General features: G+C 37.7%; 5 protein-coding genes and 2 long non-coding RNA genes across 7 annotated transcripts; 5 read left to right on the top strand and 2 right to left on the bottom strand.

Annotated features, from left to right (window-relative positions):
* The first annotated feature begins 10,835 nt into the window (after positions 1-10,835).
* On the top strand, positions 10,836-15,857 carry LOC125236102. Its single transcript, XM_048142798.1, has 7 exons — positions 10,836-10,863; positions 10,909-10,935; positions 11,171-11,224; positions 11,560-11,628; positions 12,012-12,146; positions 14,795-14,955; positions 15,375-15,857. The coding sequence occupies exons 1-6, from the start codon at positions 10,836-10,838 to the stop codon at positions 14,848-14,850; spliced, it is 369 nt and encodes a 122-aa protein (XP_047998755.1). The 3' UTR covers positions 14,851-14,955; positions 15,375-15,857.
* Positions 15,858-22,917: 7,060 nt separating this feature from the next.
* LOC125235937 (probable protein phosphatase 2C T23F11.1) lies at positions 22,918-45,298 on the top strand. The gene is made up of 10 exons (XM_048142581.1): positions 22,918-23,018; positions 24,661-24,754; positions 26,207-26,303; positions 26,718-26,815; positions 29,055-29,207; positions 31,316-31,496; positions 33,626-33,717; positions 34,201-34,392; positions 38,440-38,449; positions 44,614-45,298. The coding sequence occupies exons 1-10, from the start codon at positions 22,984-22,986 to the stop codon at positions 44,694-44,696; spliced, it is 1,035 nt and encodes a 344-aa protein (XP_047998538.1). The 5' UTR covers positions 22,918-22,983; the 3' UTR covers positions 44,697-45,298.
* A 22,439-nt stretch (positions 45,299-67,737) lies between these two features.
* On the top strand, positions 67,738-68,556 carry LOC125236084. Its single transcript, XR_007178166.1, has 3 exons — positions 67,738-68,301; positions 68,387-68,454; positions 68,538-68,556. It is a non-coding gene; the product is annotated as an uncharacterized LOC125236084 (long non-coding RNA).
* A 9,463-nt stretch (positions 68,557-78,019) lies between these two features.
* Positions 78,020-78,387, bottom strand: LOC125236085. The gene is made up of 2 exons (XR_007178167.1): positions 78,271-78,387; positions 78,020-78,184 (listed from the first exon to the last, which is right to left on the bottom strand). It is a non-coding gene; the product is annotated as an uncharacterized LOC125236085 (long non-coding RNA).
* A 3,591-nt stretch (positions 78,388-81,978) lies between these two features.
* Positions 81,979-146,718, top strand: LOC125236083 (transient-receptor-potential-like protein). Its single transcript, XM_048142778.1, is given in 25 exon segments — positions 81,979-82,032; positions 83,642-83,772; positions 84,223-84,460; positions 84,800-84,942; positions 85,289-85,469; positions 85,649-85,840; positions 86,461-86,695; positions 87,342-87,494; positions 87,972-88,114; positions 88,441-88,553; positions 88,852-88,985; positions 89,624-89,747; positions 99,620-99,815; positions 110,634-110,730; positions 110,733-110,800; positions 125,260-125,391; positions 125,784-125,871; positions 126,111-126,306; positions 127,291-127,397; positions 136,563-136,709; positions 137,421-137,512; positions 138,265-138,384; positions 141,581-141,697; positions 142,332-142,508; positions 145,394-146,718. Coding segments are annotated over 25 exon segments (3,507 nt in total). The 5' UTR covers positions 81,979-82,005; the 3' UTR covers positions 145,550-146,718.
* On the top strand, positions 97,511-99,280 carry LOC125235868 (tektin-1). The gene has a single exon (XM_048142485.1). It carries the CDS (start codon positions 97,511-97,513, stop codon positions 98,795-98,797), a length of 1,287 nt encoding a protein of 428 aa, XP_047998442.1. The 3' UTR covers positions 98,798-99,280.
* A 6,364-nt stretch (positions 146,719-153,082) lies between the features above and the next one.
* On the bottom strand, positions 153,083-254,721 carry LOC125236082 (transient receptor potential protein-like). Its single transcript, XM_048142777.1, is given in 22 exon segments — positions 153,083-154,899; positions 155,287-155,388; positions 155,835-156,014; positions 156,406-156,566; positions 157,145-157,310; positions 159,292-159,514; positions 160,333-160,497; positions 161,177-161,372; positions 161,971-162,094; positions 162,719-162,959; positions 163,220-163,365; positions 164,350-164,502; positions 167,787-167,922; positions 172,474-172,572; positions 177,738-177,911; positions 178,269-178,470; positions 179,069-179,211; positions 199,234-199,280; positions 199,283-199,328; positions 208,589-208,733; positions 227,870-228,033; positions 254,665-254,721. Coding segments are annotated over 22 exon segments (3,558 nt in total). The 3' UTR covers positions 153,083-154,411.
* Between the last annotated feature and the right edge of the window lie 10,462 nt (positions 254,722-265,183).

The following is a 265,183-nucleotide window of genomic DNA, read 5'->3' as shown; positions in this document are numbered from 1 at the left end:
GGGAACCTTAATAGCGCAAATTGATAGCATAACCGTGATTCCTAACACTACCCAGGTAGCAAACTGACGTCAGCGACGCACAGGCGACGTCACTTATAGGTCATAATAAGGTCGGTCATTTATTCGTCGAGAGAGGACGTTTTAATGACGTCTATTTGGGGTCAATATCAGGACGTACCTTTTAGTCACAAAATTGACGTTTCAATGACGTCTATTTACGGTCACTATTAGGACGTACCTTTTTGGTCACAAATACGACGTTTTACTGACGTCTGTTTGGGGTCATTATCAGGACGTACCTTTTTGGTCACAAAAACGACGTTCTACTGACGTCTTATTAAGGTCACTATTAGGACGTTCCATTTTAGTCACAAAGTTGACGTTCTACTGACGTCTAATTGGGGTCACTATCAGTACGTACCTTTTTGGTCACAAATACGACGTTTTACTGACGTCTCATTGGGGTCACTATCAGGACGTACCTTTTTGGTCACTAATACGACGTTCTACTGACGTCTAATTGGGGTCACTATCAGGACGTACCTTTTTGGTCACAAATATGACGTTTTACTGACGTCTCTTTGGGGTCACTATCAGGACGTGCCTTTTTGGTCACAAATACGACGTTTTACTGACGTCTCATTGGGGTCACTATCAGGACGTACCTTTTTGGTCACAAATACGACGTTTTACTGACGTCTTATTGGGGTCACTATCAGGACGTACCTTTTTGGTCACAAATACGACGTTCTACTGACGTGTAATTGGGGTCACTATCAGGACGTACCTTTTTGGTCACAAATACAACGTTCTACTGACGTCTAATTGGGGTCACTATCAGGACGTACCTTTTTGGTCACAAATATGACGTTTTACTGACGTCTCATTAGGGTCACTATCAGGACGTACCTTTTTGGTCACTAATACGACGTTCTACTGACGTCTATTTGGGGTAACTATCAGGACGTACCTTTTTGGTCACAAATACGACGTTCTACTGACGTCTAATTGGGGTCACTATCAGGACGTACCTTTTTGGTCACAAATACGCCGTTTTACTGACGTCTCATTGGGGTCACTATCAGGATGTACCTTTTTGGTCACTAATACGACGTTCTACTGACGTCTAATTGGGGTCACTATCAGGACGTACCTTTTTGGTCACAAATATGACGTTTTACTGACGTCTCTTTGGGGTCACTATCAGGACGTGCCTTTTTGGTCACAAATACGACGTTCTACTGACGTGTGATTGGGGTCACTATCAGGACGTACCTTTTTGGTCACAAATACGCCGTTTTACTGACGTCTCATTGGGGTCACTATCAGGATGTACCTTTTTGGTCACTAATACGACGTTCTACTGACGTCTAATTGGGGTCACTATCAGGACGTACCTTTTTGGTCACAAATATGACGTTTTACTGACGTCTCTTTGGGGTCACTATCAGGACGTGACTTTTTGGTCACAAATACGACGTTCTACTGACGTGTAATTGGGGTCACTATCAGGACGTACCTTTTTGGTCACAAATACGACGTTTCACTGACGTATCTTTGGGATCACTCTCAGGACGTACCTTTTTGGTCACAAATACGCCGTTTTACTGACGTCTCTTTGGGTCACTATCAGGACGTACCTTTTTGGTCATAAATACGACGTTTTACTGACGTCTATTTGCGGTCACTATCAGGACGTACCATTTTAGTCACAAAGTTGACGTTTCACTAACGTCTAATTGGGGTCACTATCAGGACGTACCTGTTTGGTTAGAAACATGGCGTTTCGCTAACGTCTATTTTGGGTCACTACCAGGACGTACCTTTTTGGTCACAAATACGACGTTTTACTGTCGTCTTTTTGGGGTCACTATCAGGATGTACCGTTTTAGTCACAGAACCGAGAGAAAAGAGAAGAGAGATTTGGGCGGCGGTTAAAAATGGACGTTTCACTGACGTCTATTTGGGGTTGCAAATCGACACTATTAACGGTTGCAAACCAGCAATTGAGTGGATAGGCATCCTTTATTTTAGGGTGCTAGTACTAGTGTAAGTCAAACATAGTATTATTAGTCCAAGGATATAAAAATTTCATCCCTTAGAAAGCCGAGCGTAGCGAGGTCTGTTACAAAAAACAAAATATTTTTTTTTAATTGGATCATCTGATTTTGACAAAAAGTATGTCAGTTGAAAGAGATTTATTGATGTAACGCATCGATCTAAACTACCGGAAGTTTAAATCGATGATGTAACTTAAAAAAAATAGAAGAAAAAATCTCACAAAAAAAAGAAAAAAATTAAAAAATGTATATAAACAAAATAAGCCAAATTTGGCAACTTGTATCTTAAAAACTACTGATCCGATTTCGATTCGGTTTTTAGTTTATAATCATGAATTTATTTGTCTTTAATATTAAAAACTTACTTCTCGACATTATTGTACATTATTTCTACCGTTATTTGCAGTTATTCAGTGTGATACGAAAATATAAAATAAAACTATGGAAACGTATTAAATCGCGTATAATGAATTTAGAATACATCCCGACGTTTCGAACTCTTTACAGCGTTCGTGGTCAACGGGTGACTGAAGAAAAATTACAATGTGCAAAAGCTACCCACATACAAGAAATATTAACGAACCATGACCATAAATAATATAGATTTCTAAGGCAGGTTCAAAGACTATTAATAAAGCTAGTTATACAATATTCAGAAAATTACCATTACTATGTTAAAAAATAATTAACCAATTAATCTACACAAAATTGACAAAGAACAAACTGCAAATGTCCAACACCATACAACACAAATGCCTCACAGCCTTCGTCATGCTAGTTCCATTATCAGATGTACTACTGGATCCCAAGCCGGTGGTAAAGTAAAGCCATCTTCTCTATTAAAGTTAGGATATTTCTGGGTATATATCGCTTCTCCTTAGCAAGAACCAGAGGCTTGTCAAACTTTATAGCATGATTGACTTTATCCATGACATGTTCAGAGACTGCAGACCTTTGTCGATGGTGCTTGACATCCGCTATGTATTCCTTCACCCGTGTGGAAATACTTCATTTCGTCTGTCCCACATATGACAGGCCGCACTCACAGTCTAGTCTTTACACTCCCGCATTTTATAGAGGAGTTTGACATTTCACAGGCCTCAGGAATTGGGACATCTTCTTCATAGGCTTGAAATAAGTTTTAATAGAAGCCCGTTTCAAGATGTGGCTGATCCTATCCATGACCCCTCTAACAAAAGGCAGAATAGGCCGGCGCTTGACTGTAGGGATCTTCAAGCGGGCCTTCTGCTTGACACGCGGTATCTTGAGCTCGTTCGCCAACAGCGCCTGCCTGGCATGTCGAAGCTCCGCTGCCAAATGCTGGTCGTCACATATCCTTTGGGCTCTCTGAAACAAAGATTTGCCTACAGTAGCTAGTTGACTGGGATGGTGGTGGGATTTGCCATTTAAGTACCTATCAGTATGAGTAGGTTTTCTATACACAGTGCGACCTAAGCTATTATCAGGATTCCTCAAAATGAGAACATCCAAGAAGGGAAGAGAACACTCTTTTTCCAACTCCATAGTAAATTGTATTTTACTATGGATAGAATTTAAATGGTCTAAGAAAGTTGAAACATTACTTTTAGGAAGTATAGTAAAAGTGTCATCTACGTATCTTTTATATATCTTCAGCTGGACGGCAGCCAATGAGAGCGCTCTCTCCTTGAAATCCTCCATGAAGATGTCGGCGACGAGAATTCACCGTTCCATAGCAAGTAGCCCGATGTGAGGCAATGTTCCACCAACTTGGCGTAGTTCTCAGACATGTTCTGCTCTCTCAACCTCTTTTTGACAATTTCAATGCAGTCTTTGTCGTGTCGTGTCGTGGTTTTCAGGATCTTCGTAGTTGGGTCCCTCTTTAGATGTTTGTATGTTGATGTATCCGCCAAAAGATTCCTTATCTTCTCGTTGTAATCTGAAATATTAAGTACAACGGCCGCATTACCCTTGTCAGCTCGAAGAACAGTTATGTCCGGATCCTCATCCAATTTTTTTAAAGCGACAAATTCATCCCTAGGTAAATTTGTTCTTGGGGAATTCGCTCTCCGTAACAAAGACGAGACATCCTGGCGTATAGCCTCTAACTCTTCCTTGCCTACATTGTTCTTCACCAGACAATCTTCCACACTGACGATAATGTCCTCATAAGAGACCTTTTTCCAGAACCGAAAACTCACACGCAGTGAGTTGTTTATCTCACGGAAGTAAGTTTATCTGATAAATTGACAACTGATCGATTTGACACTGACAGCGACATTCCGTTTACGCTCTGAGACAATCCGTCATCGCTGCGTTTCGTTCTCGATTTTAACTTGTCAAACTTGGTAACTTGTCTCTGCTTGCATTGTTCGAATTTGAGATACGTTTTGTCAAAATCGGACGATACAATAAAAAAATATATTTTTTTCATTTTCATAAAACACCTCGCTACGCTCGGCTTCCTAAAGGATGAAATTTCGATATCCTCGGAAAAAATCGTTTACTTTGATGTCTACTATCACCATGCAAAGCGGCTTGCTTCCATTTCAAAGTGCAGCTTTTTTTCATAACTAGTATGACTATATTCTCTCTGTCTAAATTTGAAATGAGACAGACCTTTCACAAAACTATAGTTAGTTATCTTATACTTTTCCTTTACTCAGACTAATTCATATCATAGTGAATAGCGATTGCAAATCCGCTTATATGTTGGGAAATCCGGATTTTCGGATTATTTGTAGGAAAAATCCGGATTCCGGATTAAATCCGGATTTTTAGGGTTTTTTAGTTACCACCGTAAATAAAGCAAAATTCAAGAGTTTAAGAAGTAAACAGTAAATAAAAAATGAAAAAAATGTTTTATTAGGGAACCTACATGTAAAGTGGGGCTGATATTTTTTTTCATTCCAACCCCAACATGTGATATATTGTTGGATAGGTATTTAAAAATGAATAACGGTTTACTTAGATCGTTTTTTGATAATATTAATATTTTCGGAAATAATCGCTCTTAAATGAAAAAAAAGTGCGTCCCCCCCCTCTAACTTTTGAACCATATGTTTAAAAAATATGACAAAAATCACAAAAGTAGAACTTTATAAAGACTTTCTAGGAAAATTATTTTGAACTTGATAGGTTCAGTAGTTTTTGAGAAAAATACGGAAAACTACGAAACCCTACACTGAGCGTGGCCCGACACGCTCTTGGCCGGTTTTTACTGATTATATAAGCTACGTACGTGGGCAGTTAATCATTCTATTAACGAGGTAAAGTTTTTTTTTACATTCAGGATTATATACATCCAGTAAACAACGAAATCATAAAAATATTAGCGCGTCAAGTGTAGAGTCAATTCTACGTTCTTAGGCACAGCATTACAACAGAACCAGGAAAATATTGATTTAAGTGGTTAAGAGCGCGGAATTGAATTACGACTTTCACTCAGTTTTAAACTAAATCAGGACTTAAACGAGTAACACTAACACATCGTGTATATTTAGCCTGTCGTTTCCAACGTGAGGAATTGAATTACGACTTTCACTCAGTTTTAAACTAAATCAGGACTTAAACGAGTAACACTAACACATCGTGTATATTTAGCCTGTCGTTTCCAACGTGACAATTTCTCGTATTTTGCCGTTATTTTACTATTGAGACGTCATTTTTGCACAATCTATCTATATTGCCGTAATTAACAATACGCATTGAATAATCGTACATTGTGTATTAAGATTGAGGGCGGAAAGTGAAGCCTTCAGCCGCCCGTGATATACACAACGTTTTTCATCACACTCGCGAAGTAATAACCAAATTTTAAACTATTGTATTGAAATATCTACGCTGACATTTTGAACATTCGTCCGCCATCTTGTAATTTTTGACAGGTCGTGGAAGGTCCCACCCTGGTATTCACTTTACCGCCCCAGGGCGGTAAAATAGTTCATAAGTATCATAATGTAATAACACCGTTTTCGAGAGAGTGTGATGAAAAGCATATTATAAAATATGTTTTACGACAGTAATAGTGTTTCCGAATATGAAGGCAGCAAGCCATTTAGTATTATTCATTTATCTTATAAACATGCCAATTTAGTCAAATTTCTACATTAACATTGAACAAGTTTTGTTGAGGTCGCAGTTCAAACTTAGCCTAATCGACTTTGACAGCATAATTATAGTATGTATTGAAGTGCATCAGTTCTAACATATAACCAACTTTGATGACAGTGTTGTTATGTGGTTATGATTGTAATTCTACTTAATATAATTCATTAACAATAGGATGTTTGGTTCGTCTACTAATAATATAAGCATTTATTGCAAACCATGGTATACAAAGTGGTTTACATAAGTATTATAGATACCAGGAATCACATTACACCCTGTATTTATGGACATTTTTCGTATACTATTTAAACTTAAATTTGCCTGCATTCTCAAGACATCTGATGACGTGTAAACGGATGTTTTTTTTTATTTACAGTTGCTTATACATTGGATTCCACGTACATAAACACTTGTCTTAGAATAAATTTAAAAGTGGAAAATGTCTGCCTTGGGTGAGACTTGAACTCACATTTTCCACTTTTAAATTTATTCTAAGCTTAGTGGCATCGATTGCAGACGTTTCTGCTAGTAAACATAACTTGTGTCCTTTATTTCGGTTGAAATTGCGACGTAAAAGTAAAAATTCGAAAATCCGGATTTCGGTTTTAAAATCCGGATTTAGAAACGGATCGCAAAATCAGCGAATTATCCGGATTTTCGGACTCCGGATAAATAGATGGTCAAGCAAATCTTGTCGCGAAGGGATAATTATTATCCCTTTGCGCCTACATTTTTCAATTTTTTTGCCTTTTTCTACTGATGCGACCTTATTCTATCAATGGATGCGACATGATGCGACTTAAAAAAAATAACGCGTTTCGTTTCTTGATATCAATTTGTCAATCATTTGTTGTAAATCATTAATAAAGTAAAAAAAAAATTTTAGTCTTTTTAGGTAACTTTGAAGTAATAAGAGTTTTGAATGATTCACGGTTATTTTCATTAGACTTATATTGACCGGGATATAGACCGTGATTACCTTTTTGATTTTTGTCGAGCTCCCGATATTTCGACGCAGTTGCATGCATCATGATCACGGAAAACCCCCGATCATGATGCATGCAATGTTTTCCGTGATCATGATGCATGCAACTGCGTCGAAATATCGGGAGCTCGACAAAAATCAAAAAGGTAATCACGGTCTATATCCCGGTCAATATAAGTCTTTGAAGTAATATCTATAAGGTAAATTATTAAAGGTTTTTTAATCAATAACATCAAAATAAACTTAAAAACGCCATTTTTTAAAAAGAAGCTTAGAAAATATATTGGAACGAAACGCATTTTGTCAGTTTGATTTGATTGAAGTAACTATGGAGATTAGAAATATAAGGAGCGAAAGCTTTAGGCTGGGCGCACACGGAGGCGACAGTTGCACGGCGACATTTTTTGTCTCTGTCTTGGACGCAAGTAGTAACGACAGAGACAAAAAATGTCGCCGTGCAACTGTCGCCTCCGTGTGCGCCCAGCCTTAAGTATCAGAAGTGCACATATAAAAGAAAAGATAGTTTGACAATCTCTTTGCCTTCTCGGTAGTGACCCCGCCTACAGAACAAGAGGTCCCGGGTTCAAATCCTGATGAGACCTTTTTAGGGTTCCGTAGGCAACTAGGAACCCTTATAGTTTCGCCATGTCTGTCTGTCTGTCCGTCCGTCCGTCCGTCCGTCCGCGGATAATCTCAGTAACCGTTAGTACTAGAAATCTGAAATTTGGTACCAATATGTATATCAATCACGCCAACAAAGTGCAAAAATAAAAAATGGAAAAAAATGTTTTCTTAGGGTACCCCCCCCTACATGTAAAGTGGGGGCTGATATTTTTTTCATGCCAACCCCAACGTGTGATATATTGTTGGATAGGTATTTAAAAATGAATAAGGGTTTACTACGATCGTTTTTTGATAATATTAATATTTTCAGAAATAATCGCTCTTAAAGGAAAAAAAGTGCGTCCCCCCCCTCTAACTTTTGAACCATATGTTTAAAAAATATGAAAAAAATCACAAAAGTAGAACTTTATAAAGACTTTCTAGGAAAATAGTTTTGCACTTGATCGGTTTAGTAGTTTTTGAGAAAAATACGGAAAACTACGGAACCCTACACTGAGCGTGGCCCGACACGCTCTTGGCCGGTTTTTTATTTTTTTCTACTATTTTTTTTCTTGAATTATTTTATTTTTTTAATGTCCAAAAATATTTTGTTTTGTTATAACTTTTCGAAATTTCATTCGCAAGGCTTACAACATTACCGAAGAATCTTAAAGGGCTTAACATTTCTATGAATAAAACAATAAATAAACACAAATAAAATACAAAAAAGAAAATTAATGCATAAAAAAAAACAAAAAGTAAAAACCGGCCGAGGCCGTGTCGGGCCACGCTCAGTGTAGGGTTCCGTAGTTTTCCGTATTTTTCTCAAAAACTACTGAACCTATCAAGTTCAAAACAATTTTCCTAGAAAGTCTTTATAAAGTTCTATTTTTGTGATTTTTTTCATATTTTTTAAACATATGGTTCAAAAGTTAGAGGGGGGGGGACGCCACTTTTTTTCCTTTAAGAGCGATTATTTCCGAAAATATTAATATTATTTAAAAACGATCGTAGTAAACCCTTATTCATTTTTAAATACCTATCCAACAATATATCACACGTTGGGGTTGGAATGAAAAAAATATCAGCCCCCTCTTTACATGTAGGGGGGTTACCCTAATAAAACATTTTTTTTTCCATTTTTTTATTTTTGCACTTTGTTGGCGTGATTGATATACATATTGGTACCAAATTTCAGCTTTCTAGTGCTAACGGTTACTGAGATTATACGCGGACGGACGGACGGACGGACGGACGGACGGACGGGTATATAAGGGTTCCTAGTTAACTATAAGGGTTCCTAGTTGACTACGGAACCCTAAAAAGATCGCTGTCAGAATCGAACCCGAGAACATCTGCGTACGAAGCCAGCGCACTATTACCTTGACTTGCTCAGTCTGACGAAATCAGCCTATAGAAAAGAACGTCTAATGTCATCTCACATCGCTGATCATTGAGCGAGACATGCGCTCCAAGCGGAGAGATTTATAACTGCAATTACAATGCCTCAGCCGGTCATTTTTGCGACTGTTCTACTTCGACAGACTTTCCTCCTTATCTCTACTCTCCCTGGAAGTAACGAAATGTCACTTCAAGTGACACTGTTTTTCCCTCCTTTTTCGTTTGGCGCCTGTTGTGTCGTACGCGTCCTCCGTGATTGTGCTCTATGTGATTAATAATAACACCTATTCGTTTCATGGAAAAGCGAAAACATGTACTCGGTGATAAAATTTACTGAAAAAGACGGCGGAACCGTATCATTAGTGAACAACCAGTGGTTTACGCCAAGGAGATGCGAATATCAAATTCTACGGACATCACTCGGCAGTTCGTGGTCCCGGCCGCCATCATGCTTTGTACTGCTGCTCCAGCTATCCTCCAGTGCAACTTGAAGGCCTAATCCATGCACACATCGGTGTTTTTTTATATCTATGTAATACACTTGTCATTGGCGAAGGTCCACGAGGCTGCCATATTGAATAGAGAGAAATTCTTTAAGGGCCAGTGATCGAGCCATGCTAATTTGAAATCGCGAGTACCTATTTCGTATAATCGTAAGTATTTTCTCCCATCTTCGAATAAAATTTGTTGTAATACGTTCAGTGCTAATTCTTGTGTCCATTATTTTCAGACATTATTTTCATAAAATGACTTGAGGACCCCTTCCATTGACATGAATGCACGGAACTACAAGCCGGCTTCTTTTCTGCGTTGGGTATGTTTCACATTTGTACGCCCATGATTTTAACCCTCGCCAAGGGTTGGTAAAAGCCTCAGGGTCATTGTTTCTTTTAAAACCTATTTCAGGGTTCTTCGATTTGGAGGTTACGTTCAAAGGTAGCGCGGAGCTGATGCTTCCCGAGCCTGAACCGGTGGACAGGAGGCTGTGGCGACTGGGATGGAAGAGCTTCCATTCCTGTAGCTGCAGCTTCCACCTCCCCTAAATTCTGTTACATGTCACCAAGGTCAAGGTCTGCCTCGGCCAAGGCGTGCCTCGTTTTAGTATTTTTAAAAGGAGCCCAACATAAATTATCATTTTTTAATTAATAAATTTACCCTTTACCCGGTCTTCTAGTACCAGAATCACTGACTCACCCATATGCTCTAAAGTTAGGTATTTGTGTTTGTTTTTAGTAATAGACTGAGCTAGCTATTCTAACGTATAATATTTATTTATTTAAGTTTTATTATTCTACATAAAAGATTTTCCTTTTCGATTATTTGTTTTTTAATCATTATTGATTTTCTTCTGTAGACCCCTTCTGTGTAAAAGCTTCTTCCATAAAAGTTGTAAAAGCTGTTTCCATTTTAAAGAATCCTGCAAAGATTCAAAGTGACCTACTAATTAAATTGGTTGACCGTACAATTTCAGATTATTCCTACTAATGCAAGTCCATCCTATATGTTTACTTAATAACCTTGTTTACTAGGGGATGCATTATTTTGTGTTAATTTATTATTTTTGCATATTGTGTGTATTTTTTTATTTGCATGTACCTAAAGATGACCTAGAGAAAGCAAAAAAAATACTGAAACTGGTTGAGGATACATCAGACTTACAGACTGAAGCCGAAACAGAACCAAGTCTTAAACGTAAAATGCAAAAAAGATATGTTTCTAGCAGCAGTGACGAAGATGAACAGTGAAAAAGAAATAAACAACCACTTCAAGCTGCTGACAATGAAGGAGATTATGGAGGTGGGTTTTATATTCAAAACACCTGCACGGGAAGCATGGTCGCGCGATAGACGATAAAATATCAGGCCGTCCCTATCGCACTTACAAATAGTGTGATAGGGACGGCCTGCTATTTTATCGTCTATCGCGCGACCATGCTTCCCGTGCTGTTATGAATATGTAGTAATTTAGTTGATATTAATGATGTAATTCCGAAGTACCTAATTTCAAAAATTATATGTTATGTTTTGTGCAGATAGTCGTCAAGCTCAGCCAAACATTGCCCAAGAAACCGCTTCAATAGCAGAAAGTAAGTAAATTATAATTAATAAATAATAGATAAACACATATTATACTCTTACCTGGTAAAGTTTAGATTTGGGTAGGGCTTCATAAAAATGCATAACATTTAAAAAGGTAATTGGGCAAGGTAACCTTTGACCTATAATAAAATAGATTCTTCAGGCACGCAAAATACCTGATTAACGGCTTACAAGTGAATAGTCATTTTTGTCAAACCCTGTAATTATACTAATTATAAATTATAATGTATTACATACTAAGGCCAACTTTAGAGTTTAAATAAATTGCTAACCTGGGGGTGTAAATATAATTCATATTAAATTAAATGTTTTTTGCCAACAGGAACCCTCTCATTACTGACTGTAGCAGATGAGCTTCCCATCTTGACAAACAGTGACAACAGACTGCAAGGTAAGATATCCATGTTTATATATTTTAACCCATGCGGCGCTTTAACTTTCATCATCATGTATGTGTGTGTGTGGTGTTCATTACTGTGTTCCCTGCTAGGCTGCTGTAAACAGCAAGGATGACTTTTTGTTGGATTCATCTTTATTTATTAATAGGTAGGTACTAAAAAATTTCCGCTTTTATTTTTATAGTAACAAGCTTTTATATTAGGTCGACCTGTATGTAAATTCCAAGGATCATAGCGTCATAAAATGGTTTTTCTTAGAATTGTCTCGATGAGTATTAGTTGTCTGTCGTAAGAAAAGTGCAGTCATGCAGCGATAAGAGCTTGTACCAAAAATATATTTTTTTGCCAAAAACTTATTATATTTGTATGTTGTCAGATTTGGCAGAAGACGGCGACGGACGGTTAACTCCCTTTGCACGCCAAGTTAGTCCCCGGTGCCGATATGAACAACCGTCGAATATCGGCAGCGACGAGCCAGCAGCAACGCCATCGAGAGTTCAGGGATTAACAGGTAGGTAATATACTATATATGACTATGATACATACATACATACATACATACAATCACGCCTGTATCCCATAAAGGGGTAGGCAGAACACATGAAACTACTAAAGCTGCAGTGCCACTCTTGGCAAATAAGGGGTTGAAAGAAAACGAAACTGTGACATTGCAGTGACAGGATGACTATGATGTAGTACTTTTTAGGGTTCCGTAGTCAACTAGGAACCTTTATAGGTTGACTCGTGTTTTAAAAACTCGCAAGTTCAATTCTCGAACCACTCGCTTCGCTCGTGGTTCAACTATAGAATCCTTTCACTTGCTCGTTTTCCAATTCCACACTCGGCATTAAAATACAACTTTGCCCCCTTGTATAACAAATAACTACTAATACAGTATGATTATTGTTGTTGTGTCAGTTATTGGAAAAATCTTTTTATGAATTAAAAAATAATGGCGTTAGAGCACTTCTGAGAAATAACCCTATGTGGATTTAAGGCTTTGTCCAATGGTATACTGTATACATAGAAACATCTATTACTCAAGAACAAATATCTGTGATAAACGCACAAATATATGCCCTTACCGGGGTTCGACCCCAGAATCTCCTGCTATGTAAGCAGTTGCACTACCAACTAGGCGTAGGCTAGGAGGCCGTCAAATGCTAACAGATAGACTGAGTTCCTTTCGCATTTATAATATAAGAATTGATGACTGAAATGGCGTGCCCATCTCGCGTTGTAGTCCGTTGCTTCTGGAAAGTTATGTATGAAAATGTTGGCATAATTAATGGAAGATTTTTTTTTGATTGGGATATGTACATTACAGGCCGAAGTTATTTTTCATCAACCCTCCCCATCCGCGTCACCCCTCTTCACCCCCTTAAATAGCCGAAAATGCGGTTTTTCACGATTTCTGACAAAACCGTTGTAGATACAGAAAAAGCGTGTAGGAAGAAAGTAATCCTTGATAAATTTACTACAAATCGTTTATTGACACTTTGGTTCTAGCACTTATAGGTTTCGCGTGATCCATCACGAAAGTTGGTCCTTTGCTGCAATTTTCTTCAGTGAATGTTAAGTTTTCTTCCAAATTGCTTACGAAATCTGTTTAATATTACTAAAATATTATAAACTGAAAATGAATTTCAGGGGGAAAAATCACTACCATGGGTGGGACTTGAACTCACGGCTACTGGATTGATACTCCAGGGCTCTACCAACAGCTACCAAAAGCTCATCCCCAGTCATAGATATACTATATAGATCAATGGTACTCCTAGCGACTACTACCGTGAAAATATTACGTCTTAAATAGTTACTGGAATTCCAAGAAATATTGGAAATTCCACCCATGGTAGTGATTTTTTCCCCTTAATTTTATTTTAGTCATGAGTTACAATATTTTAGTTATATCAAACAAATTTCGACGATTTCGTATGCATTTTGGGCGAAAACTTAACATTTACTAAAGAAAATTGCAGCAAAGGACCAACTTTCGTGACGGATCACGCGTAAACTATAAATGCTAGAACCAAAGTGTTAATGAATGATTTGTAGTAAATTTATTAAGGATTACTTCGTTCCTACGCGCTTTTTCTGTATCTTCAACAGTTTTGTCAGAAATCGAGAAAAACCGCATTTTCGGCACTTTAAGGAAGGGTAGAGGGGTGACGCAGAGGAGGGAGGAGTGGGGAGGGTTGATGAAAAATAATTTCTGTCTATAAAGTACATATTTCAATTAAAAAAAAACCTTCCATTAATTATGCCGTAATTTTAGCTAATTTCCCCCTACTATTGTCTCGGCGAGTGTGTACAGTCGGCATACTTAACATGTATCTATATCGCAGCGGCCAATGTACACGCTCTCAAGTCTTGTTCCGATATATTTGACCACTTTGCACTTACACTGTTTTTATTTTATATTTATTTTTTAGGATACCAAACAAAAGTGCTGTAATGTTGACATGTATCAAAACTCAAAATGATCAAATAATAAGTCTGTTAAAACATGCAGGCACATCGAAAGGTAGCCTAAAACCGGAATTCAAATTCCCAATTCAAAATGCCGATGAATTAACTACAACTGAATTATTAATAGAGAAAAAAGAAAATTATGACAATTTGGTAAGTTACAATACCTACAATAACTCTTTATTGAACACCATATAATAAGATTTACAGAAAAAAGATAAATGGAGAATATTTGCACCAATAGGCGGCCTTGTAGCTTCAAAGCTATCTCATTCAGACAGCTTATTACATTCATAGGAAGAAGGAAGGAACATCTTGAAAAAGAGGGTGCAATTTATTTATTTATTTAGTAGTAATACAACATTTGTAAAGCTGAGTTTAGACCAGCAAGTTATTGCTGCAAGTTTTGAGATGCAACTATAGGTAAGAGTGGGTGGCAAAACTGGCAAATATCTGCATCTCTTATAACTTGCACGTCTAAACTCGGCTAAAAAATGTATTTCACATATTGCTATAATCTTCACTCAATTAGTGGTTTGTCAGGATCGTAGTAAATGGAAATCCGTGATATCTGCCTACCCCTCTGGGAAACAGGCGTGATTATATGTATGTATGTACTAAATTAGTCTGACCAACAATAATTTTTATTTGCTATTTTTCAATTATACATTATTTTGTTTGTTACAGGATTCATACATGAGAACTATTGGAGGCAGGGATATTGCGAGCAGTGTCTCGGCTAATGAAATTTTGTTTCACTGACCAGCTGGCTCAACAGTACAACTTTTATGGAAAGAGATCGAACAAAAAGCCTTTCTGCCAACTGCGCCTGCGAGATTGTATCGTGGGTAAGTTGGCTGTTTCATAACTTGTGGTAAATTTTTTAGGATTTTGGGGTTGGTCCACGTCCCATAGAAAAAGTTGTTCAATATGACCTACCTAATTACCTCGTACAATATGGTTAGTTGTAAAAAAAGCAATCTGTATGCTGGAGAATCTGGAGATGAAGTAAAAACTTATTAGTTTGCATAAATAGTTATATTTTTTTATTGCGAGCCTATAGTGTCCCACTGCTGGGCAAAGGACCCGTCCCACTTTTTCCATTGTTCCCTATCTTGAGCAGTCTCTGGCCGTACTTTTAGAAAGGAGTCAAACTCGCCTCGCCACTGTCGGCGGGGTCTGCCGGATCCTTTATTTGAATTATTAGGTTGCCATTCAGTAGTAATGTTATAACATTAACAAATGTATTATATCTTTATCTTTATAGAAGGAGTTGTCACCACTACATCTGGGTCTACAGCTAAAGACGTAGAAGATTCCATTAAAATTTGGCTAAAACATGCCCCCGAAAGATTGAAGAAGATTAATAAACAACAATAAACATGGCAGAGAAAATAAAATATTCGAGAAAAGCCATAGTTGGCCAACGTCAATTATTGAGAAGAGCCAAAGAAGCACAGTTAAATGTAATTTCAAATTTAAAAAAGAGTACTACAACTGTAAGTGCATCCTCTTCCTTAGTTAATTTGCCATGTACTTCATATAATAATTCTCAATCTGAAATTGTATTCCAAGGTTCTTAGTCCGAGTTCTTAACGGCTAATAAGTATGAGAGTACAGTCCCTGCTGGCAGAAAGCATGAAACTTGGCATGTATATAGCTTATAGGTTTATAAGAAAATATGGAAGTAGAAACACGCCGAGGTGTCAATGTTTCCCCTCTTTCCCCCAACTTTTGTATCCCTGATTTCAGTTTTTTAATATTTCCATGAAAACCGTGAAAGCTATCATCACGATGTCTAGGAGAAGTATATTCTTCATAAAATTCTCCACAATATTGTCTTTGGAAGTATAAAGCTAGAACTTATAATTTTCAAACTATGCTCATTTTCCCTAACGATATTTCTCTTTGGTGCCCTGAACGATAAGCAAGACTAGCGACTTTGCTCTTTTACCTGTGGCGATGTTGCTTCACAAAATTGTTCCTTGGGTCAAACTGATCCGAATTTGCTCAATAGTCATGAAATCGCACGTCACTACCCCCCACAAAGACAGGGGAAAGGGCCGTAATCCTCGGTGAAAACTATGCATTACATCTTTTTGCTCTTAGTGACTAGGGCAAATCGTATATCATTTTCGTGTAATATAAGGACGAGTTAATCATTTCTGAAAAAAATCGTTGCACCTTATCATACAAAAATAACGATTTGTCAATGTTCTCAACGTAAATGCATGCTGTTCTTATAGAAACACAAAAATCACTATATCTTATGCCTTTAATATTTGAGGAGTTCCCTCGACCTCTCCACGATTCCATCATCAGAACTGGGTTATTGGCTAATCTGTCCTATGTTTTATTTGTTGATAATTACCGCATTGTAACTGTAAATGCCATAACTTCCATACTTATTGAAATACATCGAAATTCATTATTTTGCTATAAAATCGTTATTTTTGTATGAAAAGGTGCAACGATTTTTTCAGAAATGATTAACTCGTCCCTATATTACACGAAAATGATATACGATTTGCCCTAGTCGCTAAGAGCAAAAAGATGTAATGCATAGTTTTCACCGAGGAAACCGGCCCTTTCCCCTTGTCTTTGTGGGGGTAGTGACGTGCGATTTCTTAACTATTGAGCAAAACCGGATCAGTTTGACCCAAAGAACAATTTTGTGAAGCAACATCGCCACAGGTAAAAGAGCAAAGTCGCTAGTCTTACTTATCGTTCAGGTCACCAAAGAGAAATATCGTTAGGGAAAATGAGCATAGTTTGAAAATTATAAGTTCTAGCTTTATACTTCCATAGACAATATTGTAGAGAATTTTATGAAGAATATACTTCTCCTAGACATCGTGATGATAGCTTTCACGGTTTTCATGGAAATATTAAAAAACTGAAATCAGGGATACAAAAGTTGGGGGAAAGAGGGGAAACATTGACACCTCAGCGTGTTTCTACTTCCATATTTTCTTATAAACCTATAAGCTATATACATGCCAAGTTTCATGCTTTCTGCCAGACCGGACTGTACATCTGGTTAAGAACTCGGACTATCTAGAAATAATTCCGGTTTATTGATAGAACATGACATTTCTCACGATAATCATATCATTACTAGTGATAATGAGCATTTACTATCTGATTCAGATTCTGTTAAGTCTATAAAAGAAGATGATTTCAAAACAGAGTTAAAACATTGGGCCACTCAATATCAAATACCACATAATGTACATGATGTGAGTACATGTTTTCGATGAAACGAATAGGTGTTATTATTAATCACATAGAGCACAATCACGGAGGACGCGTACGACACAACAGGCGCCAAACGAAAAAGGAGGGTAAACAGCGTCACTTGAATGACTTGACTTCGTTACTTCAATCAAATCAAACTGACAAAATGCGTTCCGTTCCAATATATTTCCTAAGCTTCTTTTTAAATTAGATGATGTCTATTAATTATATTTGTCCTCTTAGGAGAACATTTAAGTACTTACTCGTAATCATATTTTTATCTTTATTCAGTTTTAACAGACATGTATTAACCTCGAAAGTCCTGTGCTTTTGCAACACCTGTACTGAAGTCATATCTGCCGGTTGTACTATACCAAGTACGAACCACGAATAGTGCATCAGACCGAGACAAATAGATGTCGTTATTACAGATTTTTTGATGTGAAGTCTTGTTGTCTTTATATTTTTAGGAGACCAGTCAGCGAAAGAAAAGTCTTCTAAAAATCGTGAGCGTTAGGACCCCTGGACCACTACAGATATTTGATGTTTAGTACATACTAAAATTTAGTACCTATTTGATACTATTTGGTACCTTGGACCTATTTGATACTATTTAGACATTCTGACGTCAGGATGTCTGGACCATTTTTGGTTTACATAGTTCTAGACAACACTACTAATTGATATCTTAGTCAATATTTACTACCTATTTGGTACCTGTCAATATATTTTTTTCAAATTTTTTTGGCGTATCAGAAAAAAGTTATGACGGAATTTAAAGTTGTGAGCCCGGCCGTGCCGTTGAAGTATGTAGCGCCAGTCAAAAGAATAGAGGCAAATCCGCCTGCCCTCCTGCGCGTCAACTTAAATAGGAATTTATTTTTAGGCACTCGCACATCATCTCTACTGACTAGTGGCATTAATATAGTCGAACGAAATATAAAAGTAATTAGTGTAATTACACTAGTTTTCAACTTTAAATTCCATCATAACTTTTTTCTGGTACGCCAAAAAAATTTGAAAAAAATATATTGACAGGTACCAAATAGGTAGTAAATATTGACTAAGATATCAATTAGTAGTGTTGTCTAGAACTATGTAAAACCAAAAATGGTCCAGACATCCTGACGTCAGAATGTCTGGCCACTTTATTCGCTCGATTTTTCGATATCACTGGAGGTACCAAATATATGTACTCAGGTACCAAATAGTATCAAATAGGTACTAAATTTTAGTATGTACTAAACATCAAATATCTGTAGTGGTCCAGGGGTCCTGACGCTCACTAAAAATTGATTTTCGCTCATGTCGTCTCGGATATGGATGAATATAGTATCGAGGTATTCAGTATAATGCCCTGAACACAAATATATGAGATGACAAGCGCGAAAGTGGTTGGGGTAGTTGCTGTGACTAAAGTCGACAGTACAAACTTTTTTCTTTTAAACATAACATGTGGGGCCCCCAATGAAAGGTCTTTGAGTAGATCACAAATATATGACATACTGTAACATTTTCAATACTTGGTCTAACAAATTATTAGAATACGTTTAAAAATTGTACAATCCACAGTTACTGCCGAATTTATGACGTCACAGCAACTACTCCCACCACTTTCGCGCTTGTCATCTTATATATTTGTGTTCAGGGCATTACACTGAATACATCGATATCATATTCACCATATCCGAAACAACATGAGCGAAAATCGATTCTTAGAAGATTTCTTTCGCTGGCCGGTCTACTAAAAATATAAAGGGGTGAATCAACTTTTCTTTGCCAGCAAAATTACGCATACTTCGACTACATGTGGTCAGAAAATTTAATTTGTATTTAGTGTAATTAGTTTATACTGCTATATATTATATAGCAGTGACCCAGTGGACATTGTTGTCCCTCACTTTTGTATGAAAAAAGTGTCTCTTCCACTGAGTCACATATAGATTTAATTGTAAATGTTTTTTTTTTATTATTCCCTTAATGTAAAATAAAAATAAGGATCTTTATTCACGATGGCCAGGTTAAAACTCACAAAAGTAGAGCTAATAATAAGTATGGGCAATTCTTGCAAAAAGCAAGAAAAAGTTGATTCACCCAAAGACAACAAGACTTCACATTAAATAAATCTGTAATAACGACATCTATTTGTCTCGGTCTGATGCACTATTCGTGGTTCGTACTTGGTATAGTACAACCGGTAAATATGACTACAGTACAGGTGTTACAAAAGCGCAGGACTTTCGAGGTTAATACATGTCTGTTAACACTGAATAAAAATTAAAAATATGATTACGAGTAAGTACTTAAATGTTCTCTTAAGAGGACAAATATAATTAATAGACATCCTACAGACATCCAGGCCCAATGTACTTTTAAAAGCTACCGACAAGAGCTAGGTTCTTAATACACACAAAAGTCAGTAATTTAGGCAGATTTTTTCGTAGTTAGTAATTAGTTTATGTTTAAACATATGTTGTGTACTTTGTATGAGTAAATTCGGTTTTTACAGTGTAATAAAAACAAATTTAAAAAGTCATTGGTTTTATTTAGTATCCAAAACAAATCACATTTTTGCTCTTAACATAACTTACTTAACCTTTTGACCGCCAAAGACGGTTATGACTTACGTCGGAAAATCGTGCTGTGGACGCCAACGACGGCTAAGGACGTCAGCTTTGTTAATGTAATAGACACCTACGGGGATTCCGCAAAGTTCAATTGCGCTCAACAAAAAATGCGATAGCGTGACATCAGGGCAACGGCATATTTCTTCGTCGTCTGGTGTTCAAAAGGTTAAAAAGCGGCCGCCCTAATATTTTCGGCCCAGTAACGTCCCTATGAATTCAGTATATGACGTCACTCCGACGTCAGTGGCTGCCCTAATATGTACGTCCGTGTAACGTCCTCATGAACTTAGTATATGACGTCTCTCCAACGTCAGTGGCTGCCCTAATATGTACGGCCTAGTAACGTCCCTATGAAGTCAGTATATGACGTCACTCCAACGTCTTGGCTGCCTTAATATGTACGTCCGTGTAACGTCCTCATGAACTTAGTATATGACGTCTCTCCAACGTCAGTGGCTGCCCTAATATGTACGGCCTAGTAACGTCCCTATGAAGTCAGTATATGACGTCACTCCAACGTCTTGGCTGCCTTAATATGTACGTCCGTGTAACGTCCTCATGAACTTAGTATATGACGTCTCTCCAACGTCAGTGGCTGCCCTAATATGTACGGCCTAGTAACGTCCCTATGAAGTCAGTATATGACGTCACTCCAACGTCTTGGCTGCCTTAATATGTACGTCCGTGTAACGTCCTCATGAACTTAGTATATGACGTCTCTCCAACGTCAGTAACGTCCCTATGAAGTCAGTATATGACGTCACTCCAACGTCATGGCTGCCTTAATATGTACGTCCGTGTAACGTCCTCATGAACTTAGTATATGACGTCACTCCAACGTCAGTGGCTGCCCTAATGTACGTCCCAGTGACGTCCCCATGAAGTCGGTATATGACGTCTCTCTTAGGTCTGTAAACTGACGTCTTGAGGCTGTGACAAATTGACGTCATCTGCTGGGACCCCCCGACGTCAAGAAATGACGTCTCTTACGTCGAGCAGTACCGTAAACGGACGTCATAAAGACGTATAAATGCTACCTGGGTATTATACAATAATATTGTTCTTTAGTAGGTTATTTGATCCTGCTATAGACCAGGCCTATAGGGGCTCTATAAAATGGTGATATAAACGTTTACATCACTTCCTAATAACACCTTTTAGCTGTATAACACAACAACTATAGCGGCTTGTCGGGAACCTTAATAGCGTAAATTGATTGCATAACAGTGATTTCTAACACCATTATATAATAATATTGTTCTATAGTAGTCATATTTGATCATGTTATAGACCAGGCCTATAGCGGCTCTATAAAATGGTGATATAAACGTTTACATCACTTCCTAATAACACCTTTTAGCTGTATAACGCAACAACTATAGCGGCTTGTCGGGAACCTTAATAGCGCAAATTGATTGCATAACAGTGATTTCTAACACCATTATATAATAATATTGTTATATAGTAGTCATATTTGATCCTGTTATAGACCAGGCCTATAGCGGCTCTATAAAATGGTGATATAAACGTTTACATCACTTCCTAATAACACCTTTTAGCTGTATAACGCAACAACTATAGCGGCTTGTCGGGAACCTTAATAGCGCAAATTGATTGCATAACAGTGATTTCTAACACCATTATATAATAATATTGTTCTATAGTAGTCATATTTGATCCTGTTATAGACCAGGCCTATAGCGGCTCTATAAAATGGTGATATAAACGTTTACATCACTTCCTAATAACACCTTTTAGCTGTATAACGCAACAACTATAGCGGCTTGTCGGGAACCTTAATAGCGCAAATTGATTGCATAGCAGTGATTCCTAACACTATTATACAATAATATAGATCTATAGTAGTCATATTTGATCCTGTTATAGACCAGGCCTATAGCGGCTCTATAAAATGGTGATATAAACGTTTACATCACTTCCTAATAACACCTTTTAGCGGTATAAGCTTATAGAGCTAAAAGGTGTTACTGGAGGCTTTTATACGACAAGCGGTCACGCCGAAAACCTTTATACGACATCTATAGTAGCTTTTGGCGTCGAAAACCAAAATTATAGCACTAAAATGTTACTTGGGAAGGTAGGTTTCTTTTTGCTCAATGTTGCCTAACAGAATTATAGGTTTTAGGTACTTTACTATAATATTTAATTATGCCGGGGTACCTACCGTCGATGATATATTCAACCGAAATAAATCTCAATAAATTATTGCTGTCATCGCCTACTTGTAATAATTTAATATCATAACCTAATTAATGTAATTAATTACGGAAATCACTAAGAAAAAAATCCGTGCCCGTGGTACACTGGTACTGGGCGGGCTCTTATCTTTAGACTTATTGGGGTAACCAGTATCAATAACGTCCGCATCAAGTCTTAAAATGAATCGAAATATACATAAAATGTACCATTTACAGCATGACGTAGCCTTCTAAACGCCGTAAATTATAGGTTACAAATAAAAACAACAAACATTAAATTTTGAAGCATAAGTAGTTCGACGTAAATGTAGATAGACGGACAGAGTTGCAAGTGTCGCAACATAAGGGTTCCTTTTGTACCTTTATGGTGCGCAACCCTAAAAATGGCGTTAATACTTAATATATTACTTAGGTCACAATTTGTCACTAAAAATAGACAGCATAATATGGCTCGGTACCGCTTTGTGATTTCATTGATTATAGACTTATAGTCGACGAATACTGAACTTAATTACACTATAAATAACCAACCTTAATGTTAAACGTAAATTTCTCTCAACAGTAGAAAAAACTTTTTGCTTAACATTGCGTAATAAAGACATTACATACTGGCCAGTAATTAAATTTCAATACTTCAAATTACACGTCAGTCAAAATTCTGTGTAAGTTTCAAAGCTTATTTTATTTATTTTTCTGTGTATTTTGTAGTTTTTTTTATTAATATTCCCGGGAATTGTAGTAAGCTGTGATAAAAAATAATAAATCACGTTGTAAAATACTATTGTATTAACTGATGATGGCCCTTTCTGCTGCATCTAGAATTATCAGGTTAGTTAAAGCTTCTCACCATCATTTCTCTTATATTTATATAAATCCAGTGCTGAAGAAACACCTTATGATTTGAAATAATGCTCACCTTGTTTAAATCTGGCGGGGTTTGCCTAGTTTATGTAGTAAAGTGTTCAGTGGCGGAAAAACTTAGAAAATGTTACACGGTCTGCGAATTTTTTGTTGTCTATGGTTGCTGTCAATTTGACGTTTCGTATATTTACGCATTTCGATCTCATAAGAGCTCCTCGTATAAATAAAGCATTTATTTTGCAAATAAACATTAAGATATTTTATAGTTCATCAGTCGTTTTAGTGTTTTCGTAACTGTAAGTAAAATTTTCCATATCACAGATGTGTAATTGAAATCATAGGCGTTAGATAAGTTAGACACTGTAGTTGTTATCATGTTTTTTGTTTTAATTTCGATAATACGGCTAATCTCAGTTTAAAGACACTAATTGTAGATCGCTAAACAAATAGTCTATCTTGCAGTTGTGAGGGTAAGTTTCTACATAAGATACGTATAAATGTGCGAATGACATAGTCATAGTGTCAAGTACTAGAGTTTGGTTGGTATTAAATTTCACTGAAAGTAAGGACTAGTTACCAACCGAAACGTGCATAGAAAAGGAACCAAAAGTTTATTCTAACGTTTTATTTAATGCTTTTTGTTTAAGTTCTTTAAGTTGGTGTAATTATTTAGTGTATATAATATGTTATTTGATGCTGTATTGTGTTCTACCTATAGTAAACAAACTGAGGATGTTTTCATTTGATAACCTCTGTGATATAATTGTTTTGTTTTTGTGCAAGAGATTAGTTTCAGTACTATCAGTGACTGCAGTGGCCCTAGAACTGCTTTGTTTTGTGTGTACACCTTACTTTATTGGGTTAAGCCTCTATAAACAAAAATAAATAGTTACATCGAATTTTTTTCTTATAGGTAATGTCAAGTTCTCTAAAGTTGTGTATTTGTGTTATAGTTCATTACTAGTACTTTATTGGATTATTCATTTATGTTATAAGAAAGAGACAGTGTGTCCAGAAACCGTGAAAAAAACAAGTGTAAAAAAATAAAGTTATAACCATTCTATGTACCGTAAACGAGCATAATACATTATTATATTATACTTACAATAAATAATGTATTATAAATTATTCAATAACATTTTGTAAATATTAACCAGTTGTTAATATGCATATACAAAATGTTTCAATGGCAGCGAATGTCGTTTAGGATAATCAGAGTAAAAAAACTTAATTACTACAGATTTAACCCTTTATAGGGCAACGGTCTCAAAAAAGACCACCCTGTATGACTATCTTTTTGTATTTTTTTCTTGTACAGAATTTTTAGTACTACAGGATGGCGATGAGGTTTGAACTCACGATTTTTTTGAATCTTGCCCGTTAAAGGGTTAAACTATTTTAAGAATACTTTTTTATATATTTTATATGTAAAATAAATAAATTTAATTTTAAACTAATTAATATGATTTACTCATGTTTCTTTAAAATTTGCTTTTGCTTGATAAAAAGAAGGCAGAATATATTTGATGTGTATTATTAATATTTACTATATAATTATATCAATGATCAAAGAGAAGTGAAAGGTGACAATAAAATTCTTGCATTGTAGAGTTATGGGTCAGACCCTCTCGGAGCCGGTGACAGAGAAGCAGTCCACAACATGCCAGGATTCCCGCTTCCTCATTGGCTCGTCATGCATGCAGGTGAGTGACACCGAAACTAGGTGATTCGAGAATTAATATAGCAACATTTTAATAATGCCAAAGAGGATCGAGTATTATAGAGAGTTACTGTCGAAGTAAAATGTGTAATCACAGTGTGTAGACTGCCATCTCTTGACACAGGCTTAAAACTTTTGAACCTCAGTTTTGACAATTTGGCCCATATTCTTAGCTTGATATGTGTTTAAAATGTCAAATATTAATATTAGCGCCATCTAGCTGAGCATACCCCAAAGGTGTAATGCCATCTAGGCCACTGAACCTTTTTCTGTATGGTACTGAGGTACGTTTTTTTTAGACTATCTGTCTATACGGAGTTATATATGTCTTTGATAATGCTATACAGTCAACAACATAGCTGGGAATATAGACAAAGTGCCAAAAATATGTATACACACCGTAATGTACGGGCAATAAAGTTCTGTATACATAGTTTTAGCATTTTGTCTGTATTCACAGCTGTGTTCCTGATTAAACTCAACCGAGTAGCGTAATCCTTGGTATTTCCAAAAATATGATAGAGCCAAGCGTCTAAACTTAAGCTGAGTTTAGACGTGCAAGTTATTGCAAGTTCTGAGACAGAGGTATATGCAAGAGAGAGATGCAGATATTTGCCACTCACTCTTACCTACAGTAGCGTCTCAAAACTTCAGCAGTAAGCGTCTTACTTACGGTATCTTTATTAGATTACTAGCTTTTGCCCGCGGCTTCGCAAATTGCGGAATGATCCATACAAACTGTCACCCCCCATTTTAGGGAAGTGGGGGTTAGGAAGAGATAAAAGTAGCCTATGTCACTCTCCATCCCTTCAAAGATCTCCAATTAAAAAATCACGTCAATTCGTCGCTCCGTTTTGTCGTGAAGGACAAACAAACAGACACACACATTTTCCCATTTATAATATTAGTGTGGATAGTATTGATAATGGGTGGTGCAATATTGTCTTTGGCAAAACGTAGTCAAGATTAGTTAGGAAGACAGTGCGTTTTCACATTATCCGATCCGATATTGGTTGTAGGACCGATACCCCGTATATTTAAGCCGCCATCTCTGATTTTTTTCTTTGAAATCTTTCCGATATCGGATCGGATAATGTGGAAACGCACTTAGGTGGGTGACAAGTTTAGGATGGAATTCATGATGATAACATGGCATTTTGGATAAAACAAGAAGGAAGAAGGTGATGAAATAGGATTGCAGATGAATTTAGGACTTTGAGATGTGACATATCGTCACTACTTTGAAAAAATCTCGTATCTCACGCTGCTCCTCAAAGTTAAAACGCAGTAAGTATATATGCATTCCATACATACTTACTACAATTTTCTTTTCATTGACGGACGAAGATAAAAGTTTTTTTTAAAAGTAGTTACGATATGTGCATCTTTTTCATATTATTGGTATTTATCTGTAATCTGTTATGTTATTGTATAGGGCTGGCGCGTGTCTATGGATGATTCGCATACGCACATACTATCTCTGCCCGACGACCCTGGGGCGGCGTTTTTCGCTGTCTATGATGGACATGGAGGTTAGTATTGGGAGTAATTCATTAAACCCAGGTTCTAAGGGCTCTTGTCAGCATAGCACAGATAGCAGCTTTATGTAGAAGTTATTGGTATAATCATATTTTTTAGGACATAACCTAACCACAAAATCAGAATTTTGAAAACACCTGACCACGACATAATGGACCGATTTTCATGGAACATGGCTAAGAACACTCCCGACTAATTCAGCTTTCAAACAAAAAAACTAAATCTAAATCGGTTCATCCGTTCGGGAGCTACGATGCCACAGACAGACACACAGTACCTAGTCTGTTAATATAGGCTCTTTTAGACGGCACCTGAACTCTCATGGAAGTTCTTGAATCGTGTAAATGGACTTGTAGGAGCGAATGTCCTACCTAAGCCCTGGCTTACACCAACTCGTCTATTTTCAGGTGCGAACATAGCAGAGTATGCTGGTAAACATCTTCACAAGTTCATCATAGCGCGTCCGGAATACCACTTGGGGAACATCGAAGAGGCGATGAAACAGGTACTTTTATTGCCTTCTACCACAGATTATTAATAAGTTAATAACGTTGCCCGCAAAACGAGAAATGCCTACGGTGTATTTAACTAATACTAATAAGTTACTTCGTAAAACTCAGAAGAAAAGTAGGTACGTACCACGCGACTACACAGGCGGGCGCGTGGCGCCTCTCGGCCACTTGTTACCTCGAGGCAACTGCTAGCGGGTAGGTACTTAACGCGCGACCGTGAGCGAGTGACATAGGCCTGCTTCTACACTTGATGATTTTGTGTCTATGAATCATTGCTTTCTTGGTTTTTACCAAGTTTCGATGTAAACACAATAGATATTGTTAGAATTCTCATCCCTGCTGCTGCGTCCATACATGCTTATAAGGATTCGGGAATCGGTGATGGCTTCTCGTTCGCCGAAACCCTATGTGTGGACGCACCCTAAGACGAAAAATTCAGCGAATAAGTATATTTTATTAAGATTTAATTTTTAAATTGAACCAAATATGAAGTGTCATTACAATCATAATCTTCTTTCAGAGACATAAGGTCAGTATACGCTAGTTTTTTACACATTTCATCTTCGATTACAAACATATATGTAACACATATGTGTGTACATGTGTGTATGTAAATATATTTTGTACTTCTGAGCTCTATAACGTTATTTTCGTTAATGACGTGAACAATTACGAGGTCTCGTTCTTTTCATAACGAACCTTATGTCCTTCCAATTAAATCCACGTATGGTAAATTATTGTTTTATTATTAGTACAAACGTTTGCGTGTGAAGTCGACCTCGCAACGTTTAGCGTTGCATGTGATAATATCCTTGCTTCAATGTAAGGGTTAGGGTCACTGGAAAGTAAATGTCAAGCGAAGGAAGTCCTGTAAGATTACATTCATGAAATCACATAAAAGTGTGCTGATAAACACATTTTTAATTTGTCAAAAGATAAACATAAATCATCATCATCCTCCTTGCGTTATCCTGGCATTTGCCACGGCTCATGGGAGGCTGGGGTCCGCTTTGACGACTAATCCCAAGATTTGGCGTAAGCACTAGTTTTACGAAAGCGACTGCCATCTGACCGTCCAACTAGGCCTTATTGGAATTAGTCCGGTTTCCTCACGATGTTTTTCTTTACCGAAAAGCGACTAGCAAATATCAAATGACATTTCGCACATAAGTTCCGAAATCCTCATTGGTACGAGCCGGGATTCGAACCCGCGACCTCCGGATCGAAACGAAAGTCGCTCTTACCGCTAGGCCACCAGCGCTTCCTTAAATAAATAAACCTAAATCATCCCATCAATAAAATGTCAATGTCATATTCATATCAGAAAGTCGAATACCATTGTTCAAAAGTAGAATCTACGTACTTCGTACAGTATGATATGACTTATATTGACCGGGATATAGACCGTGATTACCTTTTTCATTTTTGCCGAGCTCCCGATATTCCGACGCAGTTGCATGCATCATGATCACGGAAAAGATCACGGAAAATCGTTTTCCGTAATCGCGGTCTATATCCCGGTCAATATAAGTCTAATGAAAATAACCGTGAATCATTCGAAACTCTTCGTAGAGTTATTAGACTTTTTTTGTTTTTATATCTCATTTCTTAAATATCATGCAAAGTGGTAACAGTCTGATATGAGTAGAGGATTACGCGCAAATACGTGATAGTATTTGATATCTAAGTACAGTCGACTACAAAGAGATGTATCCATTTTTTCACCTTATTACAGTGCAATAAGGTGAAAAAGTGTCTCATCTCTTTGTAGTCGACTGTACATAAATCATCTGACATAAACGGGGCTCGTGAGCATTGCGACAGATTTTTCTGATCCTATTTTAAGACTAAAATGTCGTATATACCTATTTTTCTGGATTTCTCCTAAGTATAGTTTCAGAGTTATTACTCAATATAAAGTGCTTTTTTTACGGCGTTGCCTCATTGATAGAGGTAAAAAGTGAGAAATAAACCTTTTAAAAATGAGTTTTTTTTAAAGTTAAAACTCATTTTGAGTGCCACATGACATTAACTTTTTATGTGAAAATTTACATTCAAAAATAGTAAAAAAAAAAAAATTTTTTTTTTGGCAAAATTTCGTCAGCTGCATTTAAAAAAAAATTATTTCGGTCTCATAAATGCGTGGTTTTCTCTTGCAAAGCTCACGAGCACTGTGTATATGAAGAGGCCTATTATTATTCCCTAATCCCTATTTAATACGTGTTTTTTCAGGGATTCCTTGATATGGACCAGGCTATGTTGGAAGAGGATATGCTTCAAGAAAAAGTGGCTGGCAGCACTGCTGTGGTGGTACTTATAAAAGACAACACTCTGTACTGTGCGAATGTGGGAGACTCCAGGGCTATAGCGAGTGTCGGTGGTGCGGTGAGTAGTTGATTATCTGTTATCATTTCATATATATAATATATATTTTTATTATTATAAATGGGATTACTCTTGGCCACAGACTAGCCAAAGGCAAAGACGTGGCCTACGATGGAGTGAGCTCGCCCAGAAGATGCCTGTTCACTCTTGATTTGAAGGTTGCCGACGTCTTTTTAACCCCCGACACAAAAACGAAGGGGTGTTATATGTTTGACGTATCTGTCTGTGTGTTTGTCTGTCTGTCTGTCTGTGTGTGTGTCTGTCTGTGGCATCGTAGCTCCCGAACGGATGAACCGATTTAGATTTACATGAAAATCGGTCTACTATGTCGCGGTCGGGGTTTTTTTAAAATTTTAATTTTTACGTTAAACTTTTGACATTTATTTAACTAATCTTGCCAGTGGCTTGTAACTTCGGTATCAATTGCAAGTTAATGAGACGCATGCAGTTCGTCAATCATTGTGTAGAGTGGATTACCAGGCTAGCCAGTGATCCTGTTATCCATACTAATATTATAAATGGGAAAGTGTGTGTGTCTGTTTGTTTGTCCGTTTTCACGGCAAAAGGGAGCGACGAATTGACGTGATTTTTTAGGTAGAGACAGTTGAAGGAATGGATAGTGATATAGGCTATTTTTTGTCTCTTTCTAACGCGAGCGAAGCCGCGTGCAAAAGCTAGTAGATACATAAACTTGCCACCTGAGTGTTGACTTTTACCAAATATAATAAAAGGCTGGAACTAGATAAAATCATCTTTGTAAGTTTGTACAGGGTGGCCCAAAAATACGTTGACAAACGTTTGTATAATTACTTTTCTGTCCTTACACGAATGATTGTCTTACAAATTAAAATGTGAACCCTTAATAATTTTTGACCGAATAAATCGAATCGTCTTCAAAATATCCTCCTTTGGCTTTGAAGTACAAACGCAAATATTGGAACAAAAAATTATCGATATGCCGCTGCACTATGCTGCTATGCTGCTAGTGTGACTTTCGTCTGACTTATTGCACTTATAACTTGTAAAATACCCTAATTTTTGTAATCAATAAACGGTCTAGGGTTTTAAGATTGATTACAAACTATAATTTATAGTTTTAAGTAAGGTGCATTTACGTAAGTAGGCTGAAACGTATCGAGCTTATGAATCTGGAAAAAATGTCTTTACACGATTGGTCTACATTACAAACCTTGCGAAATATCCATGCTAATGCTGTTGAAATATCCACGGTGGATGTAGAAATATGCAGAAATATAGGCCCAAAAAATATTTTCGGTAACTTCGATATTTTGGTTTATTACAACATTATTTCCCCATTATTTGTCAACGTAATTTTGGGCCACCCTGTAATTACAATACAGTACAATACTCTTTATTGCACACCTTGATAAAATACAACAATACAAAACAAGGAAGCAACACGAACAAAGGTAAACAACAGGCGGTCTTATCGCTAAAGAGCGATTTCTTCCAGACAACCTTAAGGTAGCGGAAATTCATAAATTTACATAATGTCAGTAGGTGTTAGCAAATTCGAAGAAATAAACTTATCGCACAATATAAACAAAAAAATTAACATACATAAACATACATATACATATAAAGATAAATAACTAAATGTATAAATATATAAATAAAATATATATAAATAAATACACATATATAATTCTCATAAAAAAAAGATTGAGCAGGGGCCGATTTTTGAGTCTCACTGTCACTAAAATACCGGTTGAAAACGGTGAATTGCCTGTTATTTTCAGTGACAATTTTCTGTATTCGAACGCGTGAGACTCAAAAATCGGCTCCCAGGACTAAATTGGAGGCCCTTAAGACTCATCATTTCATCGCTTAAACATTGTTGATTAATTTGCCCGGTTGTTTGTTGTTTATTTTCCGAGTTATGTTGTAAATGGTTTATGAAAGGTAGCTTAGATATATCTAAACGTTTGATTTGGAATCCAGCGGGCGCAGCACACCAGTTGGATAAACTTTATCGCATCAGTGCGTCTCTATCGCACTTACAAACAGTGCGAAAAGGACGGCCTGACGTTAAATCGTTTATCACGCGATTGTGTTTACCTGCCTGATAATATGATCAACATTTTCAGGTGGAAATGCTCTCATACGACCACAAACCCAACAACGAGGAGGAGCTCCGCCGCATAACCGCCGGCGGCGGCTGGGTGCAGCTGAACCGAGTGAACGGCAACCTGGCGCTGTCACGCGCGCTCGGCGACTACGTGTTCAAGCGCAACTACAGGCTCTCCCCGCGGGACCAGATCGTCACCGGTGAGCCACACTAGCTCCATACAGTGAGGGCTACAGCTGGAGCAGCTGGAGTGACAACCTGCTCGGCGACTACGTGTTCAAACGCAACTACAGGCTCTCCCCGCGGGACCAGATCGTCACCGGTGAGCCACACTAGCTCCATACAGTGAGGTGTACAGCTGGAGCAGCTGGAGTGACCACCTGCTCGGTGACTACGTGTTCAAACGCAACTACAGGGTCTCCCCGCGGGACCAGATCGTCACCGGTGAGCCACACTAGCTCCATACAGTGAGGTGTACAGCTGGAGCAGCTGGAGTGACCACCTGCTCGGCGACTACGTGTTCAAACGCAACTACAGGCTCTCCCCGCGGGACCAGATCGTCACCGGTGAGCCACACTAGCTCCATACAGTGAGGTGTACAGCTGGAGCAGCTGGAGTGGCAACCTGCTCGGCGACTACGTGTTTCAGCGCAACTACAGGCTCTCCCCGCGGGACCAGATCGTCACCGGTGAGCCACACTAGCTCCATACAGTGAGGTGTACACCTGGAGCAGCTGGAGTGACAACCTGCTCGGCGACTACGTGTTCAAACGCAACTACAGGCTCTTCCCTCGGGACCAGATCGTCACCGGTGAGCCACACTAGCTCCATACAGTGAGGTGTACAGCTGGAGCAGCTGGAGTGACAACCTGCTCGGCGACTACGTGTTCAAACGCAACTACAGGCTCTCCCCGCGGGACCAGATCATCACTGGTAGCGCGTTGGCATTGGTTACTTTCTAATATTCTTCAAACTTTGGTGTCACTGTCTAATATGACAAGTTGAAAAGAGACTTCCGCTTGTAAATAGTAATTTTTAGTTTTGAGAAATGGGCCCCAGATCACTCCTTTTTGCTGTGTTAAGTACACAGCAAATAAGAGTGTACATGTTCTAAGGAGGGTTTGGGTTGCCGACGACTCAAAGGACAATAGACGGAACAAATTAGTTCCGTAGGTCCTTCCGTCACCAGCGTTCCGTTTAAACACATGGTAATACGAACTAAAGCTCGCAACTTTGTAAATGACCCGATCTACGAGTATATCTTAATCCACAGAACTTAATTTAGATAGAAGAAACAAATTCATATATTTGTATAGGGGCCGAGCGTGTCAAATTTTGTACTGAAGTTGATTCTTGCCTGTAATTTTAAATATGTCTCAGGCTCTTGATAGTTCATAATTTTTGTGTTGTTGCAATTGAATATCACGTAACGAGGCATTTTTTATGTTTTGGTTGACTTCAACTTACAAAAATTGACGCCCGAAAGCTGCAAGCTGCGAGTAAAGACGGACAACTCAGTGGAGTTCACTGAGTTCATTTGACACGCTAAGTAGATACGTTTGCTTGATCTATGGTATATATGACATCTGTGTCTTAATCTCTCCGTATTGGAGTAGGTTTTTAGTATGGAACGTGGATTCACGTTCGTAGGTACTGAGGTCTAATCCAAAATTAGAATTCAATACTTGCTGCACGGATCTGCTGCGACGTCGCGGCATAGGAGAGATTAAACATCTTAGGCCCACTTGCACCGACCACTTAACTCAGGGTTAGTGGGCTGTCAACTGTCAAATTCCATATATAGACCGTCAACCAAATCTTGTCACTAGAAAAAGGCGGCAAATTTGAAAAATCGCGGGCTAGCAACACTATTAGTTTTGAAAATCGGTGGAAATTCGCGTGTCATTTATATCTTATCTGTGGAAATCTCCACCCTACCAAAAAGAGAAATAACTAGCACATATCCGTCCCTTTTAATACATTATCTAATTCGTAAGGAAGGAGCGAGCCCCTTGAAAAAAAAATATCTGTGGCTGTTCGACGTACATTGCTGGTTTTTGTTCGGTTCATAGGGATACCATACTTTAGTTTGATATACATTGCTACTGCCAAAATTTGGTTGACAGGCTATAACATGGTGTTTTTGTTGGTGCAAGTGCCCCTTAGAGTCAAATGTTGAACTAGCGCGTATATCACAATGGGGTTGGCATTTCTCTATGTATTGCATAATTGGCGCCATCCATGATTTTGATTTATGAATTATGGGCTGCGAAAATGACAGATTTCTTTTATGATTACAGATCAATATTAATTGTATTATATTTTTGCAGCGTATCCGGATGTTCAAGTGAGGCAGCTGAACGATGACTGGGAGTTCATCGTGATCGCCTGCGACGGTATCTGGGAGGTGTTGTCCAATGAGGTAAGACTTCGTACTCGTCATCACATCCACCAGAGTAAACTTTAAAATGAAGAGTTTCACACACTGTTATCTATAGGTATCCTTTTCTCTAGCACCCCAAAAAAAGGATGCATATTATAGTTTTCTTTGTTCTTATTTACTGACAGACTTGTTTGACAGAGATTAGGTAATTTATTTTGCATAAAATCGTGTAAAGTAGGATGGTTAAAAGGTACAATTTCGTTCAACTATTTTGCCTATAAAAGTCGTGCAAATATTATTTAAGTAATCTAACATACATATGGTATGAAGTAATCTATTAGCTTTACAATTAACATGCTTATCTTAAATTTAATTACGTTACTAATTATAATATTTAAATTGGAATAGTAATAAAATACAAATATTCTCGAATTTAATAATTTACCCATACTAGTCAAGATGAGAAGGTACAGTTTTGGCTGCAAAAGTTTGATTTTTAATGGTTTTTTCACAAATTGAAAGGATATTGGAAATACCGGCGCGTTCGCTGTGCTGCATTTGTGTGAATTCGGCATGTGTTCGATATTTGCTGTTGTTTGCCAAACGTGTACGTGCCTCGCGCCCAACTGCGCCACCGGCGGCCTCGGCTGCGACAACATGACCGTGCTGCTCGTCTGCCTCAAGCCCTTCCCCACCACCCACCCCCACATACCGGTCAGTGTACAATAACAAACAGATGGTCTCCTGTAGCGTGTGTTGCCGAGTGACCGACTGCGCCACCGGCGGCCTCGGCTGCGACAACATGACCGTGCTGCTCGTCTGCCTCAAGCCCTTCCCCACCACCCACCCCCACATACCGGTCAGTGTACAATAACAAACAGATGGTCTCCTGTAGCGTGTGTTGCCGAGTGACCGACTGCGCCACCGGCGGCCTCGGCTGCGACAACATGACCGTGCTGCTCGTCTGCCTCAAGCCCTTCCCCACCACCCACCCCCACATACCGGTCAGTGTACAATAACAAACAGATGGTCTCCTGTAGCGTGTGTTGCCGAGTGACCGACTGCGCCACCGGCGGCCTCGGCTGCGACAACATGACCGTGCTGCTCGTCTGCCTCAAGCCCTTCCCCACCACCCACCCCCACATACCGGTCAGTGTACAATAACAAACAGATGGTCTCCTGTAGCGTGTGTTGCCGAGTGACCGACTGCGCCACCGGCGGCCTCGGCTGCGACAACATGACCGTGCTGCTCGTCTGCCTCAAGCCCTTCCCCACCACCCACCCCCACATACCGGTCAGTGTACAATAACAAACAGATGGTCTCCTGTAGCGTGTGTTGCCGAGTGACCGACTGCGCCACCGGCGGCCTCGGCTGCGACAACATGACCGTGCTGCTCGTCTGCCTCAAGCCCTTCCCCACCACCCACCCCCACATACCGGTCAGTGTACAATAACAAACAGATGGTCTCCTGTAGCGTGTGTTGCCGAGTGACCGACTGCGCCACCGGCGGCCTCGGCTGCGACAACATGACCGTGCTGCTCGTCTGCCTCAAGCCCTTCCCCACCACCCACCCCCACATACCGGTCAGTGTACAATAACAAACAGATGGTCTCCTGTAGCGTGTGTTGCCGAGTGACCGACTGCGCCACCGGCGGCCTCGGCTGCGACAACATGACCGTGCTGCTCGTCTGCCTCAAGCCCTTCCCCACCACCCACCCCCACATACCGGTCAGTGTACAATAACAAACAGATGGTCTTCTGTAGCGCGTGCGGAGTTGCTGATTGACCAACTGCGCGATCGAAAGGTTAGGCTGTGAGCTGTGATAATATGTATAAGGCACGGATCCCACCGCGAGCTAGTAAGCTATGATCTATCGGCTATAAAAACGAACAAAAGATAAATACTCCCGTGGAAATAAAAGAGACACGGCGACATTGATAGCTCACCGCTGGGCGAGTAACTATAAACATCGCCGTGTCTCTTTTATTTACGCGGGAGTGATTATCTTTTGTTCGTTTTTATATCTGAATGCTCATAGTTTTCTAGCTCGCGACCAGTGCCTAACTATTTCCCGTAAAGTCAGTCCTGAACGCGCATCCACAAATACCGGTCAGTATGAACTAAACCCTATTGTAGAGGTATATAGATAAAGTCCACTATGGCGTTGATTTGTGCCCAAATGTGCCACGAGAAACCATAAAAAGATTCCTCTCACACCGGTCAGTATAAACTTTGTTACATAGAAATTATATTGAGCGAAAGATTGTTTTATTTAAAGCTGTGGTTTCACTTAGTGTTCTGAATAGTTTTGAGCGAGCATGCGTTCGTTCGTGCGCAGTTAAAACACTCTACTTCCATACCTTTATCAGTGCACGGACGAACGAAGAACTGTTCGGAACACTAAGTGCAGCTTAAGGCACTGGACGAATCGGAAAAACGAAATGCACTCCCGTGTAAATAAAAAGACACGGCGATGTTTATGGTTACTCGCCCAGCGGTGAGCTATCAAAATCGCCGTGTCTCTTTTATTTACACGGGAGTGATTATCTTTTGTTCGTTTTTATAGCCGATAGCTCATAGCTTACTAGCTCGCGATGGGACCAGTGCCTAAGGTTGCGAAACTTTTGAAAGTTGCAATGCGAGAGTGAGCCATTGTAAAAAGAAGAAAAAAGGTTATCGTTCTTTAATTTGAATATTTTTATGTAAAAGTCTGCCTTGCTGTGTTGCATGTTGTATGTGTGTGTGTGCATGTTATTTGCCTGTTTATATTATGCATGTTACTGTGAATTTACAAATTAATATTTTTTTATAATAATGTAAGGAAAGTGCTAATCGACTTTTTGACCGACAGTTTTGAGTGTCATTCGCGTTATTCAAAATGTCTCTGGAGTTACCTAAAATCAAATTTCTAATGAACAAAGTTTCAGTTTATTGAACAGTTAGGGTCGAGTTTTAACATCCATACTAATATTATAAATGGGAAAGTATGTACTGTGTGTGTAAACAAACAGACACGTTTGTTTATCCGTCTTTCACGGCAAAACGGAGCGACGAATTGATGTGTTTTTTTAAGTGGATATAGTTAAAGGGATGGAGAGTGACATAGGCTACTTTTGGTCTCTTTCTATCTCCCTCCCCCCCCCACTTCCCTCAAAAGGGGAAGGAAGTTGGTGTGGAACTTTCCGCAATTTTCGAATGTAACGCGAGCGAAGCCGCGGGCAAAAGCTAATTAAAGGATGATTTTATAACGATCTTTAAAATCTGCAGACAGATTTGAACCGGTCAAAAGGTTGATTCCTCATTGCATAACCCTTTTTTAACCCCCGACGGAAAAACGACGGGGTGTTATAAGTTTGACGTGTCTGTCTGTCTGTCTGTCTGTCTGTCTGTCTGTCTGTCTGTTTGTCTGTGTGTGTGTCTGTCTGTGGCATCGTAGCTCCCGAACGGATGAACCGATTTCGATTTAGTTTTTTTTATTTTTAAAGCTGTGTTAGTCGGGAGTGTTCTTAGCCATGTTTCATGAAAATCGGTCCACTAGGTCGCGGTCGGGGGTTTTTCAAAATTTTAATTTTGTGGTTAGGTTATTTGAATAACACAAAGTTTTGACCGCACGCATGCATGTTTCAGTCGTTCAAGCGGCTGGATGCGTCTCGCGCGAGCAAGCAGTGGCTGCTGCCCTCGAGGCGATTCTCTTAACTCCCAACATGTAGACCGGTCAAACTTATGCGAATTGCACTCCGATAAAATTTGGGAAAGTTTATTTTTATATTCTTCTGTGCAAAAACTAGAAGTAAAAACAAATTGTCGTTGAGAATGCCAAATCCCTCATGTGCGCGATTTTGAGTAAAGTAAATAACACTTCATGTATTTTATTGCTAGGTAATTACTTGTCAATCAAAAATCGAGCACATAACGGATTTGGCATTCTCACCGACGAAATATGCATAGAAAAAGTGCCCAAAGTATGTATACACGATCTTATTCCCACACATTAAGTGCCTACATATTTTGGCACTTTGTCAGTATCCATATTACCATAATTGTATTTGATTGTCCCAAAAATCGATGGCTGGATTAAGTTTCGTGAAATTTTTCTTGGAATGTCACACTTTAAAGTTAAAGGCGCTGAATATTTTGTCTAAGTTTGACCGGTCTGTTATTAATCGCCGTGGCACCGGAAAGGTTGACAGCTTATAAAAACAGTAAAATGGTTTTCAAAAATAAATACAAAAAGGTACAGAGTAACATAAAATAACGAAAAAAAGCTTGAGAGTACAATAATACTTAATATTCGCTTCTAATAGGTTTTTTTTTAAACTAATTTTAACCAAAATTTAAAGCTCAAAAACCTTTTCGGTTCAAAATGGTTCAAATCTTCCAGTGTGTTACGGACTGTGATTGCATATTAAGTGCAAAGTTTATATAATGGCATTAAACTACATGTTATTTTGTTCTGCTTTCTAAAATTTATGACGAAAAATGGAAATAATTGTTTTCTTTTCTAAATTTAGAAATATTGAGAACATGAAATTGTCATAGATTTTCCATAGCACGTCTATATTTTTTTTCTGTTGTTTGTTCAGTTCTGTCCGCTAACAAATTAGGGCCCATTGAAACGCCGCGTGAAATTGTAAATGTAAACGATGTAACAATACGAAGCGGTTACCCAAGTACATGATTTAGTACACAAGTACATGATTTAGTACACAAGTACATGATTTAATCCTGCGTAAATAGCATAAAAATACCGGTTCCGAAGCCTGTTCCCAGTCAATAAATTTACGTCAAGGTATTACTAGTCTGTTCCGAAAGAGAATAGTGGAATGTAGGTATTGGACAGCATATATTTCACGACCTTTATTTCCGAACATACTAAAGGCCGGTTGCATCGAACCGTCTGTCACCGTTAAAACTCGATAATTTTATTGTATGAGAAGTTCCATGGACATCTGCTGCGTGACGATGATGTGTCTGTCTAATGTGGTTGATGCAACTGGCCCTAAGTGCGTTAGTGCTTATAAACATTTGTTATTTGAAATTGATGCTGTGTTAGTATCCTACTTAAAATATTCAGTAACGTAAAAGCCATAATATATTATAGAATATATAAGTGAGAGTATATAAGACAGAGTTTCTTATCGCCAAAGTTATTATAGTCGTAAGGCACTGGTCCCACCGAAAGCGCGTAAAGATGAGCTATCAGCAATAGAAACGACCAATAGATAATCGCTCTCGTGTAAGTAAAAGAGACGCGATAATAGCCTTTACCTTATAAAGGGTTCTGATGTGACATCATTTATAAATAAATAAATAAAAATAAAATAAAACAAAACTCATTTATTTCAGATAAAAAAATCCATATTATCATTATTATCACACATTTTACATATAAACAAACATTTAAACATAAAAAAAACATTAAAAAAAACAAAAAAAAAATATATATAATATACTCTGTCAAACAAGTCTGTCAGTAAATAAGAATAAATGTATAGAAGACTATAAAAACTTAGTTTTAATTGTAGGTTATATACATCCTATTTATAATATTTTGAACAACTTTTTTATGGTGCTATGGTGCTAGAGAAAAGGATACCTATAGTTAGTTCTTTGTTCTTATTTACTGACAGACTTGTTTGACAGAGTTAAGTTTATATTTTTTCCCGATATCTGTAATTACTGTCTAACTAGAAATAAAAGGCTTTTATATTTCTTTTTCTACTCGTCGACTTTAATCTGTCAATTAAGACACCACAGACTAAACTATACGTGCTGACTTTTCAGTGTTGGATACTCTATGGCAGTTCCGACTCAACTATAATATCTCATTATAGTTGACTTTACTTCATTATAGTTAACTGTAATAATTTCAAAAATAGAACTTCATATAAGTTCTATACTAATTTGCGATACCTGGCAAAATTTTCTGCATCTGAAACACATTTTTTTTATCTATCGCGTATCGACCAATCAGAGACGGTTATTACAAACAATTGGTTGCCAGGTTATTCGATGTTGATACAACGGTGAACGACGCTATTAACATTAATTTTAACTTGAATGATGATATTTTTCGTCCATTGATGATGAAGATGATGACTCGTAGAAAACGTATTGTATACAATAGTGATATAATTAAGCCTTTCAATCTCGTACCGTACTATTAGGCCACTCAGCAAGCTTCGTGGCCTAAACATGGTTCTCGACTGAAAAGCTTTGTATTATATCACGATTGTATAAAATACTATTTTTATCGAGTTATAGTTTGTCGCCGAGCGCTCTCTTTTACTCGGGAGTGACTATCTTATTTTCTTTCCTATTACCGATAACTCTTCGCTTACTCGTTTTGTGGGACCAGTAGGCCTAGCACATGATTGCCGCGAGAGTATGTCGTGATAGATCACACGTCTTCTAACTGTATTAATGACAAAACGGGGTTCTATCTCGCGACAACATACTCACGCGGCATGTGCTAACCCTGCAGTGCCTAATAGTCGTAATTGCTCAATGATATTATTCTTATTTTTAAACGGTTTATGATGTCCACTATCTGTTTAGTATATGGTAGCTGCTTAAGTACCTGACTGAGTGACTAATAGTTTTCACTGGGTTCCATTTCGGCAGAAAACGTTAATCCCTCGTATGCTTAGGGTCGGTTGCACCAAACCGTCTGTCACCGTTAAAGCGTTCGTTAAATTTTATTGTATGGGAAGTTCCATAGACGTCTTCTGCGTGACGATGATGTGTCTGTCAAATGTGGTTGATGCAACTAGCCCTTAGACTCGGATCCGTGCGTGGGAATTTTAATCTATTGTTTTAGATGGCAAGGCCATTTTTTCTATGATCAAAATAGACTGACCGCATACGAGGGGTTTAGCCTCGTAAAGCCCAATGTGCATTAAAATGTACACTCCATTTGTGAAGCGAATATATTTTTTGTTTTTAGTTGATTTCCCAAAGGAACGAAATTCATACTAATTTATTTACTGTACAAGATTAAAATATGGTGGGTCTCACGAGGTTATAAAATTAAGACTTATGTGTGCCATGGTTTCATTTGAGAACGTTTTGTACATCAGTTATTGAAAAATGTTCCTACATTTTTTATTTGAAAAATCATGCAATAACATTTTTCTATTTCGTTTTAGCGTTGTAGTATTTAAAATATCAATTTATATTTGTTGGAGATATGTAATAATAATGGAAAGAGGTTAATTTGTCAAATATAATAGTCTTGTTAAAAGTGCTATTGCAATCGAGGTACTGGTTCCAATGCTATTAACTATGTCAATATCTTTAATCATTTGGTGTTGTGACAGTAATCAATTTACCTATCTAAAAATATAAGATGCGACTATGTGTAAAGAAAGAACTATTAACACACAAACACTGTGCAGTTAGACCAAAAAATAATATAAATTAAAAAGTGGCAACATTGTACTGCCATCCCTTTCAAATCAACATGTGTGAGAAAACGGGACGCCACTACGATGTTGCCACTTTTTGATTTCTACTCTTTTTGGCCAGATTGTAAGTTAATAAACTGAAATAGTTACTAATATATTTTTCACTAAAGAAAAGTGAGTGAATCGACCGTTTGAATTTAAATAGATGCTTTGTTTTTTTTTATTATACATACTAAGAATCTTTACATAAGTTTTGAAAAAAAAAACCTACAAAATTACCTGAATAACAGGTCGGTGGTATGTTTACTGTCACAAACTCATGTATTGTCTTTCGTGATATTACTTTTTGATAAACGCTTGTTTTGAATTAATCGTGAGCTGTTTTTGTTAAATACTAACCAATATTTAAGTGTATTTATAACATTAATTGTGGCGCCTACGTTCGAATATATCGAGCATTGATACGTGATATTGCCTACGCTTTTATCATGATGACTATTTTTTTATGTAGTACTCAGCGCCACAAAGGATTCCAGATTTAAGCTGCGTTTTAACAGAGATGTGCCAGAAAGTTGAGCGTTTCGACAAGATGCGGAACACATTTCTCGCACTCATTCTTCCGTTTTGTATGTACAAATAATCTGGCTCCGAGCTGTTTTCGCTAAATCTCTAAGCGCAGATACCTAAATGAAGTGTTTTATTGGTACATAATAGATATATCTCTCGATACGCTTTCTCAAAAAACTCTGATGGAAGCGCAGCCTTAGTCACTGGTCCCATTAAAGAGTATGCGATACATAAAAGAGACGCGATGAGAGCGCGAGCGAGTTATACATAGTTCGTCGCCGAGCGATGGACTATAATCGCTCGCTCTCTCTTTTATTTACACGGGAGTGTCTATCTTTTGTTCGATTTTATCGCTGATAGCCAGAGATCGGACGGATTTGCGACATTCTTAGTGACTTACGTCATTTTAATGACTTTTAGTATGAGATGACGCACAAAAATCCGATCTCTGCTGATAGCTCATCGCTTACTTTGTGGGACCAGTGCCTAATGGTCTACCCTAACTGTTTAAGCTTAGAAACTATCGCTAAGCGTACTTTGAAAAAAACTTGTATCTTCTTCTGCTAATGAAAAGAAAATTGTAGTAAATATGTATGAAATTCATACAGACTTACTGCGTTTTAACTTTGAGGAGCAGTGTGAGATATACGAGATTTTTTCAAAGTAGTGACGATATATAATAGTCAGTCCAATCAATATTTATGCCGCCAAGTCAGGAAACTATTGTCATATTTTAATATCAGTGTCGCTTTTTTACTGCATGTGTATGTTAATAAAATATAAGTGGCATGTCAAACTGCATGGATTTGTCTATGAACGCTTTTGTGAATGAAATGTTTGAATTTACTTTTATGATAACATTACGATTTGTCGATGTCGCACTAAACACTTTGCTTTGGTTTTGTACTCACTTTGTTTTCTCAATAAAAAATATAAAATGTTTTTATTATGTTATTTATTCGTCCTGAACGGTAGTTTAACCTTATTTTGTTGTGATTCACTGTGGAACTACTTTGGATATTTCTTGGAAACTTTTTTCTTGATAACTATTTATGGCGTTGGCAAATAACCGTAAAATTTCGTAAAATACAAATTCCAATATTAGTTAATGATTTGATTTAATTTATGATTTGATTAGGTTAGGACAGCAAAAATTTATCAACTGTAATAATAAAAATCTATTAAAATTGGGTACCTATAACAATAGATATAGTGCCATTCCATTTCCATATTTTATAGAAACCAGAACTTACCTATATGACAATATTTTTAGGTTCCGTACCAACAAGGTACAAAAAGAATCCTTATTGTGCGACTCTGTCCGTCTGTCGGTCTGTTTGTTTTTTTTTAATTTGTTCCAACCTTTCAAGGCCTTATTACTAAAACTTATTCGCTAAAAAATTAAACAAAGGAATCGTTATATGTTTTGCATCGTACTTGTATGTGTTATGTGGTTTTAATGTTTGTTCTTATTTATGTCGCTGTTTGTCTCAACTGTGCATGCTTTACGGGTGAGTAGATGTTAACCTATTATTTAAGTGAAATTTTATTTATTGTTTCATATCTATATAATTTTTAAGAAAAAAAAACCGCCTTCCTTTGGGGTTCTGGTGATAAATACTTTCAAATGTTGGATTATGTTATCAATTCGTCTGTATATTTTTTAATGTTTGTTATTCGATATCTCCGTCATTTCTGAACCAATTTTGAAATCTGGATGATTCTGAAGTACTTACAGATGAGAATGATTATCAGAACGGAACTCTAACCAGGGGCGGCTCACTCTTCATCAGCAGTTCCACTGCACCAAATGTCACTGTTCTGGACGTAAGTGCATGCTGTTCTTATAAAAATACCAAAGTCACTATAAGTGTGCCGTTCAGATTTGAGGAGTTCCGTTCTGACCATCATCAGCAATTCCACTGCACCAAATATCACTGTTCTGGACGTAAGTGCATGCTGTTCTTATAAAAATACCAAAGTCACTATAAGTGTGCCGTTCAGATTTGAGGAGTTCCATTCTGACCATCATCAGGAGTTCCACTGCACCAAATGTCACTGTTCCGTACGTAAATGCATGCTGTTCCTTTAAAAACACAAAAATCACCATATGTATGCCTTTCAGATTTGAGGAGTTCCCTCGATTTCTCCAGGATCCCATCATCAGAACTGGGTTCTGAGAAAAATGGGACCAATCTGTATGCATATACATTCAATCAAAAAAAAATTTTTCAAAATCGGTCTAGTAACGACGGAGATATCGAGGAATAAACATTAAAAAAAAATAAAAAATAAAAAAACATACAGACGACTTGATAACCCCTTCCTTTGAGATTTGGAAGGCGGTTAAAAATCGGTTGTAAGTATCAACTAATATACGCTTATTTTTTCATTGTGAGATACTCCAAATTATCTTGTTTGATAGGTATGATTAATAACATTTTTTGTGGGTTTTCAATTGCTTTGAAATAATGGTTATCTTAGCACATCATCATTATCCTCCTTGCGTTATCCCGGCATTCACCGCGGCTCACAGGAGCCAGCCGCAGTCCGCATTGACAACTGATCCCAAGATTTGTTTAATATAGCACATATAAATTATCATCACCTTTAAGGGGGAAAAACAAATTATTTAATCTAATATCTCTAATAAAATTGGTAATGTTTTAAGTAGTCACACTACTAGTAGTTACTATAAAAAGTGACCAAACCTGCAGACCACTTTAGTAGGTATATGATACCTATTTCAGGCCCCGTAGCCGAATGGCATTTCTCCGACGCCAAACGAAAGCGATACGCCGCTGGCTCTGTCGCGTCAATACGCAAGCGCGATAGAGATAGATATCTACTAGCGCTTCGTTTCGTGAGCGTTTCGTGAGCGATTGTGCCATTCGGCTAGCCACCCAGTTATAGTTCTCTCAAAGTTAAACCCCATTTCTCTTTATAAGAAACCCTACCAGCACCGGAGCAGCTAAGTAGTAAGTTCATGACTAAAATGGAAGACCTACTCTACGTGGAGGACGACGAAGAGGATTTAAAGTGAAATCAACAGTCATAGTGTAAATGTGTATATAAATAGAGTATAGAGCTTTAGGCACTGGTCCCACCAAAAGCGAGTAAACGAATGAAATGAAATGAAATGAAATGAAATATTTTTTATTTTGCTTGAAATATGGTACAAAAGTTGTTCAGACAATATTATAAATAGGTAACACATATTTCATCATCATCAGGCATGCAAAAATATCTTAACCTACAATTAAAACTAAGTCTATACAATTATACAAAAATGAGTTGAGCATTTCTTTTTTTTTTGCCAATAAAAAAAATTTTGATTGTTTTAGGAAATTTTAGGTCAATTGTACTCAGAATCACGAGTACTTTCAATCTCACTGGGAGAAAAAAAGTGTCCCAGAATTTCCATACATTTTTGTTACTTTCCTCTTTTGTTACGCCATACAAACTATATATAGTTCTATCTATATCTATATATAGAAAATGGTAACACAATAAGAAAAATCGTATAGGATACTTGTTTTACATGTTATGGTTGAAAAAACTTTTTTTTTAACTAAGTACCGACAATTTTTGAAAATTTTTATAACTACTAGGATTGAAAAAAGCTAGTAATTCTGAGTAGAAATAGCATTTTTTTTTCAAAAATATCATACTTCATAAAAGTGGCAAAAAAAAAAGAAATGATCAGATATCGGCGGTAGAAACGAACAAAAGATAAACGCTCCCGCGTAACATCCCGGCCACGACATTGGTCTAAGCGCGACAGCGGTGAGCGGCGGCCATACATTGAAGCGAGACACAGCGATGGGACTTTTCATTCGCACGTATGGCTGCCGCTCACCGCTGTCGCGCTTAGACCAATGTCGTGGCCGGGCCGTAAGAGTCGTTAGCTCGTCGCCGAGCGATGCTCTTTTATTTACAACCGAGCGACTATATTTTGTTCGCTTTAGCTCATCGCTTGCTCGCGTTTGGTAAGACCAGTGCTTTACATACGTTTTGTAGGTTCAAAAACACAAAGTTTAGGTACTTATTTATTTAAATTAAACCGTAATTGTAGTAAATCGATTTGAAACAAAACTTGCAATTCTACAATGATTTGTCTATGTTAGAAAACATTTGTGGAACTTATGTAGACTGAATGTGTTCGATCGTACAAAAGTTAAAAATAAAGTTTATAAACTTATAAAGCAGAGCTGTTGCATTTAGAATAACGTCTGGATAAAAAAGTTGACGGTTTGTATACAGCACAAGAAAATAAATTATTTTACAAGCAATTCCCGTTAAGTTTGTACATTTGGATCACGTCTCCGATTTGGATAAAAATTGGTAATGCTGAGCAAGATCCACTAGGTTTCCCAAAATGTCCTATGTAGTTTGTATGAAATCTTCCTTTTTTGTTACCAGATTTCTATACATTTTCGGTAACAAAAAAGGAAAGTTTCATACAATCAACCTAGGCAATTTTGCGAAACCCAGTGGATCTTGCTCAACATCATGGACTCTATCAGCCTACCAATTTTTATCTAAATCGGAGACGTGATCCAAATGTACAAACTAAACGGGAATTGCTGAGGTATGATGGGCTATCAGGTCTATAGACAAATCTAAAAAAACATGGCTACTTTTAGAATGGAACATGAAGCGATTCTACAATTCACGTTTGAACACTTTCGCTAGTGTTACTTTATCAACTTCGAATGAGTGCATATTAAAAAAAAAAAAACTTCTAATGTCTGCTTCAAAGGAAAGGTAACCTTATTGAGTCAAAATCGTAAAAATCTTCCAACGACACAAATATGTTGCACTCGCCTTTAGCTCGCGTGAGAGTATATTCTATAATCAAACAATTTGCAAAAATATTATAGACAGACGCATGTAGTTATGTAGATAGGTACTAGCTTTTGCCAGCAGCATCGCTTGCGTTAGAAAGAGACAAAAATTAGCCTGTGTCACTCTCCATCCCTTTAACTATCTCCACTTAAAAAATCACGTCAATTCGGCGCTCCGTTTTGCCGTGAAAGACGGACAAACAAACAGACACACACACTTTCCCATTCATAATATTAATATGGATATAACATGTGTTTTGTATGTTGTTACACGATTATATTAAAGAGAATTGAAATCCATAATAATATTATAAATGAGAAAGTGTGTGTGTCTGTTTGTCCGTCTTTCCCAGCAAAACGGAGCCACGAATTGTCGTGATTTTTTAAGTGGAGATAGTTGAAGGGATAGAGAGTCACATACGTTTTGTCTCTTTCTAACGTGAGCGAAGCCGCGAGCAAAAGCTAGTGCATAATAAATATGGAAGTGTAGAAGATGTCAATTAATCTATTAAGTATAGTTAGTGATGGTATCTACGATTAAAAAAAAGCATTTGTATATGATATGACCAGTGGGTGGTCTGGATTGCACACACTTGTAATACTGTACCTATAATTAATTGAAATACGGTTGTACTCACGTTATTATATCGCTATTGCTGCGACATGTTTCGGGCCAATTCGGAGGCCCCTCTTCAGGCGTATGGGAGTTCACGCGACGGCTAGACTCCGCAAAGCTAGAAGCTAGAAGCTAGTATGCTGGTAGAAGTGGTAGTTTGCGGAGTTCGCGAACTCCCATACGGCTAAGGGCCTCCGTGGAAACTGAAAGTATTTCAATTAATTTGAATATGTCTCACGGAAGTTTAACGTGTATAACTGTACCTATATTGCAAGCTAAAACACTTTGTTTTGTTAATATGGGGAAATTACTATACATTCAATTTTCATAATTAATGAATCTACGGTAGCACTCACGTCATTATATCGCTATTGCTGTGACATGTTTCGGGCCAATTTGGAGGCCCCTCTTCAGGCATATAGGAGTTCACGCGGCGACTAAACTCCGTGGACTGAAAGATTAACGTGCATTCAATTCTCGAAAGTTTGTGTTACATTTGGATCACGTCTTCGATATTGATAAAAAATGGTATGCTGGTAGAAGTGGTAGAGTATTGTGCTGAGCAAGATCTATCATTTCCCAAAATGTCGCTGAAAGTTTGTATGAAACTTTTCTTTTTTGTTACCAGATTTCTTACAAATATACGAGTAGGTACATTATCGGTAACAGAAAAGGAAAGTTTCACACATACTTCCTGGGACATTTTAGGAAATCTGATAGATCTTGCTCAGCATCATCTACTTACCAAATTTTATCAATACCGAAAACTTGAGAGAAGCTTACCTTCTTTTCCTAATTATGTTCGTTTATTTCATAAAGAAGTATATCGTCACTACTTTAAAAAAACTTGTATCTTCGTCTGTCAATGAAAAGAAAATTGTAGTAAGTATGTATGGAATGCATATAGACTTACTGCGTTTTAACTTTGAGGAGCAGCGTGAGATACGAGATTTTTTAAAAGTAGTGACGATATATCGGGTCACATTTCTAGTGAGAATTATGATAATGATCAAATATTAACATTTTTGTATTTAAAATGTTTTAAAATAAGTTGTTGCTGTTAGTTTTGTTGCTTTTATACAGTTACTTATTAATAATCTATAAAGTAGGTTTTTAGGGCTACAAGCTTCTGTTTCTGACTTCTGACCACAGATCAATACAACAAGATGGCCCTTACAGGGCGACTCGCGGTCACCAAGCATACGACAAATCAGGTTTATAAAAGTTTGAACGCGTGCGACACCGATCAGTAGCGCCCAAGTATACGACCCGCTAACAGTGTCCGTGTCCGCTCGGGAAAAAATCTTAAATAATCAATTTTGGTTGCAAACAATGGTCTCTTACAGCATAAAGTGGTGTGGCAAGTCTTCTAACACTTCTACATGTAAAAAAGATGGAACAACATTCCACAGTTAAGTCAAATTAATTATTTTGTTGAATATTGTTTATTGTCCGCGGAGTTCATTTATACTGGTCAATATGGTTGTGCTGAGCGGCGCCGAGGCGCGTCCATCCCTCTTTACCGAGTTAACAATGTGATATGCTATCTCTTTCACGTAAACGACTAGGCATGGGGCCATGTTAGTTTATGTCTGTTGCGATTGGTGATTTGCGTCTCGAACAATATCGCTTGCATTTGGCTTCTAGTGGGGTGTTCTGTGCTTCTGACCAATAAACTAGCTGACAAACTGTTCGGTCCAAAATATTTGCCAAACTATACCAAATGTTAAAGTCACTAACAAAAAGGAATTGATTGACTAATAATAATAAAATAAAATAGTTAAAAAATGCCCTGCTAAGTACTGGGGTCATCATTGCATTTAATAAAAATGCTATCGATATTTCTTTAGCCAAAGTTATTAAAAAAATACACTGATTAAAATAATGTAAATCATATGATATAACATAACTCAATAACATGGAACCAAGAACAAAAAAAAACATCGATGATATGAATTTCAGCTTGTTACAGTAACGTTTTAATTGCAAAAGTAACGGAATTGAACATATACAATTTTAAGCAAAGAAATTAAGTAGCATTTAAATATTCATAATTTAGCATTTTTTTAAATCCACGTGGTGAAGAAAAAACATCGACTTCATTTGCACATGACTGAATTGTTCCATATAAATTTAGGTAGGTATGTCAAGTTAGTCCATCAGAGATTCAAGGATATACTGTCGTATGATACACTATAGTCCCAATGTATCGAAATATTGAAATATGGATCACGTTATACAAATATTAGTACCTAATATAATACCTGGCCTTTTTTTTTTCAAAGTTGTCCACCCCACTTTTTTGTAATATGGGTATTTTTTACGCGATTCATACTCAGAATTGCGAGGTCTTTCAATACTCAATACTCAATACTTTCGATCCTGTTAGGGGTAGAAAATGTCCCAAGATTTCCATACATTTTTCAAACCTTCCATTCCGTTACCGTTATACAAAATGTATGAAAAATGGTAACGGAATGGAAAAAAACCTTGGGAGACTTTTTTCTCCTATTAGGATTGAAAGAGCTCGCGATTCTGTGTGGAAACCACATAAAAAAATCCAAATCCAAAAAAAGTGGGGTGGGCAACTTTGAAAAAAATGGCCCACACCTAGGCATATAAGTCTTGATTTTTACTCAGTCGCAAGTTTTTGTAAGTAAGGTACACCGGGACAAATTCAACTAATTGTTTTTTCCATATTTTACACTATTAACTAGTCCTTGATGTGTCCACTGAACATGCGAGTCATATGTGACCAGTGGACAAATATGGCACTCTAGTTAATAGTTATAAACGTGGAAAATATTTAGATTAGTTAGAAATGCCTCCCAGTCGAAATTATCCTGGTGTACCTTAGTGCGTTTTCACATTATCCGATCCGATATCGGATGTCGGAAGGATTTCAATGGAAAACAATCCAAGATGGCGCCTGTAATATATGGGATATCGGTACTACATCCGATATCGGATCGGATAATGTAAAAACGCACTTATATTGTTGGTTGCAAAGTTTAGTCATAAATGCACTAGTCATTTAAGTACCTATGTAAAGAGTAGCCTGGTGTGTACAGTACTTTACATTAAGATATAAATAGTCTGTCTAAGCTAACTCTGCAGCGCAGAACATTTTCAATGATAATACAATGTCTTCATTAATGTAAAATGTCTATGAAAATAAAACGAAATGGCAAATTTTAAGGTGGGCGTGGTGTCTTGGGTGAGAGTTGAACTCACGGCCGCTGATCGTCATCCCATCCAGCCGTGAGCTCGTATTATTAGTTTCAGTAAACTTCAACTTTTAAATTTATTCTAAGTCTGATAGAATCATTGTCACTGTCAGTGCATAGTTAACTTAGGTGGACTCTACATACATTTCAAATATTGTAAAATTACATTTTGGCGCCTCATGTTTCATCAACAATTTTTCTTCAGTATATTTATTTATAGGCCGAAAATACTTGGTTGTTTTCCTATTTAGATGTAGACATAACTTATTACCCGAAAATGTTGGATGTTAATATTTACATACATACATACATAATATCACGCCTGTATCCCATGAAGGGGTAGGCAGAGCACCTGAAAACTCGTTTCAGTGCCATTTGCAAATTTGACAGAAGACGAAATGTGACATTATAGGTTGCCACTCGCCTACGCCACAATTTAACCCATATCCCACAGTCGACTTTTTGAAATTTTAACCCGTCACCACACGGGAAATACGGGGGGGGGGGTTAATATTTTTATAGCAAAATTTGTTTATGTTTATACACCGTGTTTTTTTTGTTTTCCGTTATATTCGACACGTCGTTAGGTTCATTATCAGGAACCATCCTGTATATCACTTTTAGTAAAATTCGTAAAAAAATATTTTTCATCATTTTCATACATAATAAATGAATTTATTAGTGAGACCCTTAAGAATAACATTCAAGTTAGTGTCAAGTGATTGATGGCACATGTCAAAACAAATAACATTAGGAATTGGTAAAGGCTGTCACACACGTGTTCAGTAATTATCTTTATTTTCTTAATAACTCGATAACCGCAAGAGTTAAGACGCTAGTTTCTTAGAGAAATTAATTGTTTTTAATGTAAATAAAGATTATTAAAAGTTAACGGAATTCAATAAAAACAGGGTGTATAACTTTGAGGGTGTCTCGGGATTTTGTAGGACTCCATCACTTCGAAAATCTAGTCGTAAATGTGTTGCAAGTTAAACGCGCCTTCATGATATGGAATAAAAGTTTTACATTTTTATGAGAGAGTTTTATTATTTTCACCCTACGGTCGACTGTTCGCGTTTTTGACAGATGGTAACTGTGAGGTAACCGAGAGGGGGTGGGCGGCACTTTCAGCGGGGAGCAGGAGTGGCCATACTGTATGATAATACTCTTTATTATACTGTGACCCTACATGCACATGCAGCCTGGCAAAAAAGCCAGCTCAATGGAAATGCTCCTCGTTACGGAGCGAAACATGTCGAGCGATCTTCGACAATTTTACTCGAGAAACCCGATTTTACATGTTTATTATGTATACATAGATATTTTTCTGGTACGAACGAAGTGACACTAGTGACTTCCTTCCGATGTTTAGTTCATCGATAACTAATATGATATGTCATTAATTATTATCATTATGTCATTAATTATTGCCGTGGCACTGAATCTTGAGTAGTTTCATGTGCTCTACCTACCCCGTTTAGAGAATATAGGCTTGAATTTACGTGTACCTATAACATTAATGTTTTATACAAATGTCACATGGTTGAAAATAAATGGACAATAATAATAAAACGAACCATATTTTAATAGTTTACATAATTTCTTACATGATTATTCAAGATTTTAGAGATTATTATTAGGGGTAATTAATAACCTTATGTAAGGCTATTTATCGATAAAAGGATTGTCGATGTTTTTGTTTTGTCAAGCACTAACAACTTGACAAGGGGGCAAAGTTGTATTTTAACGCCGAGTGTGGAATTGAAAAACGAGCAAGTGAAAGGATTCTATAGTTGAACCACGAGCGAAGCGAGTGGTTCGAGAATAGAATCCTTAACTTGTGAGTTTTTTAACACACGTGAAGTAAAATACATTTGCACCCGAGTATAACACAAAACTTTTCCCCTCACTATAGCGAGGAAACTACAACGCAAAAAATGTGTTTATCACTGCTTCCAGTAGTTCCACAGGTGGTAAATCATCTTTATTACTAGATTCACCTACTTTTATAAATTTTTCCCCTCACTAGCTCTGAAACACGTGTTTTGTCCTTTAATACCAGCGGGTAAAAACGCATTTTATTTACTAGTGGGTAAAGTAATTTGACCTTGAATAAAGTCAAATTAACTGCTTAAAAATTTATAAAAGTAGGTGAATCTAGTAAAAAAGATGATTTACCACCTGTGGAACTACTGGAAGCAGTGATAAACACATTTTTTGCGTTGTAGTTTCCTCGCTATAGTGAGTTGTCTGTGAGTGAGGGGAACAGTTTTGTGTTATACTCGGGTGCAAATGTATTTTACTTCTCGTGTGTTAAAAAACTCACAAGTTCAGGATTCTATTCTCGAACCACTCGCTTCGCTCGTGGTTCAACTATAGAATCCTTTCACTTGCTCGTTTTTTAATTCCACACTCGGCGTTAAAATACAACTTTGCCCCCTTGTATAACAAATAACTATTAAAGCAGTTAATTTGACTTTATTCAAGGTCAAATTACTTTACCCACTAGTGGATAAAATGCGTTTTTACCCGCTGGTATTAAAGGACAAAACACGTGTTTCCGAGCCAGTGAGGGGAAAAATATATTGGTGGTGGGGACACCTTACATAGATCAACTTAGCCCCAAACTAAGCAAAGCTTATAAATCTAGGTTATATCTAGGTATAATATTAATATGTCAGTCAGACGGTAGTTTTGTTATTAAAACTGTCAAAAAAGAGTAGATATGGAACTAATTCTTTTATGACGACGAAGTGACCCGGCCCCGTAGCCGAATGGCATGTCTACGACGCGAAACGAAAACGAAACGCCGCGAAAGGTAGTCTGGCTCTGTCGCGCCAATACAAGAGCGATAGAGATAGATGCACGCCTGCCTGCTAAGTCGCGGTGGTCCTGGCCTGGGTTCGAATGCCGGTAAGGGCATTTATTTGTGTGATGAGACAGATATTTGTTCCTAAGTCATTCGCTCCCTGTTTTATTCATGTTTTCGGGTGTGGATAAGAACTAAGAAAGTTACCAAACTACGAATAATAAGTTACCAAACTAAACAAACAGCCTTAAAATGTTGGATGCGCTACGACATGGGGTTCTTCAAGAAGCAGGTAATTTAGGGTCCTCAAAGGTCGTCAACGCGTCTGACACTCTTGAATGGCTATTTATATCGTAAAAAAAAAAACTTTTTCAGTACAGATGGTGTTTTTTTTACGCACTAGTGCGAGAAGTGGTTCATTATATGCCAGGTCGAAACTTCAGAGTTTCATCTGTACTGAAAAACGTCGTACGATACACGTGCGAAAAGGAAATTTGTAACTCGTGTCGATTTAAATTTAATTTATCGCCACTCGTTTCGAACTTCCTTTTTTACGCACTTGTATCGTAATGTACTATTTCAGTACAGATGATGTTTTTTTTACGCACTAGTGCAAGAAGTGGTCCATTTCTTTTCTAGTCAGGTGGAAATTTCGGAGGGCCATTTACTGATAAACGTCGTACGATACACGTGCGGAAAGGAAATGCTCACTATCGCCTACCTATTTATCGCCACTCGTTTCGAACTTCCTCTTTTCCACAAGTGCGGAATGTACCTACTATTTTTATTAATAGTGATTATTTATACGCTTGCATACTTTCCCGCACTCGATAATCCAGGGTAGGTATGCAAATGTTAAAATGCGCGCCGAACGTGAACAATAACCACGTGAAGATTAAGCATTACGAATCGCGAATATGCCTCGCTCCGGCTCAGGGTAATTGGTTTAGCCACCCCCCCTTTAAAAGGGTGGGAGGGCGAGCTGGCGCAGGAGTGGCGGCGCGCCAGCCTCAGCGCTCGTACTGTGAGTATTTTATGTTAAGTTTATTTAGAAAGTGTTAAAGAGCAATTCTCGAAAAGTTTGTACATTTGGATCACGTCTCCGATTTTGATAAAAATTGGTAGGCTGACAGTCCATGATGCTGAGCAAGACCCACTAGGTTTCCCAAAATGTCCTAGATAAGGGGACACAGGGACAACGCCGTCCCTAAAACGTTGGAGGTCAGTTTAATATGCAGTCATACGTGATTAACTTCCGATTAAAAAATAATTATGAAAGTTTAAATAAATAAATTTTAGGTTAGTTCTACCTACTCCAAATCACGAGGACATTCTATCTCAATAGGAGAGAAGAAGTGTCCCAGAATTTTCATACATTTTGTTACTTTCCTCTTTTGTTACCCCATACAAACTATATAGAAAATGTTAACACAATAAGAAAAATCGTATAGGATACTTGTTTTACATGTTAGGGTTGAAAAAACTCAAAAACGAAATGAGATCAGACAAAATAACTGAATAATTTTCTACGCCGATGTGTTTGCGTTACGTAAGTAATAAATAGGGTTAAGTGAATTTTCCAAAACAATGGAGGATCCTACGGAATGTTTAATGTTGACAACTCGCCACGGGCCACTTGTGCTTGACCCTAATACCCGAATACAATATGGAACAATAAGAGTCCTTTAACGGTGTCCGAGGTAGTCGAATCAAAGAAGAATAACTAATTAAGTATGAAATAAACCTATGGAAACGGATTAAATCGCGTATAATGAATTTACAATTCAAATCCCGACGTTTCGAACACTTTACAGCATTCGTGGTCAACGGGTGACTGTAAATTCATTATACGCGATTTAATCCGTTTCCATAGTTTTATTTCATGAGTAACTATAGCGGTAACCGAAGACAATAGCGGTCGAATCAGTAGGTACGTAGGTATGCGACGAACAACTCTCGCGCGTGCGTCACCGCTCGCCCGTGGGGCCCTACTAATTTGCCCCTCGCGAGGGGTACTTACAGTTAGATACCTCTACACGCGCGAGTGGGACAGGCCTGCTGTCTATCTAGTGCGATAAAGTAGGTGCGGGTAAGTAATACGAGATATAAGAACGTATCGTATATTACTTATAAAATATACGCTCACTTTGTATAAGCTTGTTCAGCATAACGTTCACTGGTTATAAATTATAATGCTCAAAATCGATAATAGCAAATCATCTAATTTCGAAGTGGATAAGGTAACTGTACACTATTCCGGGATAGTAAAATGTGGTACATTATTCCGGGATACTTTGGTTTTTGTCGCAAACTAAGGAAACTATCAGTAAAATCATAATTCAATGCAGTATTTTATAAACTATAGATCATATAGAACCGAAAAAGTCAATTTTCGAATATGTATCATATATTTTGAAGCCGTGAGGTACCTCCAAACGCGTCAGTCGCAACCACGCAGTGGTTTCTATGGGCGTGTTTGACGGTGAGCTTAACGCGGCAGCGGAACTTCTTAAGGGTTTACTGTGATGCGGGTAAGTTTATTTATATTAAATTTGTATCATAATGGTCTTATAGTTATTAAAAAACATTTATATCATCTTTTCAAAATAATTTAAAGCATATTTTAATTAAAATACCCGCTCCCGAAATAATGTACACCATTTTGACGCGGTGTACATAATTGCGGGAGTATCACGGAATAACGGAAACACAGTCTACAATGTTTTTATGTGTTATTACTATTTGCGGTGAAGTATATTTATATATTTGATGTAAATATATTGAGTAAAGATTTCAGATTTATAGTGACATAATTACGGCACATATATGTTTTAGATTTTAGTCTCATAATTGAGTACGAAATGTATACTCGTTGAGTAATACGTGCGAAATATTGGAGTGTGGCATCGACATTAAATTTGTTTTATTTCATAAAATTAAAGCACAAAGGTTACTTATTTCGATGTTTTGAGTATAATTGTTATATAATCTTCCAATGTACTAAGAATAAAATCTTGTTTGTCTTTTAATATAGCCTTCGTTTTGACTGCCGTAATTAAGTACACGACTTTATATGAGTGTATCTTATTCCGGTATGCCCATATAAAGTATATTAAAATATAAAAACACAAAATAAGGTATAGAGACCCGACTATTATTATGTTTTTAAACTTCCTTAGTTAGCTAAAAATCTTTATACCGCACATTGGTTTGTCCGTCAGTCAGTCTGTCCGTCTACAATTTAGCTCAATCATTATTAGTACTAGAAAGCTATATAAATATAAAATAGTACAAATTCGTCGGACAGTCAATCTGTGTAAGAACGGCCTATAATATTTATTGAGTACTATTTATTTATATATACATACTTGAATAACGTATCACCACCATATATGTATACGGTGTAGCTCAGTGATCACCAGTAACAAAAAACTGAAATTTTCACGAGTACCTTGCAATTTTTATAACCGGCAATAGGTTCTGGATTGAAATTAAATTTTGAAAAAATAAACCCCGACATTGTGAAGTGTTTTTCATCAAACATGGCTAAGAACACTCTCGACTAATTCAGCACTAATCTAAATCGGTTCATCCATTCATAAGCAATGCCTTAGACAGACAGACAGTAAAACTTATAACACCCTGTCATTATATCATACAATCGTTATACCGTAAAATATCATGTTTCCCATCCCACCCCAACCCATCAAATCATTGCCAATTATAAAAAATACACTCTGCATCTATTAAAACGGGGTCCATATTGGCTCATATAAAATTATTTGTTATAAAATTATTGTTTATACCGATTTGTGCTCCGAATGATCATTTCTCATAATTTTACTTATCATAATTTTGTTTCATTATTATCAATAGTACTACTATCACTGTTCATAATAATAATTTAGTCGAAAATTTTTAATCATACATTTTATACAAATAATAACATTCATAATTTTGTGTTTAAGAAAATCATTCATCATAAAATTATTTAAAAAGTTTTGGGGAAGTTCTATGAAAAACTTGTGCCATTTATAGAAGCGCGCTCGAAGCTTTTACAGTGACATATACAATCTACATTAAAAATTCTTTTCTGGTTCGCTCACGGTCAACCTAACACGCTCCTCCTCGCTACGCTCGTCGTCGCACCTAACTGGACTGTCACATGTGATGTCTGTCCTGTTAACAATAATATAACGATAAATTATATTACTCGCAATCGTTATGATCAATAAGTATATAAACATAAACATTAGTATAAAACGTATTTATGATGAATGACATTATGAACATAAGTCATTCGAAGTTACGTTAGTTATTAACATAAAATTGTTATAAATAATGATCGTTATAATGTAAAATTGTATGAGAAACATTTTCGGACTACCAAAAATCTATATAACAATTTTATATGAACTTTGGCGCACCCATTAAAACGATATGTGCATTTATATATTTATGTAAACAACATTTTTAATTCATTTTCTTACATTATGCTTAAAGAACGTCGACTTTAAAGGTATCCCGTAATTACGTACAACGACTCCCGGAATTGAAGCCATACCAAAATTGTATCCCGGAATAATGGGCAAACTAAGGGTTAAGTAAAACAACGGTAATTTCTATAAATTAGAAGTTACGATGGAAAATAGTGTCTTAAATCCATCGTAGAAGACTTATCCTTAAAATAAAATAATTAACACGACTAGAAACTTCGCATTTTTTTTACAATCCTCACTCAAAGTAGGAAACGTCTTAAGTTCCCGTAATATGGGACAGTTACCTTAATGTTTATTCTCTATAATATCAGTGTATATAAAGATTAATGTATATAACGTTAAGGATACCTAATATTTATAACATATATTAATCAATTATTCTAACATCAAAAGGTGTAATGTTCATAATATCTAAGATCTATGTTTATAACGTTTGGGATACCTAATATTAATAACATATATTTTTCAATTAATCTAACATCAAAAGGCGACGTTCATTCTGTGTGTAAGATTTTAAATGCATAATAACCTAACCTAACCCACTTTCTTAGCAACAGTTTTGTATGGGGGTCGCAGTTCTAACCTAACCTAAACCTACTTTCTTAGCAACAGTTTTGTGTGGGGGTCGCAGTTCTAACCTTACCTAAACCTACTCTCTTAGCAACAGTTTTGTATGGGGGACGCAGTTCTAACCTAACCTAAACCTACTTTCTTAGCAACAGTTTTGTGGGGGGGTCGCAGTTCTAACCTAACCTAAACCTACTTTCTTAGCAACAGTTTTGTGTGGGGCTCGCAGTTCTAACCTAACATAAACCTACTCTCTTAGCAACAGTTTTGTATGGGGGTCGCAGTTCTAACCTAACCTAAACCTACTTTCTTAGCAACAGTTTTGTGTGGGGTCGCAGTTCTAACCTAACCTAAACCTACTTTCTTAGTAACAGTTTTGTGTGGGGGTCGCAGTTCTAACCTAACCTAAACCTACTCTCTTAGCAACAGTTTCGTATGGGGGTCGCAGTTCTAACCTAACCTAAACCTACTTTCTTAGCAACAGTTTTGTGTGGGGGTCGCAGTTCTAACCTAACCTAAACCTACTTTCTTAGCAACAGTTTTGTATGGGGGTCGCAGTTCTAACCTAACCTAAACCTACTTTCTTAGCAACAGTTTTGTGTGGGGGTCGCAGTTCTAACCTTACCTAAACCTACTCTCTTAGCAACAGTTTTGTATGGGGGACGCAGTTCTAACCTAACCTAAACCTACTTTCTTAGCAACAGTTTTGTGGGGGGGGGTCGCAGTTCTAACCTAACCTAAACCTACTTTCTTAGCAACAGTTTTGTGTGGGGCTCGCAGTTCTAACCTAACATAAACCTACTCTCTTAGCAACAGTTTTGTATGGGGGTCGCAGTTCTAACCTAACCTAAACCTACTTTCTTAGCAACAGTTTTGTGTGGGGTCGCAGTTCTAACCTAACCTAAACCTACTTTCTTAGTAACAGTTTTGTGTGGGGGTCGCAGTTCTAACCTAACCTAAACCTACTCTCTTAGCAACAGTTTCGTATGGGGGTCGCAGTTCTAACCTAACCTAAACCTACTTTCTTAGCAACAGTTTTGTGTGGGGGTCGCAGTTCTAACCTAACCTAAACCTACTTTCTTAGCAACAGTTTTGTGTGGGGGTCGCAGTTCTAACCTAACCTAAACCTACTCTCTTAGCAACAGTTTTGTATGGGGGTCGCAGTTCTAACCTAACCTAAACCTACTTTCTTAGCAACAGTTTTGTGTGGGGGTCGCATTTCTAACCTAACCTAAACCTACTTTCTTAGCAACAGTTTTGTGTGGGGGTCGCAGTTCTAACCTAACCTAAACCTACTTTCTTAGCAACAGTTTTGTGTGGGGTCGCAGTTCTAACATAACCTAAACCTACTTTCTTAGCAACAGTTTTGTGTGGGGGTCGCAGTTCTAACCTAACCTAAACCTACTCTCTTAGCAACAGTTTTGTATGGGGGTCGCAGTTCTAACCTAAACTAAACCTACTTTCTTAGCAACAGTTTTGTGTGGGGGTCGCAGTTCTAACCTAACCTAAACCTACTTTCTTAGCAACAGTTTTGTGTGGGGGTTGCAGTTCTAACCTAACCTAAACCTACTCTCTTAGCAACAGTTTTGTATGGGGGTCGCAGGTCTAACCTAACTTAAACCTACTTTCTTAGCAACAGTTTTGTGTGGGGGTCGCAGTTCTAACCTAACCTAAACCTACTTTCTTAGCAACAGTTTTGTGTGGGGGTCGCAGTTCTAACCTAACCTAAACCTACTTTCTTAGCAACAGTTAAATGTTATATATGGAGAACGGTATGGTATATATAAACTGATATTAAGCTAATATAATCGTTATATTAAGTAATGTTATTTATGGTGGACGGTATACTTAGTGTATGGTATATAAACTGAAATTAGCTAATTTAAACATTATATTAAGAAATGTTATGCACGGTGAACGGTATACGTAGTGTATGGTATATAAACTGAAATTTAGTAACGTAAACGTTTTATTAAAAAACGTTATGTAAAACTAATATTATGGCAATTCAGCGTTATTTATTGCAAAAGTATAACTAACGTTCATTATTGCTGCTGAACGTTAGTAACATGAAATTATATATATTAACGTTATATCTCGTGGGACGCACCCAGTAGGTGCATGTGTAGGTACTGAAAATAGCGCATTACTTGCCTACGTCGAAATATTAAAAGGCCATATTCTACTGCTAAACGTAACAACTCGTGTATGATTTATAACAAAGTCCTCTTTTATTAGCTTTCCTCTCTTATGCACGTGTATCGTAATTTAATATAATGAGGTATTTCTTTGACTGGATTATTTCGTCGCTCCTTCAAATTAAGTCTGGCATGCCTTTATAATTCACGTGTGCGTGATGTGTCTCATGTCATGTGTCAAATATATTGAACACCTAGAAAAAGCCATCACAGAAACCTTGGATAAGTATGCGCCTCTAAAAGAACATAACAGAAGAGATTTCCTTCCACACGAAATTAACAAACTGATCGACCTACGCAATCGAGCTAAGATTAGTGCCTGGAAGAAAAGAAACCACGAAAACCCAGAAATATCTCGAATGGCACGATCAGACTATAACAGACTCAAAAAACAGACAAAAGATGCTCTCACGAACCTCATGGAGAAAAGCTGGCTAAAAACTCTCGAAGATCCAACGGATTGTAGGTCAAAGATGTGGAAACTCCAAAAAAGTTTGAAAGCGCCAAATATGAAACTTCCGAACATTGAAGGATGCACATCCGAAGAGGAAACAATAAATGCGCTTGTGGATGCTGCAATAGTGAAAGATGCCTATATTACTTCAATTGACGAGGGCACAGAGAAATCCACCCCATTTGAGCCCCTAGACAAGACATCGACAAGAGAAATACGTTTAGAATTAAGAAAATTTAAAAACAAAAAAGCACCTGGGCCAGACCAGATCCGCGCAGATGCCCTAAAACTTGGAGGAGAGGTTTTTCTTGAAGTATTCAGGCCAATAGCAGACTACGTCCTGACCACGGGTTACTTCCCAAAACGATGGAAGGTCGGTGAATGCATCTTTTTGCATAAACCAGGCAAAAATCACAAAGAAGCCAGTTCATACAGACCTATCACGTTACTTAACATAATGGGAAAGTTATGCGAAAGACTAATACTGTCAAGGCTACAAGGCACGGTTGATAAGCTACAACCACCATTTCAACATGGGTTTACCAGATTCAGAGGAACCGCCACTCAGATTCTCCGCACGGGTAAAATAATAACGGATGCCTTGGCACAAGGGGAAAGCGTATCCATGATAAGCACAGATCTAAGCAAAGCGTTCGATTCTATTAACCACAAAGGCCTAATAAAAAAATTACAGAATGCTGATGTCCCTATAAACATTATTAAAATAATAGAAAATTACCTGGAAGACCGATTGCTTATAGGGAAATTTCGAACCATCCGTGGGCAGGCCAAGAACGCACCGCATGGGGTGCCTCAAGGATCGATCCTTGGCCCTGTCATTTTCAACCTGTTCGTTTACGACATATGGGACTCACACGACAGAATACGAGGTCTCAAGCTATCCCAATACGCTGACGATCTATGTATTTTAAACAGAGCAATTAACCCCGATCACGCCACCATGAGAGCGGAATGGGCAGCTGAAACCATTGTGGATTATTATAACAGATGGGGACTTAAATGCAACGTAGATAAGACAGAATGCATCTTGTTCACAAAAAAGAAAAAATTCAAGCCGACGGTTAAAATAAAAAATCAGACATTCCCATACAAAAAAGAAATAAAATATCTGGGAGTTATTTTCGATAAGACTCTTAAAATGACTCCACATACAGACAAAGTAGTCAAGAAGCTGAAACAGGTACGAGGTGCTCTGGGACCCATCATCGGCTTCCACGCCAAGACTAATCTAGAGGTCAAACTAGCCATAATTCAAGCCTGTATTCTTCCCATCATGGACTATGGCGTGGTGCAGCTATTATCCAGATACAGTAACTCCAACCTTCAAAAAATCGAAAGGCAATATAGAATGGCGCTGAAGGGTGCAGGTCAATTTCCTAGACGTCTCCCTACAGAAACCCTCTGGGAAATGGCAGATCTAGAAGCATGGCACCTCCGGGCAGCAGATCTAAATTACAAAATGCTGGACAAGATCGCATCGCTGGGAATAGAAGACCTAGACACACCTGGGGACGCTTACCTGGCACACGGAGAATTTAACCCATTACTAACATACAATAGAATTGGCGAAATTGAATATTTTATTAATAAAGACATGAGACGTTGGCCTCGCGGGGCAGCGGCTCCTCGTCCTCTTAGAATTAAGTAGGTAAACATAAAAACTGTAAGATACTTTCTAACATCTTTAACTCATACGTGACATGACACCTTCAGCTTACACAGATCTTCCCTAGACATAAGTCAGCTGACACAATCCTGCGGGAACAAAAAGATGTAAACATTAACAGGCAATAAACGATTTCTCATTCTCATTCTCATTCTCATTCTCATTCTAACCTAAACCTACTCTCTTAGCAACAGTTTCGTATGGGGGTCGCAGTTCTAACCTAACCTAAACCTACTTTCTTAGCAACAGTTTTGTGTGGGGGTCGCAGTTCTAACCTAACCTAAACCTACTTTCTTAGCAACAGTTTTGTGTGGGGGTCGCAGTTCTAACCTAACCTAAACCTACTCTCTTAGCAACAGTTTTGTATGGGGGTCGCAGTTCTAACCTAACCTAAACCTACTTTCTTAGCAACAGTTTTGTGTGGGGGTCGCATTTCTAACCTAACCTAAACCTACTTTCTTAGCAACAGTTTTGTGTGGGGGTCGCAGTTCTAACCTAACCTAAACCTACTTTCTTAGCAACAGTTTTGTGTGGGGTCGCAGTTCTAACATAACCTAAACCTACTTTCTTAGCAACAGTTTTGTGTGGGGGTCGCAGTTCTAACCTAACCTAAACCTACTCTCTTAGCAACAGTTTTGTATGGGGGTCGCAGTTCTAACCTAAACTAAACCTACTTTCTTAGCAACAGTTTTGTGTGGGGGTCGCAGTTCTAACCTAACCTAAACCTACTTTCTTAGCAACAGTTTTGTGTGGGGGTTGCAGTTCTAACCTAACCTAAACCTACTCTCTTAGCAACAGTTTTGTATGGGGGTCGCAGGTCTAACCTAACTTAAACCTACTTTCTTAGCAACAGTTTTGTGTGGGGGTCGCAGTTCTAACCTAACCTAAACCTACTTTCTTAGCAACAGTTTTGTGTGGGGGTCGCAGTTCTAACCTAACCTAAACCTACTTTCTTAGCAACAGTTAAATGTTATATATGGAGAACGGTATGGTATATATAAACTGATATTAAGCTAATATAATCGTTATATTAAGTAATGTTATTTATGGTGGACGGTATACTTAGTGTATGGTATATAAACTGAAATTAGCTAATTTAAACATTATATTAAGAAATGTTATGCACGGTGAACGGTATACGTAGTGTATGGTATATAAACTGAAATTTAGTAACGTAAACGTTTTATTAAAAAACGTTATGTAAAACTAATATTATGGCAATTCAGCGTTATTTATTGCAAAAGTATAACTAACGTTCATTATTGCTGCTGAACGTTAGTAACATGAAATTATATATATTAACGTTATATCTCGTGGGACGCACCCAGTAGGTGCATGTGTAGGTACTGAAAATAGCGCATTACTTGCCTACGTCGAAATATTAAAAGGCCATATTCTACTGCTAAACGTAACAACTCGTGTATGATTTATAACAAAGTCCTCTTTTATTAGCTTTCCTCTCTTATGCACGTGTATCGTAATTTAATATAATGAGGTATTTCTTTGACTGGATTATTTCGTCGCTCCTTCAAATTAAGTCTGGCATGCCTTTATAATTCACGTGTGCGTGATGTGTCTCATGTCATGTGTCTTGCTAGGGGATGAACGACTCAAGACAAGACGGGATTATTTGATCTTGAGCCAAAGACGGCCGGTACTACTGTAACCGCTGTAAGAATGGGTGTTGAAAGTCTTTTCAGTGCAGTTGGTGTTTTCTTTACGCACTAGTGCGAGAAGTGGTTCATTATATGTCAGGTCGAAACTTCGGAGGGCCATCTGTACTGAAAAACGTCGTACAATACACGTGCGAAAAGTTTTTTACGCACTCGTAATGTACCTACTATTATCAAAGTTAATTTTACAAAAGAAAATCTTGCGAGTTATCGTATCCGTTTATAAACAAGAAATGTTACTTAGTAAAGTAACGAAACGTGAGCTATATCTAGGTATACATATAAGGTGTTAACAAATTACTCACTAATATTTTAAGGCACATCAATTAACTTCAAAATAAATAATTTTCACTAGAAATAAAAAAAAAACTTTTCCTATGATTTTTTTGTTTTCATTTACCGAATAATATAGGTACATTTCGATACAAGTGCGAAAAAGAGGAAGTTCGAAACAAGCGGCGATAAATTAAAACACGACCGAAGGGAGGATATAATGAACCACTTCTCGCACTAGTGCGCAAAAAAACACCATCTGTACTGAAATAGTACATTACGATACAAGTGCGTAAAAAGGAATCGTTAAGTTCGAAACGAGTGGCGATAAATTAAAACACGACCGAAGGGAGTGTTTTAAATCGACACGGGTTACGAATTTCCTTTTCGCACGTGTATCGTACGACGTTTTTCAGTACAGATGAGCCTCCGAAGTTTCGACCTGGCATGAATGTCAGTTAGACTTTGGCCTATGGCAAATTTTTTTATCTGTTTCTCTCATCCTGCTTGCATCAAAAATTTACGACAATCCGGAATAGCGTTTTTTTTAATTATATAAATTCACCGCATTTATTCCGTACCCAATTGAAAAACCATGAAGAGGACTCAGAATATATTTTGGCAATGCAGTCATTGAAATATTCTCAGCTAACCACTTCTCGCACTAGTGCGTAAAAAAAACACCATCTGTACTGAAAAAAAAATATTGTAATTTTCATCTAAAAATAATCACAAGACGTTTAATACTATATCTCCTCTCATATCACTCATGTCAACAATTATATGCCTTAGGGACCGACCCCACTTTATGGTTCAGCGGAAAAACTGGCCAGTTACTGTTAAAAGATACTAATTATTAAAATCTCTTCAATGAGTTCTCCTGAAAAATCACATTAACAGGTAATCACAATCACGTTTTTCCCCGGGATGTCCCCTCGGGACATCACGGCGTCCATTATGTGGATAAGATAGATGTTTCTCTAAATTCCCAAAACACTCATCAAAAAAAAAAACAATCACGTTATAACGTAGCAAAACTTTTTTCACCTCACTAGCTCGGAAAGGACTTTTTTATTCTTTAAAAACAGATAGCAAAATCGCATTTTATCCACAAGAGTGCAAAGAATATTTGAAATCCGAACGTGTCAATAGTTACTTTTTTAAATATAATTTCTTGTAAAGGCATGTCCCAGCCAGGACAATTTTCTCGCTTCGCTCGTGGTTCAACCATAGAATCCATTCGCTAGCTCGTAGTTCAACCCTAGAATTCATTCGCTAGTTCGTGTTGCAATTCCACACTCGGTTAAAATACAACTTTGCTCCCTTGTATAACAAATAACTATTTCTTCAATTTTCTCCAAAATAACGTAACAGAACCAATGATGTTTCATACATATAAGTGGCGAAGTATTACTTTTTTATGCATTTTAGACCTACTGTCACAGTATAATAAAGAGTACTATCGTACAGTATGGCCACTCCCGCTCCCCGCCGAAAGTGCCGCCCACCCCCTCTCGGATACCTGACAGTTACCGCTTGTCAAAAACGCGAACAGTCGACCAGTCATATTTCACTCATACAAGCATAGTACGCGTTCACCTACAGAAGCTTAGACTGTGTGCTAGGAACGCGCCTCTTTCATATATTTGATCGCCAGTGTCCGAGGTGTGCTACTGTTGTACTTATGTTTGACAAATAAAATTAAATAAATGATTTGGAATTTTTAATAAATATACTCGCAACGGAGTACTATCTTGAGTATCTTGCCACCCGATAAAATAAGACATTTTTTTTAATACCACGTCGGTGGCAAACAGGTATACGGCCCGCCTGATGAAAAGCGATCACCGATACCTCAAGGGGTGTCACATGCGCGTTGCCGACTCATTAGAAACTTGTACATTCCTTTTTTAGAAGAGAGGAGATAACAAACGAAGAGAAATATGAATAGTTATTTGTTATACAAGGGAGCAAAGTTGTATTTTAACCGAGTGTGGAATTGCAACACGAACTAGCGAATGGATTCTAGGGTTGAACTACGAGCTAGCGAATGGATTCTATGGTTGAACCACGAGCGAAGCGAGTGGTTCGAAAATAGAATCCTGAGCGAAGCGAGTAGTTCAAAAATAGAATCCTGAGCGTAGAGAGTGTTGCAATACACACGAGGTAAAATAACTTTGCATCCCGTGTGTAACACATAACTTTTCACCTCACTAAAGCGAGGAAACACGCAATAAAAACAACTGGAACAAATTGCACAGAAATAAGTCAATTTGCGTTTATTACAATTTCTACGATGCACCGACCGACACCACAAAAGTTTCAAATTAAGAATCAAGAAGAAAATCTATTTGGGTGCGTTCCGTTTCTTGTGTTTTGAGATTGCAATGTTACTTAAGGTGCGTTCTGAATAAGTACAATGGAAGAGTCAAAAATACAATTTCTTGTACGATTTCAAGTGTCTTATGGTAAAAAAATGTTATAAAATTATTTGAATTTTATGTTTTTAGTCGGATAAAATTCGATATGACATTATTTTTACGTTCGCATCACATGATTTGTTATGACAATTTAAGCACAAGGAGAAAATTGTCTGTCTGGGACATGCCTTTACAAGAAATTATATTTGAAAAAGTAACTAATGACACGTTCGAATTTCAAATATTCTTTGCACTCTTGTGGATAAAATGCGATTTTGCTATCTGTTTTTAAAGAATAAAAAAGTCCTTTCCGAGCTAGTGAGGTGAAAATAACTTTTGTCTATTATATTAACGTCAAAATTGACCCGCGCCACTTGAAGGGGATGAAACATGGGATGAAATAGCGATATCCTTTATAGTTTGCTTAGTCATTGTTGTTCTTGAAATGACCTCGGCTGTCGGCCTGTTTGCCGTCCTTTGTTTGACTGGAGACACGTTATACGAGCCTAGACGGCCATAAACAACCGAATTTTCGCTCTAATTTTAAAACAAGTCAGTTTAGACTTACTTGCACCAACCACTTAACTCAGGGTTAGTGGGCTGTCAACTGTCAAATTCCATATAAAATGGTGGGTCAACCCGCGGGTTAACCCTCAATTTTCGTTGGTGCAAGTGGGCCTTAGGCAGTCAGTTAATCCTTTATCCGCTTGAATGCGTTTTACTATCCGATCCGATATCGGATGTCGGAAGGATTTCAAAGGCTAAAATTAAAGATGGCTGCTTAAATGTATGGGATATCGGTCCTACTGTAACGTAGCAGATTTTTTGATAGTCGTAATTAAATATTTTGGATAAATTTAATTTTTGAATGAAACACTTCCTTCTCGTTCATTGCATTATCTGTTGCACTTCAAATGCACATATTTATGTTTATCTGTTGTAGGGTTGCCATACAACAAGTATTATTCGAAATTGTAGGTATTTTGGCTGTCATTCCAGGAAAACTTTATATTGTTTTGATATAGTATAGGTATTGATTTTTGGAAAATATAATATTTTAGAAACATGATAACAAATGTTATCATAGGTTTTTTAAGGCTGTTCTGGAATGACATTTGTTGGGTTTTGTTTACTTCAAGGTCTGATACAGAAACTGGAGAAATTTTCATTTAATTAATTAGAGTATTTTATTGTTTATTCGTTTGCCACCCGGCTTTTGTTTTGGGTCCTTTAAATTCGAGATCATTCAGTGCGGCGTTCTTTCTGTGACGAGATCCTCTTGCATAGTGATCGGACGGCCGTATAAGGGCCTGGAGCCCGGCATGCCACGTGCTGCCGTGGCGTTCCATATTTTGTGTGGTGCGTTCTGTCAGTCTGAGTAAGTAGATTTCATTGTGAGCTTTTGATATTTCCATGGCGTGAAACGTGGAGATGTTCTTAACCATAAATTGGTTTATTTCCAGCTGGCAGAAACATGCTAAGGGTGGGAGTGCTCCGTGGAGATCCTCGGTCTGCAGTCTGCAGGTCTCCGGTGAGCTCGCTTACATTTTTTGTTTAGTCTATCACAGTGTGTGAGGGCACTCGACTAATGTGACCAATTTATTTGTTTCATAGGAGTCGGGCAGAAGTAAAAGCTTTTAACAATTTTGATGTGCAAGGAAACTTCTTTGGACAAGATCTCTGCCGTTCTCAACTTCCCCACACCAACGAGCGCGCGTGACGTAAGGGCATTCTTAGGAACGTGCTCATGGTATCGACGGTTTATCCGAAATTTTGCATCGATAGCCGCTCCTCTGAATAAACTTACGTCACAGGGCAAGAAAGCGCCACCTTTCGAATGGTCTGTAGAAGCAGAGGAAGCATTCAAAACTTTAAAAAACGCTTTAGTTACGGCACCCATTTTGGCGGTACCGGATTTTAATAAACAATTTACAGTACATTGCGATGCGTCGTCCTACGGGATTGGCGGAATGCTTTCTCAGACCATCGACGGTGTTGAGCATCCTGTTGCATACGTTAGCCGCGCCTTAAATAAATGTGAGCGCAATTACAGCGCCACAGAAAGGGAGGCTCTCGCGGTTTTATTTTCAGTGGAGAAATTTCAGGCATATTTAGGCTCGCGTAAATTTAAAGTGATCACTGATCACGCGTCACTCAAATGGTTCATGAACCTTGAAAACCCGTCAGGGAGGTTAGCTCGTTGGGGTTGCAGACTGTCTCAATTCGATTTTGAGATTGAGCACAGAAAGGGATCGCTTAACGTTGTGCCTGACGCACTTTCGAGACTTATGAAAGTTGACGCTATAAATGTTACGAATGATGACGCTGAGCCAGACGAATGGTATAACAAGATTGTAAATGGCTGTAGGTCATTTCCCGCGAATTTTCCGAATTTTTGTTTAAAGGACGGGAAACTTTTTAGACTTTCGAAGGCCAAGTATAATTTGTTGCGAGAGTTTGATTGGAAAGAAGTGGTGAAGAAGAGTGATCGAAAGAGAGTTTTGCAGCAAAACCATTGCGAAGCAACTGCAGCTCATTTAGGTGTTTTTAAAACTCATCGCCGGTTGGCGTTGACATACTTTTGGCCCGGTATGTACAAGGATGTAGTCGAGTTCGTAAAGGCTTGCGATGTCTGTGCAGCGTACAAGCACTCGCAGAAACCGACTGCAGGCCTCATGGGACAACCAAAGGTATGTCATCGACCATGGTTGGTAGTTAGTATCGATCTCGTCGGTCCGCTTCCGCGCTCTCGGGCAGGTTATACATTTTTGTTGGTAGTTACATGTTGCTTTTCGAAACATACACTGCTGTTTCCACTTCGCCGCGCTACTAGCGCTTTGGTGGCGAAGCATTTTGAAAACCATGTCATTTTGGAACATGGCGTACCTGAAACCGTGATTTCGGACAACGGAGCGCAATTCACGGGATCAGAGTTTAAGCAGTTATTGAAACGCTACAACGTACCTAACATTTTTTACAGTCCGCGCTATTCTCCGCACGTGAATTTGGTGGAACGTTATAACAAAATTGTAATGACTGCCGTAGCGTCTTACGTAAAGGAAAATCACCGTACATGGGACGAAAAACTGCACCAGATTAGGTTTGCCATAAACAGTGCAGTCAGCGAAACCACCGGGTATTCTCCTTTCTTTTTAGTGCACGCTAGGGAACCGGTCATTAACGGCTCCTTTTATAAAGATACCGATAAACAATATGGTGTAGGTATCCCTAGAGAAGAGTATGCGGGCGAATTTGGTTGTTTGAAAGATATTTTTGAACAGGTTAGGGTACGTATGTTGCAAGCACATGAAACAAATGCCAAGTATTATAATATGAGACGCCGAGAGGCGAGATTTTCGGTTGGGGATATTGTTCAGAAGCGTACGTACACGCAAAGTGACGCTTCTAAGTTTTTTATGTCGAAGCTCGCACCTAAGTATGAACCGTGCAGAGTTAAGAAGGTTTTGTCCCCATTAGTTTACGAGCTCGAAAGGTTGGACGGTCAACCAATCGGGTCGTGGCATATTAAAGACTTTAAGTAGGTATTAACGGGAGTCAGGTTTTGAGGTGGAAGTCATCTCTGGACGCAAAGCCTCGAGCCTATAGGGCTTGTCGCTTTGCCGCCAGGGTTGACAACTGCTATCACCTAGCTCTCGTAACATAACATATGCGGTTGAAATCGTTAGTAGTGTTAAATATTCGGTAAATATTTAATTCACGAATTTTGTTCGGAACGTGGCGAACAGAAAAGCTGCTTCGTTACTATGTTTGCATTGTGTGATGTATGTTAGGTATTATGAATGCGTGAAGTATGCTAGGCGCGATCGATACTGTGCTCAGTCTTAAATCGAATTGGGCTGTAGGTACTTATAGTTTGGTTAAGAGTTTGGAAGAGTTATCCTTGGACGCACGATCCCTCGTCTAGTACCTGTCGTCGTGCCGCCAAGGACGACAAACCACTCACCAGCTACTGTGCCTCTAAATCTCAAGGTCAGAGCCGTCTTTAATATGACCAAATAGCAACATTTGTTGCAATTTTGTCAGGTACTACCATACCGGACAAACATCGAAATAGTACGTATTTTTTTTGTATTTTTTTAGCGTATCCTTTAGGTAACGCGTCGTTAGGCTAAATACCTAACGTTTTAGTATAGGTACTATTTCGCATGTTGCCACGCCTTGTTTTTGTTTACGGTATACCATGTTTTTTGTGGGTGTAGTGCAACATGATTTTGGATGTTTCGTTTCCTCCGACAAGTTAGTCGGGGACACGCTTTTGGAATATTTAGGAGTTTTAACTAAGAGGGACTAAAACTTAGATTCTGACGATTTTGTTTTGTTTTGAACTTCAGGTTCTTTGGATTTCGGAGTCGGCCCATAGTTTATGGACTAGACATTTTCATTTTGCCCGGACAAGCAGAGTATATTTTAACCTTTCGTATGCGTCTGTCAAAAAATTGTCATTAATATATTAGTCATAATAACTACATGTTAAAGTTGAAACAATATGGAGCAGATCTGCTCCTAAGCATACGAGAGGTTAAGGAATGCTGATCAGCGGTCCTGGCGTTGGATATTGGCTTTCTTAGCACAAGGTGCTTCACATCGCGTTGTGCTGAGAACGCCAACGGTTCGTTCACTGGTTTGTTAGGTATTACGGAGGTTTTTTTCTATGTGTTGCGCAGTTGGCCTCATAGTTTTTTTTTACCTACCGTTATTGGTTACGTGGGTTCGAGATTTTTTTAGTTTGAGTTTTGTGGATATGGCCTTTCAGGCAAGTTGATGAAAATGGTAGAATTGTTTAAAAGTTAGGAAGCTTTGATGGTTTTGTGTAGACATTTTTTTTTTAAATAAAATCTCGAAGCCTCGTTTCGTTCTTACATTTTTTGTTTAGTCTATCACAGTGTGTGAGGGCACTCGACTAATGTGACCAATTTATTTGTTTCATAGGAGTCGGGCAGAAGTAAAAGCTTTTAACAATTTTGATGTGCAAGGAAACTTCTTTGGCTTACTGGCGCAAGGTGTCTTTGGACCTTGTTTTCGTATGGAAGGGTCAGCCCTGTCCACGTGGCGAGGGGGCGTCAGCACCGGAGTCCGGGGAGCAGCCGGCTCATCCCTGACAAGGTGTGTCTCCTGCCGTTTCCTGCCGGTAATGCTGTGTAATTCAGGTTTTAATTTCTGTGTAAAGTAATTTCTGATTTCATTTATTTTGAGAATTCTGGTGCATAACTTTAGGTACATTCATATTTAGTTTTTGTAGAATAAATGGTTGTAAGAAACCTTTTCCTGGACCCTCTTAAAGCGGCCCAGCTTTACCACTGAGCGTAGTTCATATTTTTATATGGTGTCGAATTTAGTATAACTCATTAATTTCTGTTTAGGCAAGAATTAGCTTATATTTAATAAAGTTATAAAATGTTATCTTGTTTAATTTGTTTCTCCTCTAGCTTTCCTCCAGCAAGTATAGAGACACCATTTAGCTTTTGTTTTATTATAAATTTTGTGCTAACGTGGGTGTATTTACTTTGAACTAGCCGGAGCTTTCCATTCTATTTTATTTACCCCCCATCAAATACACCACCGTTACACTGGCGCCCAACGTGGGGCATTTTGATTTTTAGTAATAACTTGCTGAAGGATAAGTCTAGGATTTTGTTATGCACCAGAAATTACTTTAATTTTTTTTTGTCTCACCTTTTGTGAAACTTTTAGTAACTATTTTGAAGTTAAATGTTTGTTGCATTGTATTTTTGGTATTAGCATACATTTTGTGTTTTTATTTTATGTTCATTTGACATATAATTTTTAGAAAAAGAGTTACATTTTGTGTGATACATTTTGAGGTTAACAAATTTTGCTGACTTAACTAATATCAAAGCACATGTTTGTTTTGAATAATTTAGGATACTATTTTGGACTTATTTAGTCTGGTTTTTCGTATGCTTTAGCATTTTAGTATTTCTTTTTGGAAAAATAGTGAAAGTTAACATTTCAATTAGAACAATATTTTATGAAATTGATATTTGTTTGAATTTTGTTCGGAAACTTTTTAGTTTTATAATTTTGACAACTGTTTATTGGAACTGCAATTTTAGTAATGATTTTTTTTAGTATTTGTTACTTTTGACTATTTTACACTGCAATGAAATTGTTTTGATGGATTAAGCTAGTAGACATGATAGTTTATTATGGATTAACTTTTATTAAGGAAAACAACTGTATTTATAACTATACTTTTAATTTTTCACTTTCAAACACCAGAATTTTCAACACAGTATAATTTATTAGAGATCACAGCACATAATTTCACAGCTTATTAGTTAATAAAGTTTATAGTAAATCACTGTTCTTCATAGGTTGTGATGTGGTGAAAGCGACACCACTATTTTGTTTTTCAGAATTCTTCGGGATAGCTGGCAGCAGTGTCCGGCAAGCTTCTTTTATGATGTCATTTAAATTTAAAAATGAAGATATTCTTCTCCGGTGGTTTGCGCTTTTAGTTCCAATGACAGTTTACATGATGAATTTTCAATTTTACACATTTCCTGTGGTTCGGTGTCCAGTTTGTGGGCATGGCTGAATCTTGTTTTTGCTTTTGTTTCGTGGTTTATGTATCCAAATTCAGCATTTAGTAGAAATCTGTAACAATTTCATTTTAATTTAGAAGTATGCAATACAGGCTAGTTTGGTTATTCTGTTACAACTTGCAACAACATTTAGCGTTTATTTTGTTGTGAGACAGGAGCCATAGCGTAAAGTATGCCTCCTTTGCTCATTTTTTAGTACTTACCTGATTTTTTTGTAGTTTTGTTTCATTTTATTTCGTATTGTTGATCAACATATAAATTGTTGCCTTTTTATTTAGATTTTCGTTGAATTTCATTTCGGTTGCAACAATAATGTTTCCTTGCATATTTTAAAGTATTTTAGTCTATTTTCGGAACGAAGTGCTACGATATTTTTTTTTTGCTCATTTAGCACCGTAGCACGGTAGTTTTTCAAATTTATTTAGGTTGACACTTGACAGACAAGTTTTTTTTAGGGTGCGTTCGGAAACGCGCATAATATTTTGGTTACGACTCAGATTGTGCAACAAATTGTAACAATTTTATTGGTAATTGTACAATTCTTTTCGGTTTTTTTAGTATTGTAATTACTTAAATTCAATACAGTAATAAGGTTTTTTTGGCACTCAACCCTGGGTATTTCAAAACATTTTTTGAATTATTTTTGTAACTTAAACTCGTTTAAGTAAAATATTGGTTCGGTTTTAGTTTTGGTTGGCAATTTTAAATTGTTTCTTTTTTGGTTATTTCGGTTTTTATTATGGCATGTTATGGTTGTGAACATAAGTTTTGGTAGGTTTTTTTTTAATGAGGTTAAGCCCTCCCCTACTCATTTACGATTCGTTTCGCGGTTGTTCGTGAAGAGTGTTGGATATTATTGGTAGAATATCCAATCACGACTCATGTTCGGAAAGTGGTGGACAGAATGTGACTGCTTCCACTACGATTTTTTTGGTATGAGAGAGGCATGGAAGGTATGAATGCGTGAGGTATGGTAAATACGGAAGATATGAAGTATGGAAACTTTATATGCGTGATGTATGTCAGGGGCGACACAACCTGGCTCACTTTTAGTTTTGAGCGGTCCTTAACATGGCCAAATTGGGTGTTCTGTAGTAGGTGGGTATCGGGTGCTTACCACACCCGAGCACGGTTTGTGCATTTTTGCGTATTTGTGGCTACGCAGTTTGGTCAGTTTGGTGTGGAGAGCCAGCAGTCACCCATTTTCAGGGGCTGTTTTTTTGTTTCGGGCTCTCATTTTTGGGCCATATCGACCGCGGTACACCGATTTGGTGGTACCTTTTTGTGATTATCGTGCTGGCGGGTTCAACGGCCATTTTTCGGCGTTGGAACGACACACGGAGTTTGTTGCCACGTTTTTACCCAACTTCGTAGGAAGAAGGGTAATGTTTTGTTTAGCCTACTACAGACATGCAATTGTTTTGAATTTTTTTGAGTTTACTACAGACATGTAATTGTTTTGTATTTTTTTTTTAGTTTAGCTACAGCCAAATGGTTGTAGGTATGGTTGATTTTTTTTTGCCAGGGTTAGGTGAGAACCACACCTGCGAGGGGTTGAGTGCAACTTGATTTTTTTATAGATTTTGGGGTCTCGTCGTCAACGTATTTAGTTTTTTTTTGGTATTTTGAGGGAGAGTTGGCACAGATTGGTGTGTCCAATTCAACCATACATAGTTTTTTTGGTTTGGTTGTTTTTTTTTAGTTTGTTCACCTGAAGGGTTGAGACAAGCAGGTGTCGTCAACCTGTAGGGCTGTAACAATGATTTTGGTTTGTTTTGGAAGTTTATAGTCTATAGACTATAACTTTGATTTCGCCCGGTCTAGCTGAGTTTTTTCTTGGAATGCTGAACATCGGTCCTGGCGGTTGGTTTTTTTGACTTTCTCAGCACAACAAGCTTTATTGCAAGTTGCACTGAGAAGGCCAACGGTTGGTTTACTGTTTTGGAAATTAGCGGAGGTTTTTTTCTATATGCAGAGCAGTTGGCCGCATAGTTTTTTTCACCCTCCGAGGGTTGACGCGGGTTCGAGATTTTTTTTAATATTTTTTTTTTGTGGTCAAACAGTAGTTTGCTTGTTTTTAAATACCTTTTGGTATAATTTTGTAGATATTGGGAGATTTTTTTTTGAGATTTTACAGTCTCGAACTTGCGTCAGGTTTTTTTGATTCTGATATTTTTTTGGTAGGTTTAGTTTTCTTGCCTTCAGATTTTGTTTTTTTTTATGAAAGTCGCTGAGGACAGCGAGCGGTTCACCTACGTTGAACCTTAAATCGGGAAGGGGGGTATTGTAACGTAGCAGATTTTTTGATAGTCGTAATTAAATATTTTGGATAAATTTAATTTTTGAATGAAACACTTCCTTCTCGTTCATTGCATTATCTGTTGCCCAAATAATTGATAATTGGCGCCCAAAGTTTTGAATTTAAAAGCTTGCTGAAGGAATTTTGTGGAATTTTGGTACCAGAGAAATATTTAGAATTTTTTTTGTATGACTCACCTTTTGTTTTTGCTGCTTGCTCTTAGACTATGAAATATTCCTTTTGTGTTATTATTGAAGTGCATTTCTGTTGATTTCCTGCACATTTTTTTATATATTTAGAAAGGAGAAAGTTTAGTGATTACGTAATCATTTTGAGGTTATTCAAGTGTCAAAGAAAGTTGAACACGTGTGTGTGCATTGACTTCCATAGTTGGAAATTTGAATAATTTTGTGTGCATTTACTATAATTTGTGTCGCCTTGAAACTTTTATTATTATTTTGAACGTTTTACAATATTTTTTGGAAAACTAAAAGTTGCCTGCACTTGTAAGCAAAAGTTTACCAGGGTTTGATTAAAAGTAGTTGCACTGACTTTCAAATTTGCCAGAGCTTTATCATTGTGTTACTAGATTTTATATTTAGCTTAGAGCCAGCAAGCATTTGGTTTTTGTTTTTTTTTGTGGCTTGTAACTCTAAGACTGTTTAGGACACATATTTTTTTTTTGTTTTGTGTTTGGACTTTGGCAAGTTTAGAAAGAATATTAGATTTTGTCAGTCAGCTAACTGTTTTAAAAGGTAACTCAAATAAAACAAGGTTTGAATTTTTTAAAAGAAAATTTATAGTTTAAAGTACACACTTTTACATAATAGAGCATTGTAATACCAGTATTCTCAAGAATTAGATTCACATTTAGCAAAATGGAGAGAAATATTCAGTTTCACGCATTGTTGAAAGATGAGCTGACTTATGAGGTGAAAATTCGTTCTGAAACTCCCGCCAGTACAGTAGATGCTCTGAGGAAACAGCTTCGGGTTCTTGTTGTCGAGGCTCCAAGCGAAGACATTTTAGAAACTTCGCTAGCGGCAGACACGGAATTGGATATTGTGGCTAGGAAGATTGATGATTTGTCGTCCCTTGTCGCGAAGTATAGTGAGTCCAAGGAGAGGTATGCCTTGAGCCGAGCGAAGGCATTAGGGTACCATATTTATCATCGTCTTGCTAGGATCCAGCCTGAAGAGGATGACCAGGCATTGTTGGTTACGAAATGCAGTTTGCAGTCCAGGCTGGAGAGTCTGCTGGCGGAGGTTGAAGGTCCACTTGTGGGAACTGCAGCACCAGTTGGTGTCGCTGAGGATTCGAACCCAAGTGCTTCAGCTTCGGCCGGTAGTTCTGAAATGCCAATAGATAGTTTTAGAGAAATGCATGTACAATGCTCGAGTGACTTGAACATTTCTAAATGGCAAGTCAAGTTTAACGGATTGACAGACCCGCGCTCATTTTTGGAGCGTGTTGAAGAATTGAAGGAGGCAAATGGTGTGTCAGATTCCAAATTATTTAAGGCCGCGCCTCACTTGTTCATTGATGGTGCTTTATTATGGTTCCGTGGTATTAAGAGTTCGGTTTCAAGCTGGCAAGAGTTAAAGTCACTCTTGTTAGATGAGTTTGTTCCTGGCGATTATGATTTTAGGTTGAAACAGGAAATTCAGGCTAGGACACAGGGTGAGAACGAGCCCATTCATTTGTATTTTGCAGTAATGTCAGGAATGTTTGCTAGATTAAAGTCAGACTTACCGGAGGAAGCGAAGCTTGACATCTTGTTGCACAACATTCGACCACATTTTACACAGCAGTTAGCATTGGTAGACATCCATTCTGTCGCCGAACTGAAGACTTATTGTCGAAAGGTTGAGTTTTCACAGCAAAGGGCGAAGTTATTTGTAGAACCGCCGAAGGTTAGTGAACATACACTTTGTCGCGATCATGTGTATAAGGCCTCCAGTTCCAAACATCAACAAGTAAACGCTATTGCTGAAAAACAAAGCTTCGCGAGAAAGTCTGACGGTTCGGTGCCACAGTGTAACACTTTGCAACAGAGAAAGCAACATTTTAAAACTAATGACTTTAATATTTCAAGGCCACAGCGGCCGGTGTGTTACAAATGCGGCAGAGGCAGGCCGTCCTCCAGCAAACAAGACTCAGAACTTGCGCCGGTCACAAGGATTCCAGAGTTAATAATATATATATCTATAAATATAATCCCGGCTCCTGAAAGCGACATAAAAATACATTAGTCTAATGCTCTCAAGACCAGCATGACAAAATAGAAGACAATCTAATAAATTAGCTCACCGCTAAAGGTCAAAGAAATTTCCTAGCGGAGCGCTCCCAATCCCACAGCAGAAGACAGATCATCCCTGTGAATAACCAAGCACATGGTTAGGAACAAACCCACAACGTTTTACGCCATTATGGAGTTGATCAGAACAATTCAGATACTTACTCAATCCGAGGATTATTGCAGGCCTTCTGCTTCCACCGTTTTGACCACCATGCGGTATGGTCTTGTGGAGAAAGTGCGTGTGCACCCAAAAGGGTCAAAAAAGGAAATGGACCACCCTAGATCATTAACCTATTTGCATATGGAGCAATCAAGGACATAGGGTGACAAACCCAGGAAGACATAATATATCGAATTAATATATTATATTTATTTGAGACTCCATCAGAGTCATGAAAGATTTACTATGATGTACATAGCAAGATTGTCACTCCAGACAGGCCTCTTATTTAGAGTATTAATATTACAGTATTTTGTTATGTATTTAAGATACATTTCTGCATTATTTCTATATAATTATATTAATTTAATTTATAAAATGTACTGGAGTAACAATTAAAAAATCTCATACAACGCGTTATTTTTAGCTATCTGGCAACCCGTGCACAGATTATGCAGAAAAGTGCATACATGCGTGGATGCAAGTATTTTTGCACTAAAACAGGATTTGAAACAAAATAAAATTAAAGAAATTTCGATTTTAGATTTATAAAAAAAATATTAATTACGACCAAGAAAATGTACTACGTTACAATACATCCGATATCGGATCGAATAACGTGAAAACACACTAAGGGAAAATACATAATAGTACATATAATCACGCCTGTACCCCATAAAGGGGTAGACAGAGCACATATGAAACCATTCAAGTTTCAGTACCACTCCTGGCAAATAAGGGGTTGAAAGGAACGAAATTGTGACATTGCAGTGACAGGTTGCCAGCCTCTCGTCTACGTCACAATTTAACCCATATCCCACAATCGACTTCTACGACAACCACGGGAAGATAGGGGTGGTGAAATTCTTAACCCGTCACCACACTGGGAAAAATATATGCTTAATATTTCCCACATAGTTCCAAGTGATACTTAGATAGGTAGGTAGTTTCTTATATTCAATGAGAGAGGACATACATTTGATTCATTATCATCATCATAAGTAAAGGGTTAATTAAAGCCCTTATGAGAAAGGGTGCTATTTCTGTGAAAACTTCAGATGAAAATAACCTTATTGCACTTGAAGGCACCGCATTAATGTGTAGAGTTCGTGAAGATAAAGTTTAATTGATGACTTTTGGCCATAAGGTAAACTTATCAAACATAAGGGACATAAGATGTTTTGCCTGGATACGTACTCTTAAGACAAGTTTTGGACCCCACGATGACTCATCAGTTACTGCTACAGTATTGTTTAACACTAGCAGGGGCGGCTCACTCCGCGATTCTATCGCCGCGCTAAAAGTACATGCCGGCGGCCGCGCGGCCCATTCAGTAGTGACAACCTTCGCGCGGCGCAATAGGATTCAATGTCGGCTGCTCGCGTGCGGTCCGTTTGTTAATGTAGGTAAGAATTTAGAATGGCGGCGTTTTGTGAACATCAAATCCTTCTGTACTTGTACTATTATATATTCTGCGACACTAGGTACAAGCTGATACAGATGGTATCATAATCCCTCAGACCTGTAGCGACAACAAAAGCCTACACGTACAATTGAATTACAGCGATAAGGTTATGTCAGATGTGGGTGACGGCCGGTGCCGTCAGGATTAGGTGTGGGGCTTCGTCGGTCGTAGTCCGTACGGCAACAGTCAAGTGAAAGTTCTATAAATAAAGGTTATAACATCTAGTTTATTCAAGATCTATAGAGACTAGGCCTTTAAAGAAGATGCTAATAATTAGACACCGTTAGAGAAGGCAGACTTATTCCTTGGCCATTTGGCTTGGGAATTTTATAGACAGCAAACCTTGTGACGTGAGACCATGTGAACAAGACAATGTACACCGTGTTTACATTTATAATTTGCAATATATGTAAGAAGGTAGATTTGCAATCTACTTAGAACCTTTCATAAGTCAATTTGCGTTTTTTTATTTACCTAATTGATTTTTAAAACATACGAAATTAAAACCAATTTAATTATCGAACATGGAGTTCAAATTAGTGATTCAATAGTACATTGTGCAACAAGGGAGGTAAGGGGGACATTAAAGACGCGTGTTAGTGTAATAGACACAAGTCTTTAATGTCCTTACCTCCTGAGTTACACACAATGTTTTTCATCACATTTGAGAGAAAAATACAGAAGAAACAGTTATAAGGCAAAACCTTCAACCGGCGGCGTTGCGACCAGGGTGGCTAGCCGAATGGCACAATCGCTCACGAAACGCTCACGAAACGAAGCGCTAGTAGATATCTATCTCTATCGCGCTTGCGTATTGGCGCGACAGAGCCAGCGGCGTATCGCTTTCGTTTGGCGTCGGAGAAATGCCATTCGGCTACAGGGCCAGTAGTGTATCTTGATCTACATCAGATTATTCATAGTAAATCCATTGTTTTTGATAACAAACACTTTTTGAACGAAAACAAACACGAAAATACTGCATATAAATTAAATGCAATGTTCAAAAAAGCATATAAATCATATAATTGAACTATGTAAAATTGTACTTATTTTTCATTCATTTAAATATTTTGATCTGTTGTACTCTCCGTTGCTAGGCAACGGTGGGTGCCTCGCGTACGCACGCGGTCAAGCGCGAGTAGAGAGTAGGTATATTGTCAGATTGTAAATTAGAACAATTTATTTGAGTTATATTTACGAAATAAGTGCAAAACACACTGAAATAATTGTAAAACATAAATAAAATGCATTTTTCATACCGTATAAGTAATATCTTTTATAGCTTAATAGTCAAATTTTGGTTGTGCAATAAAAATCCTTGGCAGATTGAAACATCCTTTGCCTGAAGTATTGTACGGATTGTATTCATTTTTAAAACTAAATCCCTTGGTAATAAAATACTACATTATGCTTCAGTACACGTAGACGCAATGATACCTTTAAACAGCAAATGTGATGAACAATATGAAAACTATGAATGGATGGAGTAGGTACATATACTAAAACTCAGTCTGAGTCTTCTCCTACACCAAGGAGGCAACGCCGTTCTTAAGACTCGTTTTCATTTAATTATTATTCTAAAACTCTGTTCGGTGGTTCAGATCCGGACAACGGTCCGCCTTTTGGTGACCCCAAATAGTATAACTTAATCTTAAAACTATTTTTCTAACGTCACCCTTTCACTTAAACCGTCTTAAGTTTCGGTCCCTTAAAAATATACCTACTTAAATATTATGATCCTGTGAAAACATTCTCAAAATGGCGTATTTAGTTTGCAAGATGGCGGATACCGTTTCCATTGATTTATATATCACTTCGCGAGGACGTGGCATTATGGCATATGGGAACCCGAAACTGCGAGTCAAGCTTCATATGCAGGGGTGCCTCGCTCCGCGATTCTTCGCCGAGTTACAAGTACATGTCGACGACCGCGCATTCGCGGCTTATTCAGTGGGGACGAACTTCGAGCGGCGCAATAGATCTCAATGTCGGCTGCTCGCGTGCGGTCCGTTTGTTAATGTAGGTAAGAATTTTATGACAGGCGGCATTTTGTGAACATAGAAGTAGTCAGCCCTATGTACTTGTACTATTATATAATATTCCGTGGTCTATGTGACAAATCACGTGTGGATTGCAAACTTAGATCGAGCTGTAACCTATCAGGCGGATCCAACGAGAATGTTCAGTCGAAATTGTATGATTGCCGTATCCTTACTTATGAAATATTTGACTGTTTCAGTGATCGCTGAAGGGGCGTTCTGCGCTCTGCATCATGGGGGACAAAAAGGATTTGGAGAGCGTAAGTTTTACTTTAATGCATTTATTGCCTAGGACCTAGGCCCTAGGTTTTCATAGCGCGACGGTCATAGGTGATCCGAGCGTTTCCCGCGTGGTAGATTTATTATTCTACAGTTATAATTGTAACTTTCAAAGAGGGCCTTGGAGGATCGAGTACTATAGAGAATTACTGTCAAAGTAAAACGTGTAATCACAGTGATGTTTATACCAAAGAGGATGGAGTATTGTAGAGATTTACTGTCGAAGTAAAATGTGTCAGCGCAGTGCATAGACTGCCATCTCTCGACACAGGCTTAAAACTTTTGAACCTCCGTTTTGACAATTTGGCCCATATTCTTAGCTTGATATGTGTTAAAATGTCAAATATGAATATTAGCGCCATCTAGCCGAGCGTACCCCAAAGGTGTATCGCCATCTAGCTCACCGTACCTTTTTCTGTATGGTTTTGAGGTACGTTTTTTTCTTAGACTTTATCGGTCTATACGGAGTTATATACGTTTTTGGTAACTATTAAGTACACGGTTTTGTAATACGCTTTAAAAAACTATACTGGTGGTAACTTTTACCTACATATATTATGTTCTTATGGACATTGCTTACCATCAGGCGACGTGTCTGCTCGTTTGCTTCCTCCCTCAGAAAAAAAAACAATCGGTTAGGTTTTGCTATCCTTAGGTAGATATTGAGGAATAGAAGAAGGTAGATAATGCCTAAATTTATTTTGTCGATAAGTACTGCTCTCAGAATTTTAAAACTACAATTACTTAAACAATCCAATGTGATAATGTAGGAACCACGCAAGTTTTGTACACTGGCGCGAATAAAAGTTAGCTAACGGTCAAATGCAGAGGTGTGTTGGCACTAGCATGCACGTACTGGAAATAGCAGTCAAGAGTTCACCTTTGAGAATAACATGTCAAGACAAAACATGTGTACTCCCTAGTGGCATCCAATTCGCGTGTCTAGCTCTCGTCTTAGTAAAAGCCCCAGGTTAGGATTACAGGTATCTGTCCCTGGCGTAATATAGCGGCGAGACAATTCAAAGAACCTAGAGCTTCTCGTTGTAATGTCAAGGACAAAAGATCGTACTTACCTATGTTACTTTCCATATGAGATCGCTATCTGAGATACCAGGTCTATACCACAGTATAATAAAGAGTACTATCGTACAGTATGGCCACTTCCGCTTCCCGCTGAAAGTGCCGCCCACCCCCTCTCGGTTACCTCACAGTTACCGCCTGTCAAAAACGCGACCTGTCATATCTCACTCATACAAGCAAGCATACGCGTTCACCTACACGAGCTTAGAATGTGTGCTAGGAACGCGCCTCTTTCATATATTTGATCGCCAGTGTCCGAGATGTATCTATACTGAGGTCCGCTTTGACAACTATCCGGCATCCGGCATCAAACTATTTACTATTTATTTGATTAAATAGATCGTGTGATCGGGTCGTGTATGACCAGTGGAAAACTAGACACTATTTAATGCTACAGGAATTGTTAAGCATAGGAAAAATCGTGTAGTTAAAAATTGCCCCTCACTCGTAATAAAATTGTCCTGTTGCACCTTACTAAAACTTCCACCGCCTTTCAACATTTTGATCTAGGGGGACCCCGTGGTCGAATGCTCCGGCGTTCGACCAATGACCGAGCTGCCAACGCTGCCCAAAGCCCTCACCTATGAGGAGAAGAAGTACCTCCTCGCTGTGGAGCGGGGAGACATGGCCAATGTCCGAAGGTAAAAATATCAAACTGCCAATTTTATACTATAATTTTAGAGTTCGCGGTCCAATGCTGAGAATGCAATGTACTTTATAGGTAATGAGTCGCTGGCTTTTCCCGAATTACACAGTGCATAACCGGGCACCGAAAGCGCCCTCAATCCCTTATACTCGACGAAGCTTAAGTTCTACGTACTTACCTATGCGGACAAAAGTCGAGAACCTTCGGCACCCTTATTCTTAAAGGGTCGGAGCACTGCAAACTATATACTAGAGGCTACTCTCACACCTGCGTAAACGTACTTAACTACTAGGTTTGATACAATAGGTAGGTATTCAACTCAACGAACTCAACTGAAATACAACGAATCCAACCTAACGAAACTGGAATCCTCCAGCAAAACTGGGATCGATATTTTCGAGCATATTTTTAGCTTACATTTTAGTCAAATCTTCTACATTACCAGGATCCTCCAGAAAGCCCACCGTCAGAAGCACGTCGACGTAAACTGCGTGGATTCCCTCGGCCGAGGAGCATTAACCCTGGCCATAGACGGAGAAAACATGGAGATGGTGGAACTCCTAGTGGTCATGGGCGTGGAGACGAAGGATGCTCTGCTGCAGGCCATCAATGCTGAGTTTGTTGAGGCGGTGGAGCTGCTGCTTGAGCATGAGGAGCTTATTTATAAACCTGGTGAACCATACGTAAGTTTGCCAATAAGAGTACTGTTGTTGTTGCTTGTCCTAGGACTCCTAGAATACCCCATAGATGCATAGGGCCTCCACAAGGTCCTTCCATGCCTTTCTAATCTTTCTATCTTGAGCCAACACCTTGGACTCGTTCCAAATAAGAGTGCTAATCAAGGAATTTAGTAAAGAAACAGCAATTGACGAAGTGTTGTTATGTATGTTTAAATTTCAGTAGGTACAAGAAGTCTTCATATTTACAGATGGAGCAATAAGATCATTACTCAAAATTATCACAAACATTTCAAATGTTGATCTGTTTGGTGTTTTTTATGGGTAAACTATTTTTTGTCACAGAGCTGGCAGAAAGTGGATCCGAACACGGCCATGTTCACGCCAGACGTGACACCGCTGATGCTGGCAGCTCACAAGAATAACTACGAGATCATCAAGATCCTTCTAGACCGTGGAGCCACGCTGCCTGACCCTCACGATGTCAGGTAAGCATCAGAATACAGAGTCAGATCAGCTCAGATCAGAGTCCTTCTTGTAGGTTCCAGCAACTCCTGATTCAAAATTAAATTGCCACCTGAACATTTCTTGTGTTATCTTATTTAATGGAATATTTTACTTTTGTTCTTCATTATCCTGCTTGCGCTATCCTGGCATTTGCCACGGCTCATGGGAGCCTGGGGTCCGCTGTCAAGGATAGTCGGTATTTCCTACTAGGAGCTCCCCTACCTATCTAGCTTTTATTTTGGGTTCACCACTCAAGAAACTTCTGCTCCAGCGGCCACTGAGTCATAAAAAAATCTTAATATGTAATGAATAATGATTTTTTCGCAGATGTGGTTGTGACGACTGCATCCGCGAATCTTCCGAGGACTCCCTCCGGCACTCTCTGGCGCGACTGAATGCGTACCGAGCCCTGGCCTCTCCATCTCTCATCGCTCTTTCTTCCACCGACCCCATTTTGACTGCTTTCCAGCTGTCATGGGAGCTCAGGAACTTGGCTTTTGCTGAACAGGTTTGTTTCTGTAAAATTATTACCCGTGACAACTTTAACCACCTACTCATAATTAACTTCTCAATTTTTATTTCTACACATTTTTGCTCATGCCACTTATTACCGAAATATTTCATGTAACGTAACCAATATAAGTAACATATTATATGCATTACCCAATTATTTCGTTGCTACTACAGGAAAGTAAGGCGGAATACTTGGAGCTCCGTCGTCAAGCGCAGCAGTTCGGCGTGGACCTCTTGGATCAGTCCCGAAGCTCGCAGGAGCTAGCCATCATCCTGAACCACGACCCTGACGAGCCGCCCTTTACGGAGGGCGAGCATATGAAGCTGGCTCGTCTGGAGCTGGCCATAGACTTTAAGCAGAAAAAGGTAGAATGTTACAGGAAAGCTAAGTAGAATACTAGGATTTCCGTCGTCAAGTGTAGCAGTTCGGCGTGGACCTTCTGGACCAGTCCCGCAGCTCCCAGGAGCTGGCCATCATCCTGAACCATGACCCTGACGAGCCACCCTTTATGAAGGGCGAGCATATGAAGCTGGCACGACTGGAGCTTTGGAAAAGGTAGGATGGATGTATCTACTCTTTACAGAAAACAAAAAACTTTAAATGGCTCTGTCGTTTATCGAATAGCCTATTGCTTTGAATTGCAAATTCATTTCATTTCAAGGCTTGCCTTCTAAAAACACCACTAAACTGAAAGGTAAAGGGATAAAATAATCAATATCTTTGCAACAGATTAGCGTTTAGCACAGTTAGCATAGAAACGGGTGTCAGCTTACGCGAATTATGAAGCGCTTAAGCTAAATGAAAGGGTTTCATTTAAAACGGCTTTATGCAAAGTCTTGGAGCTGGTCATTGTACTGAACGATAAGCCCGGTTTAACATAATTATCACATAAATAAGTATACATTTTATGAGAGGGTTTTCTTAGGACCATAAAGATTAAAGAGGGTACATAACGTAAGGACTCACAAAAGAATTTCTCTTTCAGTTCGTAGCCCACCCAAACATCCAGCAGCTCCTAGCGTCACTCTGGTACGAGGGTGTCCCAGGGTTCCGTCGCAAGACCGCCATGGAAAAGATCAACATCATCTGCCGCGTGGCTATGCTCTTCCCCTTCTACTGTTCACTGTACATGGTCGCTCCGAACTGCGCTACTGGCAAGCTGATGAGGAAACCTTTCATGAAATTCTTGATACATGCGTCCAGTTACCTGTTCTTTCTGCGTAAGTATTTCTTTGAATTGTGTCTGAGGAGAAAAGATACTCTGGGGAAAAGGATAACTTACGCTAAAACCATAGAGGAATAAGTAAGGGAAGAGTTGTAACTACATACTTGTATAGGCTTAAGTGACATCTAGCGACAATCACGCGTCAAATAGCGTGAATTATCAGTACCACCACTCGATACTAGGTGGCAACTGTGTCTCGTCTGCCAAAAATTTAACATTAGAACAGTTTATAACTTATATTACAAGCAGAAGGAATTGAAAACAGAATATTGATTAATCCTTACTTATTCCTCTATGCTACAACGGCACGGGACAGGCTGACGTATCAATTTTTATAGGAGGAGTCACGTAATAGCTAGGAAATACGAAACACTTTCTATAAAAATCGGGCATGCCTATCAGCGTGAGTCATATTTTAAGCTCATATTAAGTTACTTCTCGATTCCTTTCAAAAAATTTTCACCTTGTTCCTACATTCTGACCAAAAAAAGAATAGAAATTAAAAAGTGGCAACATTGTAGTGACATCCCTTTCAAATCAATATGTATGAGAAAACGGGACGACACTACGATGTTGCCAGTTTTTAATTTCTACTCTTTTTGGTCAGACTGTACCATTGACGTTCTTATTCTTTGTTCCAGTGATTTTGATCCTGGTATCACAAAGAGCGGAAGTGCAAGCGATACAGTTGTTCGGTCCAGAGTGGATGGTCAAAGAGCTTGAAAAAGAACTGCTGAAGCAGAGAGGAAACGGTCCGACTTACTTGGAACTCGTCGTTGTGGTCTATGTTCTTGGTAAATCTTGCCTTCCACTTTCTAGAACCGGCGTGAAAGTTTTTCGTATCCTATATAAACCAAAATTGAAATGACGAATCTGCGTCAGCTTCTAGTCAGTGACTGTGGCAAGAGGCTGCGCAGGATCGCATTTTGGAGGCCAAGATTCACTTTGGATCATTGAGCCAAAATAGTTATTTATTTAAACCAACATAATTAGTATTTTTACTCCTTACTATTTTGTGTTGAGTATCTACTTAATCACCCTAGTGGTTTCAGTCGCTGATTACTCTGAAATTCCTTCGAGTCTTTCGAGCGACTGACGAACTGCCACTCAATTGCAACTTGTATGGGCACTACACACCGACATTGAAGTTGACACCTGTTGTCCAGTCAACAAGCATTTCTCCTAGTTCCTGTAAGATTACGGTCCTTCTACGTCATCCCTAACTGGTTCTTGCTTCCTGCCTCGATATTATCAAACTTCTGAAATTTCAGGATTCATATGGGAAGAGACTCACGAGATCTTCACAGATGGCATTCGCGCGTACCTTCGAGACATGTGGAACTTTATTGACTTCACTCGCAACTTCCTGTACGTCACCGTGGCCCTGCTCCGGATAGCCGCATATCTGCAACAGGTTGGGCACACTTATATTTAATAAAAAATTGCCATATTTTTTGCCGTTGTGCGATGTTCAATTTCTGATGAGCTGAAAAAGCTCGAGAAAGCGTGTTCTTGTGTTGGAGGGTGTCAACTTTTAGGCGAGATTTAAAATAAAAAACATAATATGCTCATAATATTGTCACATCCAAAATAATATATTAAAATAACAATCACAACACATTTAAACTATTAACGGCGAATAAAAATTAACAAACAAACTGACGTGAGTTTTGAGCCAATTATGATTTTTCGTTGTGTAAGTAGGTATCCTAAATAAGTAATATGTTTTCTCTGCAACAGATCACAGAGATCAAGAGAGACCCGCAGACCAAGTTCATACCTCGGGAGCAGTGGGACGCTTTTGACCCTCAGTTGATAGCCGAGGGGCTGTTTGCTGCCGCTAATATTTTCAGGTAAGGTCAATTTCGACTGGGGGACAATTTAAACTAAGCGAAATATTTTCAATTATTTACACAACTAGAGCTCCATATGTGTCTACTGGTTACAGTGGTCACATTTGGTACATGTATTCTGTGGACACGTATGGCACTCTAGTTAATAATGTAAAAGGAGGGTTGTTTAAAAAAAAACTTTAGGATCCTCTTCCAAGTGTTACATCCACATCATAGTGCATCATAGTGCTTCATAGTGTTCTATATGACATGAATGTTCCACAGTCTTCATCTAACTAAGAAACATGCTTGCCCTCAGTGCCCTGAAGTTGGTGCATTTGTTCTCCATCAACCCTCACCTGGGGCCGCTGCAGATCTCACTGGGCCGCATGGTCATAGACATTGTCAAGTTCTTCTTCATCTATAGTCTGGTGCTCTTTGCTTTCGCTTGCGGTAAGTTAGTTTTTTTTTTTTATTATTATGAATGGGCTTACTCTTGACCACAGACTAGCCAAAGGCAAAGACGTGGCCTACGATGGAGTGAGCTCGCCCTGAAGATGCCTGTTTCTGTTATAAGAAACTGTTGGTTGTGATGATGAGTTTTCATGGTAAGTTTAACTAAGTTCTGGCCAAAAGGGGGAAGGGGGAAGCCAATTTTGAATAACGACATTGTATGGGGAATCCTTGACGTGTCGTTCATAATTTTCTGTTAGTTGGAATTTTCATTTTCTAAAATTTATGTAAAATTAAAATTGGAATTTCCGCTGCGAGACGAAAGGTTATATAAAACGGGTCACCATCGTTTCTTTTTTGCTATTTTTTTATTATTGTATTTTTAAATTGTTACCTGTCGTGATTGTTTCACCGGATGGCCTCATCGGAAGACCAGCGCTGGAAGTCGCCAGCAACATGCTGAGATGAGACCATTTCGTGACACTTTTCTCTGTTAGCTTTTTGTGTGGATGTATGATTACCTGTTTGTGTCGTTAATTTTTTTTTTGAACAGTTTGGAGCCAGCATTGCACTGGAAGGTTTACTATCAATAATGCAAATAAAGTATTTTGTTTAAATTTACCGGTACCAACCGGTAGGTCTAAACCAGCTCCTCTGGTACTTCGCGGATCTGGAGAAGAAGAAATGCTACGTGCTCCCCGGAGGCCTGCCCGACTGGGACAACGCCGGCGACTCCTGTATGAAATGGAGGAGCTTCGGGAAGTAAGGAGTTTGGCTTAGGCTAGCCTCTTCCTTGCTTCTTTAGTCGTTCCCTCAATGCTGAGGACATCGTATCATTCTGTTGAAGACCAATGGCATCTGTTCCTCGCCAAGAGCACTGCCTCGTGCAGATTTACCCCCTTATTTATAAACGTACACTAAAGTTATCAAGCCGATAATGTTCGTTTGTCCCTTTCCGACGTATTGGTGTAATAGAAAGGGACAAAAGAACTATATAGGCTTGATAACTTTAGTAAACATTTTATGAATAAGGGGGTTAGAGTATGCGCTTTTTTGTCGTTCACATCCAGTCTATGGCCTAGTATGAAAGTGCACACACAGGCAAGTGTGCGAGTAACTTTGTCGCCCGTGGGTGCATACGCGTACTCTTAATTGCACGAGGCCATGCGCTTGCTATGTTTTCACTATTGTTCAGTCACCGGCAAAAACATCGCACTACTTTTAGTGCGATAAATATCTGACACGCTCTTATCTTATGGCTCTCAAAATATGATTGCGTGATATATTTTTGCAGCCTTCTTTCTGTGTGATGTTTAATAGAAATTTTCATAGAGTCATACTTATCAATGCTAAATTGTTTATTATTAAAGTTTGATGCTTAAAATACTTTCACCAAGGGGATGACAAAATTGGTGTTTAACCTTGGTATGACTAAGTATTATCCACCTTTGTCATAGTGATAATACCGTGGTATAATATAAGATTTGATTACAGTCTGACCAAAAAGAGTAGAAATTAAAAAGTGGCAACATCGTAGTATCGTTCCGTTTTCTCACACATATTGATTTGAAAGGGATGACACTACAATGTTATTGTGCCATTTTTTAATTTCTTTTTTTTTGATCAGACTGTAATCCTGACCACAAATATGTATATGACTACGCGCCATCTTGCGGAATTTCATTAGAACTATTTTCTTCATGCCATTCGGAACTGTCACCGCATACATCAGAATAACAGCGCCCTCTTGACAATAGTCATATATTTTTGGTCAATTAGCGAAGCAGTACTTGTTTGTCATTTAAAGTTTAACTTACGTATTTGCTAATGGATAAATCATTAACCATAAACTTTTATTACTAAAACGCGTTTTATTTTTCAATAACTGATATGAATTTAAATAACCGAATGTAAAGGCTCTACTTAAAGTAAGCTCATGCAGAAAAAAATGGGTTACAGAGTTATAAAATAAAAAGAACACATTATTACCTATACTTCATAAGTAAATTAATTAAGTACCTACTCTGCGAGCATTTCCTCTGAAAAGACCATGGTTGAAATACATATCATAGGCTTCGCTAGACTCCTCATACCTACCCACATTTCACAAATATCATTTATGACACCCAACTTATTCTTTTGCTGGCCCCTATTCCACATTTTATGAGCTATTGTTTAATGTTTTACGACTGTACTTACATTTTGTGTTGGTAAGAAACAGTGTTAACGTTTTCATCACGTACCAGACAAAGAATGGGTCTAGGATTCTTTGAAAAAATGAATATAATATACACATCACTGACTACGTAATCTTAAAATCGAAACATAAATCGATATTACCTACGTAGTAACAATATTATTCAACTATGCGTTTATAGGAATAAATAAAACAAAAAAATACGACACGACCTAACACATTAGCTTACGAGTATGTTATGCATTTGAGTTTCAAAATTCGAACACAAAATATCTTTACTTAAGTTAGTTAATGCCGATACTTAACAAAAACAATTATAGCCCTTCCATTTCAACATAACTTACAGCATTTTGAAAACTTTGCTCATAACCGTTTACTTAATTGCATAGAAATACCTACTTGCATATCTTACTCGTAGGATAGAAGTCCAGTTAAGAATGTCCAACAACATAAACAAACATAACATTACAACGTAGAACAATAAATAAACTAAGAACTATGACTAAACGAGAATCTTACATTGTGATGTCCCAAATGCCTAATATGCATGGAAGTCCATAGTCGCCCTCAGAGTCATGCAGTCCACCTCATCGATCTTCAAAGTATTCATTTTGATATTGATGTCCTCTTCCAACTGGATCTGAGTTTGCGTCAGATAGCGAAGAGCGGCCGTCGCATCCGTCAGCATCTGCTGCAGCTGCTCCGTGCTGTGGCGAAGCATTTCACATTCATAGTACAGGGATTGACCTGCAGCATCTTTCACCAACTCGGCGCCGACTCTTTGAGCCCTTCTCCCAAGCCTCGTATGCGCCACACCTATGTATCCCTCTTTATCAGATATGGCTTTCGTCAACATATCAATATTATGATGCATGGCGTAAACCTTTTCAGTCAGTTCGCGATGCATATCCTCCAAGTTGCCTTTAGCGAGCTTAGTCGCTTGTATACGCTCGTTAAATGTGCGATTACATTTGTTATAAGCTTCCCATAAGTCATCGACGACTTGCTTCAGTAACGTGTCAATAAAAACGCGGATCGGACGAGCGGAACTCACTTCCTTCGCTGCCTGTTGTATATTTTTAGCGGAGTACATATTGTATTCTGCACTTGATATGTCTGCCGGGTCCATGTTTGTGTAACCTTCATAAACAGATAAACACATGTCACTTGGTTTTAATGTAAGTGAACCTTTATCGGTATCGATAGCGGCTTGTTTATATTGCAAATCACGATCGAGCTGGTATCGTGTGGCACGCAGGCGTCTCATTTGTTCATTGAGCTGTTCAAGAGCTCGCTTCAATAGACCTTTAGCGCCAAGGATCGTTGATATTTCTTCTTGTAAAGCAGCTTCCACGTTGTCGACCACTAAATCGATTCCCAGCCTGCCGTCTCTCAGCATGAGACATTTTCTACATATGTTCAACGCATTTTGTTCTAAGGATGCCAGACAATCTTGCACTCTAGTTTTATAAACACTCAAAGCTTCAAGCTCGATGCAGACTTCTTTTCTCTGTAGATTTAGCTCGTTTTTATTGAATTCAACATCTTTTATACGTTCTTCAATACGCCAGTCGGAAGTAGCTTTCAATAACTTGCTTCTCTCCTCTGTTTCTTCCCGGACTCTTTGACATTCTCCAAGGACCTTGTCGGCGAGTTGCTGTTGGTCCGAGGAGATCCTGCCTTTCGCGTCGTTGTTTAGTTTCCATTCGGCGAGTGTAAATTTGGCTGCTCTGGGGGGCACGCACACCAATTCTTGCTGCGATAGCTTTTTTGTTGCCACTGGGGCGCCGATGACGTGTCTGACGCCTAATCGGGCGTCACCCATTTCGTTTTTTTCAATAAGTAATATCAAATCACAAATTTTGCTTAGCTTTAACCATAAATAATGTGTACACTTATAATAAATTAAGAATAAATATGTGGTTCTTAGAACATAACGCGAACGAAGCTAAGTAATTGACTTAACTGTTTGTTTCCATGGGAACAATGAAAGTGTTGCTATGCGAGCAGCCGTAGAAATAATCCCCCACCCAAAGAGCATTGAATCAGTACGTTTTACTGCCCCCACCCTTTTTACTAAAACCGGGTAAGATAACCTCACCGGCACTAAGAATTCTGTAAGGTAACGGACCCAATCATGGACAGTTCAAGAAAAATTTTCGACTGTTTTTGATATTTCACTCATAAATGTAAAAATTCTACCGCTAAGCGTGTTAAATCTTGAATGTCCTATACTTCTTTTACATTTCAAGCGTATTGCAGAATGGATATTCCTATTAGTTTCTTCATACTTAACAAATTAAAACTAGGTGTTTTTTTTCCAATTATGGACGGCAGTTCTTCAGTAATGGATCCCCCATTATGGACAGTGAAATAAGTTTCAAATTTTACTTTTAAAGCCAACTGATACTCAATGAGTCAATTTTATATACCATAAATACAATTAGTTTGAGTTATTTTAACATAGCATTGTTTCTTGTAAATTTTGGTTTTGTAAATTGTTCCTTGTCCATCATAGGAGGTAGGCAGATTTTCGGTTCCAGTAATGGACACTCGCAAAATAACGCCATTTCTTTATATCTTTGGAGCAACAAACTAGTATGTTTTATACCTTATCTCATGCTTAATGCAGTAAGTAAAACGCATTCAAGTTTATACCGAGTATTATTTTATACATGAACTCAACTCTCTTAGCAACATTACTAAGAATTCGTCTTGATATTTTTTTCAGTAAACTGATGAATTTTACCTTGTCGCCAAATCCTTCAGAAATAACCGAATTAATTAAAACTTCAAAATGAAACAGCTCTACAACTCTAGTTTATGGTACATAGTCGTCAGTTTTTAGAAACTAATTTTAGATACTTATTTTTAAGGATTTGTGTTTTTTTGTCCATAATGGCATCACCGTCCATGATGGGGTATTTCACCTTACTTTGTACGAATATAAATAAAAATTATAGACGCATACTACCTAATAAGAAAGCTACGACACCAATCAAATACTATACTTCGATTATAATAATTATAATATTATAAGTACTTCGATTAATTTAATCCATAATGTTATTTGTGATGTAAATGAGTTTTTCGGAATTTATGTGCGAAATGTCATTTGATATTTGATATTTGCCACTCGCTTTTTGGTAAAGGAAAACATCGTGAGGACACCGGACTAATTCCAATAAGGTCTAGTTTACCCTTCGGGTTGGAAGGTCAGATGGCAGTCGCTTTCGTAAAAACTAGTGCAAACGCCAAAATCTTGGGATTAGTAGTCAAAGCGGACCCCAGGCTCCCATAAACCGTGACAAAATGCCGGGATAACGCAAGGAGGATGATGATTTACAAATCCTAGATTTCCCAGCAATGAATAAAACTGTTGCATAATGGACCCTTTATCGTTAACCGAGCCGCGATTTACTTCTTACTGACTGCCCATTTTTAAATTTTATTTAAATGAAATAAATAAATATTAGGGGACACCTTACACCGATCAATATAGCCCCAAACTAAGCAAAGCTTGTACTATAGTGCTAGGCGATGATATACTTACTTATATACATAAATACATACTTAATTATAATTACATAGAAAACATCCATGACTCAGGAACAAATATCTATGTTCATCACACAAATAAATGCCCTTACCGGGAGTCGAACCCAGGACTGCGGCTTAGCAGGCAGAGTCACTACGCGCTATCCAGACCGGTCGTTTGACGAGGTTACTGTCGGTTATCGAGGTTACATTAAGAAAGCGTGCCGCAGCAGCGTAGCAGAGTGTTTGGCAGCAGCAACGGTATCCTGGGTGCGATAGCGGGCCGGCTTGATAGTCGCTATATGCAACACTGGTCGACCAGCACCTCTCCCTAGCCAATTTTGAAAAATAGTATATAGTAATTAGGTACTAAGGAAATTAACATAGTGGTAGTATTAGGTGTAAGTATTAACCTTGTATGGATTTTGTGGTCCGAAATAAATGATTTTTTTTTAATTTTTTTATTTATTTTATAATTTTACACATCACCATTTGGAAATGGGTTCTTTTTAATGACATGTTTTTTTTATTTAGTTGCAATTTTACGATTGATTAAGTCGATAGAGAGTAACAGTTTTGAATTTTCCTGAATAATCATAATATTCGTTACCTATTTCGTCCGGCACGTGATAAAAACTTTAATTATTTTTTAATCATTTATTCTGCATTAAATCGATAACACAATACAATATCAATAATAACAATCTAAAAATATAGCAAAATAAGTTTTTTTTTTAATAATTTATATAAACGTTAGTTAAAAATAGGTAAGACTATATAGAAGTATTTCTCATTTCCAATTACATTAAGTTAACAAGTTATGTTACAATCTACTTTACTACTACTCTAGAGTTACTTTTCAGAATAACATCCATGGGCCTTTGGAAACGTTCAGGTTCGGGGAAATATAAGTTTTATGAAGTATAATCGTTAGGTACATAATGTTATTAATGTTATTACTAATCGTTAGGTAGATAGATTCTATTTTACCTATTAGCCTGATAAAGTCTTTCAAAATCTATTTCGAAAGTCTTTGCACTAGAGCTTTCTTCTGCAATGAGGTCGAATTTTTGTTGGAATATCTAAAATACTCAGATTTTAGGTACAATATGCATAACTAGACTTATCTACTTAAAACTCCTAATTAGTATGAATGATAGTCCATAGTAGCTCTCAAAGTCATGCAGTCCACTTCATCGATCTTCAATGTATTCATCTTGACGTTAATATCCTCTTCTATTTGGATTTGCGTCTGCAGCAAATACCGAAGTGAGCCCGTGGCTTCCTGCAGCATCTGCTGCAGCTCCTCCACGCTGTGCCGTAGACTCTCGCACTCGTAGTACAGCGCCTGCCCTGGAGGATCCTTCACCAGCTCGGCGCCCACTCTCTGAGACCTTCTACCGAGTCTCGTGTGCGCCAGTCCTATGTACCCCTCTTTTTCCGACAAAGCCTTTTTCAACTCTAAAATATTATTCTGCATATCAGAAATCTTCGTCGCAATCTCATGATGCATCTCCTCTAGCCTTTCCTTGGCAATATGAGTCTCTTTAATACGCTCATTGAATTCATGGTTGCAATTGTTGTAGGATTTCCATAGATCATCAATAACTTGTTTGAGCAAGGTATCAATGAAAACGCGTATCGGGCGAGCGGAAGATACTTCTCGTGCTGCCTGTTGTATGTTCTTCGCGGAGTACGCATTGTATTCTTCGGCTGAGATATCAGCGGGGTCTAAGTTTGCATAGCCTTCGTAAACGGATAGGCATAAGTCGGTCGGTTTTAAAATAAGTGATCCCTTATCGGAATCGATGGCAGCTTGCTTGTACTGCAAATCGCGATCGAGTAGGTAGCGGACGGAACGTAGTCGACGCATCTGTTCGTTCAACTGCTCCAGAGCCCGTTTCAAGAGACTTTGTCCCCCAAGAATGGTAGTTATTTCAGTTTGCAGCGCATCTTCAACATTATCGACAGCCAAGTCGATCCCTAGCCGCCCGTCTCGTAACATGAGACATTTTCTACAGATCGTTAGAGCATTTGACTGCAGAGAAGCTAAGCAGTCTTGCAGCCGGGTTTTGTACATGCCTAAAGCTTCCAGCTCATTGCAAATTTCTTTTCTTTGTACCATAAGCTCTCCTTTATTAAACTCGACATCACCGATTCGTTCTTCTATGCGCCGGTCAGTGGTTTCTTTTAAGAGTCTTGCGCCTTCATTGGTTTTATCGCGGACTCTTTCGCATTCCTTAAGGACTCTGTCAGCGAGTTGGGCTTGGTCTTCAGCATTCCTGCTTCTCGCGTCGTTGTTAAGCTTCCACTCTGCGAGAGTGAACTTGGCAGACCGAGGGGGTACGCAGATAATCGCCTGCTCCGAAAGTCGCGTTGTGGCCACCGGGGCTCCAATTACTTGGCGCACCCCAAATTGCGAGTCAGTCATTTTTAAAATATATTTATAAAAAATGCTTACAAGGAGATAGCAAAAATGTTAATAACATTAAAATGAAGTTTCAATACTTATTGAAGATAAAATATTTGCTGTCATACTTGTGTCACCAAAAAGGTTAGTGAAAACTTGTTTTAAAATAATTTTGTGTGTAAACTTTTTTGTTGTACGACCAATACGACGTAGTAAAGCAATCTCTATACAACCAAAATGTTAGGTAATATAATAAATTTAGTTGTGACCTATTTTCTGTCACGAATATGAAAACGAAATGTTTTCGTCAAATATTGACGTTTAACTTCATAACATTTTGCTAGTTCCTTGACAACATTTTTTGTAATTTTATTTAGAATAATGACTGACTCGCAATTTGGTCTGCGCCACGTAATTGGAGCCCCGGTGGCCACGACGCGACTATCGGAGCAAGCGATCGTCTGTGTACCTCCTCGGTCCGCCAAGTTCACTCTCGCGGAGTGGAAGCTCAACAACGATACGAGAAGCAGGAATGCTGAAGACCAAGCCCAACTCGCCGACAGAGTCCTTAAAGAAAGCGAAAGAGTCCGCGACAAAACTAAAGAAGGCGCGAAACTCTTAAAAGAAACCACCGACCGACGCATAGAAGAACGAATCGGTGATATAGAGTTCAATAAAGGAGAGTTGATGGTACAAAGAAAAGAGATTTACAATGAGCTGGAAGCTTTAGGCATGTATAAAACCCGGCTGCAAGACTGTTTAGCTTCTCTGCAATCGAATGCTCTTACGATTTGTAGGAAATGTCTCATGTTACGAGACGGGCGGCTAGGGATCGACTTGGCTGTCGATAATGTTGAAGATGCGCTGCAAACTGAAATAACTACCATTCTTGGGGGACAAAGTCTCTTGAAACGGGCTCTGGAGCAGTTGAACGAACAGATGCGTCGACTACGTTCCGTCCGCTACCTACTCGATCGCGATTTGCAGTACAAGCAAGCTGCCATCGATTCCGATAAGGGATCACTTATTTTAAAACCGACCGACTTATGCCTATCCGTTTACGAAGGCTATGCAAACTTAGACCCCGCTGATATTTCAGCTGAAGAATACAATGCGTACTCCGCGAAGAACATACAACAGGCAGCACGGGAAGTATCTTCCGCACGCCCGATACGCATTTTCATTGATACCTTGCTCAAACAGGTTATTAATGATCTATGGACTGCCTATAACAAATGCAACCATGAATTCAATGAACGTATTAAAGAGACTCATATTGAAAAAGCGAGGCTAGAGGAGATGCATCACCAGACGGCGGAGAAGGTTTTCGATATGCAGAACAATATTTTAGAATTGAAGAAGGCTTTGGCTGATAAAGAGGCGTATATAGGACTGGCGCACACGAGACTCGGTAGAAGGTCTCAGAGAGTGGGCGCAGAGCTGGTGAAGGATCCTCCAGGGCAGGCGCTGTACTACGAGTGCGAGAGCCTGCGGCACAGCGTGGAGGAGCTGCAGCAGATGCTGCAGGAAGCCACGAGCTCACTTCGGTATTTGCTGCAGACGCAAATCCAGTTGGAAGAGGATATTAACATCAAGATGAATACTTTGAAGATCGATGAAGTGGACTGCATGACTTTGAGAGCTACTATGGACTATCATTCCTACTAATCATGCCACTGACTGTTTTATACTTTATACCCTTATGTTTATTTACTTTATTTTCTTCATACTCAATATCAGAGATTTTTTTCTGAAATTCAGGTTGAGTATAACGTTTGTATCAATGTTTTTTTTACAAATAACTTTTTATTAAGAAAGCTCTACAAATATATGTAGAAATAAATTTATTTTCGAAAGGATTTATGAAGGCAAATGGGTAAAGAACATCTATTACTTACCTAATTACAGTACTACTTCATGGAAATAATAAAATATTTCCCCGAATCTGTGCGTAATTTCCATACGCGTGGGTTTTTTCGGAAAGGTAGCACAGTATACATTACTCAACAACTATTTTTATATTTGTACTTACGTTTGTATAGATTTTTTTAAATAGGTTTTCTTTTGCTACATTTTATTTTTATATTGTCTCTTATTGATTGAAATTGTATTGTGTTGTCATTCATACATTAGGTAGGGATTTGAGTTAAAGCGCTGAATAAATTATAAAAGCTATTTTAAATTTGCTTTTATTTTATAATTATTATAAAGTTTTTGTATCATAATAAAAACACATTTCAAATAATAGCATACACCCCCACTATGTTGTATATACTGATAAGTAGAATCAGGGTTTGCAGATCAGACTTTTTTAAATATTGCTTATAGATTTCAAACTTGCCCTGACAATGTCTGAAAAGGTCGGCATATAAATCCTAATAGTCTGCTATCTATGTATAGCACATTTTCTTATTTAAAAAGATCCACATTTTGTCATTTGAAAATCGGTTCAGCCTTTTTAAAATGTTTTAACTCTGTGTTTTTTCCCAGTGTCTTCGAAGCTTCCCAATCCCTCTTCTGGGCGTCGTTCGGCATGGTGGGGTTAGAAAACTTCGAGCTGGCTGGCATCAAGAGTTATACCCGCTTCTGGGGGCTTCTGATGTTCGGCTCATACTCCGTGATTAACGTCATTGTGCTGCTGAATCTGCTCATCGCTATGATGTCCAACTCTTATGCTATGATTGACGTAAGTAACATTACTTTCTTTATCATTTTGATAACCCGCATCTTCGAAGTCTCTCAATCCCTCTTCTGGGCGTCGTTTGGCATGGTGGGGTTAGAAAACTTCGAGATGGCCGGCATCAAGAGTTATACCCGCTTTTGGGGTTTGCTGATGTTTGGATCGTAAGTACTCCGTGATTAATGTCATATATCGTGTTTATGAATCTCATCGCTATGATGTCAACTATTAGGGATGATGACTACATTAAAAATTGGAATTTTGTTTAGTCCGTCAGTTAGATCGTCTAAAAATACTGAACACATATTTTCGCTGTATCTAATTAAATCATCATTCAAATCTTCAACAAAGTTCCGGAGTGGGGGCTTGTCACGTCTCTTTTAGGTAAGAATTGTACCTAGGCGTGAAGTTACGCGAAACGTCAAGGCACTGTACCGTCGTCATTTCTCGTTTACGACAAAAAAGAAAAAATATGTGTCCAAAATTTTTGGATGAATGACGGACTAAATAGTTTTTTGTAGTCGTCATCCCAATTGTATAGATCTATTTATGTTCTGTATGTAGAGAACTGCTTTATAAGTATGTTATTGTTTTATAATTTTATAAAATTCTCGGCGTTAACCCCATGTCGATGTAACTAAATTAGTTATTCATAACATAATACTAAGTATCTTAGTTCTAACTGATGTTCGTGTCTTCATGAAACATTTAACGGTTATGATTAGTTGTAGTCGCTTGCTAATTGTTCACAGAACGACAAATGTAGTTTGGAACTAGTCTAGTAGTAAAGTGATGAAGGTCGGATTTGTATCCATGAACTCAGTTAAGCTTGTTAACCCCCGACGCAAAAACGACGGGGTATTATAAGTTTTGACATGTCTGTTTGTCTCTCTGTCTGTCTGTTTGTCTGTCTGTCTGTGTGCACATCTCGGACACTGGCGATCAAATATATGAAAGAGGCGCGTTCCTAGCACACATTCTAAGCTCGTTTAGGTGAACGCGTACCATGCTTGAATAAGTGAGATATGACAGGTTAACTGTTTGCGTTTTTGACAGGCGGTAACTGTGAGGTAACCAAGAGGGGGTGGGCGGCGCTTTCAGCGGGGAGTGGGAGTGGCCATACTGTACGATAGTACTCTTTATTATACTGTGCTGTGTGTGTGTGTGTCTGTCTTTTTCTTTTTTTTGTTTGAAAGCTGAATTAGTCGGGAGTGTTCTTAGCCATGTTTCATGAAAATTTTTTTTTTTTTGAATATTACAAAAATACAAGACCACTTAGGACACTGCCAAAGTTAAAATAAATAAAGGTTACCAATAGAACCATGGAAACTGATTTTTGAAGTGGAGATTTCGAATTTACATTACATTTTATCAAGGATGAAACTTTGTGACAATGTCGAGTTCGTATCGACGTTTAACTTCTGCGTATTACCTAGTTCGGCCCGTCGGCCTTTTTTTTGCTATAAGTTTTTTTTTAAACACTAACTTTCCTTAAATTCTCTAGGCTGATTTTTATATATGTGATTGAAAAGACTGTAAGGATTTGATAATTATCATTTCCTGACCATTTCCGCCGGCAGTAACTTTTATCAGACGCTTGAAAGTATCTCTAACTTACCCTAATTTCTCAAGCTACGGCCGGCGTATAAGGTCTGGCGGCTCTGGGTACGTACTACGTAGCCGAATGGCATAAACGCTCACGAAACGAAACGCTCGTAGATATCTATCTCTATCGCTTTTGCGTATGGGCGTGACAGAGCCAGACTACTAACTTTCGCGGCGTTTCGTTTTCGTTTCGCGTCGCAGAAATGCCATTCGGCTACGGCACCAGGCCCCGTAGCCGAATGGCATTTCTCCGACGCCAAACGAAAGCGATACGCCGCTGGCTCTGTCGCGCCAATACGCAAGCGCGATAGAGATAGATATCTACTAGCGCTTCGTTTCGTGAGCGTTTCGTGAGCGATTGTGCCATTCGGCTAGCCACCCAGGGCTCTTAGTCCATTATAAAACGTGAACTACTTATGGTAGAGGGTCTGTAATTCAATTCGGTTTAATCAGAACAAACGGTATACACCCTGTGCAGTTTCCTTAATGGGATTACTTTCAGCGGCGCGGACCTATATCATAGCAAAGACTAGTAACTCCGTATAGACGGATAAAATCTAAGAAAAAAAACGTACCTCAAAAAAATGGCGCGTATCAAGCTTACAAAGCCAAATTGTCGAAACTGAGTTCAAAAAAAGGTAGTCGGTTTACACATTTTACTTTATCAGTAACTCTCTATAATACTCGATCCTCTTTGATCATAGATCACAGACCAGGGCGGATGTGGTTTTAACAGAACACCTTTGGGGAACGCTCGGCTAGATGGCGCTAATATTAATATTTGACATTTTAACACATATCAAGCTTACACAGTATGGGCCAAATTGTCGAAACTGAGGTTCAAAAGTTATAAGCTTGTGTCGAGAGATGGCAGTCTATGCCCTGTTTACACATTTTACTTTATCAGTAACTCTCTATAATACTCGATCCTCTTTGATCATAGTCACAGACTACCAAGAAACCGCATTATGAAGAGTTTAAAAGGAGCGCGTGGTCACCAGTGTGCGTCGCCGAATGCAGTGCGCTCACGAATCGCTCACGATAATATCTCTTTCGTAGCTATCTATCTCTGTCGCTCTTGCGTATTGGCGCGACAGAGCCAGACTACCTTTCTGCGGCGTTTCGGTGGCGTTCCGTGTCGATGCCATTCGTCTACGGAGCCAGACATGCTTATGACTTTACCAGTAAATTATAGCGATTTGAGCAGCGCAGTATTATCAGCCCATTCATCCCTAAAAATTATTTTCTTTAGTTTTTAGGGTTCCGTAGTCAACTAGGAACCCTTATAGTTTCGCCATGTCTGTCTGTCCGTGTGCAGTGACCGTTAGCACTAGAAAACTGAAATTTGGTATCAATATGTATATCAATCACGCCGAAAAAGTAGTAAAATAAAAAGTGGACAAAAATGTTTTGTTAGGGTACCCCCCCCCTACATGTAAAGTGGGGACTGATTTTTTTTTCATTCCAACCCCAACGTGTGATATATTGTTGGATAGGTATTTAAAAATGAATAAGGGTTTACTAAAATCGTTTTTTGATAATATTAATATTTTCGGAAATAATCGCTCCTAAAGGAAAAAAAATCACAAAAGTAGAACTTTATAAAGACTTTCTAGGAAAATTGCTTTGAACTTGATAGGTTCAGTAGTTTTTTTAGAAAAATACGGAAAACTACGGATCCCTACACTGAGAGCGGCCCGACACGCTCTTGGCCAGTTTTTTTTTAACTTATATGGACATACTTATGGCCACAGACTAGCCGAGACGAAGACGTGACCTACGCTACGACGGAGCTCGCTCAGCCTAGTTCACCCTTGATTTGAAGGCTGCTGTATTATATGAGCTGGGAAATACACCGTGTTTTTATTGTTTTCCGTTAAAATTCGACACGCAGTTAGGTTCATCATCAGGAACCACCCTGTATAAATCGAAAAAAAAAAATCCTCTCCATACATAATATGTCAAAACAAATACCAACATAAGAAAGTGGTAAAGGATGCCACACAATGTGTTCAGTATTTTTTTTTTATAATTCGACAACCGTAAGAGTTAGGACGCTAGTTTCTTAGAGAAATTCATTTTATTTGACGTAAAAAACCTTCCCTTAAAGTTAACGGAATTCAATAAAAACAGGGTGTATAGACGCTAGCAAGGAATTCCACTCCTTGGCAGTGCGTATAAGAAAATATTCCAAAATTACCAAATTACGAGTGCTCGTTGTGAATGTTGACACAACTTGTTCAAGCGATTGCGACCCTTATTAAATTAATATGGGAAATCATATGTGTGGTATCTTTGAGTTGACTTCATTGCCCCGTCTAGTTAAGGTGGTCTGTGATCATAGTGCACTAGGAGATGACAGTTTTCTGCTATCGTAAATACAAGAAATTCTAAAGAAATGAGCTTTTGCTGCGTAAAGGTCAAAACGGAATAAGAAAATCAAAAGATCTTACAGTAGATAAATTGTAGTAAATAGAATACCTACTTTGGATAGATGTTCGTTTTACAAGATGACAAATTGTTGTTGACTTGCTAATATTGTCAACCCGAACATGCGAAATCGAACCACGGGCGTAACGAGTGGTTAACACAGATTTATGACCGTACTGAATGTTTCAACCCCACCAGTATTGAACAATAATGAAATTCTAAGATGACAGTGAGATATCATTGCGATATGTTGCCGAAATGTCAGGGTCTCCGTCTCCGGCGTGTCTTCGCCGGCCGGAGTTGGACCCCAAAGGGACCCGCAGGACTCTCAACTCTGGCTTGCCTTCATTGGCCGTCCAGAGAGGAACGTCTGAGCTGTAGCTCCAGGGGTGGAAGTGTTAAAGGGCATAACGCCGCGAGTAACTTCGGAGAAAGCGCAGCACCACCTCTCGACACCCCTGAGCCACTCACACCGGTGTTGCACCTGGCCGTCTTTATGATGGCGAATCAGCTGCCCATCTACCGAGTGGCGAGTCACCGCCTGCCTCGATAACTTGTTAACGCAATGTTATGGTAGGTGTTTTCATAATTCATCCAAACTTCAACCCATAGACCTGATATTTTATTGACAATAGTTTTCAATGCCTGCTGAAACCGGTTCATGTACCCGTGAATGGGTTCCAGCAGGCGTTCTACATGACATCAAATATCTCCAACCGGCCTCTATGTGTTGGATCTATATCCCCACGCACGCCTTATAAATGATCGGACTCGAAAGACCCGAGAGTTTAAAATCGTATATCGTTGTCTGAGTACCTGCAACACAAGCCATCTTGAGCTTACCGTGGGGTTCAGTCAATTTGTGTAAGAATGTCCTATAATATTTATTTATTTTATTTATCGTATCTTAATATAATACTTGACGTAGATAATAGTAAAGTAAATAAATTCATATCGTTTTAATTATAACGTCAGGGGGAGTAGGCGTTTAAGATTAATTATCAAACGAAAATGGCTGTATTCTTTAGGGAATAACCGACAAGGAAGTATTTTAGACGAGGGCGAAGTTTGAGATACACGATGAGATTAAATAACGATTAATGAAAGTAAAACGAACTCAATTTTGTCTTGAAAATACATCGAAACAAGTGATCATTTCTCCGAAAATCTACATGTTATCGAAGTTATTTTAGTATATAAATAATCTGCACAATGTGCTTAAACTGCTGTTATCCATTTGTCGTTATAATATTTTATCATGATTTTTTGCCAATTTTTTGAAAACTAGCCTTCCTGTCGCTATTTTACCGGCGACGGACGCCTGCGATTTCAGTGCCGCGCCGGAGCTCGAGGAGGTAAGACGTATGTCGCTTTGGTCTCCGAGTTTTCATCGCAAACGTCGAGAATATTTATTGTTGTGTGGGTCGGACGCCTTGTTTCTACACGGGCTATCCTCGCATTGTGTGTGTGTAAACAGCGACCAACGAATTTGATCCTAGATCCGTAAATATTTGCTTTTGTAATACTTTGTTATGTTTAAATGTTAAAGTATTATAACGTTGTGATGATAAAAATGTGAAAATTACAATACGGTCAAGATGATAAGACACATCAAGATGGTACTCGGGATCTGATGATGGAGCCAGAAGGTGGTCACCAGTACCAGTGAACCATGTAAGTAAACGACTTCGTGTTTAGGCTCGTTGGGTTCGTCTCAACAAGACCTTTGACAAGAGGTGGTACTCAGGGTCTGATGATGGAGCCAGATGGTGGTCACCAGTACCAACCAACCAATCGTAATCGATTCCGGATTACACGATTACTTGATTTTACTTTGTAATCTGACACTACTGGGTGTCAGATTACTTGTAATGTAATCAAGTGAAACGGTAAATTACCATTACATGTAAAGGAATCACTAATCATCTATACAATCATTACTATTACCAATAATTCGGAATCATAGTCGATTCAAAATAACTGAAATTATTGACTTGATTACTTTCAGATTACGAATATGTAGTACCTCAGATTGCTGACTGTCACTTTGACACAAAAGTCGTCATGGGTGTCGTAAAATAGGTTTTAGGAGGTGCTGATTCCAAAATTAATGACTAATGTTCAATCTGACATTGCTGACTGTCACTCTGACACAAAAGTCGTCATGGGTGTCGTAAAATAGGTTTTAGGGGGTGCTGATTCCAAAATGAATGACCAATTTGGAATCTGACATTGCTGACTGTCACTTTGACACAAAAGTCGTCATGGGTGTCGTAAAATAGGTTTTAGGGGGTGCTGATTCCAAAATTAATGACCAATGTGGAATCTGACATTGCTGACTGTCACTCTGACACAAAAGTCGTCATGGGTGTCGTAAAATAGGTTTTAGGGGGTGCTGATTCCAAAATTAATGACCAATTTGGAATCTGACATTGCTGACTGTCACTTTGACACAAAAGTCGTCATGGGTGTCGTAAAATAGGTTTTAGGGGGTGCTGATTCCAAAATTAATGACCAATGTGGAATCTGACGTTGCTGACTGTCACTCTGACACAAAAGTCGTCATGGGTGTCGTAAAATAGGTTTTAGGGGGTGCTGATTCCAAAATTAATGACCAATTTGGAATCTGACATTGCTGACTGTCACTTTGACACAAAAGTCGTCATGGGTGTCGTAAAATAGGTTTTAGGGGGTGCTGATTCCAAAATTAATGACCAATGTGGAATCTGACATTGCTGACTGTCACTCTGACACAAAAGTCGTCATGGGTGTCGTAAAATAGGTTTTAGGGGTGCTGATTCCAAAATTAATGACCAATTTGGAATCTGACATTGCTGACTGTCACTTTGACACAAAAGTCGTCATGGGTGTCGTAAAATAGGTTTTAGGGGGTGCTGATTCCAAAATTAATGACCAATGTGGAATCTGACATTGCTGACTGTCACTTTGACACAAAAGTCGTCATGGGTGTCGTAAAATAGGTTTTAGGGGGTGCTGATTCCAAAATTAATGACCAATGTTCAATCTGACATTGCTGACTGTCACTCTGACACAAAAGTCGTCATGGGTGTCGTAAAATAGGTTTTAGGGGTGCTGATTCCAAAATTAATGACCAATTTGGAATCTGACATTGCTGACTGTCACTTTGACACAAAAGTCGTCATGGGTGTCGTAAAATAGGTTTTAGGGGTGCTGATTCCAAAATTAATGACCAATGTGGAATCTGACATTGCTGACTGTCACTCTGACACAAAAGTCGTCATGGGTGTCGTAAAATAGGTTTTAGGGGTGCTGATTCCAAAATTAATGACCAATTTGGAATCTGACATTGCTGACTGTCACTTTGACACAAAAGTCGTCATGGGTGTCGTAAAATAGGTTTTAGGGGGTGCTGATTCCAAAATTAATGACCAATGTGGAATCTGACATTGCTGACTGTCACTTTGACACAAAAGTCGTCATGGGTGTCGTAAAATAGGTTTTAGGGGGTGCTGATTCCAAAATTAATGACCAATGTTCAATCTGACATTGCTGACTGTCACTCTGACACAAAAGTCGTCATGGGTGTCGTAAAATAGGTTTTAGGGGGTGCTGATTCCAAAATTAATGACTAATGTTCAATCTGACATTGCTGACTGTCACTCTGACACAAAAGTCGTCATGGGTGTCGTAAAATAGGTTTTAGGGGGTGCTGATTCCAAAATTAATGACCAATGTTCAATCTGACATTGCTGACTGTCACTTTGACACAAAAGTCGTCATGGGTGTCGTAAAATAGGTTTTAGGGGGTGCTGATTCCAAAATTAGTGACCAATTTGGAATCTGACATTGCTGACTGTCACTTTGACACAAAAGTCGTCATGGGTGTCGTCAAATAGGTATCCGGAGGTGTTTGAAAACGAATGACCAATTTGGAATCTGACACTGTTGACTGTCACTTTGACACAAAAGCGATCATGGGTGTCTTCAAATAGGTTTTCATGGGTACTGATCTCAATATTAATGATCAATTTGGAATCTGACATTGCTGACTGTCACTTTGACATAAAAGTCGTTATGGGTGTCGTCAAATAGGTTTCCTTTCCAGGGGTACTGTGCAATGTCAGGTTCCAAATCGGTCATTACTTTTTAAATCATTTCATTAATTTTGGAATCAGTGCACCCTAAAAACTATTTGACTACACCCATGATTCCTTTTGTGTTAAAATTACAATTAGCACTGTGAGATTCCAAAATAGTCGTTAATTTTGGAATCAGCACCCCCGGAAACCTTTTTGAAGACACCCATGACGACTTTTGTGTCAAAGTGACAGTCAGCAATGTCAAGATTCCAAATCGGTCATTAATTTTCAAATCAGCACCTCCGAAACCTATTTGACGACACCCATGACGACTTTTGTGTCAAAGTGACAGTCAGCAATGTTAGATTCCACATTAGTCATTATTTTTGGAATCAGCACCCCCTAAAACCTATTTTACGACACCCATGATGACTTTTGTGTCAAAGTGGCAGTCAGCAATGTTAGATTCCACATTGGTCATTAATTATGGAATCAGCACCCCCTAAAACCAATTTTACGACACCCATGACGACTTTTGTGTCAAAGTGACAGTCAGCAATGTCATATTCCACATTGTTCATTAATTTTGGAATCAGCACCCCCGCAAACCTATTTGACGACACCCATGACGACTTTTGTGTCAAAGTGACAGTCAGCAATATCAGATTCCACATTGGTCATTAATTTTGGAATCAGCACCCCCTAAAACCTATTTTACGACACCCATGACGACTTTTGTGTCAGAGTGACAGTCAGCAATGTCAGATTCCACATTGGTCATTAATTTTGGAATCAGCACCCCCTAAAACCTATTTTACGACACCCATGACGACTTTTGTGTCAAAGTGACAGTCAGCAATGTCAGATTCCAAATTGGTCATTAATTTTGGAATCAGCACCCCCTAAAACCTATTTTACGACACCCATGACGACTTTTGTGTCAAAGTGACAGTCAGCAATGTCAGATTCCAAATCGGTCATTAATTTTTAAATCAGCACACCCGAAAACCTATACTCGTGGTATATGCACTTGAAATGTGAAAGTGAAAATGCTAGAATGACATGTAAACCACGAAGTTGTATACTCATACTCGTATTGTTCATTGGTATTGGTGACCACCATCTGGCTCCATCATCAGACCCTGAGCACCACCTTGAAGTAATTAGAATTGTATTTGTCTTATTTTATCATCATATTAATATAATTATACTTTACTCTAATACTTATCATATAACAAAAGCAAATATTTGGGATGGGATCTATTTTTATAATTATTACTTTAATTTTTTAAATAAATTTTAACATAATTGATATTATTTCGCGCTATATTCTCGTATTTTCGTACAAAATAATGTTTATTAGAAACCAAAAGTTTATATCGAGATAGTAGATTGTGGTTGTTATCAAAATTCCATAGAAAGGATCAAGATTGTTTTGTCCATTATTGTAGTGCGAGCGAGTGATAAGACGTGCTAGAAAGGGTCGGCATATTGGGCTCGCGCGGCGGGTAAAATACCTAATTTCGCCCGACGCCGAAATGTTATAACGCTCTTAAAGGGATATTGTTTAATTTTAGTGTGGGATGATGATGTTATATGCTTAGGTCATTTTTTTATAAATTTTGTGCGTGCGCGCGCGCGTGTGTGTGTGTGTGTCTGTGTGTGTGTGTGTGTGTCTGTGTGTGTGTGTGTCTGTGTGTGTGTGTGTGTGTGTGTGTGTGTGTGTGTGTGTGTGTGTGTGTGTGAGTGTGTGTGTGTGTCTGTGTGTGTGTGTGTGTGTGTGTGTGTGTGTGTGTGTGTGTGAGTGTGTGAGTGTGTGTGTGTGTGTGTGTGTGTGTGAGTGTGTAAGTGTGTGTGTGTGTGTGTGTGTGTGTGTGTGTGTGTGTGTGTGTGTGTGTGTGTGTGTGTGTGTGTGTGTGTGTGTGTGTGTGTGTGTGTGTGTGTGTGTGTGTGTGTGTGTGTGTGTGTGTGTGTGTGTGTGTGTGTGTGTGTGTGTGTGTGTGTGTGTGTGTGTGTGTGTGTGTGTGTGTGTGTGTGTGTGTGTGTGTGTGTGTGTGTGTGTGTGTGTGTGTGTGTGTGTGTGTGTGTGTGTGTGTGTGTGTGTGTGTGTTTAGTTTTCTCAGTGTCGGTACTTAAACTACCGAAGTTTCCAGCACGGACGGCCATTTATTTCTGGAATCCCTACTGTTCTACTTAATTTAACTGAAGTAATTAAGCCAGTAATTATACAGATTTTCTACTAATGACTTTTATAATGTGATATAATCGAATTATCTTTTTGTCAGTGTCAGAGCAATGTGATTATTTGCCATAATTATGAACTCCACACGTCGGGACGGCCGCATCTCTGTATACTGACATTATGGAAAATATTTTTCTATATAATTGAATGCAGGTATAGCGGACATACCATGTTCACCATGGCTATATTAATTAAGGTTAAATTATTGTAAAAATTGTAATTGTATTGCACAATGTACATCTGCCTTAAAAAGTGTAGGTAAATTACATTACACTTTATGTATTCAAAATATTTATTTACTGTTTTGGCTTATTAAACTTAGAATCGTTTATACTTTAACAAAAAAAAATCCAGTGCTCACGTTCATGCAATTATAAAAAACAACAAAAAAAGTGTTGATTTGGAAGGACAATAAAATTATTTCATGAACAAAAAACGCCATCTTTTGCCATCTTATAAAAACTATAAAAGATAAATCTTTTACAGGAACACTCAGATGTCGAATGGAAGTTCGCCCGAACTCGTCTCTGGATGAGCTACTTCGAAGAGAGCGCGACCTTACCTCCCCCCTTCAACATCTTTCCTACCCCAAACTGTTGTTGAAAATGCTGGGATTGAGGAAGAAGGATCAACAGGTGAAGGAGAATTTAAAGGTATGTTCAGTTAAAGGTAGGTAATTCATGCACGTAAATGTAGGTACAGGTAGTCTTATTGGTCTAAGCGCGACAGCGGTGAGCGGCAGTCATACGTGTGAATGAAAAGTCCCATCGCTGTGTCTCGCTCCAATGTATGGCCGCCGCTCACCGCTGTCTCGCTTTTAGACCAATGTCATGGCCGGGCCATTACAAATGATTTAATTTAACGTTAATCATCTGTCATAGATGCAAAGGTCTATTATTACTATTATTAGTAATAGTATACTAGTAAAAGTTTAGCCGCCGCGTGAACTCCTATTATCGTCACTACTTTTAAAAAATCTCGTATCTCACGCTGCTCCTCAAAGTTAAAACGCAGTAAGTCTATATGCATTCCATACATACTTACTACAATTTTCTTTTCATTGACAGACGAAGATACGAGATTTTTTAAAAGTAGTGACGATATGCATGAAGAGGGGCCTTCAAAATTGGTCGGAAACATGTCGCAGCAGTAGCGATATAATAACGTGAGTACAACCGTAGTAGTTTCATTAATTTAGGAAAAACCGCGTGAAGCACAGAATTCGGAGCTCTTATTATGTACAATTTGATAAGATCACTCTCATAAATGAGGTAAATTTAAGTTCCAAATATCTTTTACTTAAGGCCCATTAAACAATATTTATCATTTAATCCTTTGAAATTGAGAAATTGAAAGTAAAACGAACTCAATTTTGTCTTGAAAATACATCGAAACAAGTGATCATTTCTCCGAAAATCTACATGTTATCGAAGTTATTTTAGTATATAAACTAGTTTTTTAAAGGTGCGCGGGGCCCGAGGGCCCCGCGGTGTTCTTTTTTTGTTTTTGTGCTTTGCTCTTCGTGTTTTGCTTATGCTTTTGCTTTTTGTTTTTGTGTTTTGCTTTTGCTTTTTGTTTTTGAGCTATGCTTTTTTGATTTATTGCTTTGCTTGTTTGCTTTTTTGCTTTAGCCTTTGCGTGCTTGGGAGCACTCTCTGCCCGCAGCTCGGCCTGCGGCCTCGCGTGCTTGGGAGCCTGTCAGACACGCTCCGGGCCTTCGGCCCTCCGCGTAGTTACTGTGGGGGTTGTAGGGAAGTTGGAGCTTAAACACGACCCAATAGTAAAAGTGTCTTGAGAAGCTCACGACGGGCCTGCGGCCTGCGGCCTCCGGCCCGTCGTTTCGCTTCTCTAAGACACTTTTACTATTGGGTCGTGTTTAAGCTCCAACTTCCCGGTCCGCCGGCGAGCCGATCAGGGACGCTCCGGGCCTTCGGCCCTACGCGGAGCTCGGCCTTCGGCCTTCGCTGGGTTTCGAAGCTCCGCGTCGGGCCTTCGGCCCGCCGCTTCGCTTGTTAAGATACTTTTTGTTATTGTTTCGCTTGGGAGCACAGTCTGTACGCAGCTCGGCCTGCGGCCTTCGCGTGCTTGGGAGCACTCTCTGCCCGCAGCTCGGCCTGCGGCCTTCGCGTGCTTGGGAGTCTCTCAGACACGCTCCGGGCCTTCGGCCCTCCGCGTAGTTACTGTGGGGGTTGTGGGGAAGTTGGAGCTTAAACACGCCCCAATAGTAAAAGTGTCTTGAGAAGCTCACGACGGGCCTGCGGCCTGCGGCCTCCGGCCCGTCGTTTCGCTTCTCTAAGACACTTTTACTATTGGGTCGTGTTTAAGCTCCAACTTCCCGGTCCGCCGGCGAGCCGATCAGGGACGCTCCGGGCCTTCGGCCCTACGCGGAGCTCGGCCTTCGGCCTTCGCTGGGTTTCGAAGCTCCGCGTCGGGCCTTCGGCCCGCCGCTTCGCTTGTTAAGATACTTTTTGTTATTGTTTTCTTGGGAGCACAGTCTGCACGCAGCTCGGCCTGCGGCCTTCGCGTGCTTGGGAGCACTCTGCCCGCAGCTCGGCCTGCGGCCTTCGCGTACTTGGGAGCCTGTCAGACACGCTCCGGGCCTTCGGCCCTCCGCGTAGTTACTGTGGGGATTGTAAGATTTGTAGGGAAGTTGGACCTCCGGCCCGCCGCGTCGCTTTTTAGACACTTTTACTTATATTTTCTTGCTTGGGAGCACTGTCTGTACGCAGCTCGGAACTTGGACCGGAGCAATGACCGTCGGGCTGTAGAACGCTCCCTCAGGCTGGTAGGGAAATTTGACTTTGACCCCTCTCGCCGCCGTTTTTGACTTTTCCAAAAATTTTTTTTTCTCATTTCTATTTTTGGTCCCCGTTCTTACCAAGTCCCAAATTTGAACGCGCTCGGACCGAAAATAAAAAAAAAAAATTTCAAAGTCGGCCATTTTGGAATTTTGTAAATGCCATTCGATGGACCTCAGATAACTGTACAACATTAGTTTAAGCACTATTAACCTTTTTCCTACCGTTACGGACCTATGGGGATTTTAAAAAAAAACCTCCATACAAACTGGTAGGGAAATTTGACTTTGTCCCCTCTCGCCACCGTTTTTGACTTTTCCAAATTTTTTTTTTCTCATTTCTATTTTTGGCTCCCGTTCTTACCACGTGCCAAATTTGAACGCGCTCGGACCGAAAATAAAAAAAAAAAATTTCAAAGTCGGCCATTTTGAAATTTTGTAAATGCCATTCGATGGACCTCAGATAACTGTACAACATTAGTTCAAGCACTATTAACCTTTTCCCTACCGTTACGGAGCTATGGGGATTTAAAAAAAGGACCTCCATACAAATTTCAATTGGCCTTCAAAGGGCGCCATTTTGAATTTTTCAAAATTTTCTTTTTGTATACTAATCTTGGGGTGGCTGTCTACCCGTGTGCAAAATTTCAGCGCGCTCGGACCATTTTGAAATTTTTCAAAAAAAAAGTCGGCCATTTTGATTTTTTTTTAGTGCCATTCGATGGACCTCGGGTGACTGTATAACATTTGTTTGAGCACTTTTCACTTCTTTGTACCGTTACGGAGCTATGGTAATTAAAAGAAAAACCTCCATTCAAATTTCAATTGGCCCTCAAAGGCCGCCATTTTGAATTTTTCAAAATTTTCTTTTTGAATATAAATCTTGGGGCGACCTTCCACCCGTGTGCCAAATCTCAGCGCGCTAGGCCCATTTTGAAATTTTTCAAAAAAAAAAAGTCGGCCATTTTGAATTTTTTTTAATGCAACTTTTTCTACTCCGAGACCTGTATGACATTTGGTCGAGCACCCCCCGGCTATCTCTTACGGTTTAAAAGTTGCCATACAAAATAAAAGTGGCCAGTTTTCCCACATTTATAGCATTTTTCAAATTTTTTTTATTTCATTCGAATCAAGGCCGCTTGGAGATTCTACGACCAAAATTTGAACTCTCTACGACAAACTTGAAAAATCGTCAAAAAAAAAAGTCGGCCATTTTGAAAAAAAAATGGCGGCGTCAAAAACTACCCAGGGTCCTCTATGACATTTGGTCGAACACTCCCCGGCTAACTCCAGCCGTTTGGCCAGGCCGTCCGACATTTTTTTACCCGGAACCGGTAGACCGACGGTCTGATCTATCCGGGGTCGCAGGACCAAACTCTATACGACCACACCAAACACTGCCACCTGCAAAAACCCCTTCTGCCTATTTTTTGAAAAATGTCAGTCGGGTTGTAGCTTTATATTATATAGATAATCTGCACAATGTGCTTAAACTGCTGTTATCCATTTGTCGTTATAATATTTTATCATGATTTTTTGACAATTTTTTGAAAACTAGCCTTCCTGTCGCTATTTTACCGGCGACGGACGCCTGCGATTTCAGTGCCGCGCCGGAGCTCGAGCAGGTAAGACGTATGTCGCTTTGGTCTCCGAGTTTTCATCGCAAACGTCGAGAATATTTATTGTTGTGTGGGTCGGACGCCTTGTTTCTACACGGGCTATCCTCGCATTGTGTGTGTGTAAACAGCGACCAACGAATTTGATCCTAGATCCGTAAATATTTGCTTTTGTAATACTTTGTTATGTTTGAATGTTAAAGTATTACAACGTTGTGATGATAAAAATGTGAAAATTACAATACGGTCAAGATGATAAGACACATCAAGATGGTACTCGGGATCTGATGATGGAGCCAGAAGGTGGTCACCAGTACCAGTGAACCATGTAAGTAAACGACTTCGTGTTTAGGCTCATTGGGTTCGTCTCAACAAGACCTTTGACAAGAGGTGGTACTCAGGGTCTGATGATGGAGCCAGATGGTGGTCACCAGTACCAATGAACCATATAACTAAACCCAGAGATGGGGAAATCGTAATCGATTCCGGATTACACGATTACTTGATTTTACTTTGTAATCTGACACTACTGGGTGTCAGATTACTTGTAATGTAATCAAGTGAAACGGTAAATTACCATTACATGTAAAGGAATCACTAATCATCTATACAATCATTACTATTACCAATAATTCGGAATCATAGTCGATTCAAAATAACTGAAATTATTGACTTGATTACTTTCAGATTACGAATATGTAGTACCTCAGATTGCTGACTGTCACTTTGACACAAAAGTCATCATGGGTGTCGTAAAATAGGTTTTAGGGGGTGTTGATTCCAAAATTAATGACCAATGTGGAATCTGACATTGCTGACTGTCACTTTGACACAAAAGTCGTCATGGGTGTCGTAAAATAGGTTTTAGGGGTGCTGATTCCAAAATTAATGACCAATGTGGAATCTGACATTGCTGACTGTCACTTTGACACAAAAGTCGTCATGGGTGTCGTAAAATAGGTTTTAGGGGGTGCTGATTACAAAATGAATGACCAATTTGGAATCTGACATTGCTGACTGTCACTTTGACACAAAAGTCATCATGGGTGTCGTAAAATAGGTTTTAGGGGTGCTGATTCCAAAATTAATGACCAATGTGGAATCTGACATTGCTGACTGTCACTTTGACACAAAAGTCGTCATGGGTGTCGTAAAATAGGTTTTAGGGGTGCTGATTCCAAAATTAATGACCAACGTGGAATCTGACATTGCTGACTGTCACTTTGACACAAAAGTCGTCATGGGTGTCGTAAAATAGGTTTTAGGAGGTGCTGATTCCAAAATTAATGACCAATGTGGAATCTGACATTGCTGACTGTCACTTTGACACAAAAGTCGTCATGGGTGTCATAAAATAGGTTTTAGGGGTGCTGATTCCAAAATTAATGACCAATGTTCAATCTGACATTGCTGACTGTCACTTTGGCACAAAAGTCGTCATGGGTGTCGTAAAATAGGTTTTAGGGGTGCTGATTCCAAAATTAATGACCAATGTGGAATCTGACATTGCTGACTGTCACTTTGACACAAAAGTCGTCATGGGTGTCGTAAAATAGGTTTTAGGGGGTGCTGATTCCAAAATTAATGACCAATGTTCAATCTGACATTGCTGACTGTCACTCTGACACAAAAGTCGTCATGGGTGTCGTAAAATAGGTTTTAGGGGTGCTGATTCCAAAATTAATGACCAATGTTCAATCTGACATTGCTGACTGTCACTTTGACACAAAAGTCGTCATGGGTGTCGTAAAATAGGTTTTAGGGGTGCTGATTCCAAAATTAGTGACCAATTTGGAATCTGACATTGCTGACTGTCACTTTGACACAAAAGTCGTCATGGGTGTCGTCAAATAGGTATCCGGAGGTGTTTGAAAACTAATGACCAATTTGGAATCTGACACTGTTGACTGTCACTTTGACACAAAAGTGATCATGGGTGTCTTCAAATAGGTTTTCATGGGTACTGATCTCAATATTAATGATCAATTTGGAATCTGACATTGCTGACTGTCACTTTGACATAAAAGTCGTTATGGGTGTCGTCAAATAGGTTTCCAGGGGTACTGTGCAATGTCAGGTTCCAAATCGGTCATTACTTTTTAAATCATTTCATTAATTTTGGAATCAGTACCCCCTAAAAACTATTTGACTACACCCATGATTCTTTTTGTGTCAAAATGACAATTAGCACTGTGAGATTCCAAAATAGTCGTTAATTTTGGAATCAGCACCCCCGGAAACCTTTTTGACGACACCCATGACGACTTTTGTGTCAAAGTGACAGTCAGCAATGTCAAGATTCCAAATCAGTCATTAATTTTCAAATCAGCACCTCCGGAAACCTATTTGACGACACCCATGATGACTTTTGTGTCAAAGTGACAGTCAGCAATGTTAGATTCAAAATTGGTCATTATTTTTACAATCAGCACCCCCTAAAACCTATTTTACGACACCCATGATGACTTTTGTGTCAAAGTGGCAGTCAGCAATGTCAGATTCCACATTGGTCATTAATTTTGGAATCAGCACCCCCTAAAACCAATTTTACGACACCCATGACGACTTTTGTGTCAAAGTGACAGTCAGCAATGTCAGATTCCACATTGTTCATTAATTTTGGAATCAGCACCCCCGCAAACCTATTTGACGACACCCATGACGACTTTTGTGTCAAAGTGACAGTCAGCAATGTCAGATTCCACATTGGTCATTAATTTTGGAATCAGCACCCCCGCAAACCTATTTGACGACACCCATGACGACTTTTGTGTCAAAGTGACAGTCAGCAATGTCAGATTCCACATTGGTCATTAATTTTGGAATCAGCACCCCCTAAAACCTATTTTACGACACCCATGACGACTTTTGTGTCAAAGTGATAGTCAGCAATGTCAGATTCCACATTGTTCATTAATTTTGGAATCAGCACCCCCGCAAACCTATTTGACGACACCCATGACGACTTTTGTGTCAAAGTGACAGTCAGCAATGTCAGATTCCACATTGGTCATTAATTTTGGAATCAGCACCCCCTAAAACCTATTTTACGACACCCATGATGACTTTTGTGTCAAAGTGGCAGTCAGCAATGTTAGATTACACATTGGTCATTAATTTTGGAATCAGCACCCCCTAAAACCAATTTTACGACACCCATGACGACTTTTGTGTCAAAGTGACAGCCAGCAATGTCAGATTCCACATTGTTCATTAATTTTGGAATCAGCACCCCCGCAAACCTATTTGACGACACCCATGACGACTTTTGTGTCAAAGTGACAGTCAGCAATGTCAGATTCCACATTGGTCATTAATTTTGGAATCAGCACCCCCTAAAACCAATTTTACGACACCCATGACGACTTTTGTGTCAAAGTGACAGTCAGCAATGTCAGATTCCACATTGTTCATTAATTTTGGAATCAGCACCCCCGCAAACCTATTTGACGACACCCATGACGACTTTTGTGTCAAAGTGACAGTCAGCAATGTCAGATTCCACATTGGTCATTAATTTTGGAATCAGCACCCCCGCAAACCTATTTGACGACACCCATGACGACTTTTGTGTCAAAGTGACAGACAGCAATGTCAGATTCCACATTGGTCATTAATTTTGGAATCAGCACCCCCGCAAACCTATTTGACGACACCCATGACGACTTTTGTGTCAAAGTGACAGTCAGCAATGTCAGATTCCACATTGATCATTAATTTTGGAATCAGCACCCCCTAAAACCAATTTTACGACACCCATGACGACTTTTGTGTCAAAGTGACAGTCAGCAATGTCAGATTCCACATTGTTCATTAATTTTGGAATCAGCACCCCCGCAAACCTATTTGACGACACCCATGACGACTTTTGTGTCAAAGTGACAGTCAGCAATGTCAGATTCCACATTGGTCATTAATTTTGGAATCAGCACCCCCGCAAACCTATTTGACGACACCCATGACGACTTTTGTGTCAAAGTGACAGTCAGCCATGTCAGATTCCACATTGGTCATTAATTTTGGAATCAGCACCCCCTAAAACCAATTTTACGACACCCATGACGACTTTTGTGTCAAAGTGACAGTCAGCAATGTCAGATTCCACATTGTTCATTAATTTTGGAATCAGCACCCCCGCAAACCTATTTGACGACACCCATGACGACTTTTGTGTCAAAGTGACAGTCAGCAATGTCAGATTCCAGATTGGTCATTAATTTTGGAATCAGCACCCCCGCAAACCTATTTGACGACACCCATGACGACTTTTGTGTCAAAGTGACAGTCAGCAATGTCAGATTCCACATTGGTCATTAATTTTGGAATCAGCACCCCCTAAAACCTATTTTACGTCACCCATGACGACTTTTGTGTCAAAGTGATAGTCAGCAATGTCAGATTCCACATTGTTCATTAATTTTGGAATCAGCACCCCCGCAAACCTATTTGACGACACCCATGACGACTTTTGTGTCAAAGTGACAGTCAGCAATGTCAGATTCCACATTGGTCATTAATTTTGGAATCAGCACCCCCTAAAACCTATTTTACGACACCCATGACGACTTTTGTGTCACAGTGACAGTCAGCAATGTCAGATTCCAAATCGGTCATTAATTTTTAAATCAGCACACCCGAAAACCTATACTCGTGGTATATGCACTTGAAATGTGAAAGTGAAAATGCTAGAATGACATGTAAACCACGAAGTTGTATAGTCATATTGTTCATTGGTATTGGTGACCACCATCTGGCTCCATCATCAGACCCTGAGCACCACTACATATTTTAGGAATTTGCATACTCGGATAATAACGTAATTGTATCAAAATCAAGTTTAAAGGTCTCCATTTGAACAGACGGGTGTAATAAATCAGTGAAGTTTTCGGAAACGCTGACATGTATGGAACCTTAACAAATTGCCAGTGGCCTAATTACCTACTGTGGAAAGGTTCTATTTATTAGTTTATTGTGGGTTTCCAGAATATTTTACAACTAAATACAATATGTACCTAAACTTATACCTTATGACATGTCAAAATTAAATTATAGTAAGTACATTATGAATATTATGATACCTATATTAAGTGCGTAAAAGGGGCGATAAATTAAAACACGACCGAATACCGACCAGACCTGGTTTAACTTCCTCAGTCCTCGTGTACTATTTTTTGTACATATTCCAAAATTTATTATGAAGTTTGATTGTGTTACAAAGGGTTTTAATTGCGTCCAGGACTTAGGCCTGATTTAGACGGCTTGCGAAGTCGCACGCGATTTTAGTTACATTGCGGGCTGATGAGGTTATGGCCATTTCTCAAAATTTTGGCACCGACAGGTGAAAGATTTGTGTTTTTTTAAATGTCGCATTTTTTAATTTTTTTTTGTAGGTATCGTTTGAATGCGTCTCAAACATTTCAAAAATGTCAAAGGCACCGATATCAATTAATTATTTTAGAAGTTATGATCGATTAAAATTCAGGTGAACGACATCATGATCAGGTGAAGGATAAATATACACAGGTTATCGACAACAGCAGCAGGTTAACGACAAATTGGTACAAATTTGTATGACACATTTGACAAGTTAACGACAAGCGTCGCTAACCTGCGTCCGTAGTCGATCACCTGTAGTTTGGTGGTCATTCACCTGATATGGACGTCATTCACCTGCCCATCAGCATTATGATAGTTTTTAACCGCCGCCCAAATCTCAAGGAAGGGGGTTCTCAATTCGTCAGTATTTTATTATTATTATTTTTTATGTTTGTTACTCGATATCTCCGTCGTTACTGGACCGATTTTGAATATTTTTTTTTATTGAGTGTATATTTTATATTTATAAAAATTAATATTTATTATGCACGTCAAAAAAAAAAAAAAACACCATAACTATATATATATATGTATATATATATCGACTATTCAGGCCCATATGTATATATATACAGATTGGTCACATTTTTATCAGAACCCAGTTCTGATGGGATTCTGAAAAGGGAACTCCCCAAATCTTAAAGGCATAACATATAATGATTTTTATTTTTTTATACATTTAATTTTTTTTTTTTATTTCACCATTTTTACAGATTATCACGAAAATTGAGGAAATATATTGGAAACAAAATAACGTTAGTATTAAACAAGAATATATATTTTTTTATATAAAAAAAATTGAGTAGTTAAAATAACAAAATTTTAAATAATCAAATAAAAATTCCTTTAAATAAAATTGTAATATAATAGCTACTCTGAAGTATAATGAAGTGACTTCACTTCAAGCAAGCACTTGCTTACTGACATGGTATTTAGACTATAATTAAGATTTCATTTTTTAAAGGGGGCAAAAACAAATGAAAAAATTAAAATATGTAAATAAATCACAGAAGAGTTACTTTTAATTATAAAAATATAAGGATACTCATATTCTAGATTATGTTTTAATACTCATTATCATTACTTATTGATCCGATTGATCGCCCCTCGTAATGGTTCATCTGGCTTAATGACAAGTGATCGACGTGTCGGTTTCCTGTCACTGAGTCGTTCACCTGGTTTTATCGCACAGGTGAAGGACACACACCGCAAAAAAGCAACAATCCTTTGAGAAATGCAGCCTAAACCGATATAACAGTAATACTTTTCTCATTTAACGCACAAAACAAATATTGAAGGTGTAAAAAAGTATTATTACGATTGGTAAATTTATCATTATTGTCGTCACCCTGTCCAAAAATGTCGTTCACTTGCCTATTTTAGCCAGGTGAACGATGCACAGGTGACCGACAAAATGCCAGTTATTTCGCCAAAACTCAAAAAGTATTTGCCGAACGAACTAAATATTTAGGTGCCTAAAAATTAAGCTACAAAATACGAAACATATGTTACAGTTAATGCAGTATCTCAAATAATAACGAAATTATGATTGACAGAATAACGACTACTTACCCGTTACAAACTCCCGTTCGAGGTAATTAAAATTTTCTATTTTCTAATCAAGGCGTAGTGAGCACGTGCCGTTGCTTGCAGGTGATGGCCGATACTGTCGGCTTCGATTCATGCGGGGTGGGGTGGCAGAGGTGGAGTAGGGATCACACAGTGCTTGCGAGTTTGTCTCGACAGGTCAACGACAAAAACGGCCGTGGACAAACTTTAAAGCCAAATAACTTGGAACATAAGTGTAATACTATTATCAGATAGTCTAGTTTTAAAAGTTAAGGATATATGCAAATAAAATACAGCAATAAAGGTAAGTAAAGTTAATAATTTGTGTACTTTTAACAACTCGAAACACGAGTACTCCGCGTTGGGACACGGAAGGTGAACGACAAAACTTAGTTACAATTATTATTTATTTCATTAATATAAAATAAATCGATTTCAAAGCATCAGGCCTCTATGTAAAAACTGTCTTTTAATATGTATTGATAATTTATTTATGAAGATATTGTATACTAAAAAAAAAGTTCTAACATAAACGTACTGACAGGTGGGGGTGGCAAAATTTTGAGAAATGACCTTATATACAAGTCAGGACAGCCATCAAATACCGCAATGTAATAAAACTCGTATGCGAGTTCTCGTACCGTCTAAATGGGCCCTTAGGAAGAATTAGTCATAAGTCATAAGCATTTATTGCATACATATTACAAAGTCTTAGTTCGGTACATAATATGGACCATGCAAGGGCGCAGCAATTAATGCCAGCTGCAGATCTGGGAAGTAATTTGCCTCCATAAGATTTAATCGACGTCTACTAGAATGAACTTTATTATTTAGAGGGCTTTCATGTGAAAAATAGTGAAATCGCAGCCGAGCGCTTAATCATACTGTGTGTGGTATCAAATTAAAGGGCTTTGCGAGTAGTTTACAAATATATAACATAGGACTTTTTCTACTTGGTCTAACAAAAATTACAAAATGTCCAGACGTGGTAATAATTGTGACGGTGAAGGTTCGTTTTCAAAAAATTGCCAAAAATAGATAATAGAAATGTATAATCACTAAGGCATAAGAGCAATTTTAGTAAAAGTTGCAGATTAATTTAGTACAAAAATAACTTCGATGTCATGTAGATTTTCAAAGAAATTGTGACTTAATTTTAGGTAATTTCTGAAAAAAGTTTAAATCGTCTTAGCCTCGTTTACTCTTTTTCAAAACCCTATAACAAAAATGTAGTCTGAGAAGATTGGAGTACAGATTACAATATAAATTTACAAGTTTCAGTATTCAAAATTGTCCAAATTTCACAAATAAGATCGACTAATCCAGCGCTATACGCGGGTTTACCTAAACGTGCATCAGAGAAAAAATCACAATTAATTTAGTGAGTTAGTTTTCAAAAATCCAGTCTGATAAGTATCAATATAATAAGATGCTCTAATCGAAACTTTAATTAAATATATCTACTAGATAACGGAAACTGTAGCATTTCACCGACTAAAACTATGAATTTTACAGTATTTTGACGTTTTTTTTCTTAAGCATAGTCAGGTAAAAAAACACAAGAAAATGCGATGTCTGATGTCACTTGCTATTTACTCATTATAATTTAATCGGAAAGTAAATTACGTTTCGGTTCGGAGAAGAGAGGCAAAACGTTTATGACAACCAAGCTTCATTCCCTCTAATGGTTTTATTAAGTGTAAAATAAAGAGATATCAGAGGAAACTTCAGTAGCCGCGGTACGCCCTCTGTTCTGAGTAAATTGAATTAATAAACGTTCAACGTCCTGCTGTTTTTGCTGTTGCATATGTGTCAGAGTCTAGTCAAAGGTCTCAATTTTATTTATTGCTTACCTTAAAAATGATATCCGAATAACCTATCAAAGTGTCTTTATGGCAAGCGAAAGAGTGGGACACTTTGCTTGATCACGACACATTTAGAGCGGCAGAGAGATTGTTACCAGTTTTTTTATACTATCGACGTCGGTGGCTAACAAACATACGATCCGCTTGATAGGGAGTCTCCGTAGCCAATGTAGTATATGTCTTCAACTCCAGATATATGCGCTTTGCCGACCCTAATACTCAGTACCCTCGATGAGCTCTGACAACCTTACTGCGTCCGATCATACAAAATGGGACATTTGGATGTAAGTAGTTTATGCAGACATAATAATCCATACTAATATAATAAATGGAAAAGTGTGTGTCTGTTTGTTTCTCCGGCTTTCACGGCAAAACGGAGCGACGAATTGACGTGATTTTTTTAAGTGGAGATAGTTGAAGGGATGGAGCGTGACATAAGCTACGTTTTATGTCTTTGTAACGCAAGCAAAGCCTCGGGCAAAAGCTAGTTAATAATAATTATAAGGACATACTCGAGTCCAATATTAAATGATATGGCAAACTTTCGGTTTAACCTTACCTTCAAATATATTTTCATATTAATTAAGTTCAGTGGTTTAGTTTAATTAAGAGGATGACACAGCACGAGCTTTTTAATAAGTCCGATGAAAGAGGTACATGTGTGTTGTGGCTTGTGTAATGAAAATAGTGATTAAGAACTGTTCAGGGAAACTGGTTGGTATTGGGAATGTTGATTAACTTATTTACCACGAATTGAAGTACGACGATGGGGCTTACATATAATCCTACTAAATGGACTTTTTTTCTTCGTATTAATGGCTGTTCCAAGTGCTCCAACCAAACCGCCTGCCATCGTGCGCCATTTAAGGCGTTTATTATTTTATGTATCTTTCCCATCACGGATACCATTGGGTATTCCGGACCTTTGGAAGGCGTGCGCAGAACCGAAGCCAACACGTAGAGACCCTTTTGATACTATAATGAAATGTAAGATACACCGAGCGGATGCTGCCATTGCTCGTGTCCTGGTGCCGTAGCCGAATGGCATTTCTGTGCTACGCGAAACGAAAACGAAACGCCGCGAAAGGTTAGTCTGGCTCTGTCGCGCCAATACGCAAGAGCGATAGAGATAGATATCTACGAGCGTTTCGTTTCGTGAGCGTTTCGTGAGCGTTTGTGCCATTCGGCTACGTACTCTGGGACGCACGCAGAGGCAGCACTCGCTAAGGTGTAAAGACTATTTGAGATTTATTGGCATCTCAGGGTGGCTAGCCGAATGGCACAATCGCTCACGAAACGCTCACGAAACGAAGCGCTAGTAGATATCTATCTCTATCGCGCTTGCGTATTGGCGCGACAGAGCCAGCGGCGTATCGCTTTCGTTTGGCGTCGGAGAAATGCCATTCGGCTACTCAGATGAACTAGGCCATTGAATGAAAATTATAGAATAATTACTGGGTCATGGGATGAAAATACCTCTATACTACATTTGTTATTAATAGGTCTTGTTAAGTTACGTTAATTCGCTATTAGTTACAAGTAGCGGTACGTATGTTTAGCGCTGACCGTTATTGCGCCGAAGTAAAAAAATTAGTAGGGGTTACAGGGGGCAAAGCGTATGCGTCCCCATGCGCAGCTATCCCCCCCACATATCACTCAGTGCTAAACTTACGTGTCGCTACTTATATCATGGCTTCATGGCCTACTGTGTGCGTACTGTGAGTAGCACGAATGCACAAACACTCACGAAACGCTCACGATAATTCTCTTTCGTAGCTATATCTGTCTCTATCGCTCTTGCGTATTGGCGCGACAGAGCCAGACTACCTTTCTGCGGCGTCTGGTCATCTACAAACATAATTATTGTCATAATAATCTTCTTTATGCAGGAGAAAGTGGAGAAAGAACACGACGTCCGCTACACTGCGGTAATGAGAGCTTTAGTCTGGCGATACGTCTCGGCAATGCACCGCAAGATGGACGATGAACCGGTTACGGAAGATGATGTCAATGAGTTGAAGGTAACCAATGTAACCATTTGTATAACAAGGCTACACTGCCGTGATGAGAGCTTTAGTCTGGCGCTACGTGTCGGCCATGTACCGCAAGATGGACGATGAACCGGTTACCGAAAACGACGTGAATGAGCTGACCGTAACCATGTGTATAATTAACTCTTACGCTGACAGTGCTACGCCTGTCGACGTATTGTCACTGAAACTACATTACGGGTACTTATATTATATCCTTTCTGCGGCAGTGATGCGGCTGTCGACGTAGTGTCAATTCATAAGCTGAATGGTTGATCCAGCGATGCAAAAGTGCAAAATAACTACAATGTAACGCAGACTCTGCGTTCGATTTCCAATATTTTATTCTTCCAGCCATGTAAATAAGATTTATTTTATTTTAGGGTGACGTGTCGGCTCTTCGATATGAACTGCTTGAGGTGTTTGAGAAGAATGGAATGGATGTGTCTTTCACTGACCGAAAAGAAAAGAGTAAGTTTTTAACATACATATTTCATCACGTTTTCAAATTCAAGGAAGAATATGTAGTATCGCACGCAAACATTTCTGCATGATAAAAAAATATGTTACGTAATCTACCATCATATAATTAAGATTAGACTTTGCTTTTGTAAAACGTGGACGGGTCTTCTCTCTCTCTCTCATACTTATAGTTTCGTAGCAAATTTAAGTCTCCATCTTCATCCTTTAATATCTACCCTCTTTCGCAGCGGTCCTCGGCAAACGCATGAAGGTCTGGGAGCGTCGTCTGATGAAGGACTTCCATGTGGCCCCAGTAGCTCTGGAAGAAGAGGGAGAGAAACCGCCAGAAGACGGTCTCTCCAGGTTCAGGAGGCTTGCTAAACTCGCTGTAGCGTCCACCAGCACATCGAAGTGGGATCAGACGCTGATGCAAACTGGGATCTCGTAAGTAACTTATAATTATAACTAATACCAATGGTATTAGAAAGATCACAGAAAATCACGACGTTACTGCTAACTTGAATAGTTATTTGTTATACAAGGGGTCAAAGTTGTATTTTAACGCCGAGTGTGGAATTGAAAAACGAGCAAGTAGTTTTTTAACACACGAGAAGTAAAATACATTTGCACCCGAGTGTAACACAATACTTTTCCCCTCACTATAGCGAGGAAACTACAACGCAAAAAATGCGTTTATCACTGCTTCCAGTAGTTCCACAGGTGGTAAATCATCTTTATTACTAGATTCACCTACTTTTATCAATTTTAAATCAGTTAATTTGACTTTATTCAAGGTCAAATTACTTTACCCACTAGTGGATAAAATGCGTTTTTACCCGCTGGTATTAAAGGACAAAACACGTGTTTCCGAGCTAGTGAGGGGAAAAATATATTGTTATTTTTAAATACATCCTGTATGAAACAGAACATCCGCTCCTAGTACGTTCCTTTTGATACATTGCGTTATTTATTTTATATTTTTCTCTCGTATTTGATAAAATTTATTTAATATAAAAATAGTATACTTTTTGTATATTTTATGTCAAAACATTTTGTTTAAAAAATATTTTACGAACATATTAGGCGTAATTTAGAACATTTTTAACTAGTGGGATAAACTTTATCGCATCGGTGCGTCCCTATCGCACTTTCAAATAGTGTGAAAAAGACAGACTGACGTCATATTGTTTGTCACGCGACCGTGCTTGCCTGCCAGGTGAAAAATACTATAGGGTTCTCACTAGACATCTATTATATTTGGTTTCACTATACCAAATAAATAAATAAATATTATAGGACATTCTTACACGGATTGACTGAGTCCTACGGTGAGCTCGGTGAGTCCTAAGATGGCTTGTGTTGCAGGTACTCAGACAACGATATATATAACATACGATTACGATTGAATACGATTTAATATTGCACCAGGTCACAGATCGGCCGCTGCCGCAGCAGAGAATCTTTCAAGAACCAGCAGAACCTCCAGCGAGCCATGGAGGAAGCTAGAAAGCTGGTCATGAGGTCGCCACTACCAGGTATGTGTTATGCTATCCAATCCTATTGTATTAGAATAACAAAATCGTTAAGCTAAGCCATAGAGGAATAAGTAAGGGAAGAGTTGTAACTCCATACATCAGTAAATGCGAGTTATTTGTAGTGACATCTATCGTCATTCACTCGTTAATCACGCGCCAACTAGCGTAAATTATCAGTACTGCTACTCGACACTAGGTGCCGACAGTGTTGCGTTTGCCAAAAATGTAATATTAAAACAGTTTACACCTTATATTATAAGCTGAAGTAATTGAAAGCAAAGTACTGATTAATACTATTGTAATATTAGCTAAAAATTGTTGAGCAATAGACTTTTTGTTCGTCGTGACGTCTATTGACAAGTAGCAGTACTGATAATTTACGCTAGTTGGCGCGTGATTGACGAGTGAATGACGATAGATGTCACTACAAATAACTCGCATTTACTGATGTATGGAGTTACAACTCTTCCCTTACTTATTTCCTCTATGGCTAAGCTATACATAATATATAAGCGTTATCATTGGAGCCGTCCACCGTTAGGTATTTTAGACACTTTGGATTTGGACTTCACTTGCAGGAAGAGCCCAGAAAATTGGAGTAGTAATCTAATCTTTCCTTAATTACATTTGTAATAAATTGTGGTGACATTTAATTATTAAATATCTGGGCAACCGAGCTTCGCTCGGTTCTGTTTCGTATCCTTGACATGTGTCGCCATCTAGTTCAAAAATGAATAGTACCTACATCGAGCGAAAGAATTCTCAGCCTTAACAACACAACTACTCCACACGAGATGGCGCGCATTTCGCCACAAAAACTCAAATAGTGTATTTTTCTATTCGTTTTAGCCTTGACCTGTGTCGCCATCTAGTGTTTGCAATAAATAGTACTTACATCGACCGAAAGAATTCTGTCTTAACAGTACAACTACTGTACACGAGATGGCGCGCGAAGAAAAACGCATGAAAACTCGAAAATTCGCGTTTTCCGGGACCTAAGGATAAGTTAGACCGATTTTTCACCCCCAAAAACCCCCACATAACAAATTTCTGCGAAATCGTTAGAGCGGTTTCCGAGATCGTCAGTGTAAATAAATATATATGTCGGAGACAGACCGGATATTGGCACGGATAGTCAATTATAGCGCAGCGCGCGAAGAGTTGCAGCTGGACAGCTGACGTCACAACCAACCAGTTGTCCACCCAACCAGTTGTTGTCCCCACTTCGTGCGCTAGGACGGAGCCGGGATACCTGAGACCCAGCACTCTCTGGCGGACCACGCTAGAGACAAGAAGTCTTAGAGCCTCCTCGGAACTGTCCACGCTATAATTGTTCTAAACCAAGTTGTTTACCTATCAGTTATTGTAAAATTTAAAGTGTGTAAAATAAATCGTTGATTACTATCGTCGTCGTCTCAATCCTCGATGACCCAGCAACGCCCCGATGTCTGAAAATGGTGCCAATCCTGACCTGTCCCCGACATCAGAAGGTGGGATCACATCGAGGCAAAGAGACGCAAAATAATTGCACCGGAACGGAAGTGCCGCCATATTGGCAATTTCTCGAAGCGCAAAATCAACAAATGCGCGCCCTTATCGAGACACTGAAAAGTTCGTCAATATCAACCTACAATTCTACGGGTGACCTTTCCGGACTTGGAACCCGACAAACAAGAAACCAACGCCATGACATGGTGTGCTACCGCCGACGTGTGTATGGCCAACGCACCATTGGAGGGCGACCAGCTTGTCGTCGCCATCCGCAAGTTGCAGTGACTATGAAGCGATCAAGGAAAATGTTGTTTATTATGAGTGATAAGAATGGAAACGGTCATACTCGTTTTCATAACCGTGAAAAAAAAAAAGAGGAAGTACCCGCTAAAAAATGTGTCAACGTGTTTAAAGGAGCAGCGTCTACGTTCGCAAATTGTTTACACAGTATAGCAGTAATAACTCTACTTACAAACTTCTCGCCGCGCAGTGCGTCGAAAAACTACCCTCGCACGCAGCGAGTACCTACATGCAAAACTGGGAAATATTGAGTTGGACAGTTGCGGTCGCGTGTGCGCGCTGTGTTAACGTGTGTGTGAAAATGACGTCGGTGCCGAGGACATTTCGTTACTGAAGTGTTTATGCTGCCGTCCTATCACTAAAACCCATCTAACCCACAAATGATAGTTTTGAGATATGGGCAAAAAACATAAAAACCCATATCTCTAGGAAATGTTTCGATTTAGTCCAGATTTCTTTTATTCTTAAATTAAAACTAAATTCACGCTAACATTATTTAAAATCAATTTAATTAAATATTGTTTAATTTATTAGAAATTCGCCATTTTGTGTTTAAGTTATGCAAATAATTCCTAAAATATGTATGATTTTACTGTTAAAACACGGCTAAGTATACTTTAGCCGTTTTTTAGGATTGAATAATACATAAAACATGGCTTAATAACGGCAAAGTAAATTTACGTGTTTATAGTAATCGTAACTGAGCATTGCATAATAATCTAAAAACATAGCTTAATAACCGCAAAGACGCTAAACAATTTTATACTATCGTATATGCTCTAAAAAAATGCTGTAACCGTTTTTAAGCTATGCAATGACTAACTAACATCGAAATAATTTGTATGCATTCCTAATCTAAAAGCCCGCTATTTGACAAACCAGCGACGATTACTAGGTTTTAGCATTGTCATTCTTTTTAAAAGCAGTTTATCATTTTAGCAATGTCCCGTTTACCTGCAGTACCTGCACTAAGTTTCAAGAGCAATTCAATTTGTTAAATGAACAAAAGACAACTGTATGATATTGTAACCATTTATTTGCATGCATAAAAAACCTCGTTATAAGTTATGTTACAAATCAACATATTTAAACTTAATATAATATTCTAACATTAGTGAAAACTAACATAACATTAATATGAAACAATAAAATTCGCTTTTTACATTGCAACAAATCAATTTGCTATACCGACACGGCGAAAGGTGTCGCTCTTGGATATCCAAAGTTATTCGTATTATTACTATAATACACTATTAAAATAATGTTTTTATTACCGAGTTATATAAGGTTAAAAACGGTTGACATTGGCAGTTCTTACAAAAAGAAACACGGATTTCATTTATTATTCGCCAAGCAAGTGAAAATAGCAATCTTTATTTATTTTATACTTCAAAAATTCAAAATACATTAAGGATTGTTTGACATAATAATTTTCTCTCTTTCTGCTTGATTCCGTTCTTCTTAAAATGTATTTTTCTTTTTTTGTGCGTTTGGTTTTCGACAGTTGTATTATTAATATTAATATTACGAGTGTAGTACTCTATATCGACGGTGGTTCTACATCGATAAATGGTTATATGTACTTATGTGTAGGTCAGTCCTCCTTTTCTGTATGTAAAACTTCTGGATTTGAAGGGTCTGAATGAATTGATACAGCAGAATACTTATATATCATACATCTTTTTTTTTTCTTTAAACTAGAATCAATATAGAGATCTTTGTTAACAATTTCTGGTAAAATCAGGTGCATCATTGCTTAAAATTGTATTAACTAGGTTAAATTTAAGTCTGTTTCTTTGTTGTTTGTATGAATTGGAGCGGATAAATCAAGATAAAGCTTCATTTTGGATGATACATATGTTGTCATTTTACAATTTTTACATGCTAGGTATAGAGTTCTTCTTCTTTCGAGTCATCACTTGTAGTTTCAATGCGTCTGCGACGGAATAGTCAAAAACCTTCTTTCCTTATATCAAGATGAGAAGCATTTTACGAATGATTAAAGAAGTAAACGTTGTTCGATTTTGTTACAACGAAGGATAAACCCAAATTCGATGATCGTCAGCAACGGTTTTAGCTTGGACCAGTAAAAGGGAGTTTTTAAATTGATGTATTTTCGACAGCATTGAAAATTAAAGCAGAAACGTTCGACGTGGCTAAGTTAGGCAAAGAATTCTGAGGTATCAATCTCAAAAATTCTTGAAACAATACACAACGATAGAATGTTCCTTGGTAAAGATCGAGTTGAGCAATCCCCTTCTGTTCTACATTTATTAAACTTACTGCTGGTGTGATGACTTGTGGTCGGTTTTTCGGTATTCATTTTATTCGCAGATCTCTGTTATCGTTTGTATCCTGAAGTTCGTAACAAGCCTAAAAGAAATAACATTAATTAATTTGATTTTTGACTGCATTATTAAATCAGCTTGACGGTAATATAATGTTGCGCAAGTAATCCATACCTACATAGGTACTAAAACATTGTAAGGTAAAAAAATGCTTACAAAATGTATGTGGCTATGGCAATGCCTACATAGCAATAGGATGGTACAATGTAATTTCTTGACTTTTTTGTTTACGCTTTATTTGTACACAATAGTTTTAACTGGGCTCTTGATCGAATAACTTATGAGTTAGGTATTTACTTGTCGCGGCAAACGTGTGATAATACGTTAGCAAAACGCAAGTTGTGCTTGAAAAAAACCTTAAAAAAAAGATATTTAACACTTACCTGGTCTTCGGTTTCTTAACATTTTAAGGAGAAAATGTTCATTCACCGGTCACTACAGCCTTCGCACAACCTTCTGCGCGCGAGCCGCTCGCGCTCGGCCGACTGTCGGACTGGCGCAATAACTTTGGAAGGTATACTTTTACAACTAGCGGGGTTTTAGCGTAGCTTTGCTGGTTTGTCCTGTTTCAGTGTGGCATTATGAATATTTTTTAGTAATAAATTCACCGTAAAGCGCAGTAACTAGGTTTTAGTGATGTATTTGTAACCGAAATTACAATGAAAGTCTTTAAATACACGGTTAAAGGACTTTAGCCGTGTTTAAGCGTAGTATTTTATTTAAAAAAGTGAATGTTATAAAATGTAATAACGTAATTAAACGGCTTTAATGGGAATTTATGAAGCTTATGTCAAGTAACGTTGTTATAGTTATGTATCGTGTGATAAAACTATGAAGATAAACAACTGCTAAGCGCTTTAATATAAGTTATAGAAGACAAATGTGGGTTTGCGGTTTTATACTATTGAAAAGGGTTATAAAATAGTACACTTAGCGAGGTATGTCGACTCTGTATCTCGGTAACTAAAAATGATAAAAATATGATTCCAAGACCAGTCGATGGGGAATTCTTTCCTATTTAAGAATATTTATCCAAATGAAAACTGGTAATATGCAGCTTAGAGGGGTTCTAGTGATAGGACGGCAGTATGGGGGTATGGAGAACAGTTCTAAAAATCTGGAAATAATATTCTTCAGAATTCCTAGATATCCAGAAAAATGCCGACCGCGTCGTCCCTGCCGGAGATTTACTACTGAGTCGTCCTTACACTGTGTCGTTTACCGTAACGTGGGACCAGTTCCAGGAGCTGTTTATTGCGAGCTAATTCCTAACCTAGAAACGTGGTCACGTGTCTATTGTCTAACCTTGAATGCAGGTGAGTTCATTTCATAATGTTATTTGGTGAATTGTGGATCCCATTTGTGGAAAGTTTGAGAATACCTACACTTGACGAGAATCATTTGAAACGTAGTGATTATAAAATTTCGAAAAGCGTAATTATTGTTTGTGTTAAAATTATTTAGTGTCTTTTGCTCTCAAAACAAAGATTCTTATTCTGATTTTGTTAGTTTCCAAGATCCGTATTCTGTAACGTTCCGTAGTTTATCAAATTTGACAAGTTATTGCCAGTATTAGAGTAATACCTACCCCTTAATTCGTGATCTATCTCGAATTGTTTATTGTGTGAAAACAGAAGCTACGCATATGAAATTGTATGTTGCAGTGTGCTACAGTCAAGTCTACACAACGTGTGGTATCTAGGAATGTGTGCCATCACGCCAGTATCGCAGAAACTGCAGCACAGGGAGAATGGGAAAAAAGGGGACAGGTTTCGTTCCAATTGTTTATTATTAAATTTTATTTAGTGCCATGGTTAAGCAGTTTAAATAAGCCGTTTTATTTAGTAAAGGTTTAAAGACAAACAAACACGTGCTCACACTTGTTTGTCCATTTCAAGTTTTATTTTAATATCAGAGAAAGTTCATAAAATAATAATTGTTAAATCTCATATCTAAGACAATGCCAGTCGTTGTTTATTTGTGAATTTGTTTCCCTTTGAGTTTTTACTTCGGTAAACAAGGAAACTGATACCGTGCAAATTATTATTTCAGTAATGGCCAGCTATGAAACGACGTCGCGTCGTGATTTCATCTGATGCTGCAGCAGCGATAGCAGTGGCAACTGAAGCCTTGAGTTTTCGTGCGTGAATTGGTCATCGTGAGGTCTACGAATAAGAACACACCTTTGGACTCAGATACTTTATCTGGTGAGCAGTTCTCATTATATTGGGATATTGTTGAGATATTTGTTCTGTTTAGGTTGTGAATTCTAAACAGAATAAAACTCATCTGTTGCTAATGATAAAGTAAATTCATTTTTTTTTGGTAAACATTAGTTTGCAATCGAAGAATGAAACTCGTTGTTTTCATGGTTAACATAATTTTTATTTTTGTACCATATTACTATGTGTTGCTTTGGCTCAGACTGCGTACACCATTACAATCATTCGTAAACGTAGGAGTAAAATTCGGATCTATTTTTCTGTTTCTGTGCGGCCACGTGTGGGTGGCGTGCGTTTGGTTTGGTGGTGTAATCGGTCGATGTTGGATGCCGTATGGAGGTAGTCCATATTCATGTGATGAACACCGGGTAGAGGTGGTTCATATGTCGCCGTGTGTCAGCTGTATGACGTGTGTCAAGTTGCCGAATGGATGCAACTGTTAGAGCACTGTAACTCATTACCTTGATTCTGATTTAGTGACATTTTGATCAGTGAGATCAACACGTTGAGTTTCATTCTACTATTGTTGACTTATTTTGGTACCTACATACAATTTTGAAAAGGTTTTTTTGTCCTTAACTAAAATGATAGGACAAAATATAAAACTGGTAAAGTTGACTATTTGGTCATGTTTTTAGTTAGTTTCATAATAAAGAAAAAGTGAAAGGTTTTTTTTGATCTCACATTTTAATTGCGGATTAGAGTCGTTGTTTTGGGAACCGTGAATTTTAGGTAGTTCTGTGACAGCAAACAAATAGGTTAACATTTAATGGGCTCACGATAGATTGAGGAAAATGCCAGATAGCCACGTACCATTTGATGATTTAGATGTAAAGATAGCGAGTGTAATATTGAGAATGAGGATCTCAGTTCGGCTGGTCAGACCGTACCAGAGGCTTCACCGTAGTCGTAGCCCGTTAGAAGTCGGTATCTGCTGTGTGCAGTCCGTGGGTGCGCGATGCGCGGGGAGCTCTGGCGGAGGTCGGGTCTTGCAGAGACCGTAGAGTCACAGGGTTGACTCGGCGATCCCGTGGGGATGCGCGTAGTGTGTGGTTATGGTATAACCAATAGGCCACGAATGAGATACTTGTTTGGATTTTATGAAATTAAATGTGTTGAAGATTTTATTGTGAAAAAAGACAACATTTGGTACTCGGTTGTTTTGGCATTGCGTATAGTGTGTAAATAATGCTATCCATTTTATCAAATTTAAGATTTTATTGGGAAGAATAAATAACTAAATTGGAACTTGGTTGTTTTGGCATTACGTTTAGTGTGTAATAGATGCTATCCATTTCTTGAAATTTAAAGTTTTGAAGGTTTTATTGTGAAGAATAACTAAATTGGCACTTGCTAATTAAACAACTGTTTTGGCACTACGTAATAGTGTGTAAATGCTATCTTAAAGTTTTTAACGTTGATCATTTTACTTTGAATTACCGAGTTTCTTTGAGATTTCGTCAGGAGTGACCGAACGGTATACTTTGCGTGTCTATTATTGTTGCAGAGTAAAACACACGAGGACGTGTGTAAGCGCAGGAAGGCCGTGTCGGAGACAGACCGGATATTGGCACGGATAGTCAATTATAGCGCAGCGCGCGAAGAGTTGCAGCTGGACAGCTGACGTCACAACCAACCAGTTGTCCACCCAACCAGTTGTTGTCCCCACTTCGTGCGCTAGGACGGAGCCGGGATACCTGAGACCCAGCACTCTCTGGCGGACCACGCTAGAGACAAGAAGTCTTAGAGCCTCCTCGGAACTGTCCACGCTATAATTGTTCTAAACCAAGTTGTTTACCTATCAGTTATTGTAAAATTTAAAGTGTGTAAAATAAATCGTTGATTACTATCGTCGTCGTCTCAATCCTCGATGACCCAGCAACGCCCCGATGTCTGAAAATGGTGCCAATCCTGACCTGTCCCCGACATATATATAAATAAATAAATAAATAAATAAATATACAAGAATTGCTCGTTTAAAAGTATAAGATTCAAGTAAGGTTTAATGACTTGCGGACCGCCCTTTGTCTCAGTTAAAATTTAGGGCAGTTTGTCTTAATTACTTTTACTTCGGAATACACTGGTGGCCTATCGGTAAAAGAATGCGTCTATATTTGAAGGGTACAGGTTCAAACCCCGGCTTGTATTAGTGAGCTTTTCAGAACTAACGTACGAGGACCGTTCAAGATATCTATAATAACCAGAGATCGGACGGATTTGCGACATTCTTAGTGACTTACGTCATTTTAATGACTTTTAGAATGAGATGTCGCACAAAAATCCGACCTCTGATAATAACAAGAACAAATTTCCGTACTGGATAGAGGGTCTATCACGAACAACGATGTTCACAAAATTCGGGCATTAATTTATATCTCTAAAATGACGCTTTTTCTGGAGTAAAAGCGAAAAAATTCCGCGATTCGCAAAATTCACTGTTCGTGGTTACCCCTCAAACATATTCTTGGAGGAATATGACGATAGCGTTAGTCACTACCGACCAACTAGGGTAGGTGAGGGCGAATTATTCTTTGAGTCATCCATTGACCAAATTCTAAGTCCATATCAGCGTACGTAGCCCAATGGCACAAACGCTCACGAAACGAAACGCTCGTAGATATCTATCTCTATTGCTCTTGCGTATTGGGTGCGACAGAGCGAGACTACCTTTCGCGGCGTTTCGTTTTCGTTTCGCCTCGCAGAAATGCCATTCTGCTACGGCACCACCCCAGCGGGAGTCATGACCCTGACCCTGTTTCTGCGCTTAAGTTTAGGCTGTTATATAATTCGTCCCTTCGTTTCAGAAGGCTCGCGTGGCGCCTCGCCCATCTCAATGCCAGCCACCCCTGGCCACACCCTGCTGGAACTGATCAAGGATATCTCCGAAGAAGTGGGGCCCACGCCTGAAGGAGGAGCCACGCCGTTAACCAAATCGCCATGGAAACCACCAAGTGAGAATTACGCATTGGTCTTAAACCATGATTTCCTAGTAGTCTCAGTCTCACATCCCTTAGTTATTACTAGTTTTGGTTTTGATAATCTAAGTATTATTTATTGTGACAAAAGACACAATAAATCCATACTAATATTATAAATGGGAGAATGGGGTTGTCTGTTTGTTTGTCCGTCTTTAACGGCAAAACGGAGCGACTTATTGACGTGATTTTTTAAGTGGAAATATGTGAAGGGTTGAAGAGTGACATAGGCTACTTTTTGTCCTTTTTATCCCCCCACTTTCCTAGACTGGGGGGTGGAAGTTTGTATGGAGCATTCCGCAATTATCGAATTTGACGCGAGCGAAGCCACGGGCAAAAGCTAGTTCATTATAATATCATTAAAAATCGTCTTGTTGTTATATATTTTTTAGTCTTACTTTGCTAGAAACACATTTCTGCATTCGCCAACAATTTCTTGGTTCAAGTTTGGTGAAAGTTTAGTGATCTGGCAGGCTAGCATGGTCGCGTGATAAATGATATAACATCAGGCCGCCCCTTTCGCTTTATTTGTAAGTGCGATAGGGACGGCCTGATGTTTTATCGTTTATCGCGCGACCATGCTATCGGTGCTGCTCTTAAAGTCAGCTTATGCTTGTCCAATGATTGTTTTTTTGTTCACGCTACTTACATTTAGATAAAGTGATGCTTATAGTACGTTCTGTTCAGGCACTGGTGCTTTGCTGGGCGCCGCAATGAAGAGTCCTTGCCGAGGCAGCTCGCCCAAGCCTCGAACCACGACGCCTCAACCGCTGAACATGGTACGTAACATTAAATTTATTAAGGTATAAATTGAAATAGATATCTCTTGCACTGTGGCCGAGCCAGGAATCGAACCCGGGTCTTCAGCTTACGCGGCTAACGTCTTTACGACATCTTATCTTTACATATATCTATTTCAATTTATAATTTATAAATAGTATTGTGACTACTTGGAAAAAGAACAAATCAAAAAAATATTCAATAAAATAATTTGATTTGTTCCCTAGTTGTATTTATTAAGGTTCTAAGATCTGCGTGTGTAGCCGAATGCACAAACGCTCACGAAACGAAACGCTCGTAGATATCTATCTCTATCGCGTATTGGCGCGACAGAGCCAGACTACCTTTCGCGGCGTTTCGTTTTCGTTTCGCACCGTAGAAATGCCATTCGGCTACGGGATCTGGTTCTTTGTGACAAAGTTACCTACTCGTTGTGTCATTTAAACACTGACACATATTTTTGATTTTTAATTATGTACAGATTAAAATATGAGTGTACACATATTTTACTCAAAAATATGTCCCATAGCATCTTACCTCCGGTGTAATAATAAGAACGAAATAAGAGCGTTAACATATTTATGAGACCTAATTCTCTTTATTTTATTTATTCTCAGTGTAATACTTTGTATATGTATAGGCACTAAGCAGCTATTCTCAATGTAAAGTTTTACGTCAAAAAAGTGCAAAAAAAATATAATTAAAATAGTCAGTGCCTTTTATCACTTCAAATCTTATTTTTATTATTTAGGGAATAGTAATAACTCCAAAACCGTCGCCGGCGCCTCCCCAGCGCCCACTCCGCGGGGCCCCAGCCCGGTGCCAAGCATTTCAGCTAGGCCAGTCAGCCCGGTGCCAGAAGAACAACCTGGTAAGAAAAGGTTTAGTACCTAGTAAGCCTACAGCCGAGCCGTCACGGGGCTCGCTACAAAGCGGGGCTCAAAAATATACCCGTCAGCTTCGTGTCAGAAGAAGAACAATCTGATAAGGAAAGGTATAGTACCTAGAATCCCTACCCAGCCGTCTCTGGCACCTGGGTCCCAAGTTCGGTGCCAAGCATGTTAGATAGGACTGTGCCGGAAGAACAGCAACTGGGTAAGGAATAGCGTAGTATCTAGAAACCTCAAAGCAGCCGTCATTGGCACCAACTCCGCGGGGCCCAGCTCGGTGTCAATGTTTCAGCCAGGCCCGTCAGCCCCGTGCCAGAAGAACAACCAGGTAAGGAAGGATGTAATACCTAGAAACCTCCAAGCAGCCGTCATTGGCGCCCACCCCACGAGGTTTCAGCCCAGTACCAAGCGGGGTCCAGGTCGGTGCCAAGTATTTCAGCGGTGCCAGGTACCTCGGTGCCTAAAGAACAACCTGGTAAGGAAGGGTGTAGTACCTCGTAACACTACCACCGTTTCTGGCGCCCTCGCGGGCCCCAAAAGCCCGATACCAAGTATTTCAGCGAGGTCCGTCAGCTCTCTGCCAGAAGAGCAACCTGGTAAGGAAATATGTAGTACCTAATAGAAACCCCAAAACAGCCGTCATTGGCACCCACTTCGCGGGGCCCAGTGCCACCTAGTAACACTACAGCGATCTCTGGCGTCTACGCGGGCCCCAATTTGGTATCAAGCATTTCAGCGTGGCCCATCATCCCAGTGTCAAAAGAACAACAACCTACCGCAGCCAAACGCACAAACAATAGGCTACTTGACCCTTTTTAAAAGTATGTCTTATATTATTAATTACTGTCTAATTAAACCAAAAAATATACCATATTTTATTACGACTTAAAAATGGCAAAAAAAAAATATATTTAAAGTTTACGTTGTACGTGATCCGTCTGCAAAAACAACATCAGCCATATTAATCTATAGAATATCTATGACATACGTCAGTATATTTGAAAAAAATATTTCACATTGTACAACCGTCAACCATTATGACATTAAATTTTAATACAATAGGGGTTGCTTCTACATGTAACTGAGGGATGAAATTACTACCTTTTTTCGATAGTTGATCTGACCCGTGTGACGTCACTCCAATGGCCAACATCGTCTTTTCGGAGTCCATAATTTTCTAAAAAACATACACAAATGAATTTAATTAAAAATATCGCAGTCATCAAAGTCGTAAAAAGTATGTCCCCCCCTCTATTTTTATAACTACGGGGTATAAATAAAAAAAATAGAGGTGATCATGCTAATTAACTCTTTCAACGATTTTGGTTTGATCAAAAATTCTTATAGTTTTTGAGATAGGTTGATTTAACTAATTTTGCGACATTATTGGTTTATTATATTTGCTGTAATAGCAATCTTTATCACTTTTTGTATTGGCGCGAGCCCGACTCCGCGATCCTATTGCCGCGTTTTCTTATTGGCGCGAGTTCGCAGACTGCGCATTCTCACGGAATGCCCAATTAAAGCCGTACTTTCTATTGTTACATGTTTACGTCAACAGATTTTTTAAGCGATGTCCGCGGTGAATGGCTAATAATCTTAGTTAAATAGACATATTAGTAACTTTAAATAAATACAAAAAGATTTACATTCTTGTACTAGATCTACTAGTTATTAAGTATAATTTGTAAAAGTTCAATACCAATTGGCGTTGTGATGTTGGAACCTTGAACTAAAAAATATATAAATACAGGGCGACATATACCTAGAAATACACCTTTTTACAAGACTTGAATGTAATAATATAACATTTAATGTGAGTATTAATTAGTTTGGATCGGCAGCAAGTAATCCATCCAATCACCGGACGCCCCGCAGGGAATCCGTCTCGTTACCGATAGGTCTCACGGTACAGACATCCTTGTAGGTAGAAAAGGCGGCATTAGGGAAACATCAAAGCAATAGGGCCTTTGCTATCGCCTCCCACCTTATTATATATTCTGTGGTATTGCAACGCTAAGTACCATTTGATTCCATATCATTTCAGTCCCAATTAAAGCTCGGCCTTATTCTCTTAATTGACAAGTTATAGAAAATATTATTGTATTTCTTAGAAAACAATTTTGATTACTTACATAGGTAGGTACTTAAGTACATTTTATTATTTTATAGAGCCTACCCCGTTAGGAGGAAAGCGTGTCCCTGGCGATACACCGCCGAAGGTCATTAAGAGGAAATCGCCTGGACCACCAGTTCAAGATGATCAGGTAAGGCCAACTGTTATTGTTGCTTATCCTAAAGCACCCCAGAGGTACATCCTATAGAAGAGTATGCATATACTGCCTTCACGAGATCCTTCTACGCCTTTCTATCTTGAGCCATCGCCTTGACTTCGTTCCACTCAGCCCCAATGTCTCGAAATGTCTCCCGTGCAAGGAAAAAATGTGCTGTGCTATCATAAAACAAATTGTGTCATTTGGACCCTATTTGCTCAAAATCCCATCTCTAATAAGTCATCCAGATCCATCGCCGTTAAATATCCCAAAAAGGCTTAAGTAACAACGAATCATAAGTGTAAAAAGGTCTACTTCACATTAGGGATGACGACTACATAAAAAAATGGCATTCTGTTTAGTCCGTCAGTTAGATCGTCCAAAAATATTGAACACATATTTTTCGCTTTTTCTAATTAATGAAAAAATACAAAGATATAGAGCATCAAAGTTCCGGAGTGGGGGCTTATGACGTCACTCAAAAAATTGTACCTAAGCGTGACGTCACGCGAAACTTCAACGCACTGTACCGTCGTAATTTTTCGTTTACGAGAAAAAAGAAAAAATACATACATACAATCACGACTGTATCCCACGAAGGGGTAGGCAGAGCACATGAAGCTACTAAAGTATCAGTGCCACTCTTGGCAAATAAGGGGTTGACAGAAAACAAAACTGTGACATTGCAGTGACAGGTTGCCAGTCTCTCGCCTACGCCATCCATATCCCACAGTCGCCTTCTACGACACCCACGGGAAGAAAGGGGGTGGTGAAATTCTTAACCCGTCACCACACGGGAAAAAATACGTGTCTAATATTCTTTGATAATCTAATTGACGGATTAATTATTTTTTTTTTGTCGTCTCGCCTTTTCTAAGTTTATATGTTTTATTTTTTTAAATAGACACCAGCAGACGATGGCAAGCCGTCTGAAGACATTGCTGTCGCTAGACCAGTGGCCCCAGAAATAAAACCAACAGAAGGCGCTATACCTCCTCCACCCGCGCCGGTTAAACCTAAGGTAACATGCGCAAGCGAAACGACCTGTCTGGATTTTGCGATTTACCTACTCTGTGCGAAAATAGTCAAATAATATACTCTAATAATATTCCTATTCCAAGAACGCCCAGCAGGGTTATTACATGATTGCCGCGAGACCATGTCGCCGCGAGATAGTCACCCGTCCCTATGTCATCAATACAGTTAGAAAAAGACGTGTCCCGCACTCCCACGTCAATCATGTGCTAGGCGTACTGGGTACCTATTACCTAGACAAAACACAATCGCAATCGCTTACACTTTCTTAGTTAGCGTATCGTAGTCGTGGCTATCTCTAGTAGCTATCGCTCTTCTGTAGTGAGGTGACAGAGATGGCCTGTGTTTCGATTGACACATAGCGTCAACTATTGCCACTTCTGCTAGGCCGGCTGATACTGTAATCAAGAGTATGATCGTTGATTCTCCGAAGCGAATACTGAGTTCTCTCTCTTTCGCTCTTCCAAATAAAAGAGACTACCATTTGTAGGGAATCCTCATACGTTAGTCTAACTCCACGAACGTATACTGTCTAACCTATTCTTTCAGTAAGTCATAGATCAAATTTAAAAAGTGCCACAATTAAAATGACACATTATTAACATAAGTTTCTCCCCCAGGCTCCACCGGCACCAACAATGGAGGTGACACCGAGCACGCCGCTAAAGTCCCCCACACCTCCAGCGAAGCCCCCTTCGCCCCCTAAATCCCCCGCTGCGGTGCCAAAACCCCCTTCGCCCCCCAAGTCCCCAGCTCCGTCGGTCAGGGCCCCGAGCCCGCAGACTTCAGCGCCTCCGGTAAGTTACTATCATTTCTTCTCATGTTTTATATCTAGTTGATGTTATAGAAAGAAGGACGGGGAAGGCCTGGCCCAAGTAAATGGGACAAATGCCTAGCGAGATGATGATGTTTCATATGTAGTAAAAAGGTTCCACAATGACAGACTTGGCAATAACTTGAGCCGTGAAAAACGAACAAAGGTAGCTAGTACAATGGAAGTGAAACCAAGCAAGTCCCCCACGCCTTCGGTGAAGCCCCCTAAGTCCCCCACTCCGTCGGTCAGGGCGCCGAGCCCGCAGATTTCAGCGCCTCCGGTGAGTTACTATCAAAGTCTATTTTCATGTTTTGTGTGTAGTTGAAAGACTGTGTGCAGGAGTCACACTTAGAACGCGGTTTATAGTGTTCATAAGAAAGTGCATGAATTTGAGCAGCATCGATTGAAAAACCTGGATGCTAAGCGCCATATCCGAAAGACGCGACCTAAGCCCTCCTACACGTATACCTGCAAGTCCTGCAACCTGTCTGGGCAGCTACACTGTGCAACGTGTGACCGCATATTCAAGACCAAGCTTAGGTTTGCGAGCCACATCAGAGCATCCATTATCCGGACAGTAATTTGTTGATGGAGTCGCCTTTGTCGGACACGACAAGGAAGGAGTAGTAGTATATCTTCACGGTTATCTAAAGAATTGTTTTTTCACCACACCTACTGATAAAGACTTACTTTGCTATTCTAAAACAGATAATAAAAATTGCATTTTATCCACAAGAGTGCAAAGTAATTTCATACAAATTTTAACTTGATATCTTGAGCTGGCTGGTAGAAATTACCTATAATGATGATTTTGAATTTAATATTGAACAAATTGATAGATTTGATTTAATTTGATGTTTTATAGTCAGTATTTTGTTCATGTTGGTGTGGTGAAAAATGTTTGTTTCACTCGGCGGCAAAATTTGTTTAACCTTCGTGCCTTGAAACCCTCGCAGCGCTCAATATTCCACTGTTTGAACCACTCGCTACGCTCGCGGTTCAATATTGGAATTTTTGCTTGCTCGGGCTTCAATATTGGCACGTGCGGTTACACAACAACCTTGCCCCCTTGTAAAACAAAATAACTATTGTTGTGAAGGATCGTACATATTTAGTTAGGGTAGTCATCAACGTCTCTAAAATGTTGTCTAGGTGTTAATTTTAAACAAATGAAGTTTTAAATAAATAAATAAATAAATAAATATTATAGGACATTCTTACACAGATTGACTGAGGCCCACGGTAAGCTCAAGAAGGCTTGTGTTGTGGGTACTCAGACAAAGATATATATAATATATAAATACTTATATACATAGAAAACATCCATGACTCAGGAACAAATATCTGTGCTCATCACACAAATAAATGCCCTTACCGGGATTCGAACCCGGGACCGCGACGCAGCAGGCAGAGTCACTACCGACTGCGCCAGACCGGTCGTCAAAACGTCAGTTTTACGGCCTAACATCGTTCAACTTTGACAATATATTAAAAAATATTTCTAGCACCGATAGCCATAGTATGAGAAGATACAAAGAACATCTGGAAATAAAGGGATTCAGATTTTAGGTTATAATGGCCCTTGCTAATATATAATTAAAGTTTCTTTCACTAAAATAAACTCTTCTTCGTAATGTAACGCTTTTTAGATCACGTTACAAAATAATGTTCATTTAAAAATACCAGTACTTAACTCCTATTTTGGAAAACGACCACTTAACGTTTCTTTTGCTTTGTCCGGTATTAATTAATCAACCGTGTGAATTTCAAATTCTTATTTAAAAGCAGTTAGTCGTTAGTTTTTAACTCCCGATCGACGCAAAAACGACGGGGTGTTATAAGTTTCTGTGTGTGTGTCTATCTGTGGCATCGTAACTCCCGAATGGATAAGAATAAGAATATGTTTATTATCAAAATAGTACACAACAGAATATACCGATTTATTTTCAGTTTTTTTTTGTTTGAAAGCTGAGTTAGTCGGGAGTGTTCTTAGCCATGTTTCATGAAAATGGATCCACAATGTCGGGTTTTTTTTTTTCAAATTTTAATTTTATGGTTTTTTATTCGGAAATCCGTTACGCCAACCAAACGCTTCGCGATTTCTACGATTTTTTTACTAGTATTTTGTAGTGTATTTCCTTGTAATATAATTTAGTTTAAATACCAAAGTTCACCATAAAATATTTAACCTACATCAGCCGCTTTGATAAGGAAATACGTATTTTTGACGTGAAACATCCTTTTTCAGATTCAAAGGGATAACAAGTTCAAAGTAATTATTTACCTACTTGATTGTAGAAACCTTTTCATTTTAAAATTGCGTAGACAACCAGTTTTTTTACCCTTTTGGTAAATTGGGTCATTTGATAAAATGTAACAAAAATCCTAAATAATAATTGGAAGCTATTCTAAAAACTTACTCCAATTAATATGAATAAAAAATACTTATCTAATAGTGGTCTAAATTTTCAAAATGTCAATTATGTGTTTAATAAAAAAAAATCTGCATTTTCAATGATTGATCAGATTGTATACTATCTGCAAAGGATAATTTTGAACTCATTCTTTCTTTGGCCGGTCCAATTAAAGACTCTAAAAAGTAGAGATTTAAAACTTCTTAGAACTCTACTTTCGTATTTGTCTTCCATCTTATAATGGATTTTTAACACCTCTGTCTTCCAGCGCTCTCCCCCACTAGCGGCGGTCACTCATCTAACTTCCACATCCACCACAGAAGAGCTGATGTAGAACATAACTTATCAAGTCGTAAACATATGAACATATAAACCATCACTTTTGGTGACCTTCCGACTGACTTATCAAGTTCTCACTCACGCAAGGAATTTTTAACACCTCTCTGTCTTCCAGCGCTCTCCAACCCCCCCAGCCTCAGCCCCCCGACTGACTTCCACCTCCAGCACGGAGCAACTGATCCCCCCTCCGTCGCCCGAACCCCTCCGCCCGAAGGTCAAGATCGAAGAAGTGAAGACCATCAAGAGACAACAGAAGTATGGATGGCTATAGTGGTTTAGTTTGGTTTGTATAAGGTTTATTTATTTGTCAAGAACGGTTTTATGTTACACTGCCATGAAATGAGAATATTTTTTTGGTCAGAAACAGTTTTTATTATCCTTCGTCTGCAGTGATATATGATATAACTAAAATAATTTATTTAACATACGAGTAACATACCTAATCACTTTCATGAAATACAACAAATTAAAATTTTTGCAGACTTACAAAACGAAGACGTTTTTCTTTTAATTATTGAGAACAATATAAGTGTATTTTTTCCGATGTCATTATACGTAGTATGATGATAGATATGTATAGAATGTAGTTCTTACATTCAATGAAATATAAAAAAAATGTTTAGGCACCTAAAATACCTTACAACCTATAATAGAACACAGCACTCTAAATCTTATTTTTATTTACGAAGCAAAAAGTTGTCTTATGGGTAGGTTACAATTTAAATATTGTAGGTCATCGCAACCAACATTTATTTGCGTGACTTTGATCTTTTCATGAATGTGAATATATTTACCAAAACAGGTTAATGCTTCTCGTCGCTTGTGTATGGAAGTTGTTGACATCCTGAGCCAAATAATCTGTCGAATCATTGCTATGTACTTACCTACTTATTAACGAAAATATTTTACAGGACATTTTTGAAACTATATTTATATCTCCCGTAATTTATACCTTCTTGCTAAATATTTAAATTATTTTTGAGCAAATATATGTAAAAAATTATGACGTTATGATACATTATTTATAAGAGTGTAATGAACTTTAGCTGTCATGAAAGGTGACTAAATATGGTAACATGTTGTACGTGGTCCTGTTTTCGTAAAGCTTTGCAACCTGTAAAGTGAAAGAGATTTCTATGTGTTACTAAAATAGTTGATTTAGATAAGAAATCTTACAATATACTTATAATAGTATGATATTTTATCTAATATAAACTATAGATACGGCTCAAAAACATAGCCGATATTTCTTATTTTTTGATATTTCTCAGAATAGTTGTATTATGTTAGACAACCCTTATCAAAATTGCTTGTGCTTGCTGTTTTCAAATTATTTGCAATTTTGAAAGTGGATATCGTTAAGTAATTGGATTACTTTTAATTTTTATAAATATTGATTCGGGTCGTAATTCCAGTGAGTGCTTAGCCAGTAACTTTTAAGAGTTAATTTCAATTGAAAATTGATGACAAATGATTTTATTTCATTACTAATCTATATCAATACTCATTATATGATAGTATTATGAGTAAATACCCTGTAGTTATATGTATCTTAGGTCTTAATCATATTATACTTTCGAAGTAACAATAATTTATTATTATCAAAGGATAATATAGTACGACATAAAGATCCGTTGGAGTATTTTTCTTCAAATTAGGTAAATTTATTTATTATTTATTTTTAATGATAATTACCTGTTTGATACATTCACAAATATGTTATATGATAATACCTACTTATAGTTTGATGTTTTAACACTGCCGTCCAGTTTTTAGGAAACACACTGATACATATTTTATTTTTTATTTAAAACATTGATTTTCGTGTGTTTAGATAGTATTCTACCTAATTAGTTTATTAATAGGGTTCGAAAGTGATTATAGTTGTTTCTTTTAGACTAGTAGTGACATACTCCGTAATAATACAGCATCACGAAATTAACGAATAAATAAATAAATAAATAAATATCGGGGGACACCTTACACAGATCAACCTAGCCCCAAACTAAGCAAAGCTTGTACTATGGGTGCTAGGCGACGATATACTTACTTATATAGATAAATACATACTTATATACATAGAAAACATCCATGACTCAGGAACAAATATCTGTGTTCATCACACAAATAAATGCCCTTATCGGGATTCGAACCCGGGACCGCGGCTTAGCAGGCAGGGTCACTACCAACTACGCCAGACCGGTCGCCGTAATGTATCAGCAGTGTGTACATTTATATAATATAATGCACTAAGGTGAGGTTTCTATAACAGCATATTATATGTAATACGGGAATAGGGTTCATGGATTTAAGTAAAATCGTGTAAAATTCAGAAGGTATTATGAACCAGGCCCCGTAGCTGAATGGCATTTCTGCGACGCGAAACGCCACCGAAACGCCGCAAAAAGGTAGTCTGGCTCTTTCACGCCAATTCGCAAGAGCGATAGAGATAGAAAGAGATATTATCTTGAGCGTTTCGTGAGCGTTTATACATTCGGCTACGCACACGAGAGATTCTGAGATCATCTTTATATGTGAAAAAGCGCCGAGCTATCGAATCGGCGTCAACTACGGGTAACAAATGGCGCGAGCGGAGTGCGTAGTTTCAGAGCGTCAAATTCATGACTAATGTGAATGTCTGTTAGACCCTCTAGTCGGCCTTCATTCGTCATTGTATGTCGATTCGGTGTCGGTTTCACATCAATACGTAACTTGACGTAATAGATAAGTTATACATTATAAGTACGTACTCTACCTATAGGTGCTGTGACTATCAATATTTTTCCATTGATTTTACAGAATTTTCACTTAAAATAATGGTTACTGTTGATACTTGCCCGTTGGGGTACAAACTAAAGCTTTGAAGCATGCAACTTTGCATCCCTTTGCGTCACTCGTAAGCCATGTGCAGTAAAATATTGTTCTTGAACATATGTATTTATAAAATTAAGTCTATTTATTTTCTTGATTCTTGTTTTATATAGAGTTAATAATTTGACATACTATAAGATATATTTTTATATAATAATTGATGGTCGCTAAAAAGGAGGGGAGGGTTGATCCTAGTAATAATAATTGGAAACTGAATTTTGTACCACATTGTAATACGGATTTGAATAAAAATGTAATCAATTATTGTGGTGTATTTATTTTCCTTACGATTTTACCGCTTCACAGCTATAGGTACAGTCAACAACACAGCTCTGCATACAGACAAAGTGCCAACAATATGTATACACACCTTTATGTACGGGCAATAAAGTTCTGTATATGTCGCAGTAAGATAGATAAAGCCGTTATATAGTTATAACCCTAGGGATATAATTATACGTCGTAACATAGTTAAACGAAAGCGATTTATTGCTATCTTACTAGGAATATAACTATAATACGTTACTAGTTTAGTCAAATAGTTATATGACTGGATTCAGTTTAGTAAAATGATTGTAGACAGGAGTGTGGCGGTACGGCGGAGGTATAGTTATAATCCTAGGGATATAATTATATGCGTTAAACAAACAAACCACAGTGAAGAATTGTTTAGGGCAAGAATTTGTTAATCATTTCCAATTCAATGTGCTTATTCTCTCTAAATACACAGACGGATGGACAGAGTCGCGACATAAGGGTTCCTTTTGATTTTTTTTTGGTATAGAACTATAAAGAACCGGGACTCCCGGTTCCAGTCCCACTTAGAGACGTATTATAATTATATCCCTAGACTAAGTTTAATCCAGTGATATAATTATATAACTAAACTAGTACCTACCGTATTATAATTATATTCCTAGTAAGATGGTTATGAATCGCTTTTGTTTAGCTATGTTACGGCATATAATTATATCCCTAGGGTTATAACTATACCTCTGCCGCACCGCCGCACTCCTGCCTACAATCATTTCACTAGACTGAATCCAGTCATATAACTATTTTACTAAACTAGTAACGTATTATAGTTATATTCCTAGTAAGATAGCAATTAATCGCTTTCGTTTAACTATGTTACGACGTATAATTATATTCCTAGGGTTATAACTATATAACGGTTTTATCTATCTTACTGCGACATATACATACATATTTTTGGCACTTTGTATTTACAGCTGTGTTGTTGACTGTGCATAGGATATGTGTAATTTACTTATCGCAAGCCGCGTTTACAATACATACATATAATCACTCCTGTGTCCCATAAAGGGGTAGGCAGAGCACACGAACTACTAAGTTGCAGTGCCACTCTTGGCAAAAAGGGGTTGAAAGAAATCCAAATTGTGACATTGCCGTGTGGTGACGGGTTAACAATTTCAACACCCCCTTTCTTCCCGTGGGTGTCGTAGAAGTCGACTGTGGGATATGGGTTAAGTTGGGGCGTAGGCGAGAGGCTGGCAACCTGTCACGTTTACAATAATAAAATAAAAAATAATGGACCCTTGATAATCATCAGTCATTTTCATCCTTACTTGCTGAGACAAATGCAAAACTATATTACATGTAGATAGACAGTTAAATGATATGGTTAAAAAAGTACCGGTCGGATATTCGAGCTATTAATAATTTCACTTATTTATTTATTTATTCCTAAAAACTTCAATTTTTAATTAAAAAACAAAGGCATTTTTTCATTTTCAATAAAAGCGGTAGTAGGTACCTACATGCAACCAATTAAGGTGCATTAGGGTAATTCCGAATGACAGAAATGCTCTGGTAATTCCGAAAGGGGAATTTTGATATGGTGGAAATAATGGTGAATTTTGTGAGACTTTCGACATTAGACGACTTTCGGAATTACCCGAATGCACCTTATACGAAGTTCTCTTAACATTATTGGTTTCAAAAAGCGGCCCTTATGACTATAAGAGTATAGAGAGATGTAAGGTTATTATATTATTGTATGGTAAGCGTTCAAAAGGTAGTACATACATTACTTAACCCTTAAATGCATGAATTTTTCTTTTAACGAGATATTTATATATGTGATAGACAACGGTTTTCTGACTCTGGGAAAAATAATAAAAAAAATATTTAATACCGATTTTAATACTAAATCAGTGTTAGAAGTTAAATAGGCCAAAACTTATTTATATAAATATATATTATTGGTAAGTTTTATTTGTAAAGTTTTACTACTATTACAAAGGTACACTATTTATGAAACCCCCATGATAAAATGTTTAAACATAAACTAATTACTAACTCCGAAAAAATCTGCCTAAATCATATACTAAAAATCGCTATCATCCTGTTTTTTCACACTTTTCCGCCATTTCATCTTTATCCTTAAATAATAAATAGTAAATCATTATATTATTTAATTTATTTAATTATTTATTAAATAAATATTTATTGAATAATAATTAAGCTATGAATGTGATTTTGGATAGCTGCATATTGAGCCTCAGGCCATCAAATATATGATGCATATATACATCACCATGCTTTAAAGGGATATTGATTAATTTTCATACAACGTGTTCTCCGTGAACGCCGGGCCCGTCTGTTAAATCATTGTTGTTTGTTATTTTCGGTACGAACCGTTTTTATGAAAAATAATGGCCTAACTATGTATGTAATATCATTTTGACCAATGGAATAAATCACTCTTAAACCAAATTATCAGGGAGCGTACTTTTCGTGCCGATGACATCAATTTGACGTCACACTCCATATAGGCTGATCACAAATTGTTTTATTGTTAATTATTAATCATTAGTCATCAATCATTTTAAGTTATGAATTTCTTTGCATGGTAATGAATGCAAGAAGGATGGCGTGCCTTACGTTAGAGAGAAATTCTCTTTTCTACGTATTTATTGTAATGTGTTGTTAACAATACTATTTAATTAAATTTATTTATAAAAACAAATAAAATAATTTTATTCACGTTTCACATTTCAAGTAGGTATTATTTATGCCACATGTAAATGGATTACTGTATTTGAAGTAATTTGTATACGACTAAAATGATTGACGACTTAATGATTAATAATTTACAATAAAACTATTTGGGATCACCCTATACGGAGCGTGACGTCAGATTAATGTCATCGGCATGAAAATTACGCTCCCTGCAAATTATACAATATAGTTTTTGTGTATTTTGAATGCTAAATATCACATGGCGCAGCCGGTAGGATCGGAACCTACGCTCTCATAGGGAATCAGGCCCCGTAGCCGAATGGCATTTCTACGACGCGAAACGAAAACGAAACACCGCGAAAGGTAGTCGGGCTCTGTCTCGCCAATATGAAGGAGCGATAGAGATATATCTACGAGCGTTTCGTTTCATGAGCGTTTGTGCATTCGGCTACACACGCTGATTTCCACTCAGAAAAAAAAAACGAAAAAGAAATTGGCAAGTACCTATGTAAAGCGCTGGTAGCCTAGCAGTAAGTACTTGCGACTTCCGTTTCGGTTCGAACCCCGGTTCGCACCAATGAGTTTTTCGGAATGTATGTGCCAAATGTCATTTGATATTTGCCAATCGCTTTTCGGTGAAGGAAAACATCGTAAGGAAACCGGACTAATTCCAATAAGGTCTAGTTTACCCTTCGGGCTGGAAGGTCAAATGGCAGTCGCTTTCGTAAAAACTCGTGCCTACGCCAAATCTTGGGATTCGTTGTCAAAGCAGACCCCAGGCTCCCATGAGCCGTGGCAAATTCCGGGATAACGCAAGGAGGATGATGGTAAGTAACTACGTATGTAATAACACATCCCCACTCTCGTAATATATCAGTTTTAACCATTGTTTCCCCTCTAGATAAAACTTGTCAGGTATGTACAGTGTACAGTACAGCAATTCTATAGGTAATTGGTCGGGTTATATAGAGTGGGGCCTGTAACAAAGGCGAAGAATTGAACTCTAGGCTATTCTCTTTATACTGATCAACATTTGTTCGGCGACTTTTAAAAATAACTTGTATTTTGATTTTTATTACCCTTGAAAGTTTTTTCTAAGAGGTAATGTATTGCGAATTCTGTTAAGTCTAAAGTGTGACAGACAACGTCAATGACAACAATAATGGCGTACATTGAAGCTAATATTTATTTTGTATGAAAAATTAAAAATTTAAAGACTTCATAATTTTTTTAAAGTCACTGAACAAATGTTGATCAGTATAAGGAGAATAGGCTACAGTTCAATTCTTCGCCTTTGTTACAGGCCCCATTCTGTATTCTAGCTACACATACAAGGTGGTCCAAACCTTGACGGGGTATATTCTGATAGTCCATGACGTGAAGAATTTAAAAAAAAATTTCAAGGTTGGAACCGTCCTGTATACTGGAAACTCAATAAATAAAATAAAAACAGGTCGGTGGCAAACATAAAACAAATGTTTTATTTCATATATGTACTTAGAATTACTCTTATAACAATATTATGTTAACGCAACAAAATATACAATATGTAAATATTGTGACTCTGTAATTTAAAATAAAATTTGTTCTCTTAATAAAATAATAATTATTTGTTATACAAGGGGGCGAAGTTGTATTTTAACGCCGAGTGTGGAATTGAAAAACGAGCAAGTGAAAGGATTCTATAGTTGAACCACGAGCGAAGCGAGTGGTTCGAGAATAGAATCCTGAACTTGCGAGTTTTTTAACACACGAGAAGTAAAATACATTTGCACCCGAGTGTAACACAAAACTTTTCCCTCACTATAGCGAGGAAACTGCAACGCAAAAAATGCGTTTATCACTGCTTCCAGTAGTTCCACAGGTGGTAAATCATATTTATTAATAGATTCACCTACTTTTATCAATTTTAAAGCAGTTAATTTGACTTTATTCAAGGTCAAATTACTTTACCCACTAGTGGATAAAATGCGTTTTTACCCACTGGTATTAAAGGACAAAACACGTGTTTCCGAGCTAGTGAGGGAAAATATATTTTTTTTTAGCTTTGTGGCTAGTAAAGGTTTATTGTACAGTCGAAATTACAAAATGAGTATCATGTGTACCGCAAACATATCTTTGTATAAATACATCTACATTAGGTATATAATTATGTATTTAGAAAATTTGTCACAATCAAACAGAAGCTCTTTTTCTTGATACACTATAAATAGGTAAGCTGTGTAGGATATTACAAAGATAGAATAGTATAGGACTGTGTTTAATTTAAATTACATTTAAAATATTATTTGATGCATTTTAGGAACATAAATAAGATACGAAAGTCAAAAAACCACATCTTTCTGTACAGGGGGCCGATTTTTGAATCTCGGCCATTCGATTTCGTGAAATTCGTTCAATAATATCTCCACTACTAGCGATTTAAATTCTACTAACAGAATCGAAAACAAGTGGTCATTACCACTAGTTTTAAAATTACTAGCCGTCCTTTTTCAAAAATAGCACTACGTTTTCCACAGACTTTCGAACGGCGAATTCGTGCGTTTGAAATTCAAAAATCGATCCCCAGATTTCAAAAGGTGACTTCAGTACATTTTTAGGACAAAATCCGTAAACCACAACTGATACTAAAGTTTTTGATCCACATATTAAATTGGTGTAAGTAAGTACTTAAACAACTATTATAGGTGCCACTGTTTTATAATAGTGACATTTGCCTTTTGAACACCACGTCTTTTGCTTATCACAATCACCTTTTTAAGCGTAGAATAAAATTAAAAGTAGAAAACATACTGCCTTGGGTAAGACGAACTCACGGGGCTGGATCTTTCTGGATCTGTAGTGTTTTATTTACTTCTTTCTAATATTGGGAGCGTATTATATCCCAACTCGACTATAAATTAAAAGTTTTTTTTAGAAGTTTTTCCATTAAAAGATATGTTTACTTGATATTGTCGGTATTAGTACATGGAATTACTTTACTTGAATTATAATCATTCTTTAAATTCAGGAAGATATCACGTACCACATAGTCACCAGCTCAGCCGAAACAAACCCTTAGGTAGGGCAACTATAACTGTAAAATTGTCGATTTTATATGTTTCATGTAAAATGTTATACATTTATTTGGAATCACCGCTAATTTCTAAGCAGATAACTTGCACAATATTTAAATTCGATTCAAGTGCATTTCACACAATATCCCTACGCTTACATCTAATTATTGCTATATGTCAAGGCATTTCTCACTAATACGTCACTAGTCATAACCTAAGAACTAAAGCCAACCGGACACTATTTTGCCAGTGATTTTCGATTTTCCTTTGTCAGTTTTCATCATCGATGGTGAAGGTGACGGTGTTTGCGAAGGACTGACTCTGGAAGACCTTGGACTTGTTAAGGAAGACTTAGATTTTTCCTTGGAAGTCTCAGAGATCGTGCTGACCTGTGGGTCACCTTGCGGTGTTAATCTAGATGTTCCTTGCTGACTTTCGAGGGTCGCGGCGGATAGGATTTGCTCTTGAGCGCTCGGCGTTGGTGTTATAGGTTTTTCTAGAACATTATCTTCTTCTTTAGTGATAAAGAGGCCTTTAGAAGGTGATTCTGGCTCGTCTATTTGTATGACGTAGTCTTTCTTGGTTTCGAGCTGGGCTGGGGAAGGCATTCGCTTGTTGGTGACTGGGTCGAAGTCTGGAGTGCAAGGTTCAGAAGGCTCTTGAGAGGAAGATACGAGGGGTCTGGTTTGTTCAGAGCCGCCTTCTGATTCTATAAAGGATATATTAAAAGATGCAGTAGCTGTGCTAGCCACATGATTGCCGCGAGAGTATGTCGCCGCGAGATAGATTACCCGTCCTTATGTCATTTATACAATTAATAAGACGAAAACGTGTCATTTATCTCGCGATGACATACTCTCTCGGCAATCATGTGTTAGCCCTACTTACTGAACCATTAAAATCAACAATAACATTCTTACAAGTACAAGAATAAATCGCATTTTTATAACGAATCTATAGAAGCAACAAAATTCAAAAGAGCATGTATAACTACATTATTGGAGCTTACATTGTATAAGGTTAAGCTTTTAACTTCGTTTTAGTATCATCAAATTTCATTGAATTTTTGATAGTAAAATTTATAGTCGTACTTTACCTTTGGTTTCGGTCTCAATGTCAGCTGCTACTTTCATTTCGTTGTCTTTTAATCCTTCATCATCCGAAATTTCTGGAATCGGACTGCTTCGGAATGATCGCGCTGGAAAAAAACGTTGAAATTAAAATTAATATTCACTAATTACCGGCTAGTTTATTCTACTTTACATGGGCACTATTCTCAATACCTACATTACCTATTACCATCTCCTAACTCACTGTATTCTGAAGCTATTTGCGCTTTACCGAATCTTGCCGTGTATAAACACACACACATGCAGAACACGAAACATGCTCTTCGCCTACTCGAATTACTTGTCTACCAAACCATATTTTGTCTTTCTCTTCACCTCCTTTTCTTTCCTAAAGCCTGCCTTGCCTCTGAATATACATACCTCAATCATTGCTCTGTCGTTCGCAGTGCAAAAGCTTCAACACATTTACCAGTTCATTATGTTCGAACTCAAATTCTGAATGCATCGTTGTCGCCTGTTCCAGACTTTTAAAATAAATTCAAGAAATTTAAAAGAGTTTTAGAATGTTACTCACCACTTCGCCGCACCGGATCTTTTTTTGGCGACTCGAACACTTCGTCTACCAAAGCGTCATCTGTCTCGGAGGCTCGGCCTTCGTTCCTCGCGGTGAAGTCTGCCTTGATCTTGTTTCTCATGAACTTGGCGTACGCCACACGAGTTGTTGGTGTCACACCTGACAGCTTCGGGTTGTATTCTAAAAGAGGAAATAGGAGTAAAGAATTAGGAGATGTTATTTTTCATTTGGCACTGCCTTTAGCAGCACTGAGTAAAGTACAGTGCTGTTCGGGTTAATACAAGAAAGAAGAATTAGTCCCAACTGGTACCGACGAGTTTGATGGAGCTTAACTATTACACTCCCACATTGTATACTTCTCATGACATAATATAAAATGTATGTATACAAGAAAGTTCCTCTTGAGCGACGAAAAATATTATGAGTAAACTGGAAGTATGGTCTGATGATATTAGATAGTAATAAGATAAAGTGCTTATGCCAGTTCTTAGGATTACATTACAGGTGGAATTTTAAAGGTACCTACTGCGAGTTTTATATCGAGAGAATAAAATACCACATAGGTTCTTACCCAACAGTTTCTCCGGATCCATAGTCCTGGCCTGTACGTTGTCGAGGATATGCGCGCGCAGCGATTGACGGCTGCGCCGAGTCATGGCCTCTTCGGTGGTACCGATAGGATCCCGCTTACCCGTGTTGGTGCGGACTAGGGCGTTCCAGTCGCGTTTCTTGCTGTTAAGCAAAGGAAAAACACAACAATAGATGATGACTGAAACTTAATGTAACATGCAATTAAAAATATACACGGTGCTCGTGAGCATTGCGAGAGATTTTAACCACGCATTTCTCAGGCCAAAAAGAGAAAAAAATGATACCTGCCAGACGAAGAAATTTTGCCAAAGAAAATATTTTTTTGTTTAATTTTTTTTTACTATCTTTGAATATATTTTCACATAAAACGTAAATGTTATTCATAAAACTTGCACTTTAAATGAGTTTTAACATTTATTTTCTAAAAAACGGATTATTTAAAGGTTTTATTCTCACTTTTTGACATCTTTCAATGACGATAGTGTGACTATTCTCCATAATGGCATCAATGCTGTTAAAAAAGTTTTTTGTACTGAATAACAATATGAAAATATTTTTTTCAATTGTTAATAACTCGGAAACTAGGCGAAATCCAGAAAAGTATATGTGACATTTCAATATTAAAATGGGATCAGGAATGTGCTGTTAAAATCACCCGCAATGTTCACGAGCACCGTGTATATCTCTTTAAACAATACTAAAAGTAGCGTGAAAGTTACCTATCAGTACTGCCTCTCTTCCCAATGGCTTTAGCGATCTGACTAAAGACATCTTTAGGCTTGCTATCCTTAGCTGAGAGGACATCCTTGATAATCCCCTCCACTATACCGATCTGGAAGTCTTTAAGGATTCTTCTTTCCATCACCTTCCCTTTCTTGCCCGCAACTGTAAAATAAATGGTCGTCGTGAATTTTAGTTTATTGATATTTTGTCCAAGCGACATGCCTGGATGGCGGTGAAGTTTTACCTTTATTGATATTTAGTAAGGTACAACGATAAAAGAATAACATCGTCAAAAAAAAACACTCTTGGACTAGAAGAACAAGTAATGAAAAAAAAATATATATATATATATATTGGGGATACCTTACACAGATCAACTTAGCCCCAAACTAAGCAAAGCTTGTATTATGGGTGCTGAGCGACGATATACATACATAAATAGATAAATACATACTTATATACATGGAAAACGTCCATGACTCAGAAACAAATATATACAAGACACGATAAGAAACAGAGTGCAAAAACAGTAGTTAAATAAAATAATATCTACATCTGAAATAAATATCAGAAGGTATTATCATCTATATTAGGTATAGTATTTTATGCAACTGGCGTTTTTAAGTGAGGTCAAAAAAGACGAGTGGCGAGGGTAACAATTTGAGGCAAAGCCGAAAATTGTTATTAAGACGCCACGAGTATTTTTTGACTCAGTTAAACACCGTTGCATATAATAGTTTTTCTACGACCATGCACTTAGTTTTTAAAATTTTTAGTTTGGTAAAATTCACACTGTTTCCTGTATTTTGACGTAAAAGTTTGCACTGTCAGCTCAGCTGCCCAAAGCCTTCCCGCGCATGCGCGCCGTATCGTTATAACAATGCGTTGCCATGGTTACAGAGTCAAACAATGCGTTTTCAGTTTTTTCGATACTGCGCGCATGCGCGGAAAGCCGGCGGACGCTGGCTTTGGGGAATAGACTTTTATCAAAGACATATGTAACTCCGTATTGACGGATAAAGTCTAAGAAAAAAACGTACCTCAAAGCCATAGAGAAAAAGGTACGGTGACCTAGATGGCGTTACACCTTTGGGGAACGCTGGACTAGATGGCACTAATATTAATATTTGACATTTTAACACATATCAAGCTAACAATATGGGCCAAATTGTCGAAACTGAGGTGCAAAAGTTTTACGCCTGTGTCGAGAGATGACAGTCTATGCACTGTGATTACACATTTTACTTTGACAGTAACTCTCTATAATACTGGATCCTCTATGCTTTTATGTAGGGTATAAAAGATCTATGCACGACCCTGTAAATGACGAATAACAGTTCGGGAGTAGAAAAAAATAAAACAATTGAAAAGAATATTAGAACTAAACAGTAAACAGGTGTAGAACATTAAAAGAAGTAAACACAAAAAAATCGTCACAAACTCCGAGGATCCCTGAATGTGAAGAAGTGGTTTCATTTAAATTCATTAAAATAGTCAATCAAACTTCATTGCATCTAGGTGTCAGTGGTTTCCAACTTCAAAGATATGTGCAATTGTGCAAGACAAATCAGACAGGAGACGTTAAACTTGAAAATAAGTCTTCGATAGGTAATATAATAAAATATCAATCTATTCCCAAACAAAGTCAAGTTTTAGTCAAGAAAAGGACGAAAGAAAAACCGTGGTGTTCAACTTCAAAAGTGTTAACGAAATAACAAAAAACAAAAAAAATAACTAAAAATTTGCAGTCATCACCGACTCCAGAGATCTGTATAAATTCCACCCTTTTACAGCTTTATTCAATATATGAAAACAAAAGACAGAACGTGCAAATAGTCGTGTCCAACTCCAAAAACTTGTAAAGATGTGAAGGTGATACTAACAAAAATCCTTACAAGAAACCATTGAGAAGTAATAAGAGAAGAAATGGTTTTCTAACCCCAACAGTTTTCAAAACAAAAAGTGTGTTTTATTTAAAAGACGGAAGAAAAAGTGGCAACCGTGTCTAACTTCAAATGTGTCTCAAGAAACCAATAAAAAAACAGTCGAAAATTAAAAAAAAAACGTGCAAACAGTCGTGATCAACTCCAAAAACGTGTGAAGGTCCCACTCTGAAATAATAAAATATCGTTACAACCTTTACCGGTGGCGTCCTGCATGGTAACCCTCGGCGTCTTCATGCCATTATTGTGAAGAATATCGATCAGCTCATATCGTAGAGTAGAGATGTCTTGCCGGATCTCCATGACGTCATCCTCAGTGACGCCGGTCTCGTCGCGTGCGCGCTGCTCCGCCGTGACGTAGCGACGAACGAGCACGCGCATGACGGACTCATGTTGCTGGCGAGCTTTCTCACGGGATTTATTCTGAGGGTTAGGCAGAGAATGAATAATAGTCGTAGTCAGCATCAATAGTAGTAGATGAATCAACGGAGCAAAAAAGTATCTGGCATCCTGAATAACTTTTTTTAAATATAGATAAATCTGTGTAGTTTGCGGTAAAAAATAGACACATCTCTCTTTGTTTAGCGGTTACAGAATGGTAGTTACTTCAGAAGCTACTTGTGATGCTGACTGTACCGAAAATACATTTCCAGCAAAATCGCAATTTAATTTAAGTGCTCGACCACGTTTTGCCCTCAAGAGAAATTTATCTGACTCGAAGAGGTTATTTTCATTAGACTTATATTGACCGGGATATAGACCGTAATTACCTTTTTGATTTTTGTCAAGCTCCCGATATTTAGACGCAGTTGCATGCATCATGATCACGGAAAACTGACGAAGGCGGGTGGATGTCAAATAAAAAAGGTAATCACGGTCTATATCCCGGTCAATATATGTTTATCTGACTCTGCCTTAAATGCATAACAGTTTTGAACTTAATGGTGTATTTGATGAGGGTTTGGCGTCCGCTTTTGGCTAATTAAGTTGTCGTGCCCCCCAGTGGTGACGAGCTAAGAATTTTACCGCCCCCTTTCCTCCCGTGGGAGTGGCAAAGTCCATTGTGGGATTTGGTTTCAACTGTGGCGTGGGCACTGCAAATACTGCAATGTCATCTATCTAACCATTGGTATCTTTCAAACCATTAACTGCTAAGAGTTGCACTGAAACTTGAGTTTCGTGTGCTCTAACTACCCCTTTGAGAACAGGCGTGAATTTATGAAATAATTGGGTCAACTTACGATAATGGACCCCATGTTTTTATTATCACAGCAGTTTTTGATCCAGCCGGAGAAGTGTTTCGGAGTGGGGATGATGTTAAAGGGAGGGGGGACCGTATCGCCGTCCTCGAAGTAAGACATCCAGAGGTTGCTGCGTGCGAACTTCCATTCTACGTCTGATCGTTCCTGAAAACAAAGGCTCAGTGAAAATCATATATTATGATTGTAAAAACATAAATCAAATTATTAAATATGAAAACCAACAGAAGTCGTAAAAAATAACGGTAAAATGAAATAAACATATGTATCATATCATATCATAACGCACGCGGTCCTAAACAGGGCGCCGTCGTACTTAAAGAGTCGGGCGAAACCCGACCTATAGAGCTAGAGCCCAGCGCCGAAAGCGACCTGATAGTTAAAGAGTCGATCAAAGCCGATGCACACGGTCCTAAACCGAGCGCCGCAGGCGCCTTCTTACTTAAAGAGTCGACCTATACTGTCCAGAGCCGGGCTCCGAAGGTGACCTCATCCTTAAAGAGTCAGAGTTAAGTCATCTTATCATATATTGCTGGACACGAGAATTTCAAGTATAAAGTTCTACTGCATGTAACGGTGCAGCATAACAATGAGCATTTGATACTCCTACCTTTGGAAAAGACGAGATGGACTTGAGCATACAAGAACATGAGCACACAACTCACGGAGATGATCTGACTAAAAGAATGAGATTCGTCAATGATGATGATATTAATGTTAATGAGCACTGATGCATTCATGATATAATAAAAGGTAATAGCAATCTTGTAAAAAAGGCGACCTTTGAAGAATTTATGCGTTAAGGTGTGACTATAAACAAACTCACGGAGATGATCTGGTAAGAGTTGGACATCATGGCAATAAGCATGTTGAGCAGCACGATGATGTTGATGACGGAGTACGAGCCGAAGGTCAACAGCGCCCAGAAGCGGGTGAAGCTCTTGATGCCCGTTAGCTCGAAGGTGGTCAAGTCCACGAGACCGAAGGACGCCCAGAAGAGGGACTGGGAGGTTTCAAATAGACTGAAAATAAAAAAAAAAGTGCTAACTAATTGGTTTGCTTGAATTGTGAAATGGAATTTCAGCACCAATGCTCAAAAATACGTAGACATTTTGTCCAACATGATTCTCAAATTGTGTAGTTTTAGATTGTGATCTGAATGTTATGGCTTATGACGTCTGAAGTAAGGTCAGCGTGTCATAAGGAGAAGTGTGACTGGCCTCCACATTTGACCTTTTTAATCATTGTCAAGTGTTGTAACGACTTCTTACTTTTGCTACTTGCTACTCACAATTGTGGTAAACGTGTGAACTCTCAATAAACACTGATCATTGGTTTAAACAGGCAAAATGTGAAGGCCAGACACATTTCTCCCTATGATACACTTATCCGTATTGACCTTACTTCGCTTGACATTATTTGTGATTTTCCGTCAGATAAGAATTGGTATGGTCCATGTGCATCGCTTTCTCTTTAAGTAACGTTACATACATATGGGTTATACGCACATGGAGCCTTGTCTATAACTTGTCTTAGAATGACAGAAACATGTGTACTTGTTAATACCTAGAGATAAACTTCATTATCCGCTTATAATGTATATTGTGTCGGAAGTCTTACTTAGCGTATCTTCTCCAAATAGTGCAGGCCCGCTCCTGGTTATCGAAGTCCGCTACTCCGTTGGGAGTGTGGTAGCATTTGTTTTTCTCTAGTTCAGCGTAGTACCACATCAGTTGGTTTAGACCTGTATAACATCATTATTAGTTGCGACTATTATCACTGCAGGCTGTATCAAAATTTTGGTATTATGTGTAAAATGTGCTATCGCTGATTGTTCTTTTAAATAAGCAAATTTTATCACCGCCTTCTTTTATCACAATCAGCAACTTTTATGTTTATTAATAGATCAACTCAATGATAGCATTACTGCATTGTCACCCGACATTGTTTTTGTTATGTTTTAGCTTAATCGAATGATGGGATGTAAGGCTTGCAAGATTTGACCCAAAAAATAAACATTGCAAGTTAATAAAAGTGTGTTAAAAATGATAAGGCTAAAAGGAAAATGTCATGTGATTAATAACAGAATAAAAACTTTTGAAGAAACATACAATCACAGAACTTACCGCACCCAAAAGCAAAACGAAGAAGAACTTGGTGATATCCAAGATCATTCTCCCAGAGGACACTTGGAGCGGTCCCAGATCGAGATTGATCGGGAATATATAGACCAGCTTGAGTAGTAGGAAAAGATCATGCTGCCCGCGAAGGTGCCTTCAGAAAGCAGTATGGGCCGAAGGAGTGGGGAATATGTAGATGCGTTTCTAAATAAAAATGGCAAAAATACAGATGTAATTACAAAACTTACCGCATCCAAAAGCGAACAGCACCAGCATATAAACGAAAAAGAACTTGATGATATCCAGGATCATTCTCCCCAGGGACACTTGGAGTGGTCCCAGGTGAGGGTTGATGGAGAATATGTGGACTAGTTTGAGGTAGGAGAATATCATTCCGGCAGCGAAGGCACCTTCGGAGAGTAGCATGGGGTCGAAAGAATCCCAGCGCTCTCGGGGGTACCAAGGGTCTAGGCCGTTTTTGTAGTCCCTCTGTTGGATAATTGTGGATTAAATCACCTAACCACAGAATTTTAATAAAAAAAAATCCAAACCGAAATAAAAAAAATCCCTGACATAGTAGATCAATTTTCATTAAACATGGCTAAGTACATACACTTCCGACTAATTCCGCTTACATACTTCTTAGGCGGTCGCATTTTAATGTATGGGACGGTATGATCTTTTTATATTTAATCTATGGTTTCTTTTAAAATGGCCACGGAGTTCAAAGTCCTTGATTTTATGACTACCTGAACAATGTACCACGAGGAGACCCGTAAACTGATCCACGCGATATAGAACATGTTCGTGATGAAGTCCACTATGTTCCATAAATCGCTGATGTACTCCAAAATGCCACCTGTCCAGAGTGATCTTAACTCTGCCCATATTAAACCTGCAAGAAAATGAAAACTGTCATCAATACAGGTACGAGTACCTATTTACGTTGGAAGATCAAAGAGCTGAGATAATTATTTAAAATGTTCAAAGGACAGTCAGGGGTTCGCAGATAAATTCATGGTTTTTATTTTACCCTTTCTTTTCGGTTGGTGAACAAAGTTGTCACTAGAGTCACTAGTAGTCATTTATCAGTGGCGACTTAGTAGTTGCCAATTTACAGATATTTAGTAAAGACTCATATTATTGACGCTCCACAGTTCCCAGTGTACATAGTTTTCGAGAGAACAGTGTTTTATTTAAATCATAAATGGGCTTACTCTTGGCCACAGACTAGCCAAAGGCAAAGACGTGGCCTACGATGGCATGAGCTCGCCCAGAAGGTGTCATTGATCGATATTTTGCACAACTCGTTTTTGGAGGCTAAAAGCTTGACTTTATGATCATTGAGCTAAAGTAAACTTCAACTCACTACGAGTAGCTATATAAAGAGCCTCGCTCGTGCTCCTTCCAGTATTCCACCAGCTCCTGCAGCCAGCTGATGCCGGACCACACCAGCACTAGGAACTCGGCCCGTTGGGACGCGAGGGACTGGAGCTGATATCTTTAGTCTGCATTAGTGCGACAGAGACACTGGACTTTGATGACATTGGAGCGTACGTAAAAACGTTTAGCACATTGGTGGGCAAACTATTTTCATCGGAGGCCAAAGTTTGAAAGAATTTTTGAGGCGGGCTAGATTTACCATCCTTGCATCAGCATCCTTTTGGTGGGCCGGATTTGGTCCACGTGCCGTACTTTTCCCACCACTGACATTAACATGTTGGCTTCGCTTCCATAATCCAAAATCTACAACCCTTGGATACCTGACTGTCTTGACAAAAACAATATATTTTTGATGGGTAGTTTATACTAGTAGTAGTTTGAGTTATAGCTAGCTTGGGGTAGCTTGATCGTTGAGATAAAAGAAAGGTAAACTCACTAGCTATATAAATAATGACAGTGAACTCTATGAGGCCGGGCAGCGAGCCTCGCTCGTGCTCCTTCCAGTACTCCACCAGCTCCTGCAGCCAGCTGATGCCGGACCACTCCAGCACTAGGAACTCGGCCCGTTGGGACGCGAGGGACAGGAGCACTGTTGAAGAGTACATGGGTTAAGGCATAGGTTATTATTATAAGAATTGTTGCCATCGATTATTTGCAGATCGGCGTTGTCACTTTCGAGCCATAAATCTATGTCAAAAGCAAAGACATATATAACTCCGCATAGACAGATAAAGTCTAGAAAGTCTTTATAAAGTTCTACTTTTGTGATTTTTTTCATATTTTTTAAAAACGTACCTCAGTACCATACAGTAAACCCTTATTCTTTTTTAAATACCTATCCAACAAAAAAGGTACGGTGGCCTAGATGGCATTACAGCCTTTGGGGTACGCTCAGCTAGATGGCGCTAATATTGACTGGCTAAAAACGTACCTCAGTTAATACGGTGGCCTAGATGGCATTACATTTTAAAACATATCGAGCTAAGAATATGGCCCAAATTGTCAAAACTGACGTTCAAAAGTTTCAAGCCTGTGTCAAGAGATGGCAGCCTATGCACTGTGATTACACATTTTACTTCGACAGTAACTCTCTATAATACTCAATCCTCTTTGGTCAAAAGTGACACCTAACGCCATCTACAAGTATAATCGAAAGCTACAAGACATTGTGGCGTCATCTATGTGTGGTGCAGTGTATGCGCGTTCTTAGGCGGTCGGATTTTAATGTATGGGAGGGTATGATCTTCTTATATTTAATCTATGGTTAAGGTGACGAGATAAAATGTTATGATAATAAATATGAGTATGTATAGTAAAACGTCCCACTTTGTCGATTGGTATAAAACCGTTTTATCAGTTTCTTCATGTAAAGATACAAGAAATCTCGTCTTTGTGGTAAGTGACAAAGTGGGTCGTTTTACTAAACACACTCACAAATAGTTTTACATTTTTGACGAAACCGTCTACTCCGTCTTTGAACAAACTTGGAAGTAATAAAAAAATAAAATCCCTATAAGCTTACTAGACGTAGGTACCACTTTTATATTTATTTATTTATTTATTATTTATTGATACACTAGCAGCTCTTCGAGCTGATACACAGCTGAGCTGATAGATATAGCTTTTATAATAAATGTGGATTGAATAAGTTTGAGATATTTTCCTATATTTTTTTAAAAACAACTCACAGATTTTTATGGAAAAACTAAGACAAAAAACTCTTCTATGACAACTTAACAACGAATCGATATGAGAAAATAAACCATTGAAACAATTTATGAAAGAGAATCCTAAGGTACCTACTTACAATAGAAAAAAAGAAAGAAACGTTTATTTGGTGTATAAAAAAAATTAAAACTTAACCTATTACATCTTAGTCTAATAACACTTTATACACCAAAATGGTGTATAAAAAAGTACAATATGTACAGTGACCTGCCAAAAGTTTATAATTTCTTGACGCATTTTGCAGCTCACTGTACCTCTCTTGAATTCTTGGATCCATATAAATGTATAGTAATAACATCATAGCAATTTCGATACAAATAGATCAAAGCTGATTCATACTCATAACGTATGAAGGAACAAAGAAAAGCTCCCACTTACATTAATAGTTCGCGGAACACTTTGAACATGGATTCCCCAAATTGGTTAAGTGTCGTAATCTTTTATTAAAATATTACAGTCTCCATCAGATATATTGGAGCGGACAAGATGGTCACAAATATGTGAACGCGCGTTAGTTCTTAAGGCACTAAATTATTATTTTTTGTATAATACGTTTTCAAATCTTTTTACCTCTCCCTTTTTTCCCCCATCACCAATTACAACGGGCCCACGGAAGATTTTAAAAATCTAACAAATAATGCGAGTTTTTATCTGCAGGATTGTAAATTTTAAATAGTGTTTAATTTAATGTACCTACATGTAATACCTAAGTTTAACCAGTGTGTAAAAGCCATACGATAAATAAATAAATACCTCTTAAAGCTCTCTAGATAATAGCATATCGAATGGCGTCTGAACCTTGTTAACTACCAGTTTTGTAAACGTCTAAAATAAAAAGATTTGGTTTGGTTTTTTCATTCAAGTTTTAAAAATATTGTGTGTATCACAGCTATAAGGAAAATTTTTGAGGTATTGGTGTATTCCCATATGTTCCCGCCGCGCACACTTGATAAGAATGATTCACACCTGGCCCCGTAGCCAAATGGCATTTCTCCGACGCCAAACGAAAACGAAACGTAGTCCGGCTCTGTCGCGCCAATAGGCAAGAGCGATAGGGATAGATATCTACTAGCGTTTCGTTTCGTGAGCGTTTGTGCCATTCGGCTACGCACCCTGGCCCCGTAGCCGAATGGCATTTCTCCGACGCCAAACGAAAGCGATACGCCGCTGGCTCTGTCGCGCCAATAAGCAAGCGCGATAGAGATAGATATCTACTAGCGCTTCGTTTCGTGAGCGTTTGTGCCATTCGGCTAGCCACCCTGTCTTCTCTGGCCCCGTAGCCGAATGGCATTTCTCCGACGCCAAACGAAAGCGATACGCCGCTGGCTCTGTCGCGCCAATACGCAAGCGCGATAGAGATAGATATCTACTAGCGCTTCGTTTCGTGAGCGTTTCGTGAGCGATTGTGCCATTCGGCTAGCCACCCTGATCATGTATGACAACGGTCACGTGGAGTGGAGAGACACGGGAACACGCTATTATTTTACACATAACCATAGATTAAATATAAGAAGATCAAACCATACCGTACATTAAAATGCGACCGCCTAAGAACGCGCATACACTACACCACACATAGATGGCGCCACAAAAAATATCTTGTAGCTTTCGATTATATACTTGTAGATGGCATTAAGTGTCACTTTTGACATAGATTTATGGCTCGAAAGTGACACTTAACGCCAATCTACAAATAATCGATGGCAACAAGGCATTTTTTGTGGCGCAATATATCGTACCTACTTTGAAAAAATCTCGTATCTCACACTGCTCCTCAAAGTTAAAACGCAGTAAGTCTATATGCATTGCATAGGTCATAGGCATGCATTGACAGAAGAAGATACAAGTTTTTTTCAAAGTAGTGACGATATGTGTGGTGTAGTGTATGCGCGTTCTTAGGCGGTCGCATTTTAATGTATTATGAGATGGTATGATTTTCTTATATTTAATCTATGACATAACTACTTATAGTTATCGAATATGCTGTATTTACCGGGATTTAGATACATACTCGTCGCAAGACCCAAAGAATGGCCCCCCTTTTGTTCATTTTGATTAGGTTGTGACGCTACTGATAATCTTGGCAAGGGGTTTTCGACGAGTCGGCATATAAATATGCTTAATAAGTATAATATGAAAACTTACTTAGAAATAACATGTAGGAGGAACTATGGCAGATGAACTTGACAAACGGTTTCTTCATGAATTGTCCGTATTCGGAGTTCGGCGCTAGCATGTATATTGTGCAATATATGGGAAACATGGCACCTAATTTCGCGACCTGTTGAACAAAAACGGAGAGTTATTACTTTCATTTAGAGATAATTAAATAATAGTTATTTGCCCTCTTATACAAGGGGGCAAAGTTGTATTTTAACGCCGAGTGTGGAATTGAAAAACGATCAAGTGAAAGGACTCTACAGTTGAACCACGAGCGAAGCGAGTGGTTCGAGAATAGAATCCTGAACTTGCGAGTTTTTCAACACACAAGAAGTAAAATACATTTGCACCCGAGTGTAACACAAAACTTTTCCCCTCACTATAGCGAGGAAACTACAACGCAAAAAATGCGTTTAACACTGCTTCCAGTAGTTCCACTGGTGGTAAATCATCTTTATTACTAAATTCACCTACTTTTATCAATTTTAAAGCAGTTAATTTGACTTTATTCAAGGTCAAATTACTTTACCCACTAGTGGATAAAATGCGTTTTTACCCGCTGGTATTAAAGGACAAAACACGTGTTTCCGAGCTAGTGAGGGGAAAAATAAATAAATATTATAGGACATTCTTACACAGATTGACTGAGGCCCACGGTAAGCTCAAGAAGGCTTGTGTTGTGGGTACTCAGACAACGATATATATAATTATAGAAAACATCCATGACTCAGGAACAAATACCTGTGCTCATCACACAAATAAATGCCTTTACCGGGATTCGAACCCGGGACTGCGGCGTAGCAGGCAGGGTCGTCAAAGAGATGTAGTGCGAAAAGGGTTTCCTTCGTATTTTTTCGGAAACGTTCGTATTTGTCATGCTAGTTCAGTCAATGTCAGTACATCTTGTACTGAGACTGACTGAAATAGCATGACACGTTCGTACGTTTCTGTAACAATACGAAAGCAAATCTTTTCATACTACATTTGTACACTGTTAATTAACTTGCTACACACTTTAATGCAAAGAGGAAATAACCACCACAAGGCAAGCAAGTGATTGACACGCCAGTATGTCGTCGTGACTGTCCGTTTTCACATTATCCGATCCGATATCGGATGTCGGAAGGATTTCAATAGACAAAATCCAAGATGGCGCCTGTAATGTATGGGATATCAGTCCGACATCCGATATCGGATTGGATAATGTGAAAACGCACTAACGGTGCTGTTACACGGGTAACACATTGCAAGCAATTCACATACCATTGCCGCGTTTGTTTAATACGCATCAACTAACTATGGAGCAAACGCGGCAATGGTATGTGTATTGCTGGCAATTGTGTTGCATGTGTAGCACTTTTAGATCATACGTATTTTTTAAAGAAGGATATATCGGGTAGTCTATCTCGCGCGAATCTCATGCTAGTCCTGTGATCATCAAATAAGACTGTTACGCCGCGGCTTGCGTGGGCGACGGTCGCGCAATGGTCGCGCGACGGCGATGCGACGCATACGAAATCAAACCTTATCGATATGGAAGTATGAGACGCGACGGCGACGGTCACGCGACCGTCGCCCACGCAAGATACGGCGTTAGTAGGTACTTAGGTTCGTTCTCAAAAAAGTGGCACCGTCAGGGTAAAGTGAATGAAAAAAAATGAAAATGGTTTTTTGTACCTTTTTGGATTTAAATATGTTTTTGAGTGCATCAATGATACGGAATTTGCAGGAGGGAACGAAATAGTCGTAAAAACGTAGAACTTATAGCGAGTTGAAATGTTAGACATACAGGAGAAAGTGAATACACAGGGTAGCAGGGAAAACGTGGCAGGATAAAGAGAGTTTGAATAAAAAAACAAGTTTACCACTAATAATTCAACGTATATCGACTATTATGATTTCGTTAGGATTCAATTTTTTTTCTTTAAGTAGAAACAAAAGCAAAAAAAAGTATTTTTCTTTAAACAATATCCATTATTTTTTATTCAAAACAGTTGAAGTACAGTAAGTGATATCTGATTATTATTTTCAGTCACGATGCCTGCAGTGTTTGACTGGTAGAGAATGCCTTAAGGCATTATGTACACCATTTTGTACTTTTTTATGTGCAATAAAGAATAAATAAATAAGTACCTACAATCACAGTCTTGTAAAACAACAAAGCACATATCATGATTCACAATGTGAGTTGTACTTGTGCATGTAATGCCTGCAATGGCTGCCCCAGTGGAAGAGTTGGTTCGTCTCCTTGATGTCTCCTTGGTAACAGATGTCGAGATAATGAGGTCAGTATTTAAAATGAGGGCCACTCTAGGGCCGGACGGTGTGCCTTGGCTCTTTAAACATCTTGGAAGTAGATTACGTGGCCACATTGACGACTGCCTCCGAGAGGGTATAAATTCTCGTTGGAAGGTGGGCAGACTGTGCCTTTCGAAAAAAGGGTAGTCCAGCTGACTGTCCCTTAGGATACCGTCCCATTGCCCTCCTAGATGAAACTGGCACTATGTTGAGCGCATCATCGTAAGTCTCATCTACTGCTGTGCACGCATTTTGAAAGACACGTGCCCAAACATCAGAGATCGGGTTCTGGGAGGAGCGATAGACGCAATTGATGCGCTGCATAAATACAGCGGTCTGGTAGCAGAGAAAAGGCTAGGGAGCTATCTCAGTATCTCTTGACATTGCCAATTACTTCGGCTTTCTTCCTTATGTGGTAATAAAATAGGCGCATTGCTTCCACGATGCGCCTTTCTATTTGAAGATCATCATTCACCATAGGGCATTACCTTGCAGATAGAGTACTGCTCAATGAATCAGGAGGAAGATGCCTAGAAAGGCGAATGGAGTGTGGTGTTCCTACCGGCTGCGCCATATAAACGTATAGGGACAGGTCAATGAGACTACGTGCTCAAATCAAGACTGACTTCTTTATTCTTCTTCTTACCCACATGCATATTCATAATAATCATAACCTACCCACAGTTTTCCACAGGGGTCGGTACTGGGCGCCTGCTCTGGAGCATTGGCTTTGACTTGGCTATCAGAGTAGTCCAACTTCTCCGCATGATCACCATTTGTTATGCCGATGACACAATAGTAGCCGTGAGGGGAAGAAAGTACCAGGATAATAAGGAGAGCCACAGTGGCAACTGAGCTCACACTTCACAGTTAGGCGCATTAATTTGTTTGGGCTTGCGGTGTTACTTGCCACGACCGATGACGTGGTTTTCGAAGGAAAGGTTGGCTTCTGCCCGAAGAAAGTGATTGCTGCCGACCTATCCAAAATAATAATTGTTGATGCTATACGCCGATCGAAATGCAATCTGGTTCTGTAATGCCTATATGCAAGAGCGATAGGGATGTTGCCTTGCCTATTGGCGGTGAGGCGGTCCCTCTTACGCCCCAAATTAAGTACTTGGGCTTAAATTCAAACCAAAATTGGTACTCCGAGGAACATTTTATCAATTGGTTCCTAGCCTCGTCGGGACCGCTTCGGCGCTGAGCAGACTATTGCCCAATATCGAAGGACCCAATGCCCCATATCGGCGCTTATATGCGAACGTCATCCGCAGCGTGTATACAAAATTTCAGCTCAGTCGGTTGAATATTTCTGCTTCAAATTGGGTTGCAAGATTTGACCTCAACGTACATACAAACATACATACATACATACATTGCAAGTTAGTAAAAACCATGTCAAAATAGCTTTTTTTTTACTTGTGTTTCTTTATCCTGTCAACAGTCACTTTACCCTGCAGAGTGATGGCAGGATAAAGTTACACAGGGTGTAGTGAAAATCCGATTAACTAGATATTATCTCCGAAACTATTGATAATACAACTGTCATAATTTTAATATACATAGTTATACTTCAATACAACATTAAAATGTTATTGGTAAAAAAACTGCCGTATTAATATTTTAAAATAATCATGCCAGAATAAAGTGGACATACATACACATACATACATACAATCACGCCTGTGTCCCATGAAGGGGTAGGCAGAGCACATGAAACTACTCAGGTTTCAGTGCCACTCTTGGCAAATAAGGGGTTGAAAGAAAACGAAACTGTGACATTGCTATTGTATAGGTATGTTCACGCGACAGTTAGTCGGTCAGTCTGCGGAGTTTAACCGTCGCGTTCTGAACTCCTATATGCCTGAAAAGGGGCCTCCGAATTGGCGCGAAACATGTCGCAGCAATAGCGATAATAACGTGAGTACAACCGTATTTTAATTAATTATTTAGAAAATTTTTACTTAAAATAAAAATAAAAATGTTATCCATACAAAATAATTCGGCCCGCAATGTAACGCAAACATACTCGCGTTACTTAATCGTTCGTTGACAGTTGTCATTGACTGTCATCATAACCACGTTTGCAGTAGGTACATTGCTGCTGGGATTGTGCTTGCTACACTAAAGTTGCCGTCAATAGAATTTGTGAACAATGTAAACAAACCTTGTAGTCAAAATGTTTTTAATTTCCATTCTAACTCATCAGATACTGGCTAAATCATGAATTCATATCACATTATGACCCTCAACCTTTAAAATAATAAAATTGTGCTAAACTATTGATATTTTATATAATGGTTTGTTTACGTTGTTGACAATTTCTATTGACGGCGATTTTACAGTGTCCGTGTGTAAAAAAGTAAGGTAATACCTGTACACATTGGCCGACGATGTTTTTCCGCTTGAATCCCGGCAGCCCTTCGTACCAGATCGCCCCTAATAATTGCTGGACGTTTGGATGAGCGACGAACTGAAAATTAAACAATTATTAATATCTGCTTGTAAATAAACACAAATACAAAATGTGAAATAATGCAAAGAAAAATCCATGATTGTCTTGCCAATTAGTGGGAATGCTAAATCATTTAGCACACATATTTGCACAGATATTTGTTCAGAGGAATATATCGATATATATTATATATATCGTTCTCTGAGTACCCACAACACAAGCCTTCTTGAGCTTACCGTGGGACTCAGTTAATCTGTGTAAGAATGTCCTATAATATTTATTTATTTATTTATTTTTATTAAATCATGTTATTGAAAACATTTCTCTTATATCGTATTCTTATTTTTCTACTCGTCGACTTTAATCTGTCAATTAGGACACCACAGACTAAACTATATGTGCCAACTTTTCAGTGTTGGATAGTAGGGTGGAGCGAATTTTAAAATTTTGGAAATATGCAATTGAATACCACTCAAAGAAAGCCTAATTTTATGTAGATTCTGAGAAAAATAATAAAAAAAATCTAGCTATATACTTTTGGCCCTCTACTATTGATTTATTAAAAAAATATTGATATTTTTTTGTAAAATATATTTTTTTTTAATTTTACATATTTTTTATATATTTATATATTAAACACCACCTTTGGTATTGAAAATGATTTTAATTTCAGGTTTTTTTTACTTTTAAACATTTTTTTTCTGAGACCTAAATTGACTATAAACTTGGAATTTTTCAAAAAATCCTATTTATATATAACTATTGCTCAAAAAAATATTCGAAGCATGTGACAGAAAAGCTATCAATCGAAATAAACTCATAGCACATTGAACAACATAACTGTCCAACCAAAACTTTTGGTTATAACACATCAAAGTATGCTTAAATTGCCCAATTAACGCCTAAAATGTCACTTTTGGTCATCAAGTAAAAATAGGTAAAATCAAGAGAAATGCAAAAACCGAAAGCATTTTATTTATATCTAAAGATGTCCTTTCATATAAAATACAACCCAAAAAATATACTGTACTCGTTACTTCGTTTATCGTATTTCGCATGATAACGTGATTATTGAGTTAAAAATGAAATATTGAGGTATAATTTTTATATTATTTTTTAATAAATTTAAAGATTATTATGATTAAATTCACTTAATAACAGGTTTTTTTATATCATAAATTAATAATGAAAAATAAAAATTGACATCAGACATAGTTAATTTATTTGTTAATTTTACCTTATTTTTATTGCTTTAACGGCTGGTAGAGGGCTAAAAGTAGTACCTAATTTTAAATTTGATACCGGAAATATAATCTACAATTTTTTTCGCAACTTTCGATACCTATTCCGTTATGAATTTCTAATTTTTAGTTTTCTCCATACAAGCATGCTCCACCCTATTGGATAGTCTTTGACAATTAGTCAACTATAATATTTCATTACACTTCACTTTAGTTAACTGAAAAAAATCAAAAATAGAACTCCATACAAGTTCTATACTAATTTGCGATATCTGGCAATTTTTTCTGAATCTGAATCACATTTTTTTTTTATCTATCGCGTTATCGACCAATCAGAGACGGTTAATTACAACCAATTGGTTGCTAGGTAGGGTGCCCTCTATTTCGCCATTTCGCCTATCATTCATTCGCATAATATGAATTCGTATAACAGATTTGGCATAACATTATTGTTCATAACATTAAATACGCATAATATTAAAAATACATAATTCTTATTTCGCATAACAATGAATCTGCATAATTGAAATTTGCATACTATTATTACCTATAACCTTAATTCATCCTAAAATGAATTGCCATACTTTCTAACTGTATTAACGATTTTGAGTGTTTAATTTTATACTGTCTCACTTATTAGGCATTTAAAAAAATAGGAGTACTAAAGAAATTGAAAATGGATAGTATTTAAATAATATTATTTCATCGTTCAGATTTTCGAGCGACGAAATCGAGGACTTATAAAATACTAATACTTCGTGTATATTTTCTTCGACGTAGATACTTTTCTATACCAGTATGTGCTCAGAGTTATTATTTTTTGTATAAACAGCAACATAATTTGCTACTTGGAAGAAGATTATTTATTTATTAGGGACAGTCCACAATCAAGAGACGCATGTCCGCCGACGCGGAAAGGACATCAGCGCCACGCCACCTGAATGTAATTTAAAAAACGTCTCCTCAGTAAATTTTGTATAAGAAAGACGTAAGACGCGCCCCAGGCGGCGCGGCGCACGTCAAGCGACGTCCCTTGCTCCCTTGCGCGTCCTTCCTATACAAAATTTACTGAGGAGACGTTTTTTAAATTACATTCAGGCGGCGTGGCGCTGACGTTCGTTCCGCGTCGGCGGACATGCGTCTCTGAGTGTGGACGGTCCCTTAGCCTATTTTGTATTTTTTTTTACAATTTTCCATCTAAATCAATACACTAACTAATAATTATAAGTTTTTTATTCTACTCGTTCACAAAACTATTACAAATTAACTTTTAAAATATTCCAGATTCGCGAAGACGCAAACATGAATAACATAAAATAAAAAAATACAAGGGTCAAAAAGATTTATAAAAACATCACTTCTGTGGACAATATTATAAAATAAACACAAGAGTTTGCTATTTGAGTGCAAGAACTAAAAAAATGTTTCCATTAGAATGTCGTCTAAAAATGAGAGTAGATTATCTGCTTTTGTTTACAGGATGAATAACAACCAAAATACAAAATCTGTTTGATACAAAGGGAATACTTTTTCATGTTTTATTTTGTAAGTAACCATTACGTATGAGTAGTATGAGTACGTTGTAGTTTGCCGTCTCAAATGGATGAGGAGTTATGTGATAAGGACACGTTTAAGCGTAAGCGAGAATTTACAAAAGTTTCAATTCGACCTATGTCTAATAAATCTATCGTTATTTATATGTAGGTATAATCTGAAGTTTTAAATAAGTTCATTTGAGAAAATATAGGTACTCGATTTATTAACAGGGTGACTAAAAGATTTAAATCACGTATTTCGAGATCAAAAGAAAAACAAAGTTAATTTTGCCAATAAACTGGCTGATATAAATGTTTTTTCTTTTTTCGGAAACCTATTTTATCAGAGTATTACTTTTCTTTTAATCTTACAAATACATTTATTCAGACTATAATACACTATAGTGGCATTATCAGTATTATCACCATGAAAAAGGTGTTAAGTATTAAATTAATTGCAATAAGCAGATGTTTCAGGGTTTATTAAACAAAGGTATCATAGTCCGGAACTCTTTCGGCATACCTACTGTGAACCTGTCGGTCTGTGCACCTCTCGCCACTACCTACCTACGTTATCGACTCGAATTTGAAATAATTAAGTACTTATTCACCCAGATATATTATAAATGTAACCGCTATATCTCGTATCTTGTAGAACATACTTTTACACTTTCACTAAGGGTGACAAAATATATGGCTTTACACCCCCATTCCTTGTTTCAGTATAGCTATAAGAAAATAATAGTTTCAGTACAACATAAGTCCTTTTTGAAGACAAAACTTCTACAATAGAAACAGGTGACTCTATCAAGTTTATGAATTCATTTCCAAAGCAATTGGCAATAGTAATAATAATAAGTGCTACTTGAATGACAATCTAAATCAAGTTTGCCGATGACATTAATGACGTTGTAGGATTCACAAATAGTTTTATTGTAAATTATTAGTCGTCAATCATTTTAATCGTATACAAATTATCAAATACAGTAGTCCTTTAATGGCTATAATACGTGAATAAAAATGATTTGTTTTTATAAATAAATTTAATTAAATAGTATTGTTTATCAAACGTAATAGTACTCTAACGTAAAGCACACCAGGCATATTGCAAAGAAATTTATGATGACTAATGAGATCTAACAATTTTGATCACCCTATATGGAGCCGTCAAATTGATGTCATCGGCACGAAAAGTACGCTCGAGTTAAATTAGAACATTTTGAACCGAGAACTTTTGCCCGCGGCTTCGCTCGAGTTAAATTAGAACATTGCGGAATGCTCTATAAACTTCTAACTCCCATTTTAGGAAAGTGGGGGTTAAAAAAAGACAAAAAGTAGCCTATGTCACTCTCCATCTGTGCTTGGGGCCACCCACTCCTTGTTAATCTTGGCCGGTGAACTTAGATACGCAGAATAAATCAGGTATTTATCTTTTAATAACGACTTATTTATTTATAAACAACAAACCATACAAAAATAAGTCCTGTTGAAAAGACACTCTTCAAATAAAGTACCTTTTAGAGTACGTTAGCACATTTATTGAAAAGCAATGCGATACGCTCTGTTAACAGAGTATATTTAGAAAATTGCAGCAATTTCCTGGAATACCCGTATTCTGCATAAGAAACATTAGCAATGTTGGCATTTAGACATCAAAGAAAATGGGTAAATCCGGTATGTGATTATTAACAAAGCCAAATGCCGATATACAAACGTAGAATCAATTTTGGGAAATTACAATTGGGAAGTTTAGGTGTAAAACGTTCACAGACACTTAAAAATAAACGGTGGGTAAACAACCTTATACGTATTGGGTTCAGGGTTCAAGTCTTATTTTTTCAACCGGTCTACAGATATCAAGTTCAAAAGGAATGTCGATTGATTATTCACTTTCAAAGATAATGAATACTACATTGAAAATGTTCGCCTTTTTGAAGTCTTCACTAAACATATTAAATTATGTATTCATCTGCTAACATTCTAGTAATTAGTGCTCTGTGAATAAATGTGTGTGTGCCAACAAGAAGTTAGCTCTGACTGATGTTTACCAATATGAAATGATAGTTTCACCTCAACTCTCATTTGAATTTTTTTTTATTAAATGATTAGGTACCATTGTTTGGTTTTATTTGACGGTCTATTCCCCGGCTATCAATACTCGACGTTCCAGGAATTTAAGTTGAGCATGACCTTCAGATCAGTGGACGATCTTATGTCGTCCAGGAACTCGCGACGCTACTTTTTTTTCTAGCCAGCTTGAATCTACCCAGTGTCTGTCGTTCGCCCGGCTCCCAACAGTCTATATGCCAGGAGTTGTAATTCAGCATGATGTTAACATCATTCGAAGTTTTCATGTGGTCTAAGTACTGTTAAAACTGTTGGTTGGAAGAGTTTCTAATATATTTACCATTTTCTGCTTATACTTGATAGCCAGCTTGAGTCTTCCCAGGGTCTGTCTTTCCCCCGGTTCCCAACAGTCGATATCCCAGGGGTTATAGTTCAGCATGATTTCCAGTTCGTTGGAAGTTCTCGTGTGGTCCAGAAGGGAGGTGGCGAACTCTTGGCACTGCTGTTTTAAGGCCTGGCAAAACAAAATGGAAAATAGAACGTCCATACGAAAAAAAAGCATTTTAAATGAATTCACACGCACTTATATTAAATCTGGGCAAGTTTAATATTCATTGTCATTTTAAGCATGTAGAAGATGGCACAGAAATTAAATTCCTAGGCGAACTGCCTAGTTTTTTTGGGGCTTAACAAAGTAAAAGGAGACGTAGTTCTTCATTAGGTTTCAGGTTTATTACCAGTTACATTAAACACAATCTGTCTCTTTTCGATTGTTTAATTTTAATTAGTAGGTCCCTTCGATTTTCAAGAGACTAGTTTTTTGGAGTACTCCGAAGTTATAAGCGTCTGATTATTATTTCATGCTGTTCACCTTATATTCTACTCTAAACTCCGTCTCCATCCGACTAAGCCTGTTCAGCTCCCAAGAAAGCTGGAAGGCAGTCAGCAGCGGGTCTGCAGAAGACAAGGCTATGAGGGATGGAGAGGTCAGCGCCCGGTAGGCATTTATGCGAGCCTGGGAGTGTCTGAGGGAATCCTCTTGAGAAGATTTGACACACTCGTCGCAGCCGCATCTGAAGGAGGAAAGAGAAAAACAAATAAAATTACAGTGTTTTTTAGGCTACTTACCTACTTGGTCAGGTAATACATTTAGAATGAAGTACTGGGTGATGTAAACAGGCGAGAATTATGTTTCTACGGCCTTGGGATACATTTTTAGTGTAGAAGAGATGAAGGAAAACAACCATCAATAACATACTTAGGTAGTAATCTACTGGACATGTGGATTACAAGTACAATGCTATTGGTTTGATCAATCTCCTCTACACTCCACCACAGTGGAGGCAACCTTAATATGTGTGCGTCGCCGTTGCAAGAATAAATACAGTCAGATAGTGTTTCAGCTCATTTGTTCTAAGATCACTGTTGATTGTACCCAAGATACCGTAGGGTCAAAGTTCAAAGGGTGTATGGCATAATAGACAAGAAGCTTCCATTTTCGCTCTTCAGTCAACTAGCTTGTCCCTCACGCGCTGTGAGTCTTCATATATATCTGGTCTTTGAGAGTACAGTCAGCATAATTAAATTCATTTTGGTTATTTATTGCCCTCTTCCAATTTTATTCTGATCTAACACTACACTTCGCATACTTACGTAAAGGCATGTACCTACTTGACGTCGTGAGGTACCGGCAGCGTGGCTCCCCTGTCCAGCAGAATCTTCAGGATCTCGTAGTGGTTTCGATGGGCGGCCAGGATGAGGGGCGTGATGTCAGGAGTGAAGGTGGCTGCTGAAGATTCCATGGACTCCCAGCTCTGTTGGAAATATGTTCTCAAGTATTATATGGTGCTTTGGGACAAATATGTACCCATGCCCAATGGGAATATACTTTTTCACCTCACTAGCTCAGAAAGGACTTTTTTATTCTTTAAAAACAGATAGCAAAATCGCATTTTATCCACAAGAGTGCAAAGAATATTTGAAATCCGAACGTGTCATTAGTTACTTTTTTAAATATAATTTCTTGTAAAGGCATGTCCCAGACGGGACAATTTTCTCCCTGTGCTTAAATTGTCTTAACAAATCATGTGATGTGAACGTAAAAATAATTTCATATCGAATTGTATCCGACTAAAAACACTAAATTCAAACAATTTTATAACATGATTTTACCATAAAACACTTGAAATCGTACAAAAAATTGTATTTTTGACTTTTCCACTGTACTTATTCAGAACGCACCTTGCAGTAACATTGCAATCTCAAAACGCGTGAAACGGAACGCACCCAAATAGATTTTTCTTCTTGATTCTTAATTTGAAACTTTTGTGGTGTCGGTGGGTGCATAGTGGAAATTGTAATAAACGCAAATTGACTTATTTCTGTGCAATTATGTTCCAGTTATTTTTAACCCCCAGCGGGCTATATAAGCCAGTACACGGGGCGCAGGGGGAACATTCAGGAACGAGTCGCGGGTCGAGGCAGCCACGGGGAGATCTCTCCAAAGAGAAGAAGGAGTCATGTGAGTTCTTTAATATTTATCACTGTTTTTCTTTGTGATTTCATTATGATGTTCTATTGTGCTTTGTTATATGACTATTTTGTGGTACTTTGAAACATAACTGATTTATTAAGGGTTTTTATTATACACTTTGAATAATCTATAGATTTTAAATAATTCTCTGAAAATTCTGGAGCATATTATATTATAATTTTATTACAATGCTTATCTGCATATTTTCTGTGTATGAGATCCAAGGGTCTTCCATTAATTCTAATGAATGCTGAAGCAAACTAAATTATTTTATATGAGAACTTATTACAATGTTAATTATATGGTTATTTATACAAGCTTTTACTTTTAAGTGAACTAAGGTTCTAAACAACTTCAGAAAAACAATGTTTAACTGCATGCTTTTGTGTTTGAGATCCAAGGGTCTTACATTAATTCCAAGGAGTTCTGAAGCAACCTAAATGATATTTTATGTCTTAATTATATGGTTATTCTGTACAAGCTTTTGCTTTTAAATGAACTAAGGTTCTTAATCAACTTCAGAAAATGCTGAAGCCAATTATATTTTATTTATTCTTCAGAAATAAAAGATTATTTTTATTTCTTTATACGTGATATTATATTTTTATTATTTATTATATCTGTAGAATGAGCTGCTAATGGGGACTATATCTTTGGAGGTTTAATTGCTGAAGTATATGGGATAGCTGGGTTTTGAGAAGCTTAGGGACTAGGTTCTGTCGGGAATGCCAGTTTGAATTAAGTATATTTATTTCGGATTTGTTTTTGATAAATTAAAGAGACTCAGGTCTTTTCTCTTGCTAGTTGGCATTGAAGTTATGATGCTTGTTTGGGCAGGAGGTCCAGGCTTGAGTATATCAGCTAAGCGTAACGTGACAGTTGAGGCAAGTCTTGTATAGCAATGCGTACGAGCTTACCACATACAATGATGGCCATTATATGGAATTTTCTTGTTCAAATATAGTGATTGTAATTTTCATTTGTCGATATGTTGGAGGAGAGTCTGGGGTTCTATGGTTTATAAAGTTCAAAATTTTTTTAAGAGAACCGGTTGATAGGTTCACATTCCAGAAAAGATGATTCTAAGAAAGGATCCAAGGCCTGGTATTTTAGATGACAGAATAGGCGACCTTACCTCATGCGCAAACCAGGGGGTATTTGCCTAAATAAAGCCCTAAATACAAAATAAAACAAGGGGTTCTTGGAATTCTTGAATTGCTGAGAGTTTTCCTTTAATTATCTGAGAATAGTATTAATAGTGAAGTTGTTTCGCTGATTCTTACTGATAATATAAAATAGAAATAATAGAAATAGAATTCCAATTTCGTATACGATTCGAAGAAAGAATTGAACTGGCAAATAGCTCTACGTTGATGGTCCAGTCTCGTATGTATTACCGACTATGTATTGTAATTCATACTAAGACGCGTTGGGGATAAAACACCTTTAAAAATAAAATTCCTAAAAACTTGACAAATAAATTGAATTTTTCACCTTAATTATTGTATTTTATTTCTTTCTACTTCACAAGGTGTATATTTGACTTTGAGAATTGAATGAACATGTTGGTTGTAATTGCTCTATAAAATAAATTATGTATCGGTACTCATCTATAGGGAATATCAGAATTGCGGAGACTATTATTACCTAGGAGGTAGAATTTCTGAATGTTAGGGGAATACCCAGTGTGTTGAAACTTCCTACACTTGAGAAAAGGATTTGTGGCTACTTCGTACAGCTTAGGCGTCCTACCTTTACTAAACGATCACATTTTATTATTTTTCTTATGGCCAAACGTTTTAAATGCAGAACAAGAACAAACAAAATAAATTGTGATTAAATTAGGGGTAGATCTTAAGCTTAATGGGTTCTTGGGTTGTTAGATATATGGGGTGCTTATGGTAGAGTATAGGGTAGGGTAGGTAGGTCTCCTTTTGACTGTTACAATCTGGTGCCGCGACCAGCACGGGCATTCGTATGCCATGTTGCGGTTGTTTGCCACATTAGAATGTTGTTAGCTTCATTTGTTTACATTTGTTCATGTCTTTGTTTTACTTAAGAGTGTATTTGTTTTGTTTTGCAAGTGACATGTTTTAATGTCACAATTTGTTGCAGTGAAAAAGGACTCAAGTTGTAGTTTCAACTCATTGTATTAAGTTTGAGTAGTTTTGATTATACGCATCTTATTTATATACAGTGTAACTATAAATTGATTACTAACCTTACAGCATTCAACGGGTTTGAAGACAATAAATGGTGATTAACCATTTTCTTTCCACATATCACTTAACACTATTCCACAAATCACTTACACAACATGTGGTAGTTACTGAATATCTAACACATTACACATTTTAACTAGATTTGTTATATTTCGTTTCACAGTAAATGATGAATTCCACTGATAGGTTACGTTGTTTTGCCGGCTCCAATAGTCGTGGAATTGCGGTTAAATTATCACTTATTTTTGTACGGGGGTTTTACCTCATTGATTGTTATGTATGCGATTATATTTCCACTTGATAATAGAATAATTATTACTTTAAAACTTGATAAACAAGTAAAAACACGGAGAAGGTTGTTTGTTTTTTTTGACAAACTATGGAACTATTGTTACTAGTGAGGAAAAGTGCCATCTGTCAGTAAACTTTAGCGGGCAACACTGACAGAGCGAGTATAGTCTGGTGGGTTACGTGGTTACTAGACGGTGCGCTCAGGTTGAAAATATACGAGGGATTCAAAATTTCATCACAAAACGGATTTTGATTTTTAGAGGGTTTTATGTCTTTTTTCGACAAAATTGTTCAAAAATACTGTAAACAGGGGTTTGGAAGGTAAATTTAGTATTGTATTGTAGGATTAGATAAATAATAATAGATACCTAGTTATTTATTTTACAAGGGGGCAAAGTTGTTGTTTAATCGTATTTGTTAATGTTGATATTCGCGTAAGCGAGAGATTCTAGTATTGAACCGCGAGCGTAGCGAGTGGTTTATTGTTTGATCGGCCGTGCCAATGTTGATATTTGAGTACTTAAGCGAGGGATTCTAGTATTGAACCGCGAGCGTAGCGAGTGGTTTGTTGTTTGACCGGTCATGCCAAAGTTGATAGTAGGGTATTGAACCACGAGCGTAGCGAGTAAAAACGACGCGCTACGGATTGCTATAAGTCTGTCTGTCTGTCTGTCTGTCTGTATGTATGTATGTATGTCTGACTGTCTGTCTGTACGTCTGTCTGTCTGTCCGACTGTCCGTGTGTCTGTCTGTCTGTCTGTCTGTCTGTATGTATGTCTGACTGTCTGTCTGTCTGTTCGACTGTCCGTGTGTCTGTCTGTCTGTCTGTATGTATGTATGTATGTCTGTCTGTCTGTCTGTATGTAAGTATGTTTTTCTGTCTGTTCGACTGTCTGTCTGTCTGTGTGTGTGTTTGTCTGTGCTATCGTAGCTCCCGAACGCAGAAACCAACTTAGATTAGAATTTTTTGTTTGAAAACTGAATTAGTCGGGAGTGTACTTAGTCATGTTTCATAAGAAAGCGTAGGAAAGTTAGTTTTAGTGTTTAGTAATGTTAGCGAGCTAAAATTTAAGCTAAAATCTTTTATAGGTAAAATTGATCAAAGATGTAGGGATTGTGGGGTTTTCAAACTATGTCACACAGGACATGGTCATATGGTCAACAAATTTGTACGTACGTTAACAGCGTAAGTGGCTCAGCGGCAGTACGTCGGACATGTGATTCGAGGGTCCAGAGTTCGAACCTCCGATGGGATAATCAAATTTTTCTGTTTTTTTACTTTTCCTGTTTTTCTAGGATATTTGGGTAATTTATATTTATATACAGTTATATTTTTGATTTTTTGATTTTGATTATCTATAGAATTTATGAATATACTGTTATGCTATTGTTTGTAAAGTTGTCGCCGATTTATTGTTACACCTACGTTTCGATACGTAATGAATGATTCAGTTTAAAGTTCTAACGACCATAGATTTGGTTGTTGGATCAGCGAGAAAAAAATATGTACTTAGAATAAAAAGGGAGATTCCAAAAAGGATACATCACAATTTATATTCACATTTCTAGGTAGCTTAAGTTTCTTGTTTTAAGTTTTATTTCTAGGTTAAATATTATTTCTAGGTAGTTTTAGTTTATTTCTGTAAGTTTTACTTTGTAAGTACATAGCCGCAATAGGTTAGTTTCAATGACTTCAACATACCTACTTGTTTAGCATTTATTTAGTATTTTACGTGTAGTAAGATCAGACGATAGTTGCTTTCGTAAAACTAGTGCCTACGCCAAATCTTGAGATTCAAACGAGAAGAGGGACGGCCGGGCTCGCACCCGCGCCGCCGCCTCGTCGCCTACCGCCGCCGATTCACCTCACCGTGTCGTCACGCGCTACGCGTTTGTCAGCCTTCGCCGCCGCCGCCTCATGCACCGCCTCGCCTAGTCATGCTCCATGGGCTAGTCAGACCGCTTACCGTCGCCGCCTTGCCTGCCGACGCCACCTTGCCTGCCGTCGCCGCCTCGCACCGTCGCCGCCGCCTCGCGTCCGCCTGCCGTCGCCGTCTTGCATGCCGACGTCGCCTTGCCTACCGTCGCCGCCGCCTCGCCGCCGCCTCGTGTCCGCCTCGCGCCGCCGCCTCGCCGCCGCCGCCCGCCGTCGCCGACTAGTCTCAACTGGTTGATTACAACTTCAGATTGAGAGCTCTGGAAAACCTTGGAGCAGGAACTTATCCTATAGAATAAGGGTTCTCACTTAAAACTTAACATGTTCTTAACTTACCTTTACTTAATTTACTTTTATCTTTACTTAATCTTAGTGTTGATATGTATAGGTCTATTGTATGGTTATCAACATTAGAGTAGGAAGTTCTATAATTTGATAGATGGTCAAAATAGAATAGATTTGTGTTTACCAACGGCAAACAGGATAGTCTAGTGAGTTGGATTTTGTTAGTTAGTATGGCACAAACTTAACGCCTGTCATTTTGTAATAGCAATTCTACGTAGTGAACGATTGTTGTCTTCAACATTTAGGATATCATTGTTCATATACACGGTTAGTGTAAGGTTTCATGTAATCTTTATTTTAATATTTAACAAATATTAGCTCTTATTTAGTCTCAAAGCTCGTTTTAATCCTTCAGATTTTGTGAAGAGCATATTATAGTTTATAAGATGTTCATATGACGTCAGGTTTTAGTGTTAGCAACTAAAGCAAAGATTACTTCAGCTTTCTTCGTATGAATAGTGGCACTGAAACTTGGTAGTTCATGTGCTCTGCCTACCTCTTTATGGGATATAGCCGTGATTATATGTATGTATGAGTAGAAATATGAAAGGGTTTCAAGAACAGCACTGAAGGAACGTTTTTGTAGGGATTATTTTAAGGACATAACACTTTAAGTACATATCATTAATCATCATCACTTAATATTATAAGTAAGTAAGTATGTAAACATACTTATTGCACCATTTTACACATTACATTTATGTATACACAAAGTTGAGTGAGAGTATAAATAGGTAGCAATAGGCAGTCTTATCACAAAAAAGCGAATAAAATATAGTCTATGTCAGCGACTTTTACAACTTTCTTTTATGAATGTGTATAAATATGGCTCGCAAAGCCGAACTTGGTTTTAAATGTCTTCGATTGTTATGTCTGCCCCATACAGCTAAACTGTAGAATGAATCGTCATCGGCGTTATTTCCGGACCGGAACGATACTACTTTGAAATCTTCAAAAAAGAAGTGTACACCTATCTTAAAGGCCGGCAACGCACCTCCAACACTTCTGGTGTTTTCGGTGTCCATGGGTGGCAGTGATCGCTTACCAGTAGGCGACCTGTCTGCTTGTTTGCCTCCTACCCCATAAAAAGTTATATATTTTACCAAATATAGTCACATAATGTGTAGATATTATGTAAGTACGTTTAGGCTGAAACTTCTGTTGAAGGCGGGTTTTTGTCCAACCAAGTCTTTCAGTAAAGTTCGAAATCAGAATAAAAGTAGAGAGAGCATAATTTATAACATTGTGTTTTTATATTTTTAGGTCTACACTACTTATCTTGTTTTTGTATAATGGTGGGTCAAGACTTTACTATAAGGGGGGGCACGTGAAGATGCAGGAAGTTCGAAGTTGGAAGAAACCAAGATTTACAAGTTAACGGGACATATTTGACATGTTTATTTACCTTTTTGTTGTTTTATACTAACCCTATTTATTTTTGTTATGTACTATTATGTTTTTCCATTGTTTTGTTTCCCCATTTATAGCTTTGGAAACTTAGAAGTTTATGTGAATTGACTCAAGGCACAGTGGAGTAAATATTATCAGCCTGAAGATATTAAAAGGTTTCAAAAATTGTTGCGGGGACCGCTTTCCATCAGGCGGGCCGTATAATTACCTGTTTGTCACCGACGTGGTAGAAGAAATTGGTAAAATGGTAAATGAAGTCAGACTAGTTAGAGTCAGTTAGCAGTTTCATATTATGTCGAGGTAAGTGAGCATGTGTGAAATATTATAATCTTCGTGTTTTACTTACGTAACTTTATAGATTCGGCGAGATAAACCTATAATGCTTTCAATTAAATTGGATCGTCTTGTGATTACTTTTATTGGCCCGAAACATGTTGCAACAGTAGCGATATAACAACGTGAGTGCAACCGTAGTTTCATTGAGTTTTATTGTAGATTATGTTGCTCCGTAATTGTCAGTTTTAATATTACTCCGTTTATTTAAAATTAGAAAGGATTTTCATGTTATTCTTTTATATTTCCTTGAACAAAACTAGAGACGTAGTAAATTAAACGTTTTAGTCCTTAAATTAACCAGTCTTTTAAATTTTTGATAAGCACTCATATCAGTAAACTTTCAGATTAACATTAGAGTCAAGTAAGGTCAAATAGAGTCAAGTAGTATTATGAAATGTTTCACTCTTAACTTTAATTAGTTTCTTAAACCAAGGTAACTGGTAAGTACTTGTTTTACTAGATATATTAGTAGATTACCATTATCGTCGGGTATTCATAGTATTGCTTTCGTCGACGCCGAGCTCACGGAGGTCTACGTTCACTCTATCCGCTCAACGATATTTAGGGAGACTAGCAGGACGGCGTTCTCCCATGCTCTCAAGGCGAATGTGAGGTAACGATACCGCTCAAAACCGAACGAAACGGTGTGTTCTTGTGTTGAAGGACGAAACTCATTTTGGGTTATCGTGCCAGCCAAGTAAGTAGTAAGTAATAGGTATAAGTAAGTACCAAGTAAGTAGTAAGTATTTGTTCTATCATATATTCTGTGGAAGTAGGTATGTAAGTAGGTATTCATAATATTGCATGTCAAAGGAAAATTATTTTTCATACCTACTCAGTAAAATCTGCGTCTAATATATTCAATAGTTTAAATCCAATTTTACATTCCAATTCTATAGCATCAATTCAGTAAATAAGGGATAGTTCATTACGTTTTTCATAAACGTAGGTATTTATACTTTCTAGCTACTTATTTGATTTTGAAAATATACCTACATGTGACTTACTTAGAAATAGGAAAATTTTTGTTAGTCAAATTTCAACTCAATGTAACTGTCAGCAGAGGGTAAGAGTATGTACTAACTATTGTATTGTATTGTAGTACGGGCGATTGTCCGCAACCGATGTCTCCATCTTAATACTTGTCATTACTATCATTATACATAGATAAACTTATATTAAGAGGTTAAAATGCATCATAGCTAGGGCGTTTTCGCATTGTCCGATGCGATATCCGAGGTCGGATCGGATAGTGTGAGAACTGAGAACACACTTAAAGTTTAATTTCAATTTTCATAGTTGTGTTTGAATGTATGTACCTGTAGTTGTGTGTTTAAATGTAGGCAGGTATGTATAGTTGTTTTTGAATGTAAGTATGTAATGTATGTATGTTACGAGACTATTTAGAAGTCATTTATTTTCTATTAAGGGCTATCCTTTTATTAATTATTTTTAAAGTCGTTGATGTAATCAAATAAAACTTAAAGTAAGAGGAATAAACTAAGTGTAGGTATTAATCACTATTCATTTTCATCACCAAAACCTAAATCATAAAATTTTTGTGTGTAATTTGTGACAGATGAAGAAGAGTTAGTTTCGCAAAGAGGATCTGAAGTAGGCCAACAAGTATGTAAAGGAACACTTTTGTATTTTAAATGTAATGGTAGGTATGTGTATGTATGTTATTTTAGTATTCGCTTGTTTCAAGTGATACGGTAATGCTTGTGGTTGAAACATGATGTTTTAGCATAACATCACATTACATGTTCCTAATAACGCCATCTAGTTTCAATTTGTAGACTTTAGAGAGCAACGGGTAGATTGGTGACAACATACATTTTTTTATTTTAAAATGTAGGGTGTCGCGAAGAAAAGAAGGAAAGTAGACCGTCAAGAAGAAGAAGATGAGAGAGAGGTCAATGAGAAATTACGTCATTTTAGAAATGTAAACTGGAAAGTTTAATTGTTTTACGTACGTGAAAAAGACGGTGTATACCGTAATCATATGTACAAGCGGTACGTGCGAGTGTGTTATTGTCGCGGGGTAAGTGTTATACGACTGTTCGTGTATTTACAGGACTAGTTCTAAATGTGCTTAGTGTTCATTCATATTTTTCGTGCGACATTTTGTCCGAAACGCAATTGTTCCTACGGTGGTAAAATAATTAGAAAAGATAAATGAAAGAAAATTAAACATCAAGGCAATCTGTCTTCGTCGATATACATTGCCTATTTCACCACAGTCGCCGTAGCACACTTAGTTCAGTGGATTGGGCTACGAAGCGGTAGATTACCGGTTCGAACCCCGGCAATGAAATATTTTTGTGTATTTTATTGTTTGAGTTTTTTCCTTTTAATTTGTTTTAGTTTAGTTTTAAGGTTCTTCCTCTATATTTATTTTAGTTTTGTTTTTAATCTTATTGTTCAAGGTTATCAATTTGTGATTAAACTTTGGTCAATTGTTTCCTTTATTTAGCTTCTCACAATTTGAACCCTTTAGCATACGCTAAATTTTAGTTGTCACGGGGGCATGTATGCCAGCGAGTAAAGAGAGTTGTAATTATTACGACATGTGTTAAAGATGACTTTTGTTGTGAGTTATTCCGTGTTTGATTATCACAACTGAGTATGTAAAAGTTTAGTTCGCAGGGGGGCACGTGTGCCAGCATGTCAAATTGTAATTAGTTTGTGTAAGCACCAGATGAATTAAATTGTAAGTGTATGTGTGTGTTACTTTTGTTTCCGTTTGACTTAATTAGTAACTGGGGGGGGGGGAGGGGTGCTCATCATTATCATCATGTTGCAAGGGTTAGAAGCCAGTATCTAATAGTTTTACATTTACAGAGTTAGTCAATAGCATAAAACTTGCAATGACATGGGGGCAAGTTTAGTGTTAGGATATCTAGTTATGGTGGCGTAGTAGTATCTATTTACGCATCGTTACATGACAATATTGTTCTTTAAAGTATGTTTCTTATCATGTGGATGGGAAATAAATAGAAATATTTTATTCAAGGACCTAGCAACAATGAACTACAATGTAATGACTATGTGCGAGTCTCGTTGTTTGGAAAGTTGTACGAGAACCTATTAATTAGACCGTAGCTTGATGAACCAATTAGCTACTTACACTAAAATTTATTATTTTGTTTATCAGGCATAGATTTTGTCATGTTTTTCTATTCCCAAGTAAAACTGATTGTAAATAAGGGTCATCCGTCTATAAGCCGTCATTTTATCCTCCACCTAACTAAAAATATCGTGTAACTGTAACAGTATTAATTTTGCAATTTTGTGTGGGGGAAACTAAAAATAAAGGTTAATTCAAAGTTCATATTTTGTTTGTAATTACGCTAACTCGACGCGTTTCGTGCTTCGAGCTTTTGAGTTACAGAGCCAGCAGCAGTTGTACGGGATAGGAGTAGTTGTACGGGCCAGCAGTTGCAGTAGAAAATCTATGAATTGGAGTAGCCGTCTTCGTCTGAAGCCCCTCCAAGAACATATTTGTGCAGTCAGTAGGATCTACTACTTCGGCAGAATAAACAACTTCAAAAACATCTGAAGAGGATCTGGATAGTGAAGAATGAGACGTGGTAATCGTTTGGTTCAGGATATTTGTGGCTGGTGAAATGTAAGATGAACATGTTACCATTTTGTAGTTAGAATACCTAAGTTAAGTGGCATAGCGTGTAGTAATTTTGATTAAAGCAATTGGCGTAACTAATTTGGCGTTAAGTAAAGTACATTTTGCGTAAATTTAATTGCAATTTAGCGTAAATAATTAAGCGTCATTTTTAGAGCATATAAGGCGTAACCTAGCGTAAATTTTAGAGCATATAAGGCGTAACTTTTATGGTTGAAGTGATGTGGGATTGGTTTTTGGTGGTTGTGGATGGCCAGTGCATGTGCGGGGCTATGGCTTTTTGTTGAACAGCAAGTCATGGTTTCGTATGTGTAAGGGTTTGTTCATGACTATCAGGAATTAATTCTAACGTTGCTCTGACTATATTTATTTTTAGCGTAATTTGTCTCAACCAATTACGTTAACATTAAGCGTAAGCGTAAACTTTAATTATAAGGTTGTAGTTTAGTGTAAATTACCTATTTCAATATAAAGCACAATGTAATATATTTATTTTATTCAAAAAGAAATGGGATTAACTTTTTCACTGTCAATATTTTGATTGTTTGCAACTTTGTATTAAACTGTATGAAAGAGCGAGTGAGGAAGAATAAAAGATGATTGAATGGAACATGTATGATATGTGTGTACGACTCAGATGATGTATGTTATGTGTAGATGTAAGAGAGGATGGATGAAAGAATTGATGTATGATTTTGTATGAGAGAGTTTATTAAGAGTTGTTTATCATCAAATATTGACAACAGTTATTGTTATTTGCAAACGGGGAAAAGGGGAACAAAGATGTGTTATCAAGAGAATATTGGTGTTAGGTTAAGGTCATACCTTTTATAGGTAAATTCTTTTTGATAACACAATACTCTACAAGAAGCTATCACTATTCGTCCGTCACACTCTCTATGAACGAGTGGGTTTGCAGAAGGAGTGTTTTGATTTAGTTTGCTTAACCTATCTTAGGGGATCCGGGGTACCGGGCTGCACAGCAAGCACGTGGAAAAAAAAAAAGAACCATGTGTTTGAACTGCAGTGACGTGGCGGTCCTACCTTTGGAGAGAAATGTGTGCCTCTGATAGACAGTTTTGGTTATTGCTATTTAACTGAAAAGCCTTCTATAGAAATGATTTTTTTGAAATCAATTGCTTTGTAGATTAGTATGGCATTTTGCAGCCGATATACATCCAGATATGTATAATTTTTATAGTAATTTTTCATCATAAGTAGGATTATGATAATAATAACTTCCACAAAATAAAATAAAGTTATTATTAATGTAATAGCAAGGCTGAGGCTGTCCAGGAGTTCCTTCCTGTCCATTTGTATTACCAGTAACTCGGTCGAGACTTTCAAATACTTTTAAGGATGTCTTCTACATTCTTAACTGACCATTTGGCTGACTCCTGAGCTTACGTGATGTGGGGTGGTCAAGCATGTGAATTAAAACACATGTTTGAATTACTTCGTGTCCATCTATCCTGACGCTAACCTCAGATAAGGACTTTAGAGTTCGTTTGGGTTCCACACGAATAAAAAAAAAAACTCGAGTGGAAATCATTTGAGCCATAACGTAATATATATGAATTCAAAATACTTCTAGCTTTCTTGCTTGGAAATAGAGTACTACATCAAGCCAAGAAAGAAAGGAATCGGTTGTCCTGTGTGGGTTATTGACTGGAGTTATTGCCACTGGGAAAAAGTGTTGGAGGTTACCGCAAAGGTTTTTCCATTCTTTATGGGGAGGTTTTCGTTGTTTCTGGACATCTGGGCAATGTAGGTGGTGGAATCTCAATGGCTACGGTCGTAGATTCCGGATGAAACGCGAGGACTTTGCTACATAGGGCTCACTTGCCTCACAACCAAGTGTCGCATGGAGGGTGGAAATTCTGTCTGAAAACAATTGGACTCATGGGTCATAATTCTGTGGGTTTATAATTTCATGCCGGATAATTTGCTTCCTTTCTAGTATTGGTCACTTTACGCATCACATTTACATCAAATGGTTAAATAACAATATCTGATTTAGAGTGGGAACATTTGTGCTCCGAGTCAAGGTTTACAAAACCTTTCCTCTCTGACAAATGTTGGGGGCAATTGTGACGATCCGATCATCTCGTTTCGTACAGATCTATGCATGCATAAATATAATATTATTTTCATTCCAAGTAGAAACATCATTCAAAACATCGGTAGCAAAAGTTCTAGGAAACAGGTCGAAACTCGACTTGGCGTCAGGCGATGGTGCGCAGCCAATCACGATCGAGATGAGCGCGTCGGCGCTGCAGGGTGCGCGTCGGATGCCCATATATGGTAATATAAGCGAGCAGGGTCGTCGGGGCTCCGGGGGGACGCTAGCGTGGCAGGTTCGGGCGGGGCCGGCACCCGAGCGGGCTATATAAGCCAGTACACGGGGCGCAGGGGGAACATTCAGGAACGAGTCGCGGGTCGAGGCAGCCACGGGGAGATCTCTCCAAAGAGAAGAAGGAGTCATGTGAGTTCTTTAATATTTATCACTGTTTTTCTTTGTGATTTCATTATGATGTTCTATTGTGCTTTGTTATATGACTATTTTGTGGTACTTTGAAACATAACTGATTTATTAAGGGTTTTTATTATACACTTTGAATAATCTATAGATTTTAAATAATTCTCTGAAAATTCTGGAGCATATTATATTATAATTTTATTACAATGCTTATCTGCATATTTTCTGTGTATGAGATCCAAGGGTCTTCCATTAATTCTAATGAATGCTGAAGCAAACTAAATTATTTTATATGAGAACTTATTACAATGTTAATTATATGGTTATTTATACAAGCTTTTACTTTTAAGTGAACTAAGGTTCTAAACAACTTCAGAAAAACAATGTTTAACTGCATGCTTTTGTGTTTGAGATCCAAGGGTCTTACATTAATTCCAAGGAGTTCTGAAGCAACCTAAATGATATTTTATGTCTTAATTATATGGTTATTCTGTACAAGCTTTTGCTTTTAAATGAACTAAGGTTCTTAATCAACTTCAGAAAATGCTGAAGCCAATTATATTTTATTTATTCTTCAGAAATAAAAGATTATTTTTATTTCTTTATACGTGATATTATATTTTTATTATTTATTATATCTGTAGAATGAGCTGCTAATGGGGACTATATCTTTGGAGGTTTAATTGCTGAAGTATATGGGATAGCTGGGTTTTGAGAAGCTTAGGGACTAGGTTCTGTCGGGAATGCCAGTTTGAATTAAGTATATTTATTTCGGATTTGTTTTTGATAAATTAAAGAGACTCAGGTCTTTTCTCTTGCTAGTTGGCATTGAAGTTATGATGCTTGTTTGGGCAGGAGGTCCAGGCTTGAGTATATCAGCTAAGCGTAACGTGACAGTTGAGGCAAGTCTTGTATAGCAATGCGTACGAGCTTACCACATACAATGATGGCCATTATATGGAATTTTCTTGTTCAAATATAGTGATTGTAATTTTCATTTGTCGATATGTTGGAGGAGAGTCTGGGGTTCTATGGTTTATAAAGTTCAAAATTTTTTTAAGAGAACCGGTTGATAGGTTCACATTCCAGAAAAGATGATTCTAAGAAAGGATCCAAGGCCTGGTATTTTAGATGACAGAATAGGCGACCTTACCTCATGCGCAAACCAGGGGGTATTTGCCTAAATAAAGCCCTAAATACAAAATAAAACAAGGGGTTCTTGGAATTCTTGAATTGCTGAGAGTTTTCCTTTAATTATCTGAGAATAGTATTAATAGTGAAGTTGTTTCGCTGATTCTTACTGATAATATAAAATAGAAATAATAGAAATAGAATTCCAATTTCGTATACGATTCGAAGAAAGAATTGAACTGGCAAATAGCTCTACGTTGATGGTCCAGTCTCGTATGTATTACCGACTATGTATTGTAATTCATACTAAGACGCGTTGGGGATAAAACACCTTTAAAAATAAAATTCCTAAAAACTTGACAAATAAATTGAATTTTTCACCTTAATTATTGTATTTTATTTCTTTCTACTTCACAAGGTGTATATTTGACTTTGAGAATTGAATGAACATGTTGGTTGTAATTGCTCTATAAAATAAATTATGTATCGGTACTCATCTATAGGGAATATCAGAATTGCGGAGACTATTATTACCTAGGAGGTAGAATTTCTGAATGTTAGGGGAATACCCAGTGTGTTGAAACTTCCTACACTTGAGAAAAGGATTTGTGGCTACTTCGTACAGCTTAGGCGTCCTACCTTTACTAAACGATCACATTTTATTATTTTTCTTATGGCCAAACGTTTTAAATGCAGAACAAGAACAAACAAAATAAATTGTGATTAAATTAGGGGTAGATCTTAAGCTTAATGGGTTCTTGGGTTGTTAGATATATGGGGTGCTTATGGTAGAGTATAGGGTAGGGTAGGTAGGTCTCCTTTTGACTGTTACACCCCGACGCAAAAACGAAGGGGTGTTATAAGTTTGACGTGTCTGTCTGTGTGTATGTCTGTCTGTATGTCTGTTTGTCTGTCTGTCTGTCTGTGTGTGTGTGTGTGTGTGTCTGCCTGTGGCATTGTAGCTCTCGAACGGATCACCGATTTTGATTTAGTTTTTTTGTCTGAAAGCTGAGTTAGTCGGGAGTGTTCTTAGCCATGTTTCATTAAAATCGGTCCACTATATCGCGGTCGGGGTTTTTTTTTTTCAAAATTTTAATTTTATGGTTATATTGCGTGTTTCCTCGCTTTAGTGAGGTGAAAAGTTATGTGTTACACACGGGATGCAAAGTTATTTTACCTCGTGTGTATTGCAACACTCTCTACGCTCAGGATTCTATTTTTGAACTACTCGCTTCGCTCAGGATTCTATTTTCGAACCACTCGCTTCGCTCGTGGTTCAACCATATAATCCATTCGCTAGCTCGTAGTTCAACCCTAGAATCCATTCGCTAGTTCGTGTTGCAATTCCACACTCGGTTAAAATACAACTTTGCTCCCTTGTATAACAAATAACTATTGCCTCTTTGCATTTGCCATATTTGTCCCTTTTGCGGTGGAAACGGCGGGGTGCTGGGGTGCAGACGCGAAGCATTTCGTGCACGAACTGGGCCGTCGACTAAGACAAAAAGGAGAGGACCTCCGCTCCGAATCGTTCGTGGTGCAAAAGCTTACTATTGTAATCCAACGCGGGAATGCAGTAAGCGTTATGGGCACTTTTGCATCGGGAACGGCTAGGAACTTGGTTTAAATTGTTTAAATTTTTAAGTTCTTATTTTTAATTTTAGTTTGTACGTACGTTTATTCCTCTTTATTTCTTTCAAATCTTAGGTTAGGTTATTTATAATACGAATATAAAAGTAAAATACAAAACCACTTACAAAACAATAAAAAAATATAAACATATTATAAAAAACCTAACCTAGGGGGCCGCCAGCAGCGGGGCAGGGCCCAAGCTGCCGGTGGTTAGGGCTGCAGAGAGAGGAACCGTCGGACTATCCGCGCTGTGTCCAAAATCACCGCCTTCTGCATCTGACCCTTGATCCAACCACCGAGCGAGAGTCTCTTAAGATGTTGGTCGAGACTCTTCGCTATGAGACCGTTCGCTGAAACGACTATTTTTAATGTAATTTTATTGTAGTTTTTGTTTGTATTTTGTAATATTATGTTGTACTTAAAAATTAATGAATTTTTATATTAATACATTTTATTCATAAAATGGTGATTTATTTCTCGCGCACTAGCGTAAAGTATCTATGTTAGAATTAATACTTTATGTGTCTATGTTAGAATTATAAAGTGCCATGCCCATAAGTATTGAAAACTTAATACGATAAATACATTACTCGTACCGATTTAAAACACTCCTTTCGGTCGTGTTTTGACTTATCGCCACAAAGCAAAATTTTTCGCACTTGCATCGTATCGTAATGTACTAGTTACATGACATAATTAATGGTGCTACTTTATAACACTAGTGTGCAAAGTCCGCCGCGTCTATGTCCAAACATCAAAATAATTAGTAATTTGAGTCGATTTAGCCCCTCTTTTCGAATTTTCTCTTTTCAAGTTAGTTTTATGTTGAGCGTAGGCGACATCTCAAGCTCTATTTTATCTAATAAAGTTATCAAAACGTTAATACGTTTCTAAAAGTAGTAATAAGCGGTATTATACCGCGAATATTGAATGTATAACACGTACCAACGGTGATTGAGGAAAAACAGCAATGTGCATAATTAATGAAACACACAAGACCCACATGTATACAAAAAATAATGAGCCATAAATACAATTACGTATTGTATTTATGGTTTATTAATTTTCGTAATATAATATAAAAACGTATTATTGCCCTTTTTATGCTCTAGTGCACAAAGTAAAATGTTCCTTGAAGACTAAAACGCTATAGCGATCATACGCATTACTGTTATTTTTATGTAATAAAAGGTTAAATAGTGTGATTACTTTTTAATTAATAAACATAAAAAACAGAAAAAGGCCCAAATTAGGTACGCAATTCTCAATGGTCTATACCTATATTTAGCTAAAACTCGCAGTAAAAAACGTTTATGATTTGTAAAAAAGACAAATAAACTTTTTCGATGTGCCCGAAGTAGTATTCCCGGACCTTCAAGAAATAGCTTTCTTACAAGTAGGCACTTCCATCATAAATGCCGGATACTCTCTGTAAGTTTCACAAATGTCAAATTAAAGGTGAATTTTACCATCAGACCATTTGCCAGTGTTTTCCCTCTTACATCATTTAAAAAGCCTTGTGACAAACGTTTCTTTATTCATACTAATATTATTATAAATGGGAAAGTATGTGTGTCTGTTTATTTGTCCGTCTTTCACGGCAAAACGGAGCGACGAATTGACGTGATTTTTTAAGTGAATAGTTGAAGGGATGGAGAGTGACATAGGCTACTTTTTGTCTCTTTCTAACGTGAGCGAAGCCGCGGCAAAAAGCTAGTTTTTGACATAAATCTGTATTGGGATCCTACTGACTGCGCCATTCAAAGTTCCATTTCCTTCCGTCATAAGAAAAAGAGGAGACTAAAAGCACGAGCTACTCAGGGCACGAGCATTACTCGTAGTGTGCGGCTTTTTTACAAGTAAGTATTAGTTACTTAGACTAATTCACGTGTTTGTTCTACCCATTTTACCTTGTACAATATCTGTGAATCTAATACCTTATTACTTATTCTATCCATACAAATCCGTTTTTTTTTCTAAAGAAACATACACCTGCAATAGACGTTACTTTAATTACTGATTGAGAAACGGGCTTAGTTTTTTTTAAAACGGATTTTTTCCCAAAAAAAAAAAACCATACACCTGCGATAGATGTTACATTACAACGTTTACAATTAACTCTATTAAGTGTCAAAACTATGACATGTCCATCTCATATCGAACACACAAAGCCTGTTTCTTAACAGCAATTGATATAACATCTATCGCAGGTGTATGGTGTTTTTCAAAAAAGTTACGAATTAAAAAAAAATCTAACTACAAAATATTCTGTTTCCTATAATGGACTTCTATATGCCGAAGTTAACGGAATTCAATAAAAACACGGTGTATTATAATTACTTTCAAGGTTGCTTTGCACCCTCAAGGGTATTTGTTTTTCACATTTAAGTCAGTTCTATTTCCAGACCAGCGAGATTTTTTATAATATCTTTGAATGCAGTATTACAATTTTTTTAGATTACATAAAGTTTTCATTCAGAAAAATACCTTTGGGATATCTTTTAGAATACCTTGACAAAAAGTAACATGATTAATTGACGATGCTGAATAGTTTTTGTAACTTCCGATTCTCAAAACTTCTCGCATTGTGATGGAACTTTGACTAAGTTTCAAGAACAAATGGTTACTCTGGTATCTGATCTGGCCCCGTAGCCGAATGGCATTTCTCCGACGCCAAACGAAAGCGATACGCCGTTGGCTCTGTCGCGCCAATACGCAAGCGCGATAGAGATAGATATCTACTAGCGCTTCGTTTCGTGAGCGATTCGTGAGCGATTGTGCCATTCGGCTAGCCACCCTGTTCATTGTACAAGGATCTCATCAGTAGTGTTGAGTATTTTGGCCTTTATAGTGTATTTTTCATAGTGTATTCTGGTAAAAAAATAAAATAAAGCTAACTTGAGGTTACCAATACATGTACATGAAACTGGGCACGAATACTTACATAACATTTACCCGCTTATTGCATGTTCATATCGTCATTCCAGTAGATAGGTGTACCATAGTCATAATTCCTACATGACTGCAATGAACTAATATGAATAGATTAGATTAGATTAATTTATTTCTCATTGAAAATGTACATTGAATTTTACATGTCAGAATAAAATAAAATGCATTCACAAAAAGATTGTCGCTACACAATATCAAAATAATAATAAATTATAATTTATAATAGTCTAAAATCTAAATTATTCGATGTCAATAGTAAAATTAAGTATACATAAAAAAAAGGTCACATTCCAGTTAGTTCAACGATGGTCACTTCGACCTGCCGGTCTATCATGAGTAGGCTTAGGACTTTTTATGGCATACCGTGGTTCTAAAATTCGTGGAGTCGCCATATGAAAAATTTTCAAAGTCAAAGTCAAAGTCCAACAGTATGATGTCACATTAAATATAAATATTTATACACACTGTCACATCGTCACTGAGTTCATTTTAATCGAACGTAGTTGATTTTATCTTAATAGTAATTTTTTGGTATTATTATATAGGATTATGATAAAATTTACTAATAAATAACATGCATACAATCACGCCTGTTTCCCAAGGGGTAGGCAGAAATCACGGATTATTCACTAGATCCTAAATCACTTTAACTACGTTCGATTAAAATTTGAACAAGAAAACTAGTGACCATTCCACTCTTTGTGACAGTCACTGTATTAAATAACATTATTAGTTAATATTAACTACGTTATAAAATTAATATGTTGTGACATCATACTGTTGGACTTTGACTTTGACTTCGAAAATTTTTCATATGTCGACTCCACGGATTTTAAAACCACGGTATGCCATAAAAAGTCCTAAGCCTAATCATGAGTTATCCCACGTGGGTTATACGACGAAGTAATATGTGTACCGTTACTTACGTAAGGTTCGCCGGGAACGTGATGCTCCTCCTCCCACTGCAGCAAAGTTCCACCGCTTCCACGTACTCCTCTTTGATAGCGTGTAGAAGCGCGTCCTGGTGACAAACAAAATTATTTATTTATAAATTCCTCATATGGTGACGGGTTAGTTTTCACATTATCCGATCCGATATCGGATGTCGGACCGATATCCCATACATTACGGGCGCCATCTTGGATTTTTTCCATTGAAATCCTTCCGACATCCGATATCGGATCGGATAATGTGAAAACGGCCTTATGAAACCACCCCTTTTCCTTTCGTGGTTGTCAAAGTAGGTTTTTTTTACTGTTGTTTTGAAGATGAATGGCCCTCGCTAGGAATACGGGCGACCATTGTAACAGAACAAGCGTCTATGATGGGGAAATGGACTCGTTATTACATATAAAACTTACGGCGAATTAACTTTTCCTTGTCCAACTTTTTGGTGCATATTTCCTTCGGGATTTCATTGAATATTTTAACAAATAATATCTTTGATGGTTAATCACATGTTTAGTTACGTCATCACTGATAAAATTCACTATTATTAAATGTAAAACAGGTTGGAAAAACGTATTTATCAACAAACTACGTTCACATGGACGAAATACTGACACTGACAGTTGTCAGCTGTGTAACGTTCCGATATTATGTCTGGGTTTCATTTACAAGTCAAAGAAATAATAATGACTAATATTGGTTATTATGCTTCCTGAGTATATCATTCAATGTAACATTTAGTAACAGATAAAATATTTCATTGCGAAATTACTTACAAAATAAATAAGAATGTTCCACAAAATAATATTTACGTAAAAATATTTGCGAATCGCTCCACTATTGGACTACATAGGTATCAATATCAATAGCTCTGTCTCTCTCTAAAACACGTGCACTCGGCATCTGTTGATAAGCAAACATCCGTGTGTAAATCGTGAACTCTAATGCATAGGGCATAAGACTTAGTAAACAAAGCAAACGTTTGAGTAGCCATAATGTCGGAAGTCGAATGTCGAATGTCGGAAATCGAATGTCGAATGTCGGAAGTCGAATGTCGAATGTCGGAAGTCGAATGTCGAATGTCGGAAGTCGAATGTCGGAAGTCGAATGTCGAATGTCGAATGTCGGAAGTCGAATGTCGAATGTCGGAAGTCGAATGTCGAATGTCGAATGTCGGAAGTCGAATGTCGAATGTCGGAAGTCGAATGTCGGAAGTCGAATGTCGAATGTCGAATGTCGGAAGTCGAATGTCGAATGTCGGAAGTCGAATGTCGAATGTCGAATGTCGGAAGTCGAATGTCGAATGTCGGAAGTCGAATGTCGAATGTCGGAAGTCGGATGTCGAATGTCGGAAGTCGGATGTCGGAAGTCGGAAGTCGGAGATAGAATCTATAAAAGGGTCGGAGCGAGCCGACGCGCGTCATTCTTAAAATATCTACAAGACTAACAGTGTCTCTGGCTTTCGTGTGTTATACTGGTGAGTGAAGTTGTTCTGCTATTATTTCTCTGTTTGTTTTTACTTGGAAATTATTCTAAGTGATTGTAAACTTTGAAATTGTGTCTCTGTTTGATTGTGCGGGGACAATATCGTCGTACAGTTGAACTTAGACCTGTGGTGGAATTGCTTTACTGTCAGTTGTGGGGTTAATTTAGTGTTCTATTTATAGTGTAGTGTTATATTTAAATTGTTGTGTATAGTGAAGTTTTCTGTGCTTTGTTTCATGAGTGCCGTCAAGCAATACAAAGACTGGGTCGATGTATGGCTGGTGCTTGGAGATAAGTCTGTGTTTGGTTTTGTAGGGAGTAATTCTTGCAAAACTAAGCTTAGATTATAGCACGTAAAGGAAACTTCACTCGTTTGTTTAGTTGGTCAGTAAAATTGAATTTAGTAATTTTCTATGGGGTTATTTTGTGAAAGTTATAAGCCAGATCATTGTTTGTGACAGACTGTTGTCCGGCTAGGCGCTTCTTCCCTTACGGTGTCAAATAAGAGGCGTTTAGGGGTCTTTTTGTTCCAAGTGGAGGGCTTGGACGCTTTTCTATACTTACAAAAGCGTATTTTCTCACCGGTCTCAAAGAGTCCAACTGTTAGATGGAAGTGAGGACTTTCACGATTGACGAAAGACATTAGGAGTAATCCTTGCTCACTGAAGTCGGCAGTATTTGAGGCTGGGGTCCTATATATATATATTTATTTACTCGGTGCTCTAGTCCATGCTGGCGTTGGTTGTTGGGGATTTCGGTTGTGATCGATCCACATCTAAGTAAAGTTGATCGCAGCTGGGTCTCTCATGTGGCTGGTACTGGTGTGTCCTAGAATACTGGATATATACACGGATAGGGCGATCTACTCTCTGCTACCCTAGCCCGCGGGCAAGAGCAGAGGGGGGGATCTGACCGACACAAGCCTATAGGTTGCCTATCTCAGCTTCGCTGGCTGAACTGTACAGTTCTAGTAGGGATACACTTGTACATATTCTGAACACAAGATCTATGGTAAGTGAGGGTCTGTGTTTCAGATAGAGTAGGAAAAACAATAGGATTAGGGTAGAGTCACACACTATTTCTATGAAAGTAGAGTTCTGTTATGATTGGTCTTAAATTATAATTGGTCAACGTGTATTGTGGAGAAATAATTTAACTACTACTATTTATATGGTTTAAATGGACTTTAAATGTGATGTTTACTATCTTAAAATATGTGGTAAAACTGGTAATTTATAAAATCTCTTATTACTTAATTTATTTGAGTGAAATTAATAATTGTGGTAGCAATTTCTGATCTTTCGGTGTGGCTGCGGGACACTTAGTGTTGCTAACTAGTTTTCAAGGTAAATTCTATCAAGTTGGTTAGGGAAACAAACTATTCTTTGGAATAAAAAGCATAGGTTTGTTATAGGGCCCAGTGGCATGCGAGCGCCGTCCACTGATGGAAAGTCAAAAGCTTAGAAAAGTTAGTAGACTTGCTTAGTTCTTATAAAAGTTAGCAACTGCTCGGTGTTTCGATAAAACATTAGAAAGATCGAGAAGTTATGGTCTATTAGCAGTATTGGGGAAAAGGGGGGTTTAGCTAGGGAAACAGAAACAAAACAAAAAAGGGGTTAGTTCGTAGATAGATAGCCCTTCTGGCTTACTTGCTTAGGTTCCTGATAAAGTGGTTTGGTCGGGTCAGGGGTCCCATACCGTATCGCAAGCCCTTGCCCAAGCCGGGACCACTAATAAGGCGTAGCGGATGATTACCAAAATATTTTTTAATATTTATTTCATGTATGTTTCACTCACTAACTTCTATTCTAAAAATTTTCTTCATTAGGTCATTAATTTTCTCACATATAACTTTCTAGGCCTAAATCTGATAAAATACTCTTCTATAACACTATATTATTATGCTACAATAACCTTTATTCTTCTTTAAAATATAAATAAATAAAATTTTAAATATTAGTCAAAAATACAGCTGATACTCATTAAAGGATCTAGGTTATCGCGGTTCACATCGAAGGGTTCTACTTATTCACGCTAGACGATCACAAGGCCAAATTTACGGGGTATATTTAAAGGGGGGTTAACTATACTGTTGGTTAGTCAAGTAAGTAAGTAAATAAGTAAAGGTGAGCGGAGGTTTAGTTACACCATTCACCTTGAAGCTGTGGTAAATCATTCTTTAGGTGTTGTTGAACTTTTTTAGATTATTGATAATTTTGTTGATGTGTTTTGTCAAAGTAGGTGGAGTACATGAAACTGCTCAAGTTTCAGTGCCACTCTCAGCAATTCACTGAGAGAAAAAACAACCAGTTTTTATGTTCGTTCGACAAGTCTTTTGGTTAAAATAGCATTTGGTTCAAACAACAAGTTAGATTTTGTTAAGTGTAAGTAGTACTTGGTAGTACAATCTACAAGTTACTTGTCATTTGAATCAACAAGTCGATTTTATAAAAGCAACATGACACATATTGTTTTAAACATACGTTTGGCTGATTCAATCAAATATCTTTTAACAAGTTTGATCTTGTTGTTTGTGTAATTATATGAAAACTAGCCAAGTCCGACCTCAGGCTACAATATATTATCCTAAGTAATAAGAAGAAATTATATTTTCACCACACCAACTGGTAAACAGATAGCTAGATAGATAGCAAAATTGCATTTTATCCACAAGGGGCAAAGTAATTTCATACAAATTTTAACTCGATGTCTTAATCTGGCTGCTAGATTTTACATATAAATGATGATTTTGAATCATAAATATTGAATAAATTGATGGATTTGATTTATTTTGATGTTTTGTAGTCTGTTTAACCTTCGTGCCTTGATACCCTCGCAATGCTCAAGATTCCACTTTTTGAACCACTAGCTACGCTCGCGGTTCAATATTGGAATCTTTCGCTTGCTCAGGTATCAATATTGGCACGTGGGGTTAAACAACTACTTTGCCCCCTTGTAAAACAAATAACTATTTATGTTGTTATAAATAAATTTCAGGACGGACCATTGAACTTGGCACCCATTTAGATCTCACTTCTTTTGTCGTTGAAGTCAACAACCAAGGCATATAGGTCAAACATTATTGAACTTGGCTCTCATTTCATATTTATGTTTTTGATCAATATTTATGTTTTTGAAACGCCGCGAAAGGTATTCTGGCTCTGTCGCGCCAATACGCAAGAGCGATAGAGATAGATATTTACGACAGTTTCGTTACGTGAGAGTTTGTGCTATTCGGCTACGGGGCCAGTCGGCTTAATAGGCTTTTTTAGCTCCGACGCCACTTCCCATAAGGTAAGATAAGGGTTAGTCCTTATTGACAAAAATACATTTTCCTTGCAATTCCCTAACATAAGAGAGATATTAGAGACTAATAGATACGAGGGAGAGAGAATTAAGATACGGACAAAGTGCCTATAATATATATACACGTCTTTATTGTTTATACGTTAAGGTTATGTTATGGATTCATATTTTTGGCACCTTGTCCCCAACTATACTTAAGACCTTGACGGTACAAGTCCCATATTGATATTTCTACAACAAATGTTCAAAATTTCATAATAAAGTATCTGAATATTGCTAAATTATATCAAATAAACGTACGTTTTTGTACGAGGAAAACACGTTAAATATAAATCTTATGGTTTGGAAAACCGACGGTTCACAAAATTGTCTTTTCAGGTTCAAAGGTCGTGTTCTACGCATGAATTGATAATTTATTAAAAATTATAAAATAAACAATTATAGTGATTAAATATGTTTAAATATTTTAATTATGCATTTAAATAAATTCTAGTTGATTAATATAAATTGAACATATTTAAACGCGATCAAGTACCGCTCAGTTGACAATTGAATAAAAATAATTAAACGAGTTTTTTGTTTAACAAAAAAGCAATCTGTTTTTTTATTCCATAATGATGTATTTATTCCTAAAGACTTTATAATACATATTATAATATGTAGTCTATACCCATGTAGCCATACCAATAGTTCAGCTAATACGGATAATATTTTCGCGGGTCCGGACCGGATTTTGATCGGACGCAGTGCGAAATCGAAAGTGTGACGATCTCTTTTTCGAAATCTATTCGTACCAAGTCTTGTATGTATGGAGAAATACCACGTATGCTATATTACCACCATGTTTGAATTACTCGGAACTGTAGCGTTCCTGTAACCTAATTAGATGAAATTGGAACAAATTCACGACACGGGCTTCCTTATAACACAATAAACAACCGAGACGTTGAAGAATTTAATTTTATGTAAAAATGAGTTTGTCACAGGTAGATTCTTTGGTCGTGAGAGTATGATGTGTGCTTGTTGAAATTATTGAAATTTATTCACAAGTTTGTAAACGTACAATGAACTGAAAAAGTGCATGGAGATTTTATCAATGAATCGAAGATTTTTTGTGCCATTTTTATGATGTTATATTTTTTTGTTACTTTTGCTCATTATTTTTACGCTGACGGGATTGTGTAGCTTACTTGATCTTTAAATGAAAAATCTTAATGCACATATGTGAGTGTGTTTAGTAAAACGTCCCACTTTGTTGTTTACCATTAAGGCGAAATCTACCTGTATCTTTATATGAAAAAACTGACAAAGCGGCTTTATAGCAATCGACAAAGTGGTACGTTTTCCCGTGCACACTCACATATGTGTATGGGCCTATAACTTTGTGATCGACCCAACAACAAAAAAATACGGAATGGTACATCCGAATGAAAATCAGGTGATTATTTTCATAAGTTTTATTTTAAATTAGATAGGTTCTTGGAATAGAAGGTACCTACACTCATCATAAAGGCTGGCAACGCATCTCCAACCCTTCTGGTGTTTTGGGCGTTTATGGGCGGCAGTAATCGATTACCATCAGGGGACTTATAATAAAAAAAAAAAAAGTTACTTGGTCGGACCAACATAATCCGTACCTATACCTTTAAAATAGTACCTACCTACCTCTGCCAAACGTATGTCTTTCGGCAATGAACCCTAAAAATGGTAAGTTACCTACAGTATTATGTAAATATCAACAGATGTGATCAACCGCTCCGCCGCGCTGATTTCCCGAGGGTTACATGCGTATCTATTCGTGCTTTTTTCTTACTTCTTACCCTTTTTGTGGTATTATTTTGAAAGATAGACGTCTAGGAAAAATCATTTCTTGAATTGTCATAACATAGAGGTATTTCGAAGTTACCTATTTACATTTTTATATTAAAGGAAAAAATGGAAATTTTACGCTTCCGGCGGGACTTGAACCCGCACCATTTTTAAAAATGTTTAAAAATGTTTAGAATCGTTAGCAGACGTTTCTGCTTAATAAAAATTAATTTACCTATTTACAATTTAGTAGGATTCATAATTGATTTTATCTCCTCCCGAAGTGTTATTAGTCATTTATAGGGTCGTGTATAGATCTTTAAAACCATACATAAAAATCTATTCCCCAAAGCCAGCCCCGCCAGCTTCCGGCGCACGCACGCAGTAACGAAAAAATTGAAAACGCATTGTTTGGCTCTGTAACCATCAACGCATTATTGTAATGTTACTGCGCACGTGCGGGGAAGCTGGTGAGGGGATGGCTTTGGGCAGCTGGCTCGAGCGCCGGCAATGCAAACCTTTGCGTCGAAATACAGGAAACAGTGTGAACTTCACGAAAGTTAATATAGAAAACTATTAAAAACTAAGTGCATGGTTGTAGAAAAAGTATTGTATGCAACGGTGTTTAATTGAGTCAAAAAGATCATAATAATGCCAAAAACTTTGGCTCACTTGATTACATGTCAACATATGAGGTTATAACTATAGTAGCCAGTGGCCGTTCAGCGGTAAAGCTAAGTTTATTAAGAGAAGGAAAAAACTCGCGTAAAAAGAAAACTGTCAGTAACAACAGTATTTTTTCGTTACGAATGGAGTTGCGTAATTGCACTTAATTTCGGTGTTACTGTGACTTGTTTCGTTATTATTGTTATTTTTACAAAATTATATATTTAATGGAATGTAATGGATGTTGCCTGTGTGGTGACGGGTTAAGAATTTCACCACCCCCTTTCTTCCCGTGGGTGTCGTAGAAGGCGACTGTGGGATATGGGTTAAATTGTGGCGTAGGCGAGAGGCTGGCAACCTGTACTGCAATGTCACAGTTTTTTTCTTTCAACCCCTTATTTGCCAAGAGTGGCACTGAAGCTTTAGTAGTTTCATGTGCTCTGCTTACCCCTTTATGGGATACAGGCGTGATTGTATGTGTGTATGTGTTATGGTACGGTTTTCTAAAGATAAAAGACGCATTTCATAAAAGTTTGTGGCTTTTTTATCACACTCGCTCAGTACTTAATGTACAATTGAACTGTATTACATTTTAAGTATTTCCTAATATCATACTTATGACATTACCGAAACGGCCAGACCACAAAATAATTTATATAATACTTGGTTGCAGTCCGCATAGACAAAGACGATCGAGTAGAGAGTTACTGTCAAAGTAAAATGTGTAATCACAGTGCATAGACAGCCATCTCTCGACACAAGCTTAAAACTTTTGAACCTCAGTTTTGACAATTTAGCTCCTATTCTTAGCTCAATGTGTTAAAATGTCAAATATTAATATTAGCGCCATCTAGCCGAGCGTTCCCCAAAGGTGTATCGCCATCTAGGTCACCGTTTTCGGTATGGTTTAGAGGTACGTTTTTTTCTTAGACTTTATCTGTCTATACTATCTGTTGCAGTAAAAATTACTGCAACATTATGCTGAGTCGCGGCCCTTTTTAATATCCATGTTTGACCTAATTATTTTAATTTTAACATTGTAACACTGTGATATTAAATAAAGCCATTCTATCTATGTCTATGTCTATGCTTCAAAAAGTTACTTTAATTACAATGTAATGAATATATTGGTCTGATAATAGAGGTTTTTGCTTCATATAGGACGTCAAGGATAACCGTTTTTCAAGTCTTCAGTCAATCATACAAATTAACCTTTGCCGTGTAGGAATTTCGGAACTCCTTTCTTTTCAATATTCATTTATTAAAAAAAGCTTTTAAAAGAAACAAGGGAATAAATAACTGTTCTTTGATCCTAATGAAAGTAATGAAACTCGTGCGGGTAGAAATATAACCATGTACCTAAAGTTTACACGAGTGTAAAAAATTACTTCAGTACGACATGTCTGCAATAATCTTAAAAGATATCAAGATAAATAAGTTTCCGTATACCTACATATGTAAATATGTAATATTAAAATTGAAGAAATTAAAGCCTGAGCATTACCTATTTATAATGTTAGGCCTTAGTGAACGCTCGTTGCGTAGCGTTCGATAGGCCTTTTCTTTTGACTGAGTGGGAATGCAGTTACGCACGATGTGCGTGTGTCTAGGGGAGGGGAAAGAAACGACAAGTCCCACAAATCGTGCGTAACTGCATTCCCACTCCGTCAAAAGAGGAGTTTTCACCACACCAACTTGTAATGGCTTCGAAAACAGATAGCAAAATTAAATTGTATTTTATCCACAAGAGTGAAAAGTAATTTCATACTTTTAACTTGATGCCTTAATCTGGCTGGTAGAATTTACCTTGATTTTGAATCATGAATATTAAATAGATTGATAGATTTGATTTAGTTTGATGTTTTATATGTAGCTGTATTTTGTTCGCGTTGGTGCGGTGAAAAATTTTGTGTTTCACTCGGTGGCAAAGTTTATTTAACGCGACGCTCAAGAATCTTGCTCGGGTATCAATATTGGCTCGTGCAGTTAAACAACAACTTTACCCCCTTGCAAAACAAATAACTAATAAAGCCTTCAAGTCTCTCGACGACTTCATTTAACACTGACCTTGACTTTGATCCCAGAGTTTAGAAGCAGTTTTATTAATTCGATGTTTTCATTCTCGATTGCTGCTATGAGTGCTGATCGGTTGAGGGGGTCCACGCAGTTGATATCGAAGAGCTCTGGACTGCCGGTGTATTGGTCGATGAGTCTGTGAACAAGATAGTGAAAACAAATGAAAAATAAGTTAATGAAATAATTTGATTTTCACCTCACTGTCTCGGAAAGGACTTTTTTATTCTTTGAAAACAGATAGCAAAATCGCATTTTATCCACAAGAGTGTAAAGAATATTTGAAATCCGAACGTGTCATTAGTTACTTTTTTAAATATAATCTCTTGTAAAGGCATGTCCCAGACAGGACAATTTTCTCCCTGTGACTAAATTGTCTTAACAAATCATGTGATGCGAACGTAATAGTACATTACATCAGAGGCCGGGAAAATGAGGATTTCCGGCCAAGTGGGCATATACGGCCGAGCGAGCGTGCGAGCGAGGCCGGATAGAGATACGAGGCCGGGAATCCGTTTTCACGCCGAGGCATGTATAGTGCTTTTCTCAAACATACAATGAAATAAAAAAAAATGCTCTAAAGGACAATATTTTATAAAAAAAGAATTACTTTGCAGGCCTAGGCCTAAAAAATAATATGAAATCCCTTTACAGTCCTCTCGAGTTGTTGCGCCCAAAAAGCGATACTTCCCAGCCCATTTTAAGGAACGTAAAGACAATATTTCATTGCATGTTTGAGAAAAGTTATTTTACCTCGTGTGTATTGAAATACTCTCTACGCTCAGGATTCTATTTTTGAACTACTCGCTTTGCTCAGGATTCTATTTTCGAACCACTCGCTCAACTCGTTCAACCATAGAATCCATTCGCTAGCTCGTAGTTCAACCCTAGAATCCATTCGCTAGTTCGTGTTGCAATTCCACACTAGGTTAAAATACAACTTTGCTCCCTTGTATAACAAATAACTATTGTTCCTTAGTTGTTAAGATAGTGGAAGTTAAAGATGTCATCATTTTGGGATACTGTGGAAAGGAATGGGGACGTACGATCAACATTAGGGGGAAATAATAAATATGTCACGCTAGTTTTTTAATATTATGTATGCCACGGTAACATATCAGTAGTTTAATTAGGTAAAATGTTATCACCTCTCAGGAAATGCTGTACACCATGTTTTTATTGAATTCCGTTAACTTTAAGGGAAGGTTTTTTAGATCAAATAGAATTAATTTCTCTAAGAAAGTAGCGTCTTAACTCTTACGGTTATCGAGTTATTATAAATTATAAAAAATTATAAAAAAATAAAGATAATTACTGAACACGTGTGTGACAGCCTTTACCAATTTCTAATGTTATTTGTTTTGATATGTGCCGTCAATCACTTGACAGTTATGTGAATGTTATTATTAAGGGTCTCTCACACTAATAAATTCATTTATTATGTATTGGACACCTATGAAAATGACGAAAAATTTTTTTTGAAAATTTAACTAAAAGTGATATACAGGCTGGTTCCTGGTAATGAGCCTAGCTATGTGTCGAATTTAACGGAAAACAAAAAAAACACGGTGTATAATATATAGAAAATACATAAAGGAAAATAAATAAAAATTACTCGGAACACACATTTTTCGTTATTTATTTCGATGAATCGATGAAGTTACATGAATAGTTTCAGTTAATAATCAGCAGGTCAATCACCATCAAAGTAACTCCAAATGTTCCAATTTTCCTAAAAACACTCCGGTTACCAGAACTATAGCAACAACGTGTGCAACAATGCACGGGTGTTACATTATATAGACGTTTTGTTTTGAACCATCACCCTCCCACAGGTGACCTCTTACAAATACTTACAATCTGTAGAATCTTGTTTAATGACCTATTTATATGGCGTGACGTACGTCGCGCAAGATGTCAACAATCTCATCCTACTGTTACAGGAACGGTCTTTTCTCAAACATGCAATGAAATATTGTCTTTACGTTCCTTAAAATGGGCTGGGAAGTATCGTGTTTTGGGCTAACATACAACTCGAGAGGACTATAAAGTCCTAATTTTTGATTAGATATTTTTAGGCCTAGCCTGAAAGTAACTCGGTTTTTATAAAATATTAAACCTTGAAACATTATTTTTTTACATTGTATTTTGAGAAAAGCACGTAAAAACATGCCCTGTTTATGTGATTAAAACGGATTCATTGAACAGATTCTAGTACCTCTTTTACGTACCACTTAACGTAACTGGCACGCTGACTCGGCCGTATTCCCGCCGAACTTTGGCATTTAAACCTCAATTTTGACATGACCTCTGATGTAATGTATGATTTTTTTACGAGATTTAATTAATTTTTTTGTCGCGTTCCAATACATGGAATCTTTTTATTGCTAAAGTTAATTATTTTAATATTGTGACTATCATGTGTTAAAAAAATACTAACATAAAACGTCTAGCATATATAAAGTAAGTTTTAAGAATGTTATACGTTTACGGGGAACCCTTTTAATTTGCTCTGTCGAACATTTAACCTAGTTTAGAGGTAGTTTGCACCATTCTAAGAAAAGTAAGAAGTCAACGTTGACGTCAGGATCTATTAATAAGTTTGGTAGATGTAGTGTAAGTTTTAACTTTCAGCATATTTTTATATCGTTTTGCCAACTTTCTTTAGCTACTTTCCAGTTTCTATTTTTAATGACTTTAATATTTATAGCTTTTATACGACGCTTTCGACGACCGGTCTGGCTCAGTCGGTAGTGACCCTGCCTGCTGAGCCGCGGTCCTGGGTTCGAATCCCGGTAAGGGCATTTATTTGTGTGATGAGCACAGATATTTGAGTCATGGATGTTTTCTATGTATATAAGTATGTATTTATCTATTTAAGTAGGTATGTTTATCGTCGCTTAGCACCCATAGTACAAGCTTTGTTTAGTTTGGGGCTAAGTTGATCTGTGTAAGGTGTCCCCAATATTTATATATTTATTTATACACCGAGTTTTTATTGAATTACGTTAACATCGGCATATAGTTAGGTCCATTATAGGACATAGAATGGCATAGTTAGTTTTCTTAAATTCGTATTTTTTTCAAAAAAAAAAAAAAAAATACATACACCTGCGATAGATGTTACATTATAACGTTTACAATGAACTCTACTAAGTAAGTGTCAAAACTATGACATATCAATCTCATAATATCGAACACACAAAGCCCGTTTCTCAACAGAAATTGATTTAACATATGTGTATGGTGTATTTAGAAAAAAATAGGAATAAAAAAAACTGACGACAAAGGAATATACCGAAGTTAACGGAATTCAATAAAAACACGGTATATAACAGAAGTTAACAAAACTTATCCGGCCATAAAATTGTGTGTTTGAATATTTCGTAGGCAGTCAATTTCTTAAAAATATTATCTTTCACTAAATGGATAGTCATACTAGTTATGAAAAAAAACCGGCCAAGAGCGTGTCGGGCCACGCTCAGTGTAGGGTTCCGTAGTTTTTCGTATTTTTCTCAAAAACTACTGAACCTATCAAGTTCGAAACAATTTTCCTAGAAAGTCTTTATAAAGTTCTATTTTTGTGATTTTTTTCATATTTTTTAAACATATGGTTCAAAAGTTAGAGGGGGGGGGACGCACTTTTTTTTCCTTTAGGAGCGATTATTTCCGAAAATATTAAAATTATTAAAAAACGATCTTAGTAAACCGTTATTCATTTTTAAATACCTATCCAACAATATATCACACGTTGGGGTTGGAATGAAAAAAAATATCAGCCCCCACTTTACATGTAGGGGGGGGTCATCATCATCATCATTCCCTTGCCTTTTTCCCATTATTTGGGGTCGGCGCAGCAGATCATCTTCCTATCTTAGGGGGGGGGTACCCTAATAAAACATTTTTTTCCATTTTTTATTTTTGCACTTTGTTGGCGTGATTGATATACATATTGGTACCAAATTTCAGCTTTCTAGTGCTTACGGTTACTGAGATTATCCGCGGACGGACGGACGGACGGACGGACGGACGGACGGACGGACGGACGGACGGACAGACAGACATGGCGAAACTATAAGGGTTCCTAGTTGACTACGGAACCCTAAAAAAAGCTGCACTTTTAGATGGAAGCAAGCCGCTTTGCATGGTGATAGTAGACATCATAGTAAACGATTTTTTCCGAGGATATCGAAATTTCATCCCTTAGGAAGCCGAGCGCAGCGAGGTGTTTTATGAAAATGAAAAAAATTCTATCTTTTTATCATATGGTCCGATTTTGACAAATCGTATCTCAAATGAAAGATATTGATTAGTGCAACTTAAAAAAAAAATAAAAAAAAAATATTGTTCAGAAAAAGTAACAAAAAAATTGAAAAATGTAAATTTACGTATCGCATTAAACAACTTCAAAGAATGAATGACAAAATGTACAATATCGATGTACGAGTTGTTTTATATCAAAGACAGATAAATTCATAATTGAAAACTAAAAACCGCATCGAAATCGGATCAGTAGTTTTTAAGGTACAAGTTGCCAAAGTTGGAAAAGTTTAGTTTATATGATCACTTTGCAATTCCTTTGCCAGAAAGTCAGAAATAATCTATTTTTCTTAGACATAAAAGTACACAGTGACAGTACACATCAAAATAAAAGTTTTTTTCTCGAGGATATCATAATTTAAGCCCTTAGAAGGACGAGCGTAGTGAGGACTATTAAAAACTGTTAAAAAAAATTCTATTATTTTTATGCTTTGTCCGATTTTGACAAAAAATGTGTCAATTGAAAGGTATTGTTTAATGTAATCGAAAAAAAAATTAAAAAAAAAATTGCTAAAAACGTGTAAGAAAAAATTAAAAAAAAACTTAAATTTTCGTATCACGCTGAATAACTGCTAAGAACGGCAGATAAGACATACAATATCGATATATGAGTTTTTAAAATCAAAGACAAATAAATTCATAATTATAAACTGAAAACCGAATCGAAATCTGATCAGTAGTTTTTAAGATACAAGTTGCCAAAGTTGGCTTAGTTTGTTTATATGGTCGCTTTTAAATTATTCAGCCAAAAAGTCAGAAATAATATATTTTTCTTACAGCTAAGAGTATGCATTGATAGAAGACATCATAATAAATGATTTTCGCTGAGGATATAAAAATTTCATCCCTTAGGAATCCGAGCGTAGCGAGGTCTGCAACGAAAAACTACAAAAAAACAAGTTTTTTTTTATGTTACATAAATTAATTTCTTTCAACTGCAACAAAACGTGTGTCGTTTTGTAAAAATCAGACCACCCAAAAACAAAACTTGTTTTTTTGTTGTTTTTCGTTGCAGACCTCGCTACGCTCGGATTCCTAAGGGATGAATTTTTTATATACTCAGCGAAAATCATTTATTGTGATGTCTTCTATCAATGCATACTCTTAGCTGTAAGAAAAATATATTATTTCTGACTTTTTGGCTGAATAATTTAAAAGCGACCATATAAACAAACTAAGCCAACTTTGGCAACTTGTATCTTAAAAACTACTGATCCGATTTCGATTCGGTTTTCAGTTTATAATTATGAATTTATTTGTCTTTGATTTTAAAAACTCATATATCGACATTGTACATCTTATCTGTCGTTCTTAGCAGTTATTCAGCGTGATACGAAAATTTTAGTTTTTTTAAATTTTTTCTTACACTTTTTTAGCAATTTTTTTTTTAATTTTTTTTCGGTTACATTAAACAATACCTTTCAATTGATATATTTTTTGTCAAAATCGGACAAAGCACAAAAATAATAGATTTTTTTTTAACAGTTTTTAATAGTCCTCACTACGCTCGTCCTTCTAAGGGCTTAAATTATGATATCCTCGAGAAAAAAACTTTTATTTTGATGTGTACTGTCACTGTGTACTTTTATGTCTAAGAAAAATAGATTATTTCTGACTTTCTGGCAAAGGAATTGCAAAGTGATCATATAAACTAAACTTTTCCAACTTTGGCAACTTGTACCTTAAAAACTACTGATCCGATTTCGATGCGGTTTTTAGTTTTCAATTATGAATTTATCTGTCTTTGATATAAAACAACTCGTACATCGATATTGTACATTTTGTCATTCATTCTTTGAAGTTGTTTAATGCGATACGTAAATTTACATTTTTCAATTTTTTTGTTACTTTTTCTGAACAATTTTTTTTTAAATTTTTTTTTAAGTTGCACTAATCAATATCTTTCATTTGAGATACGATTTGTCAAAATAGGACCATATGATAAAAAGATAGAATTTTTTTCATTTTCATAAAACACCTCGCTGCGCTCGGCTTCCTAAGGGATGAAATTTCGATATCCTCGGAAAAAATCGTTTACTATGATGTCTACTATCACCATGCAAAGCGGCTTGCTTCCATCTAAAAGTGCAGCTTTTGGTCAAAAATTCTCCATAACAAGTATGACTAGGAATAAACTGTGAAAATATATTTCAGGTGTGAAATTATTTGAGCTCCGGAACTAGTAAAGCAAAGTTCAAAATGATGTAGGTACATTTTTTTCTATAAAAATGAAAATTAGAATTTAACAATTAGGCACAGTGTAATAAAGAGTACTATTGTACAGTATGGCCACTCCCGCTCCCCCTGAAAGTGCCGCCCACCCCACAGATGTCATATATACCATAGATCAAGCAAACGTATCTACTTAGCGTGTCAAATGAACTCAGTGAAATCCACTGAGTTGTCCGTCTTTACTCGCAGCTTGCAGCTTTCGGGCGTCAATTTTTGTAAGTTGAAGTCAACCAAAACATAAAAAATGCCTCGTTACGTGATATTCAATTGCAACAACACAAAAATTATGAACAATCAAGAGACATATTTAAAATTACAGGCAAGAATCAACTTCAGTACAAAATTTGACACGCTCGGCCCCTATACAAATATATGAATTTGTTTCTTCTATCTAAATTAAGTTCTGTGGCCCACCCCCTCTCGGTTACCTCACAGTTACCGCCTGTCAAAAATGCGAACAGTCGACCTGTCATATTTCACTCATACAAGCATAGTACGCGTTCGAATACACGAGCTCAGACTATGTGCTAGGAACGCGCCTCTTTCATATATTTGATCGCCAGTGTCCGAGGTGTGAATTATATAACTTTTATTTACTTATATTTTAGACTCTGTTGAGACCTAACCTAAGTAATACGAAATACTATACGATAGAAACATTTCAATACTAAGATTAAAATTACAATAGACCGAAGTTTTCGTTTCCCGATTGACAGATTAAGACAACCTCCAATCATCTTTGAAACCATTGAAAGGTACAATACAACACTAATTACTGAAGTTAGTCCTGGACTTTCGCTTGACCCGTGGAACATGGCGGATCGTCCTCCGATTATATTTTTTTATTTTTGCATTCTGCTGTTTAATGTATAAGTTTGATAGGATATTATGCAGTGAATAGCCTGCGCAAAGAGTGCATTTAATGAAGAATTCTTTTGGAGATACGAATAACCAATTCTACGGACATCACTCGGCAGTTCGTGGTCCCGGCCGCCATCATGCTTTGTACTGCTGCTCCAGCTATCCTCCAGTGCATCGCGAAGGCCTCGTTCGCAAAAAAACTACCTATACTGTTTTATATATCTCTGTAATTTACTTGACATTGGCAAAGTGCCCTGGTAGCAGAAAGCCATTATTATACTTATACGAATATGAAGTTAGTCCTGAGATAACTTCAATCATAGACATGGAAAAAATAAAGACGGAAGGTTTTAAGCGGGATGTTATGTCAACCTGTAAGTACATTCTCCTGAAGCATACCTTATAAGTAGATATATTCAAACAGATATAGCTACTCCATTCGGTATTAAAAACTAGTACCGTGGTACCGCTTTTTCCGTCCAACTTGATGAAAATATGTGAATTCTGGTGATCAAATCCGAACGTATCACACCAGTGTGGGACACAATCTTTGAAAGTTTGAAAAGGATGCACCGACGTGATAGCCTATTTCATGCGACCATGCTGATACCACTGGCTATCAGTCAGTAGTAATGGAAAGTGGTGCCATGATGACGTCACCCGTCATCCAGAGGTATCTACAATCTATGACTTGAATGGACCAATTTGACATTACGGCAGCAAAAAGTTACGGGTTGCCGGACGGAGTTCGGCAAAGTTAGGCAATCGGAAACCGTACGGCTAGTACACACACGTGCCAGCTGATTTACATTAGAGTAGCTCCAATTAGGGGAATAAAAACAAGTGTGTGGAACCCACGCGTGTATTTTAGGCACTACAGTGAGTGACTAAAGTTGGTGGGTTATGCTGTAAAATTAGTTAATACAATTTGTGACTCCTACAATTTCAATTCGACCACGCAGATAGGAAAATTATTTTCATACGAAAAAAAAACTTTAATAAGAAACTAAATCGCGTGAATATTTATATCAGTTGTAATTAGGTGTGTAGGCCTCTATAAAGATTTGGCGTCTCGTTTGGTAGGTGTGACGGGTGACAAAAGGGCTGGCCAGTATTTTGCTCAGAGAATAAGCATCGCCATTCAGCGAGGCAATGCGGCTAGAGCCTTTTGGGCACGCTGCCTGTTGGTGGCGACTTGCAGGGTGTTTTTGAGTTGTAGGTGTGTGTGTGTGTGTGTGTGTGTTTTTTTTTTTTTAAGTATGTACTTTTAGGTTTAGTTTATTGACGATGATTAGGTGCGAAGAATGTTGGGGCCGGCAACGAACATATAACACCTCTGGAGCTGCAGGCGTCTATAGGCTACGGTGCCTGTTTAACATCAGCCTGGCCGGACGCTTATTTGCTACCGACTTAAGTGGGTAGTATATTGAAAAACACTTTGAATATCCTATATTATTAGATAAAACAATTGTGACATTCGATAGAACTTATAAAACGTAAGATACAGCGGGGCAAATCTCGACTGGGGGGGCAAATGTAACTGGTCCATTTTTTCGTGTTTTACAATGTATTATTGAATAAAGTGTCCACCAGTTATATTATATACTAGCTTTTACCCGCGGCTTCGCCCGCGTAATAAAAGTATTCATTAAGATTTTCATTTGGATCCTTAGGTTTCTCTGTAGGTATATTTATCTGCGATTATTTCGATTGCACATAATACTTTTGCTTGCAATGATTGTAGAAATATTACACATCGACCACAGCGTAAGTAATTCTATATACGCTGGGGAAACCTTTATAAACATCCCACATAGCCCGTATTTCGACACTATGATCGGTGGGTAAAAAGTACTTTTTTCTATTATCCCTTAAAAATTTTTACATTTTGCTTATACTTATCGCAAACGTAATCTTCAAGCAAGCAAACAACGATCGTCTTAGAGCACATTGATTGTAAGAGACCGCCGACCGATTATCCGTATCCCTCTAACCTCTATCCCTATCCCTATCCCTATCCCTATCCCTATCCCTATCCCTATCCCTATCCCTATCCCTATCCCTATCCCTATCCCTATCCCTATCCCTATCCCTATCCCTATCCCTATCCCTATCCCTATCCCTATCCCTATCCCTATCCCTATCCCTATCCCTATCCCTATCCCTATCCCTATCCCTATCCCTATCCCTATCCCTATCCCTATCCCTATCCCTATCCCTATCCCTATCCCTATCCCTATCCCTATCCCTATCCCTATCCCTATCCCTATCCCTATCCCTATCCCTATCCCTATCCCTATCCCTATCCCTATCCCTATCCCTATCCCTATCCCTATCCCTATCCCTATCCCTATCCCTATCCCTATCCCTATCCCTATCCCTATCCGTTATCAAGATGTTCAATGATTTCTTATCAAGTGCTAAAATATAAAGTTTCATGGTTTTATCTTTTAAAATTAAGAAATCCCATACAAACTTTCAACCTCTTTTTCAACCCCTTCATCCCTTTTTTTTTCGAAATAAAAAGTAGCCTATGTTCTGTCTCAGGGTCTAAAGATTGTCTGTTCCAAATTTCATCAAAATCGGTTGCGTGGTTTAAGCGGGAAAGCGTAACAGACAGACAGACAGACAGAGTTACTTTCGCATTTATAATATTAGTATGGATGGTGGGCGTGTTCAGTGGATACATGTAGAACTCAACATCATAGTGTAATAATGGAAAAAATGGATCAGTTACAATTTGTCCCGCTGTACCTTATACCTACAGATTATTAATAAGTTACTAGGCCTGCTACAGCTCAGTATACCGAACGCCGGAGAAATGTAGTCTGGCTCTGTCACGCCAATTCGCAAGAGCGATAGATAGCTACGAAAGAGATATTATCGTGAGCGTTTCGTAAGCGTTCGTGCATTCGGCTACGCACACAGTTATGTACATTAATACATATTGGTCGGTAGGACACTTTGTTCGATTCTCGTTTGTTTCTTTTCTTTTAGTTAATACTAGCTTTTACCCGCGGCTTCGCCCGCGTAATAAAAGTATTCTTATTGAAAAGTTTACAAAAAATAAGATTTTCATTTGGATCCGTAGGTTTCTTTGTAGGTACATCTGTCCGCGATTATTTCGATTAAGGTAAAGCGGGGCAATTCTCGACTGGAGGGCCATTGTAACTGATCTATTTGCTGTACGGTCCGGTTTTGGCTGACTGTACCTTACACATATAAATATTGTTTTAAAAGAAATTCTTGCAATGATTGTAGAATTGTTACACAGCGACCACAGCGTAGGTGCGAATATGTATGTATTTTACCTATATAAATATTTATACTGGGGAAACTTCATACAACCCACATAGCCAGTATCTCGACGCTATGGTCGGTAGGATAAAAAGTACTTCCTTGCATTATCGCTTACAATTTTTTCCATTTTGCTTATACTTATTGCAAACGTAAACATATAAAAGGCAAGCAAACAACGATCTTCTTACAGCACATTGAATGTAATAGTTTACGGATGCAGGATACTCGCCGATGCCTACTTACTAATACCTTCCCACTGGGCCACCTGCATTTTACACTGCCTAAATATCGATTGCCGACCGATTATTCCGACCCCAATCCCTATTCTTATCCCCGTCCCTATCTCTATCTTTGTCCCCGTCCCCGTTCCGTCCCTGTCCCCGTCCCTCCCCTATCCCTATCCCCGTCCCCGTCCCCTATTTTTATCCCTATTTCTATCCCTATCCCTATCCCGATCCCGATCCCGATCCCGATCCCTATCCCCACCCCTACCCCTACCCCTACCCCTACCCCTACCCCTACCCCTACCCCTACCCCTACCCCTACCCCTACCCCTATCCTTATCCCAATCCCAATCCCAATCCCAATCCCTATCCCTATCCCTATCCCTATCCATATCCCTATCCCTATCCCTATTCCTATCCCTATCCCTATCCCTATCCCTATCCCTATCCCTATCCATATCCCTATCCCAATCCCTATCCCTATCCCTATCCCTATCCCTATCCCAATCCCAATGCCTATCCCTAACCCTATCCCTATCCCTATCCATATCCCTATCCCAATCCCAATTCCAATTCCAATCCCTATCCCTATCCCTATCCCTATCCCTAACCCTATCCCTATCCCAATCCCAATCCCAATCCCAATCCCAATGCCTATGCCTATCCCTATCCATATCCCTATCCCTATCCCAATCCCTATCCCTATCCCTATCCCTATCCCTATCCCTATCCCTATCCCTATCCCTATCCCTATCCCTATCCCTATCCCTATCCCTATCCCTATCCCTAACCCTATCCCGTTCCTGTCCCTGTCCCTGTCCCTGACCCTGTCCCTGTCTCTGTCCCTGTCCCTGTCCCTGTCCCTGTCCCTGTCCCTGTCCCTGTCCCTGTCCCTGTCCCTGGCCCTGTTCCTGTCCTTGCCCCTGTCAAATTATCATGCTAGGAGGTGAACTTTGAAAAATCCTTTCTTAGTGCTCCTCTAAGGAACTTCCGTGTCAATTTGAAATCTCTTGAACCAGAAGCAAAGATAAAAACTAAAGCTATACTTATGGCTATTTTGGATATTTTAACCCCATTGCACAATAACAGGGGAGAAAATTTCTTTTCCACCTCATTAGATTTAAAAATCGTTGTATTTTTAGTGATCAGCGACCCGATAAACCATAAAAACGATACCCATATTGTGTTTTTGACTTTACCCCCTTTGCACCCCTTTAGGGGTCAAATTTTCAAAAAACCTGAAACATGTATTTAGTCATATGTCTTTAGGAATCCTCCTGTGAAGTTTCGAATAAAATAGTCAAACTAATCTTGTTTCCCCATACAAACTTTGAACCCCCATTTCACCCTTTTAAGAGGAGAATTTTGAAAAATCCTTTCTTAGTGCTCCTCTACGCCATATAAGGAACCTATGTGCCAAATTTGAAATCTCTAGGACCAGCGGTTTCGGCTGTGTGTTGATATGTCAGTCAGTCAGTCAATATCTTCTTTTTATATATTTTTTGATATTTAAACCCCATTGCACCACAACAGGGGAGAAGGTATTTCACTTCCGCCTCGTTAGATTTTAAAAACGTTGTATTTATCGTGATCAGCGACCCGATAAACCATAAAAACGATACCCATATTGATTTTTTGACTTTATCACCCCCTTTTCACCCTTTTAGGGGTTAAATTTTCAAAAAACCTGAAACACGTATTCAGTCATATGTCTTAAGGAATCTTCCTGTGAAGTTTCGAATAAAATAGTCAAACTAATCTTGTTTCCCCATACAAACTTTGAACCCCCGTTTGACCCCCTTAGGAGATGAATTTTGGAAAATCCTTTCTTAGTGCTCCTCTACACTATATAAGGAACCTACGTGCCAAATTTGAAATCTCTAGGACCAGCGGTTTCGGCTGTGCGTTGATATGTCAGTCAGTCAGTCAGTCAGCTTCTTCTTTTATATATTTAGATTTTGATTACCTGATACGATTTTGACTCTTGGAGACCCTATACATCTCTAAGGATAATTAGATTAAGTATACATGTTATCTTTTATTGTGACATTCATAGTCATTAGCATCTCTAAAGTAATTTTATACTTCTTTTTTTTGTATTTGTACTTTTCTATATTATTAAATTATTATGTGTAGTTTTTAGTTGAATATCGACGTTTAGAGACCTTATACATCTCTAATCATTGTAGTAGCGTAATTAGTTAGAACTTAATATTAGTATTATCAATTGTAATTGCATTTCAACTTCTATATTGACGTGTTAAAGTGCCCCTGTGGCCTATTTGTTAAATAAATGATTGGTGAAATGAGAACCAAATCGAAAATTTGACAATAACATTGACGAAACTATTGAACGTCGATATTTGACAGGCTTCGTGTCCAATAGCAAACATAGCTAGTAATCGAGAGCCGTCGTGATAACATACTACACCAAATAGGATTACAGCACTTTTGCGGCTGCGGCTGATCGCTGTACTTAACGACAAATCGCGAAAATCGGGGACGTGCGGGCAGATTAACCGATTGGCGTAATTTTTTTCAAGTTTTTGTCGTAAATTCGTGTACCTATTAAGGGGCTCCACACCGTGGAAAACCGATGGCCGTTGGTCTTATAATTCTATTTGTAGTGCTAATTTAGGAGTTCCAACTGAAACTTGTCAAAAATCTTCATAGATAGAATAGATACTTACAAATAGAATTATAAGACCAACGGCCATCGGTTTTTCAATCTTTGGTCTTCATTCGTAAGAGCCATATTTAAAAAAATACTATTTTTTTATGAATAAAAAAAAAAACAAAAAAACGCTTTTATCGAAATTTGATTTTAGTGAAGGGTGTTACATATATGAAATCGACATGTTGACCTTTGACTTTTCTAAAAGTTATGACCAAAAAACCAGTTTTTGACCCTAAAATTGTTTAACTTTGATGCCAAATATCACAGAAAGAATGATCTATGAAGGAATTATGAGATACTTAATATTTTGCTTAAAGACGATGCTGTTAATTATACTTTGTATATGATAGGCTTTAGAAAAAAAAAATTAAAATTAAAATTTAAACTGTTTATTTCTATAAATAATTACAAATAACATGTTTTTTCTTAACTACTAATCTTAACTAATAAATTATCATAATATCGATGGATTCAAATCGAAGGTCATTGGCGCAGGGAACGCCCTTAATTTGTGATATTTTTGGGCTCACATTATTTGAGGAAGTATAGGAAAAGTTCAAATCTGTTAGATCAAGTTGAATAGGTGTTTTATTACTTTAACGAGCCCTTTGAATTTTGATGGAAATTTTTTCGGGAAAGAGATGGCGGGGTGACTTGGACTCATTCTAAGAACTAGCTGTAACTTATAGTTTACCTACCTACAGTATATATACATAAGGATTTTTTAAAGAGCTATGGACAATGCTGCCCAAACTTTTTGAGATATAATGTCACAGTGTATGTATAAATAAATAAATATTACAGGAGATTCTTACACAGATTGACTGAGTCCCACGGTAAGCTCAAGAAGGCTTGTGTTGTGGGTACTCAGACAACGATATATATAATTATACATAGAAAACATCCATGACTCAGGAACAAATCTCTGTGCTCATCACACAAATAAATGCCCTTACCGGGATTCGAACCCGGGACCGCGGCTTAGCAGGCAGGCAAAATAGTGAACTAGTGAAATAGTCATGTATAGTGAAATTGTCTCTCTTTTAGTCTACATTATTTATTTTTAAGGAAAACAACTATGCCACCCGTTTTTATGCTTTAATTGATAGATAGATAGATAGATATATAGATAAATTTATTGGTACTAATCATACACCGTCAAACACTGTTACAATTATGTAAAAAATAAATAAAAAATACAATCTTTCAAATAAAATTCCAATAAAATGATGTCTAATTTGATCTAAGAAACTTGATGCCATTTTGTACATTAAAAAATAAATAATAATAGTAATGATCAGAAAAGTGATATCAATACAGTAATTACAACACAATTTGTCAAAGCAAAGCTGGGACGGATCGTTAGTTTTAAATAATTCCAAATATTTACTGAATGAGCAGATAGTTATAATAATAGTATAGTGGGGAACAATGACTATACAGGAAGGTAGATTAGATAAAATCCTGTATTGTTCATGAATGAAGTAATAAAACAGGGGTAAATAAATGTAACAAACAAAACAAATTAAAATATTGTAAACTAAAAGTTAACAGCTAAACTAAACTAAAACTAAATTAATAATTAAGTTCCGTTCCGGCTATCACCTGATCTAAAGGTTCCAAAACTAATTACTATTTCATATTTCATATTATTTCATTTCATTTCATTTCATTATTACTTACACAGTGGTAGAATTAAATACCACTACAGTTCGCATTCCAAGTATTTGTTGCATAATATTGACTGTACCAGGGATTATTTATATAGGATTTACAGTCTTCATACTAAGAATCTAAAGAGGATCGATTTTCTAGAGAGTTACTGCCAAACACAAATGTGTACTCACAGTGTATAGACTGCCATCTCTCGACACAGCCTTAAAACTTTTGAACTTCAGTTTTGACGATTTGGCCCAAATTCTTAGCTTGATATGCGTTAAAATGTCAAATATCATTATTAGCGCCATCTAGCCGAGCCCACCGTACCTTTTTCTCTATGGTTCCGAGATATGATTTTTTCTTAGACTTTATCTGTCCATACGGAGTTACATATCGTCACTACTTTTAAAAAACCGGCCAAGAGCGTGTCGGGCCACGCTCAGTGTAGGGTTCCGTAGTTTTCCGTATTTTTCTCAAAAAGTACTGAACCTATCAAGTTCAAAACAATTTTCCTAGAAAGTCTTTATAAAGTTCTACTTTTGTGATTTTTTTCATATTTTTTAAACTTATGGTTCAAATGTTAGAGGGGGGGGACGCACTTTATTTTCTTTTAGGAGCGATTATTTCCGAGAATATTAATATTATCAAAAAACGATCTTAGTAAACCCTTATTCATTTTTAAATACCTATCCAACAATATATCACACGTTGGGGTTGGAATGAAAAAAAATATCAGCCCCCACTTTACATGTAGGGGGGGTACCCTAATAAAACATTTTTTTCCATTTTTTTATTTTTGCACTTTGTTGGCGTGATTGATATACATATTGGTACCAAATTTCAGCTTTTTAGTGCTAACGGTTACTGAGATTATCCGCGGACGGACGGACGGACGGACGGACGGACGGTCGGACGGACGGTCGGACGGACGGACAGACATGGCGAAACTATAAGGGTTCCTAGTTGACTACGGAACCCTAAAAAACTTGTATCTTCGTCTGTCAATGAAAAGAAAATTGTAGTAAGTATGTACGGAATGCATAATAGACTTACTGCGTTTTAACTTTGAGGAACAGCGTGAGATACGAGATTTTTTAAAAGTAGTGACGATATGTCTTTGTAAGAATCGCACCTCGATTTTTTAGCGCCACCTATTAAATATTATCATAACTACATTGATTATGCCTACATTTTTTTTAAATGTGTATTGACATGACATTACAAAAGCCCATAGACGTTGTCTAACTCAAGATATCTTACCGGTTCACAATAGTTCAATCGATCTACATTCTTCCCTTCCCATATTCACTCAACCTGCGGCCCCTTCACACACCCACCTCAGTCATCTCAACTTAAGCAGTCACAAGAGCTCTTTCCCGGTTATTAAGCGAATTCCCAGAGGTGCTAGATTTACTGTCGCCTCCAGTCTCACAAAAACTATCAATAACTGCGTTAATGAAAATACGCCTTCTAGCTGGGAAAATCTCTTTTTATTTGCCTATAAAACTCTACACGTGTCGAAAAAAGATCGCCGCCGCTCATTGACCATTGACATGATATCATGATATTAAAATAAAGAAATATGTCATTTGTTCTTTCCATTTGTTTTTTTACATTTTCCTTCAAAAATGTTTTTTGAAGGAAAATGTAAAAAAAATACCGTCCCCCCCCCCTTATCTCCGAAGTTTACCAACATAAATTTATGAAATTTTCACCAAACATGGCTATTATAATGAATATTACAGAAAAAATAAAATCGTATACGTATCTTGAAAACTTTTTATTTATTTATAAAAAAACTTTCAGATTTACGTTTTCAATTTCAACACCCTTGCGGGTGTTTATTGTACCTGTATTTTTTAACAAAATAACAATGAAATTACCTGCTTTCAAATAGAGGCAAAATGGTTAAAATCGGTTCACGCAATAAAAATGAATGAATGAAATGAGTGAGTGAATGTAAAAAAAAACGATTAATATATTTTTGAAAAACATTATTATTTATTGATATACTTATCATTAATGGTATTAAAAGCAGTAAAAAATAATGCACAAATCCTTTTATAAACCACCGTCACTTGGCATATCTTCATCTGATTCGTTAGGATTGATTATAAGGTTTTGGTTTTCGGTTAAATCATCTATCATAGGTTCCCTTTCCCTATATCTTTCTTTCTTCGTTTTCTTGGGTTTTTCTGAAAATACTGTGAAACGTTCGTTTCTTTATCAAGTGCTGCTATTTCTTCGTTTAAATTTGTAATAATGTGAACTCAGTATTACTAGCTGGAAGTCGCGGTGGCACGAATAAAATTTTGCTAAGGACAAACGATATTATTTTATTAAATTAAATTATCCGGTGAACTTTATAGCTCATATGAAATTTCACTTCCAAATAAGTATTCAGCTACTTATCGATATATTTTATATCGGAAGGATGTCCCTATGTTAAGTGACGTTATTGCTACTGCGACTTCTATGTCTGCTAATAAGTAATGAAAAAATAGGTAAACACTATTTTAACAGCTACGATGATAAAATAAGGCAATTTATTACATATTATCTTTGATTTCTACGATTTATATTACAATCATAATCTGACAATTAATTAATCACATACGAGATATTTTATTTTCTGTTTTGTTTGAAAATTGTTATATAGACGTAATTCTTAACAAAATAGTAAATAGAAACTTTTTGGTCTTTCTTGCAATTCACTGTTGAATCTGCAGTCAGTACACGGTAAGAACACTAATTTCAAAATTTCGTTGTCATTACATGACAGTGTTATAGTGTGCGTGGCCTCAACTGAGTTGAAACTACCTATAACAATACGCAAGTCAGAGTGCAAACTCAACTGAGTTTTTTGAACACTGAGTGACGTTTAGGAACAAGTTTTACCTACCTCCCACGCGTAGTTCGCCCACTTCTACTCACTTAAAACTTAGATACTAAGAGCCTTGATGTGAACTGTATAATTATACCTATCCTACATCTACTATACCTACTAGTTCTCAAGGAAAATCATCCGGTCGACTTAGTCAAAAATCTATACAGACGTTTAGTCAAAAATGGTCATCATCATCCTGCTTGCGTTATCCCATTTAAATACCACGGCTCATGGAAGCCTGATGTCCGCTTTGACAACTAATCCCAAGATTTGGTGTAGGCAGTTGTAGGAAAGCGACTGGCATCTGACCTTCCAACTCGAAATTTAATGGTATTAGTCTAAAAAATTCACTTGACTTTTCTTGGCAACAGCCATCTCGATATTCCCGATACCGATACATCTATTTTGATTTGGAATTTCCCGTTTGTCATCTCGGCTGGACCCTCCAGACATAGCCAAGTTGATAATAGTTGAATCTTAATGCTTTTCCATTGGCATTAATCATTATGTTCCTTGTTTCTTCGGTGTGTTAGGTACACTGAGAGAAATTTGCATTGTGAATTTAACAAGTTCGACTTGTTGCGGTTTATCCGTTTGAATCAGCCAAACGTATGTTTAAAACAATATGTGTCAGGTTGTTTTTATAAAATCGACTTGTTGATTCAAATATATTGCCGATTCAAATGACAAGTAGCTTGTTGTTTGAACCAAAGAGCACGTAGGCGCTATTTTAACCAAAAAACTTGTTGAACGAACATGAAAACTGGTTGTATTTTCTCTCAGTGTACTTAATTACTTCTTAGTAACTCAATTGGTACTTATGTTTAACTACTTATGTACATAAGTACCAATTGAGTTTTACCCTTTTACCCTTTCACTATCTGGGTCAATCCGCGGCAAGAGTCACGATTTTATGGCATGTTCTATTTATTTACGACGCATGTTCAAGTAATATCTATCTCTAAATAAGAGTTACTTTCCCGACATATGCATAGATCCTTTAATTTGCTGCTGTAGTTCAAATAAACACGCAATGAAGTCGTGACTCACGTTACTTGGATTCACCGAAGCTATTTACTTTCAAGGTCATGCTAGCTACATCTATGCTAACTTACTTCTTAACAGTGGCATAGTCTCCCCGGTCCGCGTGCAGTAGGTAAGTCTTCTCTTCTCTAGTAAGAGGCCTCTCTAAAACATGCCGCAGGTCATGCTGGCTGTTCCGGAGCGCCTCCTGTGAGCTGCCTAGCAGCTCTTCTCTTGAACCTTTGTTCATTTTCGCCTGTAAAGAAGAATGAATGAATGAATGATTTCGTAAATAAAGAGTATCATCGAGATTGACGACCGGTCTGGTCTAGCGCGTAGTGACCCTGCCTGCTAAGAAACGGTCCCGGGTTCGAATCCCGGTAAGGGCATTTATTTGTGTGATGAGCACAAATATTTGTTCCTGAGTCATGGATGTTTTCTATGTATGTAAATATGTATTTATCTGTTTATATAAGTATATCGTCGCCTAGCACCCATAGTACAAGCTTTGCTTAGTTTGGGGCTAGGTTGATCTGTGTACGGTGTCCCCCAATATTTATTTATTATTTTATTACGCCAAAATCTTGACATGGGGTTAAAAACAGGGCACGAGAAGTTTGAATTTCCAAATAGTTACAGATAACAGTAATAAATGCACGTCGGCGTATAGAAATAAAATAGGAAAAGTGGTTTTTTTTTCGATACTCTTTAGATATAAGTCTCAATTGGGCCGTATGAGCATTGAACCATACTGCGTATACTGCTAGCATTTCCTCATTGTATCCCAATATTAATACGTTGAACGATCGAACCTCTTGAATTGTGTTTGTAAATTTCGGCGCTTACCGTCGCTCCGCCGCTTTTACGAAAAAATAATGTATCGGCAAGAAAATATAATAATTACAAACAATTATTTTCCCTTTACGTGACGAAATATGTGAAAATCGAAAAAGTTCACATTCGGTAACGCAAAAGTAAATGCGGAATTACGATTTGGGTTACGCAATTTCAAAGAGTAATTTATTTTCTCAACACCTTTCACGAAGTTTAAATCAATGTTTTTGTAAAAAATAAACGAGATCCAGGAAAAAAGTTATTCGCTTTTTGATTGTTAGCTGTTTTCCAAAAACAATTACTTAACAATTAATAATTTTAGAACAAAACGAGACTTAATCGCGTAAACACAAAACAACAATTAATGTCTTAAAAATGTTTGGGTGCTCTAAAGAAAAGGATTTCTTTCAAGGCTTTTATAGTAGGTACTTATACAGTTTTTTTTTTTTTTTAATACCACGTCGGTGGCAAACAGGTATACGGCCCGCCTGATGGAAAGCGGTCACCGCAACCTATGGACGCCCGCAACTCAAGGGGTGTCACGTGCGCGTTGCCGACCCATTAGAAACTTGTACACTCCTTTTTTGAAGGACCCCATACTGTAGTTCATCGGGAATACCTCGACAGGGAGCTCATTCCACAGCCGGAGCGTTCGTGGGAGGAAATTCCTCTGAAACCGTACGGTGCGCGACCATTTAGGTTGTAAGGTGTGTGGATGAGCGCCCTGTCGATGGCGAGCGGTGCGATGATGAAAAGTGGCCGTTGGCATCATGTCAAACAGTTCTTCAGAACACAACCCATTGTACAGGCGATAGAACACACATAAGGAGGCGAAGTCCCTCCTTAGACTTAATGGTTCAATACCGCCCGTGAGTTTGGGATCGTCGACAATTCGTACAGCGCGTCTCTGGATCGAGTCAAAGGGTCCAAGCTGGTATCCAGGTGCTCCTGCCCAAAGGTGACAGCAGTACTCCATGTGGGGTCTAACTTGCGACTTGTACAAGAGCAGTCTTTGCCCCGGAGTAAAGTATCCCCTCGCTCTATTGAGCACACCGAGCTTTTTGGATGCCAACGTAGCTTTCCCTTCCAAGTGACACCGGAATTGGACGTTACTCGAAATGTCGACTCCGAGGATCCCAATACTTCCTGACAAGGCAAGGGCTGTGCCTTGGAACTGTGGAACCACAGTAAATGGGGTTTTCTTAGCGGTGAACGCACACACCTGTGTCTTAGTGGGATTGAAACAGACTAGGTTGTCCCGACCCCACACCGAGACTCCGGACAGAATCCTCTCGATGTCCGACACAAGCTTTTCACGACTTTCCAGCACCACTGAACGAGGGATATTAGCACGGCCCGTGTAAAATGTATCCCTAGTACTGTCATCCGCATAGCAATGAATGTCGCCGATAGACAACATGTCATACAGTATACACAACTTAATACTTGTGAATATTAATTAATTGTAAGTACAATAAAAATATCATTCATCATCCCCCTTGCGTTATCCCGGTATTTGCCACGGCTCACGGCTCTGGGGTCCGCTTTGACAACTAATCCCAAGATTTGGCGATAAAATAACTGTTATTAAATATTTCTCTTACGGTTTTCAATAGTAAGTTCTTTGACAGACCGGTCAGATAAATCGTTTAGTGGCAAGTAATACTTACTAAAAAGTGACAACTCTGCAGAAATAACTGACTATAAAGTCCGGCAAATTGATAGTCTGTTGACTCTGTTGTCTCTTTTATGACTCATCTGGAATTTTACAAGTAATATTGGTAAAAAATCACCTGAAGTCATCATTAAAATCCAGAATTTTATCACGTCTTTGCCTTTGGCTAGTCTGTGGTCAAGAGTAAGCCCATTTATAATAATAAATAAAAAACAGATTTCCGCAAAGTAACGTCTGAATTCATCAATCATTTAAAAAATAATCATATTTATTAATTAAGCACGAGTAGGTACGAAGTGTCTAGGGATTGCAATCCGGTCTGATATCCAATCCGGCCGGATCCGGCCGGATTTTGGTCCCAATCCGGCGGATCCGGCCGGATCCGGCCGGATTAGCCTTGAGGATTAAAAGTACCCAAATAGTAACTTTTTTTGTATGTTTTCAGCATAATATGAGAAATATGATGGTATTTTGCTTCACGATTATTAAAACAAAAGTTGAAAGCTTAGAAATCAACATTTTTACCAGGTAACAAGTAAATTTTACTAAAATAATCAGTCGCAAATAAAATTATTTCATTCTTTTTAAACCTTCATAGGATAACAAAATTATTTTTAATGTATTGTTTTACAGTAATACCTATAGAGCTTTTAAGATACAATTAAGAATGGACATTATAACATTACCTACATGCATTATGAGATAACTATTTAAAAAAATATAATTGTGTTTTGTGTTATATTACGGTTAACTTTTCTCACACGCAAAGTAGAACTAAAAAAACTACAGTAGCTAAATTAAAGTCATCAAGAGTAATTGACCTTAGTATTATTTGCTATTGCTGAAACCACAATCTTACTGGATACCTTTTAAAAATGTTCATATTTAAGCTTTGAATTGTTTTTTCATGATTCTTGTAGCAATGTGCCCTCATACTTCTTATATCATGCTGAAAACGTTGTTGTTCTTGTAGTCCTACGTCACCACAGAGATGCAAAGGGCCTTCTCAAGCTCGCGAAATGCCTTCCTATCTTTAGCTACCCTCGTAGCCTCGCTCCAGCTCGACCCGGTCGCTTGTAGTTCATCCTCAACGGACCGCTTCCATGAGTTTAAAGGGCGCCCGGAGCCAAAGCTCCTTCCAGCGGCAGGCGATTTCCAGCCGAAAGAAATGGTTGCGTTATTTCGTTAGAGGGAACTCTTGGAATTGTGTGCCACTAATATACTTTTGTCTTGCGGTTTCCTCACTAATGGGTGTTTGCTGGCATATACTCAATAGGTCTTGATTTTGGATAGTGTTTGGCCAGAAAACGCGAAGGATCGACCTCAGTGACATGTTAACGAAAAGTTTTGTCGTATGGCCCTTTGTCCATCTCCACTATTCCACATTTTGCTTCCAAGCAAAACAATTGCACAGATTTCACTACAGATTCAAAGATGGAAAGTTTGACGCGTCACTTGAGCACATTATTTTACTTCCAAACGGCCTAGTAATGCAAAAAAACGTAGGTATTAAATTATTTTTTGATTGGAAACCAGACCGGATTGCAATCCCCTGTTGAGCTACGTTCAAATGTTAGCGTAAATGTTATTTTTTTGCACTATTCTAACATATTGAATTACATTACCGGATCCGGTACCGGATCCGGCGAATTTCACCGGATCCGGTAGCATAAAAAAAGCACCGGATCCGGCCGGATTACCGGATCCGCCGGACCGGATTGCAATCCGTAGAAGTGTCACAGATTCCATTAAAATTAAAGCGGAATACGTATAATTTGCTCGTAATATGCCTTCAAATAGTTAAATGTGTTACTCAATATGTTAACCGTACAAATTATAGTAGTTTCCGTTGAACGTAGGCACTAATGCTCAAGGCAAGGTTATTTTAGTTCACCATTTAAATTATCAAATTAATGGTTCAACGAGAAGTCCCGAGGAATGTACATTTAATGGAAGATATTAGGTAGTAGCGATGCGTATTGTGTACTTATGCGTATTTTTAGATTAGACTTTAGACAGAAACGAAAACGAAACGTACATCCTTTCCTACCGTGGATGTCGTATTAAGTCGTCTTTAGGCATTTTTAAAACATGGGAGCGTAATAATATTTATTATTCCATTAGCGTAAGTTGTTAACAAAAATTAACTCACTGTCAGTTTTGTGACGATAATAAAGCATGAAATTTCTATAAAATTATTGTTTTTGTGGTAATGACATAAGCGATAGTCTACATTCAGAATGTGAAAAATAGTATTTTATACAATCGTGATATAATACAAAGCTTTTCAGTCGAGTGCCATGTTTAGGCCACGAAGCTTGCTGAGTGGCCTAATAGTACGGTACGAGAGTGAAAAGCTTAATTATATCACTATTGTATACTTTTTCTATGAGTCATCATCTTCATCATCAGTGGACGGAAATATCATCGTTCATGCAAGTTAAAATTAATGTTAATAGAGTCGTTCACCGTTGTATCAACATTGAATTACCTAGCAACCAATTGTTTGTAATAACCGTCTCTGATTGGCCGATAACGCGACAGATAAAAAAAAATGTGTTTCAGATGCAGGAAAATTTGCCAGGTATCGCAAATTAGTATAGAAAATGGTATATTGGAATGGTGTATTAGGTTAGAAATTGTATGAAGTTCTATTTTTGAAATTATTACAGTTAACTAAAGTCAACTATAATGAGCTTATTATAATTGAGTTGGAACTGCCATAGAGTATCCAACACTGAAAAGTTAGCACTTATAGTTTAGTCTGTGGTACCCTAATTGACAGATTACAGTCGACAAGTAGAAAAAGTAAATTTTTAGACATATTTTATGCTTAATTGTCGTCACACAAATGACAGCGAGTTAATTTTTGTTACCAACTTACGCTAATTGGGGGGGGGGGGGGGGGGGGGTCCTAAATTCTGAAAATGCCATATCGCATAAAAAGAAGGACGCAAAAATATCGGACACAATCTTCTTACTAGAGCCGTAAGAGCGTAGACCAGGCCCCGTAGCCGAATGGCATTTCTCCGACGCCAAACGAAAGCGATACGCCGCTGGCTCTGTCGCGCCAATACGCAAGCGCGATAGAGATAGATATCTACTAGCGCTTCGTTTCGTGAGCGTTTCGTGAGCGATTGTGCCATTCGGCTAGCCACCCAGGTATAAGATTTTTATGCAGCTTTTTTGTACGATATTATGGCCGGTGACTGAACAGTGTACAATCTCATGGTTAAGGCACATTCACACGCAATAACACAAATATAATGAGAATAGAACACAAATCATTCGCGATGAGTGATTTAGAGTAGCACCAGACTTTCATCGAGCAAAGATAACATTTGGGCGAGCCAAAAGTAATGTAGGTCATATCATTTGGTCAGTTACGATCGACATTCGACAGGAAGTGTTTTGTGATACTAAAATTAAATCATCATCCTCCTTGTGTTATCCCGGCATTTGCCACGGCTCATGCTCATGGGAGCCTGGGTCCGCTTTGACAACTAATTCCAAGATTTGGCGTAAGCACTAGTTTTAAGAATGGTACTGCCATCTGACCTTCCAACCCGAAGGGTAATTAGACCTTATTGGAATTAGTCCGGTTTCCTCACGATGTTTTCCTTCACCGAAAAGCGACTGGCAAATATCAAATGACATTTCGCACATAAATTCCGAAAAACTCATTGGTGCGAGCCGGGGTTCGAACCCGCGACCTCCGGAACGAAAGTCGCACGCACTTATAGTTTCGCCATGTCTGTCTGTCCGTCCGTCCGTCCGTCCGTCCGTCCGTGGTGTGGTGAAATAAAAAGTGGAAAAAAATGTTTTGTTAGGGTTTCCCCCCTAACAAAACATTTAACCCCAACGTGTGATATATTGTTAGATAGGTATTTAAAAATGAATAAGGGTTTACTAAAATCGTTTTTTGATAATATTAATATTTTCGGAAATAATCGCTCCTGAAGGAAAAAAAAGTGTGTGTCCCCCTCTAACTTTTGAACCATATGTTTAAAAAATATGAAAAAAATTACAAAAGTAGAAATTTATAAGGACTTTCTAGGAAAATTGTTTTGAACTAGATAGGTTTAGTCGTTTTTAAGAAAAATACGGAAAACTACGGAACCCTACACTGAGCGTGGCCCGACACGCTCTTGGCCGGTTTTTTTTAATACTAAAATTAAATGTGGCTATTTTTCATAGACAGTTTTGTGGAAATATATTTCTGAAATGCGTATTTTCGGTACATTGGTTGATGATGATGTATTAGTGCGGATACTATAAGAGGGTCAAACTGAAAGTTCTTAGAAAATCAAAAACTGAGCCAACTAGCAAAGTTATTAGTTTTATTTTTTTCACCACACCAACTGGTAAAGGCATTCTTTGCTATTCGAAAACAGATAGCAAAATTGCATTTTATCCACAAGGGGGCAAAGTAATTTCATGCAAATTTTAACCCGATGTCTTAATATGTCTGCTAGATTTTACCTATAAATGATGATTTTGAATCAAAAATATTGAATAAATTGATGAATTTGATTTATTTTGATGTTTTATAGTCAGTATTTTGTTCGTGTTGGTGTGGTGAAAAATTTTGTGTTTCACTCGGTGGCAAAGTTTGTTTAACCTTCGTGCCTTGATACCCTCGCAGCGCTCAAGATTCCACTTTTTGAACCACTCGCTACGCTCGCGGTTCAATATTGGAATCTTTCGCTTGCTCGGGTATCAATATTAGCACGTGCGGTTAAACAACTACTTTGCCCCCTTGTAAAACAAATAACTATTAAATAGTCTTCCTTCACATCAATACATCGCTGCATCCGATGGAACATCTGAGAAAAGCAATTTGCCCACTCGTGTTTAGGGGTAGTTTTTGGGTCTACGAAACGGGCACAAAGCTTCCTGACTAGTAAATGTCCATGGAGGATTTTGTGCACTTGAATGAATAGGAGGAGGGCAGGGCTTCCACCGCCAAGGAGTGGAATGCCCTGCCTGAGTGTTTCCTCGTGTGTATAATCCAGGTCTCTTTAAGAGCGCTATGACAAAAAAAGGCGATATATTGTAAAATGCACAATATTTATCGACAAAATTGTACACTTTACTCATACTAAAAGACAGTGAAAGTACTTGTTTCAGTTAGAACATCTTATTAACTGTCGGTTAAATAAAAAACATATGAAAAAAAAAGCTTTTTCAATTAGTAATGATTGTTTTTCTGATGCTCGTTTAGGAAAAACCGCGTGAAGCACAGAATTCGGAGCTCTTATTATGTACAATTTGATAAGATCACTCTCATAAATGAGGTAAATTTAAGTTTCAAATATCTTGTACTTAAGGCCCATTAAACAATATTTATCATTTAATCCTTTGAAATTGAGAAATTGAAAGTAAAACGAACTCAATTTTGTCTTGAAAATACATCGAAACAAGTGATCATTTCTCCGAAAATCTACATGTTATCGAAGTTATTTTAGTATATAAACTAGTTTTTTAAAGGTGCGCGGGGCCCGAGGGCCCCGCGGTGTTCTTTTGTGCTTTGCTTTATTGTTTTTTGCTTTGCTTTATGTTTTTTTGCTTTGCTTGTTTGATTTATTGCTTTGCTTGTTTGCTTTTTTGCTTTAGCCTTTGCGTGCTTGGGAGCACTCTCTGCCCGCAGCTCGGCCTGCGGCCTCGCGTGCTTGGGAGCCTGTCAGACACGCTCCGGGCCTTCGGCCCTCCGCGTAGTTACTGTGGGCGTTGTAGGGAAGTTGGAGCTTAAACACGACCCAATAGTAAAAATGTCTTGAGAAGCTCACGACGGGCCTGCGGCCTGCGGCCTCCGGCCCGTCGTTTCGCTTCTCTAAGACACTTTTACTATTGGGTCGTGTTTAAGCTCCAACTTCCCGGTCCGCCAGAGAGCCGATCGGGGACGCTCCGGGCCTTCGGCCCTACGCGGAGCTCGGCCTTCGGCCTTCGCTGGGTTTCGTTTCGAAGCTCCGCGTCGGGCCTGCGGCCCGCCGCGTCGCTTTTTAGACACCTTGATTATCGTTCTGCTTGGGAGCACAGTCTGTACGCAGCTCGGCCTGCGGCCTTCGCGTGCTTGGGAGCACTCTGCCCGCAGCTCGGCCTGCGGCCTTCGCGTGCTTGGGAGCCTGTCAGACACGCCGGGCCTTCGGCCCTCCGCGTAGTTTCTGTGGGGGTTGTAGGGAAGTTGGAGCTTAAACACGACCCAATAGTAAAAGTGTCTTGAGAAGCTCACGACGGGCCTGCGGCCTGCGGCCTCCGGCCCGTCGTTTCGCTTCTCTAAGACACTTTTACTATTGGGTCGTGTTTAAACTCCAACTTCCTGGTCCGCCGGCGAGCCGATCAGGGACGCTCCGGGCCTTCGGCCCTACGCGGAGCTCGGCCTTCGGCCTTCGCTGGATTTCGAAGCTCCGCGTCGGGCCTTCGGCCCGCCGCTTCGCTTGTTAAGATACTTTTTGTTATTGTTTCGCTTGGGAGCACAGTCTGTACGCAGCTCGGCCTGCGGCCTTCGCGTGCTTGGGAGCACTCTCTGCTCGCAGCTCGGCCTGCGGCCTTCGCGTGCTTGGGAGTCTCTCAGACACGCTCCGGGCCTTCGGCCCTCCGCGTAGTTACTGTGGGGATTGTAAGATTTGTAGGGAAGTTGGACCTCCGGCCTGCGGCCTCCGGCCCGCCGCGTCGCCTTTTAGACACTTTTACTTATATTTACTTGCTTGGGAGCACTGTCTGTACGCAGATTCGGAACTTGGACCGGAGCAATGACCGTCGGGCTGTAGAACGCTCCCTCAGGCTGGTAGGGAAATTTGACTTTGTCCCCTCTCGCCGCCGTTTTTGACTTTTCCAAAAATTTTTTTTTCTCATTTCTATTTTTGGCCCCCGCTCTTACCACGTGCCAAATTTGAACGCGCTCGGACCGAAAATAAAAAAAAAAAAATTTCAAAGTCGGCCATTTTGAAATTTTGTAAATGCCATTCGATGGACCTCAGATAACTGTACAACATTAGTTCAAGCACTATTAACTTTTTTCCTACCGTTACGGAGCTATGGGGATTTAAAAAAAAAACTCCATACAAACTGGTAGGGAAATTTGACTTTGTCCCCTCTCGCCACCGTTTTTGACTTTTCCAAATTTTTTTTTTCTCATTTCTATTTTTGGCCCCCGTTCTTACCACGTGCCAAATTTGAACGCGCTCGGACCGAAAATAAAAAAAAAAAATTCAAAGTCGGCCATTTTGAAATTTTGTAAATGCTATTCGATAGACCTCAGATAACTATACAACATTAGTTCAAGCACTATTAACCTTTTCCCTACCGTTCCGGAGCTATGGGGATTTAAAAAAAGGACCTCCATACAAATTTCAATTGGCCTTCAAAGGGCGCCATTTTGAATTTTTCAAAATTTTCTTTTTGTATACTAATCTTGGGGTGGCTGTCTACCCGTGTGCAAAATTTCAGCGCGCTCGGACCATTTTGAAATTTTTCAAAAAAAAAAGTCGGCCATTTTGATTTTTTTTTAATGCCATTCGATGGACCTCGGGTGACTGTATAACATTTGTTTGAGCACTTTTCACTTCTTTGTACCGTTACGGAGCTATGGTAATTAAAAGAAAAACTTCCACTCAAATTTCAATTAGCCCTCAAAGGCCGCCATTTTGAATTTTTCAAAATTTTCTTTTTGAATATAAATCTTGGGGCCACCTTCCACCCGTGTGCCAAATCTCAGCGCGCTAGGACCATTTTGAAATTTTTCAAAAAAAAAAGTCGGCCATTTTGAATTTTTTTTAATGCAACTTTTTTCTACTCGGATACCTGTATGACATTTGGTCGAACACCCCCCGGCTATCTCTTACGGTTTAAAAGTTGCCATACAAAATAAAAGTGGCCAGTTTTCCCACATTTGTAGCACTTTTCAATTTTTTTTTATTTCATTCGAATCAAGGCCACTTGGAGATTCTATGACCAAAATTTGAGCTCTTTACGACAAACTTGAAAAATCGTCAAAAAAAAAGTCGGCCATTTTGAAAAAAAAAATGGCGGCGTCAAAAACTGCCCAGGGTTCTCTATGACATTTGGTCGAACACTCCCCGGCTAACTCCAGCCGTTTGGCCAGGCCGTCCAACATTTTTTTACCCGGAACCGGTAGACCGACGGTCTGATCTATCCGGGGTCGCAGGACCAAACTCTGTACGACCACACCAAACACTGCCACCTTCAAATCCCCCTTCTGCCTATTTTTGGAAAAATGTCAGTCGGGTTGTAGCTTTATATTATATAGATAATCTGCACAATGTGCTTAAACTAATGTTATCCATTTGTCGTTATAATATTTTATCATGATTTTTTGCCAATTTTTTGAAAACTAGCCTTCCTGTCGCTATTTTACCGGCGACGGACGCCTGCGATTTCAGTGCCGCGCCGGAGCTCGAGCAGGTAAGACGTATGTCACTTTGGTCTCCGAGTTTTCATCGCAAACGTCGAGAATATTTATTGTTGTGTGGGTCGGACGCCTTGTTTCTACACGGGCTATCCTCGCATTGTGTGTGTGTAAACAGCGACCAACGAATTTGATCCTAGATCCGTAAATATTTGCTTTTGTAATACTTTGTTATGTTTGAATGTTAAAGTATTACAACGTTGTGATGATAAAAATGTGAAAATTACAATACGGTCAAGATGATAAGACACATCAAGATGGTACTCGGGATCTGATGATGGAGCCAGAAGGTGGTCACCAGTACCAGTGAACCATGTAAGTAAACGACTTCGTGTTTAGGCTCGTTGGGTTCGTCTCAACAAGACCTTTGACAAGAGGTGGTACTCAGGGTCTGATGATGGAGCCAGATGGTGGTCACCAGTACCAATGAACCATATAACTAAACCCAGAGATGGGGAAATCGTAATCGATTCCGGATTACACGATTACTTGATTTTACTTTGTAATCTGACACTACTGGGTGTCAGATTACTTGTAATGTAATCAAGTGAAACGGTAAATTACCATTACATGTAAAGGAATCACTAATCATCTATACAATCATTACTATTACCAATAACTCGGAATCATAGTCGATTCAAAATAACTGAAATTATTGACTTGATTACTTTCAGATTACGAATATGTAGTACCTCAGATTGCCGACTGTCACTTTGACACAAAAGTCATCATGGGTGTCGTAAAATAGGTTTTAGGGGTGCTGATTCCAAAATTAATGACCAATGTGGAATCTGACATTGCTGACTGTCACTTTGACACAAAAGTCGTCATGGGTGTCGTAAAATAGGTTTTAGGGGGTGCTGATTCCAAAATTAATGACCAATGTTCAATCTGACATTGCTGACTGTCACTCTGACACAAAAGTCGTCATGGGTGTCGTAAAATAGGTTTTAGGGGGTGCTGATTACAAAATGAATGACCAATTTGGAATCTGACAGTGCTGACTGTCACTTTGACACAAAAGTCGTCATGGGTGTCGTAAAATAGGTTTTAGGGGGTGCTGATTCCAAAATTAATGACCAATGTGGAATCTGACATTGCTGACTGTCACTTTGACACAAAAGTCGTCATGGGTGTCGTAAAATAGGTTTTAGGAGGTGCTGATTCCAAAATTAATGACCAATGTTCAATCTGACATTGCTGACTGTCACTCTGACACAAAAGTCGTCATGGGTGTCGTAAAATAGGTTTTAGGGGGTGCTGATTCCAAAATTAATGACCAATTTGGAATCTGACATTGCTGACTGTCACTTTGACACAAAAGTCGTCATGGGTGTCGTAAAATAGGTTTTAGGGGGTGCTGATTCCAAAATTAATGACCAATGTGGAATCTGACATTGCTGACTGTCACTTTGACACAAAAGTCGTCATGGGTGTCGTAAAATAGGTTTTAGGGGGTGCTGATTCCAAAATTAATGACCAATGTTCAATCTGACATTGCTGACTGTCACTCTGACACAAAAGTCGTCATGGGTGTCGTAAAATAGGTTTTAGGGGTGCTGATTCCAAAATTAATGACCAATGTTCAATCTGACATTTCCTATTTGAAGACACCCATGATCACTTTTGTGTCAAAGTGACAGTCAACACCCAACAAACAAAATATCCTTATAAAATCAATCTATAAGGGCTAAACACTCATAGTAGTTTTAAAATAGCATTCATTATGCCAGAGTTCCTTATAGCGGCTCATTATAAGAGAATTTGGCCTAATAGTACATTTACTCTTATAATTTGGCCATGTACACGTTAATAAGTCAAATTTATATGACTGCAATAAGGGTTTAAAAATATTTACTCTTATAGTAGCTCATTATAAGAGGATTTGGCCAATAGTACATTTACTCTTATAACTTGGCCATGTACACGTTAATAAGTCCAATTTATATGACTGCAATAAGGGTTTAAAAATATTTACTCTTATAGTAGCTCATTATAAGAGGATTTGGCCAATAGTACATTTACTCTTATAACTTGGCCATGTACACGTTAATAAGTCCAATTTATATGACTGCAATAAGGGTTTAAAAATATGTATTCTTATAGAAGCCATTTAAAATGCCTTTTCGCTGTATAATATTCAAAGTACTATAAAAGCTTTTGTTATGGCCAATTATTCTTATAAAAGTAATGCATAAGATAACTATGATGCTTTATGCCTCATAGGAGCATATAATAAAACGTCTATCCAGCAAACAAATTATAGCATTTTATAAAGTGTTTTAAAGAATTAAAGCAATACATTTTCTCTTATACAATAATTATAAAGGCATTATTCTTGAAAGTGTCGTATTAAAAGTTTTTATAAAACTTGATTCGTCATTTTGAAAATCCAGCGAATGTGAACAATCTGATCATAACTTATCGATTAGTGGTTCCGTAGAGGATGCCATTATGGAATAATTATAAGAATATGCAGGCAAGCAGCAGTGACAGTAATACAGGTATATCGTTAAATGATGAATTGAGTTTGGATTTAGCTTAATAATTATATTTTTTGTTCTTATTTAAGGTGTCTGTAGCTCTGCGGTGAAAAATGTTAAGGTATATACAGCGGGGCCGCGGGGCAGATATCGACTGGAGGGCAAATGTAACTGGTCCATTGTTTCCATGTTTTACAATGTTTACATTATTAAATAGAGTGTCCACCGGTTATACCAGACTAGCATGCACTCGGAGGTGGCCAATTATACATAACTGAGCGTATAAGAGACTATTACCAAGGCACTCAGTTTTTTTATCCATCAGTACCTACTAATATTAATTTTTAAGATTAACTTTATTAGAATAAGTTCCAAAAGTGTATTCCTTACTTTATGGACTTTGGTCTGAAATAAAAAAAAATCTTTTATTGCGGGTTATCATTGTGAATGTTGGACGATCTGAATAAGTGAATACAATGTTCGGCTATTTTAAGAAGAAACCGATTTTATATGTAGTCCTTTTGGGACTAAGACAGATTAAAATTGAGGACAAATAAAGACAAACTCACTGTTTTTAAGATATTTATTTATGTGCAACGAAACCAAACCGATACAAGTAACTTTATAAGATTAATATTTTCAGTTCTATTGCTCACGATGTTGCTGTTTCAATGAGTCCACATACTTCAAAATATTAATATATTCTTCAGAGCGCCTACACGGTGGTAGAAATTGTAATTAACCTATCAGTAAATTTCCAAAATAATAAGTAGTTTCTTTTATCGAGGTCTTCATCAAATTCACAAAAGATATATTGATTTTCGTTTTCTTGTTTTGAATTATCAGCGCCATCTTTGCTTGGTGTGATTTTCTTACAACCTAAACTATTTCCTGCGTCCTCTTCCATTTTGCATGTTTTTTGATCCACCACTCCTGGCTTATTTTTGGGTGTAAGTAATGATTGTGACTGATTTTCTCCATCAGAATATGTGCCGTTTTGTAGTTCATCTGTAATTAAAAAAAATATTTATTTGAAGTCTTAGGCTAGACTGTTTATAGTTATCGACACAAAGTCCATTGTGATGGCGGTACTGAAATCGTCTGTGGTTTTCAATAGCACTTACTTACTAAGAGGAGGAGAAAAGTTTGTCATCTTCACGTCACTAAAAGCGGCTGACTATGTATCTCATCCACAGATTCTGTAACAATAACCATAATAATAAATATCAAATAGAGTATTTGACTCAGCATTTACAATAAATCAATAGGAAGTAATAAAATAAGGCACCAGAAGATTAAATATTCCGAAGCACAAGTTTGTTTTAAATTGAAAATTCTAGGTATAACTTCCTAATGAAATATTGAAAATATCAGTATTACCTGACATGCTGCGGACTACACGGTTTTATTTTGTTCTATGCCGGTTAATCGAACCAAACCTTTATCAAAGCGTTCCCCAAAATACCGGTTTAAAAAGACCGGTCTTTCGAACAAAAATGCAATTTCAAAGTTTTGCGCCAAGTACATGATAACTAGACAGCGGATTTCAGGTAGCGACTTAAATATTAATATGGATATGACTACTTAGTGCAATTTTTTAAATACATGTCATGTGGTTTATAATCTATTATTATTACCTACATCGCAAACCACAAACTTCACTGAATAATTAGATTAAATTAATGTTATTTTTTATTTTATAAATTAAAGTATTTTATTCTAAATAATGGACTTTCAATTTAAATATATATAAGAAGCGAATTATTTTCATTTTTATATTCTTTGAGCCATAATAGAAGTTTTTACTGTGCAATGCGCAGAAGAAATATTAAAGAAATAAGTATAAATAAATATTTTTTTTATTTTTATTTATTATCATTATAATTTTTGCCCAATATTCACAAAAGCATCCAAAAAGGGTTTTACTTTTATGTTCCCATACATTTTTTCGTGTGTAGAAAAAATAATAAATATTGTATGCGAGTGATATTCATATTAATATTTAAATCGCTACCTGAAATCTGCTCTCTAACGATAACGTTATGACTTTTTAACTGGTATCCGTTACAAATATTTAACTAGATGGTAAGGTTCGGGATTTCACTAATTGTGAGAAGGAACCCTAAAGATATATAAAATGGCGAATCATAAGTAACACCGGTGGCTATTATAAAGTTTTTACTCTTATAGAGTATTTGTAAATGATGTGCTTACTGCTTTTACTCTTATAACAGCCTTGCTCAAGACATGTCAAAATTAATTAACCGCATTTTTAGTACAAAACCGTTGAAATACAAGGGCGCATTAATAATACAACACATTTTATATCACATTTCACCATGAAATTGGATTCCCACACAGTTTTCATAATAAATAAGCAAATAATTGTAATATGTAAAAGTTAACTTACCGTTTACTAATTTGCAAAATGGATGACTTGATGATGATGTACACATAAATCACTACGAAAAGCACAATAAACTTTTAAAACAGCATCCTGTTTCGCCGTTATGAGTTTTACTCCCTTATATCTGATGATCACAAAACGTGTACAAGAGCTATTGCCCTTATTAAAGCTTTGAATATGATTCTTACAAGTATAATTGCCTTTATTAAAGCTTTAAATATGATTCTTATTAGTACATTAGCCTTTTAAAAGCACTTTTGTTGCCATTATAAGGTTAACTTTCTTATTGCATGCCATAATAAAACACGTACAAGATAAGAAAGCTAATAATATAGCAACTACAAGGGGGATACAAGGTTTTTGGCCGTATAAGGTGTGCCCAAATGCCCTCTTGTAAAGGGTTTACAAGGTTATTATAAGAGTACTATTTTTGGCATTATAAGCCACTATAAGACTAATTTTTGTTAGTTGGGCAGTGTCAGATTCCAAATTGGTCATTAGTTTTCAAACACCTCCGGATACCTATTTGACGACACCCATGACGACTTTTGTGTCAAAGTGACAGTCAGCAATGTCAGATTCCAAATTGGTCACTAATTTTGGAATCAGCACCCCCTAAAACCTATTTTACGACACCCATGACGACTTTTGTGTCAAAATGACAGTCAGCAATGTCAGATTCCACATTGTTCATTAATTTTGGAATCAGCACCCCCGCAAACCTATTTGACGACACCCATGACGACTTTTGTGTCAAAGTGACAGTCAGCAATGTCAGATTCCACATTGGTCATTAATTTTGGAATCAGCACCCCTAAAACCAATTTTACGACACCCATGACGACTTTTGTGTCAAAGTGACAGTCAGCAATGTCAGATTCCACATTGTTCATTAATTTTGGAATCAGCACCCCCGCAAACCTATTTGACGACACCCATGACGACTTTTGTGTCAAAGTGACAGTCAGCAATGTCAGATTCCACATTGGTCATTAATTTTGGAATCAGCACCCCCTAAAACCTATTTTACGACACCCATGATGACTTTTGTGTCAAAGTGACAGTCAGCAATGTCAGATTCCAAATCGGTCATTAATTTTTAAATCAGCACACCCGAAAACCTATACTCGTGGTATATGCACTTGAAATGTGAAAGTGAAAATGCTAGAATGACATGTAAACCACGAAGTTGTATAGTCATATTGTTCATTGGTATTGGTGACCACCATCTGGCTCCATCATCAGACCCTGAGCACCACCTTGAAGTAATTAGAATTGTATTTGTCTTATTTTATCATCATATTAATATATACTTTACTCTAATACTTATCATATAACAAAAGCAAATATTTGGGATGGGATCTACTTTTATAATTATTACTTTAATTTTTTAAATAAATTTTAACATAATTGATATTATTTCGCGCTATATTCTCGTATTTTCGTACAAAATAATGTTTATTAGAAACCAAAAGTTTATATCGAGATAGTAGATTGTGGTTGTTATCAAAATTCCATAGAAAGGATCAAGATTGTTTTGTCCATTATTGTAGTGCGAGCGAGTGATAAGACGTGCTAGAAAGGGTCGGTTAAAGCAAGAGTAAATAGGTAGCTCATTGGTAAGCGTGCTCCACCGTAGACCGCATCATCACTTACCATCAGGTGTGATCGTGGTCAAACGTCTACCTATTCATAAAAAAAAATTCTGGTAGGTCCCTCTTTTGTCAGTCTCTATCATACGCCGCATAACACTGATGTTATCTTCAGTCATCGCCGTAAAAGGCCGTCCCTCACGCTGATCATCGGTGAAATTAGTGCGACTACGTTTGATTTAATTAAACAGTTGTAAACAGTGCCACGAGATGGGGCTTCACTGTGAAAGGCCAAACGATGTCTATTATAACTCTTTTGTTGTTTTAAATGACATCGAAAGTCATAGAAAGTCATGGTGTGAAATTTATTTCTCGTAAATGCACACTGAAGTGAAACACACAATTTTGATTTTGCCGCTAAATCGTAAAAAAAAGATAAATGAATGAAATGCAGACACAATGATATTGGCAAAGAGTTCTTTTTTTTTTTAATACAAACTTAATTTTTATTTAATTATATTCTTTACGAGTGGTCAGTTCTAAAAACTTTCAGTGTCGCCCTCGTAAGTAATATGTTTCTGTCTATCCCGCTTTTAATGTAAGATATATTATAATTTTATTTATTATTTATTTCTGTATTCTTTATTGCACATAAAAAATAAGTACAAATGGTGGACATAATGACTTAAGGCATTCTCTACCAGTCAACCACTGGGTTAAAAAGAAACATTTGATACGTGCAGGCATCGTGACAGAAAACAATAATCAGATATCACTTTCTATTCTACTATTTACAAATTAAAACTATTATCATTAAATACTATAATGAGGGGTTGAACTTACACATATACTCTATAAGATATACTTACATAAACAGCTACTTATATACATAATACCTACATGTACGCTTAAGCTAGTTTTAAAACTTTTGATCCTCAGTTTTGACAATTTGACCCATATTGTTAGCTTGATATGTGTTAAAATGTCAAATATTAATATTAGAGCCATCTAGCCAAGCATTCCCCAAAGGTGTAACGCCATCTAGCCCACCGTACCTTTTTCTATATGGGTTTGGGGTACGTTTTTTTCTTAGACTATCCGTTTATACGGAGTTATATATTATGTCTTTGCTATAAAGTAGGATTTCAGTTAAAAAAATAGAAAGTCAACAATTTGTTATAGGCCTCTCTATCGGCTGAATAAGAGTGACAGAGATGGAGATATCGGAAAACCGATGTTCAATATTCTCAAAAGTCCCTCTTTATGAAAGATGATAATAGACCGTGTCATTCACAATGACTTGCAAATTAGTCAAATCTAACCTTCAAAGTCTTAACAACACGAACCAAGTCACACGTTTTGGTGAAAGGCAGTCTAGAGTCTAGGTGTTTGTTTAATATAGATGCGGTCAAAGTACCAAAAATATGTATACACGAAATTATTTCTTCTACGTTACTTTGTGGATACATATTTTTGACACTGTCCACAACTATAGTAAGAAGCGCTTGGCATCCGTTGGCTCGTTGGGTGGACTACATCTTGAAAATTGCGGGTCACAACTGGATGAGACTAGCTCAGGACCGGCACAAATTGCGTACTAGAAGAGAGGCCTATGCTCAGCAGTGAGCGATAAAGGGCTGATAATATGATGATGATGACTAATATATTACCTTGACCACAGTATAATAAAGAGTACTATCGTACAGTATGGCCACTCCCGTTCCCCGCTGAAAGTGCCGCCCCCCCCTCTCGGTTACCTCACAGTTACCGCCTGTCAAAAACGCGAACAGGGGGACGATTTTTGAATCTCGCATACGGGATTTTGTCACTAAAATACCGGTTGAAAACGGTGACTTGCTTATTATTTTCAGTGTAAATTTTCTGAATTCGAACGCGTGAGACACAATAATCGGCCCCCAGTTGACCTGTCATATCTCACTCATACAAGCATGGTACGCGATCGCCTCCACGAGCTTAGAACGTGTGCTAGGAACGCGCCTCTTTCATAATATTTAATCGCCAGCCAGTGGACGAGATGTGTCTTGACTGTACTTGCCGTTTCGTAGTGGATAACATTTTACGTGCCGGATTTGGCTTCACGCAGTTTTATGCTCTCGACCGTAAATTAAATTTACGGTGTTTTAATTTATGGTTTCTTCACTTTTTACAATAAATCTCGGTAGTTTTCCTTCGTGCTACAACTATCATAATAATATAAATAACATAATACTGATCGTACCGGTGCAGTCTATTTAGTTGGTAGTGACCCTGCCTGGTAAGCCTTAGGTTCGAGTACCGGTAAGGACGTTTTTGAGGACAAAAATCTTTATTATTTTTATTAGGTGATAGAGAAGCTTTAAAGAGATTTGAAAAGTGCGTTATAACAAAGGTAGACTATATCAAAAAAGAAAAATAAAATTGTAAAGATATGTAAGACCTTTCTTTGTTATGCCGGAAACTTTTGGACCGCACCTCGTATATGCAAAATACAGACGAAACACTATGTTATGAAGCGTAGCATTTTAGGTGTTAATAGGACCGTTTGCTTCCTAAAACTATGCTGCGCTCTATTTGCATATGAATTGCTGACGTTGGAAAAAAAACCACCAGGCTAAAAAGGGACAGCCGGCCTCGCCTATCGCATGCAGGTTAGGTGGCCTAACGTGGTAGGCCCAGGCAGGCGATGGGACCTTGCCATTCTGAATAATTGGCCGGAAAATGTTGGAAATATTTTTTTTAGCCTATTGGAGTGTCCCACTGCTGGGCAAAGGCCTCTTCCCTGACTCTCCACAATTCCCGATTCTCCGTTACTTCCGGCTAGTTGTTTAGGAAGTCGTCAAGATCGTCCCGCCATCTTTGCCTGGGCCTGCCCCGCCACGCTTTTTCGTCGGCATCCACTTGGTGGCTATGTTAGTCCACCTATCCGGATGCATGCGATAGACGTGGCCGGCCCAGTCCCATTTAAGCCTGGCGGTTTTTCTGCCAACGTCAGCAATGCGAGTCTTAGAGCGCAGCGTGGTGTTACGGACGCGGTCGGTCCTTCTAAAATATCTATATCTTTGGAAATATCTAAGTAAAAAAATTCCAACAGGGCAAAAGATAAATAGCAGTGCTGGATTCCTGTTAAATTAACTCAACTAGCAATAAAACTGTATTATTACGACCAAGAATATTATATACCATGGATTTTGCGTGCCGACCAATGAGTTGAAGCCAGGTTCATTCACCTTTACTCCTATGTTCTATCTCTTTCCGACACTGTGATGTATTGCCAGATTAGTTACTAAAAAAAACGTATAAAACATTCTTCAATCAAATTGACTTACTTTTCTTTGTATTATACGAAAAAAAAACTCAATCAAAAACCTTATTTCTCCGGTATTTACCTCCTGCGTACTATGGGAACACTAATAATAAAAAAATATGCCCGATATGTCAGAATTGTCAAAAGTCATTCACCGATTCAGATATTTATTTTGCGAAATAAACGTTTTTCGACGATTTACTTAAGTTCTGCGCTATGTATTGCATAGTGAACCATTGTGGAAGTAAATGGAAACCGAAATCCGACGTAAAATTTCACAAGTAAGTACTTATTTTACCAAAATGTTCATAAACCTCGCTGGCAATAAATTTTCTGCTATTTTGCTTGTAATCTTGGTTAGTTCTTATCATTATATTGTTTTCATTGTCTCAAATTATATCAAAATTCCCACGAATAGGTTTAGAACGATAAATATGACCTTTAAAGAAAAATAATGCTATGTGTGGTTTTACGACTAGGGTGACCAATCTTTTTTCTTGCATGGTATTTACTCTTATTGAATGGAGCTAAATCTATCAACTTGGTACGGTTTCTATGTTCATAGTTCATATCACAGTATAATAATACCAACTTTATTGTTTATGTCTTTACAATTAACATGAATAATATTAAACTTTTCAGTGTTCCAAAAGATGAAGGAAGGAGGCAGCGTTGGCTGTCGATTGTACCGATAAAAGGAAATGTTTCAGAGCGTTCGACAATTTGCAGATTTGCACTTTAAGCCTGAAGATTATGACACAGAAAGAAATTTTAAAAATCGGTCCAGTAACGACGGAGATATCGTGGCATAAACATTAAATTGAGATACATATATATATATATATATATATATATATATATATATATATATACATGCGAAGAGAATTGAAATACGTACGAATTGAGAACCACCTTCCTTGAGATTTGGGGCGGCGCTTAAAAATAAAGATACTGTTTTAAAACGTCCTAGTATTTCATTATTTCCCCATTGACAAATACTTCCCTTATATTTTTGTGGCTATTCCCACTAGTTACCACCAAGTTTTTACCTGTCCTAACTACTGGGATTTTCCCCACATTGTTAATTACCACACCGGGGGTTGATAGCTACTGGGATTAGTTTTCCCAGTAGTTACTACCAAAATATTATTGTGATAGTTTAAAGTGACTGAAACATTTTTTAATAAATACAGGTGTCAGTAAAAGAAAAGTTATATTTTAAGCCTCGTGTTGCAACACTCACCACGCTCTTATTCTGGAACGGTTCTGAAAAAAAAATCCCAGTAGTTTACCACTGGTAAAAACTGTACCGTATTTTGTGGCGTAAGGCAAAGTAACTGCAGAGTGGTATAGAAATGGACCTTATTGGCGGTTGACAAATTAGTAAGGTGCATTAGAGTAATTCCGAATGACAGAAATGTTCAGATAATTCCGAAAGGGGAATCTTGATATGACGGAAATAATGGTGATTTCTATGCGACTTTCCTAATTAGACGACTTTCGGAATTGCCCTAATGTACCTTACTTTTTGAGTTTGTGAGGATGGATGTTCACTTTCGTGATAAAACGATTGATCGGATTTGAATTTAATAAGTTACAAAATTAATCAGTCGTATAAACGTAATACGTCAAATTCCGCGGGATATCCCTAATGTATGCTTAATCATGGACACCCTAAAGAAAGAGATGCAAGACCGGCGTGACGTAATTCAAGGTCAAATTTTCTGGCTTCAACGTAATGTTCGGCACGCAATATCCATGGTATATAATATTCTTGATTACGACCTATTCATATGACACAATAAAACCTTTATCGTATTCTAAAGAAATTACTTTTTTATCACTCACCTGGCATTGTGTGTAAATTAAAATCAAAACAGATGTCAATGTTATGATTCTTCTTTTAGGTTTGTTTGTAGCTTTTAGTTTTGTGATTATTTCGATTACTTTATTTGTTATTAATGGTGTTATTGAAACAATCAAATGTGTATTGGATTAACTGCACTCCTATACAGGTTGTTTATATAAAGTTGCAAAAATCACGAATTCAAGCATTCAAATGAATATTTTGACAGTGTCAGGGAGTGACAGTGTCAACATTGTTCAGTGCAGTCGCCATCAGATGTATCGGAGCGGTCAATGTGCTCAAAAATATGTCAACACGTATCTATTGTCAAGGCGGTAAGGCCGCTCAGATTTAGATAACTGATGGTGGTAACTGTGAAACTTGTCATTACAATAGTGTTTTACATTTTACAGTTCTTTGAGATATTTAAAATGTCGTTCAATACATACCTACTACCTATTTTTTAAAATTGTTTTTACTTTGAAAAGTATCTTTATTTACATGAACATATTTACATAATTATATAAGAAACTAAGACTAAACATAAAAGCTAGCTAATGTCTAAAATAGGCCCTTGAGGTATTGTACCAAGGATACTGGCGACATTTCCTCGCTTCCTAATTTATTATATTGGATCAATTTTAGACTTACAAAATGTAACTTTAATAATTTTGAAATGAAAAAACAAAATGGATAGGTGGTCTTGATAAGTACTCTCATAGTATTAGAGCATGTAAATATATTATAAATAATTACATATACTACATACAAGTAATTGAGTTTTACTTTGCTAATTTCACAGATTTCATTCGGAGTACGCTCGGAGTGGGTGACTGTCGGCCGAAGTGACAATCGCTACCGCTACATGGCGACGGCACGGCACAGTATAATAAAGAGTACTATTGTAATCGATGGCGAAACAAAGTCTGACTTGACTGTTGCACCACTACAGAAGAATGAAAGAGAAAGCTAGCTAAAATACGATACCTACGCTTAAAAATTGAGCGCGATTGTGATGTTGTCTAATGTACCCTGAAGCACAGTATAATAAAGAGTACTTATCGTACAGTATGGCCCCTCCCGCTGCCCGCTGAAAGTGCCGCCCACCCCCTCTCGGTTACTTCACAGTTACCGCCTGTCAAAAACGCGAACAGTCGACCTGTCACATTTCACTCATACAAGCATATTAAGCGTTCACCTATACGAGCTTAGACTGTGTGCTAGGAACGCGCCTCTTTCATTTATATTTGATCGCCAGTGTCCGAGGTGTGCCTGAAGACTAAAATAGTGATGATTTACAAAACAATTTAGAAAATGTTGAAACCCAGTTATTACTAGGGTAAGACCTAACAATAAATAGTTTACAATAAGTAGATTTGTATCTCTCGCGGGAAAGCGTGCAGTAATTGAATAGAATAGAAGTAATTAATTTAATTGATTGGTTGTTGCTTTACACTTTCTATTTACATGTTTTCTAGTACAAAATCTAGACAAGTTTCAAAAGTTTCTAGACAAGTGGCTTTTAAATAATAAGATAGTGACATGACTTTGCTAACTATAAATCATGAGACACTGTGTGACATAGGCTCATCAGCTGAATAGCTGCTCGCCTATAATTGAATAATAATAATAATAATAATAAAATCTTTTTATTCTGAAGACTGTACACCTATACATATAATTTCTTTGTTTATTACAACCTTTAGCTGTATTGTTCCTATGAACTTACAGGTATAAAAAGTCATTACATTTTCTTTATTGTAGAATTAGAATAACACTTAGGTAACAAAACAATGGTTTTGTCACCGTATTTTCGGATAAAAATCAATATTCATACTTATATTTTTTGTCATGTTCCACTCACCTGTCTATTAAGCATACGATGTGTTATTTTTGTTTGTTGTTACAAGTTTTTATTCAATTTGCCTTGTTAGTATGTTAGTGTGCATCAAAACGTAGAAGCTAAATTTGACCCACTTCCCGGTTTCCGATTGAGCTGAAATTATGCACGCATATGTAAATCACGTGACAATGCAATATTATGGTAAATTGCAGCTGATCTGATGATGGAGCAGAAAGGTGGTCATAGAAACTCTGTTATGAAACGTCGTATCCCGTCGAGTAAGGGGTTTTTAGAAACGTCTCGTAGATGACTGTTGAAAGAAAGGTATAGTCGGCTATAAGAGCTTGTGCCAAAAATGAAATTATTGCAAAAACTTATTATAAACTACGTTATTGATGTCAGCCAGATAAAACGACCGACGACCGGTCTGGCTCAGTCGGTAGTGAGTTAGTGACCCTGTCTGCTAAACCGCGGTCCTGGGTTCGAATCCCGGTAAGGGCATTTATTTGTGTGATGAGCACAGATATTTGTTCCTGAGTCATGGATGTTTTCTATGTATAAAAGTAGGTATTTATCAATTTAAGTAGGTATGTATATCGTCGCTTAGAACCCATAGTACAAGCTTTGCTTAATTTGGGACTAAGTTGATCTGTGTAAGGTGTCCCCAATATTTATTTATTTATTATTTTAATACTAGCTGATTGGATAGAATAACCACAAACAGTTGACCTACCCGACTTTGATACCTTGACAGTCTCATATTCACACACTTCACTTTACACTCCGTATAATAATAATATTGAATAAGTAAGAAATTTACATCAACATTCAATTCAAATTAATTATGTAGTCAAAAGTAATGAACATTTAATAAACCATTAATAACCGGCGCTATCGCGAACTTTAGGTACAGTCAACCAATTTGAATCCTAGGCCACTGTAGAACCTTTGCACAGTAAACGTCAATGTGACTTCTTATGGCAAATAGAACATGGTTTAAATAAGACAGGGTTCTTGAGTGGCCTAGGATTCAAATTGGTTGACCGTACCTTTATTTAAAACGCGAATGTTTTAAATAGGTACCTAATACACTAAATATTTTCCGACATACAGGTGAAACGCGAGGTAGGTAAGGAACATTCAATGGTCGGGGACCGACTGATGGTGACCGTTTCCCAAAAACCTTTGCCAAAAGTACATATTGGATGAACGTCAGTCAAATGGTAAGCAAATATATACACAGGCAATGGTAAATAAGACAGAGTTATCGCTAAGGAGAAGCGACTATAATCCATACTAATATTATAAATGGGAAAATGTGTCTGTTTGTTTGTCCGTTTTCACGGCAAAAAGGAGCGACGAATTGTCGTGATTTTTTAAGTGGAGATACTTAAAGGGATGGATAGTGACATAGGCTATTTTTTGTGTCTTTCTAACGCGAGCGCAGCCGCGGGCAAAAGTTAGTATGTATATATTTTTCTTGTCTCATTGTAGTATTTTGTCCTATAAATAGTAGTTTTATCTTTAATGTAGTTTTTATTAGGAAAAAAAAACACAATTGAATTGAGATTGGATCGAATGCTTATAAATACATATTTTTTTTTTTGTTCCAAATTGGATTTTATTCTAGTCCAGTCTTTTTAGGGCTACAAATAAAAGTGTAGTAAAAATTATTGTATTATAATTTCAAAAAATATGGTCTAAGGTTAAAGGCAATCCGTTAAAAATAGTACAACTCATCATTTTTTGCGTGAGTTTAATAACTACATAATCCAAATAAGTAATATACTTACGTATTAGTATTATCTTTGTTTTGGAAGAAATGGAAACCCTTATTCACGGACATGAACTTGATTAACTTGACTTACTTATCTATGCACAGAACTTAATTATGAAAATAATGACATAAAAATATTATTAAATATATAAAAATTATTATTAACGGACCCAAAATAGAAGAAACAAATTCATATATTTGTATAGGGGCCGAGCGTGTCAAATTTTGTACTGGAGTTGATTCTTGCCTGTAATTTTAAATATGTCTCAGGCTCTTGATTGTTCATAATTTTTGTGTTGTTGCAATTGAATATCACGTAACGAGGCATTTTTTATGTTTTGGTTGACTTCAACTTACAAAAATTGATGCCCGAAAGCTGCAAGCTGCGAGTAAAGACAGACAACTCAGTGGATTTCACTGAGTTCATTTGACACGTTTGCTTGATCTATGGTATATATGACATCTGTGTATCTATGCTTATTTCTTTATTTTATACCTATACTTAGTTCTATTACTTCTACGTAGTGAATATGATAGCACCTAAGGATAGCACGCGTTTTGTATTTATTTCCTATCGGAAAATATGAAAATAATGACATAGAAAAATTATTATATTAAATAACGTGAGGATTGAAAATTTGAGTCCCAAATATTTCCTTATTTTTAAAAATTTTCAATCGTTTGTCGATGATTCTTACCAAAGAGTTGACGTTGAATCGCACGCGCACCTTATGTTCTTTTCTCCGTCGCCTCATCTTGGTATATGTTTTTTCCAACACTTCAACCCATTTGTCTCACTATTATTTTAACATTTTTTTCCTATTTTTGGCGATGTGTTCCTATTTTTGTAAAGGATATGAGTACTTAAGGTACAGCGGGAAAATCTCGACTGGGGGTCATTGTAACTGATCCATTTTTTCCATTATTAGGTACCTACACTATGATGCTGAGTTCTACATGTATCCACTGACCATATATAACCGGTGGATACTCTATTTAATAATGCAAACATTGTAAAACATGGACAAAAATGGACCAGTTACATTTGCCCCCTCCCCCCAGTCGAGATTTGCCCCGCTGTACCTTACTAAAGTTTTTAAGCTGGTTGAAATATTTGAGACTAAGCAACGATTTAATTTCTGTGCTATATTTGCCGTCTTTTAAAATAAATTATAAAATCATTTTTACTCTTAAAACACATTATTCCATCATTTGATCAACACAGTGTCACTACATTACATAGTGACTGTTAATTTATAACACTGATTATACTATTTATAATATTTAATATTATATCTGTTTGAACAGGCATTTAATACAAGTTAGCTAGATTTCAAGTATTCGTTTCAACGCGAAAACTACACAGGATATATTTTTACACACATTTATTTATTTACACAGAATTCCACTTATTTCTTAAACACAATGATAAATCGATTTAGATCGATCTCGGATCACTCCATTCGCGTTATGCGCACGCGCTCCCATTAAAGAGCGTCTTACTCTAAGACGATCAAAATACAACTGCAGACTGATCTACAGAGACGGCTGAAAATATCTCTGTCTGAAGGATCACGAATTCCCCAAAATATTATCCCTTATGTTATTATGTATTGATGGTTCCAAGGTAATATTGTTTTTAGACTTTAATTCCAATAAGGTCTAGTTTACCCTTCGGGTTGGAAGGTCAGATGGCAGTCGCTTTCGTAAAACTAGCGCCTACGTCAAATCTTGGGATTAGTTGTCAAAGCGGACCCCAGGCTCTCGTGAGTCGTGGCAAATGCCGGGTTAACGCAAGGAGGATGATGATTGTTTTTAGACTTTATTTGTTTTTGACATGGCATATCACTATCAGAGACATCTATTCTATACCTATAGTCGAAACTATTTTTTAACCCTCGACGCAAAACCGAAGGGGTGTTAAGTTCGACGTGTCTGTTTGTCTGTATGTGTGTGTGTCTGTCTGTGGCATCATCGTAGCTCCCGAACGGATGAACCGATTTAGATTTAGTTTTTTTTTGTCTGAAAGCTGAGTGAGTCCGGACTAACTCAGCTTTAAAAAAATTAAATATAAATCGGTTCATCCGTTCGGGAGCTAAGTTGCCACAGACAGACACAGACACAGAGAGACACACGTCAAACTTATAACGCCCCGTCGTTTTTGCGTCAGGGGTTAAAAATAATAGTGTACTATATAGTACTATTAAACCTACTTCAGTACAGTAACGACACTTCTTAAGAAATCGGAGTTTGACAGCGGTTTAGGGACGAACCTCGTCCTTTTCTAATCCATGGCAATATCCCTTTCGACAATTTAGGGTTGTCAAAAATCAAGTAATTATCTTATTCGAGGAAGCGCACGCAAAGGGGCGTCAAGTTGTCTCAACCCTAATGATTGCTACGTAGCAACGCGAGCCGGAACCGGAATCGCCCGATTGGGACAGTGTCCGACACACTATGAAAGCTACTTGCCTAGAATAGGCTACTTGACCCTTTTTCAATGTATGTCTTATATTATTAATTACTGTCTAATTAAACGAACAAAAATAGTACCATATTTTATTACGACTTAAAAACCCGGAAAAAAATATTTAAAGTTTACTTTTACGTGATCAGGCAAAAACAACATCAGCCATATTAATCTATAGAATACCTATGACATGACGTCAGTATATTTAGAAATAGTACATTACATCAGAGGCCGGGAAAATGAGGATTTCCGGCCAAGTGGGTATATACGGCCGAGCGAGCGTGCGAGCGAGGCCGGATAGGGATACGAGGCCGGGAATCCGTTTTCACGCCGAGGCATGTATAGTGCTTTTCTCAAACATACAATGAAATAAAAAAAAATGCTCTAAAGGACAATATTTTATAAAAAAAAGTTACTTTGCAGGCCTAGGCCTGAAAAATAATATGAAATCCCTTTACAGTCCTCTCGAGTTGTTGCGCCCAAAAAGCGATACTTCCCAGCCCATTTTAAGAAACGTAAAGACAATATTTCATTGCATGTTTGAGAAAAAAATATTTCACATTGTCACACCCGTGAACGACTATGAATTGTAATACAATAGAGGTTGCTTCTATGGAGATCAGATTACTACCTCGAATTTCCATAGTTGATCTGAATTATGTGACGTCACTCCATTGGCCAACACCGTTTTCGGAGTCCATAATTTAAAAAAAACATACACATATGTTTAATTAAAAATACGCAGTCATCACGCACTTTTAATGCCCGCAATCTATAAATATTGATTTCTTAAGTCAATTATTACAGAAAACAATAACTTGATGTGCTAAATTCGATACGAGTCTAGTAGCCTATTCGCTTGAAACGCATCCCCTCAGGCCCCGTAGCCGAATGGCATTTCTCCGACGCCAAACGAATGCGATACGCCGCTGGCTCTGTCGCGCCAATACGCAAGCGCGATAGAGATAGATATCTACTAGCGCTTCGTTTCGTGAGCGTTTCGTGAGCGATTGTGCCATTCGGCTAGCCACCCAGGTCTGGTCAATCGATTATGCCACTCCTTACGCAAATCTAGTGGCGAACTATAATTTAATCGCTCAAGGCTTAACTCGATTAACTACTCCCTGTTCTGACCTCTATTATCTTAACGACTATTAACAGTTGGGTACCTAACTTTTAGTCGTGTTTTCTAACCTTTGCATTAGACAATTGTATTTAATATTGAAAATCGACCCCTAAGACACGTCATGGTTGTCAAATAAACGTTTTTCTACTCGTCGACTTTAATCTTTCAATTAGGACACCACAGACTAAACTATAAGTGCTGACTTTTCAGTGTTAGATAGTCTTTGACACTAATAGTGCGGGGCGGAAACGGCTAATAAGTATGGGAGTACAGTCCCTGCTGGCAGAAAGCATGAAACTTGGCATGTATATAGCTTATAGGTTTATAAGAAAATATGGAAGTAGAAACACGCCGAGGTGTCAATGTTTCCCCTCTTTCCCCCCACTTTTGTATCCCTGATTTCAGTTTTTTAATATTTCCATGAAAACCGTGAAAGCTACCATCACGATGTCTAGGATAAATATGTTCTTCATAAAATTCTCTACAATATTGTCTTTGGAAGTATAAAGCTAGAACTTATAATTTTCAAACTATGCTCATTTTCTCCTAACGATATTTCTCTTTAGTGACCTGAACGATAAGTAAGACTAGCGACTTTGCTCTTTTACCTGTGGCGATGTTGCTTCACAAAATTGTTTCTTGGGTCAAACTGATCCGATTTAGCTAGTCATGAAATCGCATGTCACTATCCCCCACAAAGACAAGGGGAAAGGGCCGGTTTCCTCGGTGAAAACTATGCATTACTTCTTTTTGCTCTTAGTAACTAGGGCAAATCGTATATCATTTTCGTGTAATATAAGGACGAGTTAATCATTTCTGAAAAAATCGTTGCACCTTATCATACAAAAATAACGATTTGTCACTGTTCTGAACGTAAATGCATGCTGTTCTTATAGAAACACAAAAATCACTATATCTTATGCCTTTAACACTTTCGAAACCGGGCTCTACGCGGCGCTACGACATTTTCGCTACATACGGGGAAACCCATGTAATCGGCTACGCTTCTACGAGCGGTGTACCCGACAGTCGGGTTCTTGGTAGCGAAAGTGTTAATATTTGAGGAGTTCCCTCGACTTCTCCAGGATTCCATCATCAGAACTGGGTTATTGGCTAATCTGTCCTATGTTTTATTTGTTGATAATTGCCGCGATGTAACTGTAAATGCCATAAGTTCCATACTTAATGAAATACATAAAAATTCATTATTTTGCTAAAAAAATCGTTATTTTTGTATGAAAAGATGCAACGATTTTTTTAGAAATGATTAACTCGTCCCTATATTACACGAAAATGATATACGATTTGCCCTAGTCGCTAACAGCAAAAAGAAGTAATGGATAGATTTCACTGAGGAAACCGGCCCTTTCCTTTGTCTTTGTGGGGGGTAGTGACGTGCGATTTCATGACTATTGAGCTAAATCGGATCAGTTTCACCCAAGGAACAATTTTGTGAAGCAACATCGCCACAGGTAAAAGAGCAAAGTCGGTAGTCTTACTTATCGTTCAGGTCATCAAAGAGAAATATTGAAATGAAATGAAATATTTATTTTCCAAGTAGGCATATTACAATGCGCTTATGAACGTCAAATAAAGCTACGCCGGCTCTAACCCTACGCCTCAGCCTCGAGAAGATTTCAGTCCCCCCTCAGTTGGAGGGGGTTATCCACTATGGGACCGGCAAGAAACTCGGCGGGCCACTTCTTTTCAAAACATTACATCTTATAATTAACATGCATTAAAAAACGAGATACAATTTAATCAGCAAAAGTATTCATCAAAAAAAAGAAATATTAAATTAACAGACTAGGTACCTACTCTATGGAAATTCATTTCAATAAATTATACAAAGTACAAAGCTACTATGATTAATAAGGGATTTTAGAGATGTATAGTCTCTAAGTGTTAAAGTACATCAAAAAAAAACCGGCCAAGTGCGAGTCGGACTCGCCCACCGAGGGTTCCGTACAAACTTTCTTTCAAACTACCTAGTAAAAATAATCTCATATTTTCATATAACTCTAATGACTTGACTAGAAGACAAAAGTATAGGCACTAATGAGTATTATAGTGTATAGCGCCATCTCCCGGTCAATTTGCTAACTAATTTGTGCGACCTGGTTTTTCAGGGATAATTCTTTATAATGTTGACCGATTTAAACAGTTTTTACTTTATTGGACAGAAGATGGTTTACGTAACATCTCGTATTAATTTGAAGTACGATATACATCCGCAAGGGTAGGTAAATTGAAAGTAAAAATCTGAAAAGTTTTTTGTGAATTAAAAAAAAAGTATTCAAAATACTAACACAATTATATTTTTCCTGTAATATATAGCATAAAACCCATGTTTACTAAAATTTTCATAATTTTTCGTTGGTAAACTTCGGAGATAAGGGGGGGGGGAACGGTATTTTTTTTTACATTTTCCTTCAAAATTCTTTTTTTTCCACAACAAAAAAATATAAAAAATAGCTTATTTACGTTCAAATTGAGCTTTTTCCAACGATACCCCACTTGACCTAGTAACTTGAAATTTACAGTTTGCCCCCCTTTCATTTTCGCCATTTTCTACAATTAAAATTAATATATTTAAAAAAATTATACTTTCTATTTGTAGAGGTTTACAATGTTCACAACTATTCCAAATTTTATTGATTTGACCGTTGATAGCATTAGTAGTCCTCGAGATATTTAGGAATGTGACAGACGGACAGACAGACGGACAGAGTCGCACCATAAGGGTTCCTGTTGTACCTTTTTGGTACGGAACCCTAAAAAAGAAAAAATATACATGATGAAAACAACAAATCCATAGACAATATTGTAGAGAATTTTATGAAGAATATCCTTCTCCTAGACATCGTGATGATAGCTTTCACGGTTTTCATGGAAATATTAAAAAACTGAAATCAGGGATACAAAAGTGGTGGGAAAGAGGGGAAACATTGACACCTCGGCGTGTTTCTACTTCCATATTTTCTTATAAACCTATAAGCTATACATATACATGCCAAGTTTCATGCTTTCTGCCAGACCGGACTAGTTCTATACTAATTTGCGATACCTGGCAAATAATTTGACAAATTATTTGTCTGCATCTGAAACACTTTTTTTTTATCTATCGCGCTATCGACCAATCACAGACGGTTATTACAAACAATTGGTTGCCAAGTAATTCGATGTTGATACGACGGTGAACGACGCACCAGTTTCTTATGACTTTTTAAACGGTTTTGATACGACCTGAGTAGATACATTGTTTTTAAAACCTTAATTTGATTTTGGTTGAGATATATAAACAGAGATATATAAACAAGAGGATTATAATCGTGAATCAAAATAAGGTGGGTATAAGGTGACTCCCAATAGGTTGACGAAAGATTTTTTGGAATGGTTTTTCTACTTAGGTACATTTCAGAAGGTATTTACAAAAACATATTACCTATCCTAAAAACATGTTTTTTTAGTTTTTATACATAAACACAAAATGGCTATTACTGAATAAAAAATGCCAATCTAGCTTTAGCCATCCTGTATAGTACCTAAATCGATGCTTAATATCGAATTCAATGCGAAACACTACGTCCAATAGTTTAAACATGTTAATTCTCTGTCAATAAGTCTACTAACTACTTGAATACAAATCGCTTTCAACATTTAAGATCTAAACTCGATCAGTTTGCCATATATCACTACAACGATCCTATAAATATCTTCTTAAAAGTGCTATTTTTCAAACGAATATAACTTTTACTTAGTACTGGATAAGGTTTAAGGTCAATGTGTTTTTTTTTCGAAGCGCCATATAGAAAGGTAAACAAATTAGTCGTAATGTCTGGATCAAAGATGTTTTAGTGTCGATTTTATAGAGCGAGACGGGAATAGACGTGACGTGTCACTGAATCACTTCGCATACTTGTGAACTTTGGGGAAAGTGGACGGATGCTTCTCCATACGAATGGAGCCCTCATTTTCCTCTCAGGGTATTGAGTTGAGATTATAGAAAGTATCATTTTATTATAAACTTATGGTTTCGACTCGTTTGAAAATAAGCAGGCAAAAACTGTTTACAATTAAATACAATTATTTAAATGTATTTAATTGTAAACTTTTCTTGTATTTGAAATAAAGAAAGAAAGAAAGAAACATTTATTTGGTGTATAAAAAAAAATGAAAACTTAACCTATTACATCTTAGTCTAATAACACTTTATACACCAAAATAGTTGCCACTCAGGGCTTTCAGGGCAACCGTTTTGACGCAAAGGTTTGCACTGTCAGCGCAGCTGCCCAAAGCCATCCCGCGCATGCGCGCAGTATCGTTATAACAATGCGTTGCCAGGGTTACAGAGCCAAACAATGCGTTTTCAGTTTTTTCATTACTGCGCGCAAGCGCGGAAAGCTGGCGGACGCTGGCTTTGGGGAATACACTTTTATATAAGGTTTTAAAGATCTATGCACTACCCTGTAAATGACGAATAGCAGTTCGGGACTACAAAAAATACAATAACTTTGTGGTGTTGATTAGTGTTATAAATCTATTTTTCTATCCTAGTAACAAAATATCAATTAAGAATAACCACTAGCGCCATCTGTGATGACGATGTAGTATCGTGTTTTTTTTTAAATAAAACGTCAGTTCATTTGCAACCAAACTTGAAGTTTCATTAGGTTATTGGCCTCAGCGCGAAATTAATTAGTTTTTGGAGTAATTTCAGTAGTTTTTTATAGTGCACAGTGTTAAAATGTCAACGAACTATTCAGTGAACGTACCGAAGTTAAAAGGGCGAGAAAACTATGACGACTGGGCGTTTGCTGTGGAAAACTTTCTCATTTTGGAGGGCGTCGACTTGAATAGCAAGACAGAGCTAGAGGATGCAAGCGACAGAAAAGCCAGAGCAAAGTTGATTCTAACCATAGATCCATCGCTTTATGTCCATATTAAAGGCGAGACAAAGGTGAAAGGGACATGGAAGAAGCTAAAGTCATTGTTTGACGACTCCGGTTATACGCGCAAGATTAGCTTACTAAGGAATTTAATTTCCATACGTCTAGAAACAAGTGAATCAATGACAGCGTATGTGACGCAGTTAGTCGAAACAGCACAGAAATTAAAAGGCACTGGTTTCGAGATCAACGATGAGTGGATCGCTTCTTTGTTGTTGGCGGGTCTTCCAGAGAAATTTAGCCCGATGATTATGGCTATTGAGCATTCGGGGATGACATTAAGTGCAGATGCTATAAAAACAAAGTTATTGGATATGGGTACAGATTTTGAGGTTAAAACAGAAACCGCTTTCATTGCTAAAAATTCGCACAAACGAATTGGAGGTAGCAATAGAAATTTTCAAAAGAACCGTTACAATACTGGAAGTAACGAAACGCAATCTTCAGGTTCATCGACATCTGTCAACGGAAACGTCAAAGTGTCGAAAACGTCAATTCGTTGTTATGAGTGTAAAAAGCAGGGGCATTATAAAAACCAATGTCCAGAGAGGCAGAAAATGAAGATGAATGCGTTTAGTGCAGTATTTTCAACAGGAAATTTTAGTCCAGATGATTTTTATGTTGATTCGGGCGCGAGCGGACATTTTGTATCGAATAAAAACATTCTATCCAATGTGAGTTACCAACCGAAAATGAAAGAAATAATTGTTGCTAATAAAACTAGTGTACCTGTAGTGTGTTCAGGAGATACACAGATTACTACAGTGGTGAATAGTACGGAGTATGACATTCCAGTTCGTGATGTACTGTGCATTCCTAACCTAACCACGAACTTGTTATCAGTTAGTCAGCTGATCGCGAATGGAAACGAGGTTCATTTTGGGAAATATGGCTGTCATATTGTAAATGCACAAGATCAAGTGATTGGAAAGGCTGATTTAATAGATGGTGTGTACCGTTTAAACATTAAACAAATGAGTATGCTAGCAGCAACAGCATCTTTAAGTGATCAAGTTTGGCACAGGCGATGTGGTCACATTAATGCAAATGATCTCAATAAAATGAAAAATGGAGCAGTGGAAGGTGTCTCATTTCAAGAAAAAAGTGGCTTGTTAGATAAATCCAGCTGTGTAGTATGCTGCGAGGGAAAACAAGCAAGACTGCCATTTCCTCAGAGTGCAAGCAAGAGCAAGGAGGCCCTGGAATTAATCCACACGGATTTATGTGGCCCAATGGAAAATAAGTCACTTGGAAATGCAAGATACTATCTCTTATTTGTAGATGACTATAGCAGAATGTGTTTTGTTTACTTTCTACAGTCAAAACATCAAACATTCAGATACTTCAAAGAGTTCCAGAAATTAGTTGAGAACCAGCAGTCTAAGAAAATAAAAGTGTTAAGGAGTGACGGAGGCGGAGAGTTTTGCTCAACTGAAATGGAAAACTACTTGAAGCAGTGCGGTATAGTGCATCAGAAAACAACTGCTTATACGCCAGAGTCTAATGGCCTCTCGGAACGGTACCATCGTTCCTTGGTGGAGAAAGCACGGTGTCTTCTCTTCGATGCTCAGTTCGAGAAGAAGTTTTGGGCAGAAGCGATAAACACAGCAGTGTATGTGAAAAATAGATCACCAGCATCAGGACTAGATGGAGATACTACACCTTATGAAAGGTGGACAGGCAAAAAGCCAAACATTGGCCATTTACGGATCTTCGGCAGCCCAGTGATGGTGCATGTTCCAAAGCAAAAGCGCAGAAAATGGGACAAGAAAGCAACCAAGATGTTCCTTGTTGGTTATTCAGAAACCACTAAAGGGTATCGTTTGTACGATCCAAATTCTCAGGATATAGTTATCGCCAGAGATGTGATAATTATGGAAAATATTGGTGAACAGGATACAACACATGTGGTAGGAGAAAATGAAGTGGAAAATAGTGAGTGTGTGACTCTAGAGGCACAGAGTAGCCGGTCTAGAAGTACGTCACAAAGTACTGAAAGTACCAGAGATGACAGTGTTCACGAGAATAACAATGACGTGACATATGTTCCAAGTGAAGATGACAGTTTTTATTCGCCAGAAATGGATTCAACACAGGTGACAGAGCAAGAAATGCAGGAGGTGTCCAAGCGTGTTCGACGTCAACCAGATTACTATGGCTATGCAGCCATGTGCGTTGATGAGGTTCCAGGTGAAAATATTTCACTTACCGAGGCAGTGACAGGTCCAGAAAAAGTGCAGTGGCAAAGTGCGATGAAAGAGGAGTTAAAATCTTTCAGTGATAATGACACTTGGGTGCTAGTCGATAGGCCGAAGGACGGTACTGTGGTAAAAAATAAGTGGGTGTTCAAAAAGAAATTTAACAGTGATGGTGAAGTGCGTTATAGAGCAAGACTAGTTGCCAAAGGTTTCACGCAAAAGAAGGGTATAGACTTTACAGAAACCTTCTCACCAGTGTTAAGGTACTCCACTCTAAGACTCTTGTTTGCTCTAAGTGTACAATTAGATTTACATATGAATCATTTAGATGTACCAACAGCTTTTTTGAATGGTTTTATCCAAGAAAATGTTTACATGGAAATACCAGAATGTTCAAATTTTGTTAATTGTGACAACAAGGTATTAAAATTAAAGAGGGCAATTTATGGCCTAAAGCAGTCAGCCCGGGCCTGG

Source organism: Leguminivora glycinivorella, chromosome 18 (assembly GCF_023078275.1).
Source record: "Leguminivora glycinivorella isolate SPB_JAAS2020 chromosome 18, LegGlyc_1.1, whole genome shotgun sequence".
Classification (NCBI taxonomy): domain Eukaryota; kingdom Metazoa; phylum Arthropoda; class Insecta; order Lepidoptera; family Tortricidae; genus Leguminivora; species Leguminivora glycinivorella.
Note: the sequence above shows the minus strand (reverse complement) of the source record. Positions and strands in the feature narration are given on the sequence as shown.

Excerpts from the sequence above, each read along its gene's own strand:
- LOC125236102 (XM_048142798.1), top strand. The coding sequence starts at position 10,836 with ATGCAAAAAAGATATGTTTCTAGCAGCA. Across the intron at positions 11,629-12,011 it reads CAGTGACAACAGACTGCAAG|ATTTGGCAGAAGACGGCGAC; the intron begins GTAAGATATCCA and ends GTATGTTGTCAG. Across the intron at positions 12,147-14,794 it reads GAGAGTTCAGGGATTAACAG|GATTCATACATGAGAACTAT; the intron begins GTAGGTAATATA and ends TGTTTGTTACAG.
- LOC125235937 (XM_048142581.1), top strand. The coding sequence starts at position 22,984 with ATGATGGCCCTTTCTGCTGCATCTAGAATTATCAG. Across the intron at positions 24,755-26,206 it reads TTGGCTCGTCATGCATGCAG|GGCTGGCGCGTGTCTATGGA; the intron begins GTGAGTGACACC and ends GTTATTGTATAG. Across the intron at positions 31,497-33,625 it reads GCGGGACCAGATCGTCACCG|CGTATCCGGATGTTCAAGTG; the intron begins GTGAGCCACACT and ends ATATTTTTGCAG.
- LOC125235868 (XM_048142485.1), top strand. The coding sequence starts at position 97,511 with ATGACTGACTCGCAATTTGGTCTGCGCCACGTAATTGGAGCCCCGGTG.